Source organism: Colossoma macropomum, unplaced genomic scaffold (genome assembly GCF_904425465.1).
Source record: "Colossoma macropomum unplaced genomic scaffold, Colossoma_macropomum, whole genome shotgun sequence".
NCBI classification, from domain to species: Eukaryota; Metazoa; Chordata; class Actinopteri; order Characiformes; family Serrasalmidae; genus Colossoma; species Colossoma macropomum.
In genome coordinates this window covers 25,727,286-25,947,514 of record NW_023494800.1, presented here as the reverse complement: position 1 = coordinate 25,947,514, position 220,229 = coordinate 25,727,286, and the positions used below count along the sequence as shown (strand labels likewise).

General features: G+C 39.5%; 12 protein-coding genes across 14 annotated transcripts; 3 read left to right on the top strand and 9 right to left on the bottom strand.

The window, feature by feature from the left end:
- Positions 1-2,438: 2,438 nt before the first annotated feature.
- On the bottom strand, positions 2,439-8,834 carry ccni2 (cyclin I family, member 2). Its single transcript, XM_036587623.1, has 7 exons — positions 8,494-8,834; positions 6,654-6,807; positions 6,435-6,569; positions 6,284-6,358; positions 5,993-6,133; positions 4,224-4,454; positions 2,439-3,397 (listed from the first exon to the last, which is right to left on the bottom strand). Exons 2-7 carry the CDS (start codon positions 6,765-6,767, stop codon positions 3,053-3,055), a joined length of 1,041 nt encoding a protein of 346 aa, XP_036443516.1. The 5' UTR covers positions 6,768-6,807; positions 8,494-8,834; the 3' UTR covers positions 2,439-3,052.
- Positions 8,835-14,235: 5,401 nt separating this feature from the next.
- frmd7 (FERM domain containing 7) lies at positions 14,236-22,946 on the top strand. Its single transcript, XM_036588634.1, has 7 exons — positions 14,236-14,346; positions 17,016-17,120; positions 17,288-17,330; positions 17,478-17,556; positions 19,142-19,239; positions 20,637-20,751; positions 22,489-22,946. Exons 1-7 carry the CDS (start codon positions 14,236-14,238, stop codon positions 22,673-22,675), a joined length of 738 nt encoding a protein of 245 aa, XP_036444527.1. The 3' UTR covers positions 22,676-22,946.
- Positions 22,947-26,776: 3,830 nt separating this feature from the next.
- stk26 (serine/threonine protein kinase 26) lies at positions 26,777-48,038 on the bottom strand. The gene is made up of 11 exons (XM_036587750.1): positions 47,576-48,038; positions 41,316-41,546; positions 39,801-39,857; positions 39,590-39,698; positions 35,783-35,940; positions 34,494-34,679; positions 34,009-34,154; positions 32,087-32,177; positions 31,902-31,964; positions 29,640-29,776; positions 26,777-28,582 (listed from the first exon to the last, which is right to left on the bottom strand). The coding sequence occupies exons 1-11, from the start codon at positions 47,615-47,617 to the stop codon at positions 28,567-28,569; spliced, it is 1,236 nt and encodes a 411-aa protein (XP_036443643.1). The 5' UTR covers positions 47,618-48,038; the 3' UTR covers positions 26,777-28,566.
- A 4,759-nt stretch (positions 48,039-52,797) lies between these two features.
- Positions 52,798-58,522, bottom strand: tmem185 (transmembrane protein 185). 2 transcript variants are annotated; one of them, XM_036588873.1, is made up of 7 exons: positions 58,366-58,522; positions 57,577-57,753; positions 56,795-57,002; positions 56,603-56,686; positions 56,314-56,490; positions 54,987-55,110; positions 52,798-54,475 (listed from the first exon to the last, which is right to left on the bottom strand). In XM_036588873.1, the coding sequence occupies exons 1-7, from the start codon at positions 58,401-58,403 to the stop codon at positions 54,231-54,233; spliced, it is 1,053 nt and encodes a 350-aa protein (XP_036444766.1). In that variant the 5' UTR covers positions 58,404-58,522; the 3' UTR covers positions 52,798-54,230. The 2 variants fall into 2 exon arrangements, with proteins under 2 accessions (XP_036444766.1, XP_036444767.1); XM_036588874.1 differs by having other exon boundaries at positions 57,577-57,680; positions 58,366-58,497.
- Positions 58,523-60,138: 1,616 nt separating this feature from the next.
- ankrd46a (ankyrin repeat domain 46a) lies at positions 60,139-65,456 on the bottom strand. 2 transcript variants are annotated; one of them, XM_036588128.1, is made up of 4 exons: positions 65,288-65,456; positions 63,705-64,034; positions 62,928-63,086; positions 60,139-61,055 (listed from the first exon to the last, which is right to left on the bottom strand). In XM_036588128.1, exons 2-4 carry the CDS (start codon positions 64,013-64,015, stop codon positions 60,839-60,841), a joined length of 687 nt encoding a protein of 228 aa, XP_036444021.1. In that variant the 5' UTR covers positions 64,016-64,034; positions 65,288-65,456; the 3' UTR covers positions 60,139-60,838. The 2 variants fall into 2 exon arrangements, with proteins under 2 accessions (XP_036444021.1, XP_036444022.1); XM_036588129.1 differs by having other exon boundaries at positions 65,296-65,456.
- An 82-nt stretch (positions 65,457-65,538) lies between these two features.
- On the top strand, positions 65,539-74,437 carry atg4a (autophagy related 4A, cysteine peptidase). Its single transcript, XM_036588127.1, has 13 exons — positions 65,539-65,632; positions 66,204-66,314; positions 67,301-67,372; positions 67,551-67,649; positions 68,612-68,713; positions 69,032-69,104; positions 69,996-70,075; positions 70,559-70,791; positions 71,234-71,312; positions 71,511-71,656; positions 72,157-72,213; positions 72,295-72,406; positions 74,225-74,437. Exons 1-13 carry the CDS (start codon positions 65,623-65,625, stop codon positions 74,287-74,289), a joined length of 1,239 nt encoding a protein of 412 aa, XP_036444020.1. The 5' UTR covers positions 65,539-65,622; the 3' UTR covers positions 74,290-74,437.
- A 1,202-nt stretch (positions 74,438-75,639) lies between these two features.
- irs4a (insulin receptor substrate 4a) lies at positions 75,640-87,553 on the bottom strand. The gene is made up of 2 exons (XM_036588247.1): positions 84,049-87,553; positions 75,640-80,056 (listed from the first exon to the last, which is right to left on the bottom strand). The coding sequence occupies exons 1-2, from the start codon at positions 87,284-87,286 to the stop codon at positions 80,052-80,054; spliced, it is 3,243 nt and encodes a 1,080-aa protein (XP_036444140.1). The 5' UTR covers positions 87,287-87,553; the 3' UTR covers positions 75,640-80,051.
- Positions 87,554-89,579: 2,026 nt separating this feature from the next.
- Positions 89,580-111,590, bottom strand: LOC118820183 (retinal guanylyl cyclase 2-like). The gene is made up of 20 exons (XM_036588346.1): positions 111,289-111,590; positions 109,729-110,557; positions 108,774-109,075; positions 108,236-108,593; positions 107,649-107,733; positions 107,391-107,487; positions 105,663-105,797; positions 105,477-105,557; positions 105,219-105,395; positions 102,957-103,113; positions 101,476-101,625; positions 100,491-100,639; positions 99,578-99,741; positions 97,623-97,815; positions 96,884-97,058; positions 94,452-94,550; positions 93,590-93,684; positions 92,122-92,207; positions 91,734-91,822; positions 89,580-90,692 (listed from the first exon to the last, which is right to left on the bottom strand). Exons 2-19 carry the CDS (start codon positions 110,414-110,416, stop codon positions 91,735-91,737), a joined length of 3,279 nt encoding a protein of 1,092 aa, XP_036444239.1. The 5' UTR covers positions 110,417-110,557; positions 111,289-111,590; the 3' UTR covers positions 89,580-90,692; position 91,734.
- Positions 111,591-111,715: 125 nt separating this feature from the next.
- On the bottom strand, positions 111,716-136,604 carry si:ch73-362m14.2 (NHS-like protein 2). Its single transcript, XM_036588347.1, is given in 6 exon segments — positions 111,716-112,538; positions 112,898-113,039; positions 113,135-114,461; positions 114,463-115,154; positions 118,022-118,229; positions 136,494-136,604. Coding segments are annotated over 4 exon segments (2,307 nt in total). The 5' UTR covers positions 115,033-115,154; positions 118,022-118,229; positions 136,494-136,604; the 3' UTR covers positions 111,716-112,270.
- A 1,219-nt stretch (positions 136,605-137,823) lies between these two features.
- On the top strand, positions 137,824-144,735 carry LOC118820579 (G-protein coupled receptor 12). The gene is made up of 4 exons (XM_036588937.1): positions 137,824-137,835; positions 139,106-139,269; positions 142,136-142,344; positions 142,910-144,735. The coding sequence occupies exons 1-4, from the start codon at positions 137,824-137,826 to the stop codon at positions 143,947-143,949; spliced, it is 1,425 nt and encodes a 474-aa protein (XP_036444830.1). The 3' UTR covers positions 143,950-144,735.
- An 8,194-nt stretch (positions 144,736-152,929) lies between these two features.
- si:ch73-362m14.4 (wiskott-Aldrich syndrome protein family member 3) lies at positions 152,930-191,451 on the bottom strand. Its single transcript, XM_036588798.1, has 9 exons — positions 191,313-191,451; positions 173,054-173,211; positions 171,605-171,739; positions 168,597-168,750; positions 167,016-167,133; positions 164,398-164,573; positions 161,531-161,785; positions 158,647-159,029; positions 152,930-157,028 (listed from the first exon to the last, which is right to left on the bottom strand). Exons 2-9 carry the CDS (start codon positions 173,184-173,186, stop codon positions 156,871-156,873), a joined length of 1,512 nt encoding a protein of 503 aa, XP_036444691.1. The 5' UTR covers positions 173,187-173,211; positions 191,313-191,451; the 3' UTR covers positions 152,930-156,870.
- A 2,605-nt stretch (positions 191,452-194,056) lies between these two features.
- LOC118820181 (5-hydroxytryptamine receptor 2C) lies at positions 194,057-218,920 on the bottom strand. The gene is made up of 6 exons (XM_036588345.1): positions 218,652-218,920; positions 212,786-212,869; positions 206,943-207,076; positions 205,148-205,574; positions 198,705-198,905; positions 194,057-195,184 (listed from the first exon to the last, which is right to left on the bottom strand). Exons 4-6 carry the CDS (start codon positions 205,470-205,472, stop codon positions 194,322-194,324), a joined length of 1,389 nt encoding a protein of 462 aa, XP_036444238.1. The 5' UTR covers positions 205,473-205,574; positions 206,943-207,076; positions 212,786-212,869; positions 218,652-218,920; the 3' UTR covers positions 194,057-194,321.
- Between the last annotated feature and the right edge of the window lie 1,309 nt (positions 218,921-220,229).

The window sequence follows — 220,229 nt, the reverse complement described above, 5'->3', positions numbered from 1 at the left end:
GAAGGGCGGCCCAGGTTTCTTCTGCCTGCCATCTTGGGTATCACCATCCAGCTTTCCTCATACTTACCTTATGTGACTCAGGCATAATTTCTACAACCATTTACAGCAATAAAGTGGAGGTCCCATTCAGAATTTGAACCAACAACCTCCTGATAGAAGGGGGAACAGCGCTCCCATGTGCCACAGGACCATGTGAAGGTTCCCAGCTTCACAGTAAAGATATGCAGTAATTAAACCCAAAACCTTCATTTTTATCAGGACTTAAATCAACAACCTCCTGAGTACAAAGGCATAGTTCATAGCAGTGAGCCACAGGGCTTCACAACCAAGTCTGGCTCCTTTTTGGACATTTGTCTTTCAGGTTCCCCAGATTCAACTCCACAAATTGGTAATATAATTTGTTAATAAAGAGAACTTCATCTAGGTTGATCCGGGTCCTCGGTGGTGATCTCAAAATTCTTGAAAATGGTACTTGCAGATGTTAAAATGTAAGAAATGTTCTCCTGCCGGAGAATACCCCTGGACTTCCTAGAACAGTGGTTCCCGATCCGGTCCTCAGGACCCTCCAGCTGGTTCACATTTTCCCCTTCATCCTTATGTGTTGTGAGTTGGGTTGGAGCAAAAATGTGGACGGCCTGGGAGGCCCTGAGGTCAGACTGGAGTTTTTGGATTGTTTAGAAAGTCATGGGCTTTATTCTGCATGCTTGTGGTAAATGACTTCATCTTATACCCTAACTAGCAACCAGCTTTTTTCCACAAGTTAACTTTAACTAGTCTGATGAAGTATGTAGGAACTTTGATAAAAAAACTTGAGTACTCAGGCTTATAGTAGTTTTAATTAATTGTGACAGCTAAATAAAAAGTTATTAAAATTAAAATAAAAACTAAGCAAGTCATAATCTTATAGCTGAATCCAATGGAGTTTAGCTGAGGATCTGCCAGCACTCACGCTTGCAGCTGTTGACAAGAATTTAGTCAGACAGGGAGAGGCTGTTTTCTTTTGGAAAGGCCCAGTGCGTTTTGAGCCAAGTTTGTTCCCCCTTGTCAGGGGGCATACAACCGCAGTGTTTCCTGACAGAGTGCTAGCTGTGTTCTTATCTTCATGTACATGAATAGTACAGTTCTCACATTCTAAAAATGAGATGGTAGTAGGGGGAGGGGAACAGAGAGAGGGGATTTATGCTAAAATGTTTTGAAAGTATTTAGGCAAGATTAATATTTTCAAAAAAGCAACCAAAACATCTCTGTTACAAATGAAAGCATGAACTTTGTTTAGAGCACCTATTGCTTGAGAACAATTTAGCCGAAAGCAGCATGAGTGTAAATGTTACATGGGATTAATTGTATCAGGCCAGATGAGATTTCTGTCCTAAATACATACAAAATATCTGTCAAACGTTTAATCACATCTATGGTACATTTCTGTTGATTCTTTGCATAAAAACTTCCAAAAAAATAACTGCTTTGAATTCATATGGAGGAGTATGGATGTACTTTGCACACTTTGGGAAGCTTAAGTTGTACCAGCATGTTAATACCTACCCCACCATGTGGAGGCTGTACTGTAGCCTGGCCAGCTCTCCCTATGAGATCTTTACATGTAAAGGAGTCCAAAAGTCTCAGAAAATTTTAAAACACAGAAAAGTTATGACATGAGATCCTTCCATTGAAGCACGTGTTCAGGTGACTCTCAGGTGGATTTGATCTACTGATCAGAGGCTTTTGCACAAACTTATGGAGTCCATGCCAGCTTGAGCACACGCCTTCATTAAAGCGAAAGGGGGACACATTAAATACTAAGAAAGTTCATGTAAATATTCAAATATGTTATCATTAGTAACAAAAAAAATTGTGTTAATTATAAAGGAATGCAAAATGGAAGCAATGTCTCCAGTGGTCTCAGATGTTGGGACCCCACTGTACTTTTAAATTGTATTAAGATTAAAATAATAATAAATTAAAATAATACATCAGTAATCAAGAAACACAATGCAAAATATAAAAATAGTCTTGAGGGTGAATGTTGAGAAATATCTGTCCAATTGCTGTCAGAATTCATAGATGATGTTGCTATAGGAATGTGAGATGATCAAAAGCGTGTTCTACTTGAACTTATTTGTTTACATCATCTGCAAAGTGCCAGTATGGCTGCAGGTTTTTATTTCACCAAAGCAGGCGATCACATGATCAACTGTGTCACTGAAACAGCTTATTAAAAAATTAAAAAGTGGAATCAAGTGTGCTTCTGCTTGTTTGGAATGAAAACCTGCAGCCAACCTGCATCTTTGTGGATAAGATTGGACACCCCTGGTCTACATAAATATGTATAAAGTAATATAAAACAAATATAAAAATGTTACATTTTACTTCATGTCAGTTTGTACTCTACTCTCCCCAAACACATGGTTAAAAACACAAACACAAAACAAAAATCCCAAAATACAACATTAGTTTTTAATTTAAGAAAGTCATTTAATTCAAGAAAATGTCATTTGTTAGAAAAAAAAACGTTCCCAGCTTTATTTGAATAACAACTGAATATTAGATGTCTAGCTGCCTTAAAGAGAACATTTGGAAACAAACAGAATTTTGGTCTTAAAATAATAATAACCATGTAGTAACATGACTACTCTGCAACACAATGGACTGGCTTCACAGTCTGGTCTGGCAAGGCCTGTAAATCAGTGCTGCCAAACAGAAAGCTTATTCTTCGGAAGAAAAAATGTCACTGACTTCTTTCACTATACATCACATAAAAAAAACACTTTACACAATCCCAAAATGCAAATACTAACAGAACTGCATAAGGCATCAACCGTGAAATAAAAGACCATATCACACTGCACTTTTTGCATCATACCGTGATGTAAATCGTTTGTATAAAGACGTATAAAGTAGCTTTAGTATAAACCAAAAGAAGAATAATGACAAAATAAAGACAACTAAAATATGCTAGTAATATTAAAAAAAGACATATATATCTAAAAAGTGCTGAATAAGGTGATTACTGTATGTCAGTAAAAGCAAAGTGCCTCTGTTGGAACAAAGCTTATTAGCGTAGGAGGGGCTGGAGAGGTGGGCAAGGTAGGACCTTAGCTTGAAGAGGACCTTTTAGATCCCCAGGTCCACTTACTTCCACTTCCATTGGCGAGACTTCATTGTAAAGACAGCCAAAGCCATCGTAGAAGTCGTCCACCTCCAAGCCATGGTTCCCTCCTTTCCTCTTCCTGGCCCGGTCACCTCTCCTCCTATCTGTTTCTCCACTGTCCTCGTAGGCTCTGAGCTTCAGGTCAGTGGTGTGTAAGATGTACACTGCATTGGTCGGTAAGGAAAGCTCAAGACTGCTGAGGTATTCGTCCACCGTCTCCCTGCAGCAAATGAACTCTGTGCTCTCGATCTGAGGGGGAAACCCAAAACGCTGCCGTGAGCAGAGAGAACAGTAGGCAGGTCTAAGCTTTGATCAATGCAGTTTTGAAACATGAACAGACTGCTAAAGGGGAAAGTATAGACGTGCAGAAGCACAAACACTCTTTTAAATCCTGAGAAAAGCGTATAAAAGTTCCACATGCTCTCTGGAGCAGAATGTTGGTGTAAATCTTTTGAACTGCCTGAAGGTTACTATGGAAACCTAGTCTACCCGAGCTGGCTGTTCTGGAGAAAAGAATAAGATACAAGTAAAAAGGGTAAACAAAACTTGCATTAGAGCAATAGTCTGACATTTTTCCCTTTACCCCAAATGTAGCTGATCAGCGAGACATGTATAGTGTTCACTGTTTGTGTCTTCAGTTTTGCAACAAAAAGTTATGAGGCTAATGTAGCTAAAAAGTAATGGAAGCTTTCTGATTAGCATCATCCAAATTGCATTCTTAATCCTCCCACAGTTAGCCCAAACCATGAGTTGTTACATAAACCACATAAATAGGTTTATTTGAGATTACTAAACAACTAACTGTGGGATGAGTGCGTGGCGATTTAGGCCTGGATGGTAATCCGACTGTAAAAGCTTCCATTATTCATAAAATAGATTAGCCTCTTAGCTCCACTGCAAAACTATTAAGGCATCATGAAACTTGAGACACCATGTCACAACAGAGGAAAATCTGGCGTAAACTTGATTTTTTGCTAAACTGTCATTTTAAAGAAAAAACCCTCAACCAACAGTCAAGAGTACGACCAACAAGATCAGTGGTGTGACCATGTCCAGCTTCACAGCTCTTGTATACCTGTGCTTTCCTCAGCAGGTCGGAAAAAAATGAGAACCAGTCGGGCATGAGCCTCTCCAACTCCAAAGTGATGATGGCCAAAGCCAATGTGGAGCCCTTGAACTGCCAAAGCTGGTGGCAGGCCATACAGTGCTGCACCTGCCTGGTCCACAACGACGCTTGGAAGCAAGGCCTCTTCTGAGCGGCGGCCAGCGCTAGGTGGGGACGTGCGGACACCAACAGGCTGTGGAACTGCAAAAACACCCAATGTCAGAACATCAAACGGAACAGAGAGAGACTCATAGGCACTGTCAACTTGTCACCAACTTTCAATAATTAAAAAACGGAGGATGATGGTTCTTTCTTCTGATTCTCTTGTTCTGCTGTTTCTGTGATATCCCCCTTTGTGATTGGGGCGTGAAACCCTGTTTTTAAGATGTTTCGTGTTCGTTAGTCTCCCTGCCATTAAAACCATAAACTAAAAAAAAACAAACAAAAAAAAAAACAAAACAAAAAGACCTGTGGTTCCGTTCGACTAGGAGCCAAGGTTCATGGTTCAATGGTTCAAGTCAGTGGTCCCATTTGATAGGTAGAGCTATAAACCATTTTTCTTTCTGTCGTATGCAGGATATTTTGTTAACATGCACGTTTTGTATGTTAAACTCCTTGAGAAAAAAAGCCATGTTTGACAGGAATGATGTGTCCCGTGTTTACATATACTAGAGTGACTTAAAAATTACATGAGGATAGTATTGTAGTCCTGTAACATTTTCTTTGACCGTTATTTCCAACACAAGAATGAGAGTAGTTAAATCATCTCATAAGGCAAGACGTTTCACATTATTTTTGTTTTGTTTTGTTTTTACAGGAATGTATTCACAAGATAGCAAAATGTTGACTATTTATTTGAAAAGATTTAAGGAAATTTATTTTTCTATGCTAGTAGATATTTTTTCATTTCATAAGCAATTATTATATTTCATTGTTCCAAGTATTACAGACAAGAGAGAACGTGTCTATATACAAATCCCATTTATTTGTTTTCTTTACAGTCTAAATATTGATTTTTTTTTTTCAGGAGGCTTTCTTTTAAATGAAGAGGGACTTTTAACAGAGTGTTTTGCCAAGCTCTTTGTATTCTGACAAGCAAATTTCAGGAAAGTGACTGGCTTTCTTAAGTGTGCCAAAGCAGCAATGCAGTTTGCCCTACATTAGCCGCAACAGCAAAAATAAATACAAACCACCTCTATTGCAAACCTTGCTTCTTCTGAACCATTAATTAGTACTGATGAGCTCACGGCCTCGGCCAAATCAACATTTTCATTTTGCATGATATTTTAAATGAATGGCACAACAAAGACAAGAGGCTTTAACTTTTACCCCTTTGGGGCATTAATCCTGTTGAAGAAACTATATTTATAAAGACTAAGTATCTTTTTAAAATGCATTCCTCTTAAGCTGGGTCATTATCTGCTTTGCTGACTCGGTACAAGCCAGATCAGTGCCTTGGCCAAATGTACGTTGCATTTAACTCCCACTGTTCCAGTGCTAGCTTTGCGCCAAATGTTTGACCGAATGCAAAAGCACCTGCGGCCATCAATCTTTACTGGCTCAGGACCAGCCATGCCCAACCAATGCACAATTTGAGGGACCAAGACTCCATTTTGGTGATGTTTGCAATAGCCATGTCAAAAGGAGAGGTTCGGTGTTCTCTTGTGCTGTTCGTACCATTGTGTTTAGTCTGAACTGAGGAAAACAAATGAGGGGAAAATGTGTAAGCTGTTACTTACGATGTGAACAAAGTCGACTGGTGTTGCGGTGTAGAGGTCCCAGTGCAGCTTATCAAGGATGATCCTTTCCATGCGAAGAATCTCTGCTGTTGAAAAGTTGCATCCGCTCTGCGCCAACAGGTCTTTAACCGACGCAATCACCTGTGACGACAAATATCAATAAAGAAATGAACAATAAATCTATTAAACTGCTTAAAGCGTTTCCATTTTTTAAAATATGTTTTCACCATGTGCTTTAACCCACAACACTGTTCTGACATTTTGCTACAGTGGAGCGAAGAAAAACTTTACCTCATCTTCCTCATTGATTTTTGCAGCAAGTATCAGTGAGGTGATGGCCATGCACTTGAGGTATTTTGACTGGGCCTTTAAATAAAAAGTTTCTAATTAAAAACTTAAACTATCACACATTTCCATGAGAAGATATGTAGCCAGCACTCACCTTCACTGTCGCCAACAATCTGTTAAGGACACAGACTCCCAAAGCAAACGTCTCGGAACAAAACTTGAACGTCTCGCTCATTTCACGCAACCATATGACCATCTCCTGGTACAGAGATGGAGCAATGTCGGACCCCTGTAATAATAAACGATCAATTAAGGAAATAAAAGGGAACTTCTACCAGTTTGGTATGTTGACGAGACATAGTTTTTGCATTACCTGGATGCATCCACCTTTGAGAACGGGTGCTTTCCAAAGCCGCATCTCTCTTGCCAGGTTGTCCCGCAACAGCCTCTCCAGCCGCTGGTTCTCCTCTGAGCCACAGTACTTCATGGGGATTGTGGCCTCCAGGCTCTTCTGCTGGCAGGAACACCTGGAAAAGATTAGAGTCGTATAATTTAGTCTTTCCCATGACGGGATTCAATTTCAGTTCGTAAGGGGAAGATTTGATATACATGTATTTCAAATGATGCTACATTTCCTCTCAGTACTATATGTTCATTACATCCACTAAACTTACTTTACATTTTCATTTCAGGTAGTGCTGGATGATATATTGTCTACAGCTGTATACCGTATACAGTTTTAGAAATATTTTCAGCAATATATTTGATAAATAATTAGCATTTCATCCATATCCCTGCTGCCAAGCAGTTTGTTTTTAGCGTTTTACAGTCGTATATAATCTCCTCTACACAAAACACACTTCTGCACATTTTAATGCACAATTACTGTTTACTTGCTGAATTTAACACTGGAAAAAACATAAATTGTGGCCTGTGTAAAAGTTATGCCACTTTTTTTTTAATTGTGCTGTAAAATTGGCAAAAATTGCCATATTTATGTGTGTTCTCTGTAGATTCTTTTAGCATAGAGCAGCTATGCCAGCATTCAGCATTCTCATCAACTTTATAAATGAAGATTTTAATATCTGGCACTGTGATGTATTCAGAAAGTACTGTGATAGTGAATCTTACAAATATCATCCAGTACTTCCTTTCAGTTCACAAAACACTTAAATAAAAAAAACCTTAAGATGACCTCAAAACAATGGGCAGGGACACTCTCCCAAAAAGATCTATACTGATACTACAATAAACTAAAGATTTCTATTTTGCTGTATACTTCTATGCCAATCTATAATATGTTCTTTCCTATAGTAATAAACAACATCTTAGTATCCTGTATGGTTTATAACTTATAATAAGACTCTTATATGAATCCTATGGAAATTCAATATTACAGATCTTTTTCATAAGGTTCATTTCTTTGTTACTGCACTAAAAACAAAAACATCAGTTTCACGACACTGATGAATATCATGTTCTCCTGAGAATCAATACATCGATCGATCAGTATTGTTAGTCAGAGACATTGTCTCCAAACCGCGCTGCACGTAGTTTGCGTAGTGAGCTGCTAAACCAGGATGACCAGCTGACCAGCTGACCAGCTGGCTGAAGGAGTCCAGCATTTCTCCCAGTCGGTTTGAAATCATTTGCTGCTGGATAAAGATGAAAACCCTGAAAACCGCCATCAGTGGACTACAACAGAGGAAACAGTATAACAGGAATTCCGTAATACGTCGTAAACAACGCATATTAAGCGGAGCTGAAGTTGGCTTCCTATTCAAATTTTCCCTTCCACCTTAAACGGAACAGCAGTTACATTCTGGCGCCTCATGGGAATTTAACCGCCGCTCTGTTTAAGGTGGAACGGGAATATTCGAATAATAAGCCAACTTCAGCTCCGTGCACATCAACCTCTCATTTGACCATGTATCTCCATCTATCTGTGGTTAGTACATCCGCTAACAAGGCGTCAAATCGAGGTAGTCTTGCTCGTTTGCAGAAGACTGACAAGATGTAGACTATAATCCATGATCTGAGAAAACAACAGATGAAATATGGAACAAAAGAGTCCGCGGCATATTAATATTAGCTGGCTACGATGTTGCTGCATCCGTTGATCTGTGGATGGATCTGGGGCGAAATAAATGGGCGGGTCTTTTTTGTTCGCACCAACTTCCACACAAAAATGCACAAAGTTTGCCAAATCTTACCTTTCGAGAGAGAAATGCCGTGTCTTTCACAGGACTCCGCTGCATTTATGGGCAGAATTCATTCGTCCATATCTGACAACTAACGACGGTTAGCTAGTTAGCATAATGTGTTTATGTTCTGTATGTTCTGGGCAGAAAAAAGAGGAACCTGAGATTCGCTGTTTCTCTTGCAAATACAAAAAAAACGCAACCAAAGATTCCAACATGAATCACGAAAACACTTGAAAGCATACGATAAAGCAAATGCAAATAATCTGCAAGTTAAAGTGTACTCGGAGAGAAGTTGTGTAAAGGAAGCTGATCTGAACCCGCAGCAGTGTTTTTGATTTGAGCTGCAGGCTCCGCCCACTCGACGTCACTCACTGGTAAATGTGTTAGTAGGTCGAATATCCGGGCACTGCTGAACAAAATGGCTGCACTGAGGCTGTTTGTTATTTCTGTGTGTTTTTATTTATTTATTTAATCTTCATTATGCAGCTGTGGAGAGTGATATATATATATATATATATATATATATATATATATATCATCATATATATATATATATCAATCATATATATATATCAATCATATATATATATATATATATATATATATATATATATATATATATATATCACTCTCCACAGCTGCATAATGAAGATTAAATATAAATACAATATTCAAATACTACAAATATTCTTTTTTTTTTTCCAGTCGTGCCTGTTTGGGTGGGTTTACACAATAAAATCTCCAGTGCCGGATTAGCACCCACAGTCCAGACACAAATGGAAACCTAAGAGTGCAGCCATGTTAAAATTAACACTGCAGATGTTAATTTAGAACTGTAGATATCAGCACTGTGAGACATAACACTGTAGATGGGCCATTATCTAGATAGAGTGGTATTTGGAATGGAAACAAACTAAAAAATACAAATTTGTGGGATATATTTCAAGATGATCTGATAGCTTGATGGGCTTGATGCAATATTTATTAGATATTTTACTGAAGAAAATGATTTCAGCATTTACGTCACTCGTGTTTTAAACACTGAAAGTGTTGATGAAAAATGAAATGTCTGTTATTGAAAATTTCCTTGGGAGTACACTGACGGAAAAGACATATAGATTTAATCATTTTCACTGTTTGGTCAAAAAGCTGTGTAACAAACCCCTGATAGCAAGATGATAGTGGACCACTGTCGGCTCGCTAATGGCAAAGCTGGCAGTCCACTGGTGTTTTGCTCAGCGTTTTCCGGGGGGCCCATCGGCAGTCAAGCAGAGTATTAGACAAAATTCCAGTTATCATCACTCATTTTTCCCTAACAGTCCAATTTACTGATTTTTCCTTCTTTGCTTTCTTTAGTTATATTTTCTTTAGCTATCATTTTAGTAAATCATTTTCTCAGTCATTTATAATATTTGTCTAAGTTTATTTTCTAAAATAAAAGTCTCTGTGTATCTGTTTGAGGAGATTAAAAACTAGTTAAAGCTTGTATGCAGGACAGTAATCTGGGTGGTCTGAGGGTGGACCAGCAATGGCAAACAGTCAGCGGGGTGCCGACCTTATCAATCCAGATGACCGATATATGCTTGCTATCTGGGACATGCAGTATTTAATTGCGTTCATAGGGTATCTTTGTTGTTGTTGTGTCTCATTCATTAAAATGACAGTCTTTGTAGGGAAATATAAAACATATATCAGTATAAATTTGGCAAAGCTATAAGACAGATCCAATTAATTTTTCGCTTACATACCCTTCAGACAGATTATTATCAAAAAGAGGAAATACACTATATGGCCAAAAGTGTGTGGACACCTGACCATCACACATATATGAGTTTATTGGACATCCATCCAAAATCATAGGCATTAATATGGAGATGCCCCCCCTGTGGCTAAACAGCCTCCATTTTTCTAGGGGGGCTTTCCATAAGATTTTGGAGTGTGTCTGTTGTAATCTGTGCTCAATTAGTCCAAAGAGCATTCACAAGGTCACACCTATGTTGCATAAGAAGGCCTGGCACATAATCGATGTTCCAGTTCATCTTAAAGGTGAGTTGAGGTCAGTTGAGTTGAGGTCAGGGCTCTGTGCAGGCCATTGGAGTTCCTCCACGCCTAAGTCATAAAATCATGTCTTTATGGACCTTGCTTTGTCCACAGGGGCACTGTCATGCTGGAATAGGAAAGAGCAACAAAACTTCAAACCATTCCAGCCGACACTTGCCATTGACAGACACTTCCATTTCACAACAATAGCCTTTACAGTTCACAGGGGCGGATCTAGCAGGACAGAAATTTCACAAACTGACTTGTGGCAAAGGTGGCATCCTATGACAGTGCCACATTCACTGAGCTTTTCAGTCTGACCTGTTCTACTACATGATCATCAATGAAGATGGCATGGTGATTCGCTTAATTTTATCCACCTGCTACCAATGGGTGTGGCTTAAACACCTAAATTGAATAAGTAGGCGGGGTGTCCACATACTTTTAGCTGTATAGTGTGTCTCAATACAGAATCGTTACACCAGTTACATTGTGTAACACCAACACAGAACTGTAACACCAATGACACTGTCTAACCAACACAGAACTGTTACATTAGTGACACTGTTCAACACCAACACAGAACTGTACACCAGTGATGGTACAACTGCTTATTTGAAACACAAATCTTTTTAACCACAACTGGAATATTATTAGAAGATCAAATGCCTATCAAAGATGTCCAGCATACTGATGTATATTCATCAGTTTCACAGTTGAATATACATATACATGTTTCGATCTGGTTGCAGGACAGCCTTACTGAGATTAGACAGTAAAAAACTATGTAAGTAATGCATTTATGTATTACTAAACATCTGAATATAGACAAAAAACTGAACGCATATCTTGTAATTTAAAGCATGTTTTGACTACTTCAACACCGTCTTCAGTGTTATCAGATCCCGTTTTTAGTTTATTAGAACAACGTCCATCGTTTAATGAAGGGTCTTTTTGAAGGCTTAGGTAAAGGTAAGGGTGTTATGGTCCTCTCAAACTGAGCTTTTCCTCGTTACTCCCAATCACCAATCAGATTGTTTTGTGTCTCATGACCTCTAGTGGCCGAATCAAAGAATTACAACTTTAATCAAACCTCTCTCTCAAAGAATGACTTTGTTTACATCTAAGCCATTTAATTATGGGAAATTTTGAAAGCATGGTGGAATTCCCCTTTAACACACTGCAAGAGTAAAGAATTCTGTGTAAAACTAAGATCCCACATCGTAATTGTCTAGATCTTCTGATATACATTTTTATGCATTTTAACATTTAGTCGATGACCTCTAGTGGCCGAATTAAAGAATTACAACTTATTTAAAACGCCTGCGCGAGTCTAACCGCTCATTTATCTGGACAACAAAAGTCAACGCTCTTGCTGTGTTTATATTGTTGAGCCAATGATAAAGACATAAAATAACTTTTTATTCCCATCGCTTTCATTTTCTTTCATTTTAACTTATTTTTTTCCACAAAAAGGCAAACTTGATATTTTATTATTTATTTATTTATTTATTTATTACAGAAGAGGCTAGCTTGCTAGTGAGCAGAGCTGCATCGGTCACGCATCCCTCTCCCTCCTTCATTTTCTCTCTCTCTCTCTCTCTCTCTCTCTCTCTCTCTCTCTCTCTCTCTCTCTCTCTGACTCTGTCTCTCTTTCTCATGTGCAGACGGATCGCTGGCGTGTTTTAGCATCATGACGTCGGAGAAAAGTGAGTGAAAACTTTTATTTATCTTCTGGTGTTTTATTGTACAACTTGATGTCCTTTATTTCAGAAACAGCGTTAGTAAATGTAGCTCTAGCTGAGTGATGGCTGAAGAGAAAGAGAGGGAGAAAGAGAGAGAGACAGAGAGAGGCTCTTCAGTTTGCTGAAGATTTATGTATAGAATTTAAATCGATAAATATTCAGTCGGATGTTGGTCACATTTCCCAGATGTTGATGCTGATCTGTAAACGAGATTTACATTCAACGAATAAAATGTCTGCATGTTTCAGTGAGATGTAAACGTAAAAGTCATTCAGAGTGTTTGATGTAAAGTGGCTCAGTGTGGAGAAACTTACTGATTTGTTGACAGTGGTGGTGACAGGAACCAGGGGTCACAATGTCTACAACACAAATATGGCCATTTTATTTATTTTCTAAAACATCCAGTGGACCTATACATATCCTTCGAGTTTTATATGGAATGATAAAAATGGTAAAATGGTGGCAAAGTTTTCTTTGGGGACTATTTTCCCTTAGAACACCCTGCATGTACCTCTCCACCATGAAAATAGGCCAAAATCTGATCTTAAAACTATCAGCAACAATGTCTCTGACACCAGGCAGCATATTCTCTTCAGACGTTGGTTGTTATCAGCACCAATGTGAACAATTCTGACTCGACTTCACATCAAACCTCTCTCTCAAAGAATGACTTTGTTTACATCTAAACCATTTAATTATGGGAAATTTTGAAAGCATGGTGGAATTCCCCTTTAACACACTGCAAGAGTGAAGAATTCTGTGTAAAACTAAGATCCCACATCATAGTTGTCTAGATCTTCTGATATACATTTTTATGCATTTTAACATTTAGTCGATGCATATAGTTTACATGAATAATTACATGAATAATTAAGTTTTTATAGTTTACTGAATAATTAACTATATAAATAATTGTATGAAATTGACCAGTAGAGGGCTAGGGAGGATGTATGTATCTATATACAGTGGCCCTGAAAAATATACGGACACTAGTATTGATAAACTGTAATGAATTTTTAATTTACTTCATAAAACATTTAACAAATGCACAACATGTGTTCACTGATGGAATCATGAACTCAGAAGTGCATAAAGGCACTTTGGATGCAAACCTGCTGAGGCCTCTACAGAAACTGTTTAAACTGCCTTTTGAAAGTTCCCATATCCTATATTTGTCTTGTATTTTTTTTCTTTGAAGCCCAATTATAACATTTGTGTGGTTTTATGTACCAAAAATGGCCATAATTCATTTAACATGACCATTTTCCAAGCTCTCTTTATCCCTAACAATTAAACTGGCTGTTTTTATTAATGTGCCTTTAAGACTATTATAAGATAAACACTCCTTATAACTTCAGCCTGAGTGGGTGGAGCTAAACTGCTGTAGACCAAATAGGAGAATATATCACTGATGTCAGATCAAAACCTTGTATATCCAAAATAGTACATTAAAACATTCTTTACTTTCAGTGTAAGCTAATGCAAAGAGATTTAGTTCGGAGTAACCTTGGTTGATTTCTATTTGTATATTCATCATGGAATTTTTACACAACATAAAGAGCTGTGGGTATTTTTGAATTTTGCCAAAAACAAGGTTTTGTTCAGGCAGCGGTGATATGTAAATGAGCTGGTTCTTTTGACATCACAGAAACAGTGAATTCAAAACAGGCTGTTTTTGCTCAGTTTCTATATATGGATTGCATGGACTGGGTAGTTAACAGTACGTTTTGAAACCTTAACAATGCTTACAAATTATTTCAGAATCCTGTATTTCAAAAAGTCAGGCTTTGGTTTACCATGATATGGGCCCTTTAAAATAAATGCCACATTTTCTTTCATAACATATTGAACCTATGGCACAAATGTCCACATACTTTCTGAGGCCACCATTTGTCTCTAGCTGTGTCTGTTTGTGGTCTTAATTGTATGTGATTTGTTCAGGGTGTCTGTGCGTGTGGACTTGAGGATGAGCTGCAGGAGAAAACAGCTCGAGCCCTCACGGAAACCCCCCAGAGAAAACATACTTCTGCTCAGAGTCATGTTTTTGGACGACAGTGAGCACACGTTTGAAATGGAGGTGAGAGGAAAGGCAGCTCTGAAATCAGCCTCTGGTTTTGTGTCCGTGTGATGCAGCGTTGACCCCAAAGTGGAGTTATTTGCAGACGGTGTGTCAGAGTCTCTGAGCGCTTCAGTAAAGCGTGTGTTTGCTGTATGACTCCATTATTCTCCCCTCTTCACTGCGCTGGACTTACATGCTGAGGGGCATTTAGTGCATCTAGAGCAGGGCACCGAACAATAAGCCAACAAAGTGCAGGAAGGAGGGGGCTTTCTGCTGACTGACCAATAATGGCACAGAGCAAAGGAGTTTAGCACTGAGGATATTAAAAAGAGGGGAAGTTTTGCAGTGAGGCTGAGCTTTCTCTGCCTCCTGGGGCTCTAATGTACAGGCCCCATTCTGTCGCCCTTACTCTTTTCCCCCTCCTCCTTAAGTTCATCATACTCACCACTTCTCAGTAATCAGATTTAAAGAGGGAACTCCTCTGATTTTTCACAATGACTGCATAATTAAATGGTTAAGATATAAGCAGTCATTCAGAGTGGTTTGATGTGAAATGCTCTGTCCTAGAGAAACTCGACGTTCTAGGGAAAAAGTCAGAATTGTTCACAGTGGTGGTGATAGGAACCAGACGTCTGAACCTCCCTCACAAAGTTGTTACATAAAATAGTTATACATACACTGCCTGATGTCTAAGATGTCTGTTTTGAGAAAGGTTTGGCCTAAAAATTCTTTTTAAATCCTATAAATTCATAGTGGAGAGGTATATGTAGGATGTTATACAGCAAAACTGTCCCCAAAGAATTTTGTTTTTACTCAACATTACATATAAAAGAAAAAAGACACATGTAGGTTCACTGGTGGTTCAGGATAGTAAATGTAATGGCTACATTGGCGTTACAGACATTTCAATTACCACTGTAAAGAAACGTGAGTCAGTACGTTTCTCTAAAATTAAGCATTTCACATAAAGCCCTTGAATGACTTTGTTTACAACTCAAACACTGCAAAAATGCAGAGATTTTGAAAAATAGGTGGACTTTAATCCCCTTTAATCTCAGGATTGGTAAGACATGAAATAAACAGTAAGCACTGAATACACAGCAGGAGGTGACACTTCAGCAGCTGCCCACTGGCTTCTGTAATGAGTATGTTTTGAGTCATTGGGTTTTCTAGTCTTTTCTTTTGTATAGAAAAATACCTAAAATATTCTCTGTGTTAATCGATCATATGTTAAAGAGGCAGCAGATGGATAGTTGGTTAAAAACGCTGTATTCCTTTAATGGAGATGTGATGTCTACATAAACAGTTAATTACCAGTGTTGATGCCATCATTAGGGTGGCCAATATGACAAGATTTATCATTATTGTGATAATTTACATCACATTGTGTCATCATATGGTTTCTGAGTGCACTGGTGTAAATTCAGGGGGGCATGTCCTCTCCACTTTTAGAAAATTTGCTGGGTCTGGGGATGGTTGATGGAAAGTACATACGGTTGTTTTCAAATAGCTCCAATCAAACCACATGTTTTCCTGATTTACTAAGTGAAAATAAGTTATCACATCCCCTACAGAGAACACACTTAAATATGGCTTTTTTATGCAAATTTGAGTGCAGAATTTCTATTTATTTCCTGAGTTTAACATACATACATACATACATACATCATCTAAACCGCTTATCCTTCTGGGTCGCGGTGGGGTGCTGGAGCCTATCCCAGCTGTCATTGGGCGGAAGGCAGGATACACCCTGGACAGGTCGCCAGTCCATCGCAGGGCAGACAGACATACATATACAATCACACACACATTCACACCTAGGGGCAATTTCAGCATTTCCAATTGGCCTGACTGCATGTCTTTGGACCGTGGGAGGAAACCGGAGAACCCGGAGGAAACCCACACAGACACGGGGAGAACATGCAAACTCCACACAGAGAGGACCCCGGTCGCCCGGCCGGGAATCGAACCCAGGCCCTTCTTGCTGTGAGGCGACAGCGCTACCCACTGCATCACCGTGCCGCCCTTGAGTTTAACGTATTTAAAAAAAAAAAAACATAACATATAAAATGTGCTATAACTTTTGCACAGGTCACATTTTGTTTTATTTTTTCCCAATATGTAAAATTTAGCAAATAAGTCATTATGCATTAAAATGTGCAGCACTCTGCAATCTGCCACCTGAAGAACGCTTTCATGATGCAAAGAACCCTTTGATCATTGTACTTTGTTTACATTTGAATTGCTGCATGTAAGCTTTAGCCTCCTGACGTTAGCCCGTTAGTATATCATGGATAATGACAGTACATAGAGAACACTGACCAACTGCATGATTCATTACAAAGAGATCATATTTAGTCCTGTTTACTGTGATTCAGTTAACGTAATTTTTTAAAAGGAATTTTAAAACGGCACTAATGAAAGTATTGTGATGTTATATTTGGATCATATTGACCACCCCTAGTAACCGTTATTATTCTCAGTTGTGGAAAAAAGTAAAAATAAGGAAAACAGATTCAGCTGTCATGCATGTTGCACCAAATCCCTAGAGGAACATTTTTTATTAGTTAATTAATCTGTACTTGTATATGGAGAGGGTTAGCTAACAAAATAGACCTATTTTTTCACTCTATTAGCATGTTAGAGGTACCATGCTAACATATATATATATATATATATATATATAGCAAAATGTACTTGGGAATGACTTCTTCAACAAAGTGTGTGGACATCTTAAGCTTTTAGAAAAAGAATATTTTGGGCTTGAATTCCGTCACCATTGCGGCAGTTACGTAAGTTGACTTGACAGTTATGAAGAAGGCACTTATGTACTGTAAATTGTTGTTTAAAAAAGATTTTTTGTTACTGATCAATATGATGATTTCAAATTACATGGCAGTTTTGAATATAAATGTGGGTCAAGTCAAATGCCCTGTATTTTGTGTGTGTATGTATATAGGTATGGCTGGAACTGCTGAAGCCTCTTACAAAACAAATTAAACGTGAGTTAATACTATTTTCTCAAGCCAGTTGAATAATTTATGTCATAACTAATTTGTTGTATGAGTTCAGTAGAAGAGGACAGGGTGGAATATACTGGTGTGCTATTGTCATGATATTTCTATTGACCTCTTCTTTCTCTAACACAGACACAAGTGACCTAACATTCCACTTCATAGTGAAGTTCTATCCTCCAGACCCAGGTCAGCTTCAGAAAGAGCTAACCAGGTACTTCTGCTCACTGTATTACCTCTTATAGTACAGTAATATAATAGTACATATTTTTCTACAACATTATATAGAGACACTTAGTGACTCAGATTCCTTTAAAGTGCTGGTGATGGGAACCAGGGGTCACAATGTCTACAACACAAATATAGCCATTTTATTTACTCTCCAAATGACCTGTGAACCTAAACGTGTCTTCTGAGTTTTTATATGTAATGTTGATGATGGCAAAACAGTGGTAAATAAGTTTTCCTTCTATTTTGCCTCCCAGTGCCCTGCATGTATCTCTCTACCATGAATGAGCTAAAAAATATATATGTTTTGGCCAAAACCATCTCAAAACTATTGTGAGAGAATGTTAGAGGCATCAGGCAGTGAATTATAACCATGTCATGTAATAGCTTTTGTGATGTAGCTTTTAGAGGCATTAAATGCTTCAGACGTCTGGTTCCTATCACCACCACTGTAGACAACTTTTACTTGGTAAGTTTCTCTACAACAGACTATTTCACACCAAACCACTCTGAATGACTCTGTTTACATCTTAACCATTTAGATATGCAGAAATGTAGAAAAACTGATGGAATTAGCTTTTAAAAAGTTTAATAAAATCCTGAAACCACATACACCGATCAGGCGTAACATTATGACCACCTCCTTGTTTCTACGCTCATTTTCCATTTTATCAGCTCCGCTTACTATATAGGTGCACTTTGTAGTTCTACAATTACAGACTGTAGTCCATCTGTTTCTCTGCATACTTTGTTAGACCCTTTTACCCTGTTCTTCAGTGGTCAGGACCCCCATGGAGCCTCACAGAGCAGGTACTATTTGGGTGGTGGATCATTCTCAGCACTGCAGTAACACTGATGTGGTGGTGGTGTGTTAGTGTGTGTTGCGCTGGTCTGAGTGGATCAGACACAGCAGTGCTGCTGGAGTTTTTAAACACCTCAGTGTCACTGCTGGACTGAGAAGAGTCCATTAGCCAAAAATATCCAGCCAACAGCGTCCTGTGACCACTGATGAAGGACTAGAGGATGACCAACATAAACAGTGTAGCAGCAGATGAGCTTGTCTCTGACATCTACAAGGTGGACTGACAAGGTAGGAGTGTCTAATAGAGTGGACAGTGAGTGGACACAGTGTTTAAAAACTCCAGCAGCACTGCTGTGTCTGATCCACTCATACCAGCACAACACACACTAACACACCACCACCACATCAGTGTTACTGCAGTGCTGAGAATGATCCACCACCCAAATAGTATCTGCTCTATGAGGGTCCATGGGGGTCCTGACCACTGAAGAACAGGGTAAAAGGGGGCTAACAAAGTATGCAGAGAAACAGATGGACTACAGTCTGTAATTGTAGAACATTAGCTGCTGGGCTAGTGAACACAGAGGCATGTCAATATAGGTGTATTGCAGTGTTTTTATATCTGATATAGCACTATCACAGCAAATTGACATTAAAGTGGCATTAAAATGTCCTAAAATATCTTAAATTTAACCTGCAAGCAGCCTGCAAAACACATCTACTTTCATACAGTACATTCAGAACACTCCTGACTCCTCCTCTCTTGCAGGTATCTTTTTGCGCTCCAGATCAAACAGGATCTGTCTAATGGCAGTCTGACCTGTAATGACAACAGCACCGCCCTGCTGGTCTCCCATCTTCTACAGGGTATGTACAGATGAGTGACAAATTACAGGGAAAGTGTCTTAGCACCACAAGCTGCCAGAACAGCTTCAGTGTGCCTTGGTATAGATTCTAGAAGTCTCTGGAACTGTAATGGAGGGATGGAGCACAATCCTTCCAGAAGGTATTCCCTCAGTTGGTGTTTAGATAATGCTAATGGAGAGCACTGTCTAACACAGGGGGGCACAACTCTGGTCCTGGAGGGCTGGTGTCCAGTACAGTTTAGAAGTTTCCTTACTCAAACATACCCACTAAACCTGGCGATTAACAGATGAGTCTAATGAGGTGTGTTTGAGCAGGTAAATCACCAAACTGTGCTGGACACTGGCCCTCCAGGACTGGAGTTGCCCACCCCTGGTCTAACATATCAGTCCAAAATCTTCCACAGGTGTTCAACAGTTTTGAAATTTGGTGACTGTGAAGGTCTACTATTGTGGTTCTGGTATGTGATGGGAAATGGACACAGGTACTTTACCAGAGTACTGGTTCAGATTTGTAACCGTATTGTGCTGTACTGTACCCTCTCACTGTAGGAGTCAAGCCATGAGGCCTGTACCGTTCTCTTGGTGTACACAGCACATGCATTATCTGACCACATCACTCTTGTCCACATCTCCGTAGAACAGATTTTTTGCACCTTTAAACTCTCAAAAGTGCATTTGTCTTTGTAGTGAGGGGTTTATGCACTACAAACCCACTATAATAATCCTCTTAGTGTAGTTGTGGATGGACTGTTTTTGAATCAAATACTCACTACACAATCCACTCAGTTCATAAATGGTTTGAATTCACTGTTTTTGTGATGTCACAAAAAACAACACATTTACATATATCCACTTACTCACCTACAGTAGTTTAGCTCCACTCGTTCACGTTGAAGTTATCAGGAGTGTTGGGCTGCTTTATAAATAAGGCATAGTACAGGTCAGCCAATCATAACAGAGTTCATTTACATATCATCACAGCATTAAATAGACTATTCAATTCTAAGGGATAAAGAAAGGTTGGCAAATGGTCATGTTAAACTGAATTATGCATTTTTGGCACATAAAACAACATCAGAAGTGGACCTAACTCTAAGCATACAATAAAAAGTGCACAATGTGGGTCCTCGAAATAGCATTACAGGAGACAAACAAGACACAACGTGAATTTTAGTCTTTGAGTCATTGTGTTCTGTTTGCAGTTTGTCAGAGGTGTCATGGATTGTGTGACACAAGTGAGAATTCTAAGTGTGAATTGTAGGTTGGTAGGCGTTTTGGTGAGGGAGCTGCAGACGGCAGAGGAAAAAAACTTTAGCAGCATTGGGAAGCGATATCTTGTTTCTGCAAGAAGAGCTTTGTTTGAACCTGTGTAACTAAAATGGATTTTTTCTCCCATAGCTGAGATTGGGGATTACGTAGAGGAGCTGGATATGCAGCACTTAGAGAATAAGAAATATATTCCCAACCAGGAGTGCCTCCATAAGAAGATCATGCGCTTTCATAAGAGACACAGGTAGTATCTTGAAATGTACCACCCAGTAATGATGCAAGACTTGAGTGATGACTGAGTTGAAAATATACATTTTGATTAAAATGAAGACAGATTATTTCTTTAATAGTTAATGTTTATCACTGATGCCACAATATGTACCCAAATACACCGATCAGGCATAACATTATATCCTTGTTTCTACGCTCATTGTCCATTTTATCAGCTCCACTTACTATATAGGTGCACTTTGTAGTTCTACAGTTACAGACTGTAGTCCATCTGTTTCTCTGCATACTTTGTTAGCCCCCTTTTACCCTGTTCTTCAGTGGTCAGGACCTCCATGGAGCCTCACAGAGCAGGTATTATTTGGGTGGTGGATCATTCTCAGCACTGCAGTAACACTGATGTGGTGGTGGTGTGTTAGTGTGTGTTGTGCTGGTATGAGTAGATCAGACACAGCAGTGCTGCTGGAGTTTTTAAACACCTCAGTGTCACTGCTGGACTGAGAATAGTCCACCAACCAAAATATCCAGCCAACAGCGTCCTGTGGGCAGCGTCCTGTGACCACTGATGAAGGACTAGAGGATGACCAACACAAACTGTGCAGCAGCAGATGAGCTATCGTCTCTGACTTTACATCTACAAGGTGGACTGACAAGGTAGGAGTGTCTAATAGAGTGGACAGTGGGTGGACACAGTGTTTAAAAACTCCAGCAGCACTGCTGTGTCTGATCCACTCGTACCAGCACAACATACACTAGCACACCACCACCCCGTCCATGTTATTGATATCAACTGGTGTCAGCTGTCATAAAGGCTGATACTCCACCTGGACAAGCACACCACCAATATGAGTCCTTGGGTAAGACTGCTAAAGCTACATTCGCCCACATCTGTAACGTGACAGATAAAGTTAACAAAAACAATCTTCACTGTTATGTTATTGTCTGTGAGATTTGCAACTTATATTTATTAGATTTTTAGCAATGACATCTGCCTCAGTCATAAAATCTAGCCAAAATGAAAAATGCACTTGCAATAGTTTTGCATTGACTTGCAAAAATGTAGCATTCCCACACAAATGTCTTGTGTTTTCTTGCAATTATTACGGGGGAATGCAAAACATTTGTGAGGGATTGTAAAATTATTGTGAGGAAATGTAAAACATTTTTAAAGGAACGTAAAATTACTGCGAGGGAATGCAACAGTTTTTTTAACCACAGTGCCTTAGAGGCTCCGCACTGTGGGGCTTGCATGTTTTTCCTTTCAAGCCCCACAGTGCCTAATTTGTTTTCAGTTTTCTTCTTGAGATCTGCTCTGATTTATATTATTATCAGAACATAATGGACATTGTTTGAGATAACGTTCGTTATGTTGTGATAGAGGCATAAATATCTTGAGAAAACAACATTCATGGTATTGTTAATGATATAAATAATTTGAGATCTTGAGAAAGCAAATGAAAATAACTCATTATCATGGAAAAACAGATAAAAAACAAATACCAGTTAACTTATTAAATGTTGTTTTAGGCCAGAGTGCCCCTTTACCTTCACTGACAATCCTTAGGCCACCTTATAGCAACCTTTGTTCTAATATATGGCCTTTTAGGACTTCTGTAGAAAAACATACCAGTGAACTTATTAAATGCTAGTTTTAGGCCATAATGCCCATTTAACTTCACTGACAGTCCTCAGGGCACCTTATAACAACCTTTGCTCTACTAAAAACACCTTACCTGTTCTCTGTCTATACTAGAGGTCAGACCCCAGCAGAGGCTGATTTTCAGTTGCTGGAAGTGGCCCGTAAATTAGACATGTACGGTATCCGCCCTCAAGCAGCCAGCGATGGAGAGGGAATGAGAATCAACCTGGCTGTGACTCATTCTGGTGTGCTGGTGTTTCAGGTATATATACATTTTAATGGACTTCTCAAGTCATACTAAATATGAATATCTGTTTATAATTGCTTTTGGCTGGAAGGTGGAGCCGTTCTCAGAGCCATAAATTTAGCAATAATAGCCTTTGAGATTTGTATTTGAAATCCAACCTGGGAAAAGGCTAGAGTGTTTTGGCTGAATTCCAACTTTCTGTTGCAAGTCTCAGTTAACATCTGTTGACTGATTTTCTTCTGTTCTCAGGGGAACACCAAAATTAATACCTTCAGCTGGGCCAATATCCGCAAACTGAGCTTCAAGAGGAAGAACTTTTTGATAAAACTTTATGCAAAGATTGTGGTAATGGTTTTACCTTTCTTCAATAATATTACTGGGCTTATTCTACTTTTTTAAGATGCTATACAGGCTGTAGTCGGCTCAGTAAGCATTTAAATATTGTTATTCTTAAAGTCTGGGCTAATGTTTTGGCTCAGAGTTTGTGTGTGGTTTGCCCAGCCTTCCCATAAGGACACACTGGAGTTTTCCATGGCCAGTCGAGACGTGTGTAAAGCCTTCTGGAAGATGTGCGTGGAGTACCATGCTTTCTTCCGCCTGTCAGAGGAGCCTAAGGCTCGCTACAAGTCTCTCCTCTACAGCAAGGGCTCCTGCTTCAGATACAGGTAAGACTGGAGAACAGTACAGTTCTAGGTCAATATTTTCTTAATTGCTTTTCACTCCAAGAGCATCTTTTGAAAATTCCACTCATTCATCTATGCATCCGCCCATCAAGGCATCCAATCAAACAGTGAACTTAAAAATGCAAATGAAAATCTAGGTTAATTGTTTCTGTCAATCCTAAACCGGACAGGAAGTTGTTCCCAACTGATTAATCTAACAGCTAATCCCAATTCCACTTCCAGTGGCAGAACTCAGAAGCAGCTGTTGGACTGTGTGAGAAAAGGAGAGAGAAGGAACCTGCCTTTTGAGAGGTGAGCTATGACTGTATGGAAGCACTATTCCAAATGCCTTCTACCTACAACAGGCCACTGTATATCTGTAATGGTCATTCTGGTGTTCTTATTCAGGAAATACTGCAAGGCTTATTGTGACGCAAGACAATGCAGATCCTCTCCTGACCTCCTCACCGATGCCTCTAAGCAGGTACTTTAAGATGCTTTTATTAGAAGAATTTGTTAACAAGATGTCAGTAGTGTTCAAATTCATTTTAGGGAGCTAGACTTTGCACTATGTAAAATTGCTCTGCTAAAATTGAAAGAAGTAACACCACTTACATACTCAGAAGACGTCTTTCACAAAGTTTTGACTGAGTTCACTTTGAAAATACTTTCAACACGCTCACAATCATTAGATTCATCTGCTCGAGGCGGGTCTGAAACACAGCTGATGTTACAAAATGTTCTTCTGCTCGTTGCCTGCAGTTACACATTTCCACCAGAGAAGTCTGCAAATCCCCAAATCTTACATCAGCTTTAAATCAAATCTATATGAGGTTAGTTTATCAAACGGTTATTAGCAAAAAATGAAAGTGTGTTAAAAACCTCTAAAAGTAAGCTTCTTGAATAATATATATTTCAGATAGACCAGGGGTCATCAATCCTGTCCAAAAAGGCACAGTATGGCTGTAGGTTTTCACTCCAGAGAATGAGGGGCATCCGTCATACAACAAATCAACTGTTTGAAGACTGAGACCATCTTAGTAAAGAAGTGGAATCAGGTGTGCTTCTGCTTCGTAGGATTGAAAACCTACAGCCATAATGGCCCACTGTGGATAAGATTGGTGATCCCTGGTTTAGACCTATAATGTGGTATTCTCCAGCGATATGATGTTGATCTGCAAGCACTTCATAAGAGAATTGGAGTACATTGGGTGAAAACAAATGCACATATATCAAAGAAATGTTCAAGCCCAGAGTTAAAATCTTCCTTAATGGGATCAATTAAGCTACATCCCTTAGAAACTAAGTGAAGGTGTATGTTTAGATCTTTGTTCCCAATCCTGGTCCTGAAGTACTTCTCCCTGCATAGGAGTGCATGACACCCACTTTAACTCAGGAAGATCTTGTTAACGATGTGGATTAGGTAGAGGAAGAACGCCAGGATTGGGTACCACTGGTTTAGATTCTTGTGTTCTTCATTGCAGGCCTATGAACAGTCTTGTGGATTCCCCCATGCTGGCTGCACTCAGGCTGGCAAACGAAGCCAATCGGCTACAGAGGTTCTCTTCTCTTCTGAAGTTGAGCGCCCACAGGCTCGGATTACGCAGCCCTCCGCCTTCGCCCAGTCCCGCTCGTCTTCCATCTCCGCTGCTGAACCAGGACCATCTAGCGCCCTGCAGGCTCCCCAGAGTCTTCCAGGATTTCTCGGGGAAGACTGGAGAACCCGAAGCAGGTTTACCGGTGAGACCACCCTGCCCCAACGGGGTCGCCTCCTGGCTAATGCTCAGCAGTTGGTGCTGCTCTACCCCAACCCTCACCACCCGCACACTTGCTTGGGCCTACACCCTGTTTTTCCTGTGTATCCACTCAGTTCTTCTTTGTCTCTGGACCACCCTGGATCTCCACTCTTGCTGTCTCGCTGTGGTCACGTGGCCCACTGCATCCAACCGCCAATGCAGGCTTGCTTCCTTGATGATGTCATAAGATCCTCTAGCTTCTCCGGACCCTCGACCTTGTCCCCGGCTGTGATGAGGCGGCAGAGGCAACGGTATGGTGGGTTAGGTCTGGGATTTGGTCTGCCCCATGGTCTGGGAATGGCACCAGGGCTGTATATAACAACTGCAGTGGCTGACTGTGGAGGCAGAGGTGGCCTGGACTTGGGCCAGGAAGAGCTGGGCCACTTCAGTGATGATTCCAGCTACCAAACAGGCTTGCCACGCCGCTCGCTAAGTCAGTCAGACATGAAGCTACTAAGGCAGTCGGCCAGTGGTCCCCCTGCTGCTGAGTTCAGACCACTAGGGCACTACCCACATCTTTCCCGGAGGCAGGGTCCAGCACGGCCCACTCATTTGCCTCTGCAGTCGTCCATCCTACCCGAGAGGTCGGCTGGAGGAAGTAAGGCAGAGCCGAGTCAAAGTGACTCAGACTCTGATGCTGTGTGTTCATACCTCTGTCCTGGCCTGGACAGGATAGTGCGTTCGGTGCCATTGGCCCGCATGCGTATCTCGTCTGGCAGCCTGCAGCTAGATGAGGAGGATGAGAACTCGCTCAACACAAACGAAAGAAAAGAAGTCTCCTCAGTAATGGCACCCAAACACAAGTCCTGAGACAGCCTAGTGCAATATGTCATCTGAAACATGGAAGTAGAATTTGGGAATCTCAGCAAGACTTGTGCAAATGGTGCGTTCAGACAGTTGGCCGGAAGTCGTAAAATTTAGAAAATTGTCACGTCACCAAATTGTGGCGGTTAATGATTGACAGGTAAAGTGGTAATCAAGTGAACAATCCATAAATTTACTGACTTGGCCCTGTGCAAGCTTGTTGATACATCAAAACTTGTAAACTAAGATAACATGGAATTTCCAACTTCAGTCGGTTGAGTGCAACTTCACTGCGATAAACTCCGAAATTTACAAGTGTACAAAGACCATCCAAAATGTACCATATATTTTGTGTAATTCAGTACCCTCAGTGTTGAAAACCACCTTCATCTATTCGGTTTCCCATTCAGGTCATGCTTTGGATCAAGGTTAATCATACATAAATAACTACTAGCTGGGAAAATTTCTCAATTATTGTTTTAACTATTCACATTCTTCACATGTACTGAGGCTGTATTTACTGTTGGCCTAGTTTCAACCTGCAACATACATTTTACATGTGGTATGTTTTTATAATCCATCATAAAGGGCTCAGATTAATATAAGATTAAAAGTGATATTCAAGGGCATGTCAGCAGTAAGTGAATCATCACATACCTTTTAGCAGTATTACTGGTAATTTACTTTATTTCACAATGTAGAAATGGAAAAAAAGAAACATTTTGGTATATAACTTTAAAAAAATACCATAATTATTGGGATAATAGCTATTCCTGTGACTCTTATGCCTGGGAAATACATGGGAACTCTTCAATAGGACAGTGAATACCACAGCCAGCCACTATAGTTACATCATATGGACGTAAAATTGTAATACAAAAATACAAACTACATGCAATGTCATAATTTACATCTTTATTTGACAAACCAAACCAAAAAGCAATTTGTAACAGTTGAAGCAAAAGAAAAAAAGCTTAAAGATATATATGATACAGCTTCGACAGATATCTGTGTAGCAATTTCAATAACATTTACAAAAGCTTAGAGAGAAAATTTACAAAACCTAGGTTTGTATCTACATATCCATAAAGAAATATAAAAAAATTCTACCAAACACCTTATTGCTTTCAAACCTTAGCCTGGCAATGTGTGACATCCTTTAAAGCTTTTCAAAGATATAACAACAATCACACATACATACAGAATTGAACTTTAGGCACAATGGGATGTTGGCATAAAATTCTCCCAGCCAACAGGAGCACTGATGACCTCACCACCATACCAGTGATGGCACCCTTATGATTAGTTAAAAGCTTGGCGGAAAAATATCCCTCTTTATAGGAAACCTTCTATATTACATAATATGAAAACAAAAATTATCCCAAATAAAATATTTCCATTTTTAAAAGCCTTAGGTCCACCTGAAGTTCCTATGCTGCTGCTTGAATGGAGCTCCAATCTCTCTAGCTCCAGATTTTTGGTAACTGAACTGTTACTGTGGGTTTTCCCATTTGGATGTTACTACACTGGCTAGAGAAGTACACTCCCTCTTCGAGATCTACTCAAAGGAAGTGGAATGTGTACAGAGAGTTTTGCATTTTTAAAGTATAAAATTGCCCCACCCAGTACAAAGTGTGTGCAGTGCATTTCCTTCAGAAGTACAGTATATCTCCCATAGCTCTTATATTTAAGAAAAAAAAAATATTAGCTCAGAAACTGCATGTCATTACAAACGTGGACAGCACAAACAAATATGGGGCAAAATATTTATCAATAAGGGTCACTTACTCCTACGTTGGTAACAATCCCACAACTTGGGAACGGAAGAAGTATGGAAATAAAAATATATATTGCCAATTTCAGAGTACAAAATTAAGTCAACTTAAGCTTTGATCTTGTGTGTCAGAAATGGAAGAATCTTTTGCACAGCAAAGTTTCTCTCCCATGACTTCACAACTTGTGCCAAAGGCACAATCTATTTAAAAAAAAAAAAATTAAAATAGACTAGTTGCGGGTTGCTTTTTTTGCCTTCGTTCATTTGATTGCTTTATCTAACTGAGGTATTTCTATGTTTTCTTTGACATGATATGAAGGTTATCCCATACAGCAGTTTTGTAATGCTACAAGTAACAGTGTGCAGAGTGTATAAAAGAAATCCTCCCCTCATAAACAAAGAAACCAAAGACTAAGTTGGTATAATCAACCTCCCACACATAAATATTAGAGAAAAGCTTAAAATAAAAGGTACTGCATCGGGTCAAAAATATATATATGTGAACTGACTTACGTCTAATGCTCAGCAGAAAACCAATAAGGATGTTTGTGACTCTAATTCTCAATCAAAATACAGTCTAAAATAAGAGTACACACATCATTGGGCACCAGCTGAAGGCTAAAATAAAAGCACATGGCAAAATTATATAAATACAATTACACAAATATATATTTATATCTTTGGGAAAAAGGAAATTCCTTTTGGTTTTGATAGTGTGTGCAACCCGAGTCCCTCCTGTCCCTGTATGTGAAGAGGGAGCCTTGAGTTAGTATGTATGTGTGCGTGTGCTTGTGTGTGTGTATCTGTGTCAATGTTCAGTGAACAGGAAGAGCGGAGATTGTAGAAGGCTGACGAACTGTTCGGTCATCCAGCTTCTTAGTCGTCTGTGAGGCTGCATTCCACACTAAACTAACTCACAGAGAACCTACAGAAAGATTTCAAAATGGAAACAAAACAGATATTAAAACAAGACTGATCAATAGATGCACTGGTAAAAGGAATAAATAAATAACGAAAAACAACTAATCAAGATTTTGACCAATTGCCTCATTTTAGATCACATAATGTAGGAAATAGATGTTACATGGAAGAGTTTCAGTAAATTTGAACTAGTCCTTAATATATAGGACTTTATAATCACTGTTCATACCCACACCCAACACTCCACTACAGGTTCGATACCACCCCAAAACATGACGTCCCACTCAATATGCAGAATCCAGCAAAACAGAACTAAAAAGGAAAGTCCCTGCTATCATGCTGGCTCCATCTGCAACCTTAGCTTTTAAAAATGAGAAAGAAAAAAAAATGTAAAGAGCAGAGAAAAAAAAAGGAATCCATTGCCTTGAATGACATTGGAATTCCTGGCTCATACTGTGGTCTGCATACTGTAATAATTTTTGTCTCCATTTTTGTCCCATTGAAAGCAGATTTGATCAATAATAAAAACGTATTTTCTTTATTAACTTGCATTTTTTTGGAAGTTATATTTAGTATGCTTCTTCAAAAGCATTATTAATATAAATTAAAAAAACCTTGCTTTTGATTGTCATCCAGGTGTGTCTTAAATTCTGGTTTCAGCCAGGAATTTTCACTTCGATGCATCACTAGTAGTATTTATGCTTAAATTTTCTTTTTAATGAAGGCTCCTTTTAAAGCTGGATTACAGGCATTTGAAAAAAAAACTGATCAGTGCATCAACAAGTTGTTCAAGCTGCTTTTCTTAAATACTTGTTCTAAAAAGTATTTCACTGATGTGAAACACCACTCTTATGATGCACACAAAGCCAATGGAGTGCTAATAGCGGCCCCCTTGTGAACCATTTTTAGCCTGCTAAACATGAGTGAGTGACAACGCACTGGGGCATCCAATTTCCACACTGTGACCTTTCTTAATTCTCATGGACATCTAAACCCTTCATATGACATGAAAGTATGCATGCATGTAACTCAGAGAAATGTGTACGGGGAGTGCAACTGACCTCTGCACTCGCTCTAGGATGTGATTGATCATCTTGTCTGTGACTCCAGGACAGATGTCCTCAGCAGCATGCAGACTCTTTTCCAGCTCTTCAATCACACTCCTCTTCACATCCCCATCCCTGTGCTGCAGCTTCAGCTAACAGAAAGACCAGAATGGAACTACAGTCAGTATATGCTTTACTTACTGCCTGTGTATAGGGACAAACCTATTTATGTTTAGTATTTTTTCACTTATACAGTTTGCTATGCTGCAAATGACGCATTGAAGTATTTAAAAAAAATATATATACACTGAAACCTCAGCCCCGACAGTCCATATCTTAGATCGACACAAATGCTCAAAACAGAGCAACAATATGGACTGTCTGGGGGCCCTGTGGAATGATTGAAGAACCAATCTATATACAAAGTTACCAGTTCATCAGCAACAGTAACCTTGCATTAACATTCCCATGTAGGTTCACAATTCCTGACTGCAGTCTATCTGTTGATATACAATTCATGAACCACCCTCCACCCCATCGATCAGAGGAAATGAAACACCATATGACCACCAGTGACCAGCTATAATTTGGGTGGTGGACCAATCTCAGCACAGCAGTGACACTGACATGGTAGTAGATGTATAACAAGATTAAAAAACTGCATGGAAAAGATGAGCTACACTTGCAAGGGAAGCTGTAAGGTAAGGGTTTCTAAGTGGCCAGAAAGGGTATTTGCCCTGAGAATAGGGCTTAATTTATTTTATGAGACCTGAACTGCAATGGTGACATAATCAAGGACCACTGTGGAGATCTTATCATAGTGCATTTTCAACTTAGTAAAATATTAGGAAAATTTTGTGGATACACAGAACCACATGATCAGGTGCACCAAAGACATGCAAAAGCAGACTGTGCAATGCACACACTGATTTTCACAGACACACAATCCAGGAGCCACCCCTGAGGGAGTGAAAGTGCACCACCAAGTCAAATTATCCAGGGTTTTGGTAGATAAAGTAAACAATTTGCAAATTTGAATCTTTTTTTTTAGAACTACTAGTTTTCCATATACTGTACATTATTGCATTACTGATCTAACCAGAAGTACTAGGATACTTGAAGTAACGCAGTGCCCCACTTGCTGAGTAAAGAGCATGAAAACCTAAACTCTACTAATAGTATGTGCACTTCGTCTGCTTAATCCTGATTTTTAGACCAAGGGAAAACATGTACAGATGCAGGTTTACGATGGGTTCACAAGCATGCATCTCTAATGCCATTTTATTCAATTACACATTGTCTATTAGCCTTTATTATGACTAGAAGAGAAGATGTCCCTTAATGCGCATACCGTCTCTGAGCCCTTTTAAGGAAAATTAATCCTATGATCATTGGACCAATCTGCACCACAATATGCAGTTTTAAACTTATTCTGCTGCAGAGAACTGTAGTCTGTACTACAGGAAGCTGCCATGCTTACTGACCAGTGCAGCAAAGCTAGCAGTTGCTTCCTGTACATTTCTTCTCAACATCACTGTTGCTGTGAATTAAAAGCTGGGCAGTGAGACAATATTTATCGTTGTCATAATCAATTACATCATTGTCACTATTTTTTTAAGGTGGCACCAGTTTGTCTACTGCAACTTAGCAGATGTCAGAAAAAACATATATCAAAACATACCACATATTGATGTATGTCGTGATAATACGATATGTATTAAGATACTGCATTTTTGCCATATTGGCCAGCTCTACTGTCAATGTCGGTAAAACTCCTACTCAATCTATAGCTTCTTCTATAAAGGGTCATAACTGGGGCAAAGATTTTGTCCAGTGGAGAGCAGCCAGAGGGGGGTTCTAAGCTCTGAAAAGCAGCATTTTTGTTTTGTTTTGTTTGAGCTGACTAAAAAGAATGTGTCTGCTGCCACTATTCATGTCCCCGCCTCCTGCAACCTTTCTTTTCTTGGGAAAACACACATGGCATGCTACATACTGTGATTTAAGCTTCAGCAGTCACAGAATGTCAGTCCTGACAGGATTTTATGACTAACTGCAGTTTCAACCCCTAGTTCTGTCACACTATGCAAATTCTTGGAAATTTTACTAACTAACATTTCTACAGAAAACTCTCAAACCAACCACAAAGAAGTTATCAATTAGTATGGCATGACATGCAGAAATGGGACTGGTTCCTTTCACCCGCTCGCAACCACTGTGGTATGTAAATTAGACTTTGATTTAATAGGGTATGGTGACTAACTCTGGCCTTTCCCTTACCTCAGTAAATACCGGACCGATGACTGTGGATAGGCTGGCTGATCTTTTCTGTACCTCTTGGTCCTAAAGGCAAGAAGAAGGGAGAGAACACAAATGGTCTCAGCTTGGTGCAGTAACAACAGTTTCCACATATCAATGTGCAAATTTGTGAATTACTAGTAATTTATCATCCACACAAGACTCACCATTCCATTGGACTGATTGTCAGGCTTCTTCTTGCGGACAGTGGTGAAGGACCATTCAGGAGACGAGTCATTGTCCTTACTGCTGGGCTCCCTGTAAAGTCAAGCGCATCATACCCCAGACGTTATTAAAGCAAATTCTGAAAGAAAACAACTTGACACTTTTTGAACTATTTCCCATCAATGGCTTATAGCATTCCATGCAACTAGGGCGGCACAATATGGACATAAAAATGTGATATGTAATACAGTTGTACAGGACACTTTGATGAGATGATGAAAGATGCAATAAATTATGATTTAAATGTACAATTTCAATGTGTCTCTGACCGGATAAGCAACAGGCAAAGACCCTGAAAATGAAGGGGAAAAAAAAACAACCAAAAAACAACATAATTTAAACTTCAACAGTAACGGAAATATTGTGCATATTCAATATACATATGATGTAATTTGAGCGCTAATGCAGATGTGCTATTGTGAAGCCTCACTGCACTGACGATGAAAACATGATGAAATTGTGCAACCTTACATGCAAATCATATTAAATTTAAAGCACCCACAATTTCACTTTGATATCACAAAGTCTAGATTCAACCATTCTACCACCTGCCTCTTCCAAGCTAGGACAACGGCTTCTGGAGGACCCAGTGATTATAGTGAAATACTGGAAAATCTACAAGTAGTAGCAAACATCAGTAACTAAACATCTATACTATTTCCATTTTCTCATTGAAAATTTTCAGTAACTCTGACATACTGTTGTCATTCAATAATTCTGTCTGTTTTTCATCATTTATCATAGGACTCCAGCAATGAATGCTGAATGTAAAGTTTAACACAAATACCAACATCGCAACAATTACACACATGTACAAGTATGGACAAAAACACACAATGTTGTGTCAGGAAAACCTGGAAGCCTGAGCAGTTTAAGAGTAACTGGGTCTGATCTCCCTACATACAGACTTGTTTACATTTGGAGAGTGCCAAAGGATGCCTTCAACACACAACATCAGCTAAACTGTTAAACACAATCTTGGACCCATTTCAGTATGTAAAGCCATCTTGAGTGGGTCATTAGGTCCAGTTACTGCTTATCATGGCTGTACAGCAGCCAGATTTGATTACGATATTATTGTACATCCATAATGATGTAGACAACACAGAATGAATTCAAAAGTGGGTTCATGGACATCATACAGGTTACCAAATGAAAAACATGACTGCACCTTTACAGGAAGTTCTGAAGTGCATAACGTGAGCTGAAGATGTTACTTCATGATCAATGGCCCCACTACACGGAGTTAAGGACTTGTACAACAGCATTCCAAGAGGGACAGAAGCTGCTCTGAAGGCTTCCAATGGTCCTGCTAGTACTACTAAGGCTGGGCAATTTGACAAGATCACACATATCACAATACATTTTATGATTTATGATACGTATTGCAGAACAGCAGGATTTTGACAACTTTTTCACTTTAATCACAAGGGCAGCTGAACAGGCTGTAGTCAATACGTGGACACATTATTTAAGCATGTCTGTAGCTACAGCACTAACACTGAACACTACAACATGAAGCAGCACTTCAAACACACAAACAAAACGTTAATGGTAAAGCACAAACAGGGTTCCAAGTCTTTTTAGGCAACCCTTTCCAGGACTTTTCTGGAAAAATCTTAGGACAAAGTGAACTGTGTGAACTGTGGCTGTGAAAGTGAAACTAACTCGAGTTCACAGCTACCAGACCATGAGCACACATGCCATTAAGGCAACGTGTCAGGAATGAGACAAATGTCTAATGGTATCTCTCTTCCAGCTTCATCATGTCACACCAGCATCAGACTTGTTGTATAGATTTAGCGTTATCTGTGAGCATAATAAGAGTGTGAATGACTAAAGAAAAGGCTTCCAGTATACTCACGAGTCAGAGTCTGAACTGGATTCTCCGTCACTGTGGCCCTCAGCTTTCCAGCGCTTCAGCCTGTCTATCAGCTCAGTGAGGTAGGATGTCTTCTTGGCATTCTTTACAATGAACTTGTGCTTCAGGAGCTCCTTTGCAGTTGGCCTCTGGAATGCAGAGAAAAGGATAAAGGTAAAATGACTAGAGACTAGAGTTTGGCCAACATGACTCCTTATTAGGTTCTATAGATGTACCTAAGCTATCTAATGCATATCTGATATTGATAGTGATTCTAGAAATCGACTCTATTAAAGACCAGTTATATTACTGCCTGCCACTTTGTCATTTTAAGCCTTAAAGTCCATACAGTCCAAACTTTGTCATTCTGTACACTCACTCATTTAGACTACACTGCTTAGACTTAGTTTAAGTAACGTGCTTTGCTGCAGGCAGGTTATCAGCAGGTAGTTTTGAATATATAATGGGCACTTTGCTACTGTGCTTACAAATGTGGGGTCTTTGTTCAGACAGGAGTCCACAAACTCCTTGAAGGATTTGGAGAAGTCGCCATTGAGGGTGGGGGGTGTGTTCTTTGGGATATGGAAGAGAACCCGCATAGGATGCATGTCCGAGTTGGGGGGTTCTCCCTTGGCCAGCTCAATGGCGGTGATTCCCAGAGACCAGATATCAGCCTGAGAAGAAAATAAAGCAATCAAAATGTGACCCAGATATTACATCACGCTAAATTTATTAAGGATATCAATTCAGGAGATATTTGAAAGGAAATATTCATAATTGTTTTACACACACCAAACGATGAACCACTAGTGTCATTGTAAAAGAGCCTAGACACATTTTCTTTTGGAAATTTGCTTCATTATAAAATACAAAATGATTTTACACATTTTTATTTTAAAGTATACTGAATGTGATCTACGATTATGGCTGGTATAAGTTATCAATTTATCATTAAATACCGTCAACGACCAGAAAATCGGTCAGTACAATTTTTTTTCTTTTAATTTCGTATGCCCGAGTGTTCTGTGCTCCGATCCGAAATGTGGTTTTACTACATTTATACATGCAACACTGAGTATGTGGATGCACAGATCAGTTTTGGGCCCAATCATTTCTTCTTTTTACCCCTACCCCTTGGAACTGAGTTACAAGGAGTAGTGGTTGATATCTTGCCCTACGAAATGGGACAGCCCTCAAAAAAACAAAAAAAACAAAAAAACCACCCACCCTTGCTTCATTATTCATTACTTGCAGTGCTCTATAGGCGACCTGGCTCGTCTTCACTTCCTATTCACTTGCATCTTGTCCTAATTTTCCCGTTCCACCTTAAATGGTGCAGCAGTTACACTGTGGTGCTTCAGGAGTCAATACTGCTGGACTATTTAAGGTGGAACGGGAAAATTAGCTAGCTAGCTACCGAGACATTAGCATGCTACTGGCGATTTTTTATGCTTGTTATGAAGAAAATGACCATAATACATTGAAAAGACAATAAACTAAGATAATACAGTGGTATCGTAATTTTTTAACAAAGAAAATACTTAAATTTGTGGGCTTCTTTGGTCGCTCGTTCAGCCATCTTCACGGTTTTTCTTTTTTTTCTTCATAACCTCTGAAAAACGTTCATTTGGAGGGCCATGAAGTCCTAACACTTCGCCCCAGCCCTCTATCTCAACAACAATTGGGACACCCAAACCCTATCAGTAATTTCTCCCGGTTTACCGACTTTTCAAAATTACTTACGTCCCACCCATATCTAGGATATACAAAAACTTGCCTTAGAATCGTATGCAGACTGCTGGATGACCTCTGGCGCCATCCAGAAAGGCGTCCCCACAAATGTTTCCCTTTTGATCTGTGTATCCGTGAGCTGTCCTGCCACACCAAAGTCTGCCAGCTTCACCTCACCCGACTCGGACAACAGTACGTTGGCAGCTGGAAAACCACAAATACAATGATGACTCTGAACATGAGAAATAATATTAAAAGCAAATACATGCGAAGTGTAAGGACTGTGCAGTAAGACAGCGAGATTAATACAAACAGTGCTTTCACAAATTATTTGTCTCCTTGCTAAAGATGAGCAAAAGAAGTTATGACAAAAAGGTCACTGCTGTTACCCAGCTTGCAAAATATAGAATCATCCTCGAAAGTGTTATGCTACATGTACTGGTACACTTAGAAACTGATAGATGTATCCCCGTCTTTGTTATTTTAACATATAAATGACATTGCACACTAGCAAATTCTAATTCATCAATATGCTGAAAAATTGCTTTGGAAAGTATGTATTTTGTCCTTGAGGAGACTGAAAAGGATGGCTTACAAGTCTGCACATCGATTTTGGCACAAGGTATCTGAAGCTAGCCCTTTTGAAACTCAATAGCCAAACAAACACAGCCCCTCCTTTCAGTTTTTATTCAAAGCCTCGCCCCAAAACACACCCACGTGTGAGGCCTAGGCTTTACTTTGTTTGTAATCAAGACAACTGAAATGATGACAGGAGCAGACATGACACAGCTAATTAGCTTAACACAGAAGCTACCTAATATTTCTCTTGTTGGACTGAGCCCAGAGGAACATGGGTAACATTCTGAAAGGCAAGCCGAGATGCCCCTTTGTCCCAATTGGTTGGATACTGGTGGCCCACAACATATTTTTTCTTGTTTACAGAAACTGGGGCAGCCACAGAAACCAAGTTTGGTTTCCTTCTGAGCGCTTATTTTATCAAGAGCTGCGAAAATGAGAGAATGTTTCCAAATTCTAGAGGGAAAAAAAAAAAAGTTGTTCTGACTCAAAATCATTGAACCCTCCTTTCAATAACAAAAAAAATAAAATAAAAGTACACAAATTATCACAGTTGGAGAATTACAGTACCCTACATAAATACTGGCATCCCTGGTAAATAGACTGTAAAAAGCATTCTCTATTGCTTATTCTTTTGATTTTTTTTTACTCTTTTAAGTACAATGACAAAGAAAAAAAACTCATCATAAAATAAATGTTTTCCTCAAATCTGTGTGTGTCACAATTATTGGCACCCCTTCACTTAATAATTTGTACGGCCTCCCTTTACAAAGATAACAGCTCTGAGTCTTCTATAATGCTTAGTGAGACTCGAGAACACATGGCAAGGGATCTTAGACCATTCCTCCAGGAAGAACCTCTCCAGATCCTTCAGTTTCTGAGGGTCACACTTGTGGACTTTCCTCTTCAGCTCATCTCACGTTTTCTAAAGGGTTTAGGTCAGACGATCAGGATGGCCATGGCAAAGCCTCGATTCTGTGGTCACCACACCTTCTTATTTGGCCACTTTAACCATCCTCCTCCCTGGGCGTGGGGTTAATACAGACATAGGAGCCTTCAAAGGCGCAGTATACGATTCTACGGAACAACTGCTGATATTTCATTTCAACAACAAAAGAAATACACACCTTTTTTTTTTTTTTAGATTTTTGTGGGCATAAATGCCTTTGCAAACATTCAACTGACAAATATCATGACATAACGTTAGAGCGAACAACCACACAACAAGTAATGTAACCAACGTTAGCTAGCATGCGGGTTAGCAAACTGTCGCTACGACTGCTGCGGCTAAGCTAACCAGCTGGGACTGGCCTTCACAAACATTAGAAAGCAGGACAAAATAATACTGACCTATCAGTTCTGTGAAACAGCAAAAATATGTTAATGTTTCCCAGGAGCAACCTACTCATTTCTTTTTATGCCTTTCTACTCTCCATGAATCTAAAGTCATCTTTTTTGCCAGCATTGTGAAATTTTCCTGTTACACCTTAAATGAATGAAACTGCTGCATGATTTAAGACTACTTCAGCCTTGTCACCTCTGGGAGGTCTTTCCACATTTGAAATGCCCTTGTCTGATCATAGACCTTCTTTCTCAGTCCTTGTTCTTCAAATCTTCTCCTCTTTGGCTCTTTCTCAGCCATCTCTCCTTCTTGACGCTGGGTGGAGTTCAGCACGTAGCCCCTCCCCTTCTCCCCGTCCTATACACAAGCACAAACGCCCCCTGCTACTGACTGGCTGGGAGAGTGCTGTGTGGCTTGCTCCAAACCACTTTGTAGAGCTGGGCGATATGGCCAAAAATGTTATCACGATAAACAAAATACATACCGTTCGATATCGTAATAAGTGCCAAATCATTATTTCTTTTAAGTTTGAAGGCTGATTTTTGCTCCTGGGTGGTTAATTGCTATTTTAAACTATCCTTTATGGTCAGAACACGACAAACGCTCGCCAAACAGTGGAACAGTGGTTGGCTGTTTCTACCAGCTGGAAAAGCACAGCCACAATTTTTGTAATAGTCATAATTTAAGAAAGAAAACAGATTATGCCATCACTCCTACCACATCCATATCAGAAAGTATCACAGTGTTCAGACACCAGCTAGCAGACGTCTTGATCGGTGCTTTTGTGTCGTGTTTGATCTACAGTATCATCAATTCGCCGTGCTGTGGGAGTGACGGAGCGCTGCTTCAAGTTAGCCAGCTGCTAAAAGCAGCTAGCCTGGAAAGCTAGTGTTCTCTCGCTCTCCAATGCCCACACACAGAGCGGAGAGCTAGCAGACAGTGAGAAGAAATCTGCTGAATTTGACAAAGCGTATTGGACTGAAATGGTATACTGTACCTTTAATAGTGGAAATGGACTCTCAACTATTTAGCCATTTTCATGTAGCCATTTTCTGACAAGTGGAACCCAACAACTTTTTGTCACACATCACAGCTGTATTCTCTGGTCTTTCTCATAGTGATGGATGACTGAGGGAACCTGGCCTGTGTGTTCTCTCATATTTACACCCCAGTGAAACAGGAAGTCATGTCTGACCATTTAGGAGTCTCCTAATCTACCCCGTTGTTTGGAAGGCAGAAGAAAGCATGCACTCAAGAAGTCAGGACCTCATTATCCTATGTGCTCTCCCACCTCATATTAATATTACAGGCGAAGCATCAGTGCTAAACATTATGAATTTTAATTCTGCAAAGCAAGAGTGGATAATGATTCTAGTTCTGTATGAGTGGTGGAGCAGAGTAGGAGTGTTGGACAGAGAGCTGTCAATCAAGCTGCACATTAGCCATGCCCACACAGTTCTCAGATAGGTCTGATCGGCCATGTTTGATCATATTTACATCTTATATTTTTTATTCAAGCTTTGTTGGATGTTTCATTTAAAGTATAATATTAAGAATCATACAAACAATTATAATACTTTGTGTTCCCTGGAACTTTAAGTGAAGGTGCCAAAAAATCTGCAAGGAACAGTATCGGCCTCCTTTGTCTGAAAATGGACATTTGGCATCAATGGTTTAATCCAATTATCTTTCATTTCTTTAACAAAAATAGACAAAGCAAATATCAAAGTCAAAACACCAATCAGTGCGGCAGTTCATAGACAAGCCTGACCCCAATGAACCGTCGCTGTACAACATCCAGATCAAAACAAAAAGTGCAAAAACAAAAATGTCAGGAAAAACAAACAAGTCACACCCATTAGCCTGCACAGACGCCAGCATTTCTCACAGACATGTAAATGCACTGAATGAACCCTCACACAGACACATACACACCTTTGATGTCTCTATGGATCTTTTTCTCAGAGTGCAGGTAGTCGAGGCCTTTTAAAATCTCCTTCAGCATAGTGGCAATCTGGTACTCGTCAAAGGGCCCAGCCCGCAGCTGAACACAAAACAACTGATTAGAACCACAAGCATAGTTTGATCAATTAATATCTCTGTATTTCAAGACACATTCAATACAAATTAACAATGTAGTCCTTACTAGGTCTAAAGCAGAACCTCCTCCAAGATATTCCATTATGATCCAAAGCTTACTGCCCTAAATAGGAAGAGGGAAGATAAAAGAAGCATCAATGCAATTATTATTAGGGATTTTACGTACTCCTACAAGTAGAATGTAGTTTTTTTTTTTTAAATATACAATGTCTGCACTATGCCTAAGACATCAGCCTTTAGGTGCAGCCTGCCATGAGATGAATAGTTAACATTAAGAACATGACCAAAAACTCTGGTAAAAGTAACCCAAGACAAATCTGAGATAAAACTCAATTCTTTTACATATACAAGAGTTTTTTTTCTCTCCCTCTCTCTTTCTCCCTCACACATACACACACACACGTCAATTCTGTAGCGTTAGTCATGTCCAGGAATCTTCTAGAAATACAGGTATTGTAACATAGCATGCAGTGCTGTGATAAGGCTCATTCACATTACTGTAACCATGCTAAGTCTTTACAAGGAAGCAGATGTGCCACATCTAGAACAGTTTCAAACAAACTGGAAGAAAACCACAGACTGGCTCAGAGTGCCTGGCTAAGGCTGGGTGATATATAAAAAATTACGACAATATAAATATTGTCAGTCATATCTACCATGACTAACAATTACAACAGCACACATTTACGACAACTAAGCTTGGATGATAATGTAAATTTAAGCAAATGATCATCATTAAAACAGAATTACCGCTATAAAGGATATAATCGTGATCAAAATTCAATTACAAGGTATCACATGTGAGTTAGAGCCTTACGGCATACCATGTATTTTCGACAATCTTGTCCATTTTACTCTCTACAAGTGAGCAGATCTCATGTACCAGAGTTTCTTTGTCAGTTTGGCAGAACATGCAACGGTACATGCAAATGAAACAATCTGTTATAACCCTTACAAGTGGCGTTCAAAGTATATACATGTGCAGTTAATTATCTGGTGATGATCTGTTTGCATAACCTATAATTAAGTGTATTTTTTTTCTCTATTGCAAGCGTTGTCAACTGGCTCTCAGGGACCCCTAGACGGTCCACATTTTTGCTCTTCCCCTATGTGTTGCAAGTTGGAGCAAAAATTTGGACTATCTAGGGGTTCCTAAGGACTGGTTTGAGAACCACTGCTCTATTGTATACTTATTTTGAAGTAACCATAGATTCAAATGATCGTAAAAAGAAAATGGTAGAATAAAGACAAAGCAACACATTAAAGAAACATGTAGCACACAAAAGAGTACAAAAGAATGACAATCTGCAGAATATTAGAACTTATTTGAATTACAGCAATATTCCACAATGTCAATTATCGGCTCAAGGCTAGACACAACATAAAAACGTAAGGTAAAATTTACATTAGGCCTATCTAGTTCTCCATAAATGCTCTTTCCAAACATGGATGATCACCGTCTGTCAAACATCACGATTTTCAATCATTGTTTATATCCAACTACATCGCTTTAATGCCTCACCCTAGTACTGCTAAGGCAAAACTCAACAGAAGCACCTACCTTCAGATAGGAGCCATAGTACTTTGTGACGTGAGGGCTGTCACACTGGCTGAGGACAGTGATCTCCTGCTGGATGTCCTCAATCTCGTCCTCTGCCTCCTCCAGGTCGATTGTTTTGATGGCCACCACATTTTGTGTGCGGCGGTCGATGCCCTTGAAGACCTCCCCGAACGAGCCCTTCCCAATGCGCTCTAGTTTTGTGAACAACTCCTCAGGATCAGCTCGAGGGTTCTGGAGACCAAAAGTGTCATAGTTATTTCAACTAGGGCTTTTACCAAACGAGATGGTGACGGAAAATTTAGATGGTAAAATAAATGTAGTATAAACCAGTGGTGCCCTGGGGGGTTTCAGTACAGCACAGTTTCATGTAAGGTTGCAACTAACAATTATTTCTATACTCGCTAAATCTACTGACTAGAATGTAACAAAAGATCAGAAGTCATGTCTTAAACGCTTACTGTAGTGAACCGCAATCTGATGGAATGGTCTCATGTTTAATTCTTAGGCGATGACAAACTAATCTGTCAACTAATTGTTGCAGCCCCAGTTTGGTGATTTCCCTGCTCAAACACACCTGATTAAACTCATCAATAAGGTTAGTCATTAGGATTATTAAATGTGTTTGAGCAGGAAAATCAGCAAACTGTGCGGTGCAGGAGCAGAACTGAACACCCCTACTGTTACAGCAGCCAGCAGTCACAACACTCATTGTCCCACAAAAAAAAAGTAACAAAATTTTTTTATTTTCTTTAAATAATATTGTAAATAGTAGGGGTGGGAATCTCTAGGCACCTCACGATTCAATTACGATTCAGAGGGCTGCAATGCGATTCTAAAACAATTATCGATGCATCTTTTTTTTTCTATATAGCATTTATATTTTCTCACTGTGTGAGCTCAAGTTTCGAGTTCAAGTTTCAAGTTTATTTGTCATTTGCACAACATGTCAGGACATTTATGCATTGAAATGCTTGTGGTGAGGCTCAGCTAATCACTCTACAGAAAGTAAATAAGTAAAAATAAAAATACAAGAAACACTAACTGAAATATATTAAATATACACAAAATATACACAAAATATATACAGAATATAGAGACAATATACATTTTAAAGTGACTCGGTGTTATTGTTATTTAAAGTGACTTGGTACTTTTAAAGCAAAGTATTTGTAATGATCCATAATGAATTTACTTCCAATATCTTTTTTAATAAAACAAATGGAAGTGATGTGGCAAGTGAACTAGAAGGCTCTCATTCAGTGCTCAAATAGCTGCTGCTACTCATCTGCGATAAAATGCGCAGTTACAGTAAAATAAGATCCAGTGGCAGTGGATGTCCACCCAGCACACGTTACAGCTATTCTACCTGTTTTCTTCAGTGATTTTATAACTTCGGTTTTGGTCTCGTTGTAGAGACGGGGGGGATCGCTGTGTCAGTAAAGTATCTTTGAGACGGGACGTGTGCAACATAACGCGAAAGCCCGTTTCGCAACTACTGAGAACCGGTGTGCGGACTGCAGGTCACATAGCAGCAATGCGTTATTCGCATTTATAAGCAGCGCAGTTGGTTTCCTGGTACGTTAAATCTCCAACGAGAGACTGTCAAACACTAAAAAGTGGCGAAGCTGAAGTCGCTTCTCTTTGGAATTCTCCCGTTCCACCTTAAACGGTGCCGCATTTACATTCGGCGCCTCAGTTAGCATTTACTAACAGAAAGAGTAGTAACATTATAGGCTGCACGTTTCAGTGGTGACTGTGTTGTAGCATTCTTGTTTGAAAGTGTCTTTTGTTGCAGTATCCAAACTACCCTGTTTTATAATAGTGCTCATTATGTCTATATATCACCGCACCCTAAAACTACGTCAGACCGCTCTGAGGGTGTCTATTTACACACACAACACACAAGCCCAGCGATGGAGACTGTGAAAGCTGTGCTTTCAAGATTTTAATGCTAAGACTACTTGATTTAAATTATACACACTTATATGATTAACCCATTTGCCCTTGAAAGGTATGATGACCATTAGTCTGGAATTAAAGCTTTAATCACAAGCAACTAAAAACAATTCAGACAGTAATTCTACAGTACTGCTGGCAGCACAATAATAAATAATGTGTGAGCCTTCACTCAAACTCCAACAGATTAAGTGTCCAGGTGCTGCTCTGAAAATTCAGCAAAACCAATTAAATGTCAAAGTTTGGCCAAGCTTCCTTGTAGCTCTCCTCAGCCACAGAAATAGTCCATATACACAGAATGGAAATCTTCCCTGGCATGAAAGAGATGTCAGCTGCTTTGTGGTGATAAGCGAAGCTGGGAGCTGTGCAGTTAGCAGGGCGCATGTGCCATGATGTCATGTATGATTCTTGCCCAACCCCCTTCACCTAACATTAGCACCTAGTCGGCTCTGGAGCCAGCCGCCACCTGCTGCACTCCTGTTGCTGAGACAACAGGGCTGGGCACTCGACCTTTTGACACACCTCTGGACAGCATGCAACAAAGCCAGGCCTACATTCGGTACAGAGTCGAAAAATTCTAAAGAACAAAACCAGAAAACAGTATATGGAAGATACTGACCAAACTCCTAGAGATTTGGACATGTAAATGACAAAAGACAAGAGTCTGTACTTTTAGGGGCAGGGGAACCCCTTTATGTAAAAAATTTAGCAGAAACAGACAACATATTTAAGGCAAGGGTAAAAAAAAAACAAAACAAATGGCGATATTGTAAAATACCGGAAAACTCAGACCCAATAAACTTAGGTTTGTCGTGAAGGGGGCCAGGCTGGCATGCATGTAAACAAGACTAGCCCTGTTTCAATTTCTCTCTATTATTATTACTTTTTTAAAACATGACCTCATCTACTTTGACTCACCACTTGGATGTGCATCACACCTGTGTTACACAAGTGTCCACTAGGGTGGAGGGGATTATTCAAAAGGGAACGCTTAAGCCCAGCCCAAAACCCAGTCAACTGAACACTATGATTTTGAAATACTAAGTATTTTAAAATACTTTTCTGCTACAGCACATGAACAGCTTTGTCCGCCATTTTTTTCAGGTTTAAAAAAAGAAATGCGTCGCAATGATTTCTGGCCTTATGCTGCCGAAATCAACAATTATGTTGGCTCAATCCCTCTCCCCTCCGAGGGCTTATCTAACTCCCTTCACTGGAGCTAACAAAAAAATGGAATAGCCTTAAAATGGCACAGGGGAACCCCCGGAGGGGAATTGGCAAAGCCAAGTGGATGAGGACTTGTTTAAACCAGTTCTGAAACGGGCTGTAAGAACTTAGTCGGGTTATTGTGCAGCTAGCATAACATAAAACTTACAAGTCTTTTTGACCAACAGGTGTGCCTCCGTAATGACCTCAGCACTGAACACTAGCACTACCACACCGAAGGAGTGGCTCGGAGAAGCAGCCGTACAGTAAGCACTCTGAAGACGCTTTCAACTAGCCTAAGTCAGAGGGTGGAGCAGAAACAAGCTGTATCCTGCTTCACAGCTTGCATGTGAGCCTGTCTCCTCCTGATAAAAACTCCAAACACCAGCCTGCAGCTCCACTTAATGACTGAGCTATCTGTTGGCTAACGAGATCACGAGGGAGCTTTGTTCATGCCCAGTAAGATTTTACAGGCAACTGCATTTCCTGTGCAGTTCTGTGGCTGCAATCCATAAACTGACAACAAAACAGTTCCCATAAAGGGTTCAGACTATTGGATGTTCTCATATCAGTGGTTCCCAATCCTGGTCCTGGAGAACCCCACTGCCCAGCACATTTTAGTGTTTTCCTACTCCTAACACACCTCATCCAATTTATCAGCTACTTAACAAGCCCACCCTGGAGCAGGAAAACACACAAAAAAAAATGCAGGGCAAGGGGTACTTCAGGACCAGGGCTGAGAACCAGAGTGGTAGATGCACAGGGACAAATACACTCAGCTCATAACTCAACTATAACTGTTACACAACCTGTTAACCAGGAATGTGCCAATATGAGAACTGTTGGAAGATGCCAAAACCAATATTTTTCATTTACATATCTGCCAAAGCAAACATATAAATATTTATCAAATATAAAAACTAGGTCTACATCAACTTGGATTAGCATTACAGAGAAATATACCTTTTTTTCTATAGGATTACAGATGCAGTAAAATGAACAAAATTAAGATATTTTGGCACAGCAGCCCAGCACCATCTAAACATTCTGCTCTTTCAAAATACAACGGATATATAATGAAATATTGGTTTGAAATATTGACCAAACCCAAACGTCTGTCTTAGTTTTTAAGCAAATATCTACTGGTGTGTTACGCAATCGACATTAACATAGTATGCAAACACTGTTTGTTTTAAAATGTACTGTTTACGCACCATGATTCAAATATGGAAACTCTTGTTAATTCATTGGTTTTATGATTTTATTGTATTATATTTATTTTTATATGTATCTTATATATATCCACCTATACAGCTTACAGATGTTCAGCCCTGCTTATTCAAAACAACATACTAAATTTTAAGGGATAAAGCGAGCTTGGAAATTGGTCACGTGAAATAAATTAAGACAGTTTTTGGTACAGAAATGTCGTATGTGGACCTTTGGGGAATACCTCCCATTTCTGCCCTTTACCTCCTGACAATATATCGATACAAAATAATAACAATCTTGCGTTTCCTGTGGCTGACAGCATCAGGGTGCTAACCACAGAAAAATGGAGTGTGAGAAACATTATCTCAAAGGCCACACCCAGCCATTGTGCATCAGCGAGACACTCCTCCAAGCTTCAGTGCCTCTCTACAGGAAACTAATACATCGCACCTGTCAACATAGGCTGCACAGCCTCCTAAAAAGGTGAGCTATGGACTTTGAACCCCGGTGTAAACTAACAGAATAAACATTAAAGAGGTTAGGTGGAAGATTAAAATAGCTCCCCAGCACTCAACTGTGATGCGTAATGATTAACATTATAACCTGACAATGTCAAACCTTTAAAGCCACTCAGCCGCTGAATGACAAAACACCACAGTGTGAAAGATGGTATTAGTCGGCCAAGAGCTGCATGCCCAAGCTCAACCGGAAAAGTCTGTGACCTTGCAAATCTTAACTTTAAGGAGGAAGAAAAGGACAAGTGAACAATATAACCATGCTGTTGCTCAACAACGTATAATTGTGACAGTGACCACAATGACACTGAGCAGCAAAGATGTTTCCTGTGCTGAAATTCAGACTGATTCTTCCCCTAACATCACAAAACAAGAGGCCATAAAGCAGAGGGTCTCTTGTGGACCACAGTCTTTTGACCAACGTCCAACAAGACACAACAAAAATGAACAGAAGTGCAGCTCAGGGCTGTTGCAGGTGCAGCTCCCACTGATGAATACAGGCTATCTTAAGCTACGGCGCAGGGAGTGCACCGAGGATAACCAGAAATAGTAGTGCCTAAAAGGAGGTCTGCTGAATTTAGAAAGGTTAAGATGACGAATCAAATAAGTAGCTATTTCTACAGCACGTTTAGCAACCGTAACCAAGGACTCCCCCGATCCCAGCCTGAACACAAACTGTTTTGGGTCTGTTAACAGATCGGCGTGCTATTGATAGTTGTTCACAGTGGTTTGTTAAAATATGTCTAACAATAGACTAGGGGGTAGTTTCCCAGACCCAGACTAAGCCTAATCCTAGAACAAAAAGAATATTTAGTGGTACAACACCACTTTCACTGCAATAAAGTCCAAGACTGTGTTTAAGTCAAGTTCAGCGAAGCAGGTTTTGGTTTTCAGTCTTTAGTCTTTACTCCACTTAGTAACAACACTTTTACTTCAGTATGGATTCAGACTGCTCTACCTGGTTCTGCAATAACAATATGTTTATATGTTAGAAAGATATTTATTTGTACTTTTAGTACTGGTCTATCACACTCTCCAACGAACAAAGCTGAAAAGTCCAAGATCACTTGTAAATACATGCATGTATCTTTGAATGAATGAATGTACATAAAAAGTAACTGCAATAAGAAAAATACAGAGACAGACAGGAAGACTTTCTCCAATGACTTTCACTCTCAGTACAACTTTTACTAGGCCGACTTAATACAAACCCGACATAAAACAAGCAGGCAGGGTAGAAAACACTAATTAAAGCGCGTTTTATGAAAGTGTGGACTGCCAGACAGCAGAACTATCCTAAGAGAGCGTCTGGAGAGAAGCTGTCTGCTCCAGGTAAAGGTGTGTGTGAGGGCCCGGCTGCCTTTAACTCACCTGCATTCCAGGAACTTGAACAGCTACCGGCGACTGGGCCATCTTCACTCAGTCCACACAGCTCCGCCGACCAGTTCACTGAAGAGTTTTCTTCTTCTGTAACGTAACTTTCAGATATACAAGTCACTACCTGAACAGTTGCTCTGTTCGCCAAACTCTTCGTACTGGCTAGCCACCAAGCTACCTTAGTAGGTAGCTTAGCTGTAGCTAACGAGTCGGCTAGCTCGCGTTCAAAACTCTCAACTTTTAAAGTGAAACGCCTCCGCGAAATACCATGACTTCCTCGGTGAAGCTGACTTTTGCCTTCCCTAAAATAATTCCCGACTGTTTCAGTAAACGTCCGGCGTACCGTTACATGCTTTTAAGCAACGCTGGATAAACTTCGACTTCAAAAGAGTGCTGCGGACGCCATGTTTGAACCTGCGATGTAACTTGTTTTCTGCTCGGCCCGTCGGGTGGAGCCCAACACGCGCGCGCGCACACCACAAGAAAATGCGTCAGTCTCACCCTGTACTGACAGACACACACCCACTGTGTCCTATACATACACTTATATACCAACAGACTCTTATACATACACTTATATACCCACAGAGTCATATATACATACACTTATATACCCACAGTGTCCTATTCACACACTTATATACCCACAGAGTCATATACATAGTCATATACCAAGTCATATATATATATATACACTTATATACCCACAGTGTCCTATTCATACACTTATATACCAACAGACTCTTATACATACACTTATATACCCACAGTCATATATATATATATATATATATATATATATATATATATATACTTATATACCCGCAGTGTCCTATTCATACACTTATATACCAACAGACTCTTATACATACACTTATATACCCAGAGTCATATACATAGTCATATACCAACAGTCATATATATACACTTATATACCCACAGTGTCCTATACATACACTTATATACCAACACTCTTATACATACACTTATATACCCACAGTCATATATATATATATATATATACACTTATATGCCCACAGTGTCCTATTCATACACTTATATACCAACAGACTCTTATACATACACTTATATACCCAGAGTCATATACATAGTCATATACCAACAGTCATATATATACTCATACACCCACAGTCTCATATACATGCAGTCATATACCCACAGTCTCATATACATGCGATCATATACCCACAGTCTCATATACAGTCATATACCCACAGAGTCACCACACACCACATGCACCAGTACTTATTTTGTGTTACTACTGCCCTGTAATCTTCCCACATCCACTACTGTTAAAATTACCTTTCCTGAAGTGGGTATTTACATTTACTCAATTTCACAAACTTAAGCACAAATTTATGGAGGTCCATTACTGCCAGGTAGAGGAGAAAAAAAACGTTTAATTCTCTGGCAGCAGTATGTCAAACTTTTGCCTTTGTATCTCAAAATAATTACTTTCTTAAAAAATGAAAACCATTATTTCAACGTATTAAGTCATTTAATTGGGAGAGTAATTTAAAATCTGTATATTAAACATATATAATTAAGAAAAAAATATACATAATACATAAATAATGATACATAACTGTATCATTATTTTGAGATACTAAGTCAAAATGTTCCAGATAATATGTCACAAATTCAAGAAAATGTCCTTATTATGACATGATATTCATTAATTTGAGATAGTAAGTCAAAACTTTAATAGTAATTATCTCTACATAGTGAGCAATTATTTTCAGATAAGAAAGTAAACAATTTAGAGAAAGTAAGTCAATATTTTGAGATAACTGAAAAAAAAAAACCTTGAGATACTAAGTTACATGTCAAGAAAATGTCATTATTTGAAATATTACTTCTAAATTTTTGACATACTGCTGCCAGAAACAGAGCTGGAGAGAAAAAAACATTTTTTTTCTGCTGTACCTGGTGTGAATGTACATCCATAGCTTTAGTCTCTAATTTTTAAGTTAATCATGTTCTTTTGGTGAGCAGAATCTGTATTGCTTTGCAACTGGACACACCTCTCACTTTGGAGCTTTAGCATTCTATCCTAAGACATAAGAGATTACAAAAAAGAATGTTGCCTAACATACACTTTAATTACAAAAGTATTGGGACACCTACAGGAGCTTTTAAGACATCCCATTCTAAATCCATAAATATGCATAAATATGGAGTTAGTCCCCAGCTTCCACTCTTCAGGGAAGCTTTCTACAAGATTTTGGAGTGTGTCTGCGGGAATTTTTGCCCATTCATCCAGAAGAGCATTTGTGAGGTCAGACAGAGATGTTGGACGAGAGGGCCTGGCTCACAATCTCCACTTTAGTTCATCCCAAAGGTGTTCAGTGGGGTTGAGGTCAGAGCTCTGCATGGACGAGTCTAGTTCTTCCCCACCAAACTCACTCAACCATGCCTTTATGGACGTTGCATTGTGTACAAAGGTACAGTCATGCTGGAACAGAAAAAGGGCCTTCCCTAAACTGTTCCCACAAAGTTGGAAGCATAGAATTGTGTAAAATGTCTTGGTATGCTGAAGCATTAAGATTTAGACTAGGCTAGAATAAGTGTCCTAGGCCAACCCCAGATAAACACCCCAGATAAACAACCCCATAGCATTATCCCTCTTCCACCAAACTTTACAGTTGGCACAGTGCAGTCAGGCAGGTAATGTTCTCCTGGCATTTGCCAAACCCAGACTCGTCCATCAGACTGACAGATAGAGAGGTGATTAGTCGCTCCACAGAATACGTTTCCACTGTTCAGAGCCCAGTGGCGGCGTGCTTTACACCATTCCATTCAACACTTGGCATTGTGCTTGGTGTGGCTTGCATGCAGCTGCTCAGCCATGGAAACCCGTGCCGTGAAGCTCCCAGGACACAGTTTTTGTGCTGATGTTGATGCCAGAGGAGGTTTGGAACTCTGCAGTTATTGAGTCAGCAGAGCATTGGCTACTTTTCTTCACTATGTGCCTCAGCACTCGGTGACTCGCTAAGTAACTTTATGTGGTCTGACACTTTGTGGCTGAGTTGCTGTGGTTCACTCATGGTAGATCGTGAAATATCTAGGAGGGAAGAAATTTCATGAACTGACTTGCAATGGAGGCATCCTATTACAATACCACACTCAAATTCAGTGAGCTCTTTAGAACGACCCATTCTTTCACAAATGTTTGTAAAGGCAGACTGCATGGCTAGGTGCTTGATTTTATACACCTGTGGTAATGGGACTAAATGAAACACCTGAATTCATTGATTAAGAGGTGTGTCCCAATACTTTTGTTTTGTCCATATAGTGTACTTCAGTTTCTATGGTTTGAGAGGCAGAACCTTCTCCATGGACAGTTACAGAGGGTGGCAGCATTCTAGGGTAACAAAATTTCTAAAACTACAATTATATGCCACTTTTATGTCAACAAACTATTTGTAAGGCTTCTCAGAAGATTTCTGCTCTAGCGGAGTTCACTATGTGATGAGCATTCCAGCTCACAAATAAATGTCAAACGGCTCTGCATTCAGTACCATCGTTCCTGTTTATTTTGTTCCCAAAATTAGCCAAGTCAGCGATATTATCTTTTATTTAAACTTATAACTACCAGCTACCAAACTATCAATGAATACTTAACAAAAGCTGCATTATGTTTGCTGTTTTAAGAAATCAAATAAGTCAGATGTTGTTTAGAAGTTTCACTGGATAAATTTCCAAAGGCACAAATCACAAATCAGGCAGATGAGCAAAATGCAGACAAATGAACGAACAAACAAACAAATAAATAAATAAGCAAGCTGTTTGATGCAAGTAAGTTCAAAAGACATGTCACTAAAGTTCACAGGAACTTTGATTGGAACAAGGCTTTATGGTCAGACAAGACAAAAAGCTTTTCGACAACAAATACCAGAGGTGTATCTAGCCTTAAGCATCAAAGCTGTGCAGGAAAGAAACGACTGTGACGTATGGTGGTGGACCTTCTCTGAAGTTTGAAACTGTTGTTGGGACAAATTACATCATAGTAACGTCATTAGTATGTAAGAACCCAAGGACCCTTGCTGTCTTGCCAAAGGAAGTGTGTACAAAGTACTAAATACAGGGGCATCAAAAACAAATATTTTTCAGAAAAAAATATTATTTTTCTTTGAATAACCGTACTTCACTGAAAGTTTATATTTCGTACATTTTTCATTGTGGGATAAGGCTGATACACTGTAAAAAAATGACTCATCCGTTTAACCTTAAAAATGAAGTAATATGGTAAATAAAGTAAACAGACTAGTTCTTTTCAACCTAAACTCTTTGAATGAAGGATTTTTGTTCAAAGCAAAGTAATTTTTTGAGTTGAATGAAACTAGTTTATTTGCCTTTTACCATACAAAGTAATGCTTTAAGGTTTAAACCTTTTTTTTACAATTTACATAAAAAAATTTCAGTCTTATTTTTTCATCCCTCCATATACATTCAGTGTTTCATGCATACATTTTTGTAATTTTCTTACATTTGAATGTTGATTATTTTTCATCCTTTGTATGTAAACATTGAAAAAAATAATTCATTTACCTGATTTAAAGGTGGACATGTCCAAATAAAAAATGTATATTGACTGTGTATCTAAACTTAGAGACAAAAATCTATGGAATCTATTCAACTCATGTACACATAATGTATACATTTAAATCAAGTACTCTACCGTTCAAAAGCGTGGAATCACTGTTTTCAACAATATCTATTTAGTTGCAGGTACATGTATTATACGATTGCTACAACTCTAAACCTTCTTAGGTTTCAACTAATGACGAAATCTTAGATGTGTCCAGAATGATGAACAGAGATGTAGATGATTCCACAATTGAGAAAGCCTTATAAAACTAAGAATGAAATTAAGATCCAAAATCCATATTTGAAGAGAAATAAAATTTTGATGCAATAACTTTACAAGAAATTGCTCTAAATGGATTACAGTATATTATTTTCATCTAATAACTTCTTACAGGTCCCAAAAACGTATGTTGATTAAAATGTCTTAGAGTACCTTTCGGTGTCTAGCTTATAGCATTTCTACTTACACTATATAAATAATGGCAATTAACACGACAAGTGATGCCAAACTTTTGGCCGGTAGTGTAGATTCAATGCATTATTTTTTCCATATGAGCAAATTTGAGAGCAAGTATATTTAATCAAAAAAGGGACAGACCAATCAGTTTAATGTCAGAGATAAGATTTTAATGTCAGCCAAAATCAATAGCTACTGTTTATCACACCTTTAAAAGGACTAACAGTGACAACGGAGATGCAATGTGGAAGAATAAACCCAATAAACAAACAAACAAACAAACAAACAAACAAAAAAACACAACAGTATTGGTCCATATCCACTAGCATGAACTCCAATAGCTGCTCACTCAGGCCAGCTGAGTACATATGTAGTGTGCACCTACAAAAAGCAGGAGATTTCATCTTGTGTAACAGAACAATTTAGGCTATCTTTACCACTGTCGGCTTAGAAGCTCATATTAAATGGTCCACTCCTCAATTTAGATCTAAAACTGCTATTTGCTTTGTGCTAAGTGATTCAAAGGCTTTTTTCTCCCAAATATTAGGTTAGGATTTATACTTTTGCTAGTGTTGTGTTATTATTGAATTGTGTTGTGTCATGTCAACTTCATCGAAATAAGATTAAAAATTATATATGAATAACGTGAAATGGGTCAACAAGAGGGACTAGTTGTTAATCACTTCTTCACAAGGACAGATGTTTTATATCTTATATATTTATCACAATATGGGAGTCAAGACCATAACTACAAATACATGGTCCACACTCAAGAACTAGAGTTAGTGTGGGTTAATAGTGAATGTCCTCACTGGACAAAAAAAATAGCACAACACTGCTGTGCTAGATATAGCAAGAGAGGTGTTCTAGTAAACAATGACTAACCACAAATGTGAAGTGATAGGGAGAATAATCTCTTTTGTTCAAAGCTATCACATGTAACAGACAAAAAAAAACCCTCTGAACTTCTTCTGCTGGAAAACAACAGCGTTTGAATTCAGCCAAATCAAACTTGTACGCTAATGTTCTTTGGCTTTGCTACATAACCTTCTTCCCATGAAGACGGCACTCACCTCCACCATAGCAGCCTCGATGCTATGCATGGCTTACCCAGAAAAATCTATGAGTGTTCAGACAATCCCATACTACTACCACCAAACGTCAACTAAGCTGGATCATTCTGACATAATGGCTGAGACTGAAATTTCATATTTGTTTATGAGTAGGGGAGAAAAAAAATACCTTGGTTATTTTTATAATTAAACGAGTTCTAGTAGTCTCCCCTCTGAAGGTGTTGGTCTATACAACTGGATCAAGGAAAGGTCTGAGCACAGGACTCTGGAACAGAGATGCAATACGATCATAGGGAAGAGTCAAATGGCAAGCCATGCCCACAGCAGGCCTCCTGGTTTGAGCTCCATTTGAACATGAGGACATTTCAGTCTTTGCCAAACTGAAGCTGAGCTTATATAAAACTTCCGTTGGACTGAACTGGTTCATTTCCACCATTTGTACGTGGCCTGAAGTGAACGCTGGTAGATAGCACTACACTTCTCTCGTGTGCTGTGTCCGTAGAGTGTTTTAATCTGGCATGTCAATGCACAGTTTAGGCGGAGGCACAAAGTACTTCCCGGGACTTTGCGTGATGACCACTCCAGTCTTCTTGCGGAACATCGGGCCAATTTTAGGAGGCTCGTGGGCAGGTATCTCTTCAGACACCTCTGAGTCCTCATGGTGGAGGTCATAGGAGATATTGCCGTACTCCCGCAGAAAGGGAAAGAGCTCCAGAAGGAACTGGCAGAAATCTTTACGAATGCCAAACCACCCTAGAAAAAAGTAAAAAAAACACACATGAAGGCGAGAACCCAGGATTAGATCTAACAACCAAACCTTACAGCAGCAAGTCAAATTGAGAAATGTGAGCAAAGTATAAAAAAAGCAAACGCACATTAAAATAGAATACATACTGTCTCTGTCCAAAAAACAAGTCTCTCCATTTTATCTATTTTACTTTTTAATTCTATTCCATTTTAAACACAGCAGTTGCCCTTTATATTGAGTGAACATTTCATGACAAATGGACCAATAAAAATGCTCCAAAACTGCTTTGAACAAAATCTCAATACACTTTGAAAGTAAAGAATGTTTTACTTATGTTTTTTTTTTGGATACCTATGATTTGCAAAAGAATGAGCAAAGTATTTACTTAGGTTGGTCCTATTTATTGTAGATTACAGTTCTGTAAAATTAAGAGAAATCTTAGAACACATCAAGCTTTCCTGCTTCTTTTTAAAAACGAAAACCAGGTGACCTCAATCGTGATGAAAATCAGCTTACAGTGATTGCCTCCCTTTTGGCCAAACGTGGTTGCCATCAGTGTCACCAGGGAGACCCAGAGAGGCACAAAGACCGGGACATAGTCTGAGTCATAATGGCCATCTAACTTGTGCACAAGAAGAATCTGGAGGATTGGGATAGAAAAAAGGGGATGACAGAGTAAATAATGCAGTCTTTCAGCAAAATCGCTAATGCTAGCATTATTGTGAGAAACACTTGAAAACATTACATTGTGAGAATCAAGAATCCTTTCAAACACATTTTTTTCTGGTACAACCGCCACATATGTGCACTTTGTAGGTATACAGTTACTGACTGTAGCCCATCTAATGCTGTACACTGTATTAATCCCCTTTACCCCACCATAAGATCAACACTGACCAGAAATAATTTGGAAAGGTGGACATTCTCACCACAGCATTGACACTGACGTGATGGTGTCTATGATGCTGGTATGAGAGCATCAGGCACAGTGGTGTTACTGAGGTTTTTACACAGTGTTGCTACAGAGTTTAGATTAGCTCAATCTCAGAAGAACTAAAACCAACCCTGATAGGCCAGAGCATGAATGAAAAAAAAAAACAAGAGATAATGTTTCAAAATGTACACCTAAAAGCTGAATTAACAAGGCTTTTTTTTAAAAAAAAAAGAAAAAAAGAAAAAAAAGCAACACTGCCTGTTACATTCATACCAGTGCTACACACACTGAAGGTGTTTTTCCACTGGGCAGGGCGGTAAAATCATGCATTTTGTCATCATTTCCACTGCCTAGTGAGCTTTACCGTACCTAGCTAGTAATAGTGCAAACGTCAACATCATTAAGACATGAAACAACATCTGGTGCTGTTTCTACTTGGGCCCATAAGTTTTGTTTTCACTACGTTGCACAATAAAAAAAATAAGTTCAAAAGTTAATCAGAGCCTGAAGCTTATTAGTGGATGGGGTAGATAGAGGGAAGCTGATGAATTGTGCATCAACATATTTGGCCAACTTCAGTCATTTAAAACCTGCGGAGTGCACTTCTATAGTAGGTATTCCTTATATACAGTCATATCTTTGAGTGCCTTATTTTTATTTGGACAATGTGACCGGAGGTCTCCATACTTTTGTATGCGAATGTAAGAGCCAAAAGCTTTTAAGTATTTCATGTGGTGTTTCCTTTACTTTGAACTACCCTGTATATGCTGCGTATGTAACAACACACTTGGTATTAGGCTGTATAGAGTACATTACGTATAAGCTCGCAAAAGATCCTGAGTTATACCAATTACTGCTTGTAACATACTGTGAGCACACATTCATCCTGCATTTTTTACACTTTTGTACCTCGAAGGTCAGCAGGGGGACAACGATAGCCATCCAGCTGATCGCCATGGTGATATGAGTGCGACGCTGCTCAGCGATGACGTCCATCGAACGGAGGAAAAGGACAGACCAGACAATGTAGTAAAGCACCACCAGACAAAGGAAGGACATGAGGATCCATAGCGGCACACAGACCACCTGCAAAAACAACACATCATACACACCCAAAATGAAAAGAAAGTCATACTGCCATTAAATTAACTTGTTCAACTTCTTATCAAAAGGCTTCAGGATAGTTATCAGACCTTACCAGCCAGGGCCAGTTGATGATCTTATCCAATCGCAGTGCAATGAAGATGAACTGCAGTATGTTTACCGAGCACAGGATCTCAAGCTGAGTGAAGTTACAGAGAGACACCAATCATGAGTTGAAGGATTTGTTGTCATGGAGGTAACAGCAAATAAAAAAAAAAACACAGTCAGTTCTGGCCATGTGACTAACCTCAAGTGAGCGGTCATGTCTGAAGCCCCACACGCACGCCGCCACAGAGACGGGAGAGACGAAGAAAAGGGGCATGAAGACCAGCAACCAGAAATGTGAGCCCCTCTCCACACGGTCACACACAAGCACCTCAAAGGTGAGAAGGAGGAGATGGATCCCTACAGCGATCAGCATCGCCTTGAACTCCACACAGGTCTCCCCCTCAGCCCTAAGGAACATACATGTGCAATTTGGGACATGTTCATATATAATGGAACATTTAAAAACATCCAACCAGGACAGAACACTGTCAGGGCATAACTAGGATCTTAGGGGGTTCCCTTATACAAACTTACTTTCAGTGTATAAAAACTGACAATGTAATTTTGCTAGTTTACTTGCTTTTTAATTAATTTAATTAATTTAAACCCTCCCATTAAACTACCTATATAACATTTTGAAATGACTCTGATTGATCTGTTGAAAACCGTTACTGTGGATGATCTGTATTATAAAAAAGAGGGAGTTAATCAGATGTCAAGCCTCTGTTTATGGAAACTACCTGGTGAGGTTGTCGTAAAGACACCGGAAATTTCCATGATTCATAAGTGTGTATGATTGTGTAAGTGTCTGTATGAGCAGCTTAATTAAACATTTTAGAGGGCCCTTTTCACTGCCCCCCCACCCCCCAACCACCATGGGCCCAGGTGCAATTCATCCCAACATTTCAAGAGTTATGGCACTGGCGTCCTGGACTCTGAGGAAATAACTATAATGGACCCTCAGGCACTGATATGACTGACCTGTACTGAGGGTTGTGGGCCCACACCCCAGTACCCACGGATGCTCCGATGATGACCATGAGTTTCCAGAGCCAAATGGGTGCAAACACCGCCCAGTAGCTCCACTGAATAAAGCCATCCAACCGCAATGACAGTAACACAGAGAAGAGCAGCAGGCATGCATAGATCAGGAATTTGCTGAAATGGAACAAGTACACATGATGGGAATCTGAGCCATTTAACAGTTCAGTAGTAAATCTCGTTAGTAGCCTACATGTGGCTGCGGATGACCGAGAAAACTACTAAAGCTAACTAACATTACCAGATATCTGTTGCCTAGCTAACCATAATAACTGTGTAACGTTAGTGATTAATTTTCACTTTGCGCAGTTTCGTTAGAAAGCTAGCAATAACTATTTTAACAGCAGACTCATTTCTCATATTTATAAGTCAGTACTTCAATTCGTTTTACTTAAATTCCAGACGTGGCATTTGCAGAATGAGGCATCAACTCAGTCGAGCTCAAAACTTCCAAGTCGAGTGTCAGGCTAAAGCTAGCTAGCCAACTCAGCAGGGCGCTGAAAACGTCCTGCCTTAATGTCTGGTATGAAGAAAAATAACACAGCTGTTATAGTCTGTGGTTTCATGACAGCTGGACTGTGAATTTACGAAAGACCGATATGAGGAGAGCTAAACAGAGCTCACACAATGCCAGTGACAGGCCTGTGAATCGAGCCAGCTAACTTGCTAACCATAACCGAGTAACACAAAATCCGGCTGTGTTTTTTGGCACATCTGACACAAACTTACCTCGGATTGAAATCTTGAAAGAATCCCCGGAGATTCATGGCTCTCTTCTTTCACACCATACTTCTGAGACAGTATTAATGAAATAAAGATGAAACTGCCACCCTCTCCTAAGCCCAGTCAGTTGACATAACACACTAAATCTGTGGAAGTGCGTTGTTCTCCCTCCCGAGCTCCAGGTGTCAGTGTTCCTCCATCATTGTGCTCATCAGAGAGTCTGCAGAGGCCTCAGCGCTTGTCAGTCGTTATAGTAATACATTAGGAACCCAACGCGGTCCTTATCCTACTGTTTAAACGGACCATATCACGGAAAATTGAATTTTCCTGCTTTATTTTTAAATTAAGGAGTTTTATGTAGTATGAGAACATCGATAAAGTTTTAAAACGTACCAATCAGCTCAGCTGTATTAAATTAATCGTTTTATGATGTCTCATGTTCCGCTTACAGCAGTTCAGTCCCACCTGTTATAAATGTTAGATATGAAGTATTATGTGGAGCGTTTCACACCAGACCACTTCTTGAATGAGGAACCATACAGGGCAGCCAACTGGGACAACTGTATTAACATTGCTATCCTACGTAAGGAATTACATCGCCTACATTCAATTTGAGTCGAGTCCAGTAAGGTAAACATAAACGTGGTACAGAGCCAGTTTGTGTGTTATGGGCTGGAAGTTATAATTTAGGCACAACTCCTCTTGCTTAAATGAGCTGCTACCATTGTGAAATATGGTTTTGCTACGGAGAGGGAAAGTGCAGACCTGCGCCATCTGCTGGCTGCGATCGACACATTTTAAATAGCCATTCATTTTACCATAAGGAAATTTTTGATAACGGGATAAAAATCACCTAAAGCTGGAACTTTTCTGAAACAGTTATTTTGTGACCATATTAGAACAGAACCAATAAACACAATATAATAGCAGAACATTTTGCTGAGGAATACACATATAGCGATAAAACTAAAATTAAACTACAAATCCCATGGCCCTGTGCCGGCGCAGCCTCCTCGGAAATATAATAGTGACGTCTTCCGCGCGACAAACTTTGTAGTCCGTATCTCCGTAGACTGTATCACGATCACTGATAGCGTCATATATAACTGAATAAGGGGACGACACGTCTCGTTATGTTGTACAACCTGTACTGTGCATCACCTCCAGCCTGCGTTTTGAACACTTTCCTTACAAAAAGATAATACTTTGTAGCTCTTTGTTATTGAGTTTATATCAGTTTTTCCGTCTCAAGTCATGAAGGCCCACTGCGTTATCACACAGGATTCATCTCAACACATTAGGTAAAGATGTGCTCAGGTGCAGGGGGTCTTCAGCACTGCAGTTGGGAAGCACAGCTTTAACTCAAGGAAACATATCCTACTGCAAAGTTAAAGTGGGATTTTCACTGTTTTTTTTTTACATTTCTATATGATTCAGTGGTGTGTGTATATATATATATATATATATATATATATATATATATTATATATATATACACACCACTGGGGGGGTTCAAAGCAAACCACTCTGAATGATTCTGCTGACATGTTAATAATTTAATTATGCAGAGATTGTGAAAAATGGGTGGAGTTCTCTTTTAAGTTCCAAACACCTGCCATTAATAGTCAGTCCAGAAGAACATGAATGAAGTGGCTCAAGTATGACTGATTCATGACAGGTGCAACACAATGGAAAAATGTTTAAAAAGTAGGATAGGACTAGATTGAGAGCTATGAAGTAAAACTTCATACCGCCTGTACCCATTAATGAAATGCATTGTATGGATACACTTAAATTCAGATAAACGTTTATGATCAGTTTCAGTCATTTCACAAAGCAGAGCAAATAGAGATCTACACATAGATACAAAATGCAAATAGTGTTTTTAAATGTTAGATATTAACTTCAAAAAATACCTGGAATGTGTGCAGTATGATAGCTAAATAAAATAATTGCTGCATTTGAGCATCTGAACCTTCTTGTCTATTTACACACATATACATGAAAAAAGAAAGAAAAAAAAGAACAAATCAGAAAGGCATTTGCACTCATGGTTAAAGTTTTGAGTAGCATGGTTATGTTCCTTGAAATAAATGACCAACTCAGTCAATTTAAGTCATACGCATGCATAGGGCTCAATGATTTGGGGAAAACATGTAATTGCAGTTTTCTTCGAACATTGCGATTTGAATTAGAATATTTTCTATAAACTAAGCCCCATGCTGAGAAGACCAGCACCTCCATTTTTTTTGTATGCTGAATGTAGTGTGTCAGATTGCCCGTTCATGAGCTCTGAGTTCTTAGTTTGAATTCCTCCACATAAAACTTTGGGTGACGTTGGACAATGTAAGACACAATTAAAACTGCAACTCTTGCGATTTGCAAAGTGCACTCAATCAAATTATGATTTTTTTATAAAAGCAACTAATTGTTCAGCCCTACATATGCATCAGTGCAACACTGCTCAGGGGATATAGTCCTAATGTACAAGTTCCAGCTGGTTAGAAGTAAAAGGTAAGACTCCGCTGACATAGTAAGCTATGCCCAACGAAAGCAGGGCAATGACCAGCAGCAGCAGCAGAACCCTCCAGAATCCAAGGTCCTCCACAAACTCCTGCCATGTGGTGCGGAAGCTGGAAAGTACCCCATCGCTGTGGTGCAGGTGGGGATTCAGAAGCGAGTGGCTTTCCATGGCACTGTAAGGGATGAATAAGGATATTTGTGAGGGATGCACATTACCACTCAAAATTACCACTTTGAAATCTGCATTATTAACAAAATAAAAACAAATTTGTTGCCGATACATACACCGACCAGCCACTTCATTAAGTAGCTTGTATCTAAACTCTTTGTCCATTTTATCAGGTCCATTTACCATATAGGTACACTTTGTAGTTCTACCATTACAGGTATTATTCGGGTTGTGGATCATTTTCAGCATCACCAGTCACATCAGTGTCTCTAGTGTGTGTTGCACTGGTACTGGTACTGGTACACAGCAGCGCTGGTGAAGTTTTTAACCACTAACTGTAGCCCATCTGTTGTCAAGCCAAATTGGTCAGCCCTTTTCTACTAAATCCATGAATGGAAAGGGACCACAACAGGACCAACACTGACTAGATATTCTTTGGGTGGAGGACTATTCTGAAAACAGCAGTGACACTGACTTCATGCACTACAGCACTGCTGAGGTTTTTACACTGTATATTTACTGCCCACTTTATTAGACACACCTAGTTTTTTGAAACACCTTGTTTGAGATAATTAGAGACTATGCTTTCACAATTAATGCCAGAAATTCTCTAGCCCTTCATCAGTGGCCTGACCACAGGACCATTGTTGGCTGGTTATTTTCAGCAGGCAGACTGTTCTCAACCCAGCAGTCAGATTGAGGGGAAAAAAAGAGACTGCTGTATCTGATACACCTGTACCAGTATAATACTCACTAAGATGCCATTATAAGATGTCTGTAGCAGTGGTCCTATGGTGGTTTCCATTAATTAATGGAGTAGAGAATGGCTGACAAATTGCTCACAGGAACAGATAATTACTAAAAACATGAATACAGAACCCATAACATGGTTTTGCTGTCTAAATGCAAGTAAGAATTGTTGAAGAACCTGCATTGGAACTTGACTCACTTTTACTTGTCCCTGGTGAGTTCACCTACCACTTACACAGCAAGACAAACAAAAAAAACTCCAAATCTTTCCATAACCTACCTTGATGACACATATCAATTTTATATATTAAACATGAATTTCTCAAGAAAAGTGTGATGACTGTGCTTGGACTGTGCTTGTCTGGGATCTTGATCAATTAATCTCTGTGGATTAAATGCGCAGCTAGCATGAGAGTAAAATGGCAGTCAATAATTGAGTACGAGCATTAAGATTTAGAAACACTCTTAAGATGCTCTGGCATGTCCATTCAGGTGGTACTTGTGGAAGCATAGGTAGACAGTAAAGCTCATTCTGGATCATCTAAACCTTTTAAGCAAATTAATTGGTTTCTCTGATCTAACACAAAAACCACTGGCTTCACGTACCACAAATAGTACCACAAATGTTTCTATATTCGGTACAAACTGACAGCTTCATTGAACACAAAATACAGTCAATTTCACTCCTGGGCATTACAAACTTATGTCTCTGCATAGAACAGAATCCTTCCTAAGTTTGCTGTGTAGATTTACAGAGACGTAAAAAATAACATATTCTACTAAACTGAGCTCATTTATTTGCCTCATTTAACTGTAGGTGTAATGTCCAGCTTTTAATTTCAGCGCTTCATCAATTATAAACACATGTAATCAGTATTATTGTATCCAGAAGCAACAGAAAACTGTTCAATTACTATTACTATTGTGACTGAAGCGAGCACTCCAGTATGCGACAAGACAGAGAACATGCATTTCAAACTTTCGTTTCAAATACTGTTTCTACCATCACTGTAGGTAGGTACTCCCTTTGAGCTGATAGTAAGGTCTTATTGGCTTTCTTTTTACTGAGGAAGATTTAGATGTTTACACTGGAAAAGTAATATGACAAGTGCTTGCTATGGCTCACCTTTCATTCTCAGCTATGTGCACCTTCTCCAGGCTGGAATGGGAGCTGCGGTTGAAACCTTTCACCTCCTGCTCCTCCAGCCCCTCCAGCAGGCGAAGAGCATCTTTGTTCACACCACGCCTCTTGGCCAGAACAAGTGGAGTTGCTCCATTGTGATTACTGTATGAAACAAAAGAAACATGAACTCCAGTGACAGTATTTGGGGAAAAAAAATATACAGTTTAGTGGTGGACTCCAACTACTGTACCTAATGGGTCAGTTTCCTGAACATGGATTACACCTAGATTTGGACTCAATCTTCATCAATTAATGCCCGTGGATAACATTTTGCAATGCATAACTACATTGCTTGAAAGGAAATGGCCACACAGTCAGATTTTTTATCACATTCTGTTTCAGTTGTTCTTCTTCCCCTAAAAGTCAACACAGACCATATTCTCTGATTCCAAATGTATCAGTCAGTATAAAAATGAGAAAATCTCAAACTGGGAAATATGAATCTGCTTGTCTACTGAAGTATGCAAATTAGACTGTCCTGCAACAAGATAAACTTATGTTTATGTTTAACATAGCCTGTAATCCTGTAACACACTTTCACTGCAACTGTGTATTGTATGTCTTTGAAAGATCAGACTTAATTAATGCAAATTCAATTCAATTCACAATGTTTTAATACTCAACAAAGCCAGCCTGCATTACAGCAGAGAAACGAAAAAATGTGCAGCACCTTCAGAGGACAAGGAATGAGATGTTCAATAAAAACATGAAGTCACTGACCAGATATCAATCTTCAGTCCGTTGGACACTAGAAACTGGATGGTGTCCACATGGCCACACATGTGCAGGGCAGTATTGCCCTGTGCGTCAGTCGCTAGTAGGTCAGCTCCAAACTTATGGAGCAGGCGACAAATGTCCACATTGCCCCGAGCTGCAGCCAGGTGCAGACCAGTCCTTCCACGGCAGTCTCGCGCGTTGGGGTCAAAGCCGGACTCCAGCAAGCGCTTGGTGTACGGCAAGTCACCATCAATGCAGGCCTGCAGCAGAGGCACGGTGGTCTGCAGAGAATCGTTGACGAAGACATACGACATGCTGCAGACTGGCTCTCAGCTGAAATTCAAAAGGCAACCATAAAAACACACACAATTATGTAAGAATGACTTCTGGTTGATTCTTCAGTTGAAACAACATTTCTAGTGACCTGTTAAAGCTACAGCCTTAAAATACAAATTAACCTGCTGATTAGCCATATTAGCTAGCTAACAAACAATGTACAGACCAGCAGTTCCCAACCCAGGTTCTGGAGCAGTGTGGAGGGTAGGGGAGAATCAGGGTTGGGAACCACTGGTTTAAACCACAAACTAATGACAGATTATCGACACCCTTTCAATGGTACCATCAGAAAGGGATAACTGGCTTCCTTTTTCTGAATGACAGGTTTGGTTCCTGAGTTCATCCAGAGTGAGATAAACAATAACTAAATCAGTGTAGCTGTTATTGGCAACAGATGATGGGTGACTTTCTTATAGGAAATAACCACTAGGAATAATGATCATAGTAATAATACGATGCCACACTGACCAAAACTCAATTTAAAAACATCTCTGCACTTTTGGACTTCTAAAGTGCATTCTAAAGTTTACATAGTTCAGCCTTTCAGGAGCATAAACATGCTCATGGAAAATTCTTGAATGGCTTTGTTACACACTTAAAAAAGATGGCTCTTTAAAGGTTCTTTAGTAAAGGCAATAGTTCTACTATAGATCCATTTCGTGCTTAAATGGTTCCTGGTATGGAAAAACGGTTCTTCAGATTAATGGAGAATGTGTTGTATATGGTTGCATATAGAACCTTATTGAAAATAGGTGAACTTTATTCAAAATAAAATTTTATATAGATTCATACACAACACATTCTGCAATCCATTTCACCATGCCAAGAAACATGAAATAAGCGTGAAATGGTTCTACATAGAACTCATGATTCTATGTAGAAGTAAGCTACTGCCTTTACTAAAGAACCCTTGAAGAACCATCGTTTTTAAGTGTGTACTATAGCAACAACCTAAATTTGTTAGTGACCAACCTCTCAGAAAACGAAGTTAGCTACAGAAGTTAAACTGAGCCGCTAACATGTCAGGAATAGAAGCCGAAATACTCGCCCATATCTGTAAATCACACCATATCACTCTAACGGCAGCTCATTATATATATTTGTGTTTAGCAGGTGCATTAACACCATACATTAATCAGCCAAGCTAGTTAGCTAGCTTGCTAGTGCAAACGTATGTAACGCAGCAAACGGCCCAGACTAACGTTACGATTTAAACATACAGCAATAAAAACCAGCTGGACGTGTAATACCTCGGTACCTCAGTAAGATGTCTCAAAAAGGCTTTAACTCGTCTCCGAAACAAAATCGTTCTTGTAAATTAAAGACAACTACGCTAGCTAGCTTGCTCGCTAAACACAAAAACATTTGACGTAAACGCTACAACGGCGGAGTTACAGACTACATCACCCAGAATGCCTTGTAACGTTTTGTTGACGTTGGACTGCTACGTTTCTTCCGAGAAATCTGGGGGATGTAGTTTATTTGGCTACTTTTAACTGAAGAACAACATCAAATGGACCTCATTATCCACAATCCAGCGCGTTGTATTTTTATCGTTGACTTTAAACACCGATGACAGCACAGGATGGAGGCAGGTAAGAAATGTAGAAATAAAATAACAGTATCAATCAAGCTATAATGTATCGATTAAGAATGGGTATCGCGTGCATGTCATGCTGAAAGTTAGAATTTGTCCGAAGTGAAATGGTCAAGCCGGTTCCTTCAATATTGTTGTTCCCGAGGGGTTTCGTAACTGAGTTTCAAGTTTTCTCATTGTTCCTTGGTGCTGGCCTGAACGCATCTACCCGGCACGGTCTGACTCATGTAGCCGCTGCTCATAATTTACGTAGCTACTTTAATAAACCATGTTAACTTGCTCTGTTCTTTTAGCGGTCAGTTGAGCGGCTCACTGCCCTGACCACACTGTACACGAGTTAATTAGTTAAGTATGAGATAAACAGTGCTGAATAATAACACGTCTGTGGCCGATAAAGTGGTAAATGCTGTTTTTTCCAGTCCTGTCAGTAGCTTCTGTACTCAGTTAGAAGAAAACTCAAACACAAATGATATATACTGACATAATTATTCTTCCTGTTTAGATTTAAGTGCAGTTTCTTGTGATTTCCTGTCATGGTTGTAGCAGTAATAAATCTTTTATCTTTACAGTTTTAGCCAAGTATGAAAACCAGATCAACGTGTTCTCTGAATACCTAGAAGACTTGCCTGACACTGATGAGCCAGTGTGGATCTTAGGAGAATGTTACAATGTTAAAACAGGTAACATGACTAATGGACATTTAGTAGTTCAGCCAGGATTGGAAAGGTGTACAACATGGCCAAAACTTAGACGGGGAATTTCACAAAATTTTCAAAAGTTCTGCCTAATTAAGTTGTTCAGATGTAAACAAAGTCATTTAGAGTGGTTTGATATGAAATGGTTCGTTGTAGAGAAACTTACAGGCTCAGATTTATTTACAGAGGTGGTGATAAGAACCAGGGCCTTTCTATTTACTATCCATCACCACCAGTGAGTCTACACATGTCTTCTGAGTTTTATATGTGGTGCTGATGATAGTAAAATAAATCTGAAAAAAATGTTTTCTTCTCTCTGCATGTACCCCACAGCCATGAATAGATTAAAATAAATGGATCAAAATACACTTTAAGCCAAAACCTTATCACAAAACGGTGTGTTAGACATCAGGCAGCATATATCTAAACATTTCATGCAATAACTTTCTGTGAGAGATATCTGGTTCCAATCACCACCACTGTGAACAAGTCTAACTCTAAAACAGTGTGTTTCACACCAAACCACTGATTGACTTTACTTACATCTTAACCATTTAATTATGTAAAATTTTTGAAAAATTGGTGGAGCTACCCTTTAACTTCTAGAAACTTGAATGTACACAATACACAATATGTATGCACCTCCAAAGCGGGAGCAGGAGTGCCATGTTTTAAAACCAGCTATGAAAAACTTTGAGTACTTTGATGTTGTTTAAAATGCAAGGTTTGATGCTGTTAAATCAAATATTTAAGGAACAGGAGGAAAAAAGCAACTGGTAAAAATAAGTGAATAAATTAAGATTGTGTTACAGTGGGCAGACATCCAATCTGTTCCTTGTTAGTAAGCAGTTTATGCAGATAAACACACTGGTTGTTGAGTACAGGCTGTCTATAATTATTATATAATACATATATTATAGTACATGCATTGTGGAAGTAGTGATGAGACCCATGATTTCATTTCCTTTTAGGAAAATCAGAGCTTCTTTCAGATGTGCGTTCGCGGCTGTGGTTCACATACAGGAAAAAGTTCTCCCCTATAGGTCAGTGATTTGCATACGTTGTCTAAGGTGGTCTGGTTTAGCTTTTCTTTCTGGGAGAAGAACATTACTAAAATTGCTTTTAGTCCATATTGTAAGAGCCATGACTCAAATTTTTGTTGCTTTTGTTGAGTTGTGGGCCGTATTTTAAAGGCGCTGATGTTGTATTTCTGGGCTGTAGGAGGAACAGGCCCATCGTCGGACACAGGCTGGGGCTGCATGCTGCGCTGTGGGCAGATGATACTAGCACAGGCCCTGGTCTGCAGACACCTGGGGCGAGGTAAGACAAAAATGCAGTTCTAGCTTCACACTACAGAAATACAAAACAATCAAGGCTATTCAGAGCTGCTTGTCTTTCATGTCTGATATCACAAACTCTGCTACACTACCATTCAAAACTTTGGAATCTCCCGTCAAATTGGTAATTGTTATTATTTTTTTTGTACAATACTAACACATAACTAGGCACCGCAAGGTATTTTTAGATGTGTTCAACATTCCAAGTGTTTTGGGAACAGGAGCTTATTAAATAATAATGATAATTATCTATTTACAGACAATTTTTATCAAGTTGTTTGTCTCAAGATTTGAAAAATATGAGGCATTGTGGATGTTTAATGTATTATACTATTACCAGAAATTTTAGAGCAGTTATTCATCACTTTATTTATCAATCTGCACATTCTGGATCTCTTTTTTTTTCTTTTTTTAACAGCTTCCAACTAATTACTTGAAGTTTTTGAGGTTGCACAGGACAGCATATTAGAATCATTTACATATATATCTGCAACTAAATTGGTTTTATGGTGGTGGAGCACAGGATTGTTACTAGAGGTGGACAATATGACAAAAATATAATATTGAGATACTTGAAATTTACACAATATTTATTTTTTCAGACATCTGATCAGTTGGAACCGTGAAAAAAGAACCAGTAGCGCTACATTTAAAAAAATACTAAAAAAAATTATATATTTGACATATATTTGACATATTTTTGACATATTTGACACTGTTTTGCACTAAATCCAGTTAAATGGGACTAATTTCACTCTCTTTATAATGAAACATGCAGTTGGTCAGTGTTCTTCAAGTACTCCAAGATATGTTCAGAAAAGCATGCTGTATTGTATTGTGACATAATTCATCAGGATAACGATGTATATCGTCATATTGCCCAGCCTTAATAGTGACTTTGCATCTGTTACCTGTAATGTGAACCTGCACTGTTTACTGAAACAGAATGGCGGTGGGTAGCAGAGGGAACTCAGCCAGTGGAGTACCATCGCATCCTACACTGCTTTCTGGACAGAAAGGATAGCTGTTATTCGATTCACCAGATGGGTAAGTGATACTTTGTATGTGTGTGTTGTATGTGAGCGCAGGCGTGTAAATAAAAACCTCAGTCTCGTCCCGCACACTCTCGTCTCTGCTTGGGCCAAGCTCACACAATGAACCATATTGTTCTACCGATTGTGACCGTTTGTCATTTCACGGCGGTCATCAGTAGAACTGTCAATGTTCTCTGTACAGCTCTTAAATAAGATTCAGTGCAGACCATGCTCATTAAATGCCCCCATTTTCTTGCCACGCTCAGCCCCCCCCGTGTGGTTTATTGTTCTATATGAGTACTTTCTGTGCAATGTCTCTGTCTCTGAGCAGCTCAGATGGGGGTGGGCGAGGGGAAGTCTGTGGGAGAATGGTACGGTCCTAATACAGTGGCGCAAGTACTCAAGTAAGTGCCATCTTCCTCATTACAGGAGTTTCTCCTTCTTTATTTATATTCTCTATAATAATTCTTAAGTCTTAGTTTAATGTGTTCTGCTGGCATCATGTTGTTTTGATAAGTGCTGGAAACAAGAACAAAGCAAAGAAATGTAGCCTATGATAATATTTGAATGTCAGAAACAGGATCTGATTGGACTATAAAATTAAATACTGTATCTGTGAGTTGGCTGAATAATGACAGTGAACTGCTGCTGTGCTGTGTTTGGGGGAGAGGAGGAATTTTCTCTCTCTCTTAATTTTGCTAGCAGCAACCACCTCTTCCCCCTTTCCTAAAATTAAAAACTCTTCAAATCTACACAGTTCACAAGGATGGTATGTTCATCATTCAAAACAGTGAACTTCACCAAAAGGTGGCAAGTCTGCATGCAACAGGATAACCAGGCTCTCCAGTAATATTCTGCAAAGGAGTTTAAGTTCAAATATTTATGGAAAGAGTCACTTTAAAACTGGAATATACAGGTGGTCTCCTTGCAAAAATAATGTTCTCAAACATCTCTAATTCAGGGGCCTATATGAACCAACTTTAACATAGTATCCACATTTTTGCCAGATATTTCCTGTCCTGTGTGTCCATTAACAAACTATTAACAAACCTCTGTCTGAAAGCCTCAGTTCATACATCTATAACAACAACGAGTAAGTCAGTAAACACTGAAAGCTAGAAACTGCCGCATAACTGATCTGGGCTGCGTTTTTCTAAAAGCATCTTAGCATTTTATAGTTTTGCAAACTTAATGTGCTAAATATACGTCCTAGAAAATAGAAATGAAATGAGTTCAGAAAGGGTCTGAAAGAAAATATTTTGAAGTTTTGCTTTGTTTTTGTTTTTTGCTCACAGGAAACTTGCACTGTTTGATGACTGGAACTCCTTAGCTGTGTATGTGTCAATGGACAACACTGTAGTGATAGAAGACATCAGTAAGTGTTTTGTTTGTTTGTTTGTTTGTTTGGAGGGGTTCTAAGGTAAAATAATAACATTATAATTATCTCACTGTGTCTCCATTTGGGCACTATGCACTACATTCTTGCAGTGTACACTACATACTTCACTATCTAGTGGCTGGGTATTTGTAGGATAGTATCATGCCAGATGAAATACTGACATAAACAAAAATGACAAATCATAGCTATACAAGTACAGAGCCATATAAAGAACCACCAAATTAAAACTAAATGTTGACGAGTTTGGAAGAACAAGTTTGGAAGAACCTCCTCATTATGTAAATGTTCAATACAGATTAAAGGTTTTCCTGGAACACCGTACATCCAAGCCAGTAACCTTTTAGAAACCTTTGTTTTGATTAGTGCACTAAAAGTGGATAGAACAGTGTGGAGGTTCTCAATTTGAGACATAACCTCTCTCTCTCTCTCTCTCTCTCTCTCTCTCTCCCTCCCTCATAGAAAAGCAGTGCCGTCAGGCAAATCAGGAAGCAAAACCCAGGGCAGGCCCCTGTGCCTGGGGGGAAGTTTACCCCTCAGATGATTCATTGTCGGGGCAACGGCAGGCTCCGTGCCCCCTCTCTCACTTCCATGACACCTCACAGCAACCCCTGGACTGGAGGCCCCTGCTTCTGCTTATTCCTCTCCGCATGGGCATCAACGACATCAACCCCGTCTACATTCAGGCCCTCAAAGTATGGAGAGATCTGGTCTGAATGCTCTTAACAGCACACTTGTATTATATGGTTTAAACCAATTGAAATTAATTGAATGGAATGTTCCTGGTGTTAAAGTTGTCTTACGTCTCTGTGTTTGGTCCTGAATTGTAAGTAAAACATCAAGATAAAGTTCTTGTGTTGTATAATTTAACACTCAGACATATGCAAAAAATACATAATACTCGAACAATATCGCAGAAATATTACTAGGTGACAAAAAATCTCCGAAATAGTGGCTTTACAGGAAAAGGCAAAACGTTCTTTACTTTTAATGTAAGTTAAAGTAATGAGATTTTTTAATGTCAATAATTTTGGAGCATTACTATTGGTCCATTCTTCATAATGTGATTAAATGACACAGAAAAAATGGGATACTTGACAGGAGAGACAGTCAAACTCTTTTTTTTTTTCTTTCAAGGAATGTTTTAAGATGCCTCAGTCTTGTGGAGTGCTGGGGGGAAAGCCCAACTTGGCTTATTACTTCATTGGATTTATAGGTGAGTTTGTCTGTGGTGTGTGTAATAGGTGAGTTTGTCTGTGGTGTGTAATTGGTGAGTTTGTCTGTGGTGTGTGTAATAGGTGAGTTGGTCTGTGGTGTGTGTAATAGGTGAGTTGGTCTGTGGTGTGTGTAATACCATTTCAGAAGCAACCTTATGGATGAACAAGTACTTGTCTGCCTTTTTCTTTGCATTCAGACGATGAGCTGATCTATCTGGACCCCCACACCACGCAGTTAGCTGTGGACTCGGAGATGGGGAGCACTGTGGACGATCAGAGTTACCATTGTCAGAGGAACCCTCGCCGCATGAAGATCACCAGCCTGGACCCGTCTGTAGCACTGGTAAGACTGTCCGTGTGAACGACTGGGGCTTCACAATATATCTTGTGTTAACGGGCCCATATCATGGAAAACCTCACTTATTTTAAATTAAACATTTTGATATGATATGTAAACATTGCCAAAGTTTCAATATGTACTATTCACTCCCCATTCATTACAGTCAATATGTTTTTGATTTTTTTTTTTGTGATGTCACAAGAATCAGTCTCATTTGCATATATTTACCTACCTAGTACAAAAGATGTAAACAGTGTTGGTCAAAAGAATGCAAAGCTTTAAATATGTCACATTATTGGTTCACCAGTACTGTGCTTTTAATATATTGGCCATTTTGTGAGGAATGTCACAGTCACAAAATGTTGCAATACAATAGCAATAAAGTATTTTGTAGTATTTTATGCAGACAAGTCTACCCAACGGTCCATTTTTATTTGAAATGGTTTCCTTTTACTGTATTAACAAATAATGTTTTATGTGTTTTCTGTGTTTTCTGGCAACAGGGCTTTTTCTGCAAGAGTGAGGAGGACTTTGACAGCTGGTGTAATCTGGTCCAGCAGGTAGGGCACTCTCAGTATCTGTGAATCATCCAGCCTGCTGGTGTGGTAGAGCTTTAACCCATTCTCCTTATGATCCAAAAGGAGATCCTGAAGAAGCGGAACTTGCGGATGTTTGAGCTGGTAGAGAAGCGTCCCTCTCACTGGCCACCGTTCATTACCCCGACTAAACCTGAGGTGCCGACCACAGGAGCAGGTGGGAGTGCTGCTTTGAGCCTCACCCAAACTCTAAAGCTTTCAGCTGGTTTTTCTGTGGCAAAACTCTGAGCGCTCTTCAGAGCTTTAGAAGTTCCTTAAACATCTTCCTTAAACAGTATATCTGGTGGCCAGTAAAAAGTATGGACTTAAAACACACTATAATGCCAAAAGTGTGTGGACTCCTGACCGTCATAACTACATAAGCTTGTTGCACATCCCCTTTCAAAACCATGGGCATTAATGTGGAGTTGACCCCGCTTTGCAGCTGTAACAGCCTCCATTCTTCTGGGAAGACTTGGAACTTTGTGTATTTGTGAGGTCAGGCACTGATGCTGGATGAGAAGGGCTGACTTGCAACTGACATCCCAGTTCATCTAAAGGTGTTCAGTGGGGCTGAGGTCAGGGCTCTGTCAAGTCAGTGGAGTTCTTCCCACCCAACTCGTCAGACCATGTCTTTATGGTCCTCACTTTTTTCTCCTACCATCTAGATGCTTCCATTTCACAGTAATAGCACTTACAGTTGACCGGTGCAGATCTAGCAGGGCGGAAATTTCATGAATTCACTTGTAGCAAAGGTGGCATCCTAAGATAGTGTCATGCTTAAAGTCATTGAGTGTCTATGTAGACTGCATGGCTTTGTGCTTGATTTTATACTCCTGTTTGCAGTGGGTGTGGCTGAAACACCTGAACTCAGTAATTAGGAGGGCTGTCCACATACATTTGACCATATAGTGTAAGTTTAAACCTGTGATGATAGGAACCAGGGGTCCTGATGTCTACTGCACAAATATAGCCATGTTATTTACTATCAAAAAAAGACTAGTAAACCTAGACTGTCTTCATTACAGAAGATTTTATATGTAATATTGCTTATGGTAAAGTAATGTTTTGGTTCCATTTTGCTTTACACCGCCCTGCATGTATCTCAGCTTTAAAAATATGTTTTAGGCCAAAACTTTATCTCACAGTTACTGTAAAATCTATCATAAAAACTAGTGCTGGTTCCTGCCACCACCATTGTGAAAAATACTGACTCTTTCTGTGAGAATTCTTCAAATGCTGCTGCTCTAGATTGGAGCACTTAATATTAAATGGCTCTGAATGACTTTGTTTACTTGGTCTTAACTAGTTAATTATGCAGACATTTTGTAAGATTGGTGAAATTACGATTTAACTAGCCAGCATACTGTCTATAGCAGTTGTTTCCATTGTTGGTCCTGTTTTTTCCCTGGTCCAGCACACCTAATTCAACCCATGAAGAGTCTTAGCTGACTTCTTCATTCTAACGAATGAGTTTTTCAAGTGATATCAATGTCAATTTTAGAGATTGTCTGAAAGGAACAGAAGCCACTCTTGGCATCCTATTCTTCCACACAGCCCTCTGAGCTGATGAGTAGGTCGGCTTTGTGCCATATTGACTGGAGAGCTGTGCTAACGTCCCATGAAAGATTGTTTTTTAATTGACCATATACGTCATCATCAGCAGGCAGAAAGACAAATATATACCCCATATACAATCAGCTGCTTTGATGGATTCAAAGGGTTCTGTTTCAAAGAGTGGTCATAAAATGCAGCTATTACAGAGTGGATGTATGCTTAGTTTAGGTGAAGATGCCTTTAAATTCTCCTCCTTATTCCACTAATACATTTCATCTCTGAATACCTGACTGAAATTGGGTAGTTGTGGTTATTCAGTGCTCCATACAGATATTCAGATAGCATGCATGTGTATATCCAGACACTGCTCAGTGAAAGCGATCTGAACCATTTTCCCCTTGAGCAACCTCCTCTGTCTGCTTTGTTCTTTCTTCCTCAGAGTTCATCGAGTCCACAGACAAGCTGTTCGAGTCGGAGGAGGAGTTTGAGATCCTAAACGTGTGAGCTCCGCCCCCTCCCCCTCCCTCCATGCAATCAATGAAAGATCAGGATTGAGGTGGAGCCTCAGGTTTCTGCTCATCCATGCTGCACAAGTGCCTCAGATCAACACCAAGCACAACACAGTTATCAATACGCACAAAACAAACAAAAAGCAACCAGTAATAATAAAGCAGGGCTAGGGAATGACCTCCTGGCCAGCTAATCCAGATGGATGGACAGTCAGTATTTACAGCATCACTGAGCTCATGCTGTCTCACTTTGGAACACAGAGCAAGGAAAAGAAAAACAAAAAGCCACGGATCACTGTAGCCATTCTGAGTGATGTTTTTTAGGCACGTCTGAGAGACTTCTTTATATAATTGTTCAGAGAATTCTCTGATTGCATGAACTTTACTGTACTGTATCACAGCGTCTCCCACTGCAAAATGAAACAGGACCTGGGGGGAGGACGGGCATGGGAATGATACTTTCCGTAGAAGCCACGGTTTCAGTTCATACATGTACTACCTCCTGAATCCAGGAGACAGCAGATATGCAGAAATCTTTTATACAGTGTTATATGAGGAAAAGGACGAAAACCTTATCTGTGGAAAGTGCCTCTCTCTCTTTGACATATTTATGTTATATGGAATGGTTAAGGTCGTTGTTTCCTTTCCTCATTAACCAAACAGGTTAAAATAATTGCACCCCCTACAAACCCCTCTAAAATTGCACATTCATGTAAATATGCCTGCAAATAAAGATATTTAAACACCTTCTTTGGTTTTAGACTACTTTCTTGACCTTTTCTAAGAATAAAAGAGTGCTTCTATGACTCAGTGGCCTAAAATAAGTGGATATTTTGAATCTTTTCACTTCAGTGGTTAAATGTGAGCATGATTTTCGAGGCTGGACTGGACACAGAAGGTGGACACAATGCTGGAAACACAAAAAGACCTAAGCACATATAAATTATTTGACATTATTTAAGTAAAAGCCATCTACTACATTCACTGAAGGTCAGTATGTCATACAATATATTGGCTATAAAATGTATTTCCCAAAAAATAGTCTCATCAGCATTTTCCCTCCTCCTTTTCTTTGTTTTCAGACCTTTCTCTGACAGGGAGAGAGGGGGGGTGGGGGACTCTTTTTTTGTTTGTTGCAGTGGGAGACTGTTGCATAAGAACCCCAGCCATGATCTCCACTCTGTCCAGCAGAGGGAAGCACTCGGCAAGTTTGCCAAGGGCCACAAAAGGCCGTTCTGTATGGGATGATGTGTTTAGTCGGGAACCTCTAGTCTTAGCGCATCTTAGAGCAGTGTTGCATCATGCCGGATCACAAACATCTGATAAGAAAACACGCACGCATGAGTCACAGTCAAGAATACCTTGGCACTTTTTTATTGCAATAGCTCTATGACAAGCAAAACCCAATTTGATAAATATACACCAAAAATAAAATATAAAAATGTAGAACTGACAAAAAAATCCCCCAGACACCCCTCGTTTGTGAAATCAAGGAAAGTGGGTGCTGTGTAGCATGGTCAACGAGAGAAAAGGGATATCAAAAATTACAATATTTACAAAGGAAGACGGTGTTCAGAATGATCCGATTCAGTCAGCACTATCAGCGTGGTTCAGCCCGATCGCAAACTTTTAAGCAGCAGATGTGAGCATTGACTGGGATCCTCAAGAGAAACAACAAACTGCAAATTGTCAACACACGCTCTGCCCATTTCAGATTCCTCTTTTCTCTTTTTTTTCTTCCCCCTCCCGCCCCTCTCTCTCTTCCTTAATCCAAACAAAAGGCAAATAACTCAATTCCACAATTCCAAACAATAAGAGTTATCCCCGAATTCTAGATCCTCGAGAGAGCCCTAAGTACAAAAACACAAGCTTGATTAGTTTTCAGGTTGTCACTGTAGTTATTGTGTAGAAAAAAGTTTCCAAGAAACGGTATACTACTGTTATTTTTTTTCCCATTTCACATATTACATACATTAAAGCAACGCAATATCATGACACAATAGCATGACACAAAAGCTAGTCAAAGAAAGAAGGGGCGGCCACGAGGGTCCCGCCATCGAAACGAATGGATAAGATCACTGACATACAGCTTTGTCCCAACATCATCTGGACTACTACTGTAAAGCTAACACTTCTTACTACACAGCTTTCAACCACAACCTCTACCCAACATCTCTTCATATAAAGCTTTCAGGTACAGGCAAGAAAGGGACTTGTTAATAACCCTTAGTCATTTAAAATAAATCAATTAAATAAATAAACAATAAATAAATAAATGAATAAATAAATAAAAAAGACAAAGAGATGTGAGAAACACATGGTCTTAAGGTCATATTTACACTTAATTTCTCCCTCTCTGCGAGTTATATATTAATATAATTGCAATCACCAGCGATGCTCTGTACAAACTGTCCCGCATACAGTGAACATCACCGTATTCAAGAAATAAACGTGTTAAATACATGAATAAATAACCAACCAACGTACAGAACAGAGCATTGTGTAGAACAGTAGGCTACAGTATGTACTGTATGGGAATGGACGAGCGCATAGACGTTTGTTAGTACAGTACCAGTGCAGTGTCCAGCTATATGTGGTGTGGTGTGTCAGATTGGTGACCAACAGCGAAAAAAAAAGCAACCTCATTGTTCAGTAAACATCTCTTTTTGTCCAGTCGTGGGCTAAGAAAACGAGAAAACGCCATCTCTGTGTAACACTTCAAAATGTAAACAGTACGCCTCGCGTTTGAAAGAAACCTAAGAACTTTTACTGTTTCTTCTATGCATGGCCAATGGAATGGACAAATGTTTTGCATCTTATTTGCTCAGCTTTTTTGACTAGGTAGCACGCTGAAAAGGGGAATTCCTCCAATATTTCAAAATTTCTGGGTAATTCATTAGTTATTTGGTTTGATGTATTGTTCTAGAGAAACCTGTTCAGAATGGTGGTGATGGGAACCAGATGTCTTGAAAAGTTTAATTAATTTAAACATAGTTTGAAAATGTCAGAAGTCCTGGCAGTGGTAACAGGAAAAACAGTCTCCAAAGAAAATGTATTTTTTCAGATTTACTATTATTTTACTATTATCAACATCACATATCAAAACTCAGAAGACACATGTAGGTTCACTAGTCATTCTGGATAGTACACAAAATGGCTATATTTGCAAGGTAGACATTTCGACCTCTGGTTCCTATCACCACCACTGTTTCTCTACAATGAACCATTTCACATCATATCATTCTGAATTACATTGTTTACATCTCAATAGCAGAATTATGCAGAAAATCTGAAAAGAAATGGTGGAATTCCACCTTAAGACAGGCGAAATGTCAAAAAGAAACTGCACCAAAATGGCCTATTAGACCAAGAGACCAAAAAGCAGATGAGCGTAGTAGCACTTTTATCTTCTTTTCAGAAAGTTTTCTAGAACAGCCAAAGCTCACAGACAACCTAACTACACTTTCTATACCTTGACCATTCTCTGCCAGAGCTGTTATACTCTAAAAAATAAAAGTTCTTCAAAGTGATGCCAGAAAACAACCATTTTTAGGGTTTGAAGAACCTCCTTTTAATGTAAAGGTTCTACACCAACTGAAGAATTACCCTAAAACGGTTCATCCAAGCCAAGAACCATTTAAGAACCTTTATTTTTAACAGTGCAGAGGCATCAGCAGACATTTCTCAGCCATTACAACAACCTCCCACATTATAACCAAATGCTCCACTTCGGGACTTATACTGATCTACCGTTCCAGCAATACTACGTTTTATTTGTCTTAGGGAGTCTTCAATGAAGACAATCTAACTGCGCCATATTAGATCTATTTTCAATCTTATGGACAGGAGGTAGTATCCATGTTAATGGGAAACACTGTTATCATCTAGTACCTACAAAGTGCTATCTGCATCTTAAGAAAGTATCCTGGTTCCGCGCTTTTGCGATATTTTTCTATCACATCGCATAAACCGTCCAATGTTACGTAACTTCCACTCACGGAACACGCTGGGAGGGGAGACAGGCGAGTGTTTTCGTGGCAAATCCCCTTAGGGCTTGGATACACTGGACACAAGTCAAAGCTGCTATTAGGAGCCTCTAAGCAGCCAATTCGATACACGATTCATTGTACAGATCATTTCCCTTGTTCTGATCTACATTTTTATCTGGTCTGCTGCCACACTGTGATGCCACACCGTGATGCACACAAGCTTCTGAGGTGGCAGTACACTCTTAGAAATAAAAGTGCTCAAAAGGTGACACAGATGGTTCTTTAAATAATAGGGCTGGGAATCTTTCAAAATTTTTCGATACTAATACCAATTCCTGAACAATAGTTACACTATGTGCGCTTTGGGGATTTGGAGACCTCTCTGGTGGAAATGTGTAATTGCATGCAACATGTGGAAGAACATTTTGTATCATCGGTTGTGCTACGGGCCCCTTACCCAAGTGGATGAATCTGACAATTATGAGCGCACTGGAAGAGTATTCAAAGAGAACTCAGTAAAAACTTGGTGAAGGACGTGTCATCAGAGAATATAAGTAAATTATCTACTGTTGTCATCACATCTTCATCATTATAATTTTGATTTTGTCAGTGTGGCATAAATCTCAACTGAGCATGAAGTGCTGACCCTAACGGACAACAAACTAATCAATAAGCACTGACATTAATAACATGCATAAGGAATGTAATTTAGACAGCTAATCAGCAGTCTAGATTTTGGAACAAGCATGCTTATTGGCTCACTAATACTGATAAGACTTGGGCATTAAAATATTTCAATACTTGGTGGTATTGAAGTAATTCAGTCAGTAGCATGAAAGTACTGAATTTCGATACATGCCCTTTTAAAGAACCACTGCATTTCTGTAAATGAGACATGAGTTCCTAGCCCAAACCAGGCCAAGAACCATTGAGGGATGTTTACTTTTAAGAGTGTGGGATTATTTAATTACTAGCATGTTTTATTAAATACTGGGAATTTGAGCAACTTGCTCAACGTGAGCCTTCATCCTTGTGCGATCTCACTGGGCCTCCGAACTGTCTCACCAGTTGATGTATCCAGGCCCTTAGCGGAAATGAAAACCCCAACTGTCAATATCGTACAAGCTGTACACTAAAAATTACATGTTCAGTGTTCACAGAGGTGGTCTGTGCGGCCAACTTAAAACCCCTTTACAATTTATGTGCAGGATCTGCAAGCAACTAAATGCTCCCTGAAAAAATACACCCTTCATATAAATACAAATCAATATAAATAAACAAGATATATATATTATATATGTGCGTGAGTGTATGTGTGTGTGTGGAGGGGACTACTAAGTAGTTGGCACATTTTACAAAATGTTATTTGATATACAAGCTCCTCCTATTTACAAAGTTCTAGCAGATTTCGTTAAGGAACAAAATGACGACTGTAAATAAGAACGACAGAGTACCATAAAGGGAAACTAATAAGTGCTATATGTCTGGTTTGAATTCACAGTTCTGATTTTGACTTATATTCAGTGCAGCCACTCAAGTAAACAATAACTGTTGTCAAAAAACAAAGTAACCGATTTTTTTTTAACAGAAAAAAAAATGGAACCGGTTTGAGGCAGTTATGTAGGAGATACAGAGCAAAAGAGGTTGTGCAGTTTCAGTCTTTGTTGTTGGAGGTCTGATGAGGAGGAGGAGGAGGCAGCTTCCTCTTCTGCATTCCAGAGTTCATTGGATTCCCAATGTCCTGATTTCCTCCCAGCATACGACTTGCTCACTCTGCGTGAAAGAAAGAGGTATATTAAGTTTGTATCTGCAAAACTGGCATTTTTGAGCCAAAACATGCTATTTACATCTCTCAAATGGTATTTGTTTTGAACCTCTAACAATTACAATCAATTATAACCTTTCATGCAGGGGGAATTTCAAATTTTCTGCATAATTAAAATCCTTAAGATGTAAACAAAGTCATTCAGAAACTGACTCAGAATTGTTAACAGTGGTGGTAAGTGTTTAAGGCCTGTAAGGGTTACATAAAATGGTTATGAATACGCTGCCTGATACATTGTTTTGTAATAAGATTTGGGCCTAAAACATACTTCTGAATTACATTCATGGTGTTTTAAGGCAAAATATTTTTTCCTCTAGATTTACCACTATTTTTTTTACTATCAACATAACATAGAAAAACTCAGCAGACACGTGTGGGTTCACTGGTGGTTTTGGATAGTAAATAAAATGGCTCTATTTGTGTTGTAGACATTGTGACTCCTGGTTCCTATCACCACCACTGTGAAGAAATCAGAGTTAGTAAGATCTCAACATCCTCTTACATCTGAATTATGGAGAAATTTTGAAAATTTACCCTTGAAAGAAGTGACATCTTGAAAATGGACAAAAATGGCACTTCCTCACTTTTATATCCCAAATAATGTCTAATAATGATAACGTCTTAAAAAACTTCATTTTTAAAACCAAAACTCTAAAATGGATAAAATTAACCTTGGAATGAATTGCCAAACCATTGGTGTCTCCCTATTAACAATCCTATTTAGTCTAGGTGTAGGCTTTAACTGAGACTGCTGCACCGTCCACTACAGTGTCATAAACACAACTTGTAAATGAACATAAGAATTACTGCTGTCTAAATTTATATGCATTAACAAAAGAACCTTCACGAGTCATTTTTAATTCTTTAACGTTCAGAAGGCCTCGTGTGTGGCTCATTGTCTGAAATGCACAGTTTAACATTATTCTAAAATGTAAAATGTTACACTCAAAACACTCTTAGAAAACAAGCTGTGCAGTACAGATGAGGATCAGCATGACAATCACAATGAAGACGGCAAAAGTGATGAATAAGAATGAAAAGTTCTGAAGAAAACACACAGGACTACTTGCTTCACAAATCAATGCCTTTACTTCGTCTTCTTCAGAAAGCTGGTGGTCACACGACGATGCTAATCCACATACTAACTGACATGTAGCATGTACACACTGAAAGTTAGCATCGCAGGTGACCGGAGCATCTCCACTTAATGGACTGACACAGCAGTTGGGATGGAATGGAACAGTGCCTTTCTACATGTCTGTCAGATTACTGCTGAAGTCTAAGGGGAGCAGTGTTGAAAAATCCAAAATATCAGCATAATAAAACCAACCGGGTACCTGTTTATGTAAACATGATATAATTAATAGATTGGTTAGGTAATTCATTATGGAAACCTCTGACCTTATTCTGGCTGAGGGGATGAAACTTGTGAGTGGCAACACTTCATCACAAGGTTCCCCTGTAAATCTCTAACGTTTGTAACTAGTTACTTTTCAAGATGTGCTGCAAAAGTCTGGCCATTAAAAAATACATTAAAAAATAAGACAAGCACATTATTTACCGTTAGTTCTAACCCCTGATCTTAGGCAATGTAAAAACAGTATGGCATGATTATCAACCTTTTTACCTTACACTGTCTGCATAATTCCATCTTTCTATCCATTCTAGAAACATACAGTAAGAACTGTTTACACTGGTGGTGATAGGAACCAGACATCTGAAAAGTTTAGTACTTTAAAAAGTTACAAAGAGCTATAACATGAAACGATTACGAACACGCTGATCCCTCAGATATTGTTTTATGATAGTTCTAAAATATGATTTTAGTCTAAAACAGTGGTGCCCAAGTTTATGCCACCTTCAAGTCCTCCTCAGAAGTTCATTCTTAAGACTTTGGAGGTCATAATTATGACTTGATTGATGAGAGTGTTGCCTTCCGCCAATGACAGCTGGGATAGACTCCAGCACCCCTGCGACCCAGAAGGATAAGCGGTTTAGAAAGTGTGTGTGTGTGTGTGTGTCTGTGAGCGATGAGAGTGTTAATTTTGTATTACTGCAACAAGGTGAAGAGCAAAGGATACTTATGAGTAATGTTTTTATTTAGTTAGAAGCATCACACAATGTGCTTATATCTCTATTTTCATGTGTGGCTGATTTGACTTTAAAATGCCACCAGTTTATCAGCGGCTAGCATTGCTTTTTTGTTGACACGGCCCCAATTCAGATACTCAGACACGAAATACGACATTGTGGTGCCGTTCATGTGCACTCATTTCATAAATATGATATTTCAACATGACTTGAAGGCAGCATTAGCTTCACCTCTAACACACCTGCTCCACATAATGAAGGTCTTCAGGGGCATCTGAATATTAGAGCCAGGTGAGTTGGATCTGAACTCTACAGGGCGGTTCATATCCAAGATTAGGCACCCCTGGTCTGAAACATAATTTTAAAATCTAGCATTGTTAGACTCAATAGTCCCCAAAGAAAACATTTTTTTTCAGATTTACCACTATTTTACCATATTATTACACATAATATTATATAATAATCCACATAAAAACTCATGGTCATATTGGATAATAAAGTAAACAGATATATTGGCTTTGTAGACATCACAACCCCTGGTTGTCATCACCACCACTGTAAAGAAATCACTGCAGCACTTCACATCAAACCACTCTGAATGACTTTGTTTAAATCTTAATGACTGGATTATGCAGAAACTTTTCAATAAATGATTATGGAAAATAGGTTTATAAGAGTACTACTGAGCATGACTATATGTGGCATGAAGAAAAGCCTCCACATACTTGGTAATTATGCTCAGTAGGCTCAACACTGAGAACAGCAGTCTTTGAATTGCACTGTATGACATCAGACCAGTATGACATCAGACCTTACATATTTGTTTACTTTGATTTTTTTTGAATATCACGTAACTCCTTGAATGCACTGAAATTACCCAATCTTCTACTAATGAGCGGGTCCTGGCAACACAAACCTCCTCATTAAAGCTATACTCAAGTGTATGTTGCACAAAAGCTAGCTGAACATGAAGACACATGTCTTACAGACATGCTCGATGCACAGAAAGTCTGTGTGTGGGTCTGAGAGGATGGCTAATGCATGCCGAAATGACACCACAAAAACATTCATATCAAAGATTCAGCCCTATTGATCTCCTGATAACTGTCTCTATTAAGAAAGCCCAAAAAGACAATGCTATCTGCATGTGCTTATCTTTAATGTGGATTCATAACCTCACTTTACAAATCCATATCTGTCCTACAAAGACTTGGGTGCCCATAAAAACAACAACAAAAATAAAAAAACAAAAACAAAAAAACAAAGTCTATTTAAGTGCATTTTTCAGTACAAAACAAAAAGTGAAATTTCTTTGTTATTTTTTAGTTCAAATAAAAAAAGTGACTCCAGGTCCCAAGGACTTTTTTTTTTATACATTTTAAATGTTTCACTACATTGACAGGGATAACTATTCAATGTTGAGGGGACACTTCTTATTTAAACTCTGCTTAAGACAGTGTAAACAGCAGCCATTTCGCATCAAAAAAGCAGAGCAGAAAACAAAGACAAGTTCAAGTGTAGCACAACACCTTAGCTACAATTAAAGGACACCAGAATACTATCAGTTAGAGTCTGCATTATATATATATATATATATATATATATATATATATATATATATATATATATATATATATATATATATATATACACACACACACACACACACACACACAAATATATTGCACATTGCCTAATTATTCAAATACACAAGCCACCATGCTAAAAGTTAAATGAGCAAATGTAAAGGAAAAAATGTAAAGTTAGCATGGTAACCACTCATAAAGGCACTTTCTGGGTTAGTTGTCATTTAATTTGTAGCATAAGGGGAGACAGAAATACAACCAACCTTTTGAGGCAGTGGTGTGTCCTCCTGACATGGAGAAGTCTATACCAGCATAGGCCTCACTCTCTTGGAGGGTCCCATGAGCTGGGTGCGGAGGGGGGGCATCGCGGGTGATCCTGGGGACTTCCCTCAGGTCCAGAGCAATGTAGTTGAGGTAGCTGGATGAAGCGTTCCGGCGCGTTCCTCCAGTAGCACAGTTTGGAGAAAGGGCAACAGAGTCAGGAGATCCTTGATCTTCCGTGTGAGACCACACGCTATCAAACGAGGCAGAATTCTGCCACCTGCTGCCTTCTGCGAGACTGAGGTTGGCAGGGGCTCTGATGTTGCATCCACTGGCGGTGCCACCAGGCGAAGGGATGAAGGTCTCTGAGCTGTGCCTCCTCCGGCCCTGCGGATCCGCCCTGATGACCTTGGGCTCCATCTGGGGACTGGGAGGCCTTTCTGTCACACAGAGGTGCTGGATCATTCTGGAGGGACTTCCAGCTTCCGCACATCTAGCGTGGACCTTCACGGGGTCATAGTCGGCCTGAGTGCGGCCATAAGCGCACCCTAAGGGGCGCGCGTAGTTCGGGGGGTTCCATGGAGCTACAAGCGAGTGGCGAGGAGGGCGGTCTTTCAAGAGACTGTCCATGTTCAGACCTAAGTAGTCATGGTCCGGTGAGGAGCAGCAGAGCTGATAGCAGGGCTGGGAGCTTGGTGTGGAGGGGGAGTCCATAGCTGATGGGGAGGAGGCAGCATGAGGAGGCCTGTCACTGAAATCCATGTGAATGTACTCTCCTGGACTAGGCGGGCTAGGCGGCTCGGCCGGGGACATGGGAACGTATTCTGTCTGTTGACGATTCTCTCGAGACGGAGCTTTGTAGGAGCGTGGAAGGGAGAAGTAAGAACCGTGAGATTTGGGCCCTTCGGGGGAGGCTGGGGTGTAGCCTTCAGCTGAGGCGATTTGGGTCATATCCATGTAATCATCATACTCCGCCTGGTTTCTGCTAGAGGGGCTGGTTATTCCTGGTGAAGGGCTGTCTGCAGGCAGCATCATCATATAGCCATGCCTGTCCACCTGTTGCGAAGAGCAGGGATAAATGTCCAGAGTGGCCGGATGGTTTGCTCTGGGTTGCATAGGGGTGTAATCTGCATTAGGAGAGGGGACAATGTTGTACATCATGGGCATGTAGCCATCATCTTTAGGCAGTTTCTTTTGACCGTCAGAGTTGAGCGAGGGAGGCCTGGTTGGGTGATGTAACTCAGAGTAAGACTTATAGCCTGCTTTAAGGAGGCACAAGCACACTGGGTGCCGTTTTGACTCCACAGGGCTCGATTCATCTAATGAAGATGAGGTCTGCGTAGCTTTCTGGTGCATAACACCTAAACCATTGCCAAGCTTTGGCTTGGAGGAATGTGTGAGCTTGAGGAAAGTCCTTTCCATGTAACTGCTCTCCTCCTCAAAAGTCCTGGCCCCGCCCTGCGTGTCCTTGTGCCAATCCATGGCCATGTAGTCCACCAGTCGGTACTCCTCCCTAATGGGTGGAGTGTTGCCGTGGGACTCAGGGGTGCTGCTGCTTGCACGAAAATACCTAAAGTCACAAGGGCTGGGGCAGAACTCATCAGAGGAGTTAAAGCCACCGTCACTCGGAGAGCCACAGATGGAGGAGCTGGAGGGCCGCGTATGCGTGTCCGAGGCCGAACCATGGCCACTGCTGCTGGAAACGCTGATGGGACTGGTGGCAGACAGGAAGTGAGAGACAGGGAGGGAGGCAGAGCGGGTATGATGGGCGGAGCCAGGCGAAGCATGAGCGCAGCAGCCACCGCTCTCCTCCCGGCCTATGTTCAGACAGGGGGTGTTCAGGTGCACCAGGCTACCTGTGCCCGAGCTGAGGGGCCGGTTCGAGGTGCCTTCCCCTTCACTGGATGTACGGTAGCGCTGACCCCTTCCTCCTTTACTGCTTCCTGTGGGAGGAGTTCCCGTAACCGAATCGGTTCTGGAGGGGCGTTGCAGCCCCGTCTGGCTGGGCGGCAGGTTGCCAAGGTGGCGGCGGGTTGTGATGAAGGGGACAGGATTGGACCCGGATGACTGGCTTTTGCTTCGCGGTCTGAAGTCAGGGAAGGCCTTCAATGCTTTCATGGTGTCCAGAATGGTCTCGTGCATGTTCTGAGCCACCACAGAGTCCTCCACCTGCACCCAGATCTCACCTGGCCCGATGGAAGAGGAGCGGCCCACCTCAATGAAGAAGAAGCTCTCCGAATGGCCGCAGCGGCGAATGTTCATTAATGGCAGGTTCACAGCAGGGGTCTCCGAGTTCAACTTCACCAGGTGAATTGTCTTGGCGGAAAGGCACAGACGGTACACCCCCATTAAATTCTTGGTCTGCCCCAAACCTTTGGGTTTCACGTTCACCTGCCACACCTCCTTGAAAATGGTTCCAGGTGAAATCGTCCCATAGCCGTCGTCCAGCTCGTCAGTGTCCAGCTGCCCCTTTTTGCCCTCTGTCATCAGCTCAGTGAGGGCCAAGTACCAATCCTCCTGCTCCTGCTCGTTGTCAGCCACCATAGCAAAGTACTCGTCTTTAGTATAAAGAGCAATGAGGTATTTGTTCTTAGCGTCAGCCCTCTTGTTGACTGTAAAACACTGGGATAGGTAAATAACCCTCTTAGGAGGGCATGCAACACTGGCAGTTGAGGCAGCAGCTTTGAGTGTGTTTCTGAATTTCTTCTCACTGTCGTAATACTCCAGACGGCTGGGCCCAAGGTTGCTGGGGCCTCTCAAGACGAAAAACCTCTTGTGGCCGTGCTTCTGCTTGCGGAGATAGCCACATTTCCAGATGTCTCTGTCCACGCCGGCCGAGCAAACGGCGGCGGCAGCGAGAGCAGCAGCGGTCGTGTCAGCGCTAAGCACACGGCAAAAGGCAGAGTCATGGACCTTATACTGAAGCGCGGGCAGGTTTTTCCTCGCCAGAGGCTCCTGAGTGTTGTCGTCGGGGAAAAGATGATGGACTCTGAAATGGTAAGGCGGATGGTGCCTCCTTGGCGGCGGACCTTGGTGAGAAGAGGCCGTCAAGTGTACGGGCAAGCGGGAGCCGCTGCTGTTGACTGAGAAGGAGGAGGAGGAGGAGGAGGAGGATGGAGGCTCCCCGGTAGAGGTGTCGCCGTTAGTCGTGGCCGCCGCCGTTTTCGTGACAACACGACGCGGCTGCGCCTCCAGCGACAACATAACGCCGTTCTTTTGGAAATCTGGCAAATCTTCCATGGGACAATGCGATTAAAGGTCACTTTACCTCGGCTACACCGATGCACGGCCCATTTTTTTTGGTTTTGCAGCCTCGGAGCTCCAGATAAGATTTCACGCCTTCGAGTAAAATCCTCACCGCCGTCTGAGGGGTCGCCGCGGCGCGTCTGCGGCACGAAACGCACGACGAGAACGTTGCATGGTAGCAGACGGGCCGTAATCGCTGGCTGCCATTATCAATCTTTATTTCTCCCCTTCACTCATGGTGGCTACACATCACTACAACCCAGCGAAAACATCACGTGACGCGGACGTCAGCGCGCAGTTCAGGGTGAACGGGAGCGGGGGGGCCGAGCCGGCCGCCTCTGATTGGTCCGTTGGCGGAGAGCGTCGCGATTGACGCGGCTCTAAGCCAATCAGATCCATCCGTCGAGCGGCCGCCTGCACGCGATTGGAGGTTTGTAGAGCGTCTAGTCGTGTGTGCAGACGGAGGCGGTGCTCGGTGGGAAAAAAAATATATCTTTGTAATGAGAAGAAGGACGAGGCACCGAGAGGAGACAGAAAAGGCGAAAGGATGCGGAGGTCGAGTACGTCGCCGTTCTGTTTGACCAGGGAATATTAGACTGTGTGACACAGGATTAGTCTCGCGTTATTCCTCTATTATATGAATCAGTATATTTTGACACTCGCCTCTGTCGACAGCGCGGTTAGAGGATTTACTTATTTATTTATTTGGTCTGTTAAAGGTCCTTCCTTCCTTCCTTATTTATTTATTTATTTATTTATTTTCTACAAGCTCTGTTATAGGTCTTCATTTACTGACTGATTGATTGATTGACTAACACTGGACTCACCTAGTGTGCATCTTTCATTTAGGTAGCTCTTTAGGTACTTGTGTTATGAACATAGGAGATACTGAAAATTAGCAGAATGTCTGATATCATATCAGGTACAACTGTGATATTATTCAGTTGTTGGTGAAAAAAACAGACATGACCCCTCCCCCTCCCCCGCCCCCCCCCAACCACCAACATCACCACCACCACCACCTCATTGTAGGTGCAAGAAATTTTCCATATCGACATATATGTTTTAAAAGTTTATTTAATGTAAAGCAGTAATTAATTACAGTATTTTTGTTAATGGGTAGTTTTTTCAAGAGAGCACTTCCCTGAGTTGATTCTAAAAGAAATTTACATTATTTTGTCATGGTTCTCATCACACTTGACAGCACAACAGGATTCACACAACCACAATACAGGGGGGGCATATCCAGGCCTGATGGGCCAGTGTACAAATTTTTCCCTTTAGCACACCTGATAATTAGTTACTATGTGGAATAAGATGTGTTAGAGGAGGGATAACACGTGGGGACCTTCTGCCCTGAAACTGTGCAGGGCAAAAGGGCCCCCAGGACTGGAGTTGAAAACCACTACCTTAGAACAGGAGTCTTGTCCACAAAGGGCTGGTGTGGTTCATTTCAAGTAACAGCACACTGTGTATAACTAATCAATTGTTTGAAGACCAACTGATTAAACAACAGGGTTCATGTGTGCTTCTGCTTGACTGGAATGAACACCTGCAGCCACACCAAGCCTTTGTGGAAAAGATTAGTGACCCATGCGTTAGAACAGAACTTCCCAAACCTGGTCCTTGAGGCCCACTGCTCTGTACTTTTTAATGCTTTCCCTGGTTCAATGTACACACCTCATTCGATTAATCAGGGCCCAGTTTTCCCAGAGCATCTTATTGTTAAGATCATTTCAACTGGTAGACAGAGTGTTCAGTGTGATGCACGCTCTACCATTTAAGAATGATCTGTGTGCTAAGATGATTTCAGGAAAATCAAGCCCAGCTTATTAACAAACGCTTAGCGATGCTGCGTTTGAGTGGTGTTGGAAATTGGATGATACCAGTTTTCCAATTAGTAATTAACACCCAAACAGCGGTTTAAGCTGTATTTACAAACCAGACATTCAGAATTGTAAATGTCACATGAGTTCATGAGATGGGACACAGTGCACCCCTTCCCCAATTCTAACATTAAACAATGGTAAACTTGGCAATGTATGTGGGAAAAGTATACACGATGCACTTGTATGTAATATTTGCGTTTTTAAAACAGTAGAGAAACCCACCCCCCAGGTAAATTACTTTGTTACAATGTTAGCATATCCTCTACAGAGGACAGACTTAAATGTCATAACTTTTTGGGTTTTATTTTTTCCCCAGTATCTCAAATTCAGTGAATAAAAGTGTGTATTACAATGTGCAAAAGTGTGTTTTCTGTAGAGCATATGTACTCATTTTCACAAAACATGTCATTTGACCAGGGATGCACAAACATTTGCATATGACTACACATATTGTCTGGATCTCCTTGCTTTCTTTTTCCATGTGGTGGCTGTTATCGTCCAACAAGCATCCAAGCAGGTCATTTGTACTAGTTAGTCCATGTGGTATATACAACCTTCCTTCAAGCACCTGAACACAGTACAAGTTGAAGTGGGTGTTTTGGAGCAGAGAAAACACTAAATGACCAAGAACAATTGGCCTCCAGGACCAGGATTGAGAAGTCTTAGAAGTACAAAGATTGTATTTATGTTCACTTTGCAATATCCCTTCAAACCAGTACTTATATTACTTACACAATAACCAAAAAGGAACAAGCCTAAACAGCTCAAATACTAGCTATAATGCACTCAAGTACCATTTCTTGTTCTGAGATATAATATGGAAACTATAATGAGCTATTTACACACCTCCAGTATGAGTTTCAGGTAGATCCTCTTACATAGTCCAGCAGCCACTCAATGGACTTGAGTGAACTGGGTTAATGGCCAAGAACAGAGTCTGATCTGATCCCTCTCAGGCTTAGTGTAATAGTCCCATAGGCTATTTATAAACACAACACAGCCAAATTCATTTGAAGAGCCTCTTACTGAAGTATAATCTCCAGGTGCGCAAAGCAGTTCACCCTTCGACACTCACACATACCTCATCCTCCTTGCTTAATGTATCTTGTATGTCCACTGTTACCTCCAGTTAAATGAATCTGGCTAGCATCTCATGATCTAGAACATTGCCCTAAGTTTTTGCGTAGAGGGTCATTTCTTCATGTGTTCTCCTTATCTGCTGCCTCATACTGGGAATAAAGGGAAGAAGCTGAAATAAATGTTCTCAGTCAATACTTGCACTTTAAACGAGTCAGAACTTTTGCATTTCTGGATCTTGTAAAAGTCCACTTTAGCCGTTCGCAGACATGGTTTTTCACAACGCCCTGGTGGGCCGGTTCTGTCAGTGATGGTGGATCATAACATTATCCTCAGTGCCTTCCACGGTGGGCAGCTGGGCCACGTGTCTCACAAGCGAAAGCCTCCTCACTGCCTTCTTCAGCACCTGCTTGAAGTCTCGTGCAGTCTCTGGCCTGCAAAACACAATGAAATGAATGAGCAACGTCAGTTCAGATGCTGTGTCGGCCCTCCCTCGCACCAGAGGACTCCCTCAGTCAGGCCTGGAACCAAGTTTATACATGTATTAGTCTTTTAACAAACACTCTTAAAAATAAGGGTTCCTGGATATACAATTTTTAATTTGTATAACTTTTAATTGGTATAAAACCTTAAACAGGTTCTGTTTAAGCTTAAACTTTAAAAACAACTCAAATTCTTAGGCCACCAAAGTAATTCTTTTGAGGCATTTCTCCAAAGAACCCTTTTTTTTTGCCACTTTTGTTTGAAAGAGTGGAGAAGGAGCCTCATACAACCATGTTGAAACTTCTGAGCTTTAACTTTGTTTCAGTCTGGTCCTCAGTTATGGGATGCCTGACAGTGTATTTCCACACGTACCACTGACATTGTTCATTTGTAGCCTCATTATGCAGTTTGTTGAAAAGATAAAAGGGGTACAGCTGCCAGACTGCAGGAAACATAGTGAAAGCTGGGTAGTTTAAATATGGTTGTTTTAAGAGGAAAGCACAAAAGGAGAGACAGAAATAAAGGAAGTGGCACAGGCACCCATATTCCATATGAAGGCGTATTCATAAAGCATCTTGAACCCTTAGACTCTTTCTGGATCAGTGCTGCTTATCAGTGTCTTCTCCCAGAGCCTGTTGACACTGACATAACTGTGATGACAATGCCAAAAAATCATAAGCAGATAACTAGCCAATCAGATAAACACACATTTTGTCTTGAATGTGTTCAAGCTGACAGCTCAGAATCATACGCCTGATGAAAGCTTATCAGATTCTTTATGAATACTTCATCCACTTTGGATTCTTTATGAAAGATCTTGCCTCTCCACTGCTTTGAGAGACAGTTACATATAACGGTGACATTAAAAAAAAAACAGCAGGGAAAGCATTTAGATGAGTGTGGAGGTAAAGAACAGGGCTGTTGCTTCTTCAGGCAATGAACGATCCAAAAGTCAGGTACCCAACAATGTTATCTTCCACGCGTAACACTACCTCAGTTCTTCTTGGCTAGCTGTGCCGCCTCAGCTTTCTTCCGCTTGTATCGGGCTATTTCCTCCATCTGCAGGCCGTGGGCCATTTGCCTGAAAGATATATCGAAGAGGCACGATAAACAAGCCAAACACAGCAAAGGGGCAGCTAAGACCAGGGGCAACCAACTTCACTCATGGAGGTTCTCCTATCCTTACTGTCAAAGACAACTTTCAGATTAGGTCCAGTTTGACTATGGTTCAGCCATAGTATCAAATGTGAATTTTTAAACCCACATTCAGACAAAGCTTTTCAGTTTTTAAAAAAAGTTCTGTGAAATGAGCATTAAAGGATGCTAGCCTCCAGGAACAAGGCTAGCTACCCCTAATCAGATTTTGGTCAGAATACCTACCCTGACTTGAGCTCTGGAGGCACAGGCAGTGGTTTAGTGAACCCATCTCTACCCACTAACCAGTAGGTTTCCTCCATGCCTTTGCCCTGCCAGGAGAGGTGAAATTTTAATGCTAATGTTAATGCTAATACAAACCCATAGATATCCATACCTAGATGCCGCGTTGCCTGTTGTTCTCTATGTGAGGCGATACGTCTGTGCGTCCGCCATGTTGGAGCGGTCAAGATCCACTTGTGAACAAGTTCACTTGTATTGATAGATGATGAGTCTCAGGATTAAATCAGCCACAACTTCCTTATTGCCCAAGTGATTTTCACCAAGTTTGTTTTGTTATAATCCTCAGACACAGATTAATCTGGGCTGTACGAATGGCTCTTGGTAGCTTTTATTTCTTTAATAACTGATCGTGCTAATTAGCCATCCAGACCAGCATAAAAGTATTCAGTCTGACGTTAAAAACCGAGTTTAGTATGAGAAACATAATCACACACACATCAGCAAATCCATCAATGTGTGAATCACTTCTAATCTTAATATACATAAAAATAAAATAAACCCCCAAAAGAAGGACGAAGCTGAATGTCTTCCTATTCGCCCGCTGCTTCTTCGAATTTTCCCGTTCCACCTTAAACGGGAGCAGCAGCAGTAACTTTCTGGTGCCTGAAGCTGCACCATTTAAGGTGGATTGGGAAAGTTTGAACAAGAAGCTGGCAAATAAGAAGCTGACTTCAGGTTGGTGTAAGAAGGTGCTAACGCTAATCTATGATGAATATCTACACGGATTAAGGAATGCTATAATTTACCTACAAAGCAATATCCAGCATTGTAAATAAATAACTACTACATAAAGTTCAGATCCCCTGAACAGACTATTAAATGAAATAAGCTTAATATAAAACCAGAGGAAAAACAATCACATCAACAGGTTCTCTGTGCCTCACAAACCACACGGCCATATCTACACATAAACATCACACAAACAACACGCATCACACAAACATGAGCATAGATCTCTGCGTTCCCTCCGTTATATAATCCTATAATTTCTGAGAGCAATATTCTTGAAATAGTGTAATTTTGGACAGCATCGTTCTTAAACTGAATACAGTCCAGTGGTGATGTTGACGTGCCTAACTGGATCCAATGCGGCATCTAGGTATGTATATCTATGATAGTAACCACACTACTGAACTAAGGCTAATAGCTTTGGTATTAGCTTTATTCAAGATGGTTTTGGGAAAAATGCCTAAATAAGCCAAGTAAATTATAATTCAATCAAAGCATTGAACTTAAAAAAAAAACCAATATCTCTCCCTACAACTGTATTTCACAACTAATAAAACTTTAACACAATCAAAATCTAGTAACCAGAAATAATCGGCCTACACTGCATTTAAATATTGGAATGTTAACAACAAGACTTGTACAAACATAGCTTTCTTTTTCAAAAGATTAAGCGAATCTTCACCTTTAGTTCAGTTCTTCCACGAAGTTCGACCTTGTAGCCCTCCTTCAGATCAAGAAGGATATTAACAGTGGTGTGACTGACGTGGATGCGGTATGCTGTGGACAAAAATGACATGCTGCTTTACGGGAAAGTCTCTCTGAACTTCACCATGCCCACAAATGTTTTCAATGTATTTCAAATATTATAATGTACACACTGTGCAGTACAGAGTAACAGTACAGAGACTACCCTTTATTTATTACCAGTCAAAACAGCCATTAAGTTCAAGTCCTTTGCCTTCATTACATCTTCAGTTCTCACTCCAGTTTTGGAAACTCCTGCTTTTTCACTTGCTTTCCCCTTTCTTAAGCAAGTGGATTATATCTTCGGAAATCTCTTCAGAAATATCTCCTAAGAAATGAGTAAGTTCTATTTAATGGCCATTTTGCCTGAAAAATATGGTCTCAGACTTTTGCGCAGTGCTGTAGATTTTTGCATTTACCTTAATTAGTATTTACTTATTTAATTAAGTTTAAAAATATATTTTTTATATTTTTATATTTTTTACTAACTAAAATACTTGGTGAATACTGGCCCTGAGGAACCCTTTATGATTCTCTCTAAGTCACCACTGCAACTCACAAAAATCAGTGAAGTAATTAATTGCAAAAAATATACAAAAATCCAACAAACCAAAAAGTATATTTCTTGCGCCACTGTGACTGTGTTAGCTGTGACTACGGAGCTCAATAACGCAACAGTGTGATTTCAGGTTGGTCACCCAGAATTCTTCTCTGCTCTTGGGCAACAGCGTATCTGAGCACCACAGGAGGCAATGCCCTCATTGTCATCATGTTTATAAGTACTAATTAGACTGACTTACGCATCCCTGTGGACTCCATCCTGGAGGCAGTGTTTACAGTATCCCCAAACAGGCAGTAACGGGGCATGGTGAGACCAACCACGCCAGCCACACAAGAACCTGAAAAACACAATGTCTTGGGTCATGCATTGTTTTATTGCCAAGACATTTGGAAGAACAAGATATAGCAGGTATTTCAGATATACACTCACTCAGTACTTTATTAGGAACACTATACTAATACTGGGTAGAGCCTCCCTTTGCTCTTAAAACAGCCTCAGTTCTTTGTCGCATGGATTCCACAAGATGTTGGAAACATTCCTTTGAGATTCTGGTCCTTCTGGACATGACTGCATCATTTTCCAGGTGCACTTTCATGCTGCGAATCTCCCGTTCTACCACGTTCTACCATCTACTACTGGATTCAGATCTGGTGACTGGGAAGGCCACTGAAGAACACTGAACTCATTGTCATGTTCATGAAACCAGTATGAAACTTTTGCTTTTAAACATGGTGCATTATCATGCTGGAAGTAGCCATTAGAATATGGGTAAATTGTGGCCATGGAGGGATGCACATGGTCAGCAACAATACTCAAACAGGCTGCAATTCAAGTTATGACTGATTGATATTAAGGGGTCCAAAGCGTGCCAAGAAAACATTCCCCACACCAATACACCACCTCCACCAGCCTGGACTGTTGACGTAAGGCAGGTTGGGTCCATGGATTCATGCTGCCAAATTCTAAACCCTTCCATCTGTGTGCCTCAGCAGAAATCGAGATTCATCAGACCAGACTGCATTTTTCCAATCTTCAGCTGTCCAACTTTGGTGAGCTCGTGCCCACTGCAGCCACAGCTTTCTGTTCTTGGCTGATAGAACTGGAACCCGAGGTGATCTTCCGCTGTTGTAGCCCATCCCCCACAAGGTTTGATGTGTTGTGCATGTGGAGATGCTACACAGATTGTACAGCGTGGTTATCTCAGTTACCATAACCTTTCTGTCAGCTCAAACCAGTCTGGCCCTTTTCCACTGACCTCTATCATCAACAAGGCTTTTCCATCTAGCCGCAGAACTGCTGCTCACTGGATAAGTTTTCCTTATTTCACCATTCTGAATAAACAATAATAGCTGTTGTATGTGAAAATCCCACGAGAGGGGCAGTATTAGAAATACTCAATCTGGACCCAATAATTATGCCACGATCAAAATCACTGAGATCACATTTTTTCCTCATTCTGATGGTTGATGTGAGCATTACCTGAAACTGCTGGCCTGTATCTGCATGACTTTATGCACTGCACTGCTACCACACAATTGGCTGATCAAATAATTGCATGAATGAGTAGGTGTAATAAACTGATGGTGAATGTAATGTTTCTTTTCTAATACACTGTGGAGATCTTAGGCTCATGCGCAGCTGCTTCCATTCTACTGACAGTGGTATTCTGTATTTGCTCAACTGAATGCTTGTATCAGAAATGAGTTCACCTTAAACTAGTTGAATTCATTAATTAGGAGGGGTTTCTAGATATTTTTGGCCTTATAGTGTTCGCCTTACAGCATCACTTAATCACTTCCGCTTAGTGCAGTAGACAAAACAGTGCAGTAATATTTTGCGCAATAACTTACAAAAATGATATAGTATTAAAGTCAACGTGAACCTGACATCATAACACATTTTCCTTTCATACTGTGATGTATTTCAAACTGCAGTCCCACAGTGAAACAAACTATTAAAAAAACAAGTATTCAGAGCTTAGATATTTACTTTATACTTTATTTATTATATAAGGATTTTGTTATAGTCTATTTGAACTGAAAGGCATTAATTGATATAGTTATAAGACAGGGCGTCCAATCTAATCTGCAAAGGGCTGGTGTGGCTGCAGGTTTTTGTTGCAATAAAGTAGGAGCCCACGTGATCTGTTGAAAAAGGGTGAGAGTGACTGATTAAAAGAGTGGAATCAGGTGTGTTCTACTTGTTTGGAACGAAAACCTGCACCCCCACCATCTCTTTGCGGATAACACTGGACAGAGAGAACCACTACCAAAACATATGGTAAAGTTTCGGTAGTGTTATGATTGTTTCGGTAGTGATAAAATGTAATGTTACCTTATTTATTTTAATAGAATATGCAAATATTACGCATACATGCTTATAAGTAAGGCATACAGTCACTCAAAGCAAAAGGATATCAGTCTGAAGTCCAAGTCAGTCAAAAGTCTAAAATATGTTTTTAATACAGTCTTTGAACCAATTTGGTAGAATGATCCAATGGGTTTAATGTCCAACAATAATATTTTCTGTCATTTCCTGACTAATTTGTTATAGTTGAAGATGTTTCTCTGGCTTGAAAACACCAGAGTTCCTCCATAGTTGTGATCTGGGACATTTACAAGAGAGAGTTTTCTGATATTCAGATATGTGTCTGAAAGAGGTGCTACTGACCCGTGTGCAGTCCAATGCGAATGCGGACCGGTACATCAGGCATGTGTCTCATCTTAAAAGTACCAACAGCACTGAGAATGTCCAGTGCCATGTTGGCTATCTCTGCAGCATGTCGGTTTCCATTGCGAACAGGCACACCGGACGCCACCATGTACGCATCTCCTATTGTTTCCACCTGAACGTCGGTAAAAAATCCAGTGTATATTAGTTCCAGATCTTCACAACATCTAAGCTTCTAAAAACATTAGTTACCTTAAGAGTGTCAGTGTTAAATGGATTAGTTATTGCATGCATGTACAGTATATTATTTTATGCAATGGCTGCTCCCAGCTTATTTATATTTCACTGCTTTTAAAGGTCATGACCAATGCATGTTTCTATATATACGTCAGGCTCTCATGCAGTTGATTTCTTTGCAGAGGAAGCATGTAATACGCGATATATGGTCATTCCTCTAACCTCCATAAATTCTTTCAAAATGATTTGGGGCATTGAGGTGAAAACTGTTATTTTTGCTGTACACTGAACTATATTGAATTGGAAAAATGAAAAAACGTGGATAAAAATGTGAGGTACAAAATGTGGGGAGTTAAGGAATATTTCGAGATTTTTCATAATTCTATGGTGTACAACTCACATTTTGCACACTCAGACTACACACTTTGCATTTCATTACATTTCATTCATTCATTTTGTTATATTTCACTCAAATTTAGACATGATTATGAGAGTTCTTTACCTTATAGACATCATGGTTTCCAATAATCGCATCGAATAAGGTGTACAGGTCATTGAGCAGGTCTACGACTTCAATGGGCTCACTGTTGGCAGAGATGGTAGTGAAGCCAACTATGTCGCTAAAGTACAACGTCACGTTGTCAAAATACTCTGGTTCCACTGTGCAGCCAACTTTGAGGGCCTCTGCAACTGACCTGGGGATAGAAGACACACTTAAATATCTCATATTGCAAAGCACAATGACAGTCCTTCTTTTTAAACTTGAAAGATGTGTAAATATATGTCTATTTAACGGAATTGTAAAACAAGTCTTATTTTAAAGGGGTGTAAAATGCACCAGTGCACTGTGCGATCAAACTGAAGTGGAAATGGCACAACACAACTTTATCTTTTCTGATTCCGATATTTAAATATAGAGAAACAGCAGATACAAATGGATTTTTTTTCTTTAAAAAACAACAAAAGTTTAAAATGAGCTATTTAATTGAGGCACTTCAGTTAAAATTACCATCATGATCAAACTATTCAAGCAAATACACAACAACATGACATCACACCTCTTCCGGACACTGATTCCAGATACCTTCTCTATGCTGAAGGTCAAACATGTTTTGGCCAAAATACAATATAGTCCTTTTCTTATTGCCTGCATCCAACTACAGTGTAAATAAATGGTCCTGTGATATTTGTAAGCTCACTGGACAAAGAATTAGTCGCATTGTTTCTTTTCTAATACACTGCAGGGGTAAAAGTACACTTGACCATCACACCTATATGAACTTGTTGGTTGTCCCATTCTAAAACCATGAGCTCCTCCTTTGCGGCTATAACAGCTTCCGCTCTTCTGAGAAGGCTTTTCCACAAGATTTTGGAGTGTGTCTGTGGGAATTTGTGCCCATTCAATTAAAAGAAGATCATTTGTGAGGTCAGATACTCACAAGGCCTGGCTTGCAATCAACATTCTAGTTCATCCCAAAGGTGTTCAATGGGGTTGAGTTTAAGACTGGAGTTCCTCTAAACCAAACTCATCAAACTATGTCTTTATGGAATTCACTTTTCTCACCATCTAGATGTTTCCATTTCACATTAATAACACTTACACTTGACAGGGGCAGATGTAACAGGGTAGAAATTTCACAAACTGACTTGCAAAGGCGGCATCCCAAGACGGTGCCATGTTTAAAGTCACTGAACTCTTCTACTGCAACTGTTTGTTTCCTTGTTGGATTTTATATACCTGTAAGCAATGGTGTGGCTGAAACTCCTGAACTCAATAATTAGGAGGGGAGTCCACATACTTTTGGCCATGTAGTGTACATGGTTACAGTCTCAATCCTGTCAGGTAAGAGTTATATTAGTGTCTTGAGATCCATTCTAGCCCCCTTTTCCGTGTACCGAACGCACATTTAAACCAGAGCTCGTGTCTATTTAAGAATTTTACCTGCTGTTCCTGTTTGAGAATTGGGATTGAAGTCTGAGGATTTAGCTGGTCAGTCAAACTGTGAAACAGTGATGCATAATGTCTGTTGAAGCAGTTACATACAGACACCCTACAGCTGATGTAGAGAGAGTGTCAGACGTGAAGTGGAAAAGAAGACCAAAACAGACAAGAGACTGGAGCAACCATCATCTAAGAAGATTTGTTATCAAAGCAACTGGACGCTTAACCAAGTATTAGAGAAGCAATAATGGGTGTTGCTAATTTTTTTGTCCAGGGAGCTTATGTTCAGTGTATTAAAAAAATTAGTCTTGTAACAGTCCGGAATCGTACCAAATAATTATACAGTGGAGGAATCACCGAAGACTGAATCTATCCTACAGCATTATAATCAAATGGAATTGTTGTGAGGTTTACACTACTTAATATAAGGATGTTTGGAAGTAAGTATGTCTGTTTCTAGTGTGTTCACATATGTTTTTGAACACACATCAAGAATAAGAATATGTAACACTCACGGAGGCAGCATCTGAGTAAGCAGTTTTTCAGTTTTCTGCTTTTCAATCTCCAGCTCCTCCGTCCTCTCTCGAATGAGCTCTTCCAGGTTGGAGGAGTACTGCTCCAACATGCGTAGCATGGAGTCTATAATGTTTGTTTTCTTCCCCTTGTTAATGTTCCTAAACTGGGGGCAAAGACAACATTTCAGGGAGCTCTCAGCTGACACATGAAATATAAAAGCCCATCTAACATAACAGAGTTCTCTAGGACCAGTAAAGAATCACTTATTATGCTGCAGTGCTAAAAAAAATCAGAACTTTGTAGACATTTAATGTATTCAGACTTTTCAGAGACTCATAATTCACAATTGACAATTTGTTCCTTACTGCAAATGTAGTTGACCATAATGTAGCTAACAAGTCACTTGTTGAGACAAAACCTTGTATCTCCAAAATAGTAACTTTACAGGAAAAAAATTTCTTAACTTTGAATGGGACTTAATAAAACACGATTTTCCTTCCAAGTAATTCTGGACCATTTCTGTGTGTCCACTCATTATTATTAACACAATATGAAGAGCCGCTGGAATCAGTTTGTCACACCATGTCAGAAACCACATGAGCAAGTCTATTTGAGATTATTTAACGACTAAATGTGTTTTGAAGTAAGTCTGTGATGATTTAAGCATTTAGTCTGCACCATGCTATTCTGGTTACTAATTTACTTGTTAGCTACATTCGCCTCATAGCTCAAGTGCAAAACTAAAGAAGTAAACTTCAGACACCAAACATGTCATGGCTAACCAACTACATTTACAGTTAGGGAAAAATTGTCATTTGTGAATCTGAAGGGTCTGAAGAGACTGAATTTATGCAAGATTTTTTAGCACTGCAGTCTGATAAATAATTCTAATTCTATTGAAAAAAGCGTCACCTGTTCAAAGATTTCGTCGAAGCTGGGGCGTCGGTCGGCCTGCTCATTCCAGCACTGTTTGATGAGCTGAATGCATTCCATAGGAGCATAATCAGGAGAAACCACAGGCCTGCACAGTGGAGGGGGCTTCTTAATCCTCTGAATGATTTCTGTAGATCAGAAGACAGTTCAGTTGCCATTTATGTTGATCACAAGCTTTGAGCTGATACAACTGGAAATTCTGGTTAAATTTCCAGTCATGAGTCAAGAGATCCAAATATTACTTCAAAACAAAATAGCAATATAAGAAAGCTACTAAGAATCAGTTATAAGTACCAAATTATCTTCCTGCTGGTGCTCGCTAGCAATCAGGGCTAGAAAATACTTAAGTGAGTTAAAAGTACTTTTTACTATACTTAAGTATCATTTTGGAATTTTTGTGGTCTACTTAAGCATTATTGAAATTGAATAATTGTACCCTTACTCAATTACACTTTCATTTTCATTTAGACCTTCAAAAACTCCTTACAAATCTAAAATGCCAGAAGGTTTCTCTGTCTTTTTTATTTTTCTCTTGCTAGAGGTCCTTTGCATTACATAAAAATAAAAATTCATATCAGTGTAAAATGAAACTATACACAACTGTGCTGATTTACCTTTGCACAAGGGCCAGTACTGTGTTTTAGTTGAAATATTACACACAGAATTAGTCAAGAGTGCTAAGGTAGGTGGACTCACTAGTTTGGGTTATGTAGCATGTGATCACCTCGTGTCAAGCATTGGAATTACTTCAATGGAAAAAAACAACAATATTTATGTCTGGATTCTTAATTTCATGGGTTATTTTCGTGCATGCATATTTTGTGCTCCATTCTTCCCCTTTTATTTGAGTGAGATTGTGACACATTACCCAGCTTTTATTTAAGTATACTTTCTCTTCACTTTTTCCGCTGCTTGCAACAGCGTTTGTGGGCAAGTATTTCTTCACACTGAGTTATTGACTGACCCTCAGCAGGCATATGGAGCATAAAGAACGGAGGTCCTCTCAGCACCACCTCCTGCATGATGATGGAGAAGCTGTACACATCGCCCTCATGAGTACCAGACAGACCAGGGTGAGAAGTACGCAAGAGCTCTGGAGCAGTCCACAGCAAATCTGCAGACAGAGAGATGGACACACACACACACACACACACACACACACACACACACACAGAGAAAAGTAGATTTAACTATTGCATTAAAATAAGTAGTGCATATTACAAAATGTGTCATGTGGACTACATGTTGAACCCTTATAACATCAAATAAATCAGACAAGTTCTGACAGATGTCTGAAAGCCTACAAATTCAAAATAATGTGCTGACTTTAACACTGGAATTAAGAATCTTATATAGAGTGGCCCCAAAAGGTATTTGGACGTTTGTGCAATACTTAAAAATGTATTCAAGTCATTATGTTAGTACGGAGCCCTGCTGGTGACATCCTGTATTAAATAAAATTAATGTCAGTAAGGCATGGGAACGAGATAATTACGTCTTGGCCACGACTTAATAAGGGGTGGGAAAGAGAACATGCCTTATTAAGCTATGTTCAAGGCTTAATTATCTCATTCCCACTCCTTACTAAGTCGTGGCCACACATTATTTTTATTTATACGAGATGTCACCAGCAGGGCTCTGTATGTTAGTCAAACTAAGTGGCATTGTAAACAGACAATTATAAGACTAATTTTTATTTTGGCAAAGTATTTTTTCAAAAGGCTGCTTTTCAGGTGTTTTTGTTTGAGAAGTTTCTTAGCAGACGTCTGCAGGTTTGCATCCAAAATGCTTTTATACCTCTGAGTTCATGATTCCATCAATAAACATGAGCTCACCAGCAATTTTGTAAGAAAAACTTAAGGTCCAGACTTTTCCACTTCTGTGCTTTACAGTGCAGTCTGGTTGGAGTTCTTCTCTAGGATTTCTCGACATAAAGAGTCTACTGTCAGTTTGATACCATGCTAAAATTGTTTTTGTTTTTTTTGAAAGAAATATAATTTTGTTAAACATTTTAGGAAATAACCTAAAGTTTAGCCTTGCTCAAATGGTTAAAGTGTCCAAATACTTTTGTGGGTACTGTATAGCTGGTGTAAGTCAAACAGGAACTTACCCAGACCTAGAATATATTCTATGTATACATTCTAATATGTTATTAATAGGACTCCTATGTGGCCTATTGATGGCTTTGTTTTGGTACAGTAGAAGCTGGTATTGTGAGCAAATTCAGTGTGAATCCTTTCATACAACAAGCAATGAACTACATTACTATACAATATATACGTCTTCTCCCGGTCTGGGACTTTCTAATCACTGTTAAGAGACACTAGGTGACCAATCAGTTACATCTACAGTTCAGTTAACTACCAGTTCTAGTTCTAGATTTGATGATCTCTAAACTATACTATATACAGTATATCATACTTACTATATACATCATTAACTTACCCTCTGCTTTGGGTTCTGTGTAAGGGAACTTTTGGGCCTGGAGAACTTCATTGTAGCCATAGTCAGTTACCTTCAGTACAAAGCGTCCATCTACCACACAGTTACGGGACTTGAGTCTCCCGTGACACACACCCTTGTGATGCAGATACTTCATGCCCTAACAAATCCAAATTAAGGCAAAAGGCAAATTAGATTTCTGCACTGGGAACAGATCTTGGTTGATCTTCCACCTAAGAAGCATTCAAATAACTTTTTAGCTAAAGTAGGTTGTGGTATCGCTAGTTTGATAAGTATATGTAGAACGCAGAGGTGGGTGGTAGTTTAAGTCTTATTTACTAAGTTACATGTGCTTAAGTAAATTTGATGGATTTGTACTTTCTATTCCGTTTACTTCTACTGGAACCGACTATATTCTCTGGTCCATGTCAGTTATTTAGGTACTAATTCCAGTCCCATTTTATTTATATAGCCCGTATTGATTATCTACAAATGCTCAAATTTTAATGAAACTATACGAAGAAATTTGGTTGATTCTCAACAGTATTAGGTTCAGAGTCAGGATTAGGACCAGGGTTTGAGTTTAGGGTAGTGAAAATAATGGTGAATTTAAAATTTAATTGAATGGTTAGTTTAAGATTTAAGATAAGCATCTACAAAATGTCTCCACTGAGCTATGCCCATAAAGTGTTAATTCTTTGTTGAATTTCTGTATATTAACATTGGTAAGAGCATCTATACTGCCTTGTGATTGGCCATACAGTGGTGCTTCAAAGTTTGTGAACCCTTTAGAATTTTCTATATTTCTGCATAAATTTGACCTAAAACTTTATCAGATTTTCCTAAGTCCTAATAGTAGATAAAGAGAACCAAATTTAAAAAATGAGACAAAAGTTTTAGACTTCATTTATTTATTGAGGAAAATTACCCATCATTACATATCTGTAGATGGCAAAAGTATGTGAATCTTTGCTTTCAGTATCTGGTGAGACCCCATTGTGCAGCAACAACTGCAACTAAACGTTCCTGCACATCGGCTTTGTGGAATCTTTGCCCATTCCTCCGTACAAAACAGCTTCAACTCTGTTATGTTTGTGGGTTTTCTCCCGTAAACTGCTGCTTCAGGTCCTTCCACAACATTTCTATATGTTTAAGTTAAGGACTTTGACTTGGGCATTCCAAAACATTAACTTTATTCTTCTTTAACCATTCTTTGGTAGAACAACTTGTGTGCTTAGGGACATTGTCTTGCTGCATGACCCATGAGTTTCAGCTCACTGACAGATGTCCTGGCATTTTCCTTTAGAATTTGCTGGTATTTTTCAGAGTTCATTGTTCCATCAACGTTGGCAAGCTGTCCTGGCCCAGATGCAGCAAAACAGTCCCAAACCATGATACTACCACCACCATGTTTCACAGATGGGATAAGGTTTTATGCTGGAATGAACTGTTTTCCTTTCTCCAAACATAACGCTTCTCATCTAAATGAAAAAGATCTATTTTGTTCTCATCTGTCCACAAAACATTGTTCCAATAGCCTTCTGGCTTGTCTTTGTGATCTTTAGCAAACTGCAGACGGGCAGCGATGTTCTTTTAGAGAGCAGCTGCTTTCTATTTGCAAACCTGCCATGCACACCATTGTTGTTCAGTGTTCTCCTGATGGTGGACTCATGAACATTAACATTAGCCACTGTAAGACAGGAAAACAGGGTGGTCACTCACACCTGATTGCCATCCCATTGACTGAAAACACCTGACTCTAATTTCACCTTCAAATTATCTGCTAATCCTAAAGATTCACATACTTTTGCCACTCACGGATAAGAATGTTGGATCATTTTCCTCAATAAATAGATGACAAAGTGTAATGTGTTTGTCGCATTTGTTTAATTTGGTTCGCTTTATCTATTTTTAGGACTTGTGTGAAAATCTGATGAAGTTTTAGTTCAGATTTATGCAAAAATATAGAAAATTCTAAAGGGTTCACAAACTCTTTGAAACTTTAGACCTTTATTTTAGCCCAAGAGTGTATCAAAAAGAGAAGAATAATGCACAAACCTCAGTTCTGATAATTACTGGATGTACTAATTAGTTCTATGAAGTGGCTTAAGTCATTTTTGTATCTTTCACTTCATCCTGAGTCTTATTATTTCACAGAAGTAAGAAGACTGTTGTGTGAATACAACTCTGGTAACAAGTTATCATGGCTTATAGTGTACCATTCACACAGATCATTCCATCCATAGCTTTGCCCTGTCTGTATACCTTGATAAGGTCCAACAGCAAGGAAGACTTGAACATCCAGTCCAGTTTAACGTCTTCATTGCGAAGCAAATCCTCTAAACTTCCACGAGAGCAGAACTCAGTCACTATGGCAAAGACACCGCAGTCATGGAAGAACCCCATGAATGGATTCAGGTTCTCATGACGGATGTCCCTCATCTGTTTGGGTAACAGTTACTGTCAGCAGATCTCAAAGACATACTATACCAGACGTGAAAGACGTCAGTTAAAGAAGCATACCAATTCGAAGACATCACTAGTCTTTGGATTGATAGAGCCAAAATGTCCATATGGCAGCCTCTTCAACCAAACCCAATCGCCCTGCGTAAAGTAATAATAATACAGAAACACAGTACAGAATATATTTTCCTGGCTTACAAAATGAAAACTGGATTAAAGTGTGATGTAGAATTAACTCCAACATACCTCAAATATGGCCACATTTGAGTTTTCATAGCTGGGCTCAGTGGGGCTGGAGGCGAAGAGAGGTGAATTCATTCCACTGTCCATGTCTGACAAACGTCTCTCCAGTTCAGCCTTACTGTCCTCCAGACTCACCTTCTAAACCACCATCAATTAGGAGACATAATTTCAAATAGTTCTGAATAATTATTCAATTATAATCACCAGAAGGCTTTCAAGCTTTTCTTGTACAAGCCTAATAAAGCAGGCCTGTTACAATTATTACATAATCGCCTGATTGCAATTATTTCAGCTGATTGCAATTATTGTCCACAGTTGTTAGCTTTCACAATCATATGTTTATTTTGCAACAAATAGTATATAAACATCTGAGTTGGTGCTCTAACTCCATGCATAGAGTCCTATAAAGAGAGCAGCGATGAGTATTGTTTGTTTATTTGAGCCTGGGCTATGTCTGTCTTCAAAATATGGTCATGTGAAGAAGTAAGTACATCCAATGAAAACTTAAGACTTTAACATATTTGGACATATAGATGTTTGGTCTTCATTTAAACAATGTTTAGAGATAAAGTTTTTGTGATCCTTTATATGACTGAAATATATGCAATGCAATTTTCTTATGTCGGAAAAATAAGAACATTCATATGTCCCTACTTCAAACATGTCAAACTGAAATCAGGTGCATCCAATCAAGTGCTAATGCTTAGAACACTCTTAAAAAATATCTTGGAGCAACGTGTCGCATGTCAACCTCAGATATCTGGTCTGGTTTCCTCTTTGTTATTGGAGTATGTGGTACCATCATGCTTAGAACAAAGGATCTCTGTCAGGCCTTCAGTAGGAAAGTTGTAGATGCTTATGACTCTGGGAAGGGGTTTAAGAAGATATCCAAAATACTGGAAATCAATTATTCCACTGTCCAGAAGATCATCTACAAGTGGAGATTTAAAATCACTGCCAACATGTCCAGATGAGGCCATCGTAGCACATTTAACCCAAGAGCAGACCTCAAGATGCTAAAAGAAGTCTCTAAAGAACATGGAGGAATGGGCAAAACGTCCTAGTAGATGTCAGAAATGGGTAGATAGTTACATGAAAAGCCTACATAAAGTTGTTTCAATTTTTTAACAGAAAAATGACATTTTATAATTGAATAATTGATTTAATTTATTAAATGTCAAATTTCCATTGTACTGAAAATAAAATACTAACAAATGTCCACATATGTGAAAAAAATTTAATTGGGTGTACTTACTTCCTGTGACTATAATTAATCAGCCACTTTAGGGTTGTACTTTAGTAGAAGCATACAATAAACAAAAAGACAATTCAGTTGTAAACCACAATCATTTATACAGCAATTAATCATCAAGATTTCATAATTGTGACATGGCTACATTAAAATACATTTAAACATGCATGGAGTAGACTTACTGATGTAATGCACAATGGACTAAAGCAAAAATGGCCAAACATGTTATAAAATAAGACATGAACTTGGCTACCATTTGAGAGCTTTTGAATTTTTTTGAAGCAGTAAATTTCATGTTGGCTTTATGCAATACCTCCAAATGCATATAAAACATGTACAACAGAAAATCGTCCTGTTAACTGGAGAAAGTCTTGAATGCAATCACAAGTGATCTCTTATCTAAGTAAGATTGATTGAAGTGTGTTTATGCATGTTGTTTCCATTCAGAGAACATGTGATGTCATCAGTATGACACTGACCTTGTGACTGAGGGAAGGGTTGATGAAGGTCACATCATCCAGAGTGAGGAGGATCTTATTGGGACCTTTAACCATTCGAATCTTACTGATGCGACGTCTAAATGTATAATTCAGATGGAAAAATTTGCAACAGAAAACAGTATCAAAGTGTCAGTAGAAGAATGTTATCTGTGAGTACAGTGCAATTCCGCATCTTATTAAATACATTTTTGCAAAAATATTTATCTTCAGTTGGTAGTTTTCTAACAGCAAACATACCTTATACAATATCCAAGACTGGTTGCAAGGACAATTACAAGAAGTGCTGACATGAACACCTCAAACAACAGGAGAGGATCCACCCCTGAGAAGGAAAACAAAATTTGACAATTCTGTTTGATAACTGAGAAATACTATATCCAGTAAAAACAACATTATCGTCTTTTCTGAAATTAGTCCACCAATAACAGCATTTCTGAACTGATTGAAAACTCGACTTTATGTTCCCATTCAAAGAGACTCTAACGTTTTCCTTAGCAGCCTTAACATGTTTTTAGAGATTAGATATATGACCATCCATTTGCATAAAAAATGGGAAAGTCAAATGAAATGAATTAAAAAAAGTTAAAGATACGTTTTTCGCCACTGAAAAATCAATAAATACTTAATGGCAGATTAGACTGCAAATTAAATAAATGAAGCGTTATTTTTACACAGTACTGTACATATTTCCAATCAAAGGGCATGTATTATTTAAGTGTGGCTCAGTCAGCTTGTGATATATATATAATCATACTCAGAAGTTAACTATTCTTAGTACTAAACTCCCCAGTACTTTTTAAATTCTTGCCCTCACTTGTGCTTACCTCTGGTACAAAGTGGTCCTCCAGGAGTGAACCAACAGCTGGAATCAGCTTTGGGCTGTGCACCGCCAGGGAAGTGTATAGGTACACCCAGGTACCGAACCATGTTCGCCTCTACATCCACACTGTACGTGGGATGCAGCTCCCAGGACTGACCATTTGTATCAAGAACCACATAGTTCAGTAGGCTAACTCCAGAGCCATTGGTGCGAACCTTCTGGCTGAAACCTTGGAACACCAGGTTCCCTGTGTGGCGGGCTAGATTTGCTCCTGAGAACATGCTAGTAGATTTGTGAATGTTCTGCAGAGTATTAGCCATGAAGATGATAGAGGTGTAGATGGTGCCAAAAAGAGGAGACACCTACAACAGATGTAGTGCAAAAGAGACATTTAAAAACCTGTAATAATGTAAAACATTAACCAGAAAGACCAGAAGAGCATAGAAAAGAACCTTTGCAGATGTCTTGATGGTTGAGCAAATTAGCTTCCAATACCCTTAGCTAATTGGCTTAAAGTTAACACTTTGATTTTAGCATTATACCTCATGAGGCTGGATGCTTGCAGGCATCTCCTTGGACTTGATGGCATCTTGGTAGGCCTTGTAGAACGAATTCTCCTCTGAGTCCATAGTAATTGTCAGCACAGCATCATAGGCCAGCCTTAGCTTACTATTGCGGCGCAATGCAGGATGGAGCACCTGCTTGTATGGTAGGCTGTACAGTAGTGTATCATAGGGCACAAAGACCACTGAGCCATCCGTCAAGTACATGTCCAGAGCTGTCTCCAACAGCAGCTTTTGAGTTACCCCACCAATCAGGGCAGAATGCATGCAGAGTATCACCACTAGGGGGGATTAACACAGAAGACAAGTTATGGCTCTCCAAAGGTTAGAGGTCTTCAACTCTGGATCTTACAAATCCAGGACCAGAAACTGGATTAAAGGCTCTGATTTTAAGACCTCTGTTTAATAGGTTTACTGCACTACTGTCTCAGGATCAGGAGTGAAGACTCCTTTAAGCTGATGGAATGAGATCTTTCAGAATACACTGTATGTCCTGTACATATTTTGTATGCATCTGTGTTCAGGTCAGTTGGACCCCAGGCTGTATAAAACATAAGAAGTACAAAAGAAATATAATTTTCTACACATTTGTTTTGGTTGTTTTGGATGATATTGAGGTCACTATAACATCTTCAAAACAATTCCATCTGCTTTATGTCTTTAACATTAATATACCTGTGATGTGAACCACTGATAGTTCACAAGACATAGGGGAAGGGAAAACATAATTCCCACGAGAACTGACATTAGGTTTAAATCAGATTGACCCCAAGGATAAAAGATGTGAGTAAATCTGACAATAACAGGAGGATTAAGATACACAATTACCCTTGTAGACTTGAATGCATGTTGGTAATTTCTTAATAACTACACCTAGTGTTGGCATAAGCCTTACAGAGTATTTGGAACAGTCACTAAATTCATCAACACTTACTGCGAAGCTCTTTCAACTTCTTGATCTTACTGAGGGAGTGGCGTATACTGGAAGGGTCATTGCTAGTGGAGAGCACCATCCTGACAGGAAAACCGTGGCTTCTTAAGGCATCAGCTACCTTGTTGGATGTATCCATCCACACATCATCAGCCGAGGCCACAATGGCTATATTTGCCCAACGGAAATGACGTGCCAGTATACGCAGCACCCAGATCGGTGAGGGCATCGTGCGGACAAAAGTTGGGTGACGCCAAGAGCTCTCCAGCTCATGGTTCACGCAGGACCAGGAGAACAGTGCCTTGTTCCAGTTCTTGGCAATTAGAGAAGCTGCCTCACAGTATCCAGGGTTTATGGGCCCTAAGAAAGATGAAGCCTGTGTGTAGTAACCCATAAAGCCTCTCAAGGCCATTGAGGTCTGGCAGTCTTCTTCCAGGATGACATAGTCAAAAGTGATACCCATGGACAGTGAGTGATCCTTGTTGATCCTCTGCACAGCTAGCTGAGCCGCAACTCCAGGCATGGCCTTGGCAAACATGGGGTCACAAGACCACGGCCCTAACACTCCAACCCTAAACACGGCAGCTTGAACTATGTAAGGGACACTGAGGTTTGCAAGGAAGAACCAGAGGAGCCAGGCTCCATGTAGCAGACAGGGGATTCCAGGTTGCTTCACGATGGGGGTTAGCATACCGTAGGCCAGCCACACGTTCAGTGGGTGATGGAAGTTTCCCGAGAGCCGCAGCAGCACGGACTCCCATCACCCAGGGCCGGATGCCGGATGCCTGATGCACTATGCTGGAAAGTGCACTTTTTCCTTAAACCTCAGATCCTGTAAAACAGAGTGAATATGACTCACTGCGCACGTCTTCAACAAAACATCCTTTCACTGTGTGTGATGAAATATCTGGTAATCTCATCAAACCAAAAGGGAAGTGATGTGCATAAAATAGCATTTTTTCCACCTTTTTTAATCCCAGAAACTCTGGTGCGCAGGCTATTTTGTCGGTTCATCCAGTCACCTTCATTTCTTAAAGCTGCAGCCAATCCTACAGCTTAAATCCATGATTCACCTGCTCTAGATTTCAGTTAGCTTATATGATTTAGACTGCCATGCATGTCCAAATGTATTGCAGATAAATGCACATAAGGGAGCTTTCTGTTATCTCTCCCCAGGAAGTACTTATTTGAATAAAAAAAAGTCAATTGACTTTGAATTGTTTGCTAGTAAAGTACTTTATGAAATTATCTGGTTATTTTTCAAAGCACAAGCGGTGCCATTCTGAATGCACACAAAACACAGAAGCTAACTCCACTTGTTAAAAAAAGCCCAACAAAGAATTTAATGGAGAAGTTATAGATAGACTCACTAAGATTACTCAGTGTTGGTACATAGTATATTTCATTCACAATAGTTTATTTATAGAACTCTTTGATATTGGTTGCAAATGTATGGTCCCTTTTTGAACCATGTACACATTATAGACAGTGTCCTGCTTCTTATGATGCAGAATCCAATTAAAATTATTTCATAAATATTTTATATTGGTCAGATGCACTTACCATGCCATATGGAGTGATGGAAGAACTGCGTAGTCCTTCCGTAACGCAGCTAAGCTCCACATATTTCACACAGTCATTGGGGTCCAAGAATTTCCGCAAAAATACATATCGTTGCAACACTAAGCTCTTAAAAGTAAAGGAAAATTGTTTGAAAATATTATCCTTAAATAAAAACAAGAAATACACAGAGTAAGAAAGTGTTTTCACAGGTTGTGATGCATGTAATCCATTCAGTCAAGCTGCATCAGGCGTATGATGGCACTACAGATTTAGTCTGAGTGACCTGAAGATTATAATAATTCCCTCCCATTATTCGTGCAAGCTCTTCCTCAGGTATCTCTCTTTTTTCCAATGACCAGGCAATTTTGGCAGTGATGAATAGCAATATTTTATGTCTTGATAATGTATATAACACATCAACAAGAGCTAAGAACTGCAAATGTTTTATTATTATAACACCCAAATCATTACACCCAATTCACTGTTAATGCCTAATTTGTCGTTACATGCATTGTACCACATACGGGTAAAAATTGAATACTTTCAACATTTGCAAATCTACAGCAGTATCATGTGGAAACAGTCATCAATATACAGCATTATTATGCAGCATTTTTATGCTGTTTGACAAAATGTTGAACTCACTTAAAGCAGGCCAGAAGATAAGTGCCCAGGAACATACAATATAACATTTAGACAAGATATAACTAACTCTTTCTGTACTTATATTTACATATAAAGCTTTTTTTCCTGCAATTTGCAGAATATAAATCTCCACTTATTGAGCTTATATTTGAGTTTTTAGTTACGAAAAAAGAATCATTTCAAAGATTTCAAACAAAATCAGAATTGTCCAAATTACTATATACTGAAACAACAGATATTTACAAGCTGATTGTTCACAAGCTTAAGCAAGCAAAACTGTGGCAATGTGATTTTCAGCCAAGACAACATCGATAACAACAGAGCCACAGATATGGGTTCAAGGACCATGTGATTGCATCATGTAGAGGTTTTTGTAACTAGTCAGCTCTGCAGGCCCTGTAGCTGTAGGCTTTGAGCTCCTCAGAAGCTCTGTGGCTGAGATTCGGCTCCCGGAGCTTGCCTTGGCACTTCTTGTTCTTCTCAGGAGAGCCATGAAGTTGTCATTCTGGGAAGTAGTCTTGGAAACGCCACCAATCGTCTGAGTGCCCAAGTCACCCTGCTTGTTATCAAAGGAGTCTTTGCGACCCAAGAGTTTCCTCTTAGACCTGCCAAAAAGCAAATTATTTGGAATATTTGGAAAGCGCAAAGACAGTTATAAAATGTAAGGTATCAAACAGCACAAGAGCTACACAACATCACTGCTGGAACAAAATCTCCTTGTATCTCCATTTTGATTTTTAATTTTTGTTTTTTTACTTAATTTGAAAATTCCACATGCTCTTTACATTGTGTCAAAATTTCAAGATGAGAAGAAAAAACTGCTTGGAATAAAATCTTTTAATTTAAGAGTTAGGAACATTTTTCCGTCTTCTACAAAATGACCACTTGGGAGAATTTGTCCTGGCAGTCACAATAAAGACAAACCATTTATAAACGTTTGATAATTTAACTGCTACTAACTTACCTGTGAATAATTGTGAACAAGTCTTCTGTTGTGTGAGATGCGGACTTGTGAAGAAAAACGTCATCCTCTTCACTCCCCAACTGCAGAGCACTAACATCTGGCACGTGTCCCTCCTCTGTAACTCTACGATATGATTCATGCTCTGGTCAAGAGAAATGAGGGATCAGTTATCTAAGACTTCATAAATAAATGTTAAAAACATTCATTCTACAATCATCATCATTACAAAGTCCTTACCAGGTAAGCTTGGTACATTTGGTTGTTCTCTTTCACTGTCATGTAGGTAAGTGGGAATGAGTCCATATACTGTGACATGATATTCCTTTTGAGAGCTTTCAGGCTGTGAATAACTGAGAGGTAGCTGGGCATGCTTATCCAAATTCCCCATTACAGATGTGTTATCACAAGGTAAGTAGACCATATCAGGTCTCTTTGCAACTGGAGGACCTGGTGCTCTTCTCTTCTTTTGGGGTTCACTTGGTTTGGTGTGGTTGGCAGTGTTGAAGGGTAGCATATTTGGGGCCCCAGAATTGCATAGGGACTGTGGACGAATGGTCTCCTTTATATGCTGTTGAGACTGAAAATCATACTGCTGCTGGACCTGGTGATACTCATGGTCAATACCAGAATTAGACAGCGATGGAAGAACAGCGTTTGACTTAACCTTGTTAACAGTTGAATAAATGGCATCTTGTCCAACACTGGTAGTGGGTGGTGGAAGGTCTGCACTAGATGATGTGCCCAAACTGGACTTTGCCACAGCATTAGGTGGCCTTTTAGACACAGGTGGCTTAGGTGCTACAGGGGGTTTAGCTTTAGGACTCTGCTGAATAGTTGCAGAGCTTCCATCCTTTTCATTCTCCTCCTCTATCACACCAGAGACAGCTGTGTTGTCCAGGTCTGAGCTACTGACAGAACGCAAACGCACATTGTTCAGGTCTTCCTGAGTCACCATGGGCATTATCACCATACTGTTGCTCAGTCTTTGCTTAGGTCTTGTGGTGGCAGATGTGTCTGAGTAGCGACGATTTGCTTTTGGATGGACAGGGGAGGGTTCTGGATTAGGCATAGGTCTGGCTTCTTGCGTTTCAGGCAACTGTAGGGATAATCTTGTCCTGCTGTTCCTTGCCCGTTGGCCAGGAACAGCACTGGAAGGTTTGGGACGCATCCTGCAGCCAAGAGGAGAGGGTCCTGTTATAACTGACTGAGTGGGGGTCTCGCATTGGCTTGAGTAGCCACTGGAGGGGGAGGCTGACCCGGGTGGTTTGGTAGGGGAGGAGATGGAGGGTTGAGAGGGAGAGGACCGGGAGGATGATGGGGAGTTGTTGCAATCAGAGTTGTAAGGGATCTTTGTGGCTTCATTTATGGAAGTTCCTGTAGAGGGGCCTGAGCTAGACTTGCATGGTTCACTGGACTTCAGCTCTTTGAGTGGCTTGTGGCTGGAGATTGGCTGACTCAGTGGAACTTTTCCTGATCCTTCAGCAGCATGAGTGGACTGCTCGGAGTTGCCAGCCTCTGCCTTAAGTACCGGAATAAGGTCCGGAAGGAGCATGACATTCTGGGCCGTCGCTGGGGATGTAGAGGCTCTGTGTTCTACGCTCTGGAGGTTTCAAATCTACAAGCTTGTTCAGGGACACAGTCCGTACAGGTGGGGCTGGTTTCCTTTTGGCCTTTCTCAGAACAATGCTGCGGGCCCTGGACTGAGGCACTGCATCAGGAAGATGATCTCCTTTCCTCACAGAGGTGCTATCACTGCCACTGTCCTCTGAGCTGCTGCTGGGATAAGACAGGGCATAGCTTTCACATCGTCGGCGAGTTACAGCTGGGTTGGAGGTGATGGCTGTGGAAAGGGACAATGAACGTCGGTGGGGCTCCATGGCACTGGCAGGTCTGCTTCTGCGCTCTTTCTGCGAGGTGCCTGTGCCAACCCGTTCTTTATCCCTCCTTCTAATGACTGTGGAGCTGGTTGGTGGGGACTGGCAGGGTTCCTCTGGATCTTGGAATTGTGGAGGGGGTTTGATCACATCAGGTGCCAAAAGATAGGAGTTTAAGGAGTCATCCCACTCAGCCGAAAAAGTCGAGACGTTGGGGCCAGTCCAGGTCTGGGATGGGCAAAACAGGGCTGTGTGCTCCATGTTTCTTGAGGAAGCCAGCCTAGTCTTTGGGATTTGTGTCAAAACTGATTCTTTTTCAAATGTGGTGGGATTCCATCATTTCCTTAGGATTTTTCTTCTGTGCATTGTGAGAAATACACAACCTGCAGTCATACAGAGAAGTGTTCAGTTCAGCACAGTATGGTGTAACCCAAACAAGTCAAATATTTAATTTGTGCTATTTAAGACTTAAGTGACTCAGTATAATTCATTGCTTGAAGTACCAAGAGATGAGATCACTTTCTAATCATTTTGAAGCAAGGAGAGGGGGAAAGAAAAAGAGAGAGAGTGAAAATATCAGCCTATCTGGATCTTTGTTTGGCACATGAGTGGGTGTTCACCATGGCAACAGTTACCTGTTCAACCATACACAGCGCGAGAGCAGACCTAAAAGGAATCTCTACAGTAGCTATATAATGTGTGTATATAGAGCTAGATGTAATGGTGAACAGTGGATGTTAACACTGAGTAGGATGCCACACGCAAGATAGGAAGACGAATACACACAAATCGCACCCAAATTCCATGTAAAGCAGCTCTCAATCTATCTATGAACACTAGCTAAACACGCAGATTGTGAGAGAGACGTCAGAAATGCTGTTAATAATATTTGGACGGTTATATGTAACACAATAACCTAAGAATGTTGAAATGTAACATTTCTGGAACTCTGTGTTTGTGTTTATTAAGCTTTTATTGCAGTTTAGAAATGTCATGTTCATTTCATTTCCTGAATTCCTCCCATTCTTACTCGTCCTCTCTCTTTCTCTGCTTTACATAAATACTCTGCTGCATCAATAGAGCAACACAGCTCTGTCTCAGATAAACAACAATCAGTGCAAGGGCACAGATGAAGTATGTAGCACCTCATCACAAGACCGACATCACCCTTGACCTACAAACAACTTCACAGTTTAGTGCAGTAAAAAAAAATGCATCCCAAATAATACTCGTATAAAAACACCAAGTGCAATACTAAAAGGCCTGCAACATTTCCAGGTCCACTTCTTTTTTAGGCACACTCATGATGTTTGTGTGGTTTTATGTACCAAAAACAGTCATAATTCAATTAAAATGACCGTTTTCAAACCTCTCCTTGTTGCTTAGAATTAAACAGGCCGTTTTTCACACTGCATCTTTAAAAATGATATATCATGATATATTAAAACTGATGTTATCTGTTTTGATTGGCCACCCTGTATTGTGTTTTATTCAAAAAGCGCAAAAAGCAGTCCAGGCTGAAACACTCCTTATAACTTCAGCGTGAATGGGTGAAGCTAACCTACTGTAGGCCAAATCATGACATCACAGAATTCAAAACAGGCTGTTTTGCAGCTGAGTTTCCTTATATGGGCTGCATGGAGTGAACAACACATTTTGAAACTTTAACATGTTTACATACTACATCAAAAAAGCAGTGAGAATATGAAGAATATTGGTACTCATTCACTATTGACAAAAAACCTTGACGTGAAAGCAGGAAAAGTTTCAGCATTTCAGCTGTTGTAACATTTAATAATGACTAGAAATTCACCAATATAGAAATTGTGGCCGAATGCTGACATCTGATCATTTTCATTAACCCATCTGCCAATGCTGATATATAAACATTTACAAAAAGTATGAACTGGGGCTAAATCCACCTGGATCAGCATTACAGAGAAATATAACCCTTATTTGTAGCAGATTACAAATGTAGTAAAGTGAATTAATTGTAGATGTTTTAGCACAGTAGCCCAGCATTACCCAAACATTCTGCTCTTAAGGAGTACAATAAATACGTCATCGAATATCAGTTTGAAATATGAGTCAAATCTAATCATCTGATACTGATATATTTTTTAAAACAAATATTTGCCGATACCAATATGATAATATCATCATGCATCCTTAAAAAAAGAGACTAAAAATCAAAAACGACTAAAAGAAAGACCAGGTTTAACTCCTTATATGGCCAGCATTCACCGACAGGTCCAAACTTCTATTACACATTACTATAATTTAAGAACTTCTCTGCTAGTTTGTGCTGTAGTCCATATAGTTGGTGGATAATAAACCGTAGGATATAACAAGCCTGAGATTTTAAGCGCCTAAAGCAAGTGAGGTGCGTCCACACAGCATTCTTGTAGCTGTTGCAGTGTGCTATGACATGAGAAGTGTTTGGGTACACTTGCTAGAGACACACACCACCAAACTGACTAAATGCTTGCTCTTCAGAAAAGCAGGATGAATTTTAATATCTGCATTTCTGCAGAAGCATCCTCGAACTCAAGCAAGATCAGGAGCAAAGTCAGGCATTTTAAGTGATTCCACCAAAACATGATCTGTCGATGTATATGTTTTGCAAAGATCAACATCTGTTTGTGCTTGTTGCTCAGTCTGTCTTACCATCAAACGCTGTTTTTTTTTACACAGCGTGGAAAAAAGAATCATGAACACCCATGTCTTCCTAAATCTGAATGTGAGAAATGTGATAAATAATTCAGCTGATGAAACACTGGTCAAGCTCACACATTTCGCCTCTCACATGTATTTACATGTGCATCCAATCAATTGTATGATATTGCCACGTTATATCTTCTTATATCAAATACATCTTTGCAAACGAAGCAAGTATTTCAATATTGCCAGTGCCTGCGACACAAATCATTCAAAGATGTCGTATTTTGAATGAACACGCATGTCTAATGAGAGAAATGCTGAAACGCAATAACAGCACGATATCAAAACATACTGACAGTGGTTATCATTACGTAACCGTGAGTGAAGATCAAGCAGAGAAGAGAAGCTACAAGTTGTACGGTCAAAGTCAGGGTCACCTGGCCAAAATAAACACTGACGCAGACACTGTAGGTACGACGTGCACGACATTACCTAATTCTGTGGTGCGACAATGAAAAAGTCTCTCTATTTTAGGAAATTTGCACGCTCAAAGCCCCCTCCTAATAGCCCCTATCCCCCCGTTACCTACCTTTCAGATGGCTCTGGAGACTGAGCTGTGTTTTCTGATGTAGTTCCCACTTGCACTCTCTCTCTCTCTCTCTCTCTCTCTTTCACTCTCCTGCTCTCTCGCTCTCTCTTGCTAGCTCACCAATATGGCCCAATGCATTCACATGCTGTTACCATGACGATAGGAAGTGGGCTGCTCGCTTCCTCTCCGAGTTCAAGTTCGCTGGATGCTGAGGAAAGGCAGCGAGAGAGAGAGAGAGAGAGAGAGAGAGGGAGAGAGAGAGGGAGGAAAAGGGAGAGAACGAGAGAGAGACATATTACATAAACACCAAATCCTCAGAGACTGTACATTCACTGCACTGCCTGTCAAAAACAGCAATATATCAGAGCAGAAGCTCTCCTCTTTCAACCATACCGTACAAACACAAGCGGCACGAGAGAACTGCATCCAGATCCATAGCAACGGCACGGAACACAGGGGTCCGATGTAACATTTCAGCTCAATCCAGTGATGTCAGAGAGAAGCGAGAGGGTCTATTTCTATATTGACATTAACAGCAGAACTGCTGCGAGAATCCATCGCCACAAAGGTTGTGTTTTCTAGCTCATATTGAGACAGTGGTTACATAACACAAGACTGTGCATTATTCCAAACAAATTGGCAATTTTTAAATACAGGACATAATACATTCTAAATATGATAATGATTGTTCTCTGGATTTGTTGACAGTGTATTTCTAGTATATCAGTAAGTAATCTACATAATTACTGTTTACATGTGTGCTGTAGCCTTTAAATATAAGGCTACATAATAGGCCATTAGTGCTAGACCATAATAACGCTGAAACTTCTCACGCATCGCAGATGTTCTGTCACAACCAAGTGAGAGTGTGAGATACTGACAAAACACAGGAATGCATGAGAACGATTAAGGAGAAAAAAAGAGAGAGAGCGAGATAGAGATAGAGAGAGAGAGACAGAGACAGATAGAGAGAGAGAGAGAGAGAGAGAGAGAGAGAGAGAGAGAGAGAGAGACATGAAACCGGGCCCACCCTGTTTCAGTAATTTTGAGAAAGAGGTGTTTACCACTGTTCCTCAATTTTGACCACTATTTCTTCACAACAGAGGCGGCGGGGTGTGAAATATATAATCATGATGCATTACACAATAGAGTTACATAAGCAATCCATCTAATACAAAAAAAAGTTTAGGTGGGAATATTCAGTGCGGCATAGCAGCAGCCAGCAGTAGCTAGCCCCAGAGCCAAGGCAAAGAGCACTAGAGGATGAGAGCTTATTAGCATTACAAGGGAGGGTAAGGAGAGCTAATTTATGGTAATTGTGGCCTTGACCAGAGATGACTAACTCACGGAAAACAACAGATTCAGTCGAGACCGTCTTTTTCCCCATAAGTTAGTGTTAGAATGCCTCTAAGTTATAGTCCGTTATGCCCCCAGTCTCATTCCAGCCCTACTCCCTCAGCCTATCCGCTCCACCTCCATAAGCGCGTTCACGTGAAGAGACATAGGAGTGCACTATAAAATCTTCCAACAGGCAACCCCGATGCAGACTTAACATCGACATACCACAGAAGCACAGGACGAAGGAAACTGCATACTTTGTTAGTTCCACCAAAGAATTTCTAGTGAGGAGAACTGCTACTCAGTAATGCCAAGTTTGTCAAGTGCTAGAGGGCGCTTTCAAGGGAGTCTGAAATGAACGAGTTCCTGTGGAGCTTTTGTGCAAAATCTTAGTTTGTAAATGCTTAATTTCATTTTATACAGAAAATGCACTCATTTTAGCATAAAACACTAAACATTGCCATTATATTTTTGAGCACTTCTGAACTCCAGTTATAGAACTTCCAAACTGTGCCTTATTGCTGTGGAAAAACAGAAGAATGCTGGTAAGGTTTCTCTGATGATTTTTTAATGAACTACATCTTCTACGTCTACTTTCCTAAATTAAACGGAGTTCCTGTACATATGGCTAGAAAAATGATAAATAGCTCCAGTCATCCCCATTTAGTGAGGATTTGCTCGAGGGCGCCCTCTAGCATTTTTGCAGTCAATTTTTTACATAATGTGAGAAATTGAAGGTGTCCATACTCCCCTTAAACTGGCTCTGTCTGGTTCCACCTTACTATCTAATCAAATATTATTTTTGATTATGCACATAAGACTTTGGAGTATTTGTTTCATAAAGCTTTTTTACCATGTGCTTAAATAAAGCACAGAATGTGCAGGGTTCAACTAAAATTAAATTTTTTTAAATATGGTTACGTTTACATTACCAGGTTGAAGTGGCACAAATCCAATCTTTTGCCCCAATGTGACTCAGATCTGATGTTTTCAGAGCTGTGTGGACACGCAAATCTGATCTTTTCAAATCCGACCTGAGCCACTTTCATATGTGGTCCTGTGTGATATGGATGCATATCTATGTGATCTGATACATATCCAATTTGTGGCCATGTGATCTTAATGTGAAAGCTCAGATCAGAATTCATGTGCTTTTTTCCCATAGCTCATGCACCATCATTTAACTGTTACCATGGCAGCAGTGCTGAACATAAGTTAAAGCCTATAAACGATGGAAAAGCAACACTTCTCACCTTTTCGCCATCTCCTTGCTCTAATGATGAACAGCTGAGAGCTGAGTTAATTATCCTCTCGTTCTGTTCGTTAGTCTGTTTGCTGATGATGCACGTGACGCATGTGATTCATTCACATGACGTTACTGAGCAAGATGTGCGCATGCGGGTCATTTCAGGACGCCGGTGCGTTCACATTAATGACAGATTTGAATCACTTACCTAAACGAGTGTGAACCATCATGTCAGAGAAATCAGATTTGAGCAAAAAATCGGATTTGAGCAACGAGGCTTGTAATGTGAACGTAGCATATTATACCTTCTTCCCAATGATGATAACATTGCTCAGCACACAATAAGTCTATCCATAGTCATGGCAGCTTCCTCCTTCTGCTGGAGCATGGAGAGGGCATCGCAAAGTGCATACTTAAGTTCAGCTATGCACTGAAACCCTCTCCCATCACTAGGAGAACCCTCCACAGCTGTGAGTGTAATGTCTTATGGAGTGACACTGTAAAGAAGTGCTGGTGGGAAGGGACTGGTTTGGGAAAGGCCAGTAGTCAGTGGTGAACCATGACGATCAGAGGCAGGCCTTTAGTTTGGGCCATAAATATCAAATAATACCAATTTCTGCTAGTGCTCTTTATTTAACAGTAGGATTTTTAACGATTTGTTAGCTAATGCTGGGTCACATGAACTTTTTTTGCAATTCCAGATTACATACGGATATTTGATGTTTATAAAGACATTCTGTAGCTTTTACCTGAAGCTTGCAACTAACATCAAGATACTATTAATGTTAACATTACCTTGTATGTTGCAGTTCTACAGTGAATCTTTCAGTAAAGAGCCTCCACTGTTTACCATTTCTAACAACAAGGATTTTATTTCTGCTCTGTTGTGTTCAAAAACACTTAACTGATATACAACATAAAATTATATACACCCATAAAACTGGGCAGCCTGGCAAGTTAATAGGCTTGATGAATGAGGTCATAGTCAGTCTTCGGAGAAAACTACTGCCCGACTTGCACTTGCAAGCAGCATAAGGCTTTCTGTCCAGCTCCTGAAAGCCTAACAAGAGACAACACCCACACGAGTTGATGGAAATGAAATCTGCATTGGTCACCCAGGCCATGGAGCCAATGAATCCTGTGGCCAAGAATTTGTAGCCACAGTAACAAAAACATGTTTATTGTATATTCATTGTATTTACAATTAACAAGCATGATTTAATACCAAAAAACAGTCAGGTGTTGCTTTGTAAAAGAAAATATGTAATGTGTAATATGCATTTTGTAATAAGGGGGACCAAAACAGTCACCAGCCAGTCACATTAGCAACTAACAAAATCTTATTTAATGCAATTATTTCCAACCAAGTACGTTAGTTAAAAAGGAGAAAATCCCTAGAGCCAGCGGCCCCTTGGGCCACAGTGTTTGCATTTTTAGAGGCCAACAAGTGAAATGTTGTGACCAGGAGCACTGGGCATTCGGCAATGTGTACCCCTTAACACACAGAATAAAATGCACATACAAAATGCAAGTCTGAAGCACAGAAATGATGTCATACCACTGCACTGGAAGTGAGTAGCATCACTTGAGAGCAGGGTTACAGAGAATGACCGCACATGTGTGTGAGACAGAATGAGTGTCAGTGGGTGTCCATTGTCAGTACCTGATTATGGTGAGCCTTCCACCCAGTTCACAGTGATGATGTGGATGCCTTCAGTGTCTGGAGCCAGCTGTTATTATGCAGGTCTCTGTATATGTGCATATATAAATATATATTTGTCTCTCCAGCCCAAATTATGACCCTACTTCTGCTCCTTCACACCCGTGTGACCCTTCTCACATCACCACCAAAAGCCACAAAGCCAACCCCTCCCTACAAATAGGGGAAGTAGATGTCCTCAAGCGTTCTTTGACAGGAAACATAAGGCCACATATCTAGATTGCATGAAGATGAAGGCAGAGAGTGAAGACTTTGTGGTATGGAGCCAAAAGAAGCCAACACCCTGCCTCTTCTGGAGTTGCCATCAACAGTTATTTTGCAACAGAACAAACTAGCATAAAGCAGAAATTAAGGAGTGAGACAGCAGAACACTGTTTTCACTGAAAACGGCTGATCAGTGGCCAAAATTCTTGTATAGATTAGTCATGCAGTTACTGTGCATAATGAAGTTGTAGTACATACAGGTTATAGGTAAAATCATGGAAACACCATATGACAAAAAACCTTGACTAATTCATAACTTTAAAAGCTGTTACACCAGTTAGTTACACAATGTTAAACAGTAATTAACAGTATCAACAATTTGATTTGCAAGCACCATGAGGCAACAGAGTTCCAAAGAAGCCAAATAAGCAACAACAGAATTGCAAGAACAGCAGTCTACAAAAGCTGCAAAGTTATTTAATGTTTAAAAGGAATCAGTCTTGAAAAGCATGGCAAAGTTTCGACACACGTGATTGAATGTGTGTTTTCCATAAGCCTTAAGGACCATGCCTAATTGCTTGAAATTTGTTTCTAAGACAAGCTGTTTCTATAAACAATGAAACTAATGCCTATATATGAATTTATTTTCAAAATAAAAAACTTAAATGTAAAACATGTTTAAAGTGAAACAGTAGTTGTTTTGAAGTGCTTTTAAGGTTTGAATTGGTGTAAAATATCACCTTTGTTCATCTAAACTGTGTTTCCCTCAGGTCTGGAAGAGGGGTGTGATAAATGAAAGCATGCATGACTTGAAATAAAAAAAAAAAAATGTAACCTTTTTCTGAGCATGCAGCACTGAACAAAAGAAATGTTGAATCAAAAGCAGCTGATACTTCATCTCTTATTATGCAGAATGTTGATATCCTTTATCCAAAACAATATAAAATGCTTTAGAAACGGTACAAAAATATACTTGGGTGGCTGTGCCCCCTCAAGCAAAGCCTGAGTGCAGGAAACACTAAAATGAAATTGCTACTTTGCCTTGTTCCATTTAAAGTATTTTAGTGATCTGCTACTGGCTCGAACTTTAAAAGTGTAAATAAGTTGATGTTAGTCTCAAGTGTACATGTTATTTGTGTCGTTCTGTGCTGGGTTGTGAGGTGGTTTGTGCAGTGAAGTATCGTTTGGCTGGTTGCGCGGTAGTTGAATGTCCTCATAGACTGTGCGATTTTAGAAGTCTTGTTCTCTGGTGACTCACTACACGATATAACAATCTCTCTGCAGCCTATTTTTACAAAAAATCACTGTATTAATGTTTGTATCTCACCATTACTCAGTCAAAGTCAGCACATACAGACTTTGGTAGGAAATGTTGACTTTTCACCTCCGTTTCGCTGGCCTACATGTCTCCACCCCTACTGGGGAAGCTGCTGTCAATGTGTGTTTAAGAATGGGCTAAAATCACACCTTGTAGGTTTGGCGGGTGAACAATGACTGTGTCCAACCTCCACGGAGTCAGTAACATTTCTCTGTGTGAGCAGAGCCTCCCTCAGTTCTAGCTTCAGTGGTTTGTTCGTTAGTGTGGAAGTGTACACTCTGCTAACGTCAGATAGTATCGGAGGGTATCGGAATGTTGGTATTGGAGATTCTTTGTAAGTACTGGTAAATGAGCATGGTATTGGCCTGACACCAGCATCGGTATCCATGCATCCCTAGCTAGAATTGACCTGCCGTTCGATAGTGCTGAGCGGTGGATCTCCCCTGCTGCTATGTTCAATAACAGAGCATTTGCTTAAAGCACTATGTCTCCCATGTTTTGTTCTTTGCTGACACCACAGTATTTGTGTGCACTGAATAAAACCAGCCTACACTGCTTGCGACCAAATATCCACAATGTCACCCCAACATTATTTAAAATGATGATGGATTTAGTTAGCAGTTTCTGGTCACTGAATCAATCCACGTGTTATCTCACAGCTTTGACACCTTCACTCTTACTGTAAAATGTGAAAAACAGTAAAAATAAGAAGTAGATGTGTCCAAACATTTGACTGGTATTGTGTAGCAAACACAGTTAAAGGGGAATTCCACCAAATTCCACCACAATTTATAAATGAATAAATTGCTGAAGAGGAAACAAAGTCATTCAGCAAGGTTTAATGCAAAATGGTGTACTGAGGAGAAACTAATTTTATTCACAGTGGTGCTGAAGGGAACCAGAGGTCATGAGATCTACAATGCAAATACAGCCATTTTGTTTACTATCAAAATAACCTCGAAGCTACATGTGTGTTCAATGATTTTATGTAAATGCTGATAATGGTAAAACGTTGATAGATCTGAAAAAATGCCTTATTACTCCCCAGATATGGCTCTCCATCATGAATGGATTTTATGTTTTAGCCCAAACTCTTATCTTAAAACTATCATAAAACACCTCAGGCATCAAGTAACACATGCATATCCTTTTCTGTAAAAACTTTCTGTGAGGTAACTTCTAGAGGCGTTAAAAGCTTGAGACGTCTGGTTCCCATCACCAACAGGTATGGTGTTTTTCTACAACAGAGCATTTCACATCAAACTAGTCTGAATTCCAGTGGAATTCCCTTTTAAGCTGCATCAGCAGAAGAAGAACGGCCACAAGTCAGAGCTCACTGACAGGGATAGACAAACACTTCACAGAACAGTTAGCCTCAAAAATGACCAGAGAACTGAACTAGTGCCTCTGTGCCCTAGTCTCCACAGAAACAGCATGCTGTGAACTCCGCAAAACAGGAATTTATGGTACTGCTGTCATTTGCAAACCACTCATATGCAAAGACACATAAAACACTGAGAGAACCACAAAACCCGAACCTCTGGGCAAAGAGAACGTGAATCATCTTTCACCGTTTTCCTGCACTTCCTACATTACTGTGTTCTCATTTGGAGAAAACCAAAGGATATCTTCAACCCACAATGTCTGTTGGCAACCGATAAACATGGTAGTGGATCCATAACGGTGTGGGCAGCCACCTCACGGGAGTCATTAGATCAGATGATTGCTCTGCATGGTTGTGTAATGACCAAAGAATATGAAGCCATTTTAGAGGCCAGGTACACTGTACTGGGGTAAATATTATTCCTTGATCATGCTCCCATATTCTAAGATGATTATGAGCATAGATATCGCTAAACTATCGTCAGATTTCACAAACACTCAGACGAAATCTCATGCCTTCCATTCAGCATCACTGAACCATTGTAGAAAGTTTTGGAACGCAAAGTGTGAACTAGATTTTCACCTCCTTCACCCATTAAAGAACTGGAGCCTTTTTCTTCTTGTAAAATGGTCCAGTAGCCACCTACACACAGCTCCAGACACGTAGGAAAGCATTCCAAGAAGGACACAAGCTGCTCTGAAGGCAAATGGTGGCCCTTCACAAATACCTTATAAGTTACTGAAACATTAACACATCATGGTATCTGAACCAGTTTTTGCTGTTTTGTCTGCATCCTTAAGTGCAGGATGTCAGCATTAAGAGCAAAGGGTTTTTACATCTTTTTAGGGTATTTAGATGATGGTTCTACAGTGAGCTTTTTGCCAAGGAGCACTGGTGTACCTGATTTGAAATCAGTATGCAGAAAAATCTATGAGCACAAACATAATATAACTTTTTTATTCTCTCCTTTTTCTTTATTCCTCTCACTAGTCAGAGAGGATGTTTGATTTCCTATTTTGCCCAACCACTTAAGAATTACCTGCACAACATTAGGAACTACCATTTTCAGTCATTCAGTATTTAATGTTCTTTTCTTGTAGGTGCTTTCATTTTATCTCTGTTCCTAGGATGAAAAAAAGCTGTGGAGTTAATTTTATACCAGAAGTTTCAAATAAAATTATAAAAACCACAAGCAAAATACTGAGTATCAAAATTTCAGAAATTTGTTGCAAATCCAAACACACACAGACACACATTTTCTAAGCCACTTATCTTTCTGGGTTGTGGGGGTGCTGGAGCCTATCCCAGCAGTCATTGGGCTGAAGGCAGGAGCAAATCCAAATAATGAAAGTTAAATCATACTTGTTTTCTCAAAAAGATTTCTATTCATTTTTGCTCACTCAGGTATTAATTCATCACACGTTTTGTCAGGTTTTGCTTTGACTTTTTTCAATTTCCTGATTTTCCTGATATATTTTTTGACGTCTGAACACGTAGCCACTCAGTGTGAACCTCCCCTAGTATGGCAGAACACGTCATACTGAGTGCTGCTATGAGTGCAGCATTGTTTTGGCATATCAGACATGATGAGCAATGTTTGTCATATTCTTTTAAATTATTAATGTAACACGTTTATGGGTCCTGTGTGGACCTGTTTAAAAAGATTTAACTGTCACTTCGGGCATTGATGAACGTAAGCTTGTTTATGAATAAACGAAGCTGTACCACCTTTCGAGTTTGCTAACTAGCCTAGCAGTGTCCTCTATGGATAACTAGGAGATCCGTGCTGGAAATGGAACTAAACTGCTTAAATATCTGAAGTTAGTTCACTGCACTAATGTAAAGACAGTGATTTAGAGCAGCAGCACTCTGTAAAGGGGCGTGCTGAAATACAAAGCCTGTCTCAGTGACTGACACGGAGGGATTCTGTGGGCAGAAACAAGAAGAGACTGACATAAAAGCCTTTATAAATGCTAGAACGGAACGGCCAACCATGACACGTCAACATTTTTCCTTGGTAGTAATTAAACACTGCCACGTATCAGCTATCTCACGGCAGCAGTAACTCATAGCTGTCAGTAATAAGTGGTAATTTCAACTGTTTACTGTGTTTATGCCAGTGCTACCTTAACGTCACTTCCCTCGACCCAGAGCACCGATTACCTTAACGTTACTTCCCTCGACCCAGAGCACCGATTACCTTAACGTCACTTCCCTCGACCCAGAGCACCGATTACCTTAATGTTACTTCCCTCGACCCAGAGCACTGATTACCTTAACGTTACTTCCCTCGACCCAGAGCACTGATTACCTTAACGTTACTTCCCTCGACCCAGAGCACCGATTACCTTAACGTTACTTCCCTCGACCCAGAGCACGGATTACCTTAACGTTACTTCCCTCGACCCAGAGCACCGATTACCTTAACGTTACTTCCCTCGACCCAGAGCACGGATTACCTTAACGTTACTTCCCTCGACCCAGAGCAACGACTTCCTCACCCAACACACCTGATTCAGTGGCTCGGTTACCAGTTGATGAGCTCATGAGGTGTTTAGATGCTGTTTGCTTTGCTTAGCATCTGTTTTGGCAGCCTGTTAGTTTAATTTGATTGTGCCATATTGGCTAATACTGCTGAGTTTAGTTAGCGTTAGCAGCTGCACACTCAGAAGATGGTACAGCTTTGTTCAACAGCTACCTATTTACCAAAACATGTATTTTACACAGTTCGACACAGAACTCTGAGTGTGTGCTACACCAATAAATATGACCAAGCATCGTTCATAAGGGCAAACATGTCAGCGCAATCCTCCTTGGCATGACTATGCTCAGTATGCAAGTGCTCCGCCATGTTGAGGAAGATCGTGGCTCTTGGAGTGGGTGTGGCTATGTGTTTAGAAGACCTGTCACTCCAAAGCAGTTGGCCAATAAATAGTGCAGGTGAAAGCCTTCTTCTAATACTCACCCCCTGTGAAAAAGTGGCAAAAGGCAGAGGCAAAAAATAAGTACAATGATTTTTATTTAATGTGAGCGCATGAGCTCATTTAAAGTCCCAGGGAATACAGAGTAAAATATTAATAATGTTTGTGTGATACTAAACTTGAGTGTTATATTAAACATCCAACAAAGCTTGAATGAAAAATGTAAGACATACATTTGTGTATGTGCCCAATTAGACTAATATGTAGTTTATCTTTGTAAATATATTGACTACCGGTTTGGGAGCACTGGGGACCAAGCTGCACAAGGTGTTGTGTCGGGTGACAAATTAGTCACAAGACAATCACCGAAAGGAAAGGTGCTCGGGTGGTGGGAACATACGGTTCTCACCGCAACTGCCTTAACAAAACAAAGCCTGGAAATGCACATACTGGATCATAGTACCGCAATTTGTGTTTGCAATGTTCTGTCATCTTCATCACTGGTGATCATGCTTTATCACCTCCAGTAAGAGAGTTTGTTCATATACAGAAATGGCCCAATAAATGAGGACACCAATCAACAGGAAGTTTTCAGTTTGTTTACTGGATGCGTGCAAAAAAAGGACATTCTGTCCAACCGAGCAAGTGACTAAGAAATTGGTTCTCTGGTAGTCGCTACAATATGATAAAACACGGCTTAAAAACCGCTGATGAGACGTTTCTAAAAACTGTGTGGGGGTGGCTAATAAGCAGCCTGATTGACAGCTCTCTGTCCAACACTCCTAGCCTGCTCCGCCCCCTTACAGAACTAAAATTATTATCCAGATTTTTAATGACGGTACTGGGACAAATTAAAGTCACGGTTAGCCTTAACTCGCTTAGTTTCTCTAACTCTGAAAATGTTTTGTGCGGGCGGGACAAGAGACGTCAGCTTTGTGATTGGTTAAGCGGAATGCACTGTACTTGAAACAGCCTCTTCTTCCTGCATCAGATTCCATGTTTGGTGAATCTCCCTCCTGTGTGTGGAAAGTATTTTTTTTACACATGTGAAAATTACATATTCACTAGCAAAAATGCATTCCTTACAGGTAAAAACTGAATTTGTACTAGTCAATATTTAATATTTTTCACATGTGTAAATCAAATTCCTGACATCAAGAATTAAATATTTACTAATTAAAATTTAATTTGTGTGTTTCACATATTAATTTTCACACATTGTAATAAATATTGCCAATTGTTAAACTTCCATTCATGCTAGCAAAATTACTACTGTAATTATCATGAATTTGAAATTGAATTATTGGCTTGAATTATTATTATAATTATAATTATTATTATTATTATTTATTCAATTGAGAAATTCTAAGATGTTATAATTAGATTTTTTTATACTATGTTTATGGTAAAAACTTGTTTCCTGATTAAAAGTTAAAAGTATCTTTACCAAACTTACTATTATTGGTCAGAACTTCCCTGAAAACCCATAGTTCTGTTTCTGAGAATTTTGGTTTTCTGTTTTTTGGTTTTGTTTGTTTTGACAGCCAACTGGAGCTTCACTTGTCATGGGACAATATGTATGAGCTCTAATTGGCTCTTGCCAAGGGCACTGGTGAAAATGCTGCAGCGTCAAAAGACGTGTGCTAATCACCACCACAGTGACTTTATGAATAACTCTTATTTACCGTGACGCACATTTTGTGTGACGGTGAGCTGTTACCGCCGAGTTGAATCTGGCCAACTGTCTTTGTACCAGCAGTTGTCATAAGTCTGGCCTCCAAGCCCATTTGATGGACAGCCTTTTTTTCTGTAACGTCTTGACAGTTTAACATTTACTGAAATAGCGTTTTGTAAAACAATGTAATTTTTCCCTAACTAGACTTCTCAATGCAATTAAATTGTTTGCTCTGTTTGGGATGTCTCTTTGTTTTCTAAGTAAGCTGTTTAGATCCTGTTTGCTTTGCTTAGCATTTGATTTGTTGGGCTGTTAGATTAATTTGATGGTGCTGTATTGGCCAATACTGCTGTGCAATGCATTGCAAATACGTAGCTGAGACTGGTATCGGCTGTTTCTGTGCAGCACGCAGTAAAACAAACTTTTTAACCCATAAGATTTACATTCACTGCCATGAGACCACAGCGAAGGCAAAAGACAAAAAAAAACAGTGAACCAGTAGTCCTTAACTAAACCTTGAAAATCTACACGTTTGTATTTACACATAATGAACATGCAAAACGTAGTGCTAATCTCTCTGGATCAAAATCTGTTCCTGCACCAGTGCTCCTAAATCAAAATTTTGGCTGCATGTTTAAAAAACAGAATGAGCAAATGTACAACCCTGTACATTTTATACACAGTCCTCCCTTTTCAGGCAAACAAAAGAACTTTCATAGTTGGCTGCTCAGTTGTTTCTTGAGCAGCTGTGTTTTGCTGCATCAATAAGTCATGCACAAGAAAGCTAACAAAAAGTCTGTGGTTGATTCTTGGTATGACATTTGCATCTGGACTTTATCTAACATTTGAAGAACCAAATAAGACTCACTGCCAGTAAGGCAGGCCCTCATGAGACTGAAAAGTCAGAATAAATTAACCAGAGACAACCAAATCAGTAAGAGTTAAGAAGCAAGAAAGCACCTGTGAGCTTAGCAGTATAAGAAACTGGAACTCGACTAGATGGAAGAGCACAGAGTATTTGTTTACAGTCCAAGGTCTTGGTCAGTCAACAGAAAAGAGGGTTATTAAAGGGAGGCAGGCATCAAGTCAACATACAAGCAAGAAAGTCATAACCAAAACAACAAACTAACAGAGCAGTCAGAAGAAAGGCTCAGGCTGCACTCGCGGTAGACCAGGACTTGACACAAAATACTGAGTTATATTATTTTTTAAAAAATTACATTAAAAAATGAACAAAAATCAATAATATGTATGAAAATGATGCCTCTTCATCTATCAGAAATTATGATAGATGTGATATGAACTAGATGTCCAAAGCTTCTAAAGCTCTCTCACAAAAAGTTATCACATGATATGGTTATGAATGCACTGCGTGCTGTCTGAGACACTGCTTACGGTAGTTCTGATAAATTTTTGTCTAAAATATTTTTAAAATACATTCATGGGGGAGAGATACATACGTAGTAGATTTGTCACCATTTTACCATCATCAGCATTACATATAAAAACTCAGAAGACATATAGGTTCACTGGTCATTTTGGATAGTAAATAAATGGCTATATATTACAGCTGTAGACATTGGGACCTCTGGTTCCTATCAACACCATTGTAAAGAAATCTGATTATATAAACTTCGCTTAAATTTCGCATCTAACCTGAATCTAACATTCAGTAATGCCGAGTGTTGAAAAAGTAGTTGAATTTTCCTTAGTAGTACAGACGTTCAGAGATACTGCTATGCGCTTTCGTGAGAGTGGATGTGGCTCAGGGCTGCACGATTAAATAAAACATCAGTACCAAAAAAAGGTAACCATAAATACCATAAAAGTACAGAATTTCCAACCAAATGGAGCCATGACACACAATTGCTAACAAACTGGCAGACCACAGAAGACCACAGTAGTTGACAAGGAACACCAAAATGTGCATATGGTGACATTCAGAATTCAATATTCAACAGTTTTTTAACCTCACAATTTACTGCACATCATCATTATCATCCACTATCAGCACTGGCCAACTTGAACTGCCTCACTAGTACATAATGGATTATCTTGTAAATATGACACTTTGAGTTGATGTCTATTCACACTAATGACAGACAGAAGCTATGGGTCTCTAACAAGCGTGACCCATAAAGGCAGAAACAACTGATCAGAGCAGAAAATGTCAACTGTGCAACAAGGCTTGTAATATAAAAATAGCCAAAGGCTCTCATGAAGAGAAGAATACACCAGCATGACCTCAGAGGGTTCACCACAAAATGCAAACCACAAGAAAGTCTCAGGAAGTGAGAGGTCAAGGCAGAGTTTAATAATAAGCAGCTTACATACAAAGTTCTGGAACAAAGACTTATGAACAGATGAGACAAAGATTAGGCTGTAACACTGTGATGAATGAGGTAAATGCAGAGGAAAAAAGGAACTTCTCATGATCCAAAGCACCTCAAATGTGAAACATGGAATGAGCATGTAGGCTGCTAGAAGAACCGGTCATTGTCTTTACTGATGATGCAAAGACAGCAGCAAGAGGAAGAGAAAGCATCTCAAGTGATCAAATCAAATGCCTCAAAAGTTGGTGGATGCATCTCACCTTGAGAAAAACCTGAAGTATAAGTGACTGTTGAGAACATCAGGGCTAAAAAGTAAAATGTTCTTGGCCAAAAGGACCCAGCAGCAAATAGGGAACTGAAAATGGCTGCAATACAGGCCTGATAGCCAGCTTGACCCAAATAGGTTATGTTTTCATTTGCTAGGTGGTTTGACTGGTCTACCCCCATGACCAGTATGACCATGTTGGTCGACCAGCAACACTAGCTTGACCAAGCTGTTCTTCCAGCTTCACCAGTTGAACAGCACAGGGAGTTTTTGCCTAGCCCAGCTGGATGTGGTCAACAACCTTGACCATCTTAGACAAGCTCTAGAACACAAGAATCAGCTCAGACCAGCTGGCCAACATCAACAGACAAGAAACTTACTGGATTAGCAAATGTTATCCAGCTAGTAGGCCTGTAACAATTATTACGCAATTATTTTCCAAAGCTGTTAGCTTTCACAGTCATATGTTTATATGTACAAAGCAGAATATGAATTGAGTGTATTTTCATCCACTGAGTTGGGTGAATAAGATTATTTGAGCTTGAGCTGTTTTTGCTGTCAGTTAGAAGCTACTGAGTATCGACACAGAGTGCACAGATAGCTAATCAGTCAACTGCACAGATAGCTAATCAGTCAATTTGCCTATATAGGATTGTACTTTAATAACTGCATATAATGAATAAAAAAGGCAATTTAAATGTCAATTGCAATTAAAATTAATTACAGTAAAGATGAATATTTAAATCCTTCATTTCGTCAAGGATGTAGTTGGTTTCAGCCTTGCTTGATGCCATCTCATGGGCGCTGTATTAAATGTCTCTTGCTGTTTCTAGTACAGCGATCTGTTTTTGCAAATGTGCAGACTAAGAAAATGAAGGAAATCCAAGTAAGGGTGTACATGCGCTGAAAAATCTGATTACTGAGCTAAAATCCAAGTCTTAATCGTATTGCTATGCCTTTATCCAGTCTATGAAATCAGAGTATGCCATTCACATGACCACTTGAATCATCAGATAACTGCCAAAATCTGATAATGATCGGATTATTAAGTGCATGTTAATGTCTGAGGTAAACTACTGACACTTGTATTATTCTGTGTGAAACGTTTGAGCTGGTGTTAACTAACTATTAACTAACCTAGTTAATATTTTGTTAGTTATGCTTACACTGGTGGTTCGGGTGAGCTAAGTGAGTTAGTTAGCCACACATTTAGCTCATTACAAATCTGCCAAGTTTTGGCAAATTTGGCAATTTGGAACTTGCAGTAGCTAACCATTTGCTAGCTAACAATTTTAGACATCATGTTCAAGAAACTTGTGACAACCTGTGGAGACCTTCAGACTTTAATAACGTTATTCACAATAGCTCACAGTAGCTTAGCACTGACAGTAGCTTTAGCTCATCCAAGCGATAGTAACCTAGCTAACTTAGATCAATACTGTAGAACAGCTTAGAATTTACTAAGCTTTTGAAATTACTGAAATTAATACATACAATACTAAGTAAAGAGTGGTACAAGTCTGTATTATCTCAAACAAAACAACTTCAACTTATTTAGCTTGTATCTCTTTTCCGATAAAATTGTATTTTGAACTTAAGCCTTTTATTCAACGAACGAGTTAAATTAGCAGTACAAATATGTGCAGGTCTATAAAGTGGGAAAAATATTACTAGGGTTCCTGCACCAATTTACTATTAAGTCTTAAGAGGTTTTATGAGGGAGAATATGGATTTTAAAACGCAGTTATGCACCAAGGGTATTCGGGAAGTAGTAGTGTAGTATTCCACTTCTTTATTTTTCCTAAATGGTGCAGCAATTACATTCAGATACCAGGATGTAACTGGTGCTCCATTTAAGGTGGAACGGAAAATTTGGACAAAAAGCTGGCGAATAAGAAGTCAACTTCAGCACTGTAGAAAACAGAATGCCATCAACAACCTTTAACGCCGTTTTTGCTGGTCCTGTGGGGCTAGTGTCAGAAGGCAATACTGACATAGGTTTATCTACATATTGTTCAGTTTTATTATTTTGCTCTATAAAAATATTTCAGAATTATTTTGGTTGTGAAAAATGCTTCTTATTTTAAAGTAAAGAGACATCCCTAGAATAAAAAGCCACTGTATCACCTACAAAATTAGGTTTGAGTCAGAAATTTTACTTATAGCATTACAAATTTTTGGCCGTACCACCCACTACTAACAGGAAGTACAGAACAGAAGATTACCAGATAAAATAACCTTCAGTTCACACAGTGTAGACTCCCTTTAATTCTTCCTAACTTTGATTTCTATGTACCCCAAAGCAAAGCAGCAGGAATGTGCATAGCATTGCACCACTGTTTGCAGACAGAGCCCAATTATTAATGTCAATTTAATTCATTATTTTTTCTTTTTTTAAGGAAATTCAGTGATTTGTTGCCAATTGCTGTTTTAAAGTCTTTGTTAATGTAAATATAGTGTGTTTATATATGTGGGACTGTTGATCTTATATGCCCATGAAGTGGTTCAGAAGCAGAAAATGCTGTATGTGAGTGTGCTTGTTTTCTCATTTGAGCCAATCATGACATGAGCTGCAATCAAATACTCTTGCAACCTGAGGAAGGGCTACATGTTGCAACACCCTGGTACAATCTGCTGAAATGTACTTAGCCAATACGGCATGGGCTTTGCTGTGGCTACACTTCTATTTGGACATTATGTACCGGAAAGTAAAGAATTCACTGTACAGTTCTTGAGTTTAAATAGTCCCCCCCACATATACACAGTAGCACTTTATTATACCTTAATTACAAGCCTTTAGCTTATATTTTACAGTGCCTTCTACACTGTAAAACTGCAATTACTTTCAAGAAAATAAGGCTGCCAGGCAAACTCAAAAGTAGCAGCAGAAGTTGTTTGAAATGAGATTCTTACTTGAGAGCTTTTTTGAAGCAGTAGGCCTACCTACATTCAGCTATGCACAAGGTGGGGTGAACATTTGAGGGGGTGGCATTCGGATTGCAATAACCCAAACTGACCACTGTTTATTGAAAATAAGCAAAAATTTCAACAGTAAAATATAAGCACTTTTAGTAGACCTTGAAATATTACGCGAATACTTGAAATATTCAAAACTGAAACGCTCTGTCTTTTAAACCTACCTGTTTGCTTGAACTAGACACCTGGCCGCAAGTTCACTGGGCTCAATTTCAGAGCTGCTGAGCTGACGTTAGGTATTTATACTGGCTGAACTGCAGTTAGTGTGTTTGGTTATACGTCTGGTGTGGAACTGTGTAGAACTGTGTAGAACTGAAGTGTAACCGCTGTCCCATTGACTGTTGTTGGGGTAGGCGTCGGAGCACATTACGCTGCAGTGCATGCTGGGGACTGTAGTGCAGTGCATTGTGAAACGAGCTAATATTAATAGAAAACTAAAATATTTTTGCGGCCGGATAGGATTGTGTCACATGACACATTGGCTATAGACAGAGTAAACTAGCTAACTAGCTACTTAGCAACTTAAAGTGAGTTCACTCAATCAGGGCTGGAGATTTCAAAAATAATGCAAGTTGTTCAGAGCAGACATCCATGTTTCAGAACTGAATATATAAAAACTGTGTTGTCGTAAGAAAATCTCCTTTTTTGAGGTTTTTCGGTTTTTGACATAATTTGAAAGTACTCATGGTCCTCTACATTGTATGTAAAATTCATGATGAATGGACCAACAGAAATGGCCCAAAATTACTTGGAAAGCAGTCTGGTTCCATTGACTTACATTAAAAGTAAAGCAGGTTTTTCCTGTTCCTGCACAGTTAAAAGCTAAAGCTAAAGCCGCAGGTTTCCAGGTCTAACGAGCGGCAGCTTTTAGCTAATCTCACCACCCCCTTCAGAAGAGCTAATGCTGAAGCTAACACTGGAGCTGATTTATCAAGCTAACTGTGAGCGGCTAAATGAAGCTAACCTAGCTAACTAGTTAGCTAAATGATCTTAACATTTTGTCTGTAACGTTATTTAGTATCATCATATTAAAATCTTTTATAGGAAATACAGATGGAAAAGTTGACCGAGATAAAGTTTATCTTAACTCACCTCAGAGTAACTGTAGTTCTGTCACTGAGCTGGGAGGGCGGTCTTCCACAGATTAGTCCCGAACTTTTTCAGCTTCAGGCATGAAATAAAAGCAGCTCCACCCTTCAGACGCTCAGACAGTGTGTGTCTGAATTAAACTGTCCTCAGTAACACTTTAACTCCATTACTTACTCTAATAATTCTTACTAATTTCGTGGAGCCTCTGTTCTCACTGCAGGTTTATTTAGAGGAGTCGCTGATGGAGGGCGGAACGTTTAGAGACGATTGTGATTGGCTGACAGGCGTGTCAATCATCATTTTACAAACTGTCACTCAGCTGATGAGCTGAATCAGGTGTGTTTGATACAAAGGAATCCTGAGTGATATAGAGGACCTTTTAGTGACCTACATCATACAGTGACTCAACTGACAGCCCAATATATGTATTTCACCTGTCAGTTGCTTCGTTTTTACTCATCCATAACTGTCATGTACCGTTTCCTTTCATTTATCCCTTTCCCATCCCTCCATTCTTCCATATTCTGCTATTAATGTCCCACAAACTTGCCACCCTGTTTAATTTAATCATTTAACTATTTATTTACTTATTTATTTAAGATGAAAACATGCTAAAACCAATATGTACTAAGTCAGGTGATAGTTACGTTGATTGTATTTTACTGACCTCTGTCTCTTTGTCTCTCTTCCTTCTCTGTCCTCAGACATTACTGAAAAAGCATACATTAAAAATACTTTATAAAGCTCTGTCTTTACCAAACCCCAGCTAACAGGAAGAAATTCATACAGTTAACCAAACATAATACATCCAAATATATCTGCTAATTTCTGAATTACATTACATGATATGGCACCATCAATATGCTAGCTAACCGTGAACTTTCTCATTCTGGTTGAGTTGGTGACACAATACAACTTTAATTTCTCATCTAATTGCTAATATAGCAACTACAGAGCCTGTAGCCTAAACTGAGCAGCTACTGGAGCGAGACTAAAGCATGCTGAGCTAGCTAGCAACATTAGGAATGGTCCAAATAAAAAATTACCCTCATAAACTCTCGTATTTTATCTTAGCCATGCTGTATGTTAGCCTATAGTATGTTGCTGCATACCTGTAACCTGTTACATCTCAAGAAGTCAAAGCTGCTCTGGCTAGTGTTAGCATAACATTTTTTAAACAGATAAACACAGCGGTCAGTTCAGTCTATGGCCGAACCGCAGCTGTTCTGAGGTCAGCTGAGACCCAGTCACTGATGATTGTGTAGTGTCTTCACTGTTTTCACATTGAATTTCATAAAACCCCTAATAAACTCCCAATGATCTCGATGACCTCATGCAAATCACGGTAACAGCGAACCAAAGGCTTGAGGTAATTGTGGATAGCAACAGGTGCTGAGCAGTGATTGGAGGGCTGAGAAAATAAGGTGAAGCATGACTTAAAGCATAATGATTCAATTGGCCATAACAAAGCGACAGCACTCATGGAAAACAAATGAATATCTTAAAAAATTATCAAAATAAATATACTATTCCCATTTGTTTGGGCAGGCCTGTGAAGGCTAGGCCTCTGAGTAGGCTACTGGTTTATCAGAGCAGTACTGTTTCTACATTAAATCTCACGAATGGAGTAAACAAATCCCTCTGAAACCACCAAGGTCCAGACCTCAGTGTCCTCAGCGAGTTACGGCCATGGTGGAATGTAAGGCATGATGTAAACATGTATCACTGTAACATCAGCAAGACTGCTGGCAGAAAAGTTGGCTTAACAGTTCTTATTCTGGAGATGCAGCTGGAAGTGTTGTCTTTTTTATATTATCTTTATCTTCTCTATAATTTAATATTAAGACAATCCTCAAACATTGTAATATGTATTTTATTAACGTCAAACCTTTCTCACTGGTTATCATACCTCATATCCTTCTGTGATCTCTTACCAAGTTGATGAGTGAATCTGACAATTCATGAAAAAAAGAGACTCAAATTCATCATATCCATCGTCACAAAGAAGTTAATTACAATAGATGACTCCGAAACACTTAACTAAGCCACAAACATCACTAGTTACAATGGACCATTCCTTTTGTGTAGTTTATTTTCTTCTCCTAAGGTTTATGCACTAAAAACAGTCATCATTAATTTTAGACAATTGTTCATCTCCTTTTAGAAAAAAATGGCTTTTTATTTTTAAAAAAATGTTACTTGGCCTTTGAAATCAACCTGAAATGGAAATCACAATGCTTTTTCCTTTCTCCGCCCACTGGCGCACTTTGATATAATCAAAAATCAGATGACATCTCAAAAACAAGAAATTCAAAACAGCCTGTTTTGGCAGCTTAGTTTCCATGTATGGGCCGTGTGGACTGATGAATGGTACATTTTTAAACTTTAACGGTGTTTGCATTAAACTAAATCAAACTTTTTATTTCTAAACGAAAAAAATAAAGACCCAGATTAGGTTTCAGCAGGATATATTTACCAAAACGATTTGGGTGACTATTGACCTTTACTGTTTGTTAGCAACGTTAGCCTCGTATGTCCAGTGCTAAACTAAATAAGCTAAATTTGCACACCAAACACATTTGTATTCTCTTCCAGGTGAAGTGCCCCACATGTAGAGCTCTTCACAGCCGGCAGAGCGTAGAAAAGCCTCCACACCCTGTTCGTGGCAGCAGGCAGAGCTCTGTCAGAACAGCTCCATCAGCTCAGCAGCGCTGCTCAGCGCCCTTCTGCTTCAGAGCACGCAGGAACGCCGCTCACACACGTTCGCCGATGTCATTCGGTGAGCATAACGCCATTCAGACACACAAAGTCACAGTAAATGACATTGCCAGACGATTTCCGCCCAACGCCTTTACCCGAATTAACGCCGCAGACTGTGCTGCCCCCTAGTGGCCGCGTAGATGAACTGCGATCAGGACCATGGACAGCACCGCGCCGCCTGCCGTCTAAAACATTCACACTTAACAAGATGAGTTTTCAAGAGTTCTTTAGCAAAGGCAATAATTCTATTTAGAACCAGGTGTTCTATATAGAACCATTTCCATGGTTCTTTGCGTGGTGAAATGGTTCTCCAGATTGATAGTGAATGTCTTGTATTTGGTTCTATATAGCACCGAAAAAAGGTTAAAAGTAGAAAAAGGTTCTTCTATTGTTACAAGCTTAACATTGTAACAATACACTCTTTAAAAAGATGGTTCTTCAAAGGTTCAAAGGTTAGGAAAATGGTTCTATATTGAACCATGAACGCTTTAAAGGGTTCTTTGCATTCTGAAAGAGTTCTTCAGATTGATGGAGAATGTGCTGTAGATGGGTCTATATAGAACATTTTTGAAAAAAGTTATATATAGCACCAAAAAGGGTTCTGCTATTGTTACAAGCTTGACATGGTAACAATCAAAGAACCCTTTTTGGTTCTATATGCACACTTTTAAAAAGGTTCTATATAGAACCACACACAGCACATTCTTAGTCAATCTGAAGAACCCTTTAATCATGCAAAGAACCCTTTAATCAGGCAAAGTGTTCTCTGATTGTTATGGTTCGATATATAACCATTTTCTTCACTAAAGAACCATCTTTTTAAGAGTGTATAAGAATCTTTTTGGTGCCGTATAGAACCATGTACAACACATTCTCCATCAATCTGGAGAACCATCTGATCATGCAAAGAACCATTCAAGCATGCAAAAGGGTCTGTTCCAGTTTGTATATTTTGTATATGTATATTGTATATATAACCACTGCCTTGACTAAAGAACCCTTGAAGAACCATCTTTTTAAGTGTGTTCAGTATCTATTTTTTTAATTAATTAATTAACATCAGAATGGTTTAAACCAGTAATCAACAGATTCCACACATGGTTGAAACCAATATATACAGGACGGTTCAACTTTTTATGGGAAAATACAGGATTCATTCAACCTATTTCAGCTTTATGGTTACTGAACACACTTCTGTATGTGTGCATCATTTTAAATCTAACCAACAAAAATATCATCCAGCCTACAGCATAACATCAATAGCAATAAGGTGAGCTTATTGAGTTATGAGTACACTGACAGCTGTAGTCATCTGGACTTAGGTCTCCAACCTGCTACCCAAGGAACTGAGACCAACCGTGCCACCTTAAAAAAGGCCCATATCCTAAATTTGTGTTTTTATGTCTCAAAAACAGCCTTAATTTATTGTTAAGGCTGATATATGCAAATGAGCTCTGTTCTGATTGGCTACCCCATATCAGCCCTATTCAAAAAGAGGTCCAGGCTGCAACACTCCTTATAACATCAGTGTGAATGGGTGGGGAGAAACAGGGGGATATGTGTAAATGTGCAGGTTTTTGTGACGTCACAAAAACAATGAATTCAAACAATTCAAGCTTAGTTTCCATATATGCACCGTATGGAGTGGGGAGTGAACGCTATATTTTTATGAAACTTTAACAATGTTAACATGCCAACAGTTCAAGAAGGGAAGGAAAATTCAGATTTCAATGATATGGACTCTTTAATAAAAGCAGCGGTTGTGTACAGAACCGTGACAACTCAAAGAACCATTTGAATACATAAACAGTTATTTGCGTGGTTAAATAGATGAACGGCCATGATGGAAAACTGGTTGTACGAGGTTCTTTAAAGAATCTTTTAAAAGGGTCCATATTGTGCAAAACTGAATTTTTCCTCCCTTTTTTATTTTAATAATACACTCTTAACTAGATGGTTCTTCAAGGGTTCTTTAGTAAAGAAAATGATTCTACATAGAACCATGACCACTCAAAGAACCATTTGCATGTTTAAAGGGTTCTTTCATCATTAAAGGGTTCTTCAGGTTGATGGAGAATGTGGAGAATATGAACCCAAAAAGGATTCTACTATTTTTTTGATCAAGCTTGTAACAACAGAAGAACCCTTTTCAAAAAAGTTTTATATAGGACCATATACAACGCATTCTCCATCAGTCTGAAGAACACTTTCATGATGCTAAGAACCCTTTAACCCTGCAAATGCAAACCATTTTTTTTACTAAAGAACCCTTGAAGAACCATCTTTTTCAAATGTGTACAGTGTACAGATTGTTCACGTTTCAATACATATGCTGTATATATACATATATACTGCATATGTATTGAATGGGTACACCCATATATACACCCATTCATCCTGCAGCTGTTTAGCTCCTCCCATTCACACTGACGCTATAAGGAGTGTTTGAACCCTGACTGCCTTTAGAATGGGGCACAGGACAGAGCAGCCAATCAGAACACAGCTCATCTACATATATCAGTCTTAAAGGCACAGTTAAAAAAAACAGCCTGTTTAGTTCTAAAGGATAAAAAGAGGCTGGAAAATGGTCATATAAAAATTTATGATTAAGGTATTCAGAATAATGTAGGATATCTAACAAAAAGGATTGTTACCAGTCATGGAACCTTTATTTGGTTCTCTATAGAACCCTTTTCTTGCTAACAGTGTGTCACCAGACGTGGCACACACACACACACACAGCCCTAACCAAGAATGAAGAAATGAACGGGGGGGGGGTCTTGACGTCAGCAGTGAGAGTCATTTTCCTCGGACCAATCACGACGAATCGACCAGGCGCCGCTGTCTGCCAACCGCCAACGTTATTAGAGGAATGACAACCCAAGGCTGACGATCTCTCCCCCCACCAGCCCCCCGGCTAAGAAAAACCAAGTAAGACGAATCGATACCGCGGAAGAAGAAAGAATAAGAGCGGAGCAGAGCGAGCTGGTCTCGGACACTGACCGCGCCGCGCGCTCCGCCTCGAGCCCGTCTTCCCTTCACCTGAGAGAAGAGGAGAGGAGAGAGGGAGATGGAGACCCGCTCGGACTCTCCGGTTGGTGTCAATCTTTGTCTGCAACGTGCCTTCAGTTCGCCCGTCTGATCCTCTCCGGAGGATCATTAACACGCACTGTATGTCTCCGGTGGTCGGAAGTGTAAGAAGGGCTTTAGTGTAGACTGTCTCTGAGTGGGCAGCCCGGGTTTTCTCCTCAGCGAGGCTGTAGATAAAAATGGAATGGGGTCTAAAAATAGCATATTTACCCCCATTCACCGTCGCTCTGTCCTTAATGGACGAGCCTTTCGGATCACTACAGTAGACCGTTACTGCACTTATTTCACCTTATGATCAGTGATGATTAGACAAGACTTCGCATAAGGTAGTTGTTTTGCTTTCTTTCTACTCTTATCTCTTTCATGACCCCCCCTTCTCCCTTCTCTCTCCCCCCTCTATCTGCCCCTCTGTCTCTTTCTCTCTATCTGCCCCATGTCTCTCTCCATCTCTCTCTCTCTCTCTCTCTGCCCCTCTGTCTCTCTTTCACTCACTCTGTCTCTCTCTCTATCTGCCCTTCTGTCTCTCTCTCTCCCTCTCTCTCTCTCTCTCTTTCTCTCTCTCCTGGCAGTGATTCATCCTCCTCCTCGTCCCGATGCCGCCGTCGCAGCCATGAGTAACCCTCTCCCCAACGCCTCCTCCTCCTCCACCCCCGTCCCGGACGCGCCCGAGGGCAGGAACGCCTCCTCGTCGCCACCCTCCGTCGCCGGCGCCGCGGACGTGCCCGTGCCCGTGAACCCGTGGGACGTGGCGCTGTGCGTGGCTGGCACGCTGGTGTCGTGCGAGAACGCGCTGGTGATCGCGCTGGTGGCGCACGCGCCGGCGCCGCGCGCCCCCGCCTTCGTGCTGATCGCGAGCCTGGCGCTCGCCGACCTGCTCGCGGGCCTTGGGCTCGTGCTGAACTTCGCCGTGGCGTACGCGGTGGCCGAGCCGGGCGTGGCCTCGCTGCTGTCGGCGGGTCTGCTCATCGCCGCCTTCTCGGCGTCCGTGCTCAACGTGCTCGCCATCACCGTGGACCGCTACCTGTCGCTGTACGGCGCGCTGACGTACCACACGGAGCGCGCCGCCACCTTTACGTACGCAGTGCTGGCGCTGGCGTGGCTCACGAGCGCGCTGCTCGGCGCGCTACCCGCGCTCGGCTGGAACTGCCTGGAGGACGAGGCCACGTGCAGCGTGTGCCGCCCGGTGAACAAGAGCAACGCGGCGGCGCTCGCCGTCTCCTTCCTGCTCGTCTTCGCGCTCATCCTGCAGCTCTACCTGCAGATCTGTAAGATCGCCTTCCGCCACGCACAGCAGATCGCCGTGCAGCGCCACTTCATGAGCGCCTCGCACGCCTCGTCCACCACCAAGGGCGTGAGTACGCTCTCGGCCATCCTGGGCACGTTCGCCCTCTGCTGGGTGCCCTTCGCCATGTACTCACTGGTGGCCGACACACGCTACCCGGCCGTCTACACGTACGCCACGGCCCTGCCCGCCATCTGCAGCTCCATCATCAACCCCATTATCTACGCCTTCCGCAACCCGGAGATTCAGAGGTCGCTGAGGCTCGCGTGCTGCGGCTGCCTGCCCTACAGCTTCACCTCGAGGCCCAGGACGCCCAGCGACGTGTAGAGAGGCGCACAGACAGTGGCTGTAAACAAAACAACCACCACGTGCAGAGGGATCCGCATATTGTAACCTATACACGAGTGTTGGGGGTCACGTGTTTTGTCCAGGTGTGGTGATCTCCTATCGCGTTAGCGCTGTGCCAGTACGTGTTGATGTCTTTTGTCACGTCTTTTGACTGTATTTCACTTCGGTTGAGTTATTAAGGACTGCCCCCCAATACCAAGGTGACCATATATAATGCTTGTAATAAGTGGGAGGGGGGCAGACATAAATGTAGCGTGGACCCTTCCTTTAGGTCAGTTGCCTTTTAGCACTGTGAGATGCCAATAAAGGCTTCCCAGGCTGTCACCCAAGCTGATGGATGAGAGAGGTTATGAATGTTAAACGCGGATGTTTTCTTCCCAACTCAGGTTGAGACTCGACCAGATGTTTCAGCACCGCAGACATCGACACAGCGTCATTCAGTGAATGAATGATAGAGTACAATAACGATAAAAAAGGAGATCACGTGCTTATGTACAAAAGTACCTTGTTTCTCACAGCTCTGTCTCCAAAGTTTTCCACTACAGTGCACTCAATTCATGTAGCATGCTGAGGCATGGTGCTGCCTGTGGCCGCTGGTGGGGAAACGGCTGCAATACACGTGTTCCTGGCAAACCTTCTCCAGCAGAATATCAATATTGTATTACTACGCAGACAGTGTTATTCACATCATAACTGCTTATGATGCTTAGTTGGACATATTAAAAGTAGAGTAGGTTACTTCCCTCATCTCTTGACTATACTCTTTAGCACTTTTGTCTTTGTGTTCACCAACTTATATTCGACAGTGACCATTTCCTGTTATGTAGCAACCATTTGTATCATCTTTTCAGCTCAAAAAAATACTGAATGAGCGCTACAGGATGTGACGTCAGCTGGACAGAGCTAAATGGGAGTGGCGTTCTCTAACCCCCTGTCCCAGAGTCCACACTTTCTGGTTTTGTGTACATGTGCACCAAAGCAGGATTAAATAAGTGTATGTCCCACAAAATTGGTGACGTCAGCTGCATCCAAATCCACGTAACTAGTGATGAACTGTGACTATTAGAGCTAGCGCTTCAATTTGGGCCATGAATGTCAAAAGTAGAGTAAAAAAATAGAAAAAACACTTCTACAATAATGCTAATTTCTGCTAGCACCCCTATGGGATTTCCAGTAGTATGTTAACACTATTAACACTACACTGGTGAACCTTTTTGGCCATTATTCATTATTATTATTCACAATGATGAGACCAATAGAAATGCTCCAAAATAGCTTCGAATAAAATCTCTTTACATTATCTTACATTAAACATTTTATTTTTCTTTGGACAGCGACAATATTTTACCTTGTAGCAGTTTTACAGTGACTCTTTCAGTAAAGAGCCCTGCCACAAAGCTACCACTGTTTTATTTATGGACTGAAATCTGGTCAGTGACATATCTAGAACTTTTAAAAGGCCTAGATTGACAATTTTTTTTCACAAAATTGGACCCATTATGAATTAAGTGCGATTGCTTGATTCCTCTGTCACTTCCTAAGTATGCTAGTAGTTGATGTATAAGGCCCTCATTTCAGCTCCTGAAGGCCTAACCAATGGGAGAACTTGTTTGGCTCTGTCTACCTAGATACCATGGAGAAAAAAATTCTGATTGGATAGTATTATAGTAGTAAAGTATAACCCTTTTCTAGGGTTACGGTTAGTTTAAATACTACAAGAATGATGATCCAGTTAAATAAGAATGTATTTTTTAGTTCTCAGAAATCCTTAGACTGTATGCTAAACTGAGTGCACAATTTACTATTTAGTGTGGTAGTATGCAGCTTTATTAGCATTGTGAGGCTCGCTGTCCCACAAAGACACAATACAAATCCGCTCTTCACAAGGGCTTGCACACTTTTGCTAAGTTCAGAAGTATGCCGTGTTAGTGTACACTTCAGCAAAACTCCAAACCGCAAGGGTTGACTTTGGGAGAGGACCATATTCATTTTGCCTTACGTGTTCTCAATGGCAATAATGTACCGTACTGTGTATATTAATCACATCAATGCATAACAAGTAATAATATACTTTTCTAAGACTATTAGAGGCAAATAATATTGCTGTGTGCTTGTCATCACATTCGTGATAAAGTAGCCTGCTAGCCTACGAGGTCTGTGAGTGTCTCTGAACATGTGCAGATCCGTCATAGTATCTCAATAACCGTGCATTGGAAATGTATCTCGTGGTCTGTTGTTGAGTTCGTACGGGCAGTCTCTATCCGACTCTATTCTGCAAATATATGTCGTTGGTAGATCAGCCAAAGAGCTAATTTCAACAACGTCCGTCATCGGAAGTGGATTGTAGGACACTCGCACTATTCCAAATATTCTCGCCGTTGTAAGATGTCAACATGTTTGAATGTATGGTGCCAAGATTTTTGTCTCTCTTTTCTTTTTTCAGTTGAGCAACTGTGATGGTCTCAGCCTTGGTTGCATTTGTAACACATTTCTTACATTGTTTACGTTTAAGGTCAAATGATTGAAGTTATAGTATGTGTCCCAACTGTTAACACAGAACTATATTTTTGTACAGTTTTCAGAATGCTTGACACCATGCAGTATGAGTAGCTACCTGGGTGTTCATCTGATGTTGGCCTGTTTTATGATGCACACTTGAGTGATCTGCAGTTAACAAGTTGCTTTTTTTGAGATGTAACTATTTAATGATTGTTTCTATAAACATCACATTGCTCACCAGATCTTGTCTGCGTTGTTTTTTCTATTCAAATTGTTGTGAACAGTATTATCAGTGGCGGCTCTATCTGGGGCTACCTAATATGCATCATAAGCAGCTGCCGCGCGGCAGCCATGGAGCCCGCTAACAACTTCTGGTTACTGTATCATTATGTCTTGTGGGTAGTGCACTTGCCTCTTTGCCCCTTAATGACAAATAATTTAATGAAAGAATGTCCCTAAAATTATGTTGATTGAATTTCAAAAAATTCATCATTAATGATTCCTGTATGTTGAAAGGCCCCTTTCTTTGTCTGATCACTCTTAAGCCCCGCCTCATTTTCTCCATCCTCCATTACCTCAGTCGAATCTTCGGTTCGGTCAGCGCTCCAGATTTTGAATGCAAAACTCCAGATATGGTCATAAGATGTGCTTATAGTGTTACCGGGTAGCCTGACCGATTAAAGGTTGTTATTTGCCATTGATGTCCAAAGACAAAACAAAAATAAAACCATCTCTGCATTAATCTTTGTGGGTAACTTCACCAACACGCATAACAGTGACACTGCTGCTGGTTAGTCGATAATATGAGCTAGTTTGAATAATAAGCTGTGTGTATGAAAACACTCCTGTAAGAAGTCTGTTATAGATTTAGAAGCTCAGTGTAATTTTAGTAGGTATGCTAAAAAAGTTAGTTTTCGCTGCACCATCCAAATCATTGTTCACTTGAAATGGTTAGTAATCAGCACGGACAGCTAATTTTAATTATTTTTAATTCCTCCCATTTTAACAGTGAGAGCGAAGTATTTGATGGGATTTTTCTCTTAATTTTATCATCTTCTCTCCTGGAAATACGTCTCTGTCTTGTGCTAACAGGCTTAACTGAATTAGCCCATGTTCATTCGCAACACTGCTGTCACTGCCACCAGAGTACTTGATCCAACTTGCTTAAAGTCAGCTGAGTAAGCAAGAAATCCAGCATTGTGAGACAGACCCTTGAATCCAGACCGAAAGGTTATCTGTCATTAAACGTATTAGCATCCGATCACTAGCAATACACAAATTAGCCAGGTATAAATGTATATAATTTAGACAGCTTGATGGTCATTTTTATTATTTCGCATTTCATTTAACAGTACATCAGGTAGCAAGATAGGGGGCCCCCAAAATTCATACTTAGGACCCTCAAAAGGCTAGAGCCGGCCCTGAGAGTTATGAACATCAGTGAAATGAAGAATCAAAGTGTGGCCAAATGACTGATACACTGTTAACAAAAGTCATTAATTCTGATGTTAAAGGCTGGAATGAATATACTTTTGTTAAAATGCATGGAGAAGAAATGTATAACTGATACTTTTGCTCATTTTATTGAACTGAAGGGGAAAGTATCCTCACTTTATAAGATTTACTGTCATTTCAGCATTACTGCATTGTTAGGATATGATTCTAAAGCTTCTGTTTTTGGGTGAAAACTTGTGTTTTGGTCATCTCTTGGTCATTTGTTGTTAAATACTTAAAGGGGCGCTCTGGCTGAAATGACAAACGTAGCCATTGTTACATCTGTTGTAAACAGGCATACTCACCTCCTACAGTGGTGCTCTGGTAGTCTTTAGAGCAAGATTTTCTCGTTTAAAGACTAGAAAAACCTTCTGATGATGCATCTTGAAGGTGAAAGAAACGTTTTAAAAACTACAAGCACTTTAAAATTGCTAGTGAAGAAGAAGGCCAGAGAGATAATGCTGCTGCTATGAAGTCAAATATCACAGTTGTGTTTATTAGCCTATACATCAGAGGCTATGCTAGCAGTCAGGGTGTGTTTTATCAACATGGGGGGATTCAATTGTTCTGTGACATACCTGCACAATGCATGCTGGATATCGTAGTGAGAGAACATGGACAAAAAGACACAATTGTACAAAACTGTTGATTCTGTCAAATCACTGAGTGATGGAGAGCCATGCAACAGAATATTGCATAGCACCACAAATTACATTAAGTGCTAGCTTTAGGTCAGAATGCTCCTTACGCATTTTACCACCGCACACAGTCCTGGCATACAGTCCATTACCATGGACAATATTTTTGACTTAATGTTTCCTTATACTTACTAAAAGAACACAACGCATTGAGTAAAAACATACTTAAAATAGAGGTGGGCGGGTGTTTCAGCACATGTCCATTCATTTCAAAATCAAGTGTTCTGAGTTAAAAAGAAATTACACAGATTTTTCAAAATATCTGCATAATTAAAAAATTAAGATGTAAATATAGTCCTTCAGATTGGTTTGATGTGAAATACCCCATTTTAGATAACCTTGTTGAGTCAGAACCATGTGGTGGTGATAGGAACCAGACGTCTAGAGAGTTTAATGCCTCTAAAAGCTAACTCACAGAAAACAAAATAGCCCCAAAAGAAAAAATATTTTTTCAGATTTACCACCATTTTACAGTCATCAACCTTACATATAAAACTCAGAAGACACGTGTAGGTTCACAAGTAATTTTGGATAGTAAATAAAATGGCTATATTTGTGTTGTTGACATAGCGACCCCTGGTTCCTGTCACCACCACTGTAAAGAAATCTGAGTTGGTGAGTTTCGCCAGAAGGGAGCATTTCATAATAAACCAGTCCGAATGACTTTGTTTACATATCAGCAACCAAATTACACAGAAATACAAAAAACGGATTTTCAGTTCTTTTCTAAATTCAGGGAAATTATTGTCTGTAGTTTGAAAAATGCTGAAGTATTCCTTTAACGGCTTCATAGGCCCTCATGCCGCCAAGTAAACAGGTAGTGTCCATTCTGTTGTTTGTCAGCTGAGCATCCAGTGCTCCAGAGGGACTCGGTGGGGAGCTGGCCGAGGCAGCGAGGGCCAGATGGAGCCTCTCTGATGGAGGCCGAGTGTGACGTCACGCCTAGGGAGGGGACCTGTGGACACAAAACCGATTCGACACATCTCTCTTTCACTCTCTCTCCCTCCTGTCTGGCTCTGCTTTCTTATTTAGCATGCTAATGCTAAAAATACATTAGGGTCATTTTGAAGGCGGTGCCCAATTCTCCATGGACTGCTAAGACTCTATAAAATGATGCCAAGTTATGAAAGCTTTCAGGAAATAAGCGCAAAGACATGCAGTGTGTTATAAGAAACATATTCATCCACATTCGTCAAACCTCATTTACTCACAATTGGACCTAACGAACAATGGAATCTCTTAGAGCTCAACTTTTATGTGTATCTTCTGCACTGAGTCAAGAACATTTTCTACCAACAGTTTCTTCAAAGACTTCTTTTTATCAGGGGGTTTATGTCTTAGTGAAGTATGAGGCTTTCATCACTGCTGCTGTCCGATGCCAGATGGTGTGGTGCTGACACCTTTTTAGTCAAAGACCTAATTATACCTAAAGCTGAATTCAGCATTAGCTTAAACAGCAGAGTGCCTATGCTCATATTTACACAAGCCTTGACACAGTGAGACTTTCATGCAACTAGATGCATGTGAGTTGAATGCAACATAGTTTCTGTGCACTTTGACAGTTGCAAAAAGCAATTCAAAACATGCAACACATTTGATCCACTAGTTAGCCGTATCAGCACCTTGCATTTTTTGGCACACTGTATTGTTCTCACTGTAGGAAGTCATCCATGAAGTGTTGTACACACATTTGCAGCATTTTCTTTGCCTTTGTATGACATCCATTTTCTATATTTACAAGACAAATTCCAAGCTGGGACAGTAAGTAAAATGTAAATAAAAACAGACTGCAATGATTTGTAAATCCTGTTTGACCTGCTTTTAAATTGTAAACAGTACAAAGACAAGATATTTAATGTTCCAAAAAAAGTTAGGACAAGTCGATCCATTGTTTAGCTGATACCAAACCCTTAAAATAATGTCAATCATGTGATGCGTTATAGCCATTGTTTGCAACTGTTGCGACTGAGTTTCAAGTGAGTTGCAGGATGCTTTACATTATGCAACTCATGAAAAATTTAGATTCATGTGGGTTTCAGGCAACTAAAGTTGCATGGAAGGTTCACTGTGTAAAGCCAGACTTATTTGCTGCGTCTGTAGCGTACCATAAAATTCCACAGATGATAATTTGTGTTTCCCAGTACTTAGGAAAAAAAAACCAAACCATTGACGAGCAGCCCATAGGTGGACTACGTTGACACTAGCAGGCGTCAGAGCGACAAGTGATAAGTCATGTCCTAGAATTAGCAGTTAGAGTACTCTCCTCCAAGTGTGTTGAGCTGTCCAATGAAGTTGAGTTAGCAGTAGTCCAAAAAGATGTGGTGTCACTTCACGCATCTCTGAGGAAGCACCTGCTAGCTTTCACCTTCCCAGCTCAGTAGCACCCATGTGAAAGGAGACATAGCTAGTGGGTGGGAACTGGATTTATGACTAAATTGGATGGGAAATGGGCAAAAACATTACAAAACATCAAAAAAAGGTTAAAGTTCACCTGTAGTAAAAGCCAGTGGGCAGTTTCATTTTAAAAATGATTTTCGATTGTAAACGACTGTATGCAGTAGACAGAGATTAAGCTGAAAAATGCTATACTATTGCTTTCAAGGGGAATGGTTTTGATGTGAAATGTTCAGTTAGAGAAACTTAGAGTCAGAATTCTTCACAGTGGTGATGACAGTAACCAGATGTCCACCTCTGAAAGGTCCCTCAAAGAACGTTACTACATGAAACTGTTGCAAAAATACTGCCTGATACCTCAGACATTGTTTTATGATTGTTTTGAGATAAAGGTTTGTCCTAAAATGCATGTTTTAAAAATCCATTCACGGAGGAGAGGGAGACGCAGGGTGTTGTGAGGAAAATAGCCCGTAACTTTTTTTCAGATTTATGACTATTTTACCTTCAACAACATTACATATAAAAACTCTGAAGACACGTGTAGGTTCACTGGTGTTTTTGGATAGTAAATAAAAAGACTGTATATGCACGGTAGACATTATGACCCCTGAGTCCTATCACCACCACTGTAAAGAAGGTGGTAAGTTTCTGCAATTAACATTTCACATCAACCACACTAAATGGCTTTGTTTACATCTGTATGTATGCGTATGATTTATGAAGAGATGTAGAATGTAGAAGAGACGGTGAAATTCCCCTTTAAGAGTAGAGTCCATTATCAGACGAGGTTAATGATTCAGAATCTGTATTAAACCCACTGCAGCAACTACAGAATGGCAGTTCTTTCTCATGCTCTTCCTGGGTCCCTACAAATTTGTCTTATCTTTATACGTTTTGGGAAGGCACAGTATTTCTGTCCTGTTAAATCTTGCCATGTAAACCCCTCATGGTCTCACTGTATGTTTTGATGTACAGGTTCTGTGTATCTCCTCAGAAGTCATTTCTCTGCACAGCTTTTGGTCAGAGCAGTCCACGTGTTCTAAAGAGCAGCAGGGATGGTTCAGCTAAGTAAATATAGAACACAGACAGTGCTACGCCACAGATGGTTCAATGCCAAGATGCACAGTTTGCTGTTGTTGGAACGCCACAAATTAAATCTGTTGGTTGAACCAGACTCATATGCGTTATGTCTATCTATATATATATATATATATATAAATAAATGTTGCATGAGTGGAGTAGAAATGTTTAAATGACTCCCTATCAACCCCTTAATTAAATATTACTAATAAATATAAATAATTATAAATTTAAATATTACTAATTATTAGCTAAATACTATGAAAGTAATATGTGAGTTAGGTAGTTATAAGAGTGAGAAAGTGTTACAGACATGGAATTCTTAGTTACCAGAAATGATTAGGCCTTTATTGCATGAACATTTTATAATGAATGATAAAACAGAAAATCGTCCTGAAAATGATGGGAATGGAACAAAATTTTGTTACATTATGGTACATTGAAGTTAAAAATGTCTTCCTTCTTCTGTAAAGTGACGATTTTGTCTGTGTCTTTGTTTTGGGGTAACTCTTCATGTAAATGCTTCACAGATGCTTATCTTGCGACTTATCTGTTAAACTGACCTTTTTGTTCAGTAACCCTGGATCTAAGCCTAACCTTAGTTGCAACCCAAAACCTAAAACTACAAATTGAAAAAAATAAATTGAATAAAATCAATTGAACATCTACAGATAATCTTCTGGGCGCTGTCCAAATAAGGTGAGACCAGTTTTGCTACATCTGTGATCAAAAGCTGGTCAATATAAAAGAAACAGCAAAAGAGACACGAGTGAACATAGAACATTATCCAGCACGAGGTTTTTCTTTCATTTTATTAACTACTCATACATGCATATTCGTCTATATTTATTCTGTGTGATAGATAGTCATTTTATACCTAGATACCCAAAATCATCTTACAAGCAGTGTTACAAAAATCTATACAACAATAAATTGTAAAACACATCAATACTGTATAGTTACAAATTATAGACCGTAATGACAGATTACGACAGAGCCTGTGTGCAGCGATTCATCTCCGCTGTGGAATATATTGTAGTAATGTTTAGGTCTAAAAGCATGAAGAGGCTTGTGTGAAACAGACAGCACAACATAAAAATTGGATGTTAATAGCTCCAGTCTTCCAGCTCGTCGCACTCACTTTCACTCTCGCTCTCACAGTAACGAACACACAGACATACATAGCCTCGGCTCCCTATACGCGCTCCGTCACCTAACGCCATCTCTGATCATTAATCGTTAGCACTAGAGGAAAGAAAAAAACAAACAAGCAAACAAAAAGACAACAACGTCGAGTCTTCCCAAGTCAACAAAGCGTCCATTAAAAAAAACAATGACAATCACGGTAAGTTAGGGTCAATATTCATTACAACACTGTCCACAATTGAACAAAGTGACAAATTAAATATCAGAGCAATCTGATCGCTGTAAAAGGAATGTGCGCATTTGTAGAGTAAGCTGTACTGACTTTGATTGTCCATATCATACTGACAGAGCGTGAAGCAGAAGAGAGATATCCTGGAATGAATTCATACTGGAAGCAGTACTGGGTCATGCCTCTTTACATAAAGTTAATACAAGTGCATATACCACTGCTAAATGGATGTCTGTCTTTTTTTTATGGTGCAGACTGCAAAGGCTGGAGTATGTATTTTGTCATCTGGACGAATATAAAAAGAAAATCGGAATCAAAAGCACACAACAGATATCTTTTCCATAAAGATTTTCCTGGCAACTTCGAACAACTCGTAAAGAAACGTAACCATACATTTGTATATAAGTTAATTTTCACACTGTATACTGTATGATTTCTGTGCTTACTGCCAATTTACACTTCACCCTCCCTTTAACGCTGACTCTTCTGTCTTCACTGCTTTACATCTTTCTTCCTTCTCTGAAAAAATAATGCATTTACGTGATTCAAATATGTACTTCTTTTGTATCCAAATAACATCTATCAGCAGCTATTAGTACCATATTTTACCTCAATATAGTTTTATTTTTCTGTTTACTTACTTTTGTCAGTGTTTGGGTTTTAAACTGTAACGTATGTCATATATTTGCATTGTTTAGTGCCCATACATCAAACACAATGGCACAATCCTATCCAGCCTGCAAAATTATGTTAATTTTTTAATAATATTAGCCCGTTTCACAATGCACTGCACTACAATCCCCCGCATGCTACAAAATGCCTATTTGCTGTTGATGTTTTGGCGTATTTTGAATAAACACTGACGAGTACAGGTTGTAGTGAAATATTATTTTAATGAAATAAAAACATAGGTGTTTTCTGGCCCACAAATTTGTTAAGATTTTTTAATATGGCCCTTTTAGTGGCTGAGTGATATACTGACACTGGTGTGATGTCGAAGGTATTTATTATTAGGGTGTTTTTCCGCTGCACATACGAAAACATAGAACTGACCCAAAGCAATGGTTCTAGGGTTCTAGGGTTCTAGGTCTAGCTCATATTCCACCTGCTTGAGAGACTGCTATAACCATTGTAATAACCATAATTAACAACTGAGTTATCTTTTTGGTCACTCTAAGGGGGCGTTCAGGTGATGCCTTTTTAAAAGTGAGGTACTGAATCTCGTGCTTCTAAAGAAGCTGGATGCCTTTCTTATGGGGTGGCTTAACCAGAGAATGTGTAGTGAAGAGTACTGGCACTCAGTAATGCCCTCTGAGTTTGTCAGACACTAGAGGGCGCTCCTGATCGAGTCCAAAATGAAAGGAGATCTTGTGCTTCACTTTTAAAAAGAAAGATGCACTCATTTTCTCAACAGGGAAAAGAATAAAGTATTTCTATATTTATAGAAGTGCTAAGTGCTTTTGAACTCCAGTTATAGGACTTTGTAACAATGCTTTATGTGCGTTCACGACATCAGTGAGTGCAAACCGCTTTACTCGAGCTTTACCAATGAGCTGATCAGCTTGTGAACCAATCAGCACTCAGCAGCAGTAATGCCCAAAACCTGTTTGCTGTTTGAAAAATACTCATAGTTTTCATTTTTTATTTTAATGGAATACATCCTTCTGTTTTCCAAAATTGAAAGAAGTTCACACAGAAATGAGTAGAAACATGATGTCCAGTACTCATTTGTGGGCGCTCAGCATAAAAGTGGAAGGTTTTCAACTAAAACCTACTTGCTTTTTAGTCTCAGTGCACGAAGCCCCATAAACAAAAACATCAAAAAACCAAATATGCTCGAAGGAGGCGAAAAGGCATCATCTGAGCGCCGCCTAAAGCAGTGTTTCCCAACTTTGGCCCTGCAGGCACAGTGACTTGCACATTGTAGTGTTTTCCTGCTTTAACACTAATGAGCTAATTACTTGCATCAGGTGTGCTGGGTGCAGGGAAACCATTAAAATGTGTAGGGAAGTGTGCCTCCAGGAGCAGGGCTCGGACACACTGCCCTGAAGTGTAAAATCTGGCTGATTAGCTACCCTGCATGCTAGTTAGCTGACCTTATGCTTAACTGGCTGATATGAAACAACAGTTCTATAAAGTCAAGAAAAGCTACAGTTTTTTTTTCGAGTGGGAACTGAAGAACCAGCTGTTACTCTAGTTTTAGTGCTGACACGATATAATATAGTGTGCTTGTCTCTGTCAAGTGAGTAAATACAAGAAAAAAAACACTTCTGTGCAGGCTAGCATAAATGCTAACAACATTAGCCTCTTAACCAGCTCATCTAACCTTATAATGAACTCTTTACAAAGTAATTCTAAAAAATAGCAGTTGACACATCAACAAACCATTTTAGTTCACATTTTTGTGAATTTATGTCATGTATTGGTTATACTGGTCAAGTGTTTGGCAGCTTTATCCTGACCTGGAAGAGTAAAGAGTTTGCTAAATTGTTGTTGGCTTCAGCTGCAAATGGCACTAAATACAGAGAAGAATATCGAACGTGACTAGACCCTGCTGGTAACGATATTGAGAGGGTACCAAAAAACATAGAAAAGGCCAGTCAAACCCCTACATTTCTAATCACCTATGTACCATTATAATTTCAGTGACTGAGCTACTATATTAACTCTCTAGAAAGCAGTTCTTGAAATAAGAATCGAGGGGGGGTATTTTTGACACGTTGCAAGAGGTTCTCTCAAACGATCACTGATTCATTTAGATATAGACTTGTTACTTGTAATTTTAAACCTGTTACTTTTTTTACAGCTATTACTTTTCTACAGTGGCTGGTGGGCCTGCGTTACAGGTGAATAAGGTGAAGTGATACTTCGGTCAGAAGATACTGGCGCTCACAGAATGCCCCTCAGCAACACTGTGGGATTGGAACTAACTGTGGTATAAATATGAAATATATACGTATGAGTTTATTTGTAATGCAATATAAATATATGCGATACATTTTATTCATGTGAAAATTGCGTATATATTTGAATAAATCAAATATTTGCATTCATTTTTTCAGTGTTCTTGTTTCCTTCCTGTCCCTTCTTTCTTTCTTTCTTTCTTTCACACTTTCTTAATACTTTTTCTTGTTTATTGCACACAAGCCCTGTGTCTTCTCTTCCCCTCTCCTCTGCTCTCCTCTGTTTCAGTCGTTCCTACTTTTCCTACACTTCTTTATTTCCAGCTCTGTTTCTTTTTTTATACTCCTCATTCTTGAGAGGACCGTCCGTCTGTATGAGGAAAGTGTGTGTGACCTGGTAATGGGAAATTAGCAGCAGCGTGTACGGCACAGCCAGAGGTGGCAGACTCCTCCCACCTCAGTCGGACCACTCGTTCTCCTCAGGCTCCGATTCCTCGTCTGACTCGCTGTATTCGACAGCGATGCGGCGAGACAGGATGGTGGCCACGTCGTTGCCCACTGGCTCCTTCTTAGCCTCCTGCTCTCTCTGCTCCTGCACCTTTCGCAGCTGGATGCCTGGAGGTACGAGCCAAAGATGTGTGAAAAAAAGCTAAGCAAGTCGTTCCATCACTGTCACACGGTAAAATGTGGGATGATCACATTCTGTGTTGTAGTAAACACAACAAACGAAGCCACATTGAAATGTTAAAAAGTTAAAACAAATAGACAAGTAGAAATTTTTGAAAGTGCAGAATCTCAACTTTCAATCAACACTACATTTGTGTTCGTAAGCAGAAGAGGAAATTTCTTAATGTTAAAAAAAACTTGGAAAAGTGCAAACTAGAGTTGTTATAGTTTGGAAATTTCCATTTCATTTTTATTTTTCTTCAGTTTTTCATTATGTTTTTTGATTTCGGTCTAGTTCCAGTTAGTTTTAAAGGTGCATGAATAGTTCTATTGCATGAATAAAGTATTCGATAAAGGTAGAATAAAACTAGCACAAGTAGTCTAGCCTACACTAATATACTTCCCTATTGTGGCATATGTTTTTTTATTTATCCACATCAAAGCTACTATAACTAACCAACTTGGCGACTGTTTTCTAGCTAATGCTAAAGCTCCAGCCTCAAAACTCCCAAGAACACCATACGTTAAGAGCTGTTTTACCGCAAAGGCAAAATTTTAGGTTCCATAATTATTTAACCTTTTCAAAATCAAATGTCTTGTTGGCAAAACAGCCAGAGACAAAGACATCCTTTAGCCATGTTTCCTTTGTCTCATTTAAATCTGCCCCAAGAGGAGTTACAGCGTGTGCATGTCCATGTTGTGCAGATAAAAAATCATCAGCATGTAAATCAGAGCTTTCTGTGAACTACCTATCAATGCACGAGGCTTCCAAGCGAGTGTTTAGGCTCAATCAGAGCTTAATTCACATTGGTAGATGCTTATACTTGATTGATTTAATCTGAGCAACGATAAAATGTGAGTGATGTGTGACATGCTGCTATTCATGCATTTTCATGCATAGTCTGTGACACAAAAAGATCTACAAATTTTGGGCTTTGTTGAATTACACTGTTTGTATATTAAATGAATGAAACAAGCACACAAAGAAATCATATTATTAACAGTGAAGAGCAGATTAAATGGTTATTGGTAGCTTTTTACGTTGGCCTTAAAAGATTAAAATGTGAACAAATTGTTGCTAGATTTTTCTTAATCTTAATTTTTAAATACTTTTTTAAATGTTAATTTTTTTGTGGTTCTGTGATGTTTTACATTGGACCTTTCCAAATGAACATATGTAACAGAACCAACCTTTGCAATATAAATCATAAATACAACAACAGTTTAGTTACCTGCCGTCCTTCTGCATTCACCAGCTAATTTAAAAAAAATTCAAAACAGCCCGCAAAAATCAACCTTAAAGCAGTTGTAGTTTTTCTGTGGTTCTGTGATGTTTTACATTGGACCTTTCCAAATGAACATATGTAACAGAACCAACCTTTGCAATATAAATCATAAATACAACAACAGATAAAAACTAAACAACACAAAATAAAGATAACACAAGGACAACACATTAAATGTAGGGGTTTGTTACATTTTTTAAAATGCAGTTTATTAAAAATTAATAGATTCATTCTTTAGCTAGAGTCAATGTGCATGAGGAGCATCTGCTGTAGCCGCTTACCTCTGCGGATGGCGGCCAGCAGGTCGCTGCGGGCGTCGCTCATGGGGATTAGAGGCACCTGGCCCTTCCTGGGCAGTGTGGCCTCTCCAGACACGTGTATGGCGGCCCTGGCTGGAGATGGAGCGTGGGTCGGGGGTCCTGGAGGGGGAGGAGGTGGAGCGACTGGGGGTCCACCGCTCACGGGGTGGGACGGTGAGGGGGCGTAGGCTGAGGGCGGGGCGGGGGGAGGAGATGGGCTGTAGGGGCGGGACAGAGCAGCCACTGTGCCAGGGGCCAGGGCTGGAGGTCCAGAGGTGCTGTCGAAAGCGGTCTGAGCAGAGGGGATCAGCGGGGGAGGGGGAGGAGGTGCAGGAGGAACAAAGTGCTCTGGCATCTGATGACCACTGTAACGTAAAAAAAGAGGAAGAATTACACTGCAGGCCAAAAGTTTGGAAGCAACTACAGGTATAAATCGATTTGATTCAATTAACTGAAATAATTCAGTACATCATGAAATCTCAAATTTCACTATGATTTGATTATTTTAGTAAGATTCAAAATTATTTATAAAAACAGTGAATACAAATGTAACTGATTACACAATAGTGGATTACAGATGATATACAATACAGTTTCATTTTCGGCCAAAAAATGAGCACGTTATTGTCATAATTTATGATCCCAACATTGCAAAATCAGTGCAGTTGCTACTTTCAGATCAATGCATCATTGAAGCATTTTTATGATGCTAGAAACACTGACTTTGTAAAAAAATTGCATTTTTTTCAAGAGACAATGGACAGTAAAATGCTAAAGCGGTGAAAAATTTGCTTGATCACCCATGAAATCTGACGTGAAACCTCTGATACCCACATACACACACACACCACACTGTAGCGTTTTTTTCTTTCTTCTGAGTCAGTAATACTACTTGCAATTTTAGCAAAATCTTACGTAATGCAGTATTTAACATAGAACAAAAGGGGTCAAATCTGCAGCAACAGTTCTATACCGGGGGCCAAACTTGCTCCAGAAGTTTTATTGCCTCTCTAAACAGATCCACCTAATTCTCATATTCAGATGCTTTTGTTAACAATTAAAAACTCATCAATGTAAGGGTCTATTATCCCTTACTGAGGGATTCCTATATAATATTTTAGAGTAAACATACAGCACTGCAATCCAATGGTATTGGTTAAACTAGAAGTGAAGGAATATGTTGTGCTGTTTTGACTGATGGCAAATTAACTAAGACAGATTTCTGACTGCATGGCCTGTAGTGTAGGGTAAATGTGTTAAACCACATTAATGGTTTGTCGTTTAGTACACTTTTCATCAAAAACTGGTGGGTGAAACACAACTCACAGATCTGGCCTAAAACTAGAGGTTGTTATGTTATTTGTCAGGTTATGCCTCCCACAGGGAGAGTTCTTTATTTTTCTATTTATTTATTTTTTTACTGTCCAGCATGCATTATGAAATTACAACATACAGTAATTGGGAATACCTGTGGTGGCGACCTATCCTGACTTATAACCTAGACACTTAGATATAGACTAATGAAACTGACTCACAACTGACAAACAAAACTGTAAAAAAACAGCGATGGTATCTTCATTCAACATAAAATGGATGCCAGAGACACGTTTTTACTCTTTCAGCCAGAGAAAAGAAGCTAAACTGAGGTAAAGCATCTAGATAACCAGCTAGCTGCCCTTCTAACTTTGGCCTTTAGCTTATTATCCTTCTCGTCTGATGAGTCATTTCTGTGATTCTTTCCATTGTAATATGATTTGAAGATACTTCAGTTACTACGGTCATACGGATGCAATAAGATCTTCGGCTTCTTAGCAGCAACCTTATCTACATGCCGTCCTTCTGCATTCACCAGCTAATTTAAAAAAATTTCAAAACAGCCCACAAAAATCAACCTTAAAGCAGTTGTAGTTTTTCAAAAGATCCTCCCACCTTCAAGATACATCATCAGAAGAGTGTTTTTCTTAACTAAAAAATCTCAGGGCCTGTTGTGGAATCTCTGTAGGAGGTGATTAAGCACATTTTTAAAAGGGGCAGTGATGAAAGCAAGGCCATATCCATGTGTAGGCCCTACCCAGTCTGGGCCTACCCAATCAAATAGGGAAAGAATATTTATTTACTTGATTTGTTTTAAGATGAATGAAATGTGATTTGTTTTTTGAGAGTGCTGTCATTATATTACGGCCAGTTAAATCATTATGCTCTCCACCAAGCTCCGCCTTCTTTTCTCAGCCCTCCAATCACTGCTCAACAATTGTTGCTATCTACCATTGCCTTAAACATTCAGTTTGTTATCAGTGTAGTTTGAATTTCAAGCTCGAATATCAGTTAAAAGACATGACTGAGGATGATTCAAAGTGAGATTCGATCCTGTAGAGTATGTATTTCTTTTACCTACCCAAAGCCAAAAACAGAAGCTGACACAGGCTTTGTGAAAATGTAAAAGCAAACATCAAATGTTACTTTAAGGCATAGAGTCATCAAGGGTAAAACACAAATGGACCATAAAGATTTTGCATACCCGTCGCGGCTTTTGCCTACAATAATTGGGCTTAGGTTTTTAAGTTTGCTGTGTTATTCTTCCTCATCTCTGCACATCTCAGCGCTGATTTATATCACCTTCACAGGGCTAATGTGATGCATGCTTTATACTGAAGGGTGATGCAGTGTTGGTCGGGTTTCCATGAATCCTGCTTTCTGGTTAATCGCTATATATATATATATATATATATGATGGAAAAGGCAGGATGATGGCTGCACAGCTGTAATGACTTTTTCACCGGCCTACACAAGAATGTACTTCTGCCTACGCCACTGGTTGAAAGCCCCTAAAATACCCACCAGCAGTGCTGATAGACGGAGACCGTACCTGTATTCTTTGGCAGCTGTGGGTCGTGGGCCGTTGAGGGAGGAGTCTGGGGGCGGAGCTCCGTGGTGCTGCTGCACACGGCCCAGAGAGTGCTGACGGGCAGCTGCGGCAGTGGCAGAGGCAGGAGGGCGGTAAGCACGGTCCAGAGACTGAGTCTGAGTTGGGCCAGAATCTTTCCCATCAGCCCCTGCTCCACCCATGTCCTGAGGGTGATTAGGGCTGGCAGGATAGGAATGCTCATCTGACATACCAGACCTGAGAGAGGAGGAATGCATGAAAGAAAGGAAGACAGAAGAAAGAAACAAAGAATGACACAAACAAGTTGCCAAAACAGCTTTCAAAGAAAACCCCTTGAAAACTATGGGATCATGTCCTGTATACTAAGGCTACACAATATATTGTTTATTAATCACTATTGCAATATTAAACGGCCAACATCATACATTTAGTTTTTTCCCTTCAGGTCCACTTATAACATTTGCATAGTTCATTTTTAATAATTCATTTTTATCTCTCTTAATCTTAGAATTAGACAGGTTTTTGTTACTGGTTGGCTACCCTGTATTGCATTTATTTATATATATATCATTTATATTGCACTTATTCAAACAGTACTCAGAGCTGAAACACTACTTAGAACATTGCTTAGAACAGTTTGAATGGGTGGAGCTGAACTACTATAAGGCTGAACAGGTGGACTGATGTAAATGAGTAGGTTCTTGTAATATCACAGTAATATGAACCCAAAGTGGGATGTTTTTGCAGCATGGTTTCCATATATGGAGTATTGGGTAGGGAATGCTAAAATCTTGACACTTAACAAATTATTTCAAACTCCTTTATCTTCAAAAAGTGAAGGAAATTTTACATGATATGGGCCCTTTAAAAGGGGGTGTAACGATATACATATTTTCAGGTTTGATGCAAATTTCTAGTCTAAAGTTGAAGATTCAATTGAATTTTCAATATTTGTTTTCACTCACAAAAATCAAAGTTTTATTTCAAAACACATGATTGTAAAGTAGCCTTTGTGCAAAGTAGTGATCTTATAAAACAGTGCAAAAGGACTGAAATAGACAGGATGCAGGTGGATGTCTAGTTTTGATCACTGTCCGTGCTTTACAGAAGACAGTAAATGAGAGACCCTCAAAAGAGACAGAGGAATATACCAGCAATACACGTTAATTTTCAATACATTGTTTTGAACATTCTTTTTTATTATTTTCAGATTTTTCAATACTGTATTGAAACTGCTACACCCTAAACACTGAGGGGCATACACTACTATGCAAAAGTCAGAGACTACTTTTAATTTATTTAATTTTCAGTGAAAACTGCCATTATGTACATTATTCTTTTTTCTTTTTGAAGAATTCATTTTTTTCCAGATCAGGAAAAAAAGCAAAAACATATATTTAACAGAAACAACAAGGAAGCCTTGAAAGAGAATTGTGTCCTGTCTACCTTTTTAAGATTGACTGTGTTATCTATCTGTTCTTTATGATTATATGTATCTATTGATTTGCTCTGATTTGTGTATAGTGTATACAGATATCTACTGATTTGCTGTGATACTCAAGCATTGATCATTTTAGAATTGCATGTGTTTAAGGATCCAGTGACTTTCTCTCACTCTATGCTACTAAATGGCAGTTACATTCATAAGTAACAGGTCATGCCGTGCTCAAAAAGTAACAAATTGTACAAAAAAAACAGCACGTATCGTCTCAGATGTCTTTCCAATCAATCTAGTCTGTGCACTTGGAAAGTGTGAAGAAATACTTCAAGGTGATTGGACAGAGGCTCTCGACAATGTGCGAGAAACAGGCTTAAATGAGGCCGGCTAGTGCTGGTCAGCTGGATATTCTGAAGGTCAACAACAGCAATCTGTTATTTTTGTTTTGGGAACAGACAGGGAGACAGAGAGAGCCAAGTGCTGGAGCAATGCTGCTCTGGCCTTTTGATTTCATTTTACATTCATTTATTCTTTCATTTTTCCTTCTCCTTTTTATTTTAACCAATTTAAAATGTAATCAACCTATTTTTTCATGATCATCATTTTTCTTCAGCCTCATAAAATCTGTTTTTGTCTGACTAATTCTTCAAATAAATCTGGTAAGTACATTGCTGGCTGTGCTGTGACTTCATTTATGCACCAATTCCACCCATATTGTACAGCCTTAACAACTACATATACTTTATTTCAGTATTTAATGTGTCCATTCTTTGCCTTTTCCATTCTTTTTGGGAAACTTGTTTTCAGTTTTCAAAGAAATCTGCAGGAATATTCTCCTCCTCCAAACTCCTCCAAAGTTCAGTCTTAGAAGTTGCATTTTCTGCTTCTCACGATTGAAGCAATCCCAACTGCAAATTTAGACTCATCAGACCATAAAATCTTCCACATCTCAGATGTCCAGTTTTCATGTTCTAATGCAAACTTTTCTTCTTTTAAGTCTTTTCTGTTTCTCTGCAACAACTTCTTGACAGATACACATTGTTTCAGAGCCATAGCACTGAGTTATCACAATAAAGCATAGTGAAAAATGGACAAATTATATAATGGCCATTTTGTCTGGTAGGTACATAAACAAAAGGGTGGTCTCTGACTTTTGCACTGTTCTGTGATATATTGCTAGGTATATCAAAATTGCAATATGTGGTCATATAATTGCTACTGGACATTCTGTGTTTATCAGGCAGCCCTGCTGTGTACCACCATTACTTATTACACAACGCAATACAGCCTAAATCCTCCAGCAGAGGGCAGCATAGCAAACCTATAAGGTGGAGAAAGTGGGGTGAAACAGCATTGGTGGCAAACTCCTGTATCAGGTTAGATGAAGCAGAATACAGATCAGTGCACTGACCGGTCAGGAGATAAAGAGCCCTCAGACGATATGCCGTGGTAGGGGGACGGCGTGAGGCGAGTGTCTGGCCGGAACTCTTTGTCATACGCCATCATGTTCCATTCCTGCCGACGGTTCCGAGCCTTCCGCACTTTCTTCACCTCCCGAGTGGGGTCTTCTAGGTGTTTCTGCTCTTGCTGAGAAGGACAGAAACAGAAAATGTGACTAATTCTACTCATAGCAGTCGTACACAGGACCTTGAGAAAAGAAGCGTGGGGCTGAGCGCAAATGCATTTGTTTTCAAATCATTAAGGCCCTGGAGAGGCCCAAGAATCTCTATAAGACTTATCTTTTTGTATGATTGAACGAATAGAACCTTAACTAGACAATCAACACATCAATTATGGCATTAAATGTAATCAGGTTAACCGGTACTATAATCTTTACAAGTCTAATTACATAATTATGTAATTACATACAGTTTTCGTTGATTTTTTAAGTGAAAAGTACACATCTCTTACTTTTTCTGAAAATTTTAGTGCCCAGATTCTATTTATTACAGTGTACCATATACTCTAACATACAGTATAAATTGTGCCACATCTTATGTTAAATTCAGCAAATAAACAGTAAGTGTACATTAAAATGTGCAGAAGTATGCTCTCTCTGGATGTGTTAATTTATTTTCACCTAGAAAATTGACTACACATAATTTGACCAGGGTGCATAAAAGTTTTTTCTTTCCGCCAAACAAGACAACTCACAGAAACAATGTTTTGTTGAATTCACAGCAAGTATCTCCTTGCATACTTACAAACATAAATATGGATTTAAACTTTAGAATCCACACGTTTGCAAGACATAATAAGTATGAAATTATGAAATAACTGCAACCTCTAAGGGCTAAAGGGGAATTCCACCAATTTGTGAAAGCCCACAAATTTATGCAAATTTATGCTGAGATGTAAACAAAGTAATTCAAGGTTTCTGTAAGGGAGCTAGTCCTTAATGATTTAACTAAAAAAGTGCATTTCCTGAAGAGAATGCAGACTGACTGTGCTGCTTAAGCAATTCCCAGGTGGTTGCTAGGGTATTGCCAAACAATTACTGTGATTCTGTAGTGGCTACAAAGGTCTTGCTAAGTGGTTGCTATGGCATCCCAGTTGGTGGCCAAGGTTATGCTATGGTGTCCAAGATGGATGCTTAAGTGTTGCAAGGTGGTTGCCATGGTGTCTGCGGTGATTGACAGGGTGTTGATAGGTGGTTGCTGTGGTATCCAAGGTGGTTGCTAGGGTTTTACTATGGTGTTACAGGTGGTTCCTATGGTATCCCTGGTGGTTGCTACAGTGTTGCTGTGTGGTTGCTGTGGTATCCTAGTTGGTTGCTACAGTGTTGCTATGTGGTTGCTGTGGTATCCTAGTTGGTTGCTTGGGTGTTGCTATGTGGTTGCTGTGGTATCCCAAAAATAATCATTTAATGATCATTAAGTGTTTATAATGTATAAAGTTATTTGTTAAGATCTAGATGTACCATATTTAATGTTATAACAATGCCTGTGTTGAAATTACAGTGAACAGTTTTGAGTGGACAGACTACAGTAAAAGGACAGATTCATGACTCAATGTTGGTGCTTTTTTATTCAGTTTGTGCAGTTCAGCTGCTGAGAGAGAGAGACAGAGAGGGAGAAACAGAGAGAGAGAGTGGCAGAATGGGTCGTCTGCTGGCGTGCCATCTGTGCCTGTCAAAAATTCAGCACTTCAGCTATAACGGGGAGAGGCGTACCATTTTAAACCTGCACTGCACTCACAAACGGCACTTCATTACAGACATACTGCACAGCTGACTCCTCAACTTCGGTACAAAACACACACTCTCTCTCTCTTTCTGCCTCCCCCTCTCTGTCTTCCCTCTCTCTCCTTCTCATTCTCTTTTCCTCGTAGCTCTTTTCCTCTCTTGCTCTGTTGGCAGCGCTGCTGTCAAAACACACACACTGTCAGTGGAGCAGATTAGAGAAGTTCAACACAGACAGACGAAGAGGAGCAGAGCTGTAATCCTGGCAAAACTAATGACGAAAGAGAGAGAGCGAGCAGAGAAACAGAGACAGGGAATAAAAGAGAGACTAACAGGGGGGCAAAGAAAAAAGAGCAGTAGAAAACAGAGGGAGAGAGACAGAGACAGAGAGAGCGAGGGAAAGAGAGAAAAGCAAATGAGAGAGAGCAGAAAGAGAAGGAGCAAGAGAGAGAGAGAGAAAGAGAAAAGCAAGAGAGAGAAGGGGCTAGAGAGACAAAGAGCAAAAGAGACATGGAGAGAGATAGCAAGAGAGAGAAAAAAGTGAAAGCACAAGAGAGAGAGAGCAAGAGAGACAGCGAAAGGGAGAAAAAGAGCGAGAGTTAGAGAGAGAGAGAAAGAGACAGAGAGAGAGCAAAAGGGAGAAAAAGAGAAAGAGCCAGAGTGCGAAAAGAGACAGAGAGAGAGAGAGAGAGAGAGAGAGAGGAGAGAGAGAGAGAGAGAGAGAGAGAGAGAAAGAGAGAGATACAGAGAGGTAGTGAGACAGAAAGGAGTAGGTTGAGTAAGATAAAAGTCAGATGGGAGAAACTAGGATACATGACATCACACACACACACACACACGCAGTGTACCTTCTGTCGTCTCTTCTCCTTCCTCTTGTTCTCGGTGGCTTGAAGCATCTTCTCCTTCCACAGGTCGAAGAAGTAAGAAGGATCTGTGTAGAACTTGAGGCCGTCCTTCTTGTCGTCTCTGTGCAGCAGCAGAAAACAAGGAAAACTCAGAGAAGGTCAGACCCACTCCGTCTGACCGATCCTACTCCTATTGGAGTACAGTTCGGTATTACAGTTCCAAATTGGTAACTTCAGTGGCAAAGCACAGCCTTCAGTTATGTCAAAAAACGAGAAACAATTATCTGTACGATGCCGCTCATTTCTGCTAGAACAGTACTGTTTTACCACAGGGTGTGATAACAATGATTTTCAGAAATGCCATTCAATTTTTCCCCATGAGAAAAACCGCTTGAGCTCCACTTCAGAAGTCTACTATGTCAGTGGTTAATCTAATGTGTAAAGCCTTTTTTCCTGAAGTTCTAAACAACGGGAGAGGTATCTTGGCTGTCTCTACTCAGATACCATAGAAAAAAATTTTTTTTATTGCACATAAATCATTAGGCTTCCATTGAAGGCCTAGAAGGTGGTGAGGGCTCCCCAGTGGGTACATTTTTGAAGTTGGAAGTTTAAGGTTTTGGATTTTATATATATATATATATATATATATATATATATATATATATATATATCGCTGTTGTCAGGAGAAGAAAGAAACCTACTTTACTTTTAATGTAAGTCAATGGAACCAGACTATATATACATATATATTCAATCACCACCATGGTGACTTTATTAATAGCTCTTATTTATTGTGACGCACAATTTAAATGGCACAGTGCGGTTACTACCACGTTTAATTAATCTGGCCCATTACGTGTGTAAATTTGAGGTGGATATATACACTAGAAGTATATTAAATTAGAAAAAAAAGTGTCTGAATACTTGTTTCCCCTCACTGTAAATCTGACAAAGGTTTCGCAAAGCGACAACTAGGTCTTCATCAACTAGTTTCATGTGCAATAGGCTTAAAGAATACAGCTGGGCACTATATTGTTGTTGGATTTGCAGTACTGACATTGCAGTAGACCGCAATGAGCCCTCTAACCAATTTGAGGAGTATGAGTGCTCTACAGGTGTTTTGATGGAGAGTGTCATGATGCCACTACTCTGCAGCTTCACAAGTTTCAACTAATTAGTAGGAAGCTGTAAAATGAAGAACTGTTAGATGTGTCCAGAATGATACACACAGCTGCAGAAGATTCCATCATGACTGAGGAAGCTATGGAACATTGAAGGCTGTCACAAACCATCTGAGTGGAAGTGGAGATATTCAAATTCAGAAGCAGAGGCAGATAATCAGTGTGTGTTTCAGTGGGAAAAAATCTTGGATGCTGTGTAGGTATGCACTTACACACAGATATCTTGGCACTATAAAGCTGAACTACAGGATACTACAGTTCTATAACTCACATCTAATTTTTGACAAACGAAGCATATTTTTAAAGACACACAACTTGCATCATATAAGTAACCAAACATCGGATCTGTTCAAGCTCTTCTCGGCCCAATAAGGACACTGTACAGCGTCCGTATTCTGCTGACCTGTATGGAGTGAGGATGTTGAGTGGAGGTGGTTTATCACAGCGTTGGTACATCTCCATGACCGAGTTCAGGATGGAGTTTCTGGAGACCACCTGTTGGTCCTGAATGGTGGAGCTCTTGAAGGCCTTCCTCATGTTGATGTCCTGCAGGGACACTGCGAACACGAACAAGAAGAAATGTTTCAACCGATTGTGCTGGACACCCCTGACCAAGAGTCAGCGGCCAGTGTTCTGCATCTCTAAATTCACAAGTTCAATGAATTTTGTCTGTATCTGAAATGCAGTCCACACACTCATTAAACACAGTGATGTCTAAAAAAATTTAGAGACAGTTTTAGGCGCTAGTGTTGTAGTCAAGACCACTAGAGGTGAACCCGTTTCAAGAATAAGACCTGGACAAACCGAGTGCAAGTTAAGACCGAGTGGCGAGACAGAGATGAGACCAAAACTAGATTAAGATTTTAACCTCCTCATTCTGAACATCCAGTATTTTTGGGCATTTTCTCCCAGGTATTCTAGCTCTATAAAAGCAGGTATGCATTCAGTTTTGTGTGTTTCATTTTATTATTATATCACATTTGATATTTTTTCTGTTTTATTTTATTCTAAGATGTTAAGCTCATCAAATACATAGAAACTGTGTACTAAAATTAGCAGAAAAAATGTATATTACTATGCATATTTAAGCTCTCTGTAGAGTATGAGATAGACAGACAGACTGACAGACAGATACTCCAGGTGCACTGATCATGAATTTTTATTAGCCTTTTTTTTAAACACCCAAACCTCACACTTGTGTGAGATAAATAAACAAATAAGTAATAAAACTGCAAAAGTTGCAACATAAATAACATCATTTTCTCTTTAACTGGCTCACCTGGCATTTTTAATGTTGTAAAATGGAAAGTTTTACTCTTTTTCAATATGTTAAACTTTACATCCTGTTGTTACTCATTTTCATTAATTGTTTTATTCCCATTGTAGAAAGAAAAATAATAAGGCACTCGAGGCCGGAGTTACAATGATTTACCACGATTCTTGTTCGGCACGTGAAGAAGCGACAACATACAATATGATAAAATACAACATTGTTCAATACATCATTTAATTTTTTATAATAATAGTAAGTAATAATAGTATTTTTTAATAATGATTTTTAATAATTATTAATAATAATAGTAATATGCTTCCGTGTACTGCAGTATGCCTAGCTTCTGCCAAGAAATAGTGTATTAGTGTGTTTAGTGTAGGCTCTTTATACTGCAGTCATTTCATGAACTTTTTTTGGTCCTGTAATCATGAACATGTGCCAGCAGTGAATATCCTAATAAAGTAAGTGTTTCATGTAGAAACGTTCAGTTTATAAAAAGCTTTTGCTTATCAAATTAGCTACAATAATGATGATTTTTGTTCTGATTGGCTACCAGGTATTCAAACAGCAGTCCATGATGAACCACTCATTTTTCACAATGTTTTTAAGGTTAATAAGTCAAAGCTAAGTCTGCTGTTTAAAAGGTTAATGCATGTTATGAATAAGAAGAGACTCAGAATCACAAGAGATGTAATGGTAATTAAAAGCCTTCTGCAGCACTGTTAAATAACCCAGCTAGCGTAGCATCCTAAGCACTAATTACAGCATCTGGCCTGTCAGCTGCTCTGCACCGCTATTACAGTGGTCTGCGCATTATGCATGCTTTAGTTACGCAAGGGTCTGCCTCAGTGTGCTACCGATGGCGGTGCTTTTAACAAGGCCCTGTGTGTGTGTTCTGAGGCGAGGCTGTGTCACACAAGATCAGCTCATACGGTGTGTGTGTTTGTGTGTGTGTGTGTGAGTATGTGTGTGTGTGTGTGTGTGTGTATTTGTGTGTGTGTGTGTGTGTGTGTGTGTGTGTGTGTGTGTGTGTATGTGTGTGCTCATGATCCAGACGCCACTGAACACGCTGTAGCTCTCCCACACAAAGCATGAGAACTGCCCTGAGGCCTGCTGTTTCAATTCTCTCTCTCTCTCCTCTCTCTCTCTCTCACACACACACACACACACAAACACAAATACCCACACATGCACATACACACTATCTCTTTCTCTCTCTCTCACATACACACACACACACATATACTTACTCTCATACACATAGCACATGTAAAAATCCACACTGGTAAAGACAAAGTGAGTCTCTTGTTCTTATACTCAAAATGTTCTCCTAATATAAGTATATATACTTATCGTCGCTCTTGGAACGAAACCTCCCATCTCTAAAAAGGTAAACGTAAAAGGTAATGTATCTGTCTATCTAGGTAAATCTATCTATCTATCTATCTATCTATCTATCTATCTAGAATTTTTAGGGGTCAAGATCGAAACTGAACAATTTTAGCTGAAACATTGTCCAATTTATTTTTCTTTATTTGGTCATAATTATATATTTAGATGTAAATAATGTGAGGCAGGTAGGTGCACTCGCACTGTGTTTAAATACTCCTGCTACACCTACAACAACATGTCACAGCATAATTATGCATGACTCATTGTGTTAAACAGCCTTATTTTAGATAAAGGTATACATCTATATTTATAAATATAGATATAGATGCATTTAAATATAGATATTTTATTTAAAAAATCAGGCTACTGATTTTAATTTATGAATTAAAATGCCTTTTTGGTCTAATAAAGAGGAAATAATGTTATTTATGCTGTAACCTTGTTTAATAAAAACCCGAACAATTAAAAACCAGTCAAAAACTTTACTTTTGTCACAATCTGGCAATAAAGAACCTGGAACTGTCCATAACATTTCATGGACATCTATCCATCCATCCATCCATCCATCCATCCATCTATTTATCTATCTATCTGCCTGTCTGTCTGTCAAAATGTTCAGCTCAGCAAATAAATAGAAATTATACACTATAATCAGCAAAGAAATGCCATATTTAAGTTTGTTCTCTGTGGAAGATGTGTTAACTTACAGGTGTCTAACACACACAACCACACGCATACATGCTTACCCTCTTCGACAGTGGAGTCCAGTTGTGTAACCTTGACCGCCAGCAGGTCCACTTTCTCCTGTAAGCTGTTCATACGCATATAGAAGCTGTTAGCTTCGTTGAACAGCTCCCCAAAGATGTCCTCTGCATGTCTACCTGCACACACACACACACACACACACACACACACACACACACACACACACACACACCTTCAGTAAATTTCACTAATCTAATTAGATTAATAGACATTATTTTGAAATTTGTTTTTAAAAACTTCATTTAATACACAAATGTGACTAGAGTAACTAGTAGTGGAATATAACTGCAATTTCATTAAAAACGATGCACCAAAGTGTCTTTTCTTATGTTTGAAAATAGGCAGAGAATTTGAATGGGTCAAAATTTAGTACAAACCTTGTTAATATTCTTATAATGTATTATAAACATCATGTCATCTAGTCTCTGTTTGAGATTTCATTTCAAATCTGATATAGCTGAATCACCTGCATTTTTACACACCTCTCTATGCAAACTCTCCCTGTCACAACTAACATCAACTTATAGTCATATGCAACAGTTTGAGTTAAATTACATGTTTTGTTGATTTTCTAAGAGAAATTAAGTTAGCACATTCTCTATAGGGAACAAACTTAAATAAGACATTTTTCTGCCAATTATAGTGCCCAATTTCTATTTATTTGCTGAGTGTGACACTAAATGAAATATTTAAACATATAAAATGTGCCTTGACTTTTGCACAGGCCACGTTTTATGTTTTATTATTTTTTCCAATATGCTAAATTTGGCAATTTCATTAAAATATTCAGAAGTGTATTCTCTGCAGAGGATGTGTTACTTATTTTCACTTAGAAAATTAACAAAACATGTCATTTGACCAGGGGTGTTCAAACTGCATATGACTGTATATCCAAACTCTAATCCGTTAGGTGGCTCAGAGTTTTGCCTCACTGTGCAACACTGTAAACACCTCCATTGTGAACATGAATGACTTGCAGATTATCACTGTAAGATACTCTGTACACACTTAAAATGAAAAGGTGCTTTAGTAAAGAAAATGGTTCTATACAGAATTCAAAGAACGCTCACATGGGTTCTTTGCACTGGGAAATGGTTCTTCAGATTGATGGAGAATGTGGAGAATGTGAACCCAAAAAGGATTCTTCTACTGTTACGATGTCAGGCTTGTTACAATAGAATAACCCTTTATAACCCTTTTTTTATAGAACCCTTTTCAAAAAAGTTCTATAAAGAACCGTCTACGGCATATTGTCCATCAATCTGAAGAACACTTTCGTGGTGCAAAGAACCCTTTAATCATGTAAAGGGTTCTGAATTTTCATGGTTCTGTATGAAACCATTTTCTTTACTAAAGCACCCTTCAGGAACCATCATTTTTATGTGTGTAGGTGCTGTTCAACAATGCAGTAGGTGTAAAACTGCACTTACTGAGTCCTCCCAGCTGTTTGATGATGGCAGCCAAAGTACTGTTGGTCACACACTCCAGCTCACTGGTCACCCCCTCAGGCAGCGCCCCCCGGCAGAGGTGCCTGGGCTCGATACTCCGCTTCACCAGCGGCATGACTGTCCTGGACTACACACACACGCTGTGGGGAGAGTGGAGGTGCATTAACACAAAGTTTAACAACAGAAAACCTCCTTGACTCTTTGAGGTATTAAAGTCATTGTTCAAAGAAAAATCTAATGAACTGTTCCCAAGATATGTTTGATTTCTGAAGTTTGCTTCTTTAGTTTTGCACTGATATATAAGTATTGTGCTAAAAACTACATGCCTAAGGCATCACACACTTGCTTCAAATTGCATGGAGTAATTAATCTACACTATGTAAGTTTTGGGGATTTGGAGACCTCTCTGGTGGAAATATGTAACTGCATGCGTCAGTGCTTCGTACCCCTTCCCCGAGTGGATGAATCTGATGATTGTGAGTGGGTTGGAAAAGAGTTCAAAGAGAACTCAAGTCAAAATCTAGCAAAGGACGTGTCTTCCAAGGATGTAAGTGAAACATTATCCTCACATCTTCATCAGTACAATGTTGCTTTTGCATTTCAGACCTAAATATCAGACCTTCTTTTTGCGTGTGACATCAGTACATAAAGATGTACGACATGGTCCAAAAAACTCCCACCCAACATCTCTGACTTTTAAATTGGTATTTCAGGCTTGAAGTAATCTCAAATAGATTTGCTTATGTGGCTTCTGATGTATGACAACCTCTTATCTGTAAAAATGGATAAAAGTGGAAAACAATCTAGAATCTCAACAATCTAGAAGTTAGGATTTTGTCCACACTCCATTTTATAGATGATAGCAGCACATGTCATTTAGCATCTATTTAAGATTACTTAACAACCTGATTCGGTTTGAAGTGTGTGATGATTTAAGCATGCATGATGAGAAATGATGCCTCTATTACTTGTGAGCTATATTAGCCTCATAGTGCCTGGTGGCCTTGAGTGCAAAACTAAAGAAATATGTCTTAGCTGACCGATAACCTCTGGACTAAGGGGAAAACGCATTTTTTCATGAACTACTGCTTTAAGATCATAGCGCCTTTCATTGACACCTGCAAAACAACAGAGTGCTCCAATACATTTGGCAGGCAGACATCTAAAGTGTGATATTTACCCAAACCAATATGGCTCATATGAACCTCCTCCTCTGCAATTCTTGTTGCTATAGCAGCAAGCAGCATTGCCTTCTGCTGTGCGGGCTGTCATGGTAACGGGTTTTCATACCCACATTTGCTCAAAGTGAGTTTTATATGTGCACACGTTGAACAGTACACTGACAAAAGCCAGTAGTCCAGTAGGAGAGTCCAGGACTCTCCTACTAAATAAAAACGCCACTTTTGATTGCAGAAAAAGAAAAACTTTCAATGGATCGTTTTTAAAAAATCTACTTTTTAAATGAGGTGTGGAAGTGGGAACAACTTTTTAAAGTTTAATGAACCGTCACATGAAGGTTTTAGGAACAACCCTTAAACTTTACATTATGTGAATTTTTAAAATGTTCTTCACCCCCCAAAATTCTCCTTTTCCAACACAGTTCTTTAGGATACCAAAGTGGTTCTTCATGTTTTACCTTTTTTAAGCATGTAGGCCACTGCAAAAGTGTGGAATCTATCAAAGTGGTGGTGCACGAGTTGAAGAAAGACTAACTATCAAATCAGAGAATGTCTCTGATTACAGATTAAGCCAAGTCTTGGAAACACTAAGTGATCAGAAAACCATTCCTAAAACATGTTTCCCAGACATGGATTAAGCCGAGTCTTAGACTAAACTGAACGGCCAATGGTGAATCATTATAGGAAATTCTTTTTAGTATAGGCTTAGGCCTAATTACAGTCTAAGAAACTGGCCTTTGATTCTGTTTTGCATGTCTTGGAATTATGACACATTTGTCCATATATACATGAAATTCAGAGAATTCGGACAAACCAACTGCTCTGTAAACTGCTGATTCATTTCCAGTAAGTAGAAACCACAGCACTGGAGAGAGCCAAGAAAAAAGACTATGCTGTTGAAATGAGAGTCCTGTTGATAGCAGACATAACAATAGTATCATTCATGCATGATTATAATGATGTCGAGAAGGAGCCAGTGAGCACTCACAAGCCTCCTGTGGATAAAGAAGTGTCGATGAAGTCTTGAGATGAACTCAAGGCCAATCACACCCTGAGGCACACTGTGTGTCCGTATTCTGCATTTGTGTATCTCTGTGGTCATGTACGCTTGTCCTGTCAGGCTAATGGGTACTGACCATTTAGCCTTTTGCTTTCCCTGCCTGACCTAAATGCAACCTGGCATTCTTTACACAACAGGCCACTACGGGTTTCAAAGACACACACGTTCCTTTCCCTCGGTACAATATAACATTCTTTTTACTTTTTTATGTGTCTGGGTTAAAAATAGAAATGCAAGTAGCATCCTATAAATAGCAAGGCATATAAGATTGTGCTCATTTTAACAGACTATACTTGCCAAAAGTGAACATCTAAAGCATATTCTGTGGTTTAAAAATGCACATCTACATAATTCTGGAGGCTACAGATACTACATTTTTTCACCTACTCATCTCCACAATTTTACTTGCGTCCAATTCCACCCGCTTGCTAGGTCTCCCCATCACACAATGCTACCAAGCTGGAAGCACATGCAAATTCAACCATTGCAATGTTTCAAACTGCCAAATGCAACATCATAGAACAGCTCAACACGCTTGGAGGAGAACACTAACTACCAATTCTGCCATGTCAGCTAACACATTGGGGAGGCCAATTATGACATCTTGGACTTTGAGCCACGGACAGCTGTGGCACCAGGGGGGATCAAACTTGCAATCACACAATAGTAGGGGCCAGTTTGTTAGCTGAACCACCAACTACGCATACTTTTTAGAGGAAATACAATTTGCAATGTAGTTAAAATTATTACTTTTTTTTTATACTGGAATTACGTCACAATAAAGCCCCGTTTGAGCTGAAGTACTTTTACAAGAAGACTGTTTTCCAATTTAGCCACAATTTACACCAATAATTACTGAGTAATCAATTCATAAAATATTTCTGAATATTGTTCGTTTTGTAGCTGTGGTTATGAACAGTCACAGGGAGAATGTGCACATGATGGTGACTGATTCACAAGAGGATGTACAGAAAGACTTCAAAGCCCTTACAGTCCCAGGCTTATTATATTCCTAAGCTTAATATTCAGTAACAATGCAAACTGACTGAATTACTCTTAAGTAATAACAGTGAAGAACAGATGGCTGGATGCACTGGTAACTCATGGCCACTTAAGATGATGCTCTTAGTTGTTTTATGCTAAATGTTTTATGCTCCTTTCTTAAGCATCTCTGAGCACTGTGATGGAAATAACCCCAAAAAATCTATTTATAATTTTTTCCATTCATATAAAGCAGCTGCCTGAGTTGGGTCCTGGAATGAGTGCTGATGACAAAGACAATCTCATTGGGGGAAACATAATTTCGTTATTCACCCTTGGATAGTTCTAGTTAATTCTGTATTCCATTCGAATGGACTTCATTTAATTAAGTTATATTTGTATAGCACCTTTTACAATGCTCCTGGTTCAGACCCTTAATGAGTTAGCTGAGGGTGACAGTGGGAGGAAAAACGTCCTAAGTGTGAGTCAGAAACACTGAGAGGAACCAAGACTCAAAAGAGGAACCCATCCTGTTCTGTTTTGCACTAGATAGTGGAATTCTGATTTGATTATTCTGACTGGATTGTACAGCATTTTGAACAACATCTGTTATTTTGAATGTGCTGTTTATATGTAGTGCTCTGCAAAAGTCACCCTTCATTTGTTTTTTTCCCTGTGAAAATGGCAACTGAGTAGAAGTCATTCATTTTTGAGCATCAGGAAAAAAACAGAAAGCATATTTTAACAGAAAATTGCACAGAAGCCTCAACAATTAAATACCGCTTTCAGTGTGTCCATTCTTTGCCTTTATTTCAGCTACCATTCTTCCATTCAAGTTCAAGTTTTAAGTTCAGTCTTAGAAGTTGGTTGCATTTTCTGCTTGTCGTAATTAAAGTTAAATCCAAACGCATTAAGTGCTGTCGAGGTCTAGACTCTGGGATGGACAGTCCGTTGTTCTGAGAACACCAGCAGCTTCTTTATTTGTAATTTCCAAATGTTCTTGTTTTATGTCTATTTTCTGTTCTCAGTAATGCCTTTTTGACAGCTACACAAGCTTTCAGACCCATAATGTTGAGCTGTCTTCTCTCAGTGGAAGGATGGACAGAAACTGTGGATTTTTACAGATCTGAAGCAAGAGTGTAGCTTGATTTTCTCAAAGATGAAAGCTTTAAGTACTGTTATCTGATGGTGACAGTTTTGGTGGTCTACTAGGTCTTAGTTGTTGAGAGTCCCATTTTTTCTGAAACTTTTAATTGTTTCTGAGCTCCTTTTTTTCACTTATTTTTCTTTGACTTTCTCCTTCCTTATGCAAGTGGACTGTCTCCTGAAAATTAAATAATGTGTACTGAAAATTAAGTAAATTATGGATGGTCCCTGAGTTTTGTAAAGTATTATACAAAAATATCACCTGACTTAACTTGATATGACATTTATTGTATTAATTATTTGATTATGAATGACACAGGACTTTGGAAATACGTGTATTTAATCAAATGACCATTCCTTATGGGCTCATAACAAAAACATCAATGAATGTGTAAATGAACACGGAAAAATAAATCCCTGCATTATGCACAAGCAAACTTATTTTTTTGTAAATGACTACATTGCTTCTGTAAAAATGACAGCTGATATCTGGAGAAAAGCACTTGTTTTGGACATATAAAAAATCAATCTGAAATCATTGCTGTAAAATAAAAAATATATATATGGGCAGGAAAGGCACATCACTCACACACACACACACACACACACACACACACACACGCATTTGTCTTACATTACAAGTGAGGACTTCAATTGATTTCTATTGATTTTGTATCACTGTAGCCACATAGTACTGCACTAACACCTAAACCCTGACCTTAACCTCAGTATCCAAAAGGCTATTTTTCTGCTCTTTTAGTTTCTCCAAAAAATGTAATTTGTGCTGAAAACAATATGTGCTCAAGAAAGAACCAGTAAAATGTCCTCACTTGTGCAAAAATGTCATGTTGTCCTGTCATTGTGAGGACACGTAGTGCTCACAAGGATAGCAAGACTAGCGCGCACGCACACACACACACACACACACACACACACACACCTCCCCCCGCCAGGCCTGCAGTCTGGAGGCCATCACCATGGTAACCGCCCCGGGTCTTCCCTCATGCTCGGCTGCCCACTCTGCTAGCGCAGCACCGCGGAGGTAAAGCGGCTCAAACTACCGCCGCCTTCACTCTGAACACAGCGACACCCTGAGCCGCCTTCAGTTAGCGTTACATTAGCACTGACCGCTTCACTCGTCAGCGCGCGGAAGGCTCTGCTCGCCTCTCTCAGTATCTGAATGTAGGCCGCGCGGCTCCCCGAGGCTGCGCGCTCCTGTTTCTGCTCTTTCCGCAGCTGTAGGAGAAGAGCAGCGCAACAGCCGCGCGGAAACAGCCTCGAGCGCGACTTCCTTCGTTGCCATGGTTGCGGTTTGGGGATGGGGGAGCCTAGCAACGATCCTTAACAACGATCTCAGGAACGAGAAAAGCAGTGCCGTGTTCGAAATGGTCCCCTAATCACTAAACCCTACATTAGTCTATCCAGATCATACCTAGAGAACAGAATCCGTGACGGCGACTGAGATGGTTTAAAGGGTGTGTGGCCACTTCCTATTTCTCTCATTATATCAGAAACATCACTATAAAAAACGCCAGAGGGCGCCCACAAGCGAGTCCTCAGCGAATGGGGGTGAACGGAGCTAAACAGTTAAAATACATATCCTTACAGCAAACGGATTTTTGGCAAAAGGATGTTACTGAGTGCTGACTGGTTGGCATTACTGCTACTAAGTGCTGACTGGTGGGCATTACAGCTACTGAGTGCTGACTGGTTGGCATTACTGCTACTAAGTGCTGACTGGTGGGCATTACAGCTACTAAGTTCTGACTGTTTGGCATTACTGCTACTGAGTGCTGACTGGTTGGCATTACAGCTACTAAGTGCTGACTGGTGGGCATTACAGCTACTAAGTGCTGACTGGTTGGCATTACTGCTACTGAGTGCTGACTGGTTGGCATTACTGCTACTGAGTGCTGACTGGTTGGCATTACAGCTACTAAGTGCTGACTGGTTGGCATTACTGCTACTGAGTGCTGACTGGTGGGCATTACAGCTACTAAGTGCTGACTGGTTGGCATTACAGCTACTAAGTGCTGACTGGTTGGCATTACAGCTACTGAGTGCTGACTGGTTGGCATTACAGCTACTAAGTGCTGACTGGTTGGCATTACAGCTACTAAGTGCTGACTGGTTGGCATTACTGTTACTAAGTGCTGACTGGTTGGCATTACTGCTACTGAGTGCTGACTGGTTGGCATTACAACTGTTTCAATCCTGTTTTCAACGTGCCCTCATCATTTCTTCAAAGGGAATCCCCCACACGATCTTAAAAAGGGGCATTAAAACTAGAATATGATGTTTGTGGTGTTATGCAGTATTCTTTAACGTAGCATTGTGTCCTTCTCCCTCACTGATTTGACAGAATTCACAATTTTTATGAATTGGTGTCAACCAATTCCGAGTGCTAGCCTAGCCATTGAGCTGTTGGCTATTAAATACAAGAAAGTTAGCATTAGCATACCTCTTACCTCAGTCGTCAACAAATTAAACCATTTTAAACGATTCAAGTTAATTTAATTTAAATTCTTTTTTTTGCTTAAAGTTATTTTAATTAATTTAACCAAACCTAAGAAAAATATGTCAGCAAGTTCCATCCATCCATCCATCATCTAAACCGCTTATCCTTCTGGGTCGCTGGAGCCTATCCCAGCTGTCATTGGGCGGAAGGCAGGATACACCCTGGACGGGTCGCCAGTCCATCGCAGGGCAGACAGACAGACATACATATTCACACACTCACTCACACCTAGGGGCAATTTAGCATGTCCAATCAGCCTGACTGCATGTTTTTGGACTGTGGGAGGAAACCAGAGTACCCGGAGGAAACCCACGCAGACACGGGGAGAACATGCAAACTCCACACAGAAATGACCCTGGTCACCCAGCCGGGAAACGAACCCAAGCCCTTCTTGCTGTGAGGCGACAGTGCTACCCACTGCACCACCGTGCCGCCCGTCAGCAAGTTCCACACATTTAAATTAAGTAGATCCAACTAAATACAGCCACTCCAATACAGAATCTAGTTTGAGTAGCTGGTGTTGAATAGCGCTGAAATATAGTAGCCTTATTTTCATGCAGTGTCAATAATGGCTTGCTCAATAATGTTAGCCTGCTTGAAGCAACAGCTTGTATGTAACAACTTTATAATTCAGAGAATCCAGTGACATTTGAGAGACATTTGTATTACAAATAACAGAAAAACGCAAATTATCATGAATACTTCAACATTTAAAGTACATTCTAAAATGCTGGTGTTTGTCGCTTTAAGTTAGTTGCCACATGTTTGCCGGTCAGTTAGCTGTCGCTGTACTGCTACATTACTGAGCGTGTTGAGTATGTAGTTTGTTTGCCTGTGATGTCACAGTAGTCAACTCTGTGTAGTTATGTAGATGGAAATTTATTACTGGAGACACAATTTCCAATGAAAATGAATTGAAAGTCCTAGAATGCCCTGTATTATTATTACATTATTATGATGGAGGAGGCAGATTGGACCCACAGGTGTAGTTTGTAATCCTGTTATTTTAACTTAACAGTGCTTTTAAATATTGGCACTGTTGGTACAAAACCTTGTGTCTCCATTTTTGCCTTTTTGTGTTTTTTTTATATAATGTGGAAACACCAGCTTCCCTTTACAGTGTGTTATTTCACAATACATGGCATAAAAATGACTTGGAAAAAGTCATTACAAATTAAGATTTTTTCATTCTCATTTTGGAGGTTTTCTTCCAACAGCAATATGCCTGTGAGAAGAAAAAACAAAATATAGCTACTGAATCTGTGCTCATTTGAAATATTTGCTGATATGAAAGTCTGTTTTGACCTTCTTCTGGAGAAGGCGCTGGTTAGCTATAACGTCTCAATTTCTTACATGAGTAATCTCAGTACTCATGTTCTTGTGAATTTGTTCTTGTGAAATATCTTCCCAGCAACGTTCCTGGTATTGAGAAACACCAAGGAATACTTCTTTTTACCTACTCTTGCTACTTTGGCCTTGCTGGGAGGCTTATATCACTTTGCCCTATAGATTGTGGCCTAATGATCTCGATGAGTATATTAATAATCACTGGGTGGTGGAGTATTTCACACAGGCTGAATCAAACTTTTAATGAAAAAAAGTCTTTTATACTTCATGCACACGTCTCCACCCTACCCCCAGAGAGGGCCAGATTAAGATCTTCTGGTGCCCCTGGGCAGTAGAGTTATGGTGCGAGTATTAAACCAAATACATCACTAAAATATTGAGCCAAGAGCTTAATGTACTGACAAACAACATAGGTGTTTAAAAAAGCTGTGGCTGGACTGTGCTCTTGAAACTGAGGTTGGTCAAGCTCCTGTTATGAGTCAGCACAGGTGTATCTGCGGACACTGTGGAGAAATTTCTCATGTGCATTATTGTGCCCCAAGCCTGTAAAGTACAAGTGTGAGAAAACACTGTGGGTCTTGATGGTAGAGGGGGTTAGCTAACAATTTAGCTTTTTATTCCTTTGGTGCATCGCTATAATTGCTTACAGGGCGGTGCAGTGTGTAGCGCTGTCGCCTCACAGCAAGAAGGGCCTGGGTTCGATTTCCCGGCCTGAGGATCAGAGTCCTTTTGTGTGGAGTTTGCATGTTCTCCCTGTGTCTGCATGGGTTTCCTCCCACAGTCCAAAGACATGCAGTCAGGCTAACTGGACATGCTAAAGTGTGTGTGTGAATGTATATGTCTGTCTGTCTGCCCTGTGATGGACTGGTGACCTGTCCAGGGTATATCCTGCCTTCCCCCCCAGTGACTGCTGGGATAGGCTCCAGCTCCCCCCGCGACCCAGAAGGATATGCGGCTTAGAAGGTGTGTGTTAATTGCTTCAGTATGATCCTGCAACAGGTGGCTAACGCAAGTAGGAAGCAGCTTCTAGCTATGCTACGAACAGTGGTGTAATAAGCCTTCATAAGAAGCACTGTTAAACTTAGAAAAGCTTAAATAACTTATGTGCAGGGGGTTTTGGCTGGGAGAGCAGCCACATTGTGAGAGAGAGAGGAATGTGAGTAGCAGACGTATACATATTGCTAACTCTGATTGGCAGTTTGGCAGATCTGAGGTCATCTGTGCCAGATCAAGTCCCATCCAACTCAAAGCGGCAGAAAAAGTCATTTAAAAACTCAACTACGGAGCCCTGCTGGTGACATCCCGTGTAAATAAAAATAATGCGTGGCCTCGCTGTATTAATGCGTGGGAACAAGATCCTAATGCATGGCCATGACTTAGTAAGGCATGGGAGCGAGATGCCTTATTAACCTCAGGCTTCATGATCAGTCAAGTCAAGGCTTCATGATCTCATTCTCACGCCTTACTAAGTGATGAGCTATGCCACACATTAGGATCTCATTCCTACACCTTACTTAAGTCGTGGCCACACATTATTGTTATGTACACAGGATGTCACCAACAGCATTTTTTCTCTATCAGTTTATAGTGAAACCACCACAAAAAACATTAATAGTTAAAGTTAGTATTTAGAAAATCATGAAAATGAGTAGATGGGGCTTTAATACCTTTTTTTAATCCAACTGGCCCAACATAAACAGGATAAAGATCCCAATCAAAACATGGCCTATTCTTTGCAGTGCTCCAATACATTTGCTTCCTCAGGTCTGCTGGAGGCTTGTCCTGTTTATTCTTCATAAAATATCCAAACAGAACTAATCTAACGTTATGTGTCCCCAGGAACTGGGTGGCCCTGGGCAGTCACTCAGGTTGCCCAAATGCTAGATCTGGTCATGCTACCAGATCATGAGGGACGGCCAGTGAGGCAATGAACTATGGCCTAAATGATTCACTCCTCCAGTTCTAAGCTATTTCCATCTGCACTGTGACATCTAGGTTTTCTAGGTTATAAGTCACACGTCCACACAAATTGTACGAGGAAATCTGAAATGAAATGGGTGAAGGTAAAGTGAAAATGGACTGAGTTGGGTAACAAGCCTACTTACTGCTTAAGCAAGAGACTCTGACCTGGAAACAAACCATGGCTGAGTCACAGTTGCTACTTCTCCACTTGTTTGCTACATTCAGTTTGACACATAGCACAGCATAGACGTCTAGACTGCTCTCAGTTCGCCTATTTGATATATTAGTTGAGAATTAAGAACATACAGAAGAACAGAAGTCTGGACTAATTCACTCTGGACATTATTTATTTAATTATTTTAACTTAACAATGCTCTCAATTTATGATGGGCGGAGCTTGTGACCAAAATTAGTGCTTTGTTGTCATTGCAGATGCTGTCTGGAAGCATAACTGTGTGTACTGGAAGTAAAGTAATGCAGTAGGAAGAAATTTTCCTTCATTTTCGAGAGCAGTGGAGTTAACGATGGCTAAGAATAGGAAAATGATAAAAGAACAGTAATAGAATGTGTTACTTTTTACCACTACAATGCAGAATTAGCATCCAGATTACTTTCACATTAGTTTTATAGTAGGAGAGCACAGATCACAACATAACACATTTTGGTTTTTGCTAGATAACCTTAAAAATATTTGAGTACGATTTCTTTTTATACACGCAACCTACAGATCTCTGCCATGAATGAAAATGTAAACTTTCTTTTGAGCATCTACTGTGAACAATTTGGCTAAAAGTGGCATGAGTGCAAATGTGCAAGATGCTTAAGTAACCCATTTTTGTAGGTTAACAGTGGATTATTATTCTGGAACGTCTCTTCACTTTTTAATCACAATAATTTTTAACAACCAATGTTAATCTGAAATATTTTAATTGTGCAAAATAGCAAAAATAAATCTGAACAATATATAGATAAACCTAGGTCAATATTGCTTTTTAACGCTACAAAAGATGGTGATTCAAGGGTTCTTTAGTAAACAAAGTGGTTCTATACAGAACCACAAACACTCAAAGAACCCTTTGTATCATTAAAGCGTTCTTCAGATTGATGGAAAATGTGCATGAATGTGCCTTTTGAAAATGGTTCTACATAGCACCCAAAAGAGTTCTTCTATTGTTACAAATTTGACACCGTAACAATAGAAGAACCCTTTTGGGTGCTATACAGAACTAAGTTCTATATAGAACCATCTACAGCACATTCTCCATCAATCTGAAGAATGCTTTCATTATGCATAGGGTTCTTTGAGTGTTCTTGGTTATATGTAGAACCATTTTGTTTACTAAAGAACCCTTAAGGCACCTTTTTTAAGAGTGTGGCGCCATGGGCCCGAAAATCTTAATTTCCACTGGCACCTGTACAGAAACCTGTATGTAATTGCTGTACCATTTAAGGTGGAACGGGAAATTCGAACAAGAAGCCAATTTTAGCTTTGTCAAATTTCTCAAAACATTTGTCTCATACATTCATCCATTCTTAGTACTATGAGACCAAGTCTTCGTCTGATGCAGGTAACCAAGTCAGGTGGCTTCTCGGGTGGTACGAGAGGAAGCGCGAGAGTCACGTTGGTGCCCACGTTAGGCTAAGGCTAACCCCCAAAAAACAACCGTTCCTTTATGTCTGCTGCCTCGAAAACAAAGTGGACTACTTCAGATGCAATGGACTGGACAGCGGGAGATCGAGAGACTGCTGCATTTTCATTTTCATTTGAAATGCAACTGAAACATTCATGACTAAGCAATTCAGCTAACTGGGAAACTGTTAGCATGGTTTGCGCTGGTTGTACATTGCTTATCTGTGTTTATGTGTGGTACACTAGTGCAACAGTAATGACAAAACTCATACCTGAAGATGAATTTTGACCAGTAAATCAGATCAACCAGTACACCACCCACTACTACACCCCCAATCACGTTCTTCTGTATGAAAGAATACAACAATCAATACTTAATTAATCTTGATAAAAACATCATGTAACAAAATCGGTGGACTCACTGTGCTTTTTTAATACAAAATAACCCATTTTATGCCCATACTGGATTTTTAAAATTTCCTTTACTACAGTTGTTACAGCTTCACTGAGCACAAATCTGAAAATGAAATCCAATTGGTCAAATTTTCTTACTGCACTTTTTAGTCTAAAAGGGTTACTTTTTACATGTGTCATTAAAAATTAATGTTCATCTGAATTTGATTATTTTTCATATAGTATATATCTCAATAAATCACCATCAACATTTTAATTACCACCTCACACACACACACAGACTGTGTGCTGTCTGCGACAACTCAGTACATTTCAGTTGGAAGCCACTCTAGAACAATTGATTTTTTCCTTAAGTCCTCATGTTCTGTTTTTCTTTCCTACATCAAACACACTAACATGAAAATGTCAAATTTCCAAAAAAAATAAAAATAAACAACTTTTGGACCAAAGACTAAAAAAAGTATGAGATGAAATGAGATGAAAACTACATGGAGATGGAATGAAAAGGTAAGGTACCTGTACCTCATTCGGGTGAAATCGCAATGACATGGGTAACTGAAGGATGTGAGATTTTTGAGAGACACTGTAAAAAAATAAGTAAGTAAACAGACAAACTTAAAGTGTTGGGTTCACTGAACTTGTATTATTAAGTTAACAGAAGAATAATTAGTTTTATATTTGTTAATTTAATACTACAAATGAACTCAAAATTTCAAGTTCACCCGGTTACTTTTTTAAAAGCTGCTTACAGTAGAAATTATTGTTATTTTGGGATTTTTTCCTTGTTTTTTTCCCCCAAATTCTGACTGAGTAACATTAGAGATGTCAAACATAATGGTTATTTAAAAAAAGGCCACAAAATAGCCTGACACCAGAGTTGAGCACTTTTGGCAAACAGAAAAAAATTCTGTGGCCAAAGTCCTTATGGTTCTGTCCTTATAAGACTTTTTTGTCATAAATGGGATAAATAATTCTGACTGAAATACTCATTTCTGCCTGTAGTGTCTTACCTTAAAAAGTAAATCGTCTGAAAGCATCACCCCACACTCAGGTTAATGATGTGCATTTCAAATGTGTGAATGGTGAAAGGTGAGCATAATTGAGTGACGTCATCTCTCAAACAGCACACAGGGTTTTAGTAGAATCTTCTTGCACCAGTTCAGCAGATACAGACTTAAAAATAAAGTTTCTTTCCGAAAGAAGAACCACTTTTGGTTCCCTAAAGAACCTTTCAATAGATGCTTCTTTAAAGACACATTTTTGCAAATGAGATGTGTGAGTGTCAAAAAGCTTTTTAAAGTTTAAGGGATCTCTTCAAAACGTAGGTTCTATCCCAATTAACATTTTTTTCCTATAACAGTTATTTAATTGTATAGTGTATAGTCTAGTGCATCAGGTTTACAGCATTAAGTTTGGACTGAAACTTGCAGACAGTACAGCAGCCACTCAGCCTCCACAGTCTGAAGCACTGTACTGATTAATGGGGAAACCATGGCAACGCCTCAGCCACCGTGGTGGCATGACATGCCAGGCTCGATGACAAAGAGGCGCGTTTATATAATCTCTTCACGGCCGTGGATCCCGGAATGTGCATTAGACCACTGAATTGAGTTGCGTGCTGTCCTTCCTCTTCCGAGGCTACTGGGGGAATTTGAGTCAGAGGCATTTCCCTTCAGTGGAGGAAGCTAGTGCTGCATTCTGATAAAAATAAGCATCAAAAGCAAAGCAAATGAGCTTACAAGATTCATGGCATTTGTGAGAGGCCGAGCTGCGGCTTCGGCTGCTATTTAAAAACTCCATCCAACAATGAAACGACACACAAGCAAAGGCAGCGTGTTTCCCAAGAGACAGTGGGTGTCATTCTTTTATCTGAATGTTGTTTTTCTTCTAGAAAGCAAATCCGCTCTGGAGATTTTGGGTGTGGGTTAAAGGAGTGTTTCACCCAAATATGCTAACGATGCTAACAAGGAGTGAAAGTTACAGGGGAACAGTTAGCATGATGCTAAACTAACTTTGTTAGCATTAACTCAGTAAGTGCTAATAGTGATGGCACAATACCACGTTTTCTTTTCCGACACTGATACCAACATTAAAATCTTGAATATTTTGGTCAATACCAATATTGATAATTCATTCTTAAAATGACTGTTCAAAATGAGATATTTTTCATTAAAGCACTGCACTTAAAGCTGCACTATGTAAGTTTTTTTGTTTAAGAAGGTTAAAAGAAGTATGAAATATAGTGTCCGTGTGCTGCTGTGAGTTCATCGGGCAGGTTTGCTGGAGTTTTTCAGACCACGTCCCACGTCTACATGTTAACATCACACGCACAGGCTCAGAAAGAAGGTCTAGCTCAATGTTTAAGTTCCAAATGCAAAATCAACATTATAATATTAAATAATTCACCTACATTCTCAGACAACCCGTCCTTCACCAAGTTTCTCTTTCTTTGAAAGCTCTTTCAACACACTCGCAATCATCAGATTCATCCACTCAGGGAAGGGTTCCAAAGCCCAATCAACGTTACAATGTTTTTCCACATGTTGCATGCAGTTACACATTTCCACCACAGAGGTCTCCAAATCCACCAAACTTGCATAGTGCAGCTTTAAGATGAGGACCTAAAAGTAGGCTATTATGCTCAAACTACTCAAACAGTCTGCTTTTTTAAGACGAAAGACATGGCTAACAACATGACATCACACAATAGCGAGGTTTCCATTTAAATCTGAAGTTGATAAAAGTAAATATGAATGAATCTTGTTTCCATCAACTACAGTTATGCGCAAAAATGAGAGTCTCACTTTGCCATCAGCCACTGAATTATTGGGAGCGTCAGATGATTTAATGATTGATGATTTTCATCAGTCTCTATGTTTGTTATTCTCAGATGGGGCAAAAACATGTGACTTTTGTTCCTACAGTGGCATCAGTTATGTGTCAATCAATGTTTCTTCTTTACCAATAACCCAACCTTTCAAGCACATAACATTAATTTGCACCATTTTTTTCTAATCTCTGACTTTTTCATCCAGGTTTATTTATCAGCATTTTCAAAATTTATTTTAAAGAGGTGGATGAAACCTCCTTTAATGTGAATGAATTCTATTTCAGGCCAGATTTATTACAGCACTTTTCTTCACTCTGATATCTGATCCAGCATTTTCTGCTGCTATCAGCCTTATAATATATCTGGTATCGGATCACTGTCATCTCTAATTACTGCCTATAGGTGTGGGCAATACAGCAAAAATATCTTATCACGATACTTACAGACATTTTCACGATACACTAAATAAAATACTAGGCGACACATTTAAATACTGCCACCAGAAATTCTGCACAAAATCTGACTTCATTTACTGCAGTAAAAATCAATTAAACAGGATTAATTCTGTTCTCTTTTTAATGAAACATACATATTTTCAGTGTTCTGTCTACAACATCCTCAGAAAAGCATACTGTGTATCACGATAGTAAAATGTATCACAATAATGATAAAATATCATCATATTGCCCGCCTCTAATTTGTGACATATTTTTCCAGATTCCTTTAAAGCCTGAAAAGAGACGAGACCCTAAACATCTGTTTTGAATCTGATCTCAATCCTTGTTTTCAATTTGTACAGCTCTTTTCATAGTACTCACTGTCACATCCAGGTCCAAACCCCTAATGAACCATCCCTAATGTCACAAGGACAAAAATTCCCAGGGAACATATGAGAACGAGCCAAGACTCAAAAGAGGAACCCATCCTCAGCCTGACACCAGATAATTACAAGCAAAGGAAACATGAATGAACTTTACATAAAGCAGAGTCTTCTCGTTCAAGTGTTCATTAAGATCCATGCAAATCAATTCCATGCAAAACAAACGAGGAGATTCAAGAGGAGGCCGACAGAGTGAAAGCACTCTTACCATGGACACTGCTGTTTTGCTACTTTAACAAACTTTATTTAAAATAAATACCAAAGACATAAACGCAGGGCATGTTGAGGTTCTTTATTGCACAAGACCAACACAATAGTGTGGCACTATAATTGCTAATCTGGTTTTAAAAAAGCAGATGTATCTCAGAAACACTGTTCTGGCCTACTCTTGAACAACTACACTCAAGCAATTACAGGCAAAACACATTTCAAATGAAATAAAGAAGGGAAAAATAATCGAATGCCAGAGTTTCCCCACTCCTAAAAGTGAATGCTATAGATGCCCGCAGGACAATCATTATTAATGCCACTGCTAATGCTGTTCTCGATTGATGACACTGTGATTTCACAATGTTCAAAGTAAAAAGCACAGCAATTCACAAAGAGCTAACACAGCATTTTCGCCTTCTCATAATCATGCCTGTGATTAATGTGATCTCTGGAGCCCCATTTTGAGCCTTGCTCATATATAGATTGATCGAATACCCATTGTATTACTATGAATTATTGATGATGTCCTACAGCATTTGTGGCTTCGATGCCGTAGCCTAATATGAATGTATCAATAGAATAATTTGGTTTATTACTTACGAGCGAATGCAGGAATGTTTCATCACAAATGATAGACGGCACCGTGAGGCCTATTATTATTTGCCATTTTAACACAGCTTGGAAGACTTTCACAAGAACAAATACATATAATGCATTAGATTCTGCACTCGATTCTGCTATCAACATATGCACGGAAAAAGCTTTTAATACAAATACAAAGTTTATATCAGAAACTCAACTTGAAGTAAAAAGTTACTAGTACTAGTAGAAATGGTACTTGACATGTAAAGAATCAAATTCTTGCAATAAAATACAAATTTTTCTAGCATGAAATGTTATAAAAGTTTTCCCAGTTCATTTTAATGGGGGGAACATTTTTATTACAACTTTCACAAGTAAAATTACAAATGCAATAGTTTCAATTCTAATTATTACATTTGAATTGATTTCTTGCTAGTTTTAATGTGCAAACTGGATCCTCACATGTAAATATATATATATATATATGTATATATAAAAATTAAGAGTTACATTTTTGTAAGAATTAAGTTTTTTATTTAAGTCAAATGTTTGAAATTTGCTTTAGCACATGTTAAAACTTAAAAAATATAGTAAAAATGGTTTAAGGCACACAGTTGGACCTTAAAACCACTGTTGTACCTTTGAAGGTACATTTACATTGTTTGTACCTTGATGAACAAAAATATACCTGCACAGAACCTTTATTTCTAACAGTGCATCATGGAAATGGATTCAAAGCTAAAACAACTTGCCACACACTTACAACTGTTGATGGCAGAATGAAGGATGGATAAATATACATGATATGCATTTGGACTTATTGGGGAAAATGTCTCTCCTAAGCTGTTAAAATGGCAAATAATAAGCCTCATGGTTTTCACCACAGGCCTATAATAGTCATTCATTCTGTGCTGAACATGTTTAAATTTTACAATTTTACTGCTTTTTTGTTAAAACTGGATTAAAAGCTAAACGGCTTTGTACACATATGAGGCAAAAAGGAGGAAAATGACAAAAACTGACAGAAGTCTGAGGTGTGACTTGCTGCCATCCTTGTGAGGGAACTCCAGGTGATGGAAGCCTGGACAGCCTTTTGTTTTTTTTTCTCAGTGGTCTTCTCCACACTGTGAAGCTGACAGTGAGGTGTAGCTCCTGCCATGTTTCCACACTCCGTGTTGGGCTGCTGCTCTTACCATTACGTCACTCATCCATGCTGTGCTACGAGGCTATGGAGGCGAACAGGTGTAGTACTGGGGGCCCTGACCAATTTCATACACTTTACCAGCTTCAGTTCCAGCTGAATAACAGACTTACAGTAAAGCACATCACCGCGCTGAGTGTCTTCACATTACCGTCATCCCTCACACAGCGGACTGACGGCACAGCTCCGTATCTCAGTCCTATCAGCGCCTCGAAAGACACGCTAATAGGAGCTCGACATGCTGAGTCCGCGTGTCAGTTATAACATCCAGCGACCCTACCGTGTCATTAAAACGCACTTACCCTCAGCTGTGGTGCTCTCCTCTCTGTCCAGCCTGATTATCCCTGACCCGACTGCCCTGCAGAAGGTGCTGCTACAGCCGGCACTCACCAAAGAGGCGGGGAGCCATCGCTGACGGCCGGATCACGGAGCCGTGTGAGTGTGAATGAGGAGGCTGCTGAAATCTGGACGCTTAAATGTCTACATGTGTGCGTGTGTGTGTGTGCGCGCGCGTGCGTGTGTGTTTCCCTGGCAGCGTCGCTCTGCAGCGGCGGCGGCACGGCGCATGCGCGGAGTGCGTGATTCACAGACCACCACCCCAGCCCACGACGGATCATGGACGGCATGGGTGGAATCTGAAGAGGGGCACACATGGAGGAGATGGCCGAGTGAAAACGCCTCTGAGTTGGGCGAGAAAGTCTAAAATGGCTACACGTGTTTATTTAATACGAGTGGCAGGGTTTCCTGTGTCGGGGGGCTTGTCAGACGTGGTTGGGGTCGTGAGAATCCTCTTGTGGCCAGTGTGGGAAAAAGGGGGCTCGAGTGATTCAGATGTGTTGCTTGTGTGTATGTGTGTGTGTGTGTGTGTGTGAGAGAGAGAGATTGTGATGTAGTGTTTGTGGATGGAGGTGGGGGTCCATCGTAGAAACCCATTCAAGTGGAAAAGCAGCTCCATTCACACAGCTCTGAGAGACAGAATCAGGCAGAATCCCTGTACAGCAGCTTTCTCTCAGCACACATTCTCACACAGCCAGCCCTCTTCATCGCCTCCTCATCTCTGACAAGATTTCATGAATAAATTAGCCAATTAGTAAAAAAAAAAGTCCCAAATAAACCCATAAGAAATAAGAAACCAACAGGTTGGAACCAGACTTTTTGGGGCCCTAAGCAAGATTTTCTGTCCAGTCTTGCTAGCTAACGTACTGTAACACTGAAGGCCAACTAATAACAATAGGCCTCATTCACCAACCGTTCTTAAGAAGAACCCACTCACGCAGTTTTCACGAAGATTCTGACATGCACCAGAGCTTTCTTGTTTGGGATTTGTTCTTAGATAAGAACTCAATCAGTGCACACTGAAGAGCACAAAGGTGCGAACACCTCATGGATCTGATGTAGGCTTTTTCTTAGGAGCTTTCTCAAGAATAAATTGAAGAAAAAACTTAAAAAGATATTGGTGATAACATTTATAACACGCTAATTTATGCATTGCTCATGATGGGATGCTTGTTTGTGGTTCTAATAAGTTACACTTTAAATGACAGATAACCTTCTCAGCATTCTGGATCCAGCAGTCTGTCTCACGATGCAGTTTTTTGCTTACATAGCTAACTTTAAAGGAGCAATATGTAAGATGATGCAACCTGTCAAATTCATACTCCACACTCCAAATAGGGGGCAACATATCACCAGAAAGTTGTGGCATCCATCTCTATCATGAGAAACAAGGAAATGCACAGTTCCTCCCACTTCACTGTCCCCCTTCTTACTAGTCTAGAAAAAATGTTGTGAGTTCAGCATCAAACTTCATCCCTGTATGTATATATATGTATATATACAGCCATTGCATTTACTAAATAACCCTTGAAGCAGACCTTTTAAAGGGCATACTGTCCTTTTTTTCTTTTAATTTGAGCTAGAGAAGAAAACACACACAACCTTAATGGTAGTCCATGTTCCTCTGTGCTTAACTGGTTTGGAGTTAATATGGAATACAACAAACTGCGATTAAGGTGGACTGAACGTTGTACCTACAGTTTCACTTATTAACTAACTTCAAATCTGTAAAATATGGCTTATGAACATGCACATCAGTGTCTCAAATCAAACAGGAATGCCAAAAGATCTCCTCTGCATATACATGTAGAACTGTTAAATAAGACCATTCAAAAGTGAAATATATCACCGACATTTTCACAACAGCACATACATAATGAGATATCAAAACAAATTTATAAATACATCACAATTGCACTCAAGTAACCACACCTCACCCCAAACAAACCAAAATACTGAAAATTCAAAAGAATACATTGTCATGCCAGGAAATGGACAATGAAAAAAAAAAACTCTAGTCTTACACTAAAATCAACCGAATATGTCCACATGGTGGTGCTGTGACACTACAAAAGTACTTTGCAAATGTACTTGAGGACGCCAGCCTTCTCACAGAGCTGAACTGTCACTTTGTCAAAGTCCTACTCAGTTTGGAACTAAACTGAATGGAACATGTGCCGATATAAACATTTAGTATCACGATAAATAACCCAAACCTTTATCACAGTTTACAATGTTATCACAATATCGTATGTAAAAAATAAATAAATGTATCACTCAAGTAGAATGTTCAGAAAGTCATTTTGTTTTGATTGTTTTACATTTTGGGGATTTTTGTCTTGGGGAAAAAAAAATCTTCCCTGACGGCATTTTGTATAACAGCACAGCAGTCTTTGTTCATTCAGCAGTCTTAATGAGCATCAGGCCTTTAGTTTCCTTTTTTCTATTAGGCCACATGGTAGATGTTCCAGATCAGACAGCTCATTGAGTATAAAAGGACAGCAACTTTTACTGTGAGGGGTGAATGTGCTCAGACCAATATCATACTAAAACAACTGTACAAACATCAAATAGAATGGGGTTACACTGTGGCAGCATATTGTTAATCCACGTATGTAAAAAATCAAGTTGTTTGACAGAAATGCAGTGACGATATTTAAAACTGTCCATGATAACAACATTGTGTGTGGTATACCTTATACAATATCAGCACATGTCTAGTTCTGTGTTGCATATTCAAGGAAAAAATATAAAGCAAGTTCATGGAGCATGCTGTTTTATAAGCACAATTCTGTGCAAATGACATGTCGATGCTTGGCAGTCAATAACATATTTAAGTCATTACATCCACCAAGTTTGGTTCCAAAAACATGCAGACATTAAAGGAGAAACCCAAGTAGAGATTTGAGTGGTAAAACACAAAGTTAGAGTCATAGTACTGGGGTAGGTTCTTCCATCGTCCTTGTTTCTATCAATCAGACGCTGCTGATGTGTTCCATATGGCTGGGAAGGCTACTGTTTCTGTCTTTCAGCATCTCATCTGATTGTTTATGCTCTTGGTTCAAGTCTAAATCCTTAATATGTGCTGAAAAGCCATTTCCATTAGTGTCCGTGAAGCTCCTCTCACACAGGATGGGGGTCGGTGAGACAGAATAAACCTGGCAAGCCGAGTTGTTCAGAAGGGGCTTTGTCTGTTTGTGATACCTGCAGTGCAGGTAACGAGAGAAGGCATGGCGGTAAGTCTTGTTGAATAGAGTGTAGACCAGCGGGTTGACCCCAGAGGAGACGTAGCCTACCCACACGAAGAGATCCATCAGCCTGGACAGGTGCTCGCAGTCGTCCCGGCACACAGCAACCAGCACGTTAGTGATGAAGAATGGACACCACATCACCAGGAAGAGGAAGAAGACCATGCCCAAGACTTTTGATGCCCTACGCTCGTTCTTGATTGCCTGTGTCATGCCTCGCCTACCTTGGCCTTGAGGAGCCATGCCCGCATGGCCTGTTAGCGGAGAGCTGAGGGGCTGGACGGCTCCTTTGCTCTGGGTGGTGGGTGGTTCCTCGTTCAAAAGACTGATGCCGCTGATGCTGGGCTGGGGTGAAGGCTGCTTGGGGTTAGTATCAGCATAGCTGTTGCGGTCACGGGAGAAAGTGGCCGCGTGCTGTTGGAGGAGCCTGATGGTGAGGCAGTAGCAGACCACCATGATGAGGAGGGGGACGAAGAAGGCCACAAACGAGCCCACCAGCACAAAGCATGGCTCGTTCAGCACACAAGTGTCATTCACAAACACCTTCTGCTCATCCTGCAGGCCAATCACTGGGATGGGCATGGAGACAACTGGAAAAACAAGAGTGGAAAGAAGGAGGAGGAGGGAGTGAAAGGACAGAGAAGAGGCCAAAAGTGAAAAAACATTTCAGCAATCTGGTCTCACTCTAGAAAATGAAAGTTACACGGACCAGCTCTGAAGCAATTACCTTCTTACTCCTGCTGATTTTGTCTTTTTTTAGTAATGCTTTGAAGATTACTCTGTATTTTGTAGGAATGGCATGATGCAGCTTTTTCATTTCTGATAAAGATATTGAAATCTTGAGTATTGGTTGATATTAATAATGATTCGATAGTTTTTAATGATAAACTTCAAAGCTTTTAAATGATTTTAATTAAAGCACTTGACATAATATGATCATCTAAAAGTAGGCTATTATACTCAAACTACTCAAAGTCAAAGTCAACTTTATTGTCCATCCTTTGCACCACACGTGTTGAGTGGGGAGCAAAATATAGTTACTCCAGGACACAGTGCTGCGTTTAACATAGCAGACAGCCATGCAAAAAGCAATAAATACAATAAGTACAGAGAGTAAATTATACAAATACTACTCAAACAGTCAGTACACAGCTCACAACATGACATCACACAATGCAAGTGTGGAGTATTTTAAGATAGATTTCTTACAGGATTGGATCAGATTCACTCTTTTTTCCATCCAGCATTTACTGTTGATATCATCTCAATGCCAGTTCCCATCAATGCCAAAACACCATCTCTAGTATTCTATATAATTATCATATACACTGTAAAAACTAAAGGTGCCTCAGATATCCAATATGGTATTAAAGGAACTTAAAAACACTATTAGGTGCCATATAATGGGGTTACTGGAAAAACCCTAGAAAGTTGACAAGCTCTTGCAGCAACCTCTGACTACCTCACTGGGTTACACATCAAGCACTATGCTTTGGCTCTAGGTTCCAGGAGGAACCCTTTTCTCAGTGGCTTGGCATGGTTTTGCCAAATGGGAGGGTAGTGCAGCCTCATACTGACTCTGCTGCCTTGCTCTATCCACAGTGTGTCACTGGTGCTAAGTTGCACTCTTACACAGCACCCCTGCTGCTATTTTACCGGTGGTCATCCACGGAGCTGATAAAATGAATGTTTCTCATATCCTAACATTAACTGCTGTCATGACCATTGTTTATGTAGTTTCCTCTATTCTCATGATACACACAAAAGTTTCATGAGTGCTAATCGTTCTCTTTTGTTTAGATCCTTCAGTCTTCTAAACTTAAAGTCGGTGTGAGTGCATACGATGAAGGAACATGACAAAACAGCTGGACAGCACATATTGTTGGCATGAAGCACCAACCGAGCCCTTTCACAAACAGCCTGTTCAAAGACACAATCAGCACAGCATTCAACAAATAACACTCCAGAAATGAGATAAACAAAGTCACAGAGATCATAACAACAAGAATAACCAAAATTCATACAGCTATAATAAACTTACCAGACTGAAAACATGAAAATACTGCAGCATAGAATCATTTGACCTCTTTTTGAATACACACCGAAACTGGTCTTTGTCCTGTTTAAACATGAATTCTGTCCATTTAACATTTCATTTTTCAAAATGAGTTCTCTCTCATTAGTTCTCTCTTGTTGGGAGTCCCATTTTCTCTAGATCTTTCAATAATTTTTTGAACTCCAGTGGAAACTCTTATTTTTCACTTATTTTCCATTGAGTTTTCCCTTCCTTATGCAAGTGGATTATCGAATGTCCTCAAAAACATCTCCAGAAAAATGAATAACTTCTATTTAATGGCTTTTAATTGGAAATGAAATAAATAAAGAGGGGATCTCTGACTTTTGCACAGCACTGTTTATGGTAGATATACCTGATAATTTGGCCAATGTGTGTAGGTACAAGGCAGTGTACATAATCAGCAACAAACAATATCTCACACAGCCACGTTGAGTGCTTTGCTGCAGACGTCAACTGTCAGATGTAGCTATACAATATTCTTCACTTAGTCTGACTGCACTCAAAACTGTCATGCACTAAAGGCAAAGCATGTTCAAAAAGCACAAATTCCACTGCATGCTGTTTTTTCAGGACTAGGATATCTTAAAACACATGGTGCTGGTGAAGGAGGAGTGCTGATGGAGGTGGAACCAGGACGCCTGCAGGCCTGAGTGGGCCATAATGGCCACTTCTGTCAGTCCCACTTAGAGCTGTTTCTCCAGGTAGAGATACAGACAGCATCTCTGACAGCCCTGGGAAGTACACAGGAAACGGTTTGATCTGCCAGCCTGCCTGCTGTCATTAGCTAAAAGGCCGATGTTACATAAAGTACAAAACATTGACAGTCATATGGAGGATAGTGGAGTGGTGGTCATGTCTGTTCTTGGGTTATTTAAAAGCTGCTTGTGGTTACTGACCGATGGAAACACTGTTTGCCTGGCTTGGATACTGAGTTCAACTGCTTCTTCAAGGGTGCATTCAGGTTTTAATAGGCAATAAGATCTTACCTCAGACTATATTTAGGATCTGTATATGATATACAAATTACAAAGGGTCAAATTTGCTAGAAGAGGCGCAAATCATCGGTGGTCTACAGACAGTCACGTGCCAGGCAATGTCAGTTCAATACACTCATCTTTTATTCTTTTATTTCACAATAAAAGATGGGCATGGCCAATTTAGCAGGTTGTACGCAACCAACTTTCATGTAAATGAACACAAGACAACTTTGGAATCAACCTATGACCAGTGCAAGGTAAACCCAGTTTGCTTTTCATATTGAAGCCCATTATTACCAAGTCCAAGTTTTTACCGGTATGTTTCAGGAAGCAGTCCACATTTATCCTTTTTATGTTGAAAGTTTGACTCTTCATACTAAAATAATGATTTATTTTTAAGGCTTTTATTTGTTATATCAATATAATGAGTTACTACTTATGAAGAAGGTATAATTATTTAGAGACAATCTTGAGGATCTTGAGTATTTTGAGAAAATAAATTTTTTTATCATGTTTTTAAAATGTGAAAAGATCAAACATTAGCCAAAATTGGTCACACTGCTTCCAGAAATTGGGGGAAAAACAACTTTTTTTTTACCTTGCAGAAATGGCGTCTCTGATCAACAACTAAAGCAGCCAAAATGAGATAAGCTTCTAACAGGTGATGGTTTTTACAATAATGAGGACTTAAGTATTTCAAACCCCATCGTGAAACAGTTTATATCAAAGCTAAACAACAGCTAAACATAGGTGCACTCCACCAGGCTCTGTTAGTTTACATACACATCATTCTGGAGTAATTCTCCTGAATTTTTAGCACTATGGTAAAAAGGAGCAAAAATGTTTGCTTTGTTTTTTTAAGACTTTTATATATTTTTTACTGAAAACGATTTCCTGACTGAAGAGCTCCAATACAGTTCTCTTATATTCTCATTGTACAATGAAACTGTAAGCGACAAATTCTTTTTTGTCATGGCCTCTTTTGCTCATCTTTATCAAGGCTGCCAGCAATTCTGGAGAGCACTGTATGTGTGTGCGAGCTAAGCACATTCTCACCAATGGAAATGGTCCAGACTACTGTGATCTTGGCCATGGCCCTGCAGGGGGAGTTGGAGCGGCTGTGTTGGATGGGGCTCCGGATTCCGATGTAGCGGTCCAGAGAGATGGCACACAGATGCATGATGGAGGCTGTGGAGAAGAGCACGTCCAAGAAGATCCACATGGGGCACAGCACTCGGGGGAGGGGCCAGGAGTTATCTGAGGATACACACACAGAATAAAACCAGTGCAGAATCTATATAAATGTGGTTTCTATAGATAGATGTATTATTGCCATCAACATCATCATCATAAATCTCAGAGCTAAACTGAAGCTTCTTGTGTGTGAGCAAAGTTTCTGAGTCTTTTCCTTTGTGTGAAGGCTCTTTCACTGGTTTTGACCCTTACATTTTACAGAGTTTTGTTATTCAGAATTTTGGCCTGATCTCTAGTAGCCTGCTTGCTACTACAGCTTGGTACTGATTTTGAACCAGCAACTGTTTATTGACTGTTTTTTGGATTGTGTTCTGGACTCCCTCACACTTGTATCCTGCCTCCACAAGTGAATCATTATACTGGGCTAAAAAACTAAAGTCATCTGTGTGGGCATGTGCTAGGCAATGTCAGTTCAATACGCTGATCCTTTATTCTTTTATTTCACAAACTAGGGCCTAGTGTGAAAAATAAAAGTATGTTTATGGGAAAGACAACAATTATGTCATCTGCATTCAGTGAGCTTATTTAATTAGGGTTTTGCATCTTTGCTGGCTTTTTTATGTAGATGAAGCATCTGGTAGATTCAACAGTTTAGTATTCCACCGATTTTAAGAATTTCTGAATAATTCAATGGCTGAGACGTAAACATAGTCATTCAGAGTGGTTTGAAATCAAATGCTCCATTCTATCTAAAACCACCAGTGAACCCTGTGTTTTCTGACTTTTTATATGCAATGTTAATAATGTCAATATGTATATTTGGAGACTATTTTGCCTGACAACACTCTCCCTGTACCTATCCACCATCAATGGATTTTAAAAATACATTTCAAGCCAAAATTTTATCTCAAAACTATCATAAAACAATGGCATCAGGCAACATGTTACTAATCATTTCATCTACTAAGTTTCTGGGAGGGAGCTTCATCATAATCGGGATTCAGATGTCTGGTTCCTATCAGCAACACTGTGAATAATTCTGACTCAGTAAGTTTCTCTAGAACAGAGCATTTCACATCAAAGATTTCTGAATGAGTGTTTACATCTTGAGCTAAAGGCTATATAAGGTGTGGTATAAAACCTAAAAAGAGCAGTTATAAATTAATAGAATTTGAGTGGGTGACATTTTAGAGACTACTAAATTGTGAAGAGTCATTTGTAAACATTTTGGAATGAAATGGATTTCTGCTACTAAAACATGATCAACCATGGTCCAGGAGATCTACCTATATATAGACTTTAGCTTCACCCCTAATCAGCTCTACCTGATCCATCTAGCTGTTGCATTCTGAAGTCCCTGGTTAGCTGAATAAGATGTAATAGATTTGAGTTGGAGGCAAAACCTGAAGTTCGATTTCCAGGAGTAGGGTTAGTGACCACTGATCTAAGTCATAATAAATACAGACAGTTTTATTTAAAACATACCACATTACACACTGCAGTAACAAATGATTAACATCATGAACAAATGTTTTGAAAAAACAAAGGAATTGATGGAAAAAGTATTCTGATCTCTATATTTATTATATATTCATATAGTTTTAAAAGGGATTTCTAAAAATTTGGAGCACCATCAGTACACAACCAAGCAGAACATTTAGAAATGGAAGAAATTTAGCACCACTTCTGTACAAGTGCACACTGTAATATCCTCTAACAAGTTGCAAAGAACCTTATGGTTCTAGGCATCTGACACCTACGCATCTGCAGACATCTATTGCGCTTGATAATCTCTGATAAGTCTACCTTAAGAAAAACAGTGAACTAGAGACGTGCTCATTGGACGTTACATTTTAACTCAAAAAAGTTAGTGTTTGGGCTGCCTTAAAATTTTGAGTTCATTGAATTTGGAAAAGTAAGTCAACAGAACAAGAATCTGTTTTATGCTCTATAACGTATTATTTCAAGTTAGAATAACTGATGGTAACTAACCTTCATGTTAAAACCCCAGTTTGACAGTGTAAGATGAAACCACAGCTCTCAAATAAAACACTGCTCCCTGTCTCAAGCTTGATAAAAACCACCTGAATATTCCATAGTGCTGCAGGAACAATGTTCTGTGAAGGTGAGATCTATAAAGAAAAGCTTTACTTTTTGGTACATGGCTTCATGTTTGGTGAAAAATCAAACACTACTTATCAACACCAAAACCTCAACCCAACTGTGAAGCATGGTGGAGAGAGTTTAATGATGTGATGTGATGATTGTACTCTCTCAGAAACCAATGAATTCAATGTTGTATCCAGAAATTCTGGAGCAGAACATCAGGGCATCTGCCTGTGGTCTAAGATTCTTAAGAGATTGGGTCAGACAACATAGAAACCATACAAAAACACAAAGGTACATCAATAACAGATCAGCTCAAACAGAAGAAATTCCATGTTTTTAATGGGTGAGTCCTGACGTCAATTACATTAAAATACTGTGGAGTGATATGAAGCAGGCTGTTAATGCAAGACATCCCAGAACAACCTGAAACAGTTTTATGTGGAAGAATGCACAAAAATGCCTCAAACAAAAAGTGCTTGGCTGAGGTTACTGAAAATATAGTAGGTTCCACTAGTTATTAAATACACTAGTACACAAGCTTTCCCCATCAACTACTTTGATTATTTCTCCCTTTTGTTTATGCATTGTTTATCAAGTAATGCTAATTTTATTTACTATTATGATTACTATTGTTACTATTACTATTTACTGTTTACTATCATATTTGATCACATTTTAATAACAACTTAGGGAAAAATCTAGAGAACTCCAAAGGGTTCACAAACTTGTTTTCTTATATCTGTATTTAGAAGCACTATAAAGTCTGAAGTGAAGTGAAGTGTGTCAGGACAGCATGTTTATCTTAGGGAGGAGAAAAAGCAAAACAAACATAAAGAGGATAAAAGCACACAACTCCCACACAGAGAATTGTTCACTATTGGACAGAGTAGTAAGAAGTACACAAAGGTGCACTCCTACGCCTTTATTATGTTTCATATTTTCAGTGTGTATGAGTGGAGAACTGCTAAGAGCGAAATTGGTATAAACAGATTCATATCAATATGTTCAATTAGTGTCCATGGTGACTCAACACGGAGTGGTATCTATAGCATACAGATCTAATCTACCACATGCCACTACCATCAGTTTATTTTCACCTTCAGTCCACTTGAAATGTGGGTCAGTGCGCAGCCCAACTGTGTAGCAACGGTGGAATCTTGACAGGATGAAACAGCCTCGAAATCCATATATAGGTCATTGCTGAGAGACAAATACATTAACTTATTCAAATATGACAGCGATGGCCAAAAGGGATACTTTACTCTCAAGACTAAAGAACTGGCCTGACACAGAAATGCTCACTTTCCCTAAAGACTTGCTGCTCAAAGAATACCAGCCATTTTATTTTCAGTGTGGAACCATCTGATCATTATTGCAACATCATCCATTGCAGTACTGATAGCATGGAAGTGTGCAAATTAAACTAAACTACTAATTAAGTTTTATTGTGTGATAAGAGCAAGGCTGGTGTCAGGGGATCATTTAGCCATCATGCTAAAGCCACTAGCAGCAGGAGGCAAATAACAATTAAAGCGAAACTTTGCTACAAACTTTGACATTTGATAGAAAATGCTAAATTGATTAACATGATTGATTGCATGCATCACTTCGTATTTGATGCATTACAGGGATGTGCTTTGTGTTGTGGGAAGATAGCGGACTTCCTAAACAGGTAGACGTTTACTGATTTGCTGCAAATGTGGCTTCCTAAATATTTGGCGCCTTTTTTTTCTCTTTGTGGCCCATGGATAGAGCCTCTTCCCTGGATCGTCCCATGGGTTTTAAGGGCTGTGCCCAGGCCTCGACTTCTGATGAGAACTTTATAAGCACCTCATTTCAACCTTGTAATACGCCCATTAATCCTGACACTCTCCACCTCGTTTCTGAATGTCCACTTCATTTCTACCTACAGTCACTGCTTAGGAACTGTATTACTGTCATCTACCATCTTGGTGAGATTTTTCAGTTTTTTTCATTCAAGTTTTCAGTTTTTTATTTGTTTGGAATGTATTTTGATTTTGAAAATACAGATATCCAAAAAATGAGATACCCTGACAAAGTTTACAATCCCTATTTCTAAAGTCAAACACAATAAATGTCAGCCTTAGTGTAAAAAAAAGTTGCTGTGTCATATTCAACAGCAGTGGTCTGATTTGTATAAACATATTTTAATGCCCCCCTGTGGCAGTATGCTTTGGCTTACAGGTTTTTGGCTTATAGGTTGCTTGATGGTTAGGTTTTTAAGTTTGCTGGTGTTTTTCCTCATCCAGCACAGGCATGTTTAGAAACTGTACCATCTGGCAACTTGCTATTTTCTTTATGCAGCAGATCAACACAGCCACGTCAGAAAAATATAGGAGGCTTGTTTCTAGAACTGTCTATGTGGATATTTTAAATGAATAAGAAGATAATATATTTAAAGTACACAATGCATTATAGACACACAGGCTTCAAGTGGTGAGAGGGAGGCATGGAGAGGGGATGGAAAGGGATAATTAATGATACATTTAGATGACCTGATTTTAGTTTTGTTTGCCATAAGCCCTCAACTTGGTCAGAAAATTCAAAAATGTTTTTCCAGAAGAAAAAAAAAGGCTGCCCAACACTGCTGTTAGAATACTGGGATTGTGGTGCTTCACAGATCTCATATAACTTGCTGTGATGTAACAAAAAAAAAGGTTCTAGATAGGGGGCCACCAAACATCTGTGATCCTGGCCTGTCCCTATCAATGCAGCGTAATGAATACCTAATGATTTCAGTACTCGAATGCTGGCACCTGGAACAATTAACCAAGAATACATGTGTGCATTCCGAGTGAGCATCCTGACCAGTCACAGATGTTCTTTGCAAAGCAGAGCAATCATTGACCATGTCACATCAATGGGTCTTTAAAGTGTTTTTTGCATATTATGCATAGCATAGAACAGCTTGTTTGTGTTACTGTGTGGTTTGACTGTTTGTCCAAGCTGTATTGCTTCACTTCACTGTCTGACCTTAAGGGCATATTTTCTTTGATTTCTCAAATATGAAACATTGTTACTGAAAACTGTGACTACACTACAGACAAAAGGTTTGTTTGAGAAATTAACTTTGTAAAAATAAATAGGTAATAAAGAGAATGGTTATTTGTTTATTAACTAAGAACAAAAGGATTAGACTAGGGCTACATCCAAAAACATATACTATTACACTAAATAGTATGTCCAAGGGGCGCACGACCATTAACAGAGCATTCATTAGTGTAGTATGTATAATATAGTAATATGTGGTTTTGAACCCAAATGTCTGAAGCAGTGTGCAGCGACCTGATTCTTAATTTGTTTTGCTCCTAGTTCTTCTCCTGTAGAGTTTTATTTCCACTTTAATCAGATCCATCTGGTTCTCATATTTATAACCGAATCAGGTGTATTAAATCAGGAGTTTGTAAATAATTAACAAGTGGCTAATGTAAGGCAGGGGTGTCCGATCTTATCCGCAAAGGGCTGCTGTCGCCACAGGTTTTCATGTCGAACAAGCCAAGGCACACCTGATTCCACTTGTTAAATCTGTTGGTCTCTAAACAGTCTTTAAACAGCTGATCATGCGAGCTTCTGCTTTGTTAGAATGAAAACCTGCTACCATGCCAACCCTTATGCTACCAGGAGGCACCACAATGAATGCCCGTTAAAGCCAGATGATAGAGTCAGGTACATAAAAATTCAATGCAGCGCGAATTGGGTGAGTTGTGAAGTGAACAGTTTTTTTGTCATGGCCAAGGATAAAAACGAATAGCCAAACAACGGAAAGTAATCAATTCATTTCTGCTTTGTATGAGTTTAAAACACTGATCAAGTAGGCCAAAACCAAAAAAGCTACCAGCTAGCTAATGAACTAAAAAAAATAAAATAAAAAAAAAACACCCCACCACTTGTCTTTGAAAACAGCATAAGATTGGACACTACTGATGTACAGCAAAGACCATGAGGGCTGTAATATTTTAAAGTGAAAAGTATGTTCCTGCAAACTAATAGAATATTTTGGAAAAAGTTCTTTGGTTAAACTAGTTGTCAATAAACATGTTGTGTTGGCCGTTGGTAAACTGACTTAATTGTGCTTGTGTCCATGGCTTTGGTCTGTATATATCACATGATGATGTTAAAATCCCTGGTCCTGTAATTTACTGTGTAGAAGACAGAAGAGTCCAGTTAGTACTCACTATACAGTATGTTGATCAGTGAAGCTGGCATGACCAGGATGCCCACAAGCATGTCCGCCACAGCCAGCGAGCGCAGGAAAAAGTTGGTGGCATTGTGCAGCTTCTTCTCCAGTGACACTGCCAGTATTACCAAAATATTCCCTCCAATGGTGAAGAAAATGATGACCAGAATGATCAGAGCAGGCCAGTTCTTCCCATTCGGTGTGCATGTGTCTCCCAGTCCTATTTCAGAATCGTTGGATCCAAAATGGCTCTGGTTTATGGGAACAGAACAGTGCAATGAAGCCATGGTGGACCCAAAATGAAGTCTTTCAGGATCGGCCATCTTTAGCTTCTATGAGTTCTCTACAGCTGCAAGTGCCATGTGTGGACCTCTGTTCTCTCTGGGTGGTCTGAGCTGCTTATTCTGGGTTTGTGTGGCTCATACCTAAACAGAGAGCCATAGAGCTTGGATGAGAGATCACTATAAAAGAACAACACACATGTCTGTTCACAAGTAAACAAACACAAGGGGCTGTTTTTTTCAGACACATACAAAGGCTAGTTCTGGATTAACATACAAGGTCAGCGTAGATCCTCTTTCAATTGGCCTTAACTCTACATCCAGAAATCCAGCCCCAGATTCATACCACTGAATTTAAACAGGATGATCTACCCACTCTCCAGACTCATTAACAGACAATTACAATCAGCAAACCGGGACTGTACATCTTAAAGAGGGCTGCTGATTTAACCCCTAATTTAAATCTAATCCCTCTCTCCCAAAAAACTTCTTTACTACAAAATTAGACTACTACTACTGTTTACAGTTTGTCTGTATGTTCTTGTGTTTATGGATCTTTCTACTGAGAGAGTTTCTACTGTCACAGAGTTGAAAACATATTTTCGGACCTTAGGCAGACTTGGACTTTAGACTAAAATCATTTTGCGTTGCATAACCTTATACCTTAGTTATGTTTATTTTATTAAAACAAATAATTAAACATTCCACTTTGGCTCATTTTGAGCTTAACTTAAAAACCATAGCCAGTTGTATCCACAAAATCATAATATTTTTCATTAAAACAAAAAGTTTAATCAATCTGTATATTTCAGAGGTGACTATTCTTAATGTTACACACAGATTTTCAGACTTCGGGATACATTTCCTGTCAAAACAGTGGGATCTAACTGCTCACCATGTGGCCTTGAGGGACAGGGATGCAGTCTAACTTCCTGCTCTAAAATGCAGGGGTGAAGCTAAAATAAGGCTCCCCGTATGGACAATATTTCTTTAAACAAGTTTTTTCGTTATTTAAAATTAACACATGATAAATCTAAACCTTTCAACTTCACTTTAAAAAAATATTAGTCGTTTTTTTTTACTGTGGGGCCGCAGTTTGGTAGAAGGGTCTTTATATGCATGGGTTTAAATTTGTCAGCCTGAAATATTACAGGGACACTGGGATCTCTCCCAACCCCCCTGCTTTCCCACTCCGGCACTGGTAGAAGAGGAGAAATTTCATTATGATTTGAATTTGATGAAAGTAATTGTCGTGAGTCCAGTTTTTACAGAGAGCAAAACAAGACTTCTGACATTCTTTTACATTCTTTACATTTTGCTCCATTTTTGTGCAGACGTCAACCAGTCAATACAGAGCTGTAATTAAAAATGGAATTAGGTAATTACATTTGAACAGTACAGCAAAATGTAAGAAATAATTCTCAATGCCTTTGGATTAATCTGTGTTCAGGTCTTGCAGCGACAAAGTAATTTATGAATATGTGGGTGTAAACAAAATGTGAAATCAATTACCTGATTAAGCTCCAAACCGAACTAATATCAAGGCCATGATTCCACACACATTATCCAATTGCTGACTCAGCACCAGCTTGTAATGTCTTCCTCTCGTTATAGACAGGCTTATTTCACCTGACAGCTACTCCAGCCTAAACACACAAAGGGTCATCAGATGTTTGAGCGATTTTATTCAAGGTAGGAAGGCAGGTCCACTTTACATAATAGATGAACAAATATAAACATAAAACATTTTTGCCCCAAAAGACATGCAGTCTCTCAATTTTATAATAAATTCACACCAGGGAGTAGCGTGCCAAACAGAACTACTATCATAGTTTGAATATGAGGGAGGGATGATATGACTGTTTGCATGACTGAGTCTGTGTATTTAGAGCTTTATCATGTTCAGTTGCTCTTTCACAGAGAACAAAAGAAGAGCTTCCTGAGGGCCACTTTCGTAAAGCTCATGGGTCCCATCCACAGAAATGGAACTCCAGGCGATAGGAGTACAATATTCTAACTGCTGTAGAACTTGTTTAGGGTGTAGACATCCATTTTAATCACCTCAAGCTCACATTCAATTTTTCAGCACGGGACGGCCAAGACATTGCTCTCATATTTAATTCAATAAGGTGAATTATGAGCACACTGAAGCCTTCGTGTTTGCATCATTGGCAGTCAAGTCAAGCACAGCAATTCAGATCTACAAAAGTAGTAAGGCAAAAGGGGGAAGGTGCCGCCCTTAAGAACAATTTATTTTCATTTTCATTGTGCATTTTTGTCGCTTGAACAGAAATGGTCCAAATTGACTTTGAAAAAAAACTTGTTACATTAACTTCCGTGGCAAGTTAAGAATGTTTGTTTCTTCTTCTGTAAAGTTACCACTTTGGATATTACAAGGTTTTGTTTCAATAGTGACAATGGACAGGATAACAGTACATAAACCAGCCCATCGAAAACGGTAATTAAATGGAAAAAGCAGCCAGCTTTGGTTTAATAGCATAAAAATCTTGCAGGGGCTCCAATATTGGGGCAACATGCCCTCGCTACCTCGGGTAAGAAGCCATCCTGGTGAATCTTGCATGAGTTTGTAATCAGGTTTTATAGAATGTATAATTTAGATGTCAAATCATTTCAGCACATATCACACAAATAAGCACATTTGGTTTTGCCCTCTTAAAACCAAGTGAATTATTTTCTGCATGACCCACACTAAAACAAACTGTAAAATTTATAGTAAATTATTGTATATTTATGGTATTTTTTCCCCACTATGCATTGCATTGTCTGGTATGTTACTGTAAACCAATGCAGTTACTGTAAATGCTCAATCTTTTACAGTATAATCCTGTAAAATAAACCAGTATTTTTTTAATAAATACTGTTAATTTACAGCATTTTTTACAGTGCACATAAAATCATATGTTTTAAAAAAGTTTAAACTTAACAATTTAACAATGTCAAAAGATTAGATCAACCGACCCTAAAAGGTTGCCATCATTTAGTTGATACACAGATATTCAGTAGTCATAGTTTAGCCTAATCAAAGGATCATAAAAAAGTGGGGCACATCTCACCCAGGGCTTCTTCCTCCAGGCTGCACTACTATACTTCGACTGTGCAGCTACTCCAATTTTCTGTCTACGCATCTTTCCAGCTATGAAACTGTATCCATTTCTAATGTAGCGCACTTAAGCGCACCAGTCTAGCTCAAGTGACAGCCGTCACCCGAAATGTCATTTCTGACTCTGAACAGCGGTGTGGTGCAGATCGTGTAATAGCTCTTGGATCAGTAAATGAACTCTGACAGATGGGGAGAAAGCTTTAGGCGTCCAAACACACGCACAGATGTTTCACTATAGTGTCACAAGAAAGAGCTCCGTTGTGGACGCTTCTCATTATGAAATCAGCCGGGATGCTTCTGGAGTTCCCACTGTTATGCACATGTAGCCCCCCAAGAGCGCCCACAGGGATCGCTCTTATGCAAGCATCGGTGCACTCTGTCAGTTATCAGATTGTATCTCTGTCATGAGTTTATACCAGCTATATGAGAGGGACTGTGAAACAGTCTGTTATGAATGATAAATGAGTGAAGCGAATTTTTGACTTTCTTCATTTAAAAATGTTTGAGCGGCTAACAGTGCATGAAAGCTAATAGGAAAACATCATTATATTAACTGCTTTCATTTATTATTAGTAATCTCAGCATTTTTAGTAACATACTGTAGTTTATTCTACAACAACTCTGTATTGTACCGCTACTGATCTGTAAAGATGATGCCTTTTCAATGGCTTATAAATTTGTGAGCCATTCTATGAAGATGTAAACAAACTAAAACGGCTCTTTGTAAACACCAAGGGTTGTTATTGTGTCGATGGCCCTGTGATTGAAAAGGGGCACCATTCTGTTCCTCAGTACCCCTTCCTTTAGCTCTACCAGTCTTTCTCAACCCTGAATCTGCAGTAGAAATGATTGGTGAGGGTTGTAGCATGGGGTACGTTGAATCACCACCAGCTTTTACCAATCAGAGATAAGATACATGGGTAATATCACTATTACACATGCCAAATAATAATAATTTCTTTGTGGACGTGCTTCTCTATTTCTTTTAAAACTTATGCCATCTACTGTTACACCTCTCCTGGTAGTGGAGCAGGTTGTAGCAAGAGAAGTTTGTAGGTGACACCAACTAATTTTGTGAACAATTTGCAGATTCCAACTCTACTGTTATTTTTAAAATACAAATCTTATGTAAAATTATGAAGCATAGCACAAACAAGCACTACAGCAGAGTGTTTCTGATTGATCAGAGTAACTGAGTTAGTAAGTTGAGTTAGGTGTGTTAGTGAAGGGAAAACACCACAAAACAGGACAGGTTTGCTCCAGGACCAGGGTTGGGAACCACTGAGGTATACTAATAATACAATACAGAAACAGGGCTAAGGGACACGTGGGATAACTGTACTTTCGTACACAACATCACATAGATCACAGCTTTATACATTGCCTCAACTCAACTAACAAATACAGCGTCACCTTGCACGGTGGAGAAAATCACTACTGATAACTGAGCAATTTTTAGAAAGGCTCTCCCTCAAGCAAATATTTAGTGGGGCTGATGATTCGATGCGTTAGAGAGGCCAAATTCCACTTAGTCACCTCTGTCGCTCTTAAAATACTCACTGTGTGGAGAGTGCAGAAACATGCCCAAGAGCCAGAAAAGAACATTTAAATATTTCAAACTAACCGTCATAAGGAATGAAGATGAGAAGAGGTGAAACGTGCCCTTGACATTTATGATGTGCCTCTAAAAGACCTAGGTTTTTTTTATATTTATCAAGTTTACTACAGAAAGAGAGCTAATCTGAGACAGATCTCTTCAGGCCATATACAGTCAGGTCCATAAATAGTTATTTTTATTTTAGCTGTGTACCACAGCATATTGGAGTTGACATTAAATAATGAATATGAGATCAAAGTGGAGACTTCAGCTTTACTGCCTGAAGTTTGGAACCCACAGACATTACCCAACACTGGGTGTCTCCCCTGGCGATACTCTGCCAAGCCCTTAGAGCAGCTGTTTTTGATTCCATCTTTTTCTCAGGACGGTATGGTTGGACGTATGGTTGGATGGCACTTCACATTGCCCATCTGCAATTTGAAGTGCCATACAATGAGTTTTGAAGTGTTTAGCTGAATTTAAGCAGATAATATAGAACTAGACACTTCAGTATTCCACCTACTGCTTATGTCACCAGTCACATCGTCAATTAATACAAGTGAACCAGTTCCACTGGCATGCCTATGCCAAAACACTACCTCCACCATGCTTGACAGATGAGGTGATATGCTTTGGATGATGAACAGCTCTTTCCCTTCTCCATACATTTCTCATCATTTAGGTACAAATTGATCTTTTTCTCATCTGCCCATAAAATGTTTTCAAATGTTTTTGGCAAACTCTAATCTAGCTTTCTTGTTTTTGAGGCTTATCAACGGTTTATATCTTGTAGTAAACCTTATTTACTGTGGTGAAGTCTTCTCTTGGTTGTTGACTTGGACGCAGATACATCTCCCCCGGATGGTATTCTTGATCTGGCCAAGTCATCTGTAAAGGGGTTTTTCTTCACTGGGGACAGAATTCTTCTGTCATCCTCCACAGTTCAGTGGACTTCCAGGCCTTTTAGTGTTTCTGAGCTCACTAGTATTTTCTTTCTTTTTAAGAATGTTCCAAATATTTAATTTGGCTACACCTAATGTTTGTGCTGTCTCTCTGATGGGTTTGTTTTGATTTTGATTTATGATGGCCTAATAATGACTTTCTTCACTGGCACTGACAGCTTTTTGGACTTCACATTGAGAGTTAATGACAACAGATTCCCCATGCAAATACTACACCTGAAATCAAGCTAAACCTTTTATCTGCTTATTTGTAAGTGAAATAACGAATAGTTTTATTTGCTTATTTGTACGTAAAATAATGAATAACACACACCTGGCCATGGAACAGCTGAGCACCCAAATGTCCAATTACTTTTGAGCCCATAAAAATGGGGGGCTATGCATCAAGGTGCTTTTAATTCCTATACCATTTACACAATTTGAATGTAAACAACCTCAAATTAAAATTGAAAGTCTGCACTTTTGGCTCATATTCATTATTCTCTCCAATGTGATGTGGTAGACAGCTAACATAACATAACTTTGTCTATGTCCAAATATTTAAATCTCACTCTAACTGTAAATGTTGGGATATACAAGACAAATATTAGCCCAGATCAGTCCTCAAATGTCACATGTCACAGTATAAAATACTGTCTTCTAGCTGCATTCTTCTTATTAAGGGACATATGTGTTTATTACAACATGACAGCATCATGCAACATTCTGTGTTACAACAGCATGACTGCATAATCAAAGAGTGTGAGTGCTACACTGGCATAGTGCAGTCCATATTTTCTTGGAACTGAGGTTTGTAGTTGAAGGGAAAATCTTTAATTGGTGTAGATTTAGTAACATTATGTGGAAGATTTTTTGCACATTTCATTTACAAAAATTATTATTTAAAGAACTAGTTTTTTAGGCAATCAAAAGTGGTTGATCGAAGTCATCGCTTGGAAGAGGCATCTTTTGGCACCTTTGTTTTTAAGAGTGTACGAGAGGTGAATGTATCCCCATCTCAACTTCGAGTTCAGCTCAGTTACAGTGTCCAAATGTCACCAGACGTTAAGGAGAACGACCTGACTGTTGAAGAGCCCAGGGACAAAGCACACATTAGAAAACGGCTAGATGACGGTTTTGTGACTACACCCTATGTAGGGAATGAAAGAAAGCCACGGGCACATGACCTTTAATAACAATGAGAAATAATAATGTAATAAGCTTGACAGGTGAGGAGGGCCAGCTCTATCGTTATGACCACATTATTTATTAACGAAGCTGACATCAGCAGTAGTGATGTGTTTGATCGTAATACTCGGAGACAGACAATGTCACAAATACTATCAGCTCTCTGCGATAGGCTGCCTTCTGCCTTGGAGGAAGAGGCATGGTAGATTAAAAGCTCTTAAACTGTAACTTAACTGCAACTTAAACTGCAGCTTTACTGTTCACTTATAATAAAGCTTGTTATTCAAAATCTACTATGAAATATTCAGTAATTATATGCTAATCATAAACTAATAAGAGAGCTTGTGAGGGATGTTTTTAGAGTTTAATGAGTTAAATCCCAGATTTCATCTCTATAAATGTTCTCCAGATCTGAAGCAATAAAACACAAGCAGGCAAAGTGGGATGGTTTTAACGTCCTTGACTCGAAAACAGCTTGGGGTCTTTTCATGATCAGAAACACACTTACTGTGCTTATTCACTCTGACAAATCCAGACACTGACATCCAAAGTGTCAATCCTCTGTCCTGTAGCAGACTGTCTAACACTTTCTCTGTGAAAAGAGCAAAAGAAAAATAAAATTGACAGCTGAAACAGTTCACCACTGTCCATTCTTTCAGGTGACTTTGAGAGCCTAAAAAAAGCTTAATAAAAAGAACAACAATGTTGTCGGAATGGAATACTGTATGGGGGAAAGAAGTGGCCTGGGGCAGCAATCAGATTCCTCTCAATCAGTTCAATACAGCAAAATTCTAATGACTTTCTGTGGCACTCAGGACAGCTGGCGTCAACAGTAATCCTCTCTTACTGTCTAGTTTCTGTTGTCTGAAAATGCTTTTCCACACACATCTTGCAAAGCCTGCAAATTAGTGATCAATAACACAAGTGCATCTATTTACAAGCATCAGCATGCACAATTAGACCAGAATGTGTCTATTCACAATTTATTTACTAACATGTGGACCATAGAGGCAAACTAGAGTATCATGGGTTTGTCAATTAAATTTGTGCTTAAGGCTTGGTTAAGGCTACTATTTTTAAAGCACAGCCCTAGATGAACTTTAGCATGGCCACAAGCAGCATACAACTCACGTAATCTTAAAGTGCCAGTATCCTACATTTTTCAGGAGACTGTTAATGTGTGGCTAGGCCATTGCTATGTTATCCCAGGTGGTTGCTAAGGTGTTGCTTGGCGGTTGCTATGTTATCCCAGGTGGGTGCTAAGGTGTTGTCTGATCATTGCTATGGTATCGTGGGTGGTAATGTTTAATAATTGGGTGCTAATATGTTTGTATGTATGCGTGCTCAGTGTGCAAAATACCCCCTGGTATTCAGGGAGTCCCATGTTGGCTGGCTTCTCCAGCGTTATCAGGCTGCTAACTCTCTCGCCATAGTGACACTGATTGGTTTAACAATTCTTCTGAAAATGGTATTTTCTAGTTTATTAATGCGCTCTTCCGCACATTCATTGAGATCTCCTTTTGTGTCTTCGGTTTAAGAAATGAGTAATAACTCTTTGTACCAGTCTCTTGGGAAACTGGGCAAGTTTTCATATTTACAATTATGCTACAGTATACTGTAAAGTTTTTCAGAGGTATCTTAGCATACTTTTAGTTGCTAGGCTATTAAGGACGAACTGGGTGAACCAGTTTACTACACCCTGAGGCAGACCAGTGCTGCATCTCTAGTTAATTAAAAATACCAAAGACAGAAGCTTGATTGTGGGTGAAGCAGGCAAAGCAATGGCCTTTCCCAGAATTTGTATTTGAGTGCCTGTTTTTTCAGACAGCATTACATCATAATAAGTTTATTTTCAGGGACCCCCCAGAATTTTGATTTTGAGACATTCAGGGGCCCATGGTTTAATTAGGAAGTCCAGACCCCTCAGGACCCCTTGTATTTCACATGTTGTGTGTGCTACTAAGTATGTGGGCCTGTAAGTAATATATATATAGGGGTCAGTGTGAGAGGTGTCCTCTGTCTATTTTACCTGTTTAAAGAGTGATGTTTTATCTATTGTCAATCACTCCCAGCTCTCTGGTCGTTTTCCCCCCTGCTTTCAAAATTGCTGTGATCAGGCCTTTTCTAAAGAAAAACAACTTGTCTCCATCAGTTCTCAGTCATTTTAGACCAATCAAACATTCCCTTTTTAAGCAAGGTTCTTGAGAAAATTGTTTTTAAGCATCTAAACTTGAACAATTCTTTATTTGAAAAAATTTAGTCCGGCTTTCACGAGCATCATAGTAGTGAGACCACTTCAGTTACTGTCGTTAAACACATACGACTCAGTCTTGATGACCATAACATATTAACTGATAGACTGCAAACATGGGTTGGTCTTTCTGGCTGTGCTATTAACTGGTTTAGATTTTGTCAAATAGCAATTTTTGTGTCACTCTGAAATTATTCAACCTTCTTGCCATGTTGGGAACTATTTTATTCACTCATTAAATGCTACCATCTGGACCCATAATTAGAGAGCATTTTCATTGCTATGCAGAAACACAGTTACATATTTCAGTTTCACCTGATGACACAGGCCCTTTAGACAGGTTAGTTAAATGCATTGACTGTATGAATATTTGGATGTCTCATAATTGTTTCCAACTGAACAGAGACAAAACTGAAATCCTCATCATTTAGTTCACAGTGCAGAGAGAGAAAGTTTCCTGTTTAAAAAAACTTTAACAAACAATTCAAGTTCTTTTGTTAACAATTTTGGGGTATTTTTAGACTCAGATTTAAATTTGAAATCCATATTAAAAATGCCATCAGAACTGCCTTTTATTGTTTTAGAAATACTGCAAGGGTACAATAACTCTCCACTTCCACGGATGTGGAAAAGCTTATTCATGCTTTTATAACTAGCTGGTTAGACCACTGTAATGCCATTCATTCAGGTCTCCCTAAGAAAGCCATTAATATGTTACAATGGATTCAAAATGCTGCTGCACGTGTTCTCATCAAGACCAAATAGCAAGCCTGTATTACTCCTGTCCTAAAACTGGTTACCCATTAGTTACCAAATTAGAATTGATTTTGAAATACTTTCATTAGTTTTGAAATCTGTTTGTGAACTAGTCCCCAAATATATGTTGAACATGATTCAATTTTATGAACTAAGCAGATCCCTCCAGTTCTCTGGCCCTAATCTACTCACAGTTCCCAGGACAAAGAAATACGGAGAGGCGGCTTTTAGTGTATGTGGCCCTCACCATTGGAATCGCCTGCCAGAGAACCAAACAGAGCGCGTTAACGTATACTTAAGACTTACTTTTTTACTAGATACTTACTTTTATTAGATACTTATTGATTAATATTCAACTTCTTTTTATTATTTTATTTTTTGTAGTTTTATCAGCTTAATTATGTTTATTTCATTTATGTGTTTTCTTTTTAACCTTTAACTGGTTATACATTTTGTTTGATGTTCTTGTTTCCTTCGTTCTGTTTTCAGGGTCTTTGTCTGTATGTCAATCTGTAAAACACTGAATTACAACTGTGTGTAGGAAAAGTGTTATTTAAATAAAGATTTGACAGCTTGCTTGATTTGATTTATGACACTTAGATTTGAATTTTCTCAACATTCCAGCATTCATATCCAATGGGGAAAAAATCATGTTTGAACATTCGCTGTATGAAACTCGTATGGCAATCGGTCTCAAAAGCACAAGCGCACTATTCCTGTATAGGCTCTACGATCCAGCAAGGTTTCCTGGTTCTAGCTTGAAAACTGTGACTTGTGAGCAGCAATGTTTATCTACTATATCAACATCTTTTTTTCCGAAAAAGTGAGGAAAATTTCATTTTATGCAATATGGGCTATTTAACCCCTTAAAGCCACAGGCTTATTACATACTAAGGATTATTATTCAGTAACTACAGGGAGTTCAAAGCAAACTGGCTGAGCTATTCTTTGGTTACAGAAGTGTGCAATAAAACTTTTACCATTTAGGTGTTAAACATTCATTTTGGCTCATGTTGAATTACTTGGTTTCATTCTTGTGAAAATAGACAATCCTACAATGAGATCAGATTGATATTATTGTATATATAATATTGTCAAGTACTGTTTAAAGCCTGACAGACTGCCTATTTTCCTGTGTAGTGCCTGGTTGTTTTCCATTCTTTGAAATGACACTGTGAGGACCACTCATTTAAATACAATGAATAAGAGAGTGCCATCTGAAAATAAATATTAAAAATGTGTGAAGGGATGCAGAGACACAACAGGAAGCATGAATATTAATGTGACCACTGGCAGCCCTCCACTGTTTTAGAGATTTATTTTGTTTGTGTTTGTGAAGAATGCAAAAAATTAGTAGCTTTCATAATTACTCACTGTCCTCATACTATAATCTCTGATCTGACATTTCTGTCCTACAGACTGCTGTATGTTAAGTCATGTTAAACCTCACTATGTTAAACTGCAGTGCGGTGAGCTACATCTCCTAAAACTGACGCCACAGATGGACGTCACCATTTTCTGATTTATTGTTAATTTATTATTCATGACTGTCCTGTGAAATCTAACGCCTGCTGAAGATACTGCTCACATATTCAAAAACAATGAGATCAATGACGCATTTATGACTTGGTGACCTCACTTATGTCACACTACAGAGATGCACCTGCCTCCTTTTGACAAGGACTCAGGCATGCGCCCCTTGAACTATACAATTATTAAACATATTGTTACTGTTGTATCAAAACTTGTATTTTTGTTTTGAGAATGGACCAACAGAAATGGTGCTAAATTACTTGAAATAAAATTTTGTAACATCAACATACACTGAAGAACATTTTCTCCAGTAAGGGTACTGTTTTCTAAGATACAGGGTTTAATTACATCAGTGACAATATGCAGATTCAATGTAATTTATTTAGCATGTCATTCTGTAAAATGAGATCAAAGCTGGAAGCAATAATCCAAGAACCAATGACAATTCTGGTCTACTATCTACAAATCTATGAAACATTTTATTCTAGAAGTTAGAAATCTATGAAAATTGTGCTCTAGAATTCAGGAATCTATTAACTATTTCCACACAAATGTCTAAAACTATAAAGATTTTGCTCCAAGATCAACAAATCTATTAAAAGTTTATTTTTCACAAAAATGTCCAAAGCTATGTTCCCTGACTAAAGGTACTGAGATGTACCCTTGAGGGTACCATCCAGGGACAAGAGGGGTACTGCCCCAATGACAGTTTTGTGCCTTTTTCTCTGAGAGTGTATGAAAATTTGCTCTAGAATCTATTAATCTATGAAAACAATTTGCTAATTTTGCTCTAGAACTTAAAAACTTGTGACAGTTTGCTAGAGAATTCATTTAAATTTATAGAACTTGATTTTTTTCTTGTAAAAAACAAACTATGACGCTTTGCTCTATAGTCTATAAATCTATGAAAAGTTTGGTGTAGAACCTATGAAAATGTTGCTAAAGAATTTACAGACGTATGAAATTTTTGCTTTAGAAATGACAAATTTCTGAATATTTTGGCCCAGCTTTTGCCTTGCAATTCAGCCTCCTCCTGTGCTGTTGTTACATTGTCATCATTTTTAGCTGTTGCTTGTTGACAGTGGTATCACCACGAGTCATGAGGCCAGACACGTAGATCACACAACTGCAATACAAAGTAGTTTCCATAGTCACTCTGCTGAGGAAAAGGCAAGCTTGACACATGGTTAAAGCTCATTCTGCTCTAAAATGACAAAAGGAAATTAATTCCTTAAATAATTCCTTAACTTTTGCTCTAGAATCTATAAAGCTAAAAAGAAATTTGCTCTAGATATTATAAATCTATTAAAAATTGGTGTAGTATCTTTTCAATCCATGACAATTGCTCTAGAATCTACAAATTTAAGAGAATTTTGCTCAGGAATGAACAAATCTTTGACAATTTGCTCTCAAATCTCTGAACATGGACATTTTACTATAGAATATATGAAAATGTTCCTAAGGAATTTACAAATATTGTAAAATTTTGTAAAAATTTTGTTCTGGAAATGACACATCTGTGAACATTTGCTCTAGAAACTATACATTTTTGGCCCAACTATATATTTTTGGCCCAATTTTTGCTTTGCAATTCAGTAACATCATCATCATTTTTAGCTTTTGTTTGTTGACAGTGGTGTCAGTCACGTATCAATGCAGGTCATGCGCCTAGACACGCAGATCACATAACTGAAATACAAAGTAGGTTTCATAATTCTCTACATGTTGAGGAAAAAAAAAACCTTTTTTCTACTTGACACATGGTAAAAACTCATTGGACAGAGTCATTTCTCAAATGCATTCTTGTTCTTGTGAAAAATCTTACTTATTTTACCTTAAAACACTCCATGAGCCACCTTTGCGAGAAAGAAATCCTTAAGAAAAAATAAGAAAAGCCAACGTTCTCAAGGAAGCGCTCCGGTTAGTGGAACCTACGGACTTGATTGCACAGATGTACTGATGCATGTCCTTTCCTAAGAAACACACTTAGCTTATCAACCACTGAAAAACGTCCACTATCAAATAAACCATATGACTCCTTTTGCACCTGCAGTGTGGAAAAAAGCCTGCAGGCATAATCTCCTGTGACACGTCTACAGAAATTGCAAAGCAACGGTAGGATTGGTGTCCTTGTAAGAACTGCGTGCCAGGTGTATCCTCGAAATGATCCGTTTGTGAACAAGTATTTCAGCTTTCATAAGCCAAAGAGTTCAGGGGGAGATTACATCAATGAGAGGTAAATCCACACGACCTGATGAGGTCTTGTTTTAGAGAAGTGCTGCTGGTGGCAGCATGAATAGAGGTGCCGGTCTGATCTGAGGGTTATCTATCAGTTGCAGGTGCAAACATTTGCAGATGCAGGCATAAATGCAGCAGTCACACACACCTGCATTTCTTTACTGCACCTTGACAAATGTAGAGATGAATAAATGCACAGTAAAGGATATCTTCTGTGGCTTAATTCCTTTGAAATTATAACTTCAATGACCCATAATGTGGAAGCTACACATTTTTTCTGACATTTTGAAATAAAGTTTGATATAGAATGTAAACACACTGTTCACTCTGCAGTCCATACAGTCCATATATGCAAACTACACTGCAAGAACAGCCTGTTTTGGTTCATTTACATATATCCATCTATTCAGTCTACAGCAGTTTAGCTCCGCCCATTCACTCTGAATATTTCCTGCAATTTATTTTTCATTTTTCAAGTCATAATTCCTTTTTATGTGACCGTTTTCCAACCTCCCTTTATCTCTTAAAATGAATCAGTGCCTTTAAGACTTATGTAAATAAGCTCTGTTCTGATTGGCTGCCCTATTTTGTACCATTATGCAAGTCCAGCCTGAAACACTCCTTAAAACTTGTCAATGGGCGGGGCTAAAATGCTGCGGGCTAAATAGGAGTGTATGTGTAAATGTGTTGGTTTTCATGCCATCACAGAAATATAGAGTATGAAAAACAGGCCGTTTTCACAGCTTAGTTTCCATTTATAGACTTGATGGACTGGGGAGTGAAACTTCAACAATGTTTGCATCCTACATTAGTCTTTTATTTCAAAAAAGAGAAGAAAAATCGTTTTTCTATGGTATAGGCTCTTTAAGGTGTGTTTCAGCCTGGACTGATTTTTTAGGTAAAAAATTACATAAAAATGAAGGATCACTTTTTTGGTATTTAAATCCACAAACAGGCCATAAGTGGACGTCAAGGTGGACATAAAATACAACATGAATGTAAAGTATGAGCCACAAATATTCACATTCACTGATGCCGATTTCACTATTAACTTAATTAGGAAGTTTCCAGAATGTAACAGTTGCTTACGTCAGTACATGTCAGAAGCACGTGCAGTTGGTTATTTACCTCAGTATTTTCCGTATAGTGAATATTTACCACAGATATCAAACAA

Bases quoted from the DNA above. Each gene is read 5' to 3' on its own strand.
- ccni2 (XM_036587623.1), bottom strand. From the start codon at position 6,767: ATGAAGTACTGTGGCTCAGAGGAGAACCAGCGGCTGGAGAGGCTGTTG. The intron at 6,570-6,653 runs GTAATGCAAAAA...TTATTATTACAG, and splicing joins TCAAAGGTGGATGCATCCAG to GGGTCCGACATTGCTCCATC. The intron at 3,398-4,223 runs GTATACAAGAGC...TTTCCCCCTCAG, and splicing joins ACCTGCTGAGGAAAGCACAG to ATCGAGAGCACAGAGTTCAT.
- frmd7 (XM_036588634.1), top strand. From the start codon at position 14,236: ATGAGCTGCAGGAGAAAACAGCTCGAGCCCTCACGGAAACCCCCCAGA. The intron at 19,240-20,636 runs GTATGTACAGAT...TTTCTCCCATAG, and splicing joins GGTCTCCCATCTTCTACAGG to CTGAGATTGGGGATTACGTA. The intron at 20,752-22,488 runs GTAGTATCTTGA...TGTCTATACTAG, and splicing joins CGCTTTCATAAGAGACACAG to AGGTCAGACCCCAGCAGAGG.
- stk26 (XM_036587750.1), bottom strand. From the start codon at position 47,617: ATGGCCCAGTCGCCGGTAGCTGTTCAAGTTCCTGGAATGCAG. The intron at 39,699-39,800 runs GTAAGGACTACA...TTTTGTGTTCAG, and splicing joins GAGGTTCTGCTTTAGACCTA to CTGCGGGCTGGGCCCTTTGA. The intron at 35,941-39,589 runs GTGTGTATGTGT...GTGGTTTTCCAG, and splicing joins GATCCATAGAGACATCAAAG to CTGCCAACGTACTGTTGTCC.
- tmem185 (XM_036588873.1), bottom strand. From the start codon at position 58,403: ATGAATCTCCGGGGATTCTTTCAAGATTTCAATCCGAG. The intron at 57,003-57,576 runs GTCAGTCATATC...TATGTTCCTTAG, and splicing joins GCCCACAACCCTCAGTACAG to GGCTGAGGGGGAGACCTGTG. The intron at 56,687-56,794 runs GTTAGTCACATG...AACTTCACTCAG, and splicing joins GACATGACCGCTCACTTGAG to CTTGAGATCCTGTGCTCGGT.
- ankrd46a (XM_036588128.1), bottom strand. From the start codon at position 64,015: ATGTCGTATGTCTTCGTCAACGATTCTCTGCAGACCACCGTGCCTCTG. The intron at 63,087-63,704 runs GTCAGTGACTTC...TGTTTCATACAG, and splicing joins GGACTGAAGATTGATATCTG to TAATCACAATGGAGCAACTC. The intron at 61,056-62,927 runs GTGAGCCATAGC...CATCCCTTACAG, and splicing joins CACATAGCTGAGAATGAAAG to TGCCATGGAAAGCCACTCGC.
- atg4a (XM_036588127.1), top strand. The intron at 67,650-68,611 runs GTAAGACAAAAA...TTACTGAAACAG, and splicing joins CTGCAGACACCTGGGGCGAG to AATGGCGGTGGGTAGCAGAG. The intron at 71,313-71,510 runs GTGAGTTTGTCT...CTTTGCATTCAG, and splicing joins TTACTTCATTGGATTTATAG to ACGATGAGCTGATCTATCTG.
- irs4a (XM_036588247.1), bottom strand. From the start codon at position 87,286: ATGGAAGATTTGCCAGATTTCCAAAAGAACGGCGTTATGTTGTCGCTG.
- LOC118820183 (XM_036588346.1), bottom strand. From the start codon at position 110,416: ATGCTAACCCCCATCGTGAAGCAACCTGGAATCCCCTGTCTGCTACAT. The intron at 101,626-102,956 runs GTAAGTTAATGA...CTCTGTCTGCAG, and splicing joins CACAGAACCCAAAGCAGAGG to ATTTGCTGTGGACTGCTCCA. The intron at 92,208-93,589 runs GTGAAGATTCGC...CTCTCCTGGCAG, and splicing joins GTGGAAGAACTGAACTAAAG to GGCAAAGGCATGGAGGAAAC.
- LOC118820579 (XM_036588937.1), top strand. The intron at 139,270-142,135 runs GTGAGCATAACG...TGACAACCCAAG, and splicing joins ACGTTCGCCGATGTCATTCG to GCTGACGATCTCTCCCCCCA. The intron at 142,345-142,909 runs GTTGGTGTCAAT...CTCTCCTGGCAG, and splicing joins AGACCCGCTCGGACTCTCCG to TGATTCATCCTCCTCCTCGT.
- si:ch73-362m14.4 (XM_036588798.1), bottom strand. From the start codon at position 173,186: ATGCCGCTGGTGAAGCGGAGTATCGAGCCCAGGCACCTCTGCCGGGGG. The intron at 167,134-168,596 runs GTCAGCAGAATA...GCTGCTGCACAG, and splicing joins AACATCCTCACTCCATACAG to AGACGACAAGAAGGACGGCC. The intron at 159,030-161,530 runs GTACGGTCTCCG...TTTACGTTACAG, and splicing joins ACAGCTGCCAAAGAATACAG to TGGTCATCAGATGCCAGAGC.
- LOC118820181 (XM_036588345.1), bottom strand. From the start codon at position 205,472: ATGGCCGATCCTGAAAGACTTCATTTTGGGTCCACCATGGCTTCATTG. The intron at 198,906-205,147 runs GTGAGTACTAAC...GTGTATCCTCAG, and splicing joins ACTGATCAACATACTGTATA to ATAACTCCTGGCCCCTCCCC. The intron at 195,185-198,704 runs GTGAGAATGTGC...TTGTTTTTCCAG, and splicing joins AGTCTGGACCATTTCCATTG to TTGTCTCCATGCCCATCCCA.